Source organism: Lampris incognitus, chromosome 15, assembly GCF_029633865.1.
Source record: "Lampris incognitus isolate fLamInc1 chromosome 15, fLamInc1.hap2, whole genome shotgun sequence".
Taxonomy (NCBI): domain Eukaryota; kingdom Metazoa; phylum Chordata; class Actinopteri; order Lampriformes; family Lampridae; genus Lampris; species Lampris incognitus.
In genome coordinates, this window is record NC_079225.1 from 34814885 (window position 1) to 35103242 (window position 288358).

General features: G+C 43.9%; 10 protein-coding genes and 1 pseudogene across 14 annotated transcripts; 5 read left to right on the forward strand and 6 right to left on the reverse strand.

The window, feature by feature from the left end:
• Positions 1 to 4197: 4197 nt before the first annotated feature.
• On the reverse strand, positions 4198 to 4725 carry uts1 (urotensin 1). Its single transcript, XM_056295060.1, has one exon. The coding sequence runs from the start codon at positions 4723 to 4725 to the stop codon at positions 4207 to 4209; it is 519 nt and encodes a 172-aa protein (XP_056151035.1). The 3' UTR covers positions 4198 to 4206.
• A 4892-nt stretch (positions 4726 to 9617) lies between these two features.
• Positions 9618 to 40405, reverse strand: mpv17 (mitochondrial inner membrane protein MPV17). Of its 3 annotated transcripts, none has more exons than XM_056294903.1 (8): positions 40364 to 40405; positions 39717 to 39810; positions 32211 to 32326; positions 28235 to 28327; positions 22810 to 22905; positions 10804 to 10836; positions 10559 to 10611; positions 9618 to 10141 (listed from the first exon to the last, which is right to left on the reverse strand). In XM_056294903.1, exons 2-8 carry the CDS (start codon positions 39787 to 39789, stop codon positions 10072 to 10074), a joined length of 534 nt encoding a protein of 177 aa, XP_056150878.1. In that variant the 5' UTR covers positions 39790 to 39810; positions 40364 to 40405; the 3' UTR covers positions 9618 to 10071. The 3 variants fall into 3 exon arrangements, with proteins under 3 accessions (XP_056150878.1, XP_056150879.1, XP_056150880.1); XM_056294904.1 differs by lacking the exon at positions 40364 to 40405 and adding an exon at positions 40158 to 40190; XM_056294905.1 differs by lacking the exon at positions 40364 to 40405 and adding an exon at positions 40158 to 40181 and having other exon boundaries at positions 39717 to 39797.
• Positions 40406 to 48121: 7716 nt separating this feature from the next.
• Positions 48122 to 93868, reverse strand: si:ch211-243j20.2 (uridine-cytidine kinase-like 1). The gene is made up of 15 exons (XM_056294546.1): positions 93777 to 93868; positions 92149 to 92357; positions 81401 to 81507; positions 78712 to 78882; positions 75414 to 75485; positions 69619 to 69808; positions 68591 to 68652; positions 63857 to 63876; positions 61782 to 61880; positions 61098 to 61191; positions 59902 to 59964; positions 57988 to 58110; positions 56835 to 56942; positions 49101 to 49257; positions 48122 to 48257 (listed from the first exon to the last, which is right to left on the reverse strand). Exons 1-15 carry the CDS (start codon positions 93866 to 93868, stop codon positions 48181 to 48183), a joined length of 1644 nt encoding a protein of 547 aa, XP_056150521.1. The 3' UTR covers positions 48122 to 48180.
• A 1176-nt stretch (positions 93869 to 95044) lies between these two features.
• slc30a2 (solute carrier family 30 member 2) lies at positions 95045 to 119545 on the forward strand. The gene is made up of 8 exons (XM_056294759.1): positions 95045 to 95127; positions 107906 to 108117; positions 114943 to 115089; positions 115744 to 115897; positions 116496 to 116715; positions 117178 to 117283; positions 117879 to 118013; positions 119400 to 119545. The coding sequence occupies exons 1-8, from the start codon at positions 95045 to 95047 to the stop codon at positions 119543 to 119545; spliced, it is 1203 nt and encodes a 400-aa protein (XP_056150734.1).
• LOC130125243 (uncharacterized) lies at positions 109149 to 113585 on the reverse strand. Its single transcript, XM_056294758.1, has 8 exons — positions 113531 to 113585; positions 112128 to 112185; positions 111922 to 112012; positions 111567 to 111779; positions 111250 to 111389; positions 110573 to 110839; positions 110293 to 110351; positions 109149 to 110190 (listed from the first exon to the last, which is right to left on the reverse strand). The coding sequence occupies exons 2-8, from the start codon at positions 112148 to 112150 to the stop codon at positions 109775 to 109777; spliced, it is 1209 nt and encodes a 402-aa protein (XP_056150733.1). The 5' UTR covers positions 112151 to 112185; positions 113531 to 113585; the 3' UTR covers positions 109149 to 109774.
• Positions 119546 to 130384: 10839 nt separating the features above from the next.
• Positions 130385 to 167243, reverse strand: gtf3c2 (general transcription factor IIIC, polypeptide 2, beta). The gene is made up of 21 exons (XM_056294200.1): positions 167031 to 167243; positions 165516 to 165592; positions 165197 to 165311; positions 157240 to 157789; positions 156409 to 156560; positions 155170 to 155372; positions 154763 to 154857; positions 152416 to 152493; positions 151911 to 152015; positions 150271 to 150498; positions 149585 to 149696; positions 149253 to 149370; positions 142633 to 142664; positions 140972 to 141101; positions 140104 to 140248; positions 138623 to 138784; positions 138357 to 138444; positions 137306 to 137438; positions 136598 to 136980; positions 135437 to 135544; positions 130385 to 131909 (listed from the first exon to the last, which is right to left on the reverse strand). The coding sequence occupies exons 2-21, from the start codon at positions 165519 to 165521 to the stop codon at positions 131682 to 131684; spliced, it is 3171 nt and encodes a 1056-aa protein (XP_056150175.1). The 5' UTR covers positions 165522 to 165592; positions 167031 to 167243; the 3' UTR covers positions 130385 to 131681.
• Positions 167244 to 172679: 5436 nt separating this feature from the next.
• znf512 (zinc finger protein 512) lies at positions 172680 to 202050 on the reverse strand. 3 transcript variants are annotated; one of them, XM_056294608.1, is made up of 18 exons: positions 201542 to 202050; positions 199213 to 199283; positions 198869 to 199001; positions 198028 to 198083; positions 197422 to 197480; positions 194749 to 195332; positions 194051 to 194140; positions 191227 to 191349; positions 190767 to 190891; positions 188453 to 188539; positions 186128 to 186226; positions 184611 to 184778; positions 183579 to 183776; positions 180953 to 181054; positions 180524 to 180586; positions 176912 to 177010; positions 175942 to 176688; positions 172680 to 173890 (listed from the first exon to the last, which is right to left on the reverse strand). In XM_056294608.1, exons 3-17 carry the CDS (start codon positions 198966 to 198968, stop codon positions 175954 to 175956), a joined length of 2688 nt encoding a protein of 895 aa, XP_056150583.1. In that variant the 5' UTR covers positions 198969 to 199001; positions 199213 to 199283; positions 201542 to 202050; the 3' UTR covers positions 172680 to 173890; positions 175942 to 175953. The 3 variants fall into 3 exon arrangements, with proteins under 3 accessions (XP_056150583.1, XP_056150581.1, XP_056150582.1); XM_056294606.1 differs by having other exon boundaries at positions 172680 to 176688; XM_056294607.1 differs by lacking the exon at positions 199213 to 199283 and having other exon boundaries at positions 172680 to 176688.
• A 403-nt stretch (positions 202051 to 202453) lies between these two features.
• On the forward strand, positions 202454 to 208308 carry LOC130125355 (uncharacterized). Its single transcript, XM_056294913.1, has 6 exons — positions 202454 to 202582; positions 202916 to 202941; positions 205441 to 205635; positions 205882 to 206084; positions 207075 to 207114; positions 207738 to 208308. The coding sequence occupies exons 1-6, from the start codon at positions 202536 to 202538 to the stop codon at positions 207839 to 207841; spliced, it is 615 nt and encodes a 204-aa protein (XP_056150888.1). The 5' UTR covers positions 202454 to 202535; the 3' UTR covers positions 207842 to 208308.
• Positions 208309 to 209104: 796 nt separating this feature from the next.
• Positions 209105 to 209791, forward strand: LOC130125356 (60S ribosomal protein L13-like; annotated as a pseudogene).
• A 7678-nt stretch (positions 209792 to 217469) lies between these two features.
• On the forward strand, positions 217470 to 224940 carry LOC130125170 (uncharacterized). The gene is made up of 5 exons (XM_056294651.1): positions 217470 to 217544; positions 217926 to 218059; positions 220136 to 220330; positions 220577 to 220779; positions 222828 to 224940. The coding sequence occupies exons 2-5, from the start codon at positions 217930 to 217932 to the stop codon at positions 224532 to 224534; spliced, it is 2235 nt and encodes a 744-aa protein (XP_056150626.1). The 5' UTR covers positions 217470 to 217544; positions 217926 to 217929; the 3' UTR covers positions 224535 to 224940.
• Positions 224941 to 242072: 17132 nt separating this feature from the next.
• LOC130124854 (triadin-like) lies at positions 242073 to 252350 on the forward strand. Its single transcript, XM_056294201.1, has 5 exons — positions 242073 to 242091; positions 247058 to 247270; positions 250483 to 250536; positions 251890 to 252015; positions 252238 to 252350. Exons 1-5 carry the CDS (start codon positions 242073 to 242075, stop codon positions 252348 to 252350), a joined length of 525 nt encoding a protein of 174 aa, XP_056150176.1.
• Positions 252351 to 288358: the final 36008 nt, after the last annotated feature.

A 288358-nucleotide genomic window follows, 5' to 3' on the forward strand; every position in this document is an offset into this window, starting at 1 on the left:
GAGGAACTAATACACCCCCAGTTCGAGCTGACTCATGGAAACTAAGAGCCCAGGGGCCATTTTGACTTCACTGTTTTGCCCCTCTGTTCGTGTGACTCTCTTATCTCTTCCAACAACTTGGACCGTGACACGTCACTTCCATCACATCCAGGCCTCCACAAGTCATGTATCTTCAAACACTTGTCTTTTACAGAGATGACATTCAAAAACGGGGGTTTGAGAGCGGTGATGAAACGTTTATCTGGACGAAGCCGTGGTCGGTGAAGTCCTGCGATTCGACAGGGTGATTCTCTGACGCGATAACACTGTATCCTGAACCACTTTCAACATGGTCAAGAAGCGCTTTAAGATGTCAACAGATACTCAACTGCTTGCATGGAATTTAGCTGGAGCAGGACATTTTAAAATGGCATGAATACAACCACAGGCTCCTCCTGTTGGTTTCACACTGTTTGGTGTATACTGCATTGCATGATTTAAATCTAATGATATGGGGGAGGGGAGACGATACAGTACTCACACATACATAAGCTAGAGGCGGGGTCCCTTTCAGACCAACAAGAGTCCCTCATGCCAGATACCAGCAGGGCCATCCATAAGGGGGGGAAGGGGAACAATTTCTGGGGTCCAGCCACTGGGGGAGGGGGGAGCATGGAGGCCTGCAATAATCATTCCATTCCATTCCATTATCCAAACTCCTTATCCTGTTGTCGGGGTGGAGGGGATGCTGGAGCCAACCCTAGCAGTCAATAATCATATTCATCCTATATGTAAGCAATGATTGTGACAATACTTGCCATTGAGTGTGAACTGGCTAAACAGATGGACTGTAAAGACACTATAAAGAACTTTGCATCCAGTAAGACAAGGAAGAAGGCTGTATAAGAGGCAAAGATGAGGCCATAAGGTAAGAAACTGCATTTTCTACTAAGAAATAGTATGTGGCGTAAGTGTAGCAGATCGTTGTTGACCTTGGTGTGTTTAAGTGTGTCAAAGAGTTCTATTATGTGTGTGTGTGTGTGTGTGTGTTTGTGTGCCCGTGTGTGCATGTGTATGTGCCTATGTAGTCCCTGTTACCAAGTCTCTCTTAGTTTTCATGTATATATGTGTTTAATGACCAGCATCACCATTAAAAAAAAAGTTTAGAAGGAGAGTGAGCGCAAACCGTGTGTTGATATGAGTAAAGCTGATTTTTTTTTGGGGGGGGGGTATTCACTAGACCTTTCCATGGGCCCAGCCATTTCTGAGGCCGGGCCTGGATACAAAATAAGGTTGAAAAGTTGCATTATTTGGGTTTCTTATAGGAAACATAACTTCTAACCAAATATCTAAACATGCATATTGTCTGTTTTAGGTATGCAGTGTCTCCGTGGATGACACATACCTGTACTCACAAGCCCGGCTGTTTGATGGCGGCCCATCATGAAACAAACCTTCTGTATAGTTTCCATATAATCTGAAGCATCTTTAGCGAAACGTTTGTGGTGTCAAAAAAAAAAGAAGCGGCATTAGCTGTCTGGAAAGACGTGCACCGACCTACACATGGAGTCACTACGTTATTTAAGTGGTGGCTACAGCAGTGACTTAAGACACAAGCCAAGGATCAGTCATCTTTACTAGGTGGCCTCAAGTGAGTGAGTGTGGTGCCAAAAGCCAAAATCACTCCGAGGCTTGTTCAGATGGATCAGGAAACAGATAGATGACCAGGCCGTGCCAAAAAAACACAAAACAAAAACAAAAGCCCATGTCAGTGTTAACATACCCCACCAGTGTTAGCACAAGATGAACAAGACATGTCCATGAACAGCTCCACCACCCCACAGGGGCCGGATTCAATAGTCGCTGCAATTACGATGACAAATGACATGTTTTATTTAGACCTTTTTTATTACAAAATATAAATGGCAAAAAAGCTTTTCTTGACTGCTAGAACAAATATGTATGACAAGAGACAAAACAGTTTACAATGAAACAAGGCTTTTTGTTAGGTTGTTTTTTGTTTTTGTTTTTGTTTTGTTTTTTGCTTTTTCTTCTATATGGGTACGCATGCTACAGTAGGTACAGAACTCATGATAGTGCACTTGCTCAGAAGTACAGAAAAGAACAGGGGAACGACGGGGAGATAAGAGATGACAGGAGCACAGAAAAAAATCCTTTTTTTTTATTATCTCAAAGTGTAGCCTGCCTTCCTCCCAACCTTTTCTGTAAGTCTTCGTCATGAAGCAAAATCAGTGCCTGTGCCAAGCAAACCCAATCAGTCAAAGTGGTTTAACATGCCAAAAGGACAGAGAGAGAGACAGAGAGTAAGACGGGGGGGAGGGGGGCGAGGGACAGAGAGAGAGAATGAGAGAGAGAAAGAGTAAGACAGCGAGGAGGTGAGGGAGGGAGAGAGAGAAAGATAGAGGGCAAGGGGGCAAGAGAGAGAGAGAGAGAAAGACAGAGCGAGAGTAAGACAGAGAGAAAGACAGAGAGAGGGGCAAGGGAGGGAGGGAGCAAGAGAGATATGGGGGGCAAAGGAGAGAGGGAGAGAGAAAGGGGGAGGGAGGGAGAGTCACAAGCAAAGTTAAAGAAAGAAAAAGAGATTGATAGAGTGATAAATGGGGGGAGGGGCAGGGTGGTTTTATATCTCCAACCTGTTTCACATGTGGAAATGGTGGTTCCTCTGAGCTTCTAGTGCCTCAGTCTGAACAGCAGCTTTGGTGTTAAACTGCTTGAACTGCATGAATTTGTGGTTTGCGTTCAACACAGACGAGCTGAGAAGAAGACATGCCCAGCCACACATTCTGCACCATCACAATTTATATAAACACCTCCACCTCTGAGGAGGCTCTTTTTGTGGCCCAAACACGCTGTGCTGTTTGAATTACCACGTTTGTCAGGGCGGTTGGCTCACGAATGCTGTTTGAGGAGCCTTTGGTCATTTCCCAAAGTGCACACAGTTCAGTGCAGAACCAGGACTATGTGTGCCAACCGGTTCTTTGGCTGCTCTGTAGAGAACCACACATGGTAGGTACCCTGTGCTGTAGCGGTAGTGGTTTTGCGTGGGCTGGTCTCCGGTCCTGTATGCGGCTCTCCCGTTGCCTTCCACTAAATCTCTGCTGACTCCTGTTTTGTGTCTTACAACAAAGGAAAAGTAACACGCTGGAGAAGAGTCTGTGTCTCATCCTCGCCCCTTTCAGTTGTCTGAATAGCAAATAAATATGAATAAATATAAACAAATAGAGGGGCTAGGAGGCCCAAGCTGCTCCACTCCAGGGCCGTGTGTGACGTGGGTGGGTTGTGTTAAAATATCTCTGTAAGAATGATCCACACGTCACCGAAAACAGCCACCCTGTGATTTCAACCCAAACACTCACACACAACTGTTTGGCTTCCAAGAGTGAATGAACACAAGGACAAGTTATCACAGGGATCAAGACAGGGAGTGAACATCGCATTGGGTTACCTTCTAAGCTTTTTCAGACAGGTTCATGCACGGCTGACGTTTGCTCAAAAGCACAAGTGTTACTGTCCTATTTAGTTAAAATATATAAATAATTTGCCAGTGATTCAAGAAGTGCAGGGAAAAGAAGTCGTTTTAAAAGCCCCAAAGGGTAACCTGTCCCCCTTCATGTGCCATGCAGAGGTTTACTGTTCCCTGAACAAGTGCTTCTATATAGCTGGATATGGTACAGCATGTTTACACGAGTGGACAAAGCATCTTAATGTACACCTAGTCCATACCACTGCCACGTTACTGGTACGATATGGAGCACAGAGACACGTGACCTAGACCCTTGTTTATTTTCCCGAAGCAGCTTTGCGGATGAAATCTATGGATAATGAGGAATACACCACGGGTCCAGTCCACATTAAGTAAGTCCAGGGTTGGGCGACGGGTCGTCTGGACAGTCTCTTTCCCTTCATTCGTCGTCTTCAAAACGAAGTTTCTACTTTCTACGCACGCGCGGGGTTTATTTTTTTACGCACGGGCGACGCGTAAAATGGCACCGAACGTGCGTAAAAACTGGCACAGATAGGAAGGCAGACACACACAGACCGCGAGACATTAACGAACCAAAAACTAACTAAAGGAACAGATGAATAAATAAAACTTATGTGAGGGGTCTGAGACAGCGAGAAGCGTTAATAAGTAGGCGTTTCTTCTGCTGCTTCTTCTTTTACTTTACCCCCTCGTAACAAACCGGTGTGCTCGAGTCGCGGTCATTACTTCCCAACTTCATCCAAAAACTTGCGGTTCAGCTCCGCTTGCTCTTTCTGGCTCTCGATCTTGGCCATTTCAATCATGTTTCTCAGCAGGTGAAAGGTGAGGTCGATGGAAATCGGGGGGTCGTCGTTCCTCTTGGACAACTCCACAAAGTCGTCCGGGCTTTTCCCGCGCCGCTCTGCCTCCTCTTCCATCTCCGCGGACGCCTCGCTCCGCGCCAGGTGCGCGAGGTGCGCGAGGGCTCTGGCGTCCAGCTGCGCCGCCGTGACCTCCCCGTCGCGGGGGTAAAGGCGCAGGGCATTCGGGTTTCCCTTCAGATACCTCAGTAGTTTGTCGGCCAAGAGGTAAGAGACGGCGTTGTCGCCGACGGCTCTGAGAAGCACCTCGTCCAGCTGACTCTGGAAGCGGCCGCTGCCATCGAATAAGCCGGGGGCGCTCCGCGGTCTGCAGGCGCCGGGGCGTGCGTGTGACGTGAGGAGGACCAGGGCGAGGAGCAGGACCAAGGGAGTGGTCTTCATAGTCAGGATGGAGGTCAGGGTGAAACCTGCGATGGAGCAACGTTCAGTTCAGGGGACGTGCACATGCAAACTCACTAGATGTCCCACCCCACCCCACCCTCACCCCCCCCCACCTCCCCGAGTCACTGTGAATTAACACGACCGCGCTGCAAAAATCAAGCAGTGAAAGTTAAATGTGCAGACTGTGCATAAGGCAGCAAAAGCTGAGGAAGTTAACCAAGCAAGGGGAGAATACATGCATGCACAGCGCCGGTGCAATATCAAGAGATATCTGGAAAGTTTCTGCAAGTTGAGATTTGAACGAGGAGCGTGATAAAACATGACTGCATGCAGAACGAGACCTCCAGATATACATACAATCCGAGGCTGATCTAGTTTGTACAACAAAGTTCAAATTTAAGAACTATTACAACGTTGAACAGGTTAAAAACAAGTTGCTCTCCAAGACTTTTAAGCTATCTGGCATCAATACCAAAAAAAAAAAGAAAAACCTCGAGACTGGAAACGAAACGTATCAGAACCGAAACACTCACTTAATTTGCCTGTCTGGTCGTCCGGTGAAACGTCAACCCAGATCCCAGTCCGGAAAGAGGATGACGACTGGAGAGGAGCGCCTTTCGCCGAGCGGTTATATACATCCAAGCTTGCTTCATTGACGTCAATGCAAGTGGATGTACCGGTTGTAAATTAGGCAACTGTCGGCGGAGAGGCAATATGACTTGGAAGGACAGCTGAGGGTGCTCTGTTGGCCAGACAGTGACGGATATATGTATATCCTTCATGTGGGCTATTTAACCCCCCTCCCCCTCCCCCTCCCCCCAATATGTGAAACTTGAAACGGCTTCATTAAAAAAATGTCAGAACAGGGTCAGACCACGAGAACAGAGGAGAAAAGCAAAGGGGGGCAGCGGATAAAGGCTGCGGGGCCTCTTTCCTCTGCCCCCGGGCTGAAAAGGGGGACGTCGTGGTCCAAGCCCCGTTTAAAGGGTGTTGAATCGTGACGCCTTTCTGCACGGCTTCACATGCCGGGCGCGACGGGGAGACGCACGACTCCGGCACGGAGCTGTCTGTGGTGCTGAACCGGCAGCTCCGATCGCAAACAAGATCCCACAGACCCACCAGGCCCAGACCACCTTCTGTATGGAGCCGGTACATGGACGGATCACATCAATTCATACCACTGTGTGTGTGTGTGTGTGTGAGACTGATCATGTGAATTCATTAAACTATGTGTCTGAATATATGAATTCATTAAACTCTGTGTGTGTGTGTGTGTGTGTGTGTGTGTGTGTGTGTGTGTGTGTGTGTGTGTGTGTGTGTGACTGACCGTGGGACTTTATTAAGCTGCATGTGTATGTTTGTGTCTAATTATATCCATCCATCCATTATCCGAACCACTTATCCTGCTCTCAGGGTCGCGGGGGTGTCTGATTATATGAATTCATTAAACTGTGTGTGTGTGTGTGTGTGTGTGTGTGTGATTGATCATGTGAACACTGCATGTGTGTGACACTGATCACATGAATTCATACAACTGTGTGTGTGTGTGTGTGTGTGTGTGTGTGTGTGTGTGTGTGTGTGTTTCCTCCAAAGAGGTCAATGTAAATTTGTCTCCAATCATATTTTTTCCAAGGCCCGTGCAGTAAACGGATATTGGGTCCCGGTTAAGCCAGGTCTCAAGAGTTTTGGACTTTGTCGAACTTGTCACCACGTTTCCTCATCAGACCAATAAGCATGCCACGCGTGTGATGAAGAGTCTCTCCGATGGCCCTCTGTTGGCTTGTGTTAGACGTCACTCACAAGCTACAGTCAAGTCTCAAGTTTAGCTGTGCCCTCCGCGTAGGTTTTTTTGGGGGTGGGTGGGTTGAGACCCCCTCCAAAAATATTTGAAATGACTGCATCTACTGTAATAAGACGACGATTTTGCAGAGTTTTTCAATATTATAATCCTTATTGGTTAGAAAACTGGCAAGATATAGTTTTTTTTCTGCACCCCCACCACTATCCCCTCTTAGGCTCCCCCTCGTATTCTATCACTTGGTATTGCCCACGCGTTTTGATTCAAGGTAGGATTTCACAGAAACACCACTGACAAGAGATGCAAGACCTGATCTATCACCTTTAATCTGCTCAAACTTTAGATAAACGTGTTTCTGATCGGGGCGTCCAGGCAGCGTAGAGGTCTATTCTGTTGCCTACCAACACGGGGATCGCCGGTTCGAATCCCCGTGTTACCTCCAGCTTGGTTACAGACACAATCGCGGGTGGGGAGCCGGATGTGGGTATGCGTCTTGGTTGCTGTGCTAGCGCCTCCTCTGGTCGGTCGGGGCACCTGTTCGGGGGGGGGGAATAGCGTGATCCTCCCACGCGCTACGTCCTCCTGGCGAAACTCCTCACCGTCAGGTGAAAAGAAGCGGCTGGCGACTCCACATGTATCGGAGGAGGCATGGGGTAGTCTGCAGCCCTCCTCGGCTCGGCAGAGGGGGTGGAGCAGAGACCGGGACGGCTCGGAAGAGTGGGGTAGTTGGCCAGAGTAAATCGGGGGAGAAAAAGGGGGTGGGGAAAAGGATATTATGTACATTATATATATATACAGTGCATCCGGAAAGTATTCACACCCCTTCACTTTCCCCACATTTTGTTATGTTACAGCCTTATTCCAAAATGGATTAAATTCCTTTTTTTTCTCATCAATCTACACACAATACCCCACAATGACAAAGCGAAAAAGGTTTTGTAGGAATTTTTACAAATTTATCAAAAGTAAAAAACTGAAATCTTGCATGTACATAAGTATTCACACCCTTTACTCAGTACTTGGTTGAGGCACCCTTGGCAGCGATTACAGCCTCAAGTCCTCTTGGGTATGAAGCTACAAGCTTGGCACACCTATATTTGGGGTATTTCTCCCATTCTTCTCTCCAGATCCTCTCAAGCTCTGTAAGGTTAGATGGGGAGCGTCGCTGCACAGCTATTTTCAGGTCTTTCCAGAGATGTTCAATGGGGTTCAAGTCTGGGCTCTGGCTGGGCCACTCAAAGACATTCACAGACTTGTCCCGAAGCCACTCCTTCGTTGTCTTGGCTGTGTGCTTAGGGTCGTTGTTGTGTTGAAAGGTAAACCTTCGCCCCAGTCTGAGGTCCTGAACACTCTGGAGCAGGTTTACTTCAAGGATCTCTCTGTACTTTGCTCCAGTCATCTTTCCCTCGATCCTGACTAGTCTCCCAGTTCCTGCCGCTGAAAAACATTCCCCACAGCATGATGCTGCCACCACCATGCTTCAGTGTAGGGATGGTATTAGCAAGGTGATGAGAGGTGTCTGGTTTGCCCCAGATGTGACGTTTGGCATTCAGGCCAAAGAGATCAATCTTGGTTTCATCAGACCAGAGAATCTTGTTTCTCATGGTCTGAGAGTCCTTTAGGTGCTTTCTGGCAAACTGCAAGCGGGCTGTCATGTGCCTTTTACTGAGCAGAGGCTTCCGTCTGGCCACTCTACCATAAAGGCCTGATTGGTGGAGTGCTGCAGAGATGGTTGTCCTTCTGGAAGGTTCTTCCATCTCCACAGAGGAACGCTGGATCTCTGTCAGAGTGACCATCGGGTTCTTGGTCACCTCCCTGACCAAGGCCCTTCTCCCCCGATTGCTCAGTTTGGCTGGGCGGCCAGCTCTAGGAAGAGTCCTGGTGGATCCAAACGTCTTCCATTTATGAATGATGGAGACCACTGTGCTCTTTGGGACATTCAAAGCTGTAGAATTTTTTAGTACCCTTCCCCAGATCTGTGCCTCGATACAATCCTGTCTCGGAGGTCCACAGAACAATTCCTTTGACTTCATGGCTTGGTTTCTGCTCTGACATGCACTGTCAACAGTGGGACCTTATATAGACAGGTGTGTGCCTTTCCAAATCATGTCCAATCAATTGAAAGTACTGCAGGTGGACTCCAATCAAGATGTAGAAACATCTCAAGGATGATCAGTGGAAACAAGATGAACCTGAGCTCAATTTTGAGTGTCATAGCAAAGGGTGTGAATACTTATGTACATGCAATATTTCAGTTTTTTATTTTTAATAAATTTGCAAAAATTTCTACAAAACCTTTTTCACTTTGTCATTATGGGGTATTGTGTGTAGATGATGAGAAAAAAAGGAATTTAATCCATTTTGGAATAAGGCTGTAACATAACAAAATGTGGGGAAAGTGAAGGGGTGTGAATACTTTCCGGATGCACTGTAGATATTAGTTGCTAAATTGAAAATGTGCAGTTGATACTACTAGGCCTACACCTAGTTGAAGATAATGATCCTGTATCGTCATCTTCTCCACAAACTCATGGAACAGCTTTGCCTCACACCCGTGACGCTGTGGGCCCTCGCTGACAGGAATACCTGCTTTTGAGTGGCATTTCCTCATACGGCAGTTCCCCGTTCAACCTTGAACATTCAAGTTCAACTACGCACGATGCAGTGCAACGTGCGTACATCTGGAATATGGTTAAGCTGATCTGTCTTCATCTCATTAGCCTGGCATGCACAGACAAACACCGCAAGCCCGGGTGCAGGATGAAAACCCGTTCCAGCTTCCTTGGAGGTGATACATAGTATATATATCCCTTAGGGAACAGACTTTTGGCAGAACTTTAGCAGATTTGTCAGACTCGTTTGCATTGCCATCTCCCTAATAATGCCCTGGTTTGTTTGTTTAAAAAAAAAGTGTTAGTAAAAGTAAATTTGGTTGACAGCCAAACACAGCAGCCTCCACGCCACTTTGTGGTTTTGAATATAACCCCACCCAAATCCTATCAACACAGGGCAGAGGGGTACCTCAGCTCAAACACAGCCATCATGTTGATCTCATGTGAGGTAAGGGAAACTGTGTGATGTGTTATATGCTAGAATCATGATTTTTAATATTAAAAGTGGTTATTGATAGAAAAATATTCAGTTTTACCATCGACTAGGCTGCAGGAAATTAACAGGCTATCAGATAAAACTGTCACTTGATAAATAATCATCCTTTAACAAAATTATTTCTATTAACAGACTGTTTGGATAAATACATTTTCCTCTCACATCAATGTGTGTGTGTGTGTGTGTGTGTTTGAGTGACTACACTGTTCAGTAATGTATGTGCCAGACTTCCACAAACATTTCTGTGTGAATCTGTCCTTCTCCTGACATTTATACACGACTCAATCACAGGTTTTGAAACTGGAAATATCAGAAGTCTATGCAGCCTGGGTAAGCTATCGTCCACACGACACTACGAGGGACTGCAGAGTCGTCAGCATCAGCACCAGTGGTCCTGAAGGTGGGAGGCAGGGCAGGGCGACGGGACTTGAGATTTTCCTTCACATTTTATTGGCCTTCCAGGATAGGTAGGAATTCCAGGCAACTGCTACAACCTGGACCACAGCCAATCTGCAAACACACAATTCCTGGTATCAGGACCGCCATGCAAGCAAGAATGAACGAATGGCATCAGATAACCATCGGTGGACTTGGATCACTATTGATGCATTTGCACTTGTGATAAAGGTCTGCTTTTTTCACTTTTCCAGTCTTCCTCATACAACGATGCTGGACGAGATGCTGAACAAGACAACACAGTTACACCAGAGGATATCAAGCCTTGTGGTTCCCTGTGGTATTCACAAAATGCTAGGACACAACATCAACATATTCATACAATATTTCATGACCAATTCATTACAGCCAATCATTTCAATTTTCAACGACTTCATTAAATTGTTTCTCCCCAAACTGCATATGACTTGGTCAGTGTGCGCTACAGCTTCATATATTATATAAATGATGATGTGCATGTAAGGCTCTTACCTGTGGTGCAGTGGAATGAAATAGAAATTAGCAATCTGAACCGGTGGCCAAAGCTGCAACACCAACAATAAAAGCTTAGTGGACATTTCACCCAAAACTGTTCACATTAAGAATACACAACAGACAGGAGTGCTGTGAAATGATGACGCCAATCGAGTCTCTAACAATGAGTGCACAGTCCACTCGGACCGACCACTCTGCCCGTCAATTTCGGTTAAACAACAGAATATTTAGGGAGGACTTACATAGTAGTTTGAGATCAGGGCATCAGTATAGTCCTGTGATGGGAGAAAAATAATGAATTATTTCCATGACAAACGGACGACAGTATACCTGCCAGCGGTTTACAACCTGGCAGGTTATGCCCAAAATCTGTACAACAACACCCGTCTCTCAAGGATATGTTGTTCATACAACAGTGAGATGTCGCCAAGACGAGGATCTGAAAGGTAAAATACGACCTCACTGAGAACTCTTATGTAAAAACTTGAAAACTAGCATAGCGGTCTATTCCGTTGCCTACCAACACAGGGATCGCCAGTTCGAATCCCCGTGTTACCTCCGGCTTGGTCGGGCAGCCCTACAGACACAATTGGCCGTGTCTGCGGGTGGGAAGCCGGATGCAAGTTTGTGTCCTGGTCGCTGCACTAGCACCTCCTCTGGTCGGTCGGGGCGCCTGCTCGGGGGGGAGGGAGAACTGGGGGGAATAGCATGATCCTCCCATGCGCTACGTCCCCCTGGTGAAACTCCTCACTGTCAGGTGAAAAGAAGCGGCTGGCGACCCCACATGTATCGGAGGAGGCATGTGGTAGTCTGCAGCCCTCCCCGGATCGGCAGAGGGGGTGAAACAGCGACTGGGATGGCTTGGATGAGTGGGGTAATTAGACGGGTACAATTGGGGAGAAAAAGGGGGAACCCCCCCCCCCAAAAAAACCCCCAAAATTTTGTGTTGTAAACAGGGGAAATTTAACCATCATTCTGGTCAGACGGTGTTGTCTATTCTGAGTCCCCTGAGCAACACAACAGGACGGGAGTTCAACAACCGGGTCCTTCGACTCGTCCACCCACTGATCCTTTATTCAAACACAGTCGCTGGTGACATTTAAACTGCCGTGTTTGTCTTGAGGTATCTGCTGCTGGTCGGTTATCTCGCCTGGCTCTTTTTCCTTGTGTTTTTACAACCGACTGAAGGGCATGAGGATGGTCACTTGCAGCCGTTGTCTTGACTGCCCTGGGGTGACATCAGGGATAACAAGTTAGAATACTGTGACATACTGTCGTGTGCCATCCGTGGTACATCCTGCACCGCTCTTACATTTGCATTCTTTGCGAGGGCCTGTGGTCTCAGTATGCACCGCCTTACTGTGCGAGCCAATGATACGTCACTAAGACAGATCCCTGCATAAATTAGGTCTTCGATTACACGTATTGATTAGAGTGAGTGGGAATCCAATCTCTGCTGAAACGGGTCAAAAGTCGCCCATGAATCAGTCGATCTAGAATGTAATTTTGACATCCTCCAGTTAATGTAATCCGGTAAAGACAAGAAGCTTCGTCTTTTCTGCAACAGGTCAGTGTTGGAGATATTTAGTTAAGGGGGAAAGAAGGTAATGAAGGGTGTCCGGGTAGCATAGCGGTCTATTCCATTGCCTACCAACACGGGGATCACCGGCGTCCCTACAGACACAATTTAGCCGTGTCTGTGGATGGGACGCAGGATGTGGGTATGTGTCCTGGTTGCTGCACTAGCACCTCCTCTGGTCGGTCGGGGCGCCTGTTCAGGAGGGAGGGGGAACTGGGCGGAATAGCGTGATCCTCCCACGCGCTACGTCCCCCTGGTGAAACTCCTCACTGTCAGGTGAAAAGAAGCGGCTGGTGACTCCACGTGGATCGGGGGAGGCATGTGGTAGTCTGCAGCCCTCCCCGGATCGGCAGAGGGGGTGGAGCAGAGACCAGGACGGCTCAGAGAGCAGGGTGATTGGCCAGGTACAATTGGGGAGAAAAAAAAAGGGGGGGGGGTAATGAAAGGTGTGACAGATTGGGAGTCGAACATTTACGTGTACACTCTGTCACACACCGCCGAACCCAAGCAGCTCCCTGGTTGCCTGTTAGCATAGCGACTTCTCAGCTGTTATTTCACCGTTAAAGATATGGGTCAACAAGCTTTGTAATTTCACACCTTTCCCCATCACTGCCATAAACACAAATATGTGTTTATTAAACTCATAAATAAACTTCATCTACACCCACCACCATCCCACCCAACCCCACAAAATGTCCCAAGTCATCTCACAAAAGGTCAGTTCACCATGTCTTGACATATACAAAACAGAGAGCCAATGTTCTCGCAACAATCTTTTAAACCCCCCCCCCCACTGGTTCCTTTGTTTTCTGGTGTTTTACTCTTTTCTAATGAAAGGTAAACGAGGCACCCGGCCACCTGAGGTGAAGCCGCCGCTAGTGGTCATTGCGTCAAAGAGAAAGATTGTCGTAGTTATTCGTCCAACGCTTCACATACGAGACACTAACTTCAGGGTTTAAAGGTCAACACACACCAGCGCCGGCTGATGCGTGTCAAGAAGGACGCTGCTGGTCTTCTCCTTATAAACTCGCCACACCAGCAGTGTCTAGCCGCGAGTGTTGTGCGTCTACAGTACTTGACAACTTCTCAGAGCACTGTGCTATTTCCAGCCGTCGACGCTCCTACAGACTCGCATTTTCTATGGAAAGGAGGTGTTCGCTTGTTTTGCAGGGTGGTGCTAAATACAGCACCTTTCATATTTGACAGGCTTCAGCTGGCGCCTCCTGTCCTGTCTTTGCTAAAGACGGCACTTGACGCAAATCATTTGATTCGCCACTCTGTACAGCGGTGTGTGTTCGGCTTAAGCTGGTTCTATACAATTAAGGGTTTGTTCTGTTGTTTTGCAATTAGGGAAATTTCAATGTGTGTGTGTGCGTGTTTATATATATAAGTATATATATATATATCACTTTGTTAAAAGAAACAGTCAACGGTAGGGAAAGTGCTCAACACATAAGGAGCAAAATAATCCAGTGAGTCAAGTAAATTCTTTATGAGACAGGTTTGTACTGTCTCATAAAGAATTTACTTGACTCACTGGATTTTATATATATATATATAACATATGGGCAGCAAGGTGGAGCAGTGGTTAGCATGGTCGCCTCACAGCAAGAAGGTCCTGGGTTTGAGCCTGGCATAGTCCAACCTTGGTGGGTCACCCCGGGTTGTCCTCTGTGTGGAGTTTGCATGTTCTCCCCACGTCTGCGTGGGTTTCCTCCGGGTGCTCCCACAGTCCAAAGACATGTAGGTCCGCCATACTAAATTGTCCCCTAGGTGTGAATGTATGTGTCGGGCCTGAGATGGACTGTCCAGGGTGTCTCCCTGTCTGCTGCCCAATGACTGGGATAGGCTCCAGCATCCCGTGACCCTACGTAGGATAAGCAGTTCAGATAATGGATGGATGGATGAATATATATATTATAGTTTTTTCATGCTTGTTTTATTTATTTATTTATTGCCTGACTGCAGTCGATGGATGATGATAAGGATAGTTTTTTAGTTTATCATTACCATTTGTTCTAAGGACACATTGAGTTTGGAGACGGAGGGGCATGGCATTCATCTTTAGAGTTTATCATTTTCATCTCAGCTACAACTGTGAACCTATAATCTCCAAAAGCCAGAAAAAAAAAACATACTTCTGCCTTTCCCCATCTCATCAGTGGCCACAATGTCAAATTTTTACAACAACCCAAATGAGGCTTGGAAGAATATCTTGGAAGTCTGAAGTCGGACCATAGTGGCTGCAGTAGCTAGCACAGTAGTTCCTACAGCTGATGTGCATACGTCTGGCTAGTTTTACTGTAACCGTAGCTAAGCAAGTGTCTGAGACGACATCAGCCTCATATGCTGTATATGAAATATAAGTAAGGGGGGAAAAAGCAAAACATGGAAAGAATCAGAACAGTCCACTCATCCTGGCTGTAGAGTGAATATCATAGTGATTTTTTTAAACTTTTTACTACTTTTATTAATCTCCGTGGGGCAATTCTTTCTCTGCATTTAACCCATCCTAGCTGTGTAGCTAGGAGGAGTGGGCAGCTGCCGTGCAGCGCCCGGGGACCAACTCCAGTTCTTCTTTCCACTGCCTCAGTCAGGGGCACAGACAGGAGCATTAACCCTAACATGCATGTCTTTTTGATGGTGGGGGAAACCTCAGCACCCGGAGAAAACCCATCGCAGACACAGGGAGAACATGCAAACTCCACACAGAGGACGACCTGGGATGACCCCCAAGGTTGGTTAACTCTGAGGTTCGAACCCAGGACCTTCTTGCTGTGAGGCGACAGCACTAACCACTGGTCCAATTGTGAAAGTAGAAATGTACACTACCGTTCAAAAGTTTGGGATCACCCAAACAATTTTGTGTTTTCCATGAAAAGTCACACTTATTCACCACCATATGTTGTGAAATGAATAGAAAATAGAGTCAAGACATTGACAAGGTTAGAAATAATGATTTGTATTTGAAATAAGATTTTTTTTACATCAAACTTTGCTTTCGTCAAAGAATCCTCCATTTGCAGCAATTACAGCATTGCAGACCTTTGGCATTCTAGCTGTTAATTTGTTGAGGTAATCTGGAGAAATTGCACCCCACGCTTCCAGAAGCAGCTCCCACAAGTTGGATTGGTTGGATGGGCACTTCTTGCGTACCATACGGTCAAGCTGCTCCCACAACAGCTCAATGGGGTTCAGATCTGGTGACTGCGCTGGCCACTCCATTACCGATAGAATACCAGCTGCCTGCTTCTGCTCTAAATAGTTCTTGCACAATTTGGAGGTGTGTTTAGGGTCATTGTCCTGTTGTAGGATGAAATTGGCTCCAATCAAGCGCTGTCCACTGGGTGTGGCATGGCGTTGCAAAATGGAGTGATAGCCTTCCTTATTCAGAATCCCTTTTACCCTGTACAAATCTCCCACCTTACCAGCACCAAAGCAACCCCAGACCATCACATTACCTCCACCATGCTTAACAGATGGCGTCAGGCATTCTTCCAGCATCTTTTCATTTGTTCTGTGTCTCACAAACGTTCTTCTTTGTGATCCAAACACCTCAAACTTGGATTCATCCGTCCACAACACTTTTTTCCAGTCTTCCTCTGTCCAATGTCTGTGTTCTTTTGCCCATCTTAATCTTTTTCTTTTATTGGTCAGTCTCAGATATGGCTTTTTCTTTGCCACTCTGCCCTGAAGCCCAGAATCCCACAGCCGCCTCTTCACTGTAGATGTTGACACTGGTGTTTTGCGGGTACTATTTAATGAAGATGCCAGTTGGGGACCTGTGAGGCGTCTGTTTCTCAAACTAGAGACTCTAATGTACTTATCTTCTTGCTCAGTTGTGCAACGCGGCCTCCCACTTCTTTTTCTACTCTGGTTAGAGCCTGTTTGTGCTGTCCTCTGAAGGGAGTAGTACACACCGGTGTAGGAAATCTTCAATTTCTTAGCAATTTCTCGCATGGAATAGCCTTCATTTCTAAGAACAAGAATAGACTGTCGAGTTTCAGATGAAAGTTCTCTTTTTCTGGCCATTTTGAGCGTTTAATTGACCCCACAAATGTGATGCTCCAGAAACTCAATCTGCTCAAAGGAAGGTCAGTTTTGTAGCTTCTGTAACGAGCTAAACTGTTTTCGGATGTGTGAACATGATTGCACAAGGGTTTTCTAATCATCAATTAGCCTTCTGAGCCAATGAGCAAACACATTGTACCATTAGAACACTGGAGTGATAGTTGCTTGAAATGGGCCTCTATACACCTATGTAGATATTGCACCAAAAACCAGACATTTGCAGCTAGAATAGTCATTTACCACATTAGCAATGTATAGAGTGTATTTCTTTAAAGTTAAGACTAGTTTAAAGTTATCTTCATTGAAAAGTACAGTGCTTTTCCTTCAAAAATATGGACATTTCAATGTGATCCCAAACTTTTGAACGGTAGTGTATGTGTGCAATTAAAATTTACCAACATACTGTGGGAATAAAATAAAGTGTAAAACCACATGTAATCTTTTTTTGCAGTGCAACACATAAGAACATAAAGGAAAACTGCACTTTTGTGTTGCATTTATTTTGAGTCAGGTACAGTCAACCATCAATACATTCTAGCTTATGGTGTCCGACTAGCATTCAATTTTCTTTTGTCTACTTTGTCAACGTAGACATAGTAGACATATGTATTGCTCTTTGACTTCTTTTACAAAATATAATTACAACAATCGCTGATGATGTGAGCCAAGAAAAAAATCTTAAACAAATACTTCACATTCAAAGGGAAAGAGATGTGTTGAATGTTCTCAATTATGTGAAGGTGAGCACTCTGGAAAATGTTCATCCCAAGGGCAATAATGATGAAAAAAGAGGCTCTACTCATGAAAGGATCCGTCATATCTTAATCCCTCAACACAGTGCTGAATGGCGGGTGCTATAAAAAGCCAGCAGCACATGATCGAACATCAACACAATTGAGCCAACTTTATTGTCACAACCCAATGTGATGGCATGCCCTTGAACTTTTCACATTGACCAATAAGAGAGAGAGACAGTGTGAGCATGCACTCAAACTATTTGTGTGTGTGCATGTGTGTGTGTTTTGGGGTATTTGGGGTTAAAGAGAACCCATATTCAGACAGGTTTGATTCACTGTGGCCATAAATTGCATTTCGCAAAAACCATCCATACACAAACCATTGCTCTCTAGTGTAGAGCTGTGTATTGGCAAACTTACTGCGACATTTTTCACATCATTCTACAAAGGTCACGATTTAATAAATTGTGATATACCATGATACTATAAACACTGAGATATACAGCAATATTTGGTCAACATTTTGGCCAGCCCTGCAACAATATTGCATCTGCCACCTGGTGGTCAGAGATGTAAACACAATTAAGCAGTATCGCTGTCATGGCTCTCTGCATATAAACTTAAGAATCAATGTAGTGTTTTTGAAAATGGATGCAGTATTTTGAAAGATCGTATGGAAATACGCAAGTGTATCAATATTTTCTAACGCCAATACTTTAGTGCCATGACCTGGGGTCTCATTTATAAAACAGTGCATAGGATCCTTACTAAAAGTGTATGCCCGCACAAAAGCCAAGCATGCTCTTATTCGTCCTTAACTAATAAGAGCATGCTTCTTTTCCAAATACTGCAACTTCACCTATTAATGCACCAATTAATGAAGCTGACCCTGAAGTGAAAGCTGACTGGTACAAGCAACTGTAATCTGTTGTTTCCCACATGACCTGCTCCTCATCATTGGTGATCTTAACACCAAAAACAAAAGAGTAATGGGCACACATGGATGTGGAGTGATGAATAACAATGGAGGCTAATTGATTTCTGTGCTACCAACAACTGTGTTATCAGAGGAACCATCTTTCTGCACAAAACCATCAACAAACTCATACGGAGATTGCCTGATAGCAAAATATCCAACCAAACGGACCATGTGATCATCAATGGCAAATGGCAAACATCCCTCAATGTTTGGGTCAAGTTTGCTATGGTGCTGACATGTACAGGGATCAACACCTAGTATGAACAATCGTCATTTTGAAGCTGTGCAAGTTCCCCAAGACCAGCCAGAAACGCAAACACCTGGATATTTTGAAATTAAAGTCCCTTCCTACCCGGAATCAGTTTGCCCTTGAATTAAGAAACCATTATTCAACACTTGTTGACTCACTAGAAAATGAGACTCATGACATAAATAACCAGTGGGACTCAATTAAAACAGCTTATGTTGAGTCAGCAACCAAAGTCTTAAGCTTTAACCAGAGGAACCAGAAAGATTGGATAACGCCTCAGACATGGCAAAAGAACTCTGAGTGGAAACACCTAAAAGCAAAGATGATGAGTGTAAAATCACCAAGACTCCATAGCTAGATCTAAAAAGCCCATACCAAGAAAAACAAGGAGGTAAAAAGGAGTCCCAGAGAGGACAAACGATCTCTTGTGGATGGACAAGTGAAAGAGCCAGAAAATGCCTCAACAAGGGGAAATCTAAGTACCCTTTACAATAACCAAGCTCCTGAGTGGAAACAACACCAAGCCCTCAGCTCCTGTGCTGGATAAATCTGGCAGGAAAATAACAACAGAACACCGGGAAGCAGCAGGCTGGGTTGAGCATCTCCGAGATGTGCTTAATCGACCAGAACCTGATGAACCAGTCAATCCCTCCCCTGCAGCTGATATCCTGAACATCGATGTTGGTGCCCCAACTACAGTGGAGGTAATGAAGTCCATCAAAGCCATGAACACTGGCAAACGCTGCAGGTATTGATTCCATCCATGCTGAGATGCTAAAGGCTGACCTTTTAACATCTAGAAGGGCCCTGACTATCCAATGTAGGAACATCTGGAATGGAGAATGTATTCCCACTGATTGACCAAGGGCCTAATTGTCAAGATCCCCAAGAAAGGAAATCTCCAGAAATATGACACCTGGCATGGGATCACGCTTCTTTCAATGCCCAGCAAAGTCTTCTGTAGAGTTATCCTGGACAGAATTAACAGTGCCATTGACAACAAACTTGGTGAAGAACAGGCTGGATTCTGGAAGGGCAGAGGTTTCATGAATCAAATATTTGTTCTTTGAAACATCAAAGAGCAATGGACTGAGCAGAATGTTCTCTTGTTTGTCAATTTCATTGACTTCACAACGGCATTTGTCAGCATTCACCGCGAAACCCTTGGAAGATTCTGCAGTTTTATGGAATCCCTCATAAGATATTCTCACTAATGGGGAAGTTTTATGACCACTTTGAATTCAGTGTCATACTCGGCAATACCATCTCCAAGTGGTTACCTGTACAGTCTGGAGTATGTCAAGGCTGCATTCTTTCCCCCATTCTCTTCCTGACTGGAAGATTATGTCTGATTAAAACTGATTGGATTATGCAAAAAATAACTTCTGACAAACATAGAGGCGTCCAGTGGACCCTCTCCAGCCAGCTTGAAGATCTTGACTTTGCTGATGATCTTGCTGTCCTTTCCAAAAATGTAAAACATTTGCAAGAAAAAACTGATTGACTCAGCAAGTATGCTTAACAAACGGGCCTCATCATCAATAGCACCAAAACCCAAGTGATGTCCATTAGCACCAACACACATGCACACGTCACTATAAATAATGAGTCCCTTGAAGCCGTTGATGACTTTGTGTACTTGGGAAATCTCATTAGTCAGGACAATGGTGCCCAAAAAGATATCCACACAGACTTGAGAAAGCTCGCAGCATCTATGCAAGACTCCATAGCACCTGGAAGTCCAACACCTACAGCCTCAAAACCAAGAGCCACTTGTATAATACCCTGGTCAAGCCAGTTCTACTATATGGGGCTGAATGCTGGTGAATAACCAAATGCAACATAAACAAAGTCAGCTCATTCCATAATGACTGTCTGCTAAAGATCTGCCATATATTCTGGCCCAATAAGACCTAAAATAAGGAACTCTATATAAAGACTGGCTGCTGAAACTTGATCTCAGAAATTAAACACCGTCATCTAAGATAGCTTGGACACATACCATGAATGTCCCCTGAGCGGATCCCCAAAGTGGCCCTCAAATGAACACCACCAGGAATATGACAATGAAGCCTACCAAAGATCACCTGGCAAAGAACAATAGAGGCTTGTAGCGCCGCATTATGTGATAACGCCGCATTATGTAATAATGTAATACATTTTCACATCATTATGTAATAACGCCACGTTTTTTTCAAATCAAGACATAAATTTTGGTGGTTTATTACATAATGCACCAAATTATTGCATTTTCTTCATAAAAAAGTGTAACATCCGCATTTTGTAATAACCGGTGCAATATGTAACAACTTATTACAAAATGCGGATGTTACACTTTTTTATGACAGATAGGTCTCTCATGGGGTGAGGAACTAGTTGCTAAAGACCGTGATAGGAGGAGGAACACTATCGATGCCTTATGCCCCAAAGGGGGTGAAGACCATAAGTAAGTAAGTTGTGACCTTAGTAATCAATGGTTTCAACAAATATGCACGGTGTGTTCCCTCATCTCTTTGTTTCCTCTTCCTACAGTCAAACGCATTCACAACTGGGAGCCACTCTGGGAGCCCTAACCCTAACCTCAACCACAGACCCCTACCTTTGGTCAGTTAGCATCTCCAATTGACTTGATGCATGCTCAATAATCCAGTTAAGAAAACCAAAGAAGGTTGAATCATCCAGATGAACTGATTCAACCTTCTTTGATCTCCAATTGAGCGGCCAGGGGTTAAGTGGTCTTCCTCCTGAAAAATTCGGGGGGGGGGGGGTACAAAGTGTTACTTGTTTACTTTCCAAGCCCAGGTTTGAATCCCCAGCTGACATGGAGGGACAGAAGATTGCCACTCTAACTTTTAGGCAGCTGATGCACTGTGTTATATAGATCAGTCAATAAACATCCATTTGACGTCACACCAGACCCGTCAGTCGTTAGGTCACCCCATTGCTTTCTATCACACATTTACTCTGCAGCGGGCTGACAGGTCGAGCTTCTGTAATGAACACATTCGTTATTTGTTTCCTGTCTTTTCTGACATTTACCTGATTGGCCTTTTGGGCCCAAACTCTTGTGGAGGGGCCCTGTCTTCGCTTAGGTAAACAATTAATGGCCTGCTAGTTGAGCAGTGGAATGATGAGTTAGGAGCGGTGATGGAAGACTGGGTTAGCACAAGATACCATGTTGCTCCGATGTGACCGCTAAAACACACACACACACACACACACACACACACACACACACACACACACACACACACACACACACACACACACACACACACACACACACACACATTCAGATATAGGCTTGAATACACACACTCTATCCATAGCCATGAGCACAAAGAAGTGAGTCACCCAGGCGTTGCTATTTCCACAACCCTCCTCCTTCCCCCTTTCTCCGCACCCTCCATCCGTCTCTTCCTCCATTGGAGGAAATAGCTTCTAATAATAATGAGGGGTGAGAGATGAGGGTCAGCCAGCTTTTGTGAGAACAGGGAGCGCCAAGAGAGCAGTCCACAAATGTAGGAGCTCGACAGCCTCCTCTTTTTGTACTTCCATTTACCTCAGGAGGGTCACAGAGCACACTTGCTCTTTCCTGTTTTTATTTCTTTAATAAACACCTTGCATCACAGTCCTACTGATATCTGAAAGCTGCCCAGTTTAACCACAGTCCTCTGCTGCTGCCGGCCAGTGAGCAGAGAATCGGAGGTTAAGTGTGTTGCTCTCAGGATCATTGACAGTATTTGTTGCGGGAGCCGGTGGCATTACTCTGGGGATTGGAGCGTGTGACCCTCGGGTCTTCGGCTCTGAGTCATCTTTGCCGAGAGTGACACAGGAAGCGGGGTCTATGGCAAGCGCTGCACTTGTATCAAAAGAAATTAGATTATCTGAAAAGAAAAGGATTTGAACTCAGGCAGGTTTGAGGTATTTCCTTTTTGGGGAAAGGATGACCACTTCAAAGGAAAAACACATTTGCACACAAAATTTCAAGCTCCAAGGAAGATTAATCGCGTCATTTTGACCGATGGCGTCTTTGTCAGGCAATCGGTCCAAACACTGCCATAAATCTTCAGGGGAGCGTGAAATTTAATGTGCAAATATTCTTTCCTGTGGGTTTGCTCTTTATCCTGCACCTGAGCCAGACTGTGCACACTTTTACTCCTCTTGTAGACCCGACCTGTTATCCTCATTGATTCTAAATCTGGTTCTGAATCATCCAAACTTAAAGACATTTTCACCCCCATCTGGAGCATATTTATTTTCAATCTTATTAAACCTTTATTTTATCAAACTAATTAACCTTACAGGGTCACCTAAAAACAAATTCTAACAAAATTCCTGTCCAACACAAGTTACTGTGGTCTGGTATAGAAAAACAAAACAAATAAACACTTACTTCCACACAGTGACTGTTTTAGGAATGAAGGAAAAGGCATATATTATCAGTGATGTCCACATACAGTAACCACATTCAACTCAATCAACATGCAAGTCCCCCAAAATCTGAATTCTAGTTGGGGAACATCCAAACTCAAGTCACAACAGTTCGGGTTGCAAATGGCTTCGTTTTTCCCAGCAAATATCGGTGTCAACAATAAGGAGTGATGTAGTGTTAAAGTAAAGCCACCTCACCCGCTTGAGCTTGGCGACATTCTGCTCCACCGTCAGTCCATTCAGGGAACCGGAGATGCACAGGAAGGCTCCCAGGAAGCACGGGGCAAAACCCAGCTAGGACACAGAAACACAAAATATCAGTCACGATGTTAATGATGACGAGTGAAGTCGTTTGAAGGAAAGAGATAAATATATATGTGCAGTATATCAGTATATGCATACCTAAGAGAGACAATTACAAAGTTTAATAAGAGAGATATGTCTGTCTGAGGTTAGCCTGAAAAACAAAAAGAAATGTTTGCTTGTTCAGGTATTAAAGCGTGTGTGTGTGTGTGTGTGTGTGTGTGTGTGTGTGTGTGTGTGTGTGTCTTTGTTTGCGTGCAAGCACAAGTGTGCACAGACAAGTTACACGGATATTTATCTGTCACCAATTATTTGTGGTCAGATAATACAACCAACTTTATGTCAGCTGCTGAGGACAGTAAATAGTGACTTGATAGCAGTGATGAGAATGATGGCGTTGTCACTGAGAATTAAAGTAATGGGGCCCTGTTGGATGTTAGGAGAGAAGGAAAATTTGGGGCGTCCGGGTGGCATGGAGGTCTATTCCGTTCCTTACCAACACGGGGGTCGTTGGTTCCAATCCCCGTGTTACCTCCAGCTTGGTCGGGTGTCCCCACAGACACAACTGGCCGTATCTGCGGGTGGGAAGCCGGATGTGGTTATGTCCTGGTCACTGCACTAGTGCCTCCTCTGGTTGGTCGGGGTGCCTGTTCGGGGGAGGAGGGGGAACTGGGGGCAATGGCGTGATCCTCCCATGCGCTACATCCCCCTGGTGAAACTCCTCACTGTCAGGTGAAAAGAAGCGGCTGGTGACTCCACATGTATCAGAGGAGGCATGTGGTAGTCTGCAGCCCTCCCCGGATCAGCAGAGGGTGTGGAGCAGTGACCGGTATGGCTCAGAAGAGTGGGGTAATTGGCTGGATACAATTGGGGAGAAAAGGGGGGGAATCAACAACAAAAAGAAAAAAGAAAAAAAAAGAAGAGAAGGTAAATTTATGTGCTGGGAACCAAAGTGGCATATCAAACTCTGGTCGGTTGGGGCGCACCCCCCCCCCTCCCCCCGGACTGGACGAGAGGGGGTGGAGCAGTGACCGGGAGCTGTACTATGAAAATCTAGCTTTTTTTAGGTCATTTGTCAGCACTGCTAGTGGTTCAACTCACTACACATAGATACAGTCACTTCAGATACACAGGTGTGAAACAGGTAGACCGTGTAAAGGTGTAATTTTAAATCTTTTCAGCCACCAAATGGGATTTCGATCACTGTCCTAAGGCAGATGGAGCCACATATAATATGAAATGATATAATATAATATAATATAATATAACAACATGAAACCTGTCAGATGCAGAAGCGGACACTTAGCTCTACTAGATATTTCAAAAAGGGTTAAAATCGCACCTCATCAGAGCCCTGTTCTGTTGTGGCCAGTCTACCTGTAGGCAGTTTTACCCATATCAACAGTGAGAGTCATGTGGAGGCTAAAATGTTATTTTCCTTGAAATTATGCATACAACTTTGATTACCAGGAAGACCTATTCACAGGACGCCTTTCCAAATACTATTCATTTATTTCTTTACAAGGTGACTGTCACCTGATTTTTCTATGCTCAATATTTGAAACTTTTTAATGTATTTAAAGTGCTACTATACTCTGCGAAAAAGGTCTTTGGGTGGTCCATTAACCTCGAGACCAGTCCGAAGTGAACTGATGCTTTCAGGGCCAGCAATTCCTTTTTTAAGACTCACTACCACATTTTTAAAGTGGCGTATATCTAACCTCGGAAAGAAACCCCTCGATATGATGCGAAGTACTTAAAATAAGCTGTTTCTCATTCTGTAAACGCTGCAGTACAGTGGGGTGTGTGAGAGATGTTCGAAGTCCAATGGGGTCTAACGTCACCCTCAGGGAGACGTTTAAGCATCACAGCAGGTGAAGGAAAGGTAATAAGGTAAGCTATAACTGGGAGAGAGGGCTCAGCTTAATGGCCTGATTTGAATGCACTTGGTTACTGACAGAGAAATGTTAACTGGCTAGACTCATGTCTGACTGTCAGGCTGACAGGAGCACACTGTATCTCTATGGCAGAAAAAAAGTCCACTTAGTGAAGATATATGTATGCATACACACACACCGGCAAACAAAATAGCAGAATATCCATACCATTTACTTGCACTGACAATGACAAGATACTGTTTGGGATAAATTTCTCCACGGTGTGAGCGAGAGGGAGAGGGGGAGAGAGAGAGAGAGAGAGAGAGAGAGAGAGAGAGAGAGAGAGAGAGAGAGAGAGAGAGAGAGAGAAAAAACAAGAGAGGACAAGCAATAAAGAGAGAAACATGAATAGAGGGAGAGGAAGGGAGAAAAAAAATAAAAGCCGCTTTCTAAGTTTAGCCTGTGGGATGCCACATTTGGAGGAAGCCATGTGTGAAAATAGTTGCATTTCTCAAAAGCTTGGCCCTTCTTTGCACAGGATGTAATCCCGCCTCCAGGAGAGGGCAACGCGCGAGCCTCATTGTCCTCCTCTCATCCTCTAAAATCAGGAGGCTTGCCTTTGTTCCTTCACCTGTCAATGGGGGAGATTAGCTGACATCACGCCTAGGGGGGATATAAACCTACAGGGAGATGATAATGTTGGCTGTGGTGAACATCTGGTGAGGAAACCGACATGGACACATCTCTCCTGTACATAACTGTTAACATAATTGTTGTTATCAACATCAGTGATCCAACGTTCAGGTAGATGTAAAAATCGAGGGAAAATTCAATGACTTTCAAGGTCAATTTCAAATACAAAATTGTCTATCTTAGCTTTGGCCAGTAATGGAATTAGTAGAAGATATGAGAGGAGCCTTTTAGACAGAGTGGAGAATAGACCAGGCGCAGAAGCCTAAAAGTTGTGTGCTGGACAGTTGCTTACAGTTTCTAAAGGGGAACCTCAACTGTAAACTCACCCTGTGAAGAAAATTCTCAATTGAGTTCTGGGACATGTCATTTATTAATTGCTTTTTTGCCATAAAACATGCACCAGAAGGTACGCTCCAATTATCGGGGCATCGCACTGCTCAGCCTCCCTGGGAAAGTCTACTCTAGGGTGCTGGAAAGGAGGCTCAAACTGACTGTCGAACCTCGGATCCAGGAGGAACAATGCGGATTCCGTCCTGGCCATGGAACAACGGACCAACTCTTTACCTATGCGGAAGTACTGAGGGGGGCATGGGAGTTACATGTGTTTTGTGGACTTGGAGAAGGCTTACAACCGTGTACCCCAGAGCACTCTGTGGGGGCTACTGCGGTAGTATGGGGTACCGGGGCAGTTGCTACAAGCAAGCCGGTCCTTGCATAACCAAAGTGAGAGCTGTGTCCACATTCTCGGCACAAAGTCAAACACGTTTTCAGTGGGTGTTGGACTCCAACAAGGTTGTCCCTTGTCTCCGATTCTGTTTGTGATATTCATGGCCAGGATCTCAAGGTGCAGCCAAGGTGAGGAGTGTGTCCGTTTTGGGAACCTCAGAATTGCATGTCTGCTCTTCGCAGATTATGTGGTTTTGTTGGCTTCACCAGAACGTGACCTCCAGCGCACACTGGGGCAGTTTGCAGCTGAGTATGAAATGGCCGGGATGAGAGTCAGCACGTCCAAGTCTGAGGCCATAGTTCTCTACCAGTAAATGGTGTATTGCTTCCTCCAGGTTGGGGATGAGTTGTTGCCTCAGGTGAAGGAGTTCAAGTATCATGGGGTCTTGTTTATGAGTAAGGGTAGGATGGAGAGGGAGATTGACAGGCGGATTGGTGCAGCATCAGCAGTAATGCAGACATTGTACCGGACTGTTGTGGTGAAGAGGGAGCTGAGCTGGAAGGCAAAGCTCTCAATTTACCAGTCAGTCTACATTTCAACCCTCACCTATGGTCATGAGCTTTAGGTAGTGACCAAAAGGGTGAAATCATGGATACAAGCGGCTGAAATGAGTTTCCTCCGTAGGGTGTCTGGGCTCAGCCTTAGAAATTGGGTGAGGAGCTCAGACATCCAGAGGGAGCTCGGAGTAGAGCTGCTGCTCCTTCATGTTGAAAGGAGCCAGTTGAGGTGGTTCGGGCATCTGATTAGGATGCCTCCTGGGCGCCTTCTTTTGGAGGTTTACCAGGCACGTCCAACTGGGGGGAGACCCCAGGGTAAACCCAGAACTCGCTGGAGGGACTACATATCCAATGTGGCCTGGGAATGCCTTGCGATCCCCAGGAGGAGCTGAAGGGTATTGCTGGGGAGAGGGGCATCTGGAGTGCCCTACTTAGCTTGCTGCCACCACGACCTGACCCTGGAGAAGCAGCTAATGATGAGATGAGATGAGATGAGATGAGATGAGATGAGATGAGAAAACAGGTACAGTTAATCAAACTGCTCCTCTCAGAGAATAGTAAATGGTAAATGGATTGCATTTTATATAGTGCTTTTATAGCTGCAACAGCCACTCAAAGTGTCTTACAATCAATTAATGCCTCATTCTCACACACACACACACACACACACACACACACACACACACACACACACACACACTCATACACTGATGGCAATGCCAACCATCCACGGTAACAGCTCACTGGGAGCAGTTAGGGGTTACGTAGGTGTCTTGCTCAGGGATACCTCAACATTTTTGCAAGGAGGAACCGAGGATTGAACTGGCAACCTTCCAGTTACCAGACGACCTGCTCGACCTCTGAGCTACTGCCGCCCCAGAGTGTCCTTCCTACAGCGGTGTCTCCAATTAAGATGAACTCTAAATTCATTTGACTTGCCTAAAATGTGACCAGGGAATGCAGAGGAGGGAAAACAAGAAGGGGCAGAAGAAGATGACCATACCGGGTGCCTCAGTGCCTATTCAAAAGCCTTGGTCTGTTTGGTCTCCATCAAAGGCATATTTACACACTGGTATGGTTACGTTTAATATGGCAAACTATTACCACTAATACCACTGTGGTATTATAACAGACTGTTTGCGTACCAATCGGTTATATATGAACATTATGTTGAATTTCAACGTGTTTCAAGACAACAAAACAATGTGCTGCTTGAATTTATGCAGAGAAGAAATTGTGCTGCCTCATGACTCATTATTATTGTTGTTTCTGTGAGCCACAGTGAGAATAAAAATGTTTTAACTCAGTTTTCACGATGTGTTTGGACCATAAAACACAGTTGGTCTCTAGAGTCAGGCTGGACTTCTTGTATTATAACCACTGTTTCACGATTTATTATGAAGTGTACCAAGACTACCCTCCCATCAGGATCATTGCTCCTTTTAATTGTGGCTCAAAGATGACTGCTGTGTTTAGATATGCCAAAACAAACCAGCTTCCAACACCACCACAGACGCTTTTCTCACCTGGTCCACCAGCATCTTCTTCATTGCAGCACTTTTCGTTCCTCCGACCACCAGTCTGTCAAGTACCTTGTACCAGCCTCCTATGACCGGGCCCTAGGTTGGAAAACAAAACATTTCACATATCAAGTCAAGTCAATTTTATTTGTATAGCCCAAAATCACAAATTAGGTGACACAGTGGCGCAGTGGTTAGGGCGGTCACCTCACAGCAAGAAGGTCCTGGGTTTGAACCCCGGGGTTGTCCAACCTCGGGGGTCATCCCAGGTCAGCCTCTGTGTGGAGTTTGCATGTTCTCCCGATGTCTGCATGGGTTTCCTCCAGGTGCTCCGGTTTCCGCCCACAGTCCAAAGACATGTAGATCAGGGGAATCGGCTGTACTAAATTGTCCCTAGGTGTGAATACGTCGGCCCTGTGATGGCCTGGCGGCCTGTCCAGGGTGTCTCCCCACCTGCTGCCCAATGACTGCTGGGATAGGCTCCAGCATCCCCGTGACCCTAACTAGGATAAGCGGCTTGGATAATGGATGGATGGATGAATATCACAAATTTGCCTCAAGGGGCTTTACAGCAACACAGCATCCTGTCCTTAAACCCTCTCATCAGATAAGGAACAACTGCAATTGTGTTTACACAATTTACAAAATACAATATTGAAGGAGGATAACAGAATTATAATGGAATTATAAAATATATGAAGAATATGATGAGGAGGATGCCAAGCAGTGCTAATGCTGGATCCTCGGTCAATGACTAGGTCCTAGTTGGGAGATCAGTCTATTAATGAGCTCTAGTTTGGAAGAACCCCCCGTCCCCCATAATCAAGTTAAATGTAAACATATTACTGGAGTCCCTGCAGTGTGCCTTGTTTTATTATCAACCTGAAAGTTGAGCGTTTGACTCTTCAACTAATCAAACTGACTAGGGATTGATTGTTAAATGAAAAAGGCACTCGCACATATTGTAGTTCAACGATATAACTTCCACCAGGTCCAAGATCTTCAACTTGGCAGGCCATATGCATGGTGCCTGGCTGCATATTTTATAGTTGAATGTAAGACATCTTAAAACTCTGTTAAAATCAATTTTAAGAGGAGCAATTTTACCACTAAAAACAAAAAAAGCTGGATGACTCAGAAAATATGAGTGTCCGGGGGGGGGGGGCTCCAGAGAAAGTCACATTTACCAGACCTCCAAGACTATTCAGGAAATAAAATCTTACAACTCTTTAATATGTGGAAAACTAAACTAGGGGTATTCTTTGACCTGCCAAGACACAATTATCCCAGTGAAATACACATCAGTCTGAAGAACCGTGACGTAATCTGTTATGAGGCATACTTTTCTGCACTAGGGTGAAGATAAATATCCAACACAAGAGCAGTGTTGTTATCCTAAAAACTGAGAAAATATTTATAGTTCTTCAGTTGTTTTTTTTAAACGAAAAATACGCCAACATCTTTTCTCTGTTTATTCTAGGACCGCACAATGGGCCTATTGTTGGCGCGTAAGACGATTACGGATATATAAATAACCTTTGTGTACGTAGCGCTGACGTCAAAACTTTTTGAAAGAGTGAATGGAAGTAAAACGGCCCACTAGGTGAGACTCGGCAGATTCTACTGAAATTCTACTGGTGGGACAAGCAGAGTCCAGCAAGAAAGGCGCAACTGCATGCCTTGCATGCAGTTGCGCCTTGCAAAGGAATGCAGCAAGCAATTAGTCACCTGCCTTGGAAAGGCATGCAGGTGGCTAATCGCTTACACCACACACACACGCATGTGTGTGTGTGTGTTAAAGTGCAGGTCACCATATTACAATGTTTTATTGTCTGAAATCAATTTACAGAAGTAGTCAAAGTGCACAAGCATAGAAAGGTGAATGCAACACACCTGAGCACAAGTCTTGTGTGTCGCCTCCTGAGACCCAGGAAAAATAATGTTGTTTAATTTCAAATTTTTTGCACATAAATTAAGTGTTGGGGTGGTAAAACACCCATTGCAAAGAAAAGCATGTTAAAATTTGATTTAGTTCAAATTTTACAACATGCCCACTGTAGTGGACAACCCCCCCCCACACACACACACACGTGCCGTCATTTTACAGGCACAGTTGTCGTCTTTAAGGGGAAACAGGACTGAATACAGTGGCATGTATAGTATGAGAGATATGAGCAAAAACGCTACGTCCACTAAAGTGGTCAAAAATGAATTGCTGGGTCTCAAATATGGTAGGTGTGTGTTGATATTTGTGCATGTGAGCACTAATTTATGTAAGTGTATGCCTTTGGGTATGTTTGGCTCTCAGCCCATTTCTCTTGCGGCATCTTGTGATAGTAGTAGAATTAGACACACATCTGTCTCACCCAGCTCAGCGTTACATCACCGGAGGAACCTGAGTTGTGGTGAGAGGGTCATAATGTGAGCAGTAAAATGTGTCTTGAAGAGCAGTGTGTTTACACCGTCGGGCTGGAAGATTTCTATTTCCAGTCTCTACCCCACACCGGTTCACTGGTGCTTCCTTCAATCTTGACTTAAATAAACCAAACCAAATAAATAAACCAAACCAATAATCCTATTTGAAATGGTATAAAGTCTGGCTTTTTAAACCGGGCTTCTGCAAGATTTAAAATTTGAGCCTCAAATGTGGACTGTAATCAAAACCAAAGATCAGACTGTTCCTCCTCCCGGCTTACACAGAACATTTCTTGCATGAATGCAAAAACAGCAGACTGGACTACAGTAACGCACTGATCTTTGGCCTTCCCCCCCAAAAGCAAATGGGGCAATTACAATTCATACTAGAATGCTTCAGTAAGAGTTTTAATTATCACTGCCTTCAAATCTTTAGACTGGTCTACACACTGGGATAGATTTTAAAATTATTTTGCTCATTTCTGAATCCTTTCATGGACTGGCTCCAAAATATATCGAGATGTCGACGTCAGGGAAGAGGAAAAGAGGAAGGCCAAAGAGGAGGTTTATGGATGTGGTGAGAGAGGACATGCAGGTGGCTGGTGTGACAGAGGAAGATGCAGAGGACAGGAAGAAATGGAAACGGATGATCTGCTTTGGTGACCCCTAACAGGAGCAGCCGAAAGTAGTAGCACTAGCAGTAGTAGTAGATTATCCCGTAGTTAAGCTCACAGTATCTAAATTGTTGAGATCATCTTTCAAATCAGCCGGGCAGACCCATTCCTTAAGACCTATAATTGTTGGTATTATTCCGTTTACGAGCTGCTGAGTGGGCCATTTTAGGTCAATCAGGTCAGCTGTCCCATCAGCATGTGGTTCCTGAGACCAACACAGGGGACACAAATGATTAGGTGTAATGTTGTAATGTATGAGCCCATGATTAAATATGGGTTAATGTAGATAAGGACGGTTGTGATTAGTGTTGAACATACACGCTGAGGTGGTTGATGGATGACTTATGGAGGTGTCATAGAATTTAACTGAAGCCCACCCGATAACTGCAATCGCAAGCCTATGCTGAAGCATAGCACTCAAACTGGGTATTTACAAAAGTGCTTTCATAAGATAACACTTGCAATACTTACGTCATACTTTATGTGCTGGTAAATTCCTCATTATTTCATGAACAGATTGTTTTGTTCTGAAAAATTGTGATTTTTAAGCTTGCTAATAAACAATAAAATAATAACACTAATACTAATATTTTCCCCATGATCATTCTCTGTAAGTATCCATTTTTTATTGTTGCATCATATCATTTCTGCTTGCAAACTGAACAAAACTATATTTCATAAACATAAACTATTTCATCCCCAAAATTAATACTATGCCTTACATGAGGTATTAAATTCGCTAAAAACAAGAGAACCTGATAATACTCATAATCACAAACAGGTTTCACACTAGCAATCGTTTTCTGTAAGTATCAATTATTTAACTGGGGATGTTCTTGAAACAAAAACTCCATTAGTTATTGCAGAAGAGATGAAATACAGAGGAGACTCACAACAAAGAAGAAGCCGATACTCATCATCTTGGCCGTTCGTCGCATGCTGTGATTGGCCAGGCCCCTCCTCTCAATCAGCTGCTGAGAGATGACATCACCAACACCAACCAAGGAGCCTGGAGGAGAGAGTGGGCAGATGAGAGACAGGGAAGACACCAAGGAAGGGTGAAGGAAAAGAAGGAAGGTGGGGATGTAGGAAGAACAGATAGCGAGAGCGCATGGGAGTTTGGAATAGAGAAAGAGGAAAAGGAAACAGAGAAACAGAGAAAGAGGGTAAGCAAGAACGAGGAACGACAGAGAGAGAGAGAGAGAGAGATCAAGAGATTGGGGACTGTTAGCCTTGTCTCTCTCTGTAGGTTAAGTGCCAATGCTCAGCAGGCAGACACGTGCCCAGGCACATGCCAGTGTTGGTGCCAGCACTGGTACCGGCATGAGTTCCCTTTGGGGAGGGTTAGCAAGAGGCTCACTTAATATCCCCCCCAATTAATTTCTTACACTGCATACGAAAACAACCTGATTCCGCTTAATAACACACCAAGATGTCCTTTATTTCACACATGATGAATAACGAGATTTATATTACTGACTCTGTGCGTCCCCAAAAATTACCACATTGGCTATGCTGTGATGGGGGCAGTCTTTTCCCCTCAGAAACCATCATGGTAGTTGCAGACTAGTAGTGACAGCAACTACAGTTACGGTGATTAAATTTACACAGTGGTTAAGTTTAGGTAGTGGTTATGTTTAGGATTAACGTGAGGTTGTCATTTCTGAGTGTTCTCATTTTACTGAACAAGGATATCGAGCTTTGTCTAATCATGTCGATTACGAGAGAAAACACCCTCATGAGTTGTTCACAAGGGGCCAAAAATTCAGCCAATACGGTCGTTTAAACAGGAGGGCCAGTCTCACATGATTGGTCACATACTGCACCTAGAGGAAAATGTATGTATATACACCCTTCTATGTAAGCAATAAGACTGCTCTCCTTTTGCTGTACTGCAAGACATTCAATATCAAAACATCATATAGTAATAGTGAACAGATAACAAAGGTGTGTGTGTGTGTGTGTGTGTGTGTGGGTGTGGGTGTGTAGGCAGGTGGAAATAGATATTGCCTCTAAGGATAATGTAACCAGAGGGCTGAGCAAAGTGTAAACAACTAAAAAAAGGATGGGACCTTGATTTGAACCTTGGTGAACTCCCTAAGTGAGGATGATAACAAATCTTCTCTCTAAACAGAAGAGGGATTATAAAAAAAAGAAGAACTGAACCAATTCAAACCCAGGCGCTAACGGATTTAATTAAGGTGTAATGATCTTGAACTTAAATTTCTGAAAAATATATTTTTGACTTATAGAAGCTGTCGGTTCAATAGAGATAACTGCTTCTTAGAGTCTTAAAAATAAAAAAGACATTTGGAAATAGGCCTGCAGATGTTGAGAGCCGAGGAATTTGAGCATAGGTTTATGGGTAGTGCATGCTTAAAACAAGAGGGGGAAAGGTCTGATAATTGAGAGATATGATAAATCCCCAGAACAAAGGAATCACTCTTTCAGAAAGGTCGTGGGAATAACATGCAGGTGGAACATAATGGGCCTCACTTAGTAAGAAAGGTATAGGACTCGAGCAGAAATGGTTTTAAAAATTCAAAAATTAGCAGAAAATGTCACTCTTACAAATGTGAACGAAAATGTTCTGAAATATGACATTAACAACCGTTTTGATGAACCCCCCCCCCCCAAAAAAAAATAAAAATCAGACTACACAACTTCTGGGAGAAGCATCAACAACAAAACAAGGACTTCAAGCTCATGTAAGACTGAGACTCATTTTCCCGTCATTGACATTCGGATAAAGTATATTCTGACCTTATGGCCTGTATGTGCCCACTGAGCCAAAAAAAAGAGGAGGAGGAGGAAGAGGGGGGGAGAAGAAGAAGAACAACAACAACAACAACAATAACAACATGTGCAGGACCTCAGCGTGACATTGACAAGTCTTTGTTACTTAGCTTGGGTGGGTCTGTACAATGATCAGTGATACACAACAAAAGGATGTCCCCATTAATTAAGAAACTATGGTGATCAAAAGCAAACTTTTAGTGGATCATTTGAATACACATTTTAACAAACACTGGCTCTGCTATGGCGTCAGCAGCTGTAGCTATTGATCGACACAAATGTGAAGGTTCATTGGGATGATGTGTGTGTAGTATAATGCCAATCAAAAAGATGGAGTGGGTCACAGCCATCCAAACCAAATGCCACGAATCCCTGTCACTTACGCGCACACACGCACGCACGCACGCACGCACGCACACACACACACACACACACACACAAGTGGGCAAGTGGTGTGCGGATGGAGCATTTTTCAGAAAATCGACGGTGTGTAGAAGGATTGTAACAACATAAGAAGGGCGGTCTCTATGTGTATGTGTGGGTATTGCGCGCCACTGTGAGTGTGCAGGTGTTTGACCTCAGCAACTAACTTTCCAGAAGTGCTCTGTAATAGAGACCTTGCTGTGAGCCAATGGGACAGAAGGATAGCAGGTGGTAGATTAGAGGCGGCGGTAAGCGTAGAGACCTCCCTCACAGAGAACCGATGAGAGAGAGCACGAGAGAGACAGAGAGATTGTTGTTCAGAGCTACACACCGTGGCAGCCATTTGTGGCTCCATTTTGGATGGAGCCACCGGAGCCACCGAGAGAGACAATCTAGGATTCTGATATTACTACTTCACTGCCGCCCATTAATGTGCTACTTCCTTTTCCCTCCTCGGTTGTTTCCCTCCTTCTCTCTCTGTTATCCGCCCCCTCTTTTTTGGAAAGCTTTCAGACCCTGTGAGTAGCCTCCTGCCATGGAGGAGTGACTGCTGCTTCTATTATTCGCACCTTGACTATCTCTCTCCCTCTGGAGGGTCTAAACAAACACAGCAAGGCCCGTCTAGCATCAGAGCAGATGGCCAGGGACAGGACAAAAGGACAAAAAAACCCAGAATGGACGAAAGGATGGGTCGCTAGATGGTTGGATGGACGGGAACCAACAACTGCAGAAAAAAAGAAGTATTTTCCCTTGCATTGTCTGCATCAAACATTCTCCTGGGTGTCTGCATATTAGACAACAAAGTTTCACGAGGTTCAATCTGTTTTTTTTTAACTGCAATGAATAAATAAATAAATTCTACTATCTAAATAATGTCTCTATATGTTAGTAATGTCTAGTGTATGTTCCTCGTACATGCAACCGCTCCCGGAAACCGGCTGGCAGCTGTACAGACCCACTATCGTCGTCCACCGATGTCGACCATCTACCAGGAATAAAGGACGGCACTGTATCATGACAGAGGATGAACCCAGCAGGACAGGGGTGAACCTTTCCTTAAAATGTCAACGGGCCGCTAGTAAAGATAGTTAAAGTGGAGAAGAGCGATACAAACACACACAAGCATGCATGCACCCATGCATGCACGCACACACACGCAGGACAGAGCAAATGCCAGTCGTTCACTCTGAGAAACAATAAAACCACGTGTGTGTTAGTTTGACGCAGAGGACATTGGCTGTAACGTGGGGAGACGGGCTCATGAGAGGAGAATAAACCCATTTAAAGATCAGGGGTCTGGACCGCTTCGGCCAACTCCACAACTTGTTTTGCTGACTCAAGAAAGAAAAAAAAACCCAATCAAAGCAGGTATAAACCGTGAAATACCTCTTTCCTGAAGAAACACTGCTCCTTGGCTGTTGTAAAATGCTAGCTGAATATCGGGGAAAGCGAAGCTAAACAACGAATATTTCATGAAAAAAAAAAATCAAATGGCTAGTTCGAAAACATCAACCATCATATAATGAACTTTAAAACATATTTATTTATTTATTATTTATTATTATAGATTCATTCATTCATTCCTCTTCAGCCACTTCTCCGGGGTACGGTCAAGGTATTTTATTATTATTATTATTATTATTATTATTATTTCTTTAATTATTCATATTTTTAAATTATTTTTATATTTATTTATTATTATATATTAGTATTTATATTATTCATTATTATATATCAATACTTATTGTTCGTATTTATCTATTTTATAATAAAACATATCTAATACATATAAAACAAAAAAAGTATGAAGAAAGGTATAATTGTACACGTTGAGCTATTGCCAAGCACTGGTTTCCCTCAGGTTTACCTAGCTGTGAAAGACTTGTGGAGAAAACCGGATCGTCTTTGGATAAAACAGAACAGAACAAAACCCCGTAACAATGCGCCATCAATATCTAGTGATGAAAATAGAAAGAGATGTCTGACCCCGGGCCGGTCCTCTAGGAGAAAAATGCTGTTGGCACACAGCTACCGCTGTACTACACCTGACCTTGGGTTGAGGGAGGGAGGCAGAACCACAGGAGAGGGTGAAAAAAGGCTGAATTCAGACTGGCACACCCTCGGATGGGTGCAGTAAGTTGGCTGGCTTCCCCCCGGGTGGGGGAAAAAACGAGGAAGGATGGAGCTCAGAGCATTTAGCTGATGAGACGAGTCCGACCTGCATCACCCCGTATGAAGAGCTGCACTCAGTCTCAAACAACAGAACGGGAACGCCACGTCCCAGAGACGGTTGGGAAAAACTTATACAAGGCATGTGCGTGGATGCGTGCATGTGTGTGCATAAGTGTGTGTGCGCACGCTTAGGAATTGTGCTGTCAGCGTGTCAATACAAATGGGAAATGTATACGTCAAATTATCAGTGCATCAAGTCATTCAGTCCCTCACCAACAAACACACACACACACACACACTCAGCACAGGTACAGCTTGCTTGGTGTTGCGATCATGAGCATTACCTTTCTGTCTCTCCTCACCCTTCCTCCCACCTCTCATTCTCTTCTCTTTCCCTCCCCACACTCCCCCTCTCTTCTGATTCTTCTTCCTAGTCTCTCTCTCTCTCCTTTTCCTTTAACGTGAGTGAAGACAATGCTGATGAGTCATTTCAGTTGGTAATCTCCATTACATAAATATAAACCAAGAAAAAGGCAGGCTTGTGCATGCATGCATGCACGCACGCACGCACGCACGCACGCACGCACACACACACACACACACACACACACACACAGTATCAGATCTAGGCCTAATCAACAAGTCCATAACCTTCTATATCTAAAGTATGTGAATCCCAATGAAATTTTTAAAAAAAAATCAATTTTTTTACTTGGTTTTTAAAATATTTTGTCAATCTCAATGAAATTTAAAAAGCTTAATCTGTTGTTACAACATGACATCTCCTGTTCTTGGGGTCTTGTAAAGAAAAGAAGCTATTAATCCATAGTTTCTTTACTTATCTGGTAATGTCAAGATTTTTAGCCACAAGGACAGAATCTCGCAGATTAAATAAATTTTCTTCTTCTACTTCTTCATCTCATTTTTTTTATGTCCTTTTTGTTCTTTATGCTGACAATCCCACCAAGTCAAACTACTTGTATGTGCAAATGTACTTGGAGCTTGAACTTTAACACTCCTGGCTTTCGTCATAGTTTGATGGTTGGACACAACTTTGATTTACTGTAACCGACTTGTGCAGTGCACATCATCTGCAAACATGTTTACATTCACAGTGAGGTGAATGAGAAAAATAAAACTTTATTTAGATAGAAAATGTTGAACCGAGTTTCCAAAGTGATTCACAGCAATATAATAACAAAAGCAGCCAACGGATGAAATAGCAAAATATTTAACGATGCAAAAAGAACTCGTTTAGAAAAGTGGGAATTTTACAAAGGAAAAAGATACCCAAAAGTTGGGCCCCAGCAATGAAATGAATGATTTGATGGAAAATGAGGCAGAAAACGTCGATTTTATTCTTGCCACACACATTTATTTCTAACCCCTCTCTAACCCCCCTTTTCCCTTTGCTTTTAAGCTTTTTATCAATCTGGAGGAATATTCTGAATTTGTTCTGTATACCTTTAACTTAGCTGATGAAACCCATTCTACCTCATGCATCCAATGGCTTTGTAGCACCACTGAAGAATAATTCAATATTTCTGATGCATGAATGTTGCAATAATACTGTAATGATAATAATAATAAAAAAAAAACGTTTAAAACATGGGAGACACCAAAACAATAGGATTGATGTAATAGAGACGTTTCTGGTGTGCACTGCTGCCATCTAGTGTTTGCAAAACTGCACCACATTAGATGAAACCTAAATACAAGCCTACAATTTACTGAGCGACAAATCTCAATGACCAACATGAAAACACGCGCGCGCGCACACACACACACACACGCGATATGTTCTCTGCACCATTGCACTTTATTGTCTCATATTTCACCGGTATATAGTTAATCCTTGTGTATATATCTGAAGACTGTTGTGTTGTTATTCTTTGTTAAGTACACTGTGACAGCCATGAAACCGGAGTCAGATTCTGGCCACACACACACACACACACCCACACACACACACACACCCCTAATGGGCCGCAATCTGTCAACATGACAAAAGCAAAAAAAAGTGAATGTTTTCTTTTGCTGACATAAAATCATGCCTCCAGCACTGTAGTATGATATCATCATCATCATCATACGACAGTCATACTGGCTAAGAGAAGCACAAATTCAGAATGGATATTCTAACGGTTTTGATTAGGCTTTGTCAATTTCTCCAAGCATACAACAAATTTCGAGAGTCATCTCGCGTACCACCGAGGACTCTCTGCATACCCGTGGTGATGAAACACTCGAAGAACCACTGCATCACAGATTTTACACATCACAGGACTGTGATTAGACTGGGAATCACAGGCGATATGTGTAGTTTTACACTGTAATTCTGCACTAATTCAATACCATTCATTGTCTTTCAGTGGTATTGTATTAGGATGTGATTCGGATATTGTCATATCACGATACACAATTTTTGTTGTCTAATGACAACAAGAATCTATTACTTAAAATTTCTCCAAAAGAAAGAGGTCTGAAATATTTGGGGGTTAAGGTTATTGCTATTTCCTAATATTACCTACACTATATTACCTCCACAACATGCAAGACAGGGTCAGCGAGACAGACACAGGTCAAACGGTGCGAGTCAACGATAGTGACTTCCAGGGGGAAGGGCTTCTTTCACAGAACACAAGTGGAACGGATTTGAATGACGGACAGGACTCTGAAATAGCCTCTGACAGGGAGGGACATATTCTGACAACGCGCCTGTACGCTTGACCACATCTAAACAAGAGAGGAACTTTAGGAATCTCTGCAGGGGAACTGTACTGTGCAGCAGCAGCAGCAGCAGCAGCAGCAGCAAGCAGACTCACAATGCCGGGGCAGTGCAGACTTAAATAACGCAAAACAACGTCTAGACTTGGTTTAATTCTGACATTTGTCAAATGCTTTGAAAATTCAGGGTTTTTTTTTTATATCTCAAACAGGGTTGAAATCTCTGAGTGAGAGAGTGTGTGTGTGTGTGTGTGTGTGTGTGTGTGTGTGTGAAAACATACCAGCAGTCACAATCTGGACAGTCCATGGATATTTGGTCATCAAGGCCTGGTAGGATCTCCACAGGCCTGCCATTCTAGCTCCTACAGAACAGAACTGAAGTGAAGAAAGAAAGAAAGACACAGACACAGACACAGACACAGACACAGACACACACACACACACACACACACACACACACACACACACAATCAGTGGTCACGTACAGCCTGATGCTCCCCATCACGGTCTGCATGACCGCTTATCACATTACCGACGGATATGTATGAGACCTGCTTGTGCTATCGGCACCAGTGAATGAACAGCACGCCATGTAGAGGCCGTTATGCTGCAGTTTCACCTTCAATAAAATGGCGCTGCAACGGCGTGTCGATAGCTTTATTACAAATGCAATCTACACAAGTCTTTAAAGGGCAATTACAACACCCCGAGAAGTGACACACCGTTAACGGCTGACTGAGTTAACTCAAAACACGGAACCAGCTCCGGTCAAACTTTCCGCACAGCGGTGATCCGTAATATGAAAAAAGCAAAAAGTAAATGCGCGTGGATCAGGCAGTGTCGTGTTGAGTGGCGCAAGGCGTAACGTGGTGTTTCTGTGAGACAACTTTGGTGTTGTGAAGGAAAACAGCGTCACGCCGCTACTCACCAGCTAGACTGATCCAGTGCCACCGATTGACACGGGCTACGTCACTTCCCCTGTAAACATGGAAGAAAATGTTATATGTCGCCCTCTAGTGGCTGAACCCCCCCCAACGTGACGTACGTCACAATTTGTACAGCCCAAAATCACAAGGTAGTCCGGAAGGGCTGTACAAGCAGTACAATATACAATAATATACTCTATCCTTGCACCTTAGACCCGAATGAGGGAAAAACTCCACAAGAAAAACCTTATCAGGGAAAAGAATATGGGAGAAACCTCAAGAGGAATCGGTCTTCCAGGACAGACAGACATGCAATAGGTGTCAAATACACACAAGTAACAGAATTATAATGTAACACCATGGATTGCACAGAGCACGGTGATGTAGAACACATACAGTTCATGTATAAAACTTAGTACATTTAAATGTGCTGGGTAATAAACTTGTAGAGACTGCAAGGCAAATTTAGTGAATCTATGACCACCCAAGACAGCATCGGGAACCCCACAGATGCAGTCAAGAGCCCTCAGGACCCCACACCACAAAACCAGCTCTGCTCAGTGCAGCCCTGCAGAGAGAACAGACTGCACATACACACAAGAGGCGAGGCAGACCCCGACACAGCATTCACACAGAGAAAGACGACGAGTGACGTGTGATGAGAGTGACGCAGAAGTTGTCATCGCCAAAACAAATAGTATGAAAGAAACACACATCACCAGCAAATAACCAGTCACAAATCAAAATTCGCCAAGGTAATATTTTATTCTATCAACACGAAATGATCAACATTGTATGTCTGTTTATTTGCATTTAAAGACTCGTGGCAATCTCCACTAATAAAGGGGAAAAAAAGCAGAGTCTGTACGTTATACTCTCAAAATATAAAAACAACATAAAACCTTGGTACGGAATATAACAAAGTTATAACTGAAACTATCAAACGACACCTGATGTGAGTTGTCAAAGTCACAATTGAACATCCAGTAGAAATAAAAATGGTCAGTAGGGAATAATAAATATAGGTACTAAGAAATGATGCGTAAGTGTTTTAAGTTGGGTACAAACAGCTCAGACATGACGTGTCCCTGAATTGACATATATCTGTGTTCAACTTTGTACATCTGATGCTTTAAAGGCAATGTGTTGTGATTGGTGTAGAGCCACTACAAATGCATTACACTGCATCCAGATGGGAGTGATAATAAATGGTACATACATACATCCAAACCCAGTCAGAGAAACTTTCATAGCAGCGTTTGTGATTAAGGGCATTTGTCATGGAAAGTTATAACTCTAAGCCTTCCCCTGCATTTCTAAATGTCAAGCCCAATGTCTGTGACATCAGGTTTAAGTTTCCAATGAACATATTTACATACAAATAACACAATAACTTATAAGAAAAAAATTCAAGTATTCAACCTGGACAAATGGCTATGATGTAAATCGATGGAGAAAAGACGAAAATCCTGCAAAAACCCAATTCAGATGTGGCAGCAATAAGGATTACCGCAGCAGGAGCAGTAAACCAAGATGCCATACACCAGTCAAATTTCACTATCTTGTACATACATACTGAGGCCAATCACTTCACAATAGACTGATTTTGACGTTACATTTATCACTAAAATCTAATGAAAACATAAATTAAGTACTGCAATTCAGGCCCTTTATATGTTGTCTTGAACAACTGATGAAGCTCTTTAGCTTTCTCTCTCTCATCAAAGACACCAGGCACCGGGTCATGCCCGGTGACCTCAGTATCTGGGATGTCGTCCAGATTAACAATACATAAGAATTTTATTTGAAAGCTAGGGAAAAAAATGCTTGGCATAACAGGCCGTCTGTCATAGCTGTGGAAGCTCTACGAAAATAGATTCACAGAATGGGGAAAAATGGCAGTGAGTTTAAACTCAAACAAAAAAAGTATAAATATACCTGAAAATGCTGAGAAAAATCCCAACAATTTCCACTCACTCAATTTCCACTGTAGAAATGTTTTCCCTTTTAGTGAATATTGCCTGAGATTTCTTCAGAGCATAAAACCCAGCCACTGAGGATAATAATAATAATAATAATAATAATAATAATCTTTACATTTATATAGCGCTTTCCTAGATACCCAAAGCGCTTCACATTGAAGGGGGGTAACTCACTTCAACCACTACCAATGTGTAGCACCCACTTGGGTGATGCATGGCAGCCATTTTGCACCAGAACACGCACCACACATCAGCTTGAGGTGGAGAGAGAGGAATCATTGATCCAATTAAAAGGGGGATGATTAGGTGGCTAGATGGAGAGAGTCAGGTTGGGAATTTTGCCAGGACATCGGGGGACCCCATACTCTTTGCGATAAGTGCCATGGGATCTTTAATGACCACAGTGAGTCAGGACCTCAGTTTAACGTCTCATCCTAAGGACGGAAACAAGTTGACCCCTACGTGAAGGACGCACAAGCCAGGGCATTCTTAGTGCTGGTCCAAGCCTGGATAAATGGGGAGGGTTGTGTCAGGAAGGGCATCCGGTGTATAACCTTTGCCAAATCAAATATGTGGATCAGAAATCAGAGCCATATTGGCTTGGTCAAGGCTCGGGTTACCAACGACCACCACCGGCACTGTTGGCCAGCAGGGTGTCAGTGGAAACTACGCTACTGTTTGGCGAAGGAGAGGGGGAAGGCATGTGCAGAGGCAGCAGGAGAGGAGGAAGGGTAAGAGAGTGGAGGTGAAGGTTGGACCTTTGAATGTTGGCACTATGACTGGTAAAGGCTGATATGATGGAGAAGGAAGGTAGATATACTGTGTGTGCAAGAGACCAGCTGGAAGGGGAGTAAGGCCAGGAGCATCGGAGGAGGGTTCAAACTCTTCAACCATGGTGCGAATGGGAGGAGAAATTGGGTAGGGGTAATTCTGAAGGAAGAGTATGTCAAGAATGTGTTGGAGGTAAAGAGAGTGTCAGACAGAGTGATGAGTATGAAGCTGGAAATCAAAGGTGTGTGGTGATGAATGTTATGCGCATATGCCCACAAGTTGGGTGTGAGATGCAAGAGAAAGAAGAATTCTGGAATGAGTTGGATGAAGTGGTGGACAGTGTACCCAAGGAGGAGAGTGGTGATTGGAGCGGACTTCAATGGGCCTGTTGGTGAAGGGAACAGAGGTGATGGGTAGGTAGGTATGGTGTCAAGGAGAGGAATGTGGAAGGACAGATGGTGGTGGATTTTGCGAAAAGGATGGAAATGGCTGTGGTGAATACATATTTAAAGAAGAGGGAGGAACACAGGGTGACGTATAAGAGGGGAGGAAAGTGCACACGGGTGGACTATATCTTATGTAAGAGGTGCAATCTGAAAGGGATTGGAGACTGCAAGGTGGTGACAGGGGAGAACATAGCTCAGCAGTATCAGATGGTGGTCTGTAAGATGACTTCGGAGACCAAGAAGAGGAAGAGAGTGAAGGCAGAGCCAAGAATCAAATGGTGGAAGTTGAAGAAGGAAGACTCTTGTGTGGAGTTCAGGGAGGAGTTAAGACAGGCACTGCGCGGTAGTTAAAGAGTTGTCGAATGGCTGGGCAAACACTGCAGAAATAGTGAGGGAGACAGCTAGGAAGGTACTTGGTGTGTCATCAGGACAGAGGAAGGAAAACAAGGAGATTTGGTGGTGGAATGAGGAAGTACAGCAAAGTATACAGAGGAAGAGGTTGGCAAAGAAGAAGTGGGATAGAGAGATGATGAAAGTAGACAGGAGTACAAAGAGATGCGGTGTAAAGCCAAGGGAGAGGTGGTAAAGAAAAAGGAAAAGGCGTATGGTGAGTTGTATGAGAAGTTAGACACTAAGGAAGGAGAAAAGGACTTGTACCAATTGGCTAGACAGAGGAACCGAGCTGGGAAGGATGTGCAGCAGGTTAGGGTGATCAAGGATAGAGATGGAAATGTGCTGACAAGCAAGGAGAGTGTGCTGAGAAGGTGGAAGGAGTACTTTGAGGGGCTGGTGAATGAAGAAAATGAGAGAGAGAGAAGGCTGGATGATGTGAGGGCAGCTATGAAGGAAGTGAGGGCAGCTATGAAGAGGATGAAGAGTGGAAAGGAGATTGGTCCAGATGACATACCTGTGGAGGGATGGAGATGTTTAGGAGAGATGGCAGTGGAGTTTTTAACTAGATTGTTTAACACAATCTTGGAAAGTGAGAGGATACCTGAGAAGTGGAGAAGAAGCATACTGGTACCGATTTTCAAGAACAAGGGTGATGTGCAAAACTGTAGCAACTACAGAGGTATAAAGCTGATCAGCCACAGCATGAAGATATAAGAAAGAGTAATAGAAGCTAGGTTAAGAGGAGAGGTGATGATTAGCGAGCAGCAGTATGGTTTCATGCCAGGAAAGAGTACCACAGATGCGATGTTTGCTTTGAGAATGTTGATGGAGAAGTATAGAGAAGGTCAGAAGGAGTTACATTGTGTCTTTGTGGATTTAGAGAAAGCATATGACAGGGTGCCGAGAGAGGAGGTGTGGTATTGTATGAGGAAGTTGGGAGTTGCAGAGAAGTATGTAGGAGTGGTGCAGAATATGTATGAGGGGCAGTTTGGCAGTAGTGAGGTGTGCAGTTGGAATGACAGACGGGTTCAAGGTGGAGGTGGGATTACATCAAAGATCGGCTCTGAGCCCTTTCTTGTTTGCAGTGGTGATAGACAGATTGACGGATGAGACAGGGTGGTAGACAGGGTGGCGAAGAGTGTCAGGAGTGATTTGAGACAGAAGGGTACCAGAAAGAGTTAAAGGGAAGGTTTACAAGACGGTTGTGAGACCAGTTATGTTGTATGGTTTGGAGATAGTGGCACCGACGAAAATACAGGAGATGGAGCTGGCGGTGGCAGAAATGAAGATAAGATTTTCACTGGGAGTGACGAATGACAGGATTAGGAACAAGTATATTCGAGGGACAGCTCAAGTTGGACGGTTTGGAGACAAAGCAAGAGAGGCAAGATTGACATGGTTGGACATGTGCGGAGGAGAGATGCTGGGTATATTGGGAGAATGATGCTGAATATGGAGCTGCCAGAGAAGATGAATAGGGGAAGGCCAAAAAGGAGGGTTATGGATGTAGTGAGGGAGGACATGCAGGTGGCTGGCGTAACAGAGGAAGATGTAGAGGACGGGAAAAGATGGAAACAGATGACCCGCTGTGGCGCCCCCTAACAGGAACAGCCAAAAGTAGCAGTATTTTTTCCAGAGCATGTACATCAACACAGGGGGCAAGTGCCAGGGATCCATTAAATGGTGATATGCTGATTTGATCAACTGAGCCCTAAAGCTAAAAAAAACAAAACAAAACATTGAAATAACATGACACTGCCAACTAGACCATAGATTCACAAGGGCCTCAAAACTCTCATGTTGCATTTTACATTTTAGCACAAATTTACTTTCAACAGACAAGTTATATTTTCAGTCTTGTTTTGTTGGGTAAAGTGATGTTAGATGAAATTACAGAGAGAATAGTTAAGTTTCTCTGCACATCAGAAATAGTCAGGCAGCTACCATCTAATCCTCATGACTTCCAAGAAGGAAATTCTGACAGGATTTCCTCATAAAATCATAATTTGCTTTGACTATGATATAAAAAAAAGCAGTAATCACAACTGTATGCTCTGTCTTTTCATGCTGTGCAGCACATATTGCAAGCTAAGAACTTGTAAACTTATTGCAAGTTAAACACTAAAACACAACCACATCTATGCAATTCTACCTTCCAATTTCAATTGTCCTGCATTTTTCCATGGGGACAATTTTCCCCCAACTATTTGTGATCAAAATCTAACCTTTATCAGGTAACCTGAAGAAGAAAAAAAACTCCAACTCTATCTGGCAGTACGTAAGAAGCCTAAACCACTAAAAAAGAACTCGACATTTACAAGCATTCTTAGTAGCACTAAGTTCTATCAACAGGCGATCAATATTTAGGTCCCCTGATAAGGTTGGAGACTGCAAACTGATAACACACTGGAATCAACTGTGGAAAATCTAATAACAAGTGAAGGCTTTATAGATAATGGGACAGCAGGAGTACTGAAATCCTGTAAAATCAGGCATCTTCCTTTCCAAAATCTTTTCAAGAAATGATAACCAGAATAGATGGCAAAAATCCCCACCACCACCACCATCATCATCATCACTAAAGTCACTATCAAGTATCTTAATCAACAGGCATTTTAGTTCATAGACCACATATTTTCCATTACTAAAAATAGCACGACATGGCTCTTCTTGCCAAGTTGACTTTGGGAAGCCCATCCCTGATGTAGTGCAGTAGACAGGTGGCTATCATGGCTAGTAAAGCTGTTGTAACAACACAATCACCCTCCTAAGGAGGATGGCTAACACTTTGAATTTTCACTCACAGGAGTGACAGATGGCACAAATCAGAGGCAATAGGAATCAACCCCTCGCAGTTACCTGACTTGAGTGGAAATGTCCATTCAATGCCAAATGGTTAAATTTGAATAGCTCTTTCAATAGAGGGTATGCATTGACGTCACTTTCCCACTGGAACACGCCCCCTCAGTCGCAGTGAATGGCAAAACATCCCGCAACATGGCTGCTTCTAGTAGGGGAAACACCGGGATTATAACGCAAGATTATCTGCTTAAATTAAAGGAAGTTGTACTTGACAGTGACCCATACAGTTTACCAAATAACCAGTGGTCCATGGGCATTAACATTTGGCCACAAATCAAGTTTCCTAATATTTATATGTACTTGATTTCTACGCCAGAGAAATACACAAAGCAAAGCCTGAAGGTACACAAAAGTCTTGACGCTTGGTCGTACTTCAAGGCGGGATTTGTTGGCGAAATTCAAGTGACGAGGACACTGATGGACATCCTGGTTGTATGCGGACAGGTTTGTAAAATATTTATTTTATTTTATTAAGTTACAACTGTGAAAACTGTAACGTTAAGCCAACCAGTCTCCCCTTTGTTTGTAGAACATAAGGACGCTTTTAAAAAAATATGCTGACAAAAACTTATGAAAGCTGCTAAATATTTAATTGATGAGTAGTCAATACAGCGTATGACTTCATGATTTTACCATTTAACGTTACCCAAAATTCCAACATAGCCTAACATTAGCCTACCTGACACAAAACGGGAACCACAAATCCACGATTCGGTGCCTGGATTCCAGTTGTTTCTGCGAATTGCAGTGATCCATTTGTTTCTCTTTACCTCATCTTTTGGTAGTCTGTAAAAAATAACTCCGATTTCTTGTGAAATCTATTAGTGCGGTCTATCGGACAAAAGCGCTTTCCCATTTTAGATGCGTTTTCGCTGTATTCAAGCTGGATGTTAACGCTGCCACTCAGTGCCGCACTGTGAGTTCTGTATCTGTGACCTCACCCGCATACCCTCTATTGACCAGAATGAGCCATAGTCGGAATGAGGATGTCCATGACATTTCCACGTTTCACTGTGAAGCTCTACAGAAATCTGCATTGCTCATAATAGAAATAATAAGCAACTTTTGCCTGGCTTGAACAGAAATGCCTGTTTAAATCCACATTGATATGGACAGGATTTACACTGACACAACAATAACCTAGTAGTATCCACTGATTTAACTGGTAGGCCCATTCTTGGACACATACTTGTATAGCAGCAGAGTAACACCAAAAAGCTAGAATGCAGAATAGTGTGGAGGAAAAGGAGGAGGAGGACTGTTTGGCTCTTGAACTCTTTTCATGGCATTCATTTTTATGAGGCTTGGCTTAGTCCTTGTGTGATGACACCCAAGAGCACCCATTTCTCCTTCCTTTTTCTGGCTTTAGTAGTCCATCCCTTCATCGCTCTCATACCAGTCCGAGGGGGCATCTGTCCCAAAGTAACGGTCACCAAAGTTACCTGGGGAGGAGAGAAATGGGAGGGGCAGAGAGAAGAGCAACGTGAAATGAGATAAAGAGAGGTAGCAGGGAAGAGGTAGAGCGGAGCCAAGTTCAGGTAAAATGAAAATGGGAGGGAAGAGGTGAAGTGAGTCATTAACATATGATTAATAACCATCTGAACAATGACTACAATGACTAAACAACAAAACAACTGTGCATTCCCATATGGATGTGGTTTGTAACAGACACATGGCATCTAAACATATGGATGCCATCTTTTCTGGATGACCTGACAAAATGGATGTCCTACGTGATTTCAAACTAGCTGTCCAAAATTACATTGTTTGGGTGAGAATCAGGATGAGTGTGTACATTGTCAGTGTTACTTCTCCGTGTCAGTCTATGGATACAACAGTGGAGGCACTGGTGACTCAGCTCTGCATTAAGACCACAAAGACAAATAGCTTAAGAATCCCAAGAAACCCAAGTAAGCAATGAGGCAAGCAGGATTTCCCTTTAAACTGCTATTATTTCCCTCAACCCACAGCGATAATTATATCAGTGTAATAGTCAGCTAATGTTGTCGAACCAAATCAACTAATGCCTGCCTCATTAGCTTATAATGGACTGAGACACTTCTCTTTCAATTGAGGCTGGTGCCTGAGATACTGAGCTTGTGAAACAACATCCCTAATGTTGACAAAACCTAGCCATAATAAGCCCAGCTAAGAGATAGAAAGATTTAAAACACAAAATAGAAAATTGTTCATAGGTGTGGCACAAAAGACGGGCAGTCAAGTTGATCAGTTCCTGCTTTTCTAAAGCAACATAAAAGGCGAACAACAAAAGATTTCCATCTCACCGATGCCCGGGATGATGTGGAACTGGTCGTTGACCTCCTTGTCCACAGCGGTGGTGATGATGCGGACCTTAGGGAAGGCATAAGCCACAGAGTTGACCCCCATTTCAGCCATCAGCAGGGACAACAAGAAGATCTTGTCCTCTGGGACATCATGGTCCTTTATAGAAGGGTATGGATGAAGGGAGGGAACAGATGAGAGGGGCAGAGATGACCCAATGGTAAATGAGTGGACTTCTGTCTCTTCCCAAAAATCAGTCACAGCAAAGACAAAGTAAATCAAAGGTGAGGGAGATGGGCATTTGAGAACCGTTTTGATTCATTAAAACCAACATATCCCCCCCCCCCACACACACACACCCAGGAGCTGTGAAAATATTTTACTTTAAAGCTACACTGCAATTTATTTTTATCAATTATGTGTTCTTGATTGCCTGGGTCCAGATCTTTCAATCCACCCACTCCACTGAGTTGACTGATTCTTCTCGTCTGGCATCATGACAAGAAACAGCGGTTTCTCGGTTGAAAAAACGGTTATCCAATGAGCACCATGGGTGGGCTAACGATTAGCCAATCAGCGCCACTGGCAAGACTAATGCCATTGTAAAGCGTAGACGGCATGTCTTCTCAGTATCGCCCAACATTGCAGTTCCGCTCTACTTTTAAAACCCTGGCAAAACCAGTATGCTGGCATGGCTACACATCAGTGTTGACTTAACAAGACATTAGATTCAGGCGGAAATCTTGGTCTCTAGTGATTGGTTAGGGAAAAATCGAATCCCCATGCCTCCTGGAAATCGGTTAGAGTGGAGACAATGATAGACTGAAGATGGAACTGGAGTGTAACGAGTTGACAATTCTGTCTGATATCAGGCAATGTTCTCAAGTCTACACAGAACAAATTACACCCACTGGCGATTCAACACACCAAGTAGTTTTCTGCTATAGTGTCAAGTGGTCTGGGGTAACCAGTTTGGGTGCGTTTGTAAATTCCCACTGATGGCATAAGAGTGCTCTCTGAGAGCTCTCCAAAACTCAACGCGGTCAACACATTCTTGTTTGGAAATTTACAGCGCTGTGCTCTGAAAGTGTAATGAGCATAACCCTAGACATGGAATGTAATGGCTTATTCGGTGCTCTACATACAAGCGGATTTATGAACGGGCTCTCGCACACTAAGAAGGGAAAACACTCGTGGGTTTTGAACTGGCTATTACATGGCATTAGAGAAAAATAGACATTTTGGCATCAAGACTGTTACTATATGCTACTGCAGCCTTGTGATATACAGATGGGTGACAAATTAAAGGAAAACGCTAAATGCTTGAACCCTGGAGTGAGGGGGGGTCTGGGATCTCTGTTATGCTGTCGGGAGCATTTTCCTGGCATGGGTCCACTTGTCCCCTTAGAGGGAAGGGTCACTGTAAATCAATATGTGTGTCTGACATTCTTCTGTAAGAATTCGGGTTGTTGTGAAGCATCTAGTGTGTGGGTGTAGTGTTCTGTGCCTGTCACGTCTCACTCTCAACCTTCACCGCTGGCTAGCAGAAATGGGAACAGGAGAGCAGAGCACGTAAGTCTCTCCCTGCCAGTACATAGCCTCTCCAACAGCAAGCCCTATGTAGTGCCTCCTCGTGGCGACACACGGTAACTAGGTACACCTTGGACCCTGGCTGAACTACAAGGAACTCGGAGGAGGTCTGGCCTCTAGATGTGCAGTACACAGGCCCACCGGTGTGAGCATATTCCCTGATGCCCACGAACCAGCCCCCAGCTATGGGTTAAATAGTGCCACTGCCTAGTGGATACCTCGGGAGAGGACTAGGCTACGGGAGTAAACCCCTACAGAAAATCAACGTCTACAATGCTGCTGTTTTTTGTTTTTCTTGCCCTTTTGTATCTGTCTAAGTCAGAGAGTACTGCTGGTGTCGTGTGTGGCTGCCGCTGCTCCCTCTCGTAGCCTCCCCCCCTTCCCATCCACCCCTGTATCTCTGTGTTATGTTTATCTGTTGTCTTGTTTCACCGCCGTTTATCGTAAAGCAACTTTGAGTGTTAGAAAAGCGCTATATAAGTTTGATTTATTAAAATCAAGATATTCTGAGTGATCACCTTTATCCTATGATGAGGCTTTTCTATCCTTTTTTTTATTATTATTTATTTCTGATTTTTCCCTATTTCTCCCAATTTAGTGGCCAATTGATCCCTATTTTAATTCAAATACCCACCCTTGTACTGAATGCATTCGCCAACTGCATCTCTCCGGCCGGCAGTCTCGAAGGAGACGCCTCCCCACTTTCGTGACAAGGCGACTCCAGGCCGAACCACTGCTTTTTCCGACACACACAGAGACGCATTCATGCGACGAACACAAGCCGACTCCGCCCCCCTCCCGAAGACAGCGCTGCCAATTATTGCTGCTTCATCGAGTCCGGCCATAGTCGGAGAGGCTTTTCTATCCTGATGGGAGTGGTCTCTTCCAGGATGACAATGCCCCCATCCACAGGGCACGAGGGGTCACTCAACGGTTTGATGAGTATGAAAATGATGTAAATCACATGCTATGGCCTTCAGTCACCAGATCTCAACCTGATTGAACTAATATGGGAGATTTTGGACCGATGTGTTAGACAGCGTTCTCCATCACCATCAACAAAACACCAAATGAGGCAATAGCTTTTGGAGGAATGGTGTTCATCCCTCCAGTAGAGCTCAGAGACTTGTAGAATCTATGACAAGGAGCACTGAAGCTGTTCTGGAGGCTCATTGTGGCCCAACACTTTACTAAGACACTATTGTAGTTTTTTCCTTTAATTTGTTGCCTGTCTGAATATTGAAAGCACTGTGGAGGAACCACTTGCAGCAAACAAGTGCTGCTACTGTGACAAACTTGTAAACTGTAGTTTTAAACAGCATCAAAACCACACTTTAATAAAGTTAATAACAACTGAAGAATTTCAGCTCTGGGTATGACGACAGTTTAATCAACCCTATTAAAGCTGTAGGAGGTAACATTGACATTCCAATGCAAATACTCCCGCCTCTTTCTCTGGTGCCTCATATTACTTCACTAAGTCCCTCCCACATCACTCTTCAGCCCCTTATACTTGTGTACAACCAGGAAATGTCAAAGCAAGACTCATGAAACTTGTATCATAGTTGATCATCTATCCATGTAAAAAAAAAAAAATTTGAGCAGATAACTTAGTGACATCAATATTGTTCACTTGAAGCAGCCGTTTCGAGTTGGTCTTGGTGGTTTTTAGAGTTAGGGTTACAACCACAAGCGACCACGTGTACGCGTTCATTGGCATTTCTAGAACAGCCAATAGGAATGCCCTCTCTCTGAAATGACCCGTGACTGGCTAAAACCTACCAGGCTAGATTTTTTAAGACCTAAATACAGAGCCAAGATTAGGTGCGAAAGTCTAGTTTTCTCTCAGACCACTGGAATTACAATATGCTGAAAGATTATTATGGAATTTTTGCCCATGATGCCGTAAAAAAAAAACCCTGCCTACCCCAGCTATAAACAATGTCAGACAGAACAACTTTTTGTTGGGGTGAATGGGCCATCAGAGAGAGAAAGGGAAAGGTGTTCCAAAAAACTTTCTTCTGCTAAGCAGGGAAACCTTAAGAACTTGGAAAGTGTCAAGAGGAAGGTTTTTTTAGCAACACAGTAACTTTGGCACACGGCAGTGTCTAGGATAAGCTACGTTATCAGAACAACCACCGATATTCTTCCTTCGGAGGACCACTCATGTCCTCCGTGGATGCCTAAGAATGAAACTCGGCATAATGACAAAAATGTTTCAGTCCCTGACAACAGCAATTAAAAGGTAAACAAGCATAGATGAACTCTAACTGCTCAGAGAGGGCCCTACTCATTACAACTGGCTGTGCATTACAACTGTACATGAAGGCCAACAAGCTGGTGAGAAAAATATTACAGACAAGCAGACATAGAGCAGCAACTCCTAAACCCTGCCAAATATAGTCAGCACCAACCTGAGACTGTCCTCATAATGCAGTCCAACACTCAGCCAACTGTTTACAGAATTTAATGAGCCAAGAGAAGATTTGTTAGATGAGGCTTATGAAAGAAAGAAAATCCAATAAACAGGCTGGATGGTTGAAAAGTAATGTGCGCCCTTGTTAAGTTGGCTGCTGTGGATTTGCAGCGTTATCCACAGCTAGTTTGCATCGAGAGTTAGAGATTCATTATCAGGGATCATTACAGGCAACAAAGGCATCTTCTGAAAAGAAAAGCCAGCAGCTCTGTCTATGTCAAGGCATAGTTGATTTCGGGGGCGTCCGGGTAGTGTAGCAGTCTATTCCGTTGCCGACCAACACGGAAATTGCCAGTTCGATCCCCATGTTACCTCCGGCTTGGTCGGGCGTCCCTACAGACACAATTGGCTATATCTGCGGGTGGGAAGCCGGATGTGGGTATGTGACCTGGTCGCTGCACTAGCACCTCCTCTGCTTGGTCGGGGCACCTGTTCAGGGGGGAAGGGGAACTGGGGGGAATAGCATGATCCTCCCACGCGCTATGTCCCCCTGGCAAAACTCCTCACTGTCAGGTGAAAAGAAGCGGCTGGTGACTTCACATGTATCGGAGGAGGCATATGGTAGTCTGCAGCCCTCCCCGGATCAGCAGATGGGGTGGAGCAGCGACCAGGATGGCTCAGAAGAGTGGTATAATTGGACGGGTTCAAATGGGGAGAAAGGGGGGGGGAATCTCCCCCAAAAAAAGATGATAGTTGATTTTGGGAGACGTCATGGGTCTAATCTGACATAATATTGGTGATAGGAGTAGCTAACTTGATATCCCCCAATAGCACATACAGTCTCACCACATACCCTCCACTGTCAAGCCGCAGTAGGTTACAGTAGGGAAATAGCACCAGGGATGGTTGCATAAGAAGCTGTGTGTTGACAAATGTTCAAACTGATTTCGTTGCACAAAAAAAAATGGGACAAAGGCGAGGTGGGGTGAATACTTTTTAGAGACACTGTTGAGCTACATGGTTTTGATCTTTCAGCATGTGCCAACACAAAGGGCAACTATAGAGACAGAAAAAAAGTTGAAATGGTAAAAAATTTCCCACTATGTACAAAACACTGAAAACAGAAGGAGAATGTAAAATTAGTCGAAACCACTGAAGTCTGACTGGACTTCACCCTTTAGCGGTTGACTGACTTATGGTGGCTCTAATGTTGATAAATCACTGTGGGTAAAGGTCTCTGTCGGCATCTGCTGTGACACTGTGGGAGGGTGGTTACTGATGCTCAAACACTATGGGAACTTCAAACATTTACTTATGTTTCAACACTACAGATGAAAAAGAATGCTTGATTACATTATTTTCACTGCCTTTCTCAATATGAACTTCATCTTCACAAACCTGCATTTTCATATTCATTTCTCAATTCCTTTCTTTTATCTTTTTTTTCTTTACCTTTTTGACATCTGTCCATCTCCTCCACTCCCTTCCAATTTCCTTCCCAATCTGGCAGTTAGGTTATTATTCATTGGTAGTGTGACTGGTTTCTATTGACACTGGTTTTATCGAACAAATTACATAGTTTTTACATACTCTTTGGGCACAAAAATTTATTTTAAACCGTCATGCCAAGGTCACTAAATTAATAACTCCTGTAGTACTCTGCCTCAGCAATGGAGGGCACCCCGAACACACCAGTCCTGATAATAATGGCGTCTTCTACCAACACGGGGATCGCCAATTTGAATCCCCGTGTTACCTCCGGCTTGGTCGGGCATCCCTTACAGACACAATTGGCCGTGTCTACAGGTGGGAAGCCGGATGTGGGTATGTGTCCTGGTTGATGCACTAGCGCCTCCTCTGGTTGGTTGGGGTGCCTGTTTGGGGGGGGGGGAGAATAGCGTGATCCTTCCACGCGCTACATCCCCCTGGCTAAACTCCTCACTGTCAGGTAAAAAGAAGCGGCTGGCGACTCCACATGTATCAGAGGAGGCATGTGGTAGTCTGCAGCCCTCCCCGGCTCGGCGGAGGGGGTGGAGCAGAGACCGGAACAACTCCGAGAGTGGGGTAATTGGCCAAGTGCAATTGGGGCGTAAAACGGGGGTCCACAAAAAAAAAAGGCTTCCTCCTACATCCTCCGTGTATTAATGTGGTTTACAGAGTACACCACCTTACATCACATGTTCCCAAATTACAAATGTCCCCGCTTTCATATTGATTCTCAATGAGTCATATGACACAGAAGCCGAGCCACTCACAGAAAACCAGGGGTATCACAACAGAGGAGTGCCCGATCTTCAGACAGGAAACGAAAATGTACCTTTTCGCTCGGGGAACACCTATATACTGTATGTGTACATTTACTAGACTTCGAGTTGGTTTAGAGATAAGCACCCACCAAACAGAAACAATTTTGTCATCTCTCTGAGAAACATTTAATTTCTCTGTCTTTCCTTGCTACTCCCATGCTTGCACCCAATAGATCCTCTAAAGCAGACCCACTATTATACATAATCATTCTGGCGATGCAGGATTGCTTCTTCTCATCACTGTGGCTTTGCTCTTGGCGTTAATTACTTATTGTTTCTTGTGATGATGCATTTCTAGGAATTGATGCTTATTCCACCGTAAACCTCAACATCATTTGCTCAGAAGTTCCAGTTGAATGCCTGAAATATAATTTACACGGAAGACTGCAGCCGGGCTGAACTAATGCCTCTGTCACTGCATCTCCTTGAATGATAAGTTAGCTGGAAGAGAAGCTCACATTACTTGAAAGGGCCAAGAAAAAAAGACCATGGATCAGCTGTATCTGAAATGGAAAATGACTGAAAATGACAATGGGGGAAAAAAAGTTCAACAATGGGCTCATGAAGTGGAAAATTAAAGTAATGGTTTGAGTCCCTTTATTTTAGTATGCTGGCGTGCTAGTCAGGACAACGCCTGACAATATGCAATATGTTTTAAGTCCAAATAGAAATATAAATCAAAATAGATAGTTATAAGTCAAACCCTACAAAGTGTGTGTGAGCATACCACATGAATATCCAAACAAGGCTAAGAAACAAGGCAATGCCACCTTTTAGGCAACGCAGTTATATTGAAAACCAAAAGGATTGAGAGTATATGTGTAAAAATGTGCATGTGTCTGCTGTCTATTCAGTCCAATTCAGAAATTACTTAGGATACCATCAGTCTATCTGTCAGTCCGTGAGTCAGTCAGTCTCCATATTAATTCTAACAGAGTCTGCAGAAGATGCTGAAAAGTTGTTTCTCTGCCCTGACCATCAGACTCACAGTCAAGTCCACACCGTCCTGGCTTCACAAATGCAAACGAGGACTTTTAAACAGGATTGTTTTAGTGAACACCCTAGATGAGGTCCTCTCTGTCATTAGTTGCCCCAGTTGGTTCTGGCAAAAACCATCATGAGAGTTCTGGAAAGGGATGGATTCGAACAGTAGAGGGAAACTGGAATGCTGTGATCGGCTCAGGGGTGAGTCTGGGAAACGTGTTTTTGGAACTTCAGATTGCTCTTGACCATGAATGAACGGTATTATTGTAGTGCGATATGAGATCAACTGTCGCAACGTGCAGTATCAACAAAGTAAATGTGGACCCATGTAAAACATTAGCTAATGCCTAGTGATCTCGCCAATGGAGGACAGGAAGAATGTACCCCAAAATAATCGCGAATAATCTCAGATTATTTTAGAATAAATGTTCAGAACCTACCAGCAGGACTCTGACAGCCATGAGAGCTGCAGCGCCGGTCGACACAGTGCTGTCCATGAGGATGACGTAGTCTTCGCTGATGTCTTTGGGCAGACGCAAATAGTGAAGCTGAGGAGAGAAAACAATAGGTTAAATTGGAAATAGAGAGCAGACAGCATTTTGTCAGTTGTTGGCTCTATTAACAACAGACCTCTGCAATAAACCTCACAAACATTCGTTTTATTAAACGAATTAACCATAATTTGTTCTTTGGAAAGTGCATTGTAAAAATGACGAGGTGTTTCTAGGGCGCAACTTGAAAGAAAACTGTTCAGAGTGAAAAGTCAGGGTGCGTGTGAAGTGGTTCTGTTTGTGCGTGACGTCTGGGTTTTTTTTTTATTTGCGTAATCAAATCATTAACACCACTTTTAGGATAAAGTTGCACAATAAAAGTTTTTTTTTCAAACAAAAATAAAATAAAAGAACTGAATAGGAACATCGGAGAGGAACGTTAGGGCAATGCAAGTAAGAGAAGCGCAGACAAACACAAACACATACACACACACAGAGCTTTGTATTCCCATATTAGTGAGGACCCTCACTAACTACATTTATTCCCTAGCCCCTAACCTTATCCATCAGCCCTACATGCCTAACCTTGACCCTTACCCTTAACCTAATCCATCCATCCAGCCATTATCCAAAGCGCTTATCCTGTTCCCAGGGTTGTGGGGATGCTGGAGCCTATCCCAGCAGTCACTGGGTGGCAGGCGGGGAGACACCCTGGACAGGCCACCAGGGTAGACACACGCACACACACACGCACACACACGCACACACACCTAGGGACAATTTAGTATGATCGATTCACCTGACCTAGAAATCTTTGGACTGTGAGAGGAAACTGGAGCACCCGGAGGAAGCCCATGCAGACACGGGGAGAACATGGAAACTTCACACAGAGGACGACTCGGGACGACCCCCAAGGTCGGACTACCCCGGGGCTCGAACCCAGGACCTTCTTGCTGTGAGGTGACCGCGCTAACCACTGCGCCACCGTGCCCCCCCCCCCTTTAACCTAATCCTAATTCTAAATTGTGGGTAAAGGAAAAATTCTATATATTTCCTAAATGTAGGAATACACATGAAAACTCAAACACATAAGCACACACACCTCTGGTTCTCCTGTGTCATGGTTGGTCTGAATGAGGATCTTGCCCAGTCGAATGTCTTTACATACAGCCATCAGAGCCTGCTCCATTGTTTCCCCTGCCCTCAGGATCGACACACCTGTGATCTTCATGAAAACACACACGCACACACATGCATGCACATACACAACAAGCAAACATAAAAACATACAGTTGTCTTGATGCATGCTCAATAATCCAGGTAAGAAAATCAAAGAAGGTTGAATCAGTTCATCTGGATTCAACGTTTATTGACAGATACGTTTCATCACTCAACTAAGTGACATCTTCAGTCTAAACTGACTGCAGGTATCCCCACCCTTATAAACAATACAGTACAACACGGTGCCTAACAACCAAAACCAACGACCAGTTTCATATGCAAATATGGGTGTGACCTTTAATTAGAGTTTCAAAGGCCATGTGTAATATTCACAGAGGATTAGGAATTGTTGCAATCACAGCACTGTAAGATGGCGACAGATGTATAATGACCGAAACCAATGACCAGTATCATGGCCAGAGAGACCTAGAAACTAGAGTTTCTAGTTAAAGGTCACACCCATATTTGCATATGAAACTGGTCGTTGGTTTCGGTCGTTAGGCACTGTATTGTATTGTATTGTTTATAAGGAGTGGGGATACCTGCAGTCAGTTTAGACTGAAGATGTCCCTTAGTTGAGTGATGAAACGTTTCTGTCAATAAACATTGTATCCAGATGAACCGATTCAACCTTCTCTGATAAAAACATACATTACGGGGCACATAAGCTTGCAAGTTTGAAAGAATGAAATGAAAGCCACTTTGACATTGTATTCTTACAACAAACTGTGTTTACAATGAATTTGTTCTCTGCCTTTAACCCATCTTATTGTATAGGAGCAGTGGGCAGCTGCAGCGCCCAGGACCAACTCCAGTTCTTCTTTCTGTTGCCTTGGTCAGGGGCACAGACAGGAGTATTAACCCTAACATGCATGTCTTTTTGATGGTGGAAGGAAACTGGAGCACCCAGGCGGCACGGTGGCCCAGTGGTTAGAGCTGTCGCCTCACAGCAAGAAGGTCCTGGATTTTAACCCCAGGGTTGTCCAACCTTGGGGGGGGGGGGTCATCCCAGGTCATCCTCTGTGTGGAGTTTGCATGTTCTCCCCGTGTCTACGGAGGATTTTCTCCGGGTGCTCCGGTTTCCTCCACCATCAAAAGAAACATGCATGTTAGGGTTTATACTCCTGTCTGTGCCCCTAATCAAGACAACGGGAAAAGAACTGGAGTTGGTCCCCAGGTGCAGCATGAAGGCGGCCCCAAGTGTAGTAACTCACATGAAATTAAGTGAAAGTCAAGCTAGCAGTATGGAGCGCTGTAAGGGTCACTCTCCCCCACAGACTGATAGATTACAGTTTATACACTCAAACATTAAGTAGAGTCGCTTTCACAGCATGCGCCACCATAAAACAGCTCTAGTATGCAGGACGCTTAATGCCGGGGGGGCACTTTTCACAGGGTGATAAGACAGCGAGAGAAAAGCATGAAGCACCTCCTTTGCGGCTACATTTGCCAAACATGGGCTATAAACTAGCAGAAATGCTCAACCACCCCAAGCCTCTTAACAAATTGCTAGTGTAAACTGTGAGAAACTTGTCATACGGTGAGGTTAAAGTCTGCTTCAGTGCTGGACAGTCAGATTTCCAAGACCACCCACCCACACACACACACACACACACACACACACACACACACACACACACACACACACACACACACACACACACACACACACACCTTTGATACCTTCCTTATTTGATTAATATCTCATGGAGTTGTAACATGAATATGTCATGGGCTTTGTCTACATATTTCCATATTCCAAGTGAACACTAAACAACTGTTTGACAACACTTACTCTTTTACCACTGAGTCTCTTGCCCTCATAAATGGCCCCTTGTGGTGTCTCCACAGACACTGGCTGGAAAAGAAAGATGGGGTTTCACAAAATCAAAACAGTGAAAAAAGCCAGTGTGAGAAAACATTTGTTTAGTCCACCAACCTTCATATCACCAGATTCACTTACAACTTAATCTATTCTACCAGTAATTTTTTTTTTTACACTGCAAGATGTTGTTTTGTTTATATACTCTGTACCAATACAGTTATTACTGCCTAAATCCTTTTACTCTATGGACTTATCCATATTCTTAAATACAACTAGCAGAAGTAAACGGCGTTGCCCGCGGAAATTGTTCTCAACAAAACAACCAACACGATCTGATCTTTACGATATAATCGATGATGAAATATAGGATAATTTATGATATGATACATGTGATGAACGAATGTTGAATAAACGAATCTTATTAACTAAATGTATCAAATGTCATGATTTTCAATCCATTCATCAAGCTTCTTTGCCAATGTGTGTATTAATCAGTCAGTGCTCAAACGCCTCAGAGTAAACCATGTTGCGTGCCTTCAGGCTAGCATTGACAATGTTAGGTGTAGTGCCTCCCTTGACCACTGGAAGGATTTGCTGGAAGTCTTCACAAAGCATCATTGGAATGTCTCTTTCACAAATAAATCAAATTGTTTACTTTTTGAAATATTTTTCTAACTGTGCAATCCTTGGAAAGTGCTGATTTTAAAGATACCTTTCTTTTTGTTCTACAGTGAGTATTTCTGGAGTTTTAAGCGAACATACAAACATACTCTTGCTTTATATATATAGATGGTCATTTAGTTTTTTAAATAATTTCTAAATATTCTTGACATACTCTTAGTCTTCCTTCATCTAGAATGTGTCTCAGGCTTTTCTGACAACATTGCACCAAATGAAATTCTGTCAATTTTTCAAGATGTGCAAACAACTTAATTGTTGAACAATATAACTTGAACTTGAGATATTTAGAATATATTACTGTGGTTGGTTATCTACTAATCGGCAAGTGGAGTAGTTCACCATTCACATTCGATGCCAGCCGAAGCCACTGACCAGTGCTGCAACCACTCTATATTGAGTTTCACCTCTAAACGGTCTGCAGGCAAGAGGTGAGTTAGAAATGTGAGCGCTGTAGGTGTCAGCATGACACGGACTCACAAACTCACCTCAAGTGGTAGGAAGGAGAGGGCATGCTCTATCAGCAGCCTCATTAATCTCTTGGAGTAGAAGATAAACTCATCACGGTTGGTTTCCTTGTTCCTAAACACACAAACAGAAAAGGTCAAAACAAGGGACAGACTTTAAGAAGATGTGTGTGTGTGTGTGTGTGTGTGTGTGTGTGTGTGTGTGTGTGTGTGTGTGTGTGTGAGGTGCATGTGTGTGAGAGAGAGACAGACAGACAGACAGACAGACAGACAGACAGACAGACAGACAGACAGACAGACAGACAGACAGACAGAGAGAGAAAGAGAGAGAGAAGCCAGATACTTATCACAATAGGAGTGAACGTTTGAAAAGTCAGAAAATTCAAATTCAAATTCCACACATTGATTTTTCAGCATTAAACAATCTGCGTGTGCAGGACTACATCAACAGAAACATTCAAGACAAAAAGGCAGAAGGGTTCACAAGAAATGACCTGCCATCAAAGAAAATAGACAACTCTGTTGTCAAATCTTTTCACTGGATCATCTCAATTACTGACACAACTTTTTCACCTCAGGTGAGGTGATGCACTTTTTTTTTTACAGCATTTTGGGAGTTTTGTGTCTATTCAGCTTTCTTATTCAGTTTCAAAAGTTACACAAAAAAGTGTAATGGTGATGTCTCTAGTGTGGGTGCGCTTTAACCTGATGATGGTGTGCATGCCCCGGACCTGCGGGGTACTTTCCATGACACTGAGAGTCTTGGGTAAAGGCTGACCTTGGTGTGCCAAAGCAAGGGCTGATCTACAGCACACACACACACACACACACACACACACACACACACACACACACACACACACACACACACACACACACACACACACACACACACACAGTGAGAACACTCATTCAGCAATGTAGAAACTTTAAGACATACAGACACACACAGGGCTGCCCCAGCTTGACACATTCATTGTCCACCAATTGTCAGGATGAGTTTTTTTCATCATTAAACTGACTGTTTAAAATCGCCCTTCTCAAGACTGACCTGCAGTTATGACCTTAAATTCAAACACACCACAGTCTGGGTGTGGTGCTTACCAGACGCCAAGGAAAACTTGACATTTGTTGAATTTGCTTAAACTTTACAACAGACAGACACAGAGAGATGTAAATGAGTAAATAACTTAAACTCAGTCCTGACACAAACCAGTGGGTTCAATGGTTGACAAACCAGTCGTCACACGGGGGCAGCCCTGCCCAACAAGGCTTCTGTCCGTCAATCATGGTTAAACCCAGTCTCTTCAGCCAAGCCAAAGGGAATAAACTACACTATTGGGGTATTAAAAAAAAACCCAAGTGAAGTGTTGTCTACACCAAATGCAACACTTCTAAATGTGCAGGAGGATGCTTTGTGCAAAATGTGAAATTAGATTAGAAAAAAAATGAGATGAGGAATAAGACTTTACACCCCTGGTTGAGGGACAGTTTTAGCCCAGGGGTAGAAAGCAAAACAGCCTGGGATTTTACTTTTCCATCCTTGCCCATAGAGTAAAATCATCCAGTTTATCGCTTAAATGTCTGTTTGAAAATCTGTGTGTGTGTGTGTGTGTGTGTGTGTGTGTGTGTGTGTGTGTGTGTTCATTGGGTTAGTACGTACAACCTGACAACAATACAGGATTAAACATCTACATGCAGAAAGACTGGAGTGGGTATGGGGGTGATATATGATAATATAGTTGCTGCAGCAGCACTGGTGTGGTTTGTTCAAATTATTACCAAGATTTTTGTTCGCAAATGAGACATGCATCTTTTGAAAGATGTGAGCAGTTGGCTTCACTGTTAACTTAAAATTATTATCACTTAGGGGCGTCCGGGTGGCATGGCGGTCTATTCCGTTGCCTACCAACACGGGGACCGCCAGTTCAAATCCCCGTGTTACTTCTGGCTTGGTCGGGCGTCCCTACAGACACAATGTGTCCTGGTCACTGCACTAGCGCCCCCTCTGGTCGGTCGGGGTGCCTGTTCGCGGGGGGAGGGGGAACTGGGGGGGAATAGCGTGATCCTCCCATGCGCTACGTCCCCCTGATGACTCTTCACTGCCAGGTGAAAAGAAGCGGCTGGTGACTCCACATGTATGGGAGGAGGCATGTGGTAGTCTGCAGCCCTCCCCGGATCGGCAGAGGGGGTGGAGCAGCGACTGGGACGGCTCGGAAGAGTGGGGTAATTGGTCGGGTACAACTGGGGGGGAAAAGGGGGGCAACAAAAAAAAAAAGAAAAAAAAAAGAAATAATGGATGACGAACTTTTGGTTTCTGGAAATTGATTTATATATATATATATATATATATATATATATATATATATATATATATGATACATATTTATATATTATATAAACCCTTTTATAACCCTAACCCTACACATGTTGTAGTCCTCACACAGTTAAACATCCTGTATTGTTACAGTGAAGGTTATATGTTCAGACAGACATTTAACAGCACAGTGCATACCAATGCCGTTACACTAACAGGAAATACTTAACAAATAAAGGCAGACAAACTTTCAAGCAAATACACACAAGACTTGGAAAGTTTGGCAACAGCAAACAAACTAGCTTTTAACTATGAGGCAAATGCTCGTTCATTTCGGTAAGAAAACTGTAATGTTAGCAAGTTAAAATTCATGTGCAGTAACATGCTTTGGAAGTACCGAAACTTTTAAAAAGCGTTTTCAAAACTAAAAATAGTGGAGGAAGATGGAGAAGTTGATCCTCACATATCCCAGCGAAGCTTCCTCTGAAGAAGGCAAGTGACATTCGTTTGGTGAGGAAAAGGGTTACAAGAAACGGGACAAGGAAGAGAGGGAGCGAACATAGGAAAAAGTGACAAATGGAAAGAAGAGGAAAATAACAGACAAACAAGAGAAAGGAAGAAAGACAACACTATTAGACAGTAACCACAGACAACCTCTCCACGTCACAGCAGCGCAGCCCAGGGCAATATGCTGAAGAACATTTTCCAAACACTGCAAAAAATGAGCAGCCAGAGGTTGGCTTATCTCACCTTCCAAGTGGCTGCAATTTTGGACCCCCCCTCACCACCTTTCTCCCAATTGTACTTGGCCAATTACCCCACTCTTCCGAGCCGTCCCGGTCACCAGCCTCTTCTTTTTACCGGACAGTGAGGAGTTTCGCCAGGGGGACGTAGAACGTGCTGTGGGAGGATCACGCTATTCCCCCCAGTCCCCCCCCCAAACAGGCAGCCCCAACCGACCAGAGGAGGCGCTAGTGCAGCGACCAGGACACATACCCACATCTGGCTTCCCCCCCGCAGCCACGGCCAATTGTTTCTGTAGGGACGCCCAACCATGCCGGAGGTAACACAGGGATACTATTAAGTCAATACTCTCTGCCCATGTGTGTGCTGGAATGAAGCTGTGGGAAGAGGAAGGACTGCATGAAGCCAAGAGCCCTGTAAACTGATGTCAGACAGGCCTCCTGCTCCTCCAGTCTGGTTCACAAGAAAGACAAACACAAAACTGACCCGAGACCAGTGCCTCTTGAGACAAGTTTGTCCCAGAACATACTCAGTGCCATTTTCCCACTACTAATACTTGCCAAACACCGATTAAAGTGGAGATTCAGATCCAGTTTTTGAACCCCGGAGCCACAGGGAGATGTTGCTGAGGTGTTAATGATCAGAATAAATCTCTGAATCTGGCATTGAACAGCTTGTTCTGGATGTTATAGAGACCCATCACGACACATTTTGCTTGAGCTGGAAATCAAATCCAAACATGAAGAGTCCTCCTCCAACTTGTGTTAATAATTCATAACTACACTGGCCTTGTTTCCATTGACTCCTAACAGTCCCCAACGTGACGGAGTCACAGCGATCATAGGAACTGTATGGTGGAACAAAATTTGATCTCGGCCTGAAAACACGTTTTTCTCTCGCTATGTGAAAATGGCCTGGTGATGCATGGGCACCCTTGAAGTGAGAGGATGGGCCCGGGTTCCACCCATATAGAGACGTGTCAAAGTCACTGAGGGTGTTCCTTGAGTTCATAGCTCTGAAAGAAGAGTGGTCTGGTCTCTTTGTGAAAATTAGCCTGCCATTGGCAAGCTGTGGGAGCAATCTGATAAGGACATCAAGTTGAGAATGGGCTCTTGGTGATTGAGAGATTGTCAACATCTGATTTTTTTTTCATCATTCACTAAATATGATGTTTGGACATGACTGTGATTTGACTGATTGGCCTGCATCAGGCTGATTGGCTGCCTTGTTTTGCTGCAGGTCTATAGGAGTTTTACATGGACTATGGAAAACATGAATTAAGAAAAATCACATATTGTGTTTATCCATCCATCCATCCATTATCCAAACCGCTTATCCTGCTCAGGGTCGCGGGGATGCTGCAGCCTATCCCAGCAGTCATTGGACGGCAGGTGGGGAGACACCCTGGACAGGTCGCCACACCATCACAACCCCCCCCCACACACACACACACACACCTAGGGACAATTTAATATGGCTGATTCATTTGACCTACATGTCTTTGGACTGTGGGAGGAAACCGGAGCACCGGGAGGAAACCCACCCATATTGTGTTTAATTTGCACAAAATAGTATCCATTATGAATAGATACTATAGCGTATAGTGTGAATAAAAAGGGGAAAAACTTCAGCGCCTGTCGTTTTTATCTCATAACTGATAAGTATTCATGTCTGACAGTGGATATGATGGTGATGTTGGCGATGGACTCATACCAACTGATATTTCAGAGCTGGGCAGAACCACAGAAACATCCTCCTTTAGATTTCAGCGGAGGCTAACATGACAAATACCGCAGCAAAGACAAAAGGAAACGCACTGCTTCAAACGTGAACATTACCTAACATGGTGCAATGGAAGACAACAAATATTTTCATACATGTGACAAATTCACTTGAATAAAACCAAAATACATAATCAGCAAATTGTATGCTTTTCTTTTTGTCTTTGTTTTAACTATTTGACAAGTGAGAGAGAAAAAAAAGAGGGGAGGAACAGTCATACCTCACTGTGATCTCACGCTGGAATGGTTTGCGAGCATTCCACCAGTCAGGGTGTATACATACACACACACACACACACACACACACACAAACAGAATTAAGTTAAAAAAAAAAGGGGGGGAACAAGAGACATGCCGTTCCAAAACTACAACCCCTGAATAAAGCCCACCATCAGCACCACCCCAAAATAAACTCAATACCAAAAGGAAAATAGATATGCCGGTTTGGCTGGCTGGCGAAGACAACTTGTCCCTCCGTGCCAAGAATCACAACGAGCCTCCATGTCATGAATGCTTTTCACCATTTTTTTCCATTTCACACCGCCTCTTAGTATCATTTCAAAAGAAGAACAGAGACCTGAATTCTCCTCAGCCAAGCAACATTCTATGTTCTGGTGCTGATCCAATAACAGGGGTCATTGCATACTACCGCTATTCGATTTGAAATTAGCATATTGTCAAGGTAATAAAAGAGGCAAACGTGGTATGCTGCTCTGCCTGTAAGTGGGAGGAAATCCCATTTCCTTGCAGCCCTGCACTTCTAGCATATGAAGAATGGAAAATAAAGTCAACATCAAATCTAGGACACAGGAAATGATTTTAAGTTTATTTACAGTCTCCTTTTTTTATCAGAACCCTTCATTTAACACCCCCCCCCCCCCGTCTGTCTGTCGTCAGTATTTGGGAGAATTCAGATGAAGTGTTGCTGAGATCCAACAGCATCTCCTCATTGAGCGACTCGCAATACCCTGTATCTCTGTCGCTTTCTCACACATCCGTACACGTACTCACACACACACACACACACACACACACACACACACGCACGCGAGCATGTGCACACTAAACGTAGTAAAAGGAGCTAGAAGTGAGGAAGGAGCAGTGAATAAGATCCATTTAGTGTAGACATGATAGGTTTCATCCATCCTAAGCATAATGTGTGTGTGTGTGTGTGTGTGTGTGTGTGTGTGTGTGTGCGTGTGTGAGATAGATGCTCTATCTCCTCTGCCAGAGGTGATGGATATGCTGAGGGTCTAGCAGATCATAGTTTGCTGCAGCCTATAAAACGGCTGGCTGACAGAACAATGGACCAGAGAAGGATAGATGAGCTCGCATGCGGCTTTGCATAAAAGACTGGAGAGGACAGAGGACAGGCTCCCTTTGCATTGTCCGCACACGCACGCACGCACGCACGCACACGCACGCACACACACACACACACACACACACACAATATCCCAACAGAACTCAGGGGAGTCCAGGGCTCTTTTTAATACTAAATGAGTGAAAAAATCTAGTTCATAAAAACATACACACAATTGTACACACGTGCGCACCTAAACATACAAAGGCCCAAACCGGCTTGCCTTCAGCGCAGAGAGACAGTACGGTCCATTATAGCAGCCAACTAGATTATCTTAAAACGTCACTCACAATTATTGGATGCTCTAAATACTCTTTAGAGGGGGGTTGGCAAGATGTCAAACGTAGAAAACAGTTAAGAAAACCGGACCAGCATTTACACTCTCTAACCACCAGAGGGTACTGCGCCAGAACAGGTGTCATTACTGCCGGGTGAGGTGACGGCAGTAGTTAGTTGGGGGGGAGGGGGGTTACATTTAATGTCCTGGTCCTCCCTCCTAAATGCCCACAATCACCAACCATATCCTTCCTGTCTCGCACCACTGTCTACTATCTGATCAAGTGAGGACAAGGTAAAACTCACTCACTGTCATCTTGGTGACACTTGTGTCCAATGGGTGTCAACATAGTGGACAGTAATAGCCGTGGCTCATTTTCATTATAAATTGTAGACGGTGTGAAAATCTATTCATCAGTTTTTGGAGGAGCCTAAAGAGAATTGGAAAAGTGAACTTGACCCCATCATCATTCAGCACGGTCTGCCACAGACCACTGATGGAACGGCATATTAAAGGGCAGCGGGTAGGGATTTATGGGAGAAGACAGCAACGCCTCATGACCAGATAGGCAGAAAACTGAGCAAGCAAACAAAAGCAAACCATAAGAAGCGCTACAACAACTGCATAAAGACAGAAGCCACCAAACTTGGAAGAAATTACATGTTCAAAAGCACAAATCTTCTCGGAGATAACTTCGCATTTCGAAAGTCTGTCTTTTAGCGTGAGATGAATAATCGCAATCTCAAGGCTTTGACTATTTTTACATAAAGATGGCCGGCTACGTTATGCAGCTGGTCCACTGGGAACAAGTTCAATACATATGGCCCAGTCAGGCGGAACCATAACACATTGCCTCAAGTGAGGCTTGAATGATCCACCAGAGTGAGCCACACGAGTAGTTTGCAGTCAAAGCACCTCAACAAAAACTACAGAAATGAGCAGTCATTGTTGAGGTGGTTTTAAAAAACCTTGTATATTAAGGCCACACTCCATGACAGAGACACAAGGTGAGGGAATTTCTGCCGTCCATACCTTCTCAAGCTGGCTATGGACATGCTGGACAATCAGGTCCAGCGCTACAAAGTTCTCTCCTCCTAGAAATGAGACAAAATCAACACAAACACATAGACAACAACCTAAGAAACACACACACACACAAAACCATTTTCCTGTGGCAACACCCGAGTATTACGAATTGAAGTGTTAAACCCTCTAATTTTCAACTTAGTTTGAACATACTGAATACCAATACCGTGGACCACAACAGAACACTTTCCTTTCGTATTTTTCAGGATAGGAGCAACAATCATGTACATGTATACAATACAGGAACACATCGATGTCAGGAGTCAAACTTGGTAAACCTGATTTTCTGACTATTTCACACACATAGGAATGATCGATCTCTCTTTCAAGAAGAAAATGGATATCGATATAACTTTCTCTAGTAATTACAAAGCCATGGTCTCCATCTTTGTTCTTCAGCAAAAGGCTGTAATCACAGTTGAAGATTTTTTTGTGCAAAATTTAATTTTGCGCTGACATGGAACAGCAGGTTCACAAAATGCAATATAAGAACAGCGATAAGGTGATTACTGCCATTAGAAAAGAGTGATTAGGTAGAAAATCTTAAAATTAATGTTTTCCCATACTGACTCTTAAGGAGCAGACTTTCAGGAAATCTTCTGGCAACCGCAAACTTCTCTACTGGCACTTTTTTCCATATTCACTCTGTCTTTTCTTTTTGTAAACCTTTGGCTATCCACAACATATTCCTTTTTTTCTTTGTGATTTCTGGGCTCACAAAAAAGGTCTCTGCTTTGAAAACCTGAATTTTGTTTTAAAAAGCACTCAGCTGTGGCAAAAAAAAGAAGCCAGGTACCATGCTTTTACAAAGTGGTGATTTTTGCTGTGTAGCAGCTGCCTTCCCATTGACTTTAATGTGAAATTTAGGCACTGTCAATTTGGGGGGAGGGCAACAAAATAACATTAATACACTCTTAAGTTAAAGAGTTAGAAATGTTGGCTTATTCCAACCCTTTCAACCAAATTTCACTGACCTCTAGGCACCACAATGTCAGCCACCTGAACCGTGGGCTCAATGTACTGCTCAAACGCAGGCTTGACAAACTTATTGTACTGCTTGATGACGCCGCTGATGTCCCGTCCACGTTCTGTAATGTCCCTCTTCAGCCTCCGTACCAGCCGGATATCTGAATCTGTGTCCACAAACACTTTCATGTCCAATAACTGTAGGGGGGCAAGCAAAAGCAACAAAAGAGATGGATGTATCATCTAATATTATGGAAAAAGTGTTAACAGCCCTCAATGCAGCGTTTCGTCGCGTATCTAACCACCATTGCGGCATAAGGAATCTTGCAAAATATTAGTATTGAATTTTGGTCATTTACTTGTCACTTTGTATGGCATTTGGTCAATCTACATTACAGACCGAGGTGAGTATTACATGTTCGGATATAGAAAGTGAAGATTTACAACCACATAACACTGAGCGTGGAAAATCATGGACCCATCCCGAAATGGCAGGTGTGTTGATCTACACTGAGGTCAAAATTGTTTGTTCATCAAGATGAATTGTTCAAGGATAGTCTAATCCTTTGGTTTTCAAACTAGCCCGTGGGGACCAACAGTACTGGTTTTCTCTTCTGCTAGATAGCTAATAACATTCAGCTGTTTGGACAGGTCAAAATAAAAAACCTGATTAGGACCAGTTTGAAAACCACTAGGCTAGGCCCCTATGCATGTGATTCTTGACTAAAAAGGTCTGGTGTGAAAGTCACTCCCACAAAAAGATCCTCAACCATGGCGAGTTGCCACGGATACTGTGTCCATGCTGATCCATGTTCACCCTCAGAGCAAAATTAAATTTCACGCTCTATGGCAAACAAGAAGTAGCATGACTCGCACCTAAATCGTTTGTGGCCAAAATGAAATATGGAGCCTTTACAGAAAAAGCACCATGGCGCTATGACGGGATCAAATGATATTTTAAAACAGGTCATCACAGTAAAAATAATTAACAATTGGCCAAGGTCCAAATCTGTGGATCTTCACAACAATGCCATTAACCATTGTCCACAAAAACAAAAATATTTTCTACCCTGCTGGGAGGCATCGCTCCAGCTGATGAAAAAACATAAGGACCCCTCCCCCCATCAAACCTTGTGTTCACTGTTGGCTCAGTCTGCCTAGCATTGTCACTCTGGACCAAATTAGAATTGATAGCAAACACAATTAAATTACCTTGACAACCCTGATGAAAAGTATTCCCTGGGCTTTAAGACAAGTCATCTGTCCATCCAAGTCCCAATAAACTCAAGTGCTATCATGCAAAACCAATGATAATCAATAATCCAGCTCCACTACACTGCCAGTGCAACAAATGGGTGACAGCCTTGTTTACAATAAGAACTATCGAGGACTTTTAAATGGAAGGGGTTTTGTTGGTGATCAAGGTGAGAATGATGGAAACCGGACTAAAGAAAGAGAGACACAGCACAGGTATAACTCAGTTACCCAACAAGCCAGTGGTGTCCCTATGCTGTAAATCTGCCAAGCTTACCAACCAAGAGGAAGCCATTTTGCCAGGTCAGCGGAGCAGTCACCCAATAGAAGGAGGTGGACGAGGAGTGGCCTGCTCCTATAGATCAGGGAGCAAGGCCTACGCTGTAGATCATACTCTAACCTGCCTGTAGAGTGCTCTTCTTTGACTTTTTTTTTAACTATGGGGGACATCCAAATCAGAACTGAAAGATTTTGTAGCATATAAAAGAAATTTAGAGACATTACATGTAAAAAATAATCACAGAAGCTCCCCCCTACTTTGAATTTGCATAGGTACTAACTTTCAGAGTTCCTGGGTAGCCTTCATTTATTTTACATGAGCACCAAAAATTATAACTTTTCTGTTCATCTCCACCACATGCCAAGGTTTACACCACAGAAAGAAGAGACTAGGTTACGATAGGGAGAGAACAATTACTTCTCTCAAGGCAAGACTAAAGATATTCATGGTGTGATGTGTGTCAGATTTTCTATAAATACCATCTTTCATTGAGCACAATTACCGATGTTACCGAGCACACCTAGCCTTGAATGGTATTGCAGTCAAATGTAAAGTGAGAGCAAGGTGTGCACATTTGTGCTTGTGCATGTGTGACTGCAACACATGACGGAGTACTTGCTATTGTTTGCTTGGGGGGGTTTTATGTGTGTGTACATCTTGCATTCGGTCATCAATGCTCACTCACCAAGACAGACATTTTAATATAATACATCACCAAACACCCAGTGGAAAAATAAGACCTAGCAAATCTATATGAGCAGTTTGACACTTCACTAAAACAATCATCTCAAAAAGCACTTCCCGCTCCAATACATAGCTATAAAAGGCTTTAATTACATGGTTGTACAAATCATACAAACAATTAATCACCGGGGACACTGGATGTTCTCAATAGCATCAGAGAATAATCAACTCTCGAGTCTGGTCTCTGGGGACACGGAATACCTTATCGTAGCAGCCCAGCTTAAGTCGGGTGGAACCATTACAATAGGCCGAGGGGATAAATCAGGAACAACAAAACAGCTTTGCTACGGACACACATATTCTCCCCTTTTAATTTGTATGGATTTCCTCTAACTGCTGCAAATGAAAGGGAGATTGCACACACGCACAAACGGGACCAATACAGTGCACTGCAGATGAAGACATGCATGCATGGGGTGCATATTCGCGTGCAATCATAACTCTTAGTAGATTGATGGGTAGAATAGCACCATTGAACCACATGATTAATAAACTCTATTCAAGTCCACCACACAAACGCCATCCTGTCTTTTAGACATGCAGTCACACCCACAAGATACACCCACCTACAGGTACACACACACACAAGCATATACCCGCTAGTGAAGGAGGCAGCTAGCTAGCTGAACTAATTTTCCCACTCAGAGTCAGAGCATCAGTGCTCCATTAATCAGCCTGCTTCCCTTCTCTGTGAGGGGGCAAAGTGATTAATCACACCTGGCATAGGGAAAGAGAGCAGACAAGATGCTGGGGCAAACCTTACAAAAACAATATCTGAAAATGTTTTTAGATGGTTGAAATGTGTGCTTATGCACTGAATAGCAGTTTGGAGTATCCGGCCTTCTTGGAGTCTCACGGTGGTGTCCTGGATAGGGCTCTGCCTCGGGACTCTGTAGTTCTGCTAGGGGACTTCAACGCTCACGTGGGCAACGATGAGAAAACCTGGAGGGGCGTGATTGGGAGGAATGGCCTCCCCGATCTGAACCCGAACGGTACCTTGTTATTGGACTTCTGTGCGAGTCATGGATTGGCCATAACAAACACCATGTTCGAACCTTACGTTCGAACATAACACCATGTTCGAACATAAGTGTGCTTGGTGCCAAAACATCTTAGGCCAAAGATTGATGACAGACTTTGTGGTTGTATCATCAGATCTGCGGACATATGTTTTGGACACTCAGGTGAAGAGAGGAGCAGAGCTGTCAACTGATCACCACCTGGTGGTGAGTTGGATCAGATGGCAGGGAAGGCTGCTGGACAGACCTGGCAAACCCAAACATGTAGTGGGGGTGAACTGGGACGTCTGGCTGAGGCCCCTGTCCGTGAGGTCTTCCAACTCCCACCTCCAGAAGAAGTTCTCATGTATCCCGAGGGACACTGGGAACATGCAGTCTGAGTGGGCCATGTTCAAAGCCTCTATTGCAGATGTGGCAGGCAGGGGTTGTGGTCATAAGGTCATTGGTGCCTGTCGAGAAGCCGTCAGGCTGAAGAAGGAGGCCTTTCGAGCTTGGTTGGCCCAGGAGTCTCCTGAAGCAGCAGACAAGTACAGGGAGGCCAGAAGGGCTGCGGCTTCGGCGGTCACGGAAGCAAAAACTCGGGTGTGGGAGGAGTTCGGCGAGGTTATGGAGGAGGACTTTCGGTTGGCCTCAAGGAAGTTCTGGCAAACCATCCGGCAACTCAGGAAAGTGAAGCAGGGCTTGACTCAGGCTGTGTTTAGCAGGGGGGGAGAACTGTTGACCTGGACTGGGGATGTTGTCAATCGGTGGAAAGAACATGAACATGAACCCGGCTAACACGTTCTCAGTGGAGGAGGTAGAGTCTGAGGACTCAGGGGAAGCCCCACCCATATCCCTGGCAGAGGTCTCTGAGGTAGTTAAGAAGCTCCTCGGTGGCAAGGCGCTGGGTGTGGATGAGAGTCGCCCTGAGATGCTGAAGGCTCTGGACATTGTTGGGCTGTCTTGGCTCACATGCCTCTTCAGTATCGCGTGGAGGTCGGGAACAGTACCTATGGAGTGGCAGACTGGGGTGGTGGTTCCCGTATTTAAAAAGAGGGACCAAAGGGTGTGCTCCAATTATCGAGGCATCACACTGCTCAGCCTCCCTGGCAAAGTTTACTCTAGGGTGCTGGAAAGGAGGCTCAAACTGAATGTCAAACCTCGGATCCAGGAGGAACAATGCGGATTCCGTCCTGGCCGTGGAACAACAGACCAACTCTTTACCCTTGTGGAAGTATGAGGGGGGCATGGGAGTTTGACCAGCCAGTCTACATGTGTTTTGTGGACTTGGAGAAGGCTTACGACTGTGTACCCTGGAGCACTGTGGGGGGTACTGCAGGAGTATGGGGTACCGGGGCAGGGCATTTGCTACAAGCCATCCGGTCCTTGTATAACCAAAGTGAGAGCTGTGTCCGCATTCTCGGCACAAAGTCAAACACGTTTTCGGTGGGTGTCGGGACTCCGCCAAGGTTGTCCCTTGTCTCGGATTCTGTTTGTGATATTCATGGACAGGATCTCAAGGCGCATTCAAGGTCAGGAGGGTGTCCGTTTTGGGAACCTCAGAATTGCATGTCTGCTCTTTACAGATGATGTGATTTTGTTGGCTTCATCAGAACGCGACCTCCAGTGCGCACTGGGTGGTTTGCAGCTGAGTGTGAAATGGCTGGGACGAGAGTCAGCACCTCCAAGTCTGAGACCATGGTTCTCTACCGGAAAATAGTGGACTGCTCCCTCCGGGCTTGGGATGAGTTGTTGCCTCAAGTGAAGGAGTTCAAGTATCTCGGGGTCTTGTTCACGAGTGAGGGTAGGATGGCGCGGGAGATTGACAGGCGGATTGGTGCAGCATCAGCAGTAATGCGGATGTTGTACTGGACCGTTGTGGTGAAGAGGGGGCTGAGCTGGAAGGCAAAGCTCTCAATTTATCAGTCAATCTTCGTTCCCACCCCCACCTATGGTCATGAGCTTTGGGTAGTGACCGAAAGGGTCAGATCGCGAATACAAGCGGCTGAAATGAGTTTCCTCCATAGGGTGTCTGGGCTCAGCCTTAGAGATAGGGGTGAGGAACCCGGACATCCGGAGGGAGCTCGGAGTAGAGCCACTGCTCCTTCGCATTGAAAGGAGCCAGTTGAGGTGGTTCGGGCATCTGATTAGGATGTCTCCTAGGTGCCTTTCCTTGGAAGTTTACTGGGCATGGTTAACTGGGGGGGAGACCCCAGGGTAGACCCAGAACTCACTGGAGGGAATACATGTCCAATCAGTCCTGGGAATGCCTTGCGATCCCCTAGGAGGAGCTGGAGGGCGTTGCTGAGGAGAGGGGCATCTGGAGTGCCCTACTTAGCTTGCTGACACCGTGACCCGACCCTGGAGAAGCGGCTGAAGATGATTGAATGAATGTATGAATGAATGAAATGTGTTCGATTCATAAACAAGACAAGTGGGCAACTTCAACTACGAACAGAAAAATTTCAAGATTTTCATTTTCTGATTTGGAGAGAAGAGTGTCTTTGTATAGTTATAACAGCCTTACTTTTAGTAGCTCCTTGTTGGCAAAGGCCAGGATGCCCTCGAAGATGACAACATTAGCTCCATACACTGTTTTCTGTCAAGAGAAGAAGACGAGTAGATACTTTACTGATCTGAGGAGGAATTTCAGTGTCACAAAGAAGTTAGCACATAAAACATAAGACAGATGAAAGTCTGACCTATGAAAGAGGCAAAATGACAAGACATGCAAAGACCTCAAGAGACAACAACAAATGAGAACTATGACCCATTACTCTGTATTTATTCACTGATCTTTTTTGAACTCTTGCTGTTATGTTTATCATCCAGGCTTATTATAAAAATGTAATGTTTATAAAATGCAGATGGAAATTCAGCACCTAGCAGGGTAAATTTTATGCCACCAAGCCCCCTGTCAGGAATAAGTTTTATTTACCATGCAATTGAAAAATAGCTTGAAAAATTCACCAGACAGCCAGGACCTAAAATTGTTATCTAGATTTATGTGTTTTAAAAGTTTAGAGAGAATTAGAATAGAATTAGAGAAATTAGGCAGGGTGGAGTGGGTGGAGAAGTGTCAGAAGTGATTTGCGACAGAGGAGTACCAGCAAGAGTTAAAGGGAAGGTTTACAAGATGGTTGTGAGACCAGCTATGTTATATGGTTTGGAGACAGTGGCACTGATGAAAAGACAGGAGGCAGAGCTGGAGGTGTCAGAGTTGAAGATGCTTAGATTTTCATTAGGAGTGATGAAGAAGGACAGGATTAGGAATGAGTATATTAGAGGGACAGCTCAGGTTGGACGGTTTGGAGATAAAGCAAGAGAGGTGAGATTGAGATGGCTTGGACATGTGTGGAGGAGAGATGCTGGATATATTGGGAGAGGGATGCTGAATATGGAGCTGCCAGGGGAGAGGAAAAGAATAAGGCCAAAGAAGAGGTTTATGGATGTGGTGAGAGAGGACATGCAGATGGCTGGTGTGACAGAGGAAGATGCAGAGGACAGAAAGAGATGGAAACTGATGATCTGCTGTGGCGACCCCTAACGGGAGCAGCCAAAAGCGATAGCAGTAGTAGAGAGAACCCTTTTAATTTTGTAGCAAAATAAAGTCAGAGCTGTTTATGGGAAAACACTGTAATGACTTTTGTGTCAAATCTTGGTCTTCTTGTATTGAGCTGTTGTTTAAAATAGTTGGCAATTAACATCTAGACATTACTGCTCAGAGCTGCCAAGGTTTTGCTTATGTTACTACAGCTATTCAACAAATGCACAAGTTGATTCAAAAACAAAAGTACAGGGGAAACTCAATTGTGAGAGCTCCAATTTAAAATATGAAATCTAAAACATACAAAATATAAAATCAAGTAACCATTTTAGGATGTTTCCCAGTGAGCAAATTCTGACGTTGAAGTACATCAACTGGTATTAGTAAAAAAAATACATAAATAAAAAACTTCAGAAAGGGGAATTGAATGTTTTCCAAGACAATGTCCCCAAATACAATCAAATTATATTTACCAGTTTCCGGTTATTTTCAAATGCCAAAGGCCAGTTACTACCAGCTGACATATACATAGGCATCCAATACATGGGCCTCCACCAGACACATAAAACCCCACAAAAGTGTACACACACACACACACACACACACACACACACACACACACACAAACACACACACACACCTACTCTGCTGTCTTCCAACCCTAAATCCCAGCTAATGTACAACATTTGTTGTCTAGAATTAGTCTTTCCTTTACAGCTCTGCATTTTATAGTTTTGTGTTTCTTTGTGTCCATGGAAGTGCATGATGAGTGTGTACGTTTGTGTGTGTGTGTGTGTGTGTGTGTGTGTGTGTGTGTGTGTGTGTGTGTGTGCGTGCGTGCGTGCGTGCGTGCGTGCGTGCGTGCGTGCGCGTGTGTGTGTGTGTGTAACATAAAAAATCTATATCATGGAATTAAAATAGAGGAAAGTAAATGTTTTGAAGGCAAAAAAAATTGCTTTGTTACACCAAGTGCCAAAAGGTGATTTTATGTGTGTGTGTGTGTGTGTGTGTGTGTGTGTGTGTGTGTGTGTGTGTGTGTGTGTGCGCGCACTTGAATGTTTGGGTAATTACTATCTTGCTCTCAGACAAAATAGTACTGAGTAGGTTAAAATCTCATTACCTTCCACTGACCAGCTCCCTATTAAAGTCAATGCACTGGACACCTTCATATTGATTCAGAGAAAGAAAAAGAGAGAGAGACACACACACACACACACACACACACACACACACACACACACACACACACACACACACACACACACACACACACACACACACACACACACACACACACACACACACACACACACACACACACACACACACACACACACAAAGAGAGATGGAGACAGACAGAGAGAGAGAGACCTGGAGAGAAATGTTGAATTGTCAAATGGAGAAGACATAGTTTAAAAATTCCTGTTTATCTATTTCATTTACATTAGATCCTTCTGAGGGGATGATTTAGTGTGTGTGATTGTTGTGTTTGCGTGCGTGCGTGCATGTGTGTGTGTGTATGCATGCGTGCAAGAGAGACAGAAAACTAAGGGGGAAGAAAGAGGAGAGAGAGAGATTGGGAGATAAATAAATAGATGGATGGGAATTAGTGGCCTGTTTCAAACAGCGAGCAGGCAGAGAGAAGGCGACCGCCAGGCTCTAAAACAGGGTCTGATATTCCATTCACAGGATGACTCTGAGGAAAACACTCAAGCTGCACATGAACCCTCACACCACACACACACACATACACACTCACACACACACACACACACACACACACACAGCAAAGTACTCATATTGTAAAACATCCAACGCACTACATTATAGCTGGATCCATCTCTTGAGCCCTGAAACATAATTAACATTAACAACCATACAAAAGGGGCCATCAAATGATTTTCAAGTTATACATTAGACAGTTTCCCTGGGTGGCACGGCGCCTTCCAGCCATGATATTACATCGCACAGGAAGAGTGAGAGAGCAATAAGGGTGTGAGAGCAGCCCTCATAGCTGTGCTACTAGTACAGAGATATTTGAGATTGGTCACAGTGGTTGTTAATGAAAACTTATGATTGGTGTTAAAGCTAAGGACCATCTTATGTTCCCTACCCCAAATCCTCAATTATTTGCAGATGAGCAGGCCTACAACACAAATTCGACCTTCAATCAATCTGTCAGACAGACAAGGCTGATAGCGGGTCAGACTAACTCAATTTGCAGTCTCACTCAGTCAAAGACAGACAGTTATACAGACAGACAGACATTAGGTCTTACCCATTCCTTGCGTCTGCAGTGTGACGTGAAGTCATAGATGGGGACTTTGACACTCTTTCCTTTCTTGAGCTTCCTCAGCACGTTGACAAGCAGCTCAAAGTCAAAGGCATCAGGATGATCAAAGTTATATTCGTTTTTGGCTGCGAGCTCCTGCTTGTCTTTGTTCAACACCTGCGAAAAAAACACAATGACAGATACGCATATGCATGCGTGGACACAACACAGAGAAAAAAATAATTATAAAAGGCTCCAGACAAAAATTTTAACCACAAGGGCTGTGAGCCACTTTTGTGCCGGACACCGCTCTCGAGGGGAAAGATAAATTTCATTCCTTGAGGAAAAATGAACTGGTATCTATCGATCGCGGATCAATGCACACCAATTTTCCTGTCTGCAGAAAAATTACGATAGAAAGCTACATGAATCATTTACATCTGAGCTGAAGCGCCATCTCAGGAAGACAGTGGTTCAAAGCTGGTTTGACATCTTGAACGCTGCTTTGCTTTGCTTGCACTCACTGAGAACAAAATACATACTTCATAACACTGGGCAACTGACCTTGGTGTTACAGCAAACATGCATGGCCTATAAGCAGTGGTGCACATGACTGGTAAGCCGGTACACATACACCAGTTTTGTGGTGAAAGTTCACTCCCCGTCAGGATTCCACTCCCCTTCATGTGAACGTGCACGAAGAATAGAAATTAATGCCAACAGGTAGGAGAGTATGCCTTGCTTCATGTTTTGTTTTCTGTATAAATGTGGTCGAATTATTAAGACTGCATTTGAATCAGAGCCAGGATAGGACCTGGTTGAATTCCAAGATCCCCCAATTGCTTTAAGAGTTTCATCAAACAGAAGTTGTGATTAAGTTTCCTGCCAAAGTGTCTGCACGAAATTCAAATTGCTGACACACTCAGACGCTACAATTGTTAACAGTTTTGTTGGCCTACTATCGCACAAGGTATCGAGTCCAATGTTATTGCTGACACTATCAGTTTTGTTCCATGCGTAAGTCTCAAGTAGACAACAGAGCATTATGAGGCTGTATTGTATGTCTGCCTTCGCTGGGGAGGTCATATGTGATTTTGCAGGCTTGAAAACATCCATCCATCCATCCATCCATCCATCCATTATCCAAACTGCTTATCCTGCTCTCAGGGTTGCTGGAGCCTATCCCAGCAGTCATTGGGCAGCAGGCAGGGAGACACCCGGGACAGGCTGCCAGTCCATCACAGGGCCCACACACACCCACACACCCACACCCCCACACACACACATTCACACCTAGGGACAATTTAGTGTGGCCGAGTTACCTGAACTACATGTCTTTGGACTGTGGGAGAAAACTGGGGCACCCGGAGGGAACCCACCCAGACACATAGAGAACATGCAAACTCCACACAGAGGACGACCCCCAAGATTTGACTACCCCGGGGCTCAAACCCAGGACCTTCTTGCTGTGGGGCGACTGCGTTAACCACTGCGCCACCGGCTTGAAAACAGTGACTTAAAAATTAACTGCATTAGGTATCTCTGAATCCAGGATGATTTTCAAACACTTGTATTGTAATCTTGACAGCAAATTTGTACTGCTATCTTAAAACTGAGAGTGCCATCTACAAAATCAGTCAGTGCTGTGTACTACATTACATCCATCAATCCTGTGGTTCATTTCATAGATGGGCATCAGCCATTGTGTTTCAGTCTAACCACACTGAGGTCTACATTATGGACTGAGAAAGTAGGGAAAGAAGATTGGTTTATCTGCTAACAACAGTTCAATATACAACACAACAATTCTATACACAGTGTAAAAGTTGGGAGTGGAAAAAAAAGGATAGCACTAGGTCTACCTCATGGGGTCGGGGCAAAGGTAGAATTTAGCCTTGCTAATGGTCACACTGATTGGCTCAACATGTTATTCAGGCTTTGTTCGGATGAATTCCATTAAGATGAATGGACATTGTATTGTGAACAGTCACAAGCTGCACTGATTTCTAAGGATTGCCCCCATTTCTTACAAGCCAAACATTGTTGAAATAGCAAAGTCAAGACTTTTTCTGTCACACAAGAGAAGCTACCTGCATGACTATGCTGTCTTATTAACTGTTAAAATGGGAGAAGTGGGAGAGGGCATGATAATTCACAATGCACTCCAGTTTTGTCACTATTAATTTTAACGGGTAAAATAAGAAAGTTGTTCCACACACGTACATGTGCACTGCAAGGTTTCTGTACACTGTTCTAGATGCTGTTGTACAAATAGTTATTAAATACATTAGTCTTGAGTCTGATGCTGCCAAAAAAACTTGTAGGTTACTATGCGTGGATATACAGTTTGTTCCTGCATAAGTCTAATTATTAATTAATCATCCTAGTTGCACTATTTTTGAAGTGGACCATGTTTTCCTTGATTTATTGAAATCAAACTTTGAGTCATTTTTATATGGCTTTGCAGCTGAGCAGATGTAACCTCTTAACTGTAGTTTTGTTTCATTTGGACCAGACTTTTGTAACAATACCTTTTACAGGAAGGAAATCAATCACATGAGTTAAACTACATATGTCTCATTATTATAATAAAGTTTGTCGAGCATGAATGTCTCATGTCCCTCTTACAAACCTAGCAAATTGTCCATAATGCATTTTTTAACTTGGTTTCCAGTACTGTTAGTGAATATCGTACCTTGTAGAACGAATCCATGGAGAGCAGAACCACCCAGGGAACATCCAGCGCTTCTATGATCTTATTGGCTACCGTTGTTTTCCCAGAAGCACTTCCTCCACATAAACCTGTGGCAGGAAAACAGGAAGAGACACAGCTATGTGATCATTCCTCAAACTGACAATAACACCTTTACTATCTAAAGCCCTTTACGGTTAAAAAAAAAAAAAGGTTTTGTAGGTTTAACTTTATAACATCAAAATGTCAAAACTGCTGGCCTATTTTGAGAGGGGACGCGCCACAATTCACTCTATTGACTGAATTTAATGGCAATTTATTCGTCGGTATTTTCAAATGTTATTTTGTTATGCTAAAATGCACATTTGGTTATTGTTATTTCCCATATTTCTTGCAGATAAGTGTGCAAGATTAGGGGGTAACAAAGACAGCAGCGTGTGGTTCAGGTGTCCTTCAGGAGAAAGGGGTGTTCACAGGGAGAGATGCTGCTGATGACTTCATAGCCCTGCTTCCACACACACCTGTGCCATTTTTTGTGTAACTGATATTTTACTGCCAAAGGTCTTGCAACACACACACACACACACACACACACACACACACACACACACACACACACACACACACACACACACAACACCACGCTGATTGATTGTTCATTGTAGAAAAATACAGAACTCAAAACTCTAGCCTATCTAAAAGGGTTGCAGGCCAGTCTACTAAACAATTTGGTGTATGTTTGTGATAATGTTGAATGGGAATTGAAATTATAATATTCTATAGCTCAAATAAGAAAACAAAAGGACCCATCATGAGAAGGTCTAATGAATGATCAAAGAAGTGTAAAGCAGTCAAAAATATGCTCAAATAATTCCATCCATTCATCTATTATCTAAACCGCTTATCCTGCTCTCAGGGTCACAGGGATGCTGGAGCCTATCCCAGCAGTCATTGGGCGGCAGGCATGCTCAAATAATTATGCTCAAGAAATGATGATCCAAAACTGTAATCAAGACACCAGCACTCCATCGTCTCTGAGCAAACTGAGTGTGTCCCCATATCGGTTTGCACCACACCCCAATCAATCAATCTATCAAACTCATGACTAGGGGACGTCATTCAAATCATAGGTTCTTCTTTATAATATAAACTTGGGCTGTTTTGGCTCCTACATCATATTCAACGGCCATACCTGTTTTACACTTTCAATGCTATGCATTCTACATTACAATTCCAGTAGTGAGCATCCTTGTATCGCTACAGATGATTCCGTTCACTAGCAATTGGTCTTTCTTCTATCAAATCCATATTCAAGATTCAAAGGTTTATTTATTACATACTTCACATACAAGTACGGGCAGTGAAATACTTATTGGCAACTCCGAAATGTGTGCAACAAAAGAAGAACACATGTAAATAGTAATAATATTTAAAAGTTTTAAAAAATCCCGAGAGTACATAAAGGTATTCTCCAATAAATATCTATATACAATGTGCAAATAACATATGATGTGCAAACAATCTGTATGAAGGATATATATATATATATACACACACACACGTATGTATTTATATCTATATACACATGAGCTAAAGTCTGCAATCAGGAAAGCCAAGTCAAATTATGCTGTAAAATTGAAACAAGAAATTGCATCTAATGACAGAAGAACCATCTGGAAAACACTAAAGGTGATGACCAATTACAAAAAATTCCCTCCCCCATACCAGACATTGACACTGACCTCCCAGACAAACTCAATGAGTTCAACGGGAGGTTTGAACAGTCTCAAGTCCCACCTTACTCTCCTCCCACCCAACCCCCATTCTACATTCATACATATTGTAAAGCGACTTTGAGTATTAGAAAAGCGCTATATAAGATTGATTTATAATTATTATTATTACTACATTCAGAAGGAGGAGGTGAGAGCACCGTTCAGGAAAACGAACAAGAGGAAAGCAGCAGACCCGAACAGGATCAGTCCAGCTGTACTCTACCACTGTGCAGCTCAATTAGCTCGAATGTTTACTATCATTTTCAACACCTCCCTCCACCCGTGTACAGCACTACAGTGCTTCAAGGACTCAACCATAATCCCTGTGCCAAAATCAAATCAAACAAGATCTCCTGCCTCAATGACTTCAGACTAATTGCCCTAACATCTGTGGTCATGAAGTCATTTGAGTGCATCATACATTTGGAATCCAACACCACCCCTCTGATGGATACTAACCAGTTGGCTTACCAAGCCAACAGGTCTGTTGAGGATACTATTTGGTTTTTGTTTTTTTGCATTTTCCGCCTTTATTCGATCGCGATAGTCGAGACAGGAAAGGCAGAGGAGAGAGAGGGGATGACATGCAGCAAAGGGTTCGGGCCAGATTCGAACCCAGGCCGCTACAGTAAGGACTCAGCCTTATGTGGTACACGCTCTACCAGGTGAGCCACCAGGGCACCCACCAGTTGAGGATACTGTTAACTTAGCCCTCCACCACACATTACAACAGAAGATACATTTTTGCCCCCCCCCCTTCTGTAATGTAGTTGGGCTACACCTAGTAACCACACCTCTGTGACCTGTCAATCTGCGTTATCAAACTCTGAGTGGGCAGTGTTGTCAGGTAGCTACTCAGCTAGCAGCGAATGTTAGCTCATCTTCGTCTTTTCCTGCAGTACGCAGCAGCACTTTATGAATGAAACAACATGGCTGAGAAATGTAAAAGTGCGGATGACTCAGTGTCAAGAAAGAAAGTAAGGCTTTATTTCGAGAGCTACCTTAACTTTGGTTTTATGGAAGGACAGGACACGTCTCGGCCAGAATGTGTCATGTGTGGTGAGAAACTAGCTCATGACAGCATGAAGCCAAGCAAAATGAAACGACACCAAGAGACAAAACATCAAGAGACTATCGGTGAAAGTCGGGAACTTTTTTGAGAGGAAAAAGCAGGCGGCGTCATCAAGAAGATCCGCTGATTTTTATGGCTGTGGACTCCTATCTCTCATCCAACAATCTGCCCTATGAGAACCTTGCTGCATGCTGCACGGGTGGGGCTGCAGCTATGATGAGCTTGCTGACCTCCAAGCCGACTCGGTGTCAAAGAAATATTTCCAGGACAATGGATACAAAAAGTTTTGGATAGTCAAAGGACACGCTGTTGCACCCAGACTGGCCAAACACGCAGTTACAAGGGTTATTCTCCCACTCAGCACTACACATGTCTGAGACAGCCTCCAGTGCCCTTGTAACAATAAAAACAAAAGCCCACAACAGACTCGATGTACACCAGGACTTTAGGCTGGCTATCACAAGCATCGCACCTGACACCCCATCCCTGGTCAAAGGCATGCAAGCCCAAGGTGGCCATTAGTTTCTCAATGAACAGGATGGCACAGACTCAGTAAAAAAATGTAAGGAAGAAGTTATTGTAATTGTGTGCGCCAAAATAACACACACTGCCTGTCAAAAAAACAAACAAACAGTATTATTAGTTTATGAATGAACAGGATGATACAGACTCAGTAAAAATGTTAACTGTCAGAACCAAAATAACACATAGGCCTACTGTCTGTCAAAAAACAGTGTTCACAACTTTACATGATGTGCATGTGGATGTCAGATTACAACAGTACTAATATGATGTTGTTTCAATGAGCCTGAGCCAGATGTCAACAGGCCTACTCTATTGGCTTGTTAAAGAGAAAAAAAATGTTACGCCTATACAAGACGAGACATTTAAACACAGATGTTCTGAGGATGGCAGCGAGACATTTATTGAAGATAAAAGTGGAAAAAACTATAATTGACAATTTTTGCAAATAAATATTTGGAATGAATCACTTTTCTCTTGGTGTATGTGTGTGGGCCGAGGTGGGGTGGGGGGGTCAGCTTTTCTTAGAAACAAGTGTGTGTGTGGGGGGAGTTCCAGGGAAAAAAGGTTGGGAACCACTGCTCTACTTCATCATTAAACGAAGTTTAACTGAATGTCGTCTTCAACGTGGTGATTGGAGGAGGAGTTATCTGCCTGCTGGCTTATGAAGGGCGCATGATGGTGACAGAACAACACTTATAAATGGTCAAATATATGCGGTGCCTTGCTAGCTGCTATAGATAAGTGTCAGACTAGCTAGCTTTATATCTACATAGATCAATTCCAGTTCAAAAGACTCACTAAAGGTACAACTGGTGGACACGGCTTCTGACGTTTTATGTTGTTTTGGTCAGACTTCGTAAATGCTGTTCACTTTATTACTTACAAATGAGAAACCCGGCCAATTTTGAGGGTTCCAGTTATCTCCATTTCTGAAACAAATACACAATTTAGATGTGATGGCAAGATATGTCATGTTTCTTGCAGTCAGTAAACGCTCCTGTTGTTGCACTACTCCACGTAGCCTTGGCGGTTCAGACCATTCCAGACTGCACCTTTAAGAAGCTTATTCTGTCACAGCATTATTGTCAGAATATGAGCTGCGGGTCGCCAAGTGAGCGGTCCCCCCACATTTCTGGTGTGGGTTTTTGCAGTGAATTTCCTTTTCTTTTGTTTCGATGTATGATTTAAAGTTGCTCTGCTTCTTGTGTGCAGTTGCTGTAACCTTTTGTTTTCATAGCTCCTTTTTTTTATCATTTTGTTTTTGGATTCGTCATTTGTATGTACCAGCTACCATGAATGTTGTTTTTGCAGTGAAGTCATCCTACTTGTTGGAATTCGGTTTTTTTTTTTCCCCACCCCTGCTGGTGACCTTTGACAGTCAGTCTTGATGAGACAAGTTAAAAAAAATGGACAATTTTTAAATTTTCATTCTTCCCATTTGCCATTTTAGTGTTAGGAAAGGAAATGGAAAATTCATATGCAAAAATTTTGCATGAGACAATACAATTTTGTATTTTAAGCCACCGTTGGAAAAAAATGAAAACAAGAAAACAAAAGTTTGTAATTATCTGTTTTTTTTATTTCAGAATAGATATGGATTGAACAGAAGGTACATGGATTACTAACTAAATGATGACATTACTCAATACTTGACACTCCACATAAATCCATATCAGCTGCCCCAGGCTTTACAAATTTCCCTCTATTTCACTTATTTGATCACCAAAAAAAAATCACTCAAAACTATGGCTCGCCCTTCAGCGAGTGTGTGTGTGTGTGTGTGTGTGTGTGTGTGTGTGTGTGTGTGTGTGTGTGTGTGTGTGTGTGTGTGTGTGTGTGTTAACAAAAAGCCAGCAGAGCTTCTATTTAGAAATAAACAACTCATACTGAAATGATGGAATGGGCTTTTGTTCAAAGAAGACCCATCAGCATGAAAACTACTGACTCTGACATTCCAAGTCTGCAAAAGTAACAACACTGATCAACACATTTTGTCAGGAAATTATTGTGGCTTCGGGTGGCTACTGAAATACGTAACGAACAGTCAATGAAGTAATAATTTATACTGCATTTTGGAGTACCATCAGTTAGCACTGGGGAGGTCAAAACCTTTCCAAATCATCATCATTCAGCAAGTTTTTTTTTTAGGATTCCCTCCCCCCCCTCCTTTCTCCTCAATTGTATCTGGCCAATTACCCCACTATTCCAAGCCATCCCGGTCGCTTCTCCACCCCCTCTGCCGATCCGGGGAGGGCTGCAGACTACCACATGCCTCCTCCAATACATGTGGAGTCGCCAGCCGCTTCTTTTTACCTGACAGTGAGGAGTTTCGCCAGGGGAACATAGCGCATGGGAGGATCACGCTATTCCCCCCGACAGGTGCCTCAACCGACCAGAGGAGGCGCTAGTGCAGCGACCAGGACACATACCCCATCCGGCTTCCCACTCGCAGACGCGGCCAATTGTGTCTGTAGGGATGCCTTACCAAGCCAGAGGTAATATGGGGATTCGAACTGGCGATCCCTGTGCTGGCAGGCCACGGAATAGACTGCCACGCTACTCAAGACGCACCACGATTTGATTTTAACAAAAGGAGCTATCCATGATGCCCTATGCAGAGCTTGTCTGCTTTGAGACATGCCAGAAAACTTATTTCACACAAGGCCTTATACCTGGAAGCATGGAGGACAATAAACCAACTGAAAACATTATCAGTCGACTCTGTGCATAAATGTAGTCCACTGACTTCCGGTTTCTACTGCTGTGGTCATACCAGTTTCCTGTTTGTTGGCATGTGCTATTGACAATGGCATATTTTTCACGATGCTTGCGAGATTTACCATGGATACAATTATGAGGATACTCATAATACTCATCCTCATAATTGTGGACGTAACTTGATAAGTACAACTTGAAACTTTTCACCCATTTGCTGGTCGGTGCAGATGAAAGTTTGCCGACAAGTCTGTGCATGTTGTTGACATTTATCCATAGTAAATCTTGCAGGCATCGTAAAAAATATGCCATTGTCAATAGCACACACCAACAAACAGGAAACTGGTATGACCGCTGCAGAAACCGGAAGTCAGTGGACTACAGTTATGTACAGAGCTGATTGGCTGTTTTTTTTATAAGTGATGTTGTGTAAAGAATTCAAAGGGAAAATGTCGCTGCGGAAAATCTTGCCCGCTGCATAGAGAAAGTAGCCCCTATATGCTAGGCGAGAATTCAAAAATAATCACATCGTATTTATCTCAGGACTGGCTTTTTCACTCACACAGCTGCAAAAGGGATGAAAAAAAGGATGCAAAATGAGAACAAATAGTGGGACCACTTTGCAGCCCTACCCTATGATCTTTTAAATCTTTACTTCTTTCCTCATAGCTCCCCTATCTCTCCTCCCCATCGCCCCCCCCCCCCATCTTCCACCAACCTTTCATGCAAGTTGACTTTTCTACTTGGGTGCACCCTCTCCTATTTCCTCCAGTACAGCCTTGATGTGTGTGTGTGTGTGTGTGTGTGTGTGTGTGTGTGTGTGTGTGTGTGTGTGTGTGTGTGTGTGTGTGTGTGTGTGAGTGTGTGCATGTGTTCGCACACACAACCATGCACATGTACACACACGTACGTGTGCACTGCTGGATGAGCCTTTTTTTTTCTTTTTCTTTTTTTTACCGAGAGCCATATTGACCACAGCACAGCCAAGTGTGAAATTGTAACCAGTCATTGCAGCCCACTGACAATAACAAATTGCCCACTAAACATAATGTCCACTTCACCAGTACAGCATCACCCATGCCAATCTGATGCGCCTAACAGCAGGACATTAGCTGGGCAAACGTAAAAACCCAGACACACACAGAATTAACACAATAGCCACACTAATGTATCACCTTCAAACACATCCTGTACACACACACACACAAAATGTAGTCACACTAAATTGCCAAACACACGCATGCACCGGCTTTCTCTTTGCAATCATTCAATCAATTGCTGGGATGAACACTGTAGCTAAAATTTTACTGTGCTGACCAGCAAGACTGCGGCCCACAGTGAAACAGAAAAGCTGTAGCAGAACCACTGTCTCATGAAATTCCTCACGGTAGATAAAACCAATTAATTCATGTATTATGGTTCAATCATTTTCTATGCAGAGAAAGCGTAGAAAGCAGATTGAAATGCGTTTTGTCAAGCAGCGTGAAATCTGCTGACATACAATCAGGACAACGCCAATGTCCCCACTCAATAGTCAAGTCATACAGTCAGTGGAGCGTGGGGGCAGTCCAACTGTGGACTGAGCACATTCTCCTGCCCCAGATGTAAGCAAACAGAACACACTAAGGATGTCCCCTAAACATATTCTACATAAACAGCAAACTATTACTGACAAATAGGGCTGCACGATATTGGAAAAAAACTCACATTGCGATATGAAAAAATACAGGACTTTTCACCAGATAACTCGAATAGCTCCATTTGGAAAGAATTAATCATTCTAGAATGATTGGGGTGATTTTGTAGGGGAGTTGCTGGGGAAGTGTGAAAAGTGAGCAGCGCTTTTTTTCGCCATTTGTACGGAAAAAGGAGGAGATGGAGCCAGACAGACGATACAGAGCGACGGCCGAGAACAGTGATGCACAGATCAGCTCTGATGTCATCTGAATCCACATGTACACATGAATCATCCATCCGCCACCAACCCGAGCGAATTATTTTAGCTGGTTTAGAGACCCGCACCTGATCACACATTACCATTATTTCTCAGTGGGATATATGTAAGCTTGATATGGGAACATATTACACCATGTTTGAGGTACCAGTTTTGTGGTTATCATATACATACCATGCTTCACAGCTGTTGCACTTGACATGTTATGGTTAATTATTTCACTAAATCGCTCCCACAGGGAAATTTTCTGCCTTTCCTTTTTTTTAATTCTCCTTTTGTAATTTCCTCTCAGACCTTTTTTGCCTCCATTGCTGCTTAAGAAAAATGGACGCCGCAATTGGCGCAATGAGAGTCTAGTCCGCTAATCCGTGCCTGATGAAAAATGAAGCTTAAAATATGTCCACATTTTAGAGAATGTAATTAATATTTTCTTCATTAATGATGGATTAATTCACCCACCCGCAACACATCTGCTATTACTCAGAATAGTAATTTTTACGACTCGGCCAGCCCGATCTGCGGATTAACTGTGGTGCCCGCAGATATAACCGCGATCCGCACATAACTAGCTGAAAAGCAGACGAACACGCCGATGTGTCATTTGTCCAAACGGAATGAAATCGGAGTAAATTTTATTATATCAGACAGATTTCTCTGGTAGATTAGTCATGGAAAATGAGAACCGTGCGATTTTTCCTCTCATGTCAAGCAGCAAAAAGTTGCATCATGAAGTGTTCGAGTTAATTTGCCTTACTTCACATTACATGTCTTGCGATGTGACTGTTGCGCATGCACACATTGCGATGACGATGCTGAAACAATAAATCATGCAGCCCTTCTGACAACCAAGAGGTGGTTTAATAGCCAAACTTCAGCAGGAGCATTCAGAAGGGTGACCTGTTTTCCTCTCAGGGGTTACACAAACACAGCGGCAGAGAAACAAGGTTTCCTATGTTTGACAGCTCGAGCTACGCAGGTTAATGTGAGCATTACACAACTGAAAGGAGATAGTAGCATGACTACAAATATGCAATATCTGTCTGCTGTTGAATTTTGGCTGGCTCCAATTGTCCTTGCTCTTGTAAGCAGCCGTGTAATATGATACAAAATGAGCAAAAATAAAAAGCATATTTTCCAAAAACCCTCTACGATCTCTCTCTCTCTCATCTATAACTGCAGTCTTCTTTTTTTTGTTGACATGGGCGAACGTTGCATGCTCAAATATTGTGATTGGTCAGGTGTAATAGAAATGCTTGATTTAACACTTGGCAAGTTTTGGATGCATAGTAAATACAATTTAAACACTGAAATACTGCCAAACTACTCAGTTATAAATTGTAGAAACATATAATCCTGACATTCGATTATTGATGTTTAATTGTGCACCCGTAGTCAAGTGTTGACTAAATATTCAAAGGGCCAATTTCCAGGCTCCAATCTAAGCCAAAGCAGATGTGTCGCATACAACCTTGTGACCATTGGGTAAACCATAAATACCAAAGTCTTGGCATGCAAACAGTGAATTCTTGAAATGTCTACTACTGATGACATTCCTATAGTAATTTGTTTTAACCACTGATAAGGTACTTTAAAATTGGCCACAGTGAAATTCTTCAATTAGGGAGCTCTAAGCCAACATATTAACTAGGTGATTGTGGCCATGTACAAACTACTATTCAATACAGTGGTATTTCTGATTGGCGCCCATAATCATATTCTAAAACCGCACTCACATCTGTAAATTCAATGACTGACCACTGAATCTGTGTGCAGATGTGGTTCGTCTGTGTAGTGTGTACCACAACTCTACTGGAGAACTGGCTGGTAAGAGACATAAGGCCCTACGCACATTGCTCTGCTGCCTTCAACTGCCCATCTTCAAATGTTATGGGCTGTCTGTTGCTTAAGTGTATTAAAAATTCATAACAATTTGAATTAAACTCAATTATGGTTATAGATGATTTTTCACAGCCACCTCTAGATCGGGAAAGTAGAGTGACACCAGTTGCCTGTACATTTAAAGTCTCTGCTTTTACTCTACTCTAATGTGTACTGTACATAACAATATTCACCCTCATTCCTGAATTTAGAAGTCACTCCAAATAAATCAAACTGTGCTACATAAACCGAGGACAATAAAAGATTCGGTAACACTTTAGTATGGGGAACATATTCTAAGTAAAAAAACGTAATTACTAGTGAATTAGTAATGATCAAGATGTCCCTTTAGTATGGGGAACATATTCTAAGTAACAAAAACTTAATTTAGAGTAATTTAACACTATTAACACTTGTAGTTTTGTGTTTTGTTATGTAAGAACAGACCATATTCATTAAGTGTTAGTAAGGGAGAATAACTCTTCTTGTGGTACTACCACCTTATAAAGTCCATACTAAGCGAAGCATATTGAGATGGTACTACTAATAAGCAATAATTCTGAGGTTATAGAGGGAAAACTCATAGTTAATGGCTTGCTGGTTGTATAATAAGGCCATGCAGAATAAGGCATTAATGAGTATGTAATAATGACCAATTAAGAGCCAATATGTTGCTAATTTGCATGCTAATAAGCACCTAATTAATGGTGACTATGTTCCCCATACTAAAGTGTTACCAAAGATTCAAGTTCCAGTTGTTCAACCATTTCAGCTGTTTGGTACAAGAAGGCCTTATTTTATTGGCAAATGTGGCTGGGGCATGTTCCCTTACCAATGACAAAGGCCTCTTTGAAGGTGGTCCCTGTTACATTGTACCAAGGAGGTCTGCCAGCAGTGTAGATGGTCCTCTTATTGGTTCTCAGTAGTGGAGGCTCTGTTTTGGATTGGCTGGTGGTCCGTTTACGTGGTGACAGCGAGGGAGTCAAAGAACACTGGGGGGCATGGCTTGGCAGGCCATCCAGAGAATCCTCTCCACTCCCACTGGAACAGGAGATAACATACTATTCTATCAACAAATGGGTAATGCACAGGCACCTTCAAGCAGGAATAACATTGTTTAGAGATGTAAAAAAACTCAATCTGACCATTGCTAACAAAATATCCCATGAACTAACGCTCATTTATAAACCTGCTTTAGAATTAACTTTCCTGAGAGATGGCCTGGGGTTGAATCTGCAACATGTTCGGTCATTTTCCTTATGTATGACTGGTCACCATCAGAGATGCCTTGTGTGCTCACACCTGCCCCTGTGCTGCTGTTACAAAATGGGCATTATATGGATACCGTCACTGACTGTCCTGCAGAAAGAGAATGGAGAGAGCCCATGCACTCTAGAGTCTCCCTCTGTTCACTTCTCCCCACAGTGATGAGTCTGCTATCTGTGTGGGTGAGGGGGAGGGGGGTATGCTTGCCAACCCTCCCCAGGAAATCACACAGATGCCCTGTATACAGCATGACATAGGATGGGGCAGGCACTAGCATGAGTAAGGCTGTCATCACTTGGCTTGGAGATGTTGTGGCTAATCTAATCCTGATTATTTTCTGTTCCATTTAAAACAATTTCACCATAAACACCACAAGGTGTGAACGCCGTGTCTGGTGATCTGAATAAAACAGGCATTTTAGCACATCTAGGGAAAGTATGTATGATGGCGATGAACTAGTTGTACCACACCCTGTTAAACAATATATGACAATTCCCAAGTTAGGAGACCATGTCTTATTGACAGTGACACCAGATCCCTCTCCACATCCAAAATTCAACCCAACTTTGTCACTGCTCAAATTACATGTACAACAGACAATGAAACATGGAATTGAATACTCCTATGACAGAGCGAATGATGGTCATTTAAGTTAAATAATGTGCTGATATTACGAACACCTGCGATATCGGTAACTTATTTACATGGTAAAAGTCGAGGAGGGGTAGAGCCATGTACAGGGTAACGGTTAAGTAAGGCACTTAACCAAACTTCGAGCCTCCCTAAACTTCCAAGTTTAGTCCCACAATGCCACGTCTAATGAATCAGCGAATATCCATCCAGACGTACAACAGCCCGGCTAAATGGTAGCATTGACTAGCTTTATGGTTAGCAGAGCAGCAAGCGAGACCCACTTTGTGTTTATATCCAAACGTAGCTATCCTGCCTTGCAGGCTAGAAAGCGGTTGATGTGGTCACCGCCACACGTACGTGTATGTAAATGTGGATTTTGCAAGTTTTGTTCAAACCATCAGTCTGCTTCCGCTCTTGGTCGGGCACGGACACGTTGAGCTGAAACGCTAGCTAAGCCAGTTAGCTGGCTAGCATAGTATCATTTGTTAATATTAGCGTTAGCCGTCTGCGCCGTAATGCTCGTTACCGCAACCGATGCGCACACATTGTCCGTTGGCTTACCTGTCAGATCTGGACATGGACCTGCTCTCTTCAGCTCCGTCCTCTTTGTGCTGCGTCTGGACGCGTTCCGATGGGTTCGCTGTCATCGCCATGTTTCCATCGCTCTCAGGCGCGAAAGGAACACGTTGCAGGGGGCGTGATGACGTCAATGTTTGTATACAAAACGCGTCAGCCCGGGCGGGCGGGGTCAGTGGATTTTATTAGAAGACTGATCGAATTGTTAATCGATTTTTTTTCTCCCCCAAATGAAGCCAGTTGAGCATACGGACTACATAGCGGCAATGATTACAAAATAACATTTCTACTACTTTTATAAACAATGGTGCTGGGCCCATAACAAAACACCATGGGACTTCCACTTACAATGACATAACTAGTAACAGTTGGACTTCGTGTCGTCCTTAACTTTGATCTTGGGTATAACTTTTCTTTAGGCCATAGAGCATGCCATTGACTATAATGTGACAGCTCCCAAACAACTCCCGAAAAAGGTCAAAACTAGATACAGACAAAGGGGTTTAAGTGTAGCCTACTCATTTCCTCATGACCCATAGCATTTCAGTGTCCTAAATCGTATCTAAAAATGGTCAAAAAGCGTTAAGGTGAAGAAACGCATGCTTCAACAAATGCTGAACCAGACATTTTCTTTTTCTCTCTCTCTCTCTCAACGTGCTGAGCAACTAGGGACACGCAGGCTTATCAAGAAAACTACAAACACCGAAGAGTTGGTCTGGGTCTGCACATTTATTAATGCACGCCTGCAGAGAGAGCTCACAGCATCAGCAAAGGGTGTCCACCTAGCGAGATCTCGCTAACCTCATAGGAACTGGGCAATTTACACGTTGTAATGAATGGGGTAGTCATAGAAACACCATAATGAAAGAATCGACTACAGAAACCTAGTTGACAGCCAGACCAGTGACTAGAAACGTTGTCCAAACACCTCAACCTATCGTGCCTGAGCGCGCACGTATTCGCGCGCGCGCGCGCACACAGACACACACACACACACACACACACACACACAGAGCCAAGTTCTCGGTGGAGGAGAGCGGCTTGTTTACGCCTCACTGCGCTGCTTGCACCTTCTGAACGCTGCAATGAGGATTTTTGTTCGTTTCGACAACGTGCTCACCATGACTTGGTTGACTTTTCTCGGCGTCATTTAAGAATACACAGTTGGACTAAATCGGTGGTCGCCGTCGCCCCTGCAGCATCCCGTGAGAGCAAGCTGTATTACTGGAGTAGTACACGTCGGCCGGGGGAAGATGGATAATAACACGGCAAATTCGGAGAAATCCCATCTCATTCACGAGAAGAATTCCAAAATGTATTCTCTGAAACTAAAAAGGTGGGAATATGTCACATCTCTATAACGACAATCGAAGCTATATGCATGGACGGAGATGCTCCTGAGAGCGCAATGAATAGATTTTGTGTTGCATTACCTCATGCAATCTATATGCGCGATAATAACTAATTAGGGATGCGGAGAAATGTGATAACTTAAGAGAAAGCGACCGATGAATGAAGCAGCCTAACCCTTTCACTAATGCATTTGTGTATGCTGTTAAATTGCCGTTCTGCAACAATGAATAGTCTTGCTCTAATAATAATAATAGTTATTATTATTATAGATTCCCTGTGAAATTTGCTTGCGCTGAGTTCCTCATGACACAAAGTCGTGTTCCTGTGACGTCCTCTGACAGGCAGACATAGCTTGTAAGGTGGCACTTGATGGAAAAATGTGTAACACATTTCGCATACATCGTGATTTTCTGCTATCCCCGTGTCATATGTTGCTTCCCTGATACACACGTGTTTTTTCTTTATTTTCTCTGTTTTTTTTGTTGTTTTTTTGCATGTACTGGACGTGAGCATGTTGCCATCAGAGGCCTTAAGCAGTCTGCTGGCGGAGTTTTATGTGAATGAACAAATTCATTTCCATGCTTGGCTTGTTTCTGGACAGCCTGTGACGGATGGCCCCGGAGGTAGGTAGTAGTTCATTGAGCAATGGTAAAATTTGCCGATCTGAAGCTACTAAAAGCCAAAAAGGGGAAGAAATAAAAAACAAATCACAATTTCCTTTAACTACTCTACAACAGCAAACCGACGTTATCATTTAATATTCTATTCTTAAAAAGTGGTTTATTTGGCTATGTTTTAAAATAATCTATTTAAAAATACCGTTGTGTGAATAAAGATTATTGCGACTTCAACAAAATATTTGCGGCGACGAATCATTTTTTCTTCTTCTTCATCTTCTTTTTTTCCTTCTTTTTTTCCTTCTTCTTCTTCTTCTTCTTCTTAATAGGCCTGTTGTATTTCGAACAGGGTTAGGTTATAAATCAGATCAATCAAGCAATCAAATTAATCAATCAATCAAACAGTTAAAAATATTTGTAATATTGCATAAAATGTGACAGGTCTACAGCCCCTAGCAGGTGGAGATTCGGGCCCAAACGTGGTCATAAGACGCACGGCAGCGATGTCCACAAGGGTTAAAGGCACCGGAGAAGTAAAGGCGACGCCAGTCTTCCCTGGCACACGAAAAGGTCTGTTAATCTGAATGATCAACACGCTTTATATGTGGATTTCTGTCGACACGCAACTAACTCGATAGGCCTATATTTTTAGCGGGAGACAGAACACAGACCATGTGTCCAAATGCGGCCAGCGGCTTTTCTCTCCGCGTCCTTCAAACTAGAAAACCTTTTCCAGTTGCAGATGTGGGCCTCGAAAAGGTGGCCCTATATGGTTCTCATTTGCAACGAACTCGTTGTAGCAGTTAAGCTAGTTTGCTAATTGCCCGGCTACTGATAGAACCAAGACGCAAGCTTAATTAAAAACTATAGTCATAGTTAACGTAAACCGGGATTAAGTTATACAGTCAGTATTTTAACCGGTGATCGAATTTTCTTTTAAATGGATCCCTCCCGAAGTCTGCTTTTACCGTCAACGCGCTTTCTTTCCCACTTGTCCACACGGTCTGCCAAGCCACCGCGAAGCCCTAATAAGGATGTGAACTGACGGGCACTTTACAGACTATCAGGCTGATTAGTCCTCATCACCAAAGCCTTCGGACGACCACAGGCCCACAGTATATGCAGCATTTGGAGTGGTCGTGCGTTACAATATGTATAATGGCAAGTTGTGATCAAACATGTTTAAACGGGCCTGTGTATCGCCATACATAAATGAATCACTGACACGGTTGACGTAAGAAACCCGGGAAATGTTCTTTAAGAGGCAGAGTTAATATTCCCGGGGTAAAGGGGGCATATGGCACTGCATTTGGGATTTCATGCACCATTTGGCTCCGTGCGTGTGCGTGTCTGCGTGTGCGCGTCAGCCCTGATGTGGCCGGTTGCCGTGTCATCAGCTGACATCAGCGGCGCACACACCGTTAAATCTTTGGATTACGTGAATGTTTACCACAGCGCTGTTTTGTTTCTGGTTTGTTTGTTTGGGTTTTTTTTTTAACTCGGATATCAAAATGTTTAAAAACTGAATGAACCCCCCCGCCCCCCGCAAAAAAGACTCAATAGTGTCACGTGACAGATCGCCAATTAGGCTCTTCAGTAATCCGGCCTGGGAGCTTCCCCCTTTAGAACAAATAGCCTACAAATGGGCCAATAGCCCACCTGAGACGCTGGTGTGGTATCAACTCTTGTAGCCTTTCGATATGAAACGTGTCTTTGCTGGGGAGTAGACGTTCCCCCTTCGATGCAATGACTAGCATGAAGTTAGATAAATCCATTAACTACAACAATGTAGTTATAAACCCCCACAGGAGGGTTTGCCGAGAACGAAAGCGTTTATGTTGCTCCATATTTAAAAGGCCTTTGGTTGATACTCGCCTGCTGGAGCCTTCACCGTGTTGAAGAGCTGTTTTCATTTCCCTATACGTTAAACAGAAATGTATTAATAACCAAGGTCTGCGTTACCTGATTGAATACAAGGGATACATATTGTGCAGGGGGTGCAACATTTGGCCCTGCACCAGCGTTCGTGAGAGATGCGAGAGAGCCGTTTTCTCGACGTGCCTCTCATGTCATCTCACGAGGAGAGATAAGACTCACAAGATCCTTCTTCTTCAGGGTGTTATAAGGTCTCTCGTGCCGTCCTGCTCCGTCTTATCTGCCCTTCACAGTTGTCTTCCGTCAGAATCAAATAAATCTATTTAAACCACACACACCTGACAATAGTGTACCACACACACCTCTTAAATGTGTGTTTTTGTTTTTTTACAAATTTGATTTGTTCTTTAAGATGGGGCTCAGCTTTAGGGTTTGGTCTGTTTTGTGTGCCTATATTCTTTCTGCTGTGTCAGTTAAATGACTTGCCCTTAACTAAAATGTGTGCAATCCACCAAGCTGTACTATAAACCTGCATACCAAAAGGCAAATTGTATGAAATGTTACAGTGGCCTACATATGAATGGGATCCAGTTTAATATTATGTTACGACTTCGCCACCCAAGGACCCAACTTCCCATCGTATTGTGTGTCATTTGTTCAAATGGGGTAAACCTCACACAGGAATGAGATCCTCACAATATTAACTGTACATTTCAGTCTGAAAATATGCAACAGACACGAACCAATGAGGTTGATTACACACACACACACACACACACACACACGCACACACACCGAAAATGCAAGTTTACGTGTGAAAAAAATTGCAAACCCTCGACACTGAAGGCATTAAAATTAGTGTATATATCGTAGGAGTTGTTGTTTGCATGCTAAAGTATTTTTATCTGGAATGCATGGAAATCGGAACACAAAACACAATGCCATCCCTTGTACTGCTCAAGAAAAACGGCAGCCGGAACACTGCTAGGAGGGTGCTCCATCTGCATAGAAAGATCAGATGGAGATACTGAGTTTTGTGGTGCAACGGGACTGCAGATTAAGGACGTTGTGGGTTCAGAGAGACAATTCCTTATACAACAGCAACCTCACAGTGGACCATACATTCACAAAAAAAGGCAAATTTGGTTCACTGTGAGGTGAAAACAATCATCGCAGACAATTCTGCAAAGTTTTGTCTTTCTCCTGGGATCCGTACAGCCGTTCCAACACGAGTTATAAGCAGACACAGATTTTATTGAAAAACCTAGTGTTACCAGTGTTTTAATCTTTAGTGATGCACGAGTTCCCTTTGAGTAAATTATATCACATGGTTTATTTATAAGCATCTCATTTAGTAGCATTCACATTCATATGTTGTATGTGTGTCTGCTCACATATTTCTTTGTTTGTGTGCATGTGCGTGTTTGTTTGGTTGAGAATCTTTGACAGACTGACCGTGTGTGTCTGTGAGTCTGTGAGGGAATGCAGTCTTTTTTCCTGCCTAAATGATCTCAACATAAGCTGCTGATGCCTTAGTCGCACATTTGAACATACCCCACAGGAGTGTCGAAGTGAATGTTGAATGTGTGTGTGTGTGTGTGTCCTGAGTGGGGGTGGAGGAGCATCGCTCCTATGTCCCAGTGGTGTGACTGAACAGAATCTGTTTTCTACTCGGCTGATTCTTTTCAGCTTTAACATCCCTAGAGATGTTATATGTGTGTGTGTGTGTGTGCTGTAATATGCCCTAGTCGGCGTGCCTTGACCATCACTTCTGTATGTATTGTAGCCGGAGAGTGAAGGGGGGTGTGTGTGTGTGTGTGTGTGTGTGTGTGTGCGTGATCGTATCAGTGAGCCCAGCCGTGGTTATCTCCTCTTTGCCCAAATTAGTTTTTCTCACCTCATTAACCACATCATCGCCTCTCCTCTTCACTGCACACGAACAGAGAAGGAGCCCATGTGTATGTGTGTGTATGCTTTCGTAAGAGGGACCATGCATGAGGAAAATGGACAAGTCAGCATTTTATTCAAAGCTGTCATTGGTCGGGGTGCAGTGGCACATGAAAGCTACATGTTTGATATTCACGTGAACGACTGTGACACATTGTGGTACCAGGGCCAAATTCAACCATGGACAATGGAACATTCTTATGTATTGAAATATCTTTTCTTCTTTTTTTTTTACTGGTGTTGCACCATGCAGATATTATGTTCCATAATATTCATTTTGTTATACTGAAACCAGAATGCAAAGGCAGGTTGCTTGAACCCATGATTTTCCTGTTTTTGAAGGTAGCTGTGTCTTGGAGACGAACTGAATACGGTCCATGTATTTGATTCAAGGCTTAAAAGGTTAGCTTGTGGGTGTCCGGGTGGTGTAGTGGTCTATTCCGTTGCCTGCCAACACAGGGCTTGGGGGCTCGGCGGTTCAAATCTCCGTGTTACCTCCGGCTTGGTCGGGCGTCCCTACAGACACAATTGGCCATGTCTGCAGGTGGGAAGCCAGATGTGGATCTTTGTCCCGGTCGCCGCACCAGCACCTCCTCTGGTCGGTCAGGGTGCCTGTCCGGGGGGGGGGGGGGGGGGGGGACAGGGGGGAATGGCGTGATCCTCCCACGCGCTACGTCCCCATGGCAAAACTCCTCACTGCCAGGTGAAAAGAAGAGGCTGACGACTCCACATATATCGCAGGAGGCATGTGGTAGCGCCTCCTCTGGTCGGTCGGGGCACCTGTTCAGGAGGGAGGAGGAACAGGGGGGAATGGCGTGATCCTCCCACACACTATGCCCCCCTGGCGAAACTGATCACTGTCAGGTTAAAAGAAGCGGCTGGCAGCTCCACATGTATCGGAGGAGGCAAGTGGTAGTCTGCAGCCCTCCCCGGATCGACAGAGGGGGTGGAGCAGCGACCAGGACAGCTTGGAAGAGTGGGGTAATTGGCTAGATACAATTGGGAAGAGAGAAAAAAGAAAAAAGAGGGGGCGGGGGAAGGTTGGCTTATGATATTCAGACAAAGCATTTCTTTTTCAGTTTCCTGATGTGGTTGACAAGGTTATGTGTAACAGCATCAAGCTTGCTAACATAATAGTCCATAGTAATCCCATCTGTCCTTACTTTGAACCACAGATCCCATATCATGTTTCTCATTGTACACTTGCTCCTTTTTCAAATTTCTCATCAATTTTAACACATGCATGTAATTTTACAGACTGACAATAATGTGAAATAATGGCTACGTTGACCCTGAGGAGGGATCAGTGAGGGAATAGGATGCACCAATGACCTTGCTGCCTACGAGGTATATAAACGGAAAGAATGGCCGTAATGGCAACAATGGGCCTCATTCATCAATCATTCGTACGTACAAATTTGTTCTTACACACCCATGGGATTTTGTAGCCCTGAAGTTTGTCTCAGAGATCAGTGTAGAACCTGGGTAGCCCCTGAATTTAAAAACCAATTGGTCAACACTGATGTCTTTGCAAGATTGGGTGATTGCTCATTGCAAGAGGTAGCCAATAGATGTTAGGGGGAAGGAATGACAAATAACCATCAGGCTTTGCTTTATCTTTCTTTCTTTTTTTATTTTTCCCCCTTTCCCCCCCCCCCATTGTACTATTTTCCGAGCCATCCCGGTTGCTGCTCCCACCCCCTCTGCTGATCCGGGGAGGGCTGCAGACTACCACATGCCTCCTCTGATACATGTGGAGTCGCCAGCTGCTTCTTTTCACCTGACAGTGAGGAGTTTCGCCAGGGGGACATAGCGCATGGGAGGATCACGCCCCGAACAGGCGCTCCGACCGACCGGAGGAAGTGCTAGTGCAGCGACCAGAACACATACCCACACCTGGCTTCCCACCTGCAGACACGGCCTGCCTTGTAGGGACACCTAACCAATCCGGAGAACACGGCGATTCGAACCGGCGATCTCTGTGTTGGTAGGCAACGGAATAGACCGCTATGTTACCCGGACGCCCGAAAAATAGGAGGGAATTTATTTTCCTATAAATAGTGTGATCTTGCTTCAAACACTACTGTTTCACCATGGACCGCAAAGTAGCATTCGCAATCGCCGCTATCCATGCATGGAGACAACACCACCAGAGGTACTTTTTATATGAACTGTTTAATTTTAGCTGAATCAGTTATATATACACTCACCGGCCACTTTATTAGGCACACCTGTCCAACTGCTCGTTAACGCAAATTTCTAATCAGCCAATCACATGGCAGCAACTCAATGCATTTAGGCATGTAGACATGGTCAAGACGATCTGCTGCAGTTCAACCGAGCATCAGAATGGGGAAGAAAGGTGATTTAAGTGACTTTGAACGTGGCATGGTTGTTGGTGCCAGACAGGCTGGTCTGAGTATTTCAGAAACTGCTGAACTAATGGGATTCTCACGCACAACCATCTCTAGGGTTTACAGAGAATGGTCCGAAAAAGAGAAAATATCCAGTGAGCGGCAGTTCTGTGGGCGAAAATGCCTTGTTGATGCCAGAGGTCCGAGGAGAATGGCCAGACTGGTTCGAGCTGATAGAAAGGCAACAGTAACTCAAATAACCACTCATTACAACCGAGGTATGCAGAAGAGCATCTCTGAACGCACAACACGTCGAACCTTGAGGCAGATGGGCTACAGCAGCAGAAGACCACGACGGGTGCCACTCCTGTCAGCTAAGAACAGGAAACTGAGGCTACAATTCGCACAGGCTCACCAAAATTGGACAATAGAAGATTGGAAAAACGTTGCCTGGTCTGATGAGTCTCGATTTCTGCTGCGACATTCGGATGGTTGGGTCAGAATTTGGCGTCAACAACATGAAAGCATGGATCCATCCTGCCTTGTATCAACGGTTCAGGCTGGTGGTGGCGGTGTAATGGTGTGGGGGATATTTTCTTGGCACACTTTGGGCCCCTTAGTACCAATTGAGCATCATGTCAATGCCACAGCCTACCTGAGTATTGTTGCTGACCATGTCCATCCCTTTATGACCACAGTGTTCCCATCTTCTGATGGCTACTTCCAGCAGGATAACGCACCATGTCATAAAGCTCGAATCATCTCAGACTGGTTTCTTGAACATGACAATGAGTTCACTGTACTCAAATGGCCTCCACAGTCACCAGATCTCAATCCAATAGAGCACCTTTGGGATGTGGTGGACCGGGAGATTCGCATCATGGATGTGCAGCCGACAAATCTGCAGCAACTGCGTGATGCTATCATGTCAATATGGACCAAACTCTCTGAGGAATGTTTCCAGTACCTTGTTGAATCTATGCCACGAAGGATTAAGGCATTTCTGAAGGCAAAAGGGGGTCCAACCCGGTACTAGCAAGGTGTACCTAATAAAGTGGCCAGTGAGTGTATATATATATATATATATATATATATATATATATAAAAGTCTTGCTCACAGTCATTCACATAGGCTATGTACTGTTCATGAGGAATTTTAACATCGACAACTGCTTAAATTTGCCATTCACTTGATTAAAACTCACCACTTATCCCAACAATCTCGAGGATCTGCCTCCACGCATATATATATATATGTATATATGTTTTTTTTCCTGGATATAAATGACTTTGTAAATTCCTCTTACATTTTACATAAAATATTGTTTGCTGATGATACAAATGTGTTCCTATCACATTAGAGTCTAAATGATCCTCAAAAAATTCTAAACGGGGAGCTGGTGAAGGTGGACACTTGGTTCAGATGTAATAAATTATCCCTAAATTTCAGCAAGACAAACTACATTGTGTTTCATTCCAACAAAAATCAAAATAATGCTGAGCATGTTTGTCTCAAAATTAATGGTCAGGATATTGAAAGAGTAAAGTCCACAAAATTCCTAGAGATCCAAACTGATGAATACTTAAAATCTAAGGGCCATATTGATGCTTTAACAAAAAGATTATCTAAATATGTTGGTCTGTTTTTTAAGATGACATTTTTTCCCACCCGCAGCACTTCTTACTTTGTACAAGTCTTTATTTGAGGCCCATATCAATTACTGCAATGTTATTTGGTGCAACACTTTTCCCAGTCATCTAAAAAAACTACAGGTTATGCAACAGAAAGTTATACGCACCATATTGTGGTCTGGGGTCTGTGCTCCCACGGACCCTCTTTTCCGCAATTATAGTCTTTTAAGGCTTGCTGAATGTAATGTTTTTCATAATGCTTGTTTGATGTACCATGTTATCTATGGGATCAATGACAGACTGTGTGACCTCATTCAAATTTGCCTCCCTCCGCATGCATTTAGCACCAGGAATAAAAACCTTATAGTGGGCAAGTGGTGCAGGATTAGATGCACGAGCCTTGGTGTGGCATGTAAAGGCCCACAGGGTGGAACGAGTTAATTGACAATTTGAAAATGTCATCATCCATACATGTTTTTAAAAAGAAATTAAAACAAATTAATTCAGAAATCAGGATAAGCGGTTCAGATAATGGATGGATGGATGAATTCAGAAATATACTGCTGACTGATATACTAAAAACTTGCTAATCATAGGGCTAGGACTTAAGATTTTTATATATATATAGCGTTTTTTTCCGAAGCCGTCAATGGTGTCGAGTGCTCGACTAATGAGGAGCGGGATATCGACACGGATACAGGAAAAAAGATTTTAATGCATAGCAGTACAGGCCTGTTTCGTGCGGTATGTGTTGACATATATATATATGTTTTACATTTCTTTCCTTTATGTCTGTTACTCTTTATGTAAATTACTTTGCTTAAAGTATGGGCCCCCATCTATAAGCTCTGCTGAGCTTCCTTGGGGTATCCCTTTTCACACCATTTTGTGTATTATATATGCATAAATTGTATTTTTCACGTGTGAAATAAAGTTGATTGATTGATTGAAGAAAAGCACACAACACCTTACCTACACTGCACCACTGCAGCACGAAACAAACAGCACAAACAAACACCTGACAGGGTAAAATAAGTCTAAGGGCCAGTCTAATGACTACTGACTTAAGAGTGTCTGACACTCTGAGGGAGGCGTTGTAAAGTTTGATGGCCACAGGCAGGAACCACCTCCTGTTGTGCTCTGTAATGCATTTTGGCAGAACGAGTCTATCACTAAAAGTACTCCTGTGCCCAACCAGCACGTCATGGAGTGGGTGGGAGACATTGTCTATGATGGCGCATAACTTCAGCATCCTCCTCCTCTCAGAAACCACCGCCAAAGAGTTCAGCTCGACCCCCACGTCACCCACCTTGCGGATCAGTTTATTGAGCCTGTTTGCATCCGCTACTCCCAACCTGCTGCCCCAACTCACAACAACAAACAGGACAGCACTGGCCACCACAGACTCATACCACAGCCTAAGCATCGTCTGGCAGATGTTGAAGGACCCCAGCCTCCTCAAAAAGTAGAGACAGCTCTGTCTCTTATAGAGGGCATCAGTTGTCTTAGCCCAGTCCAGTTTATTATCTATATACACCCCCAGGGACTTGTAGTATTCCAGTGTCCACACTGACCCCCTGGATGGAAACTGGAGTCACTGGTGTCATGTCCCTCCTCAGATCAACAACCAGCTCCTTTGTCTTAGTCACGTTGAGCTGCAGATGGTTCCACTCACACCATGTGACAAAGTTTCCCACCACAGCCCTGTACTCAGCCTCCTCGCCCTTGCTTATGCATCAGACTATAGCAGAGTCATCAGAGAATTTCTGAAGATGGCAGGACTCTGTGTGGTAGTTGAAGTCCGTGGTGTAGAGGGTGAAAAGGAAGGGAGACAGGACTGTCCCCTGTGACAGGACAGGACAGGACACATACCCATATCCAGCTTCCCACCTGCAGACACAGCCAATTGTTTCTGTAGGGACACCCAACCATCCTACCTTCACTCAATACAACGGATACAAATGGCTGAAATGAGTTTCATCTGTAGGTGTCTGGGCTCAGCCTTAGAGATAGAGTGAGGAGCTCACATATCCAGAGGGAGCTCAGAGTAGAGCCATTGCTCCTTCGTGTCAAAAGGAGCCAGTTGAGGTGGTTCAGGCATCTGATTAGGATGCCAGCTGGGCGCCTTCCTTTGGAGGTTGTCCTGGCACGTCGAACGGAGGAGACCCCGGGGTAGACCCAGAGCTCGCTGGAGGCACTACATGTCCAGTCTGGTCTGGGAATGCCTTGGGATCCCCCAGGAGGAGCTGGAGGACATTGCTGGAGAAAGGGACGTCTGGAATGCCCTACTTAGCGTGTTGCCACCGCGACCCAACCCCGGAGAAGCGGCCAATGATGAGATGAGATGAGATGGGATGCCCGTGTTGTAGCCAATGGAACAGACCGCTATGCTACCCAGACGCCCTCTACTCAAGTATTTTTTTAAAAGCAAGTACTCCTGTAATTTAACTCAAGTAAAAATTTAACTGAACAACTTTCACTTATATTGGAGTAATATTTGTCCACCTCTGACTATACCAGAAAGACTTATACATTCACCTGTTGCTGTCGCAGTGTTTTGGTGTGAGATTTGCCTTGGTGTCATGAGAGCATGAGATTGATGCCAGATGCGTGAGAGTTAGCAAACCTGAATCAGGGAAGCCTACTGGCATTAGCATTCACAACAATGTACTTCAAACTTAATAATGAGTGCCTGGTGCTCAAATCATTTGTGAAGAATTAGTCATGGTTATCAGTTGCTGTCACTGTGTTGTGGCTCCAGAACTAACAAAACGGAAACAGAGACATCCAAGCTGATTTCTAATAAGGTGCCGGTGGACTATACCAGGTTTAAAAGCGGGGGGGGGTCAGTTTAGGGATGGACTCTCTTAAAGTGTCAAAATTGTAAGAAAATATAGTTATTTCTGTATTGATAAGGGACGGCATGGTGGCGCAGTGGTTAGCGCGGTCGCCTCACAGCAAGAAGGTCCTGGGTTCGAGCCCCGGGGTAGTCCAACCTTGGGGATCATCCCGGGTCATCCTCTGTGTGGACTTTGCATGTTCTCCCCTTGTCCGCGTGGGTTTCCTCCAGGTTCTCCGGTTTCCTCTTACAGTCCAAAGACATGTAGGTCAGGTGAATCGGCATTACTAAATTGTCCCTAGGTATGAATGTGTATGTGTGTGTGTGTGTGTGTGTGTGTCCGCTCTGTGTGATGGCCTGGTGGCCTGTCCAGGGTGTCTCCCCACGTGCTGCCCAATGACTGCTGGGATAGGCTCCAGCATCCCTGTGACCCTAAAAGCGGGATAAGTAGTTCGGATAATGGATGGATCTATAGGCATAGAAATAGTACTTTAAGTTGCATATAAATATGGTTATTAATCAGAAATTGAGTCAAATGATTTTTCATAAATGTTTGCCTCTATTGGGGGCAATAAAAGGAGTATCTTGCGATTCTTTTTATACTCTTGTTTTTATGATTTTTTTCATTCACCTTTTTTTCCCATTCGCCTGTTCTCTTTATACTCAGTGTACTTACGCATTTGTTGGAGAACAATCCATTTTTTCAAATGACTGCAAATCATCCAGCCAATTTTTACATTTCAACTAACAACATCAAGTATTCTGAAACAATTGTGAAAATGTTTCATTGTCATTAGCCCATGGAAAAGTATGATTTTATTTTCCTGAAGCCTTCTACTTTCATACACTAAGCCTTTGTACATGCAAATTGTCAGAGTCACTTCTAAACAACTAAACTGTCATTTTCAAATAAATGATTAAATCCACTAGTTAAACCATGTGTATTGTGATTAAACGCATCTCACATCGCAGTCTCACGTGGGACTTTCTGTCTGTTATATCACATGATAAGAATTTTTATTGTCCGGGTGGCGTAGCGATCTATTCCATTTCCTACCAACATGGAGATCGCTGGTTCGAATCCCTGTATTACCTCCGGCTTGATTGGGCGTCCTTACAGACACAATTGGCCATATCTGCGGATGGGAAGCCAGGTGTGGGTATGTGTGCTGGTCGCTGCACTAGTGCCTCCTCTGGTTCGTTGGGGTGCTTGTTCGGGGGGGAGGGGGAACTGGGGGGAATAGCATGATCCTCCCACGCCCTCCCTGGCGAAACTCCTCACTGTCAGGTGAAAAGAAGTGGCTGGCAACTCCACATGTATCGGAGGAGGCAAGTGGTAGTCTGCAGCCCTCCCCGGATCGGCAGAGGGGGTGGAGCAGTGACCGGGACAGCTCAGAAGAGTGGGGTAATTGGCTGGATACAATTGGGGAGAAAAGGGGGGGAAATCCAAAAAAAAAAAAAAAAATTATTCTCTCCCTTTTTTCTTTACCCTTGTAGCTCTTTCCCAGGCTCCAAGGAGGAGTTTGCCAAGTTTCCTTTCGAGAATGGGGGTGTGGCCGGGGCCATTGAGCTGAAGCGGCCTGTTGGCGTCCATTGCCATGGTCATAAGGTGCCGATGTGTGAGGAGAATGTGGACAAACTGCTGGCCAAGAGGAAACTCTATGTCGCTTCAGCTGTCTGCCTCGTCTTCATGATCGGAGAGGTCGTAGGTAAGATTTCCGTGACAGACAAAGGAGAGGTGTAAACAGCAGAGGTCACATGAGCAGAGCTGTTCTTAAATGTAAAGACAGAGGACCTTTTTATATCGCGGTAATCTCATCTAAGGTGGCACCACAGGATGCAAACAAATAACAACAAATAGGTTGGAATCTCACTCAGTACTCAGACAAAAAAATACACAGATTGGCCAGATGGCGGCGCTATAACAACGAAGTTAACGTTTTGGCCTATAACTTTTGAACCGTACGTGACGCATAATTTGTTTTGGTACCCGTTTTCCATGAAGACACGCCCACCTACCTCTGATTGGCCGAAAGTTCCTGCCTCTGCTTGGCCGAGCCGTTTTTCTTATGCGTAAAGGAAGAGGAGCAAAAGCGGCTCACGTTAGCTAAATAACAAACCTATGCCTACTTATTGCCTACTTATTGTATGTGTACATATCGTTTAAATGTTATGTTGGCCTTAACTCCACAACAAACTATACATTAGAATCAACAACACAGTCTTCCTCACACGAACACCGGAATATAGCTCAGGATTCCCATCAGGAGCCACCAGAGGGAGAAGTGCTGTATAATGCAACAGCATGTCACAGCAATCCGATCGCGTTAATGTATAATATTAATAGCCAAATAAATTTTATATTGCGCTCTTCAAGCTACTCAAAGATGCATAAATAATGTATCACTTAGACAGCCCCACCTTATTGTCGTAGCTTGACCAAAGAACTGAGGTCCGTACATCCAATAAAGAAGTTACTGAACTTTACTTATAGTTATTAGTCTTTTGCTGAACGATATAGGTTCATATTCTTGGGCTGTATCACAGTAACCAAACGACAAGGCAAGAGTGCCCTCTACTGCATGTTAATGAAATAAGAGAGCGACGTGACCATCGCGCATTCACTTCAAAATAGACCATACAAAGGTCCCTCGCTGCGAATCAGCACTGGTACTTACATAGCAACTAAGTGGCCAATTAAAAGAAAGACACCATCAATACTTACTCCAATTACATCTTTTTAATCTCAATAATTTGTTTAATTTGATTAATAATTGTTACAGCTGAGGGCCTCCCTGTATCACATAGCCTATTGCGTCTGTTTGTAAACAAATAATCGTAAACAAATAATTGAGAATAACAGATCTAAATAAATATAACATTAACAATCTATTGCCACAATTTCACATTGTGTGTTGAAACAAGCATTGTGTGTACTTAAACAAGAAGCACTACATTCAGTTACTCAAATAAGAATATGTGGCGAAATGGATAATAATATTAATAATAATAAAAATACATTTGGTAGTGCAAGCTGTATAGTCCACTACATTTACTAACAGAGGCTGGTGACCTGTGGATGACCCTAACCTACAGACATCATTTCATCGTGCAAATATCAAAGTCTATTCTTCTAAACATGTCTCTAAAGCGTGTTCTGTCATGTAGCCTAATAATTAGGACTTGACCTCCTACAAGTAGGCAATTGCCGGATTAAATCGATTATATACATTGCCAATTAACTGGCGAACTAAACAAGTAATATAAAGTTAAAGACTAATGGCTTGGGGGGAAAAACAAGATCATCTGAACAAACTGATAAAATGATGTGTGTGTGTGTGTGTGTGTGTGTGTGTGTGTGTGCTGCTACTTCGGATTGCTGCGGCCTCCCTCTACTGCTTGGGAGAAGCTGTGAGTGCCATACCTCACTCCTTTTGGGTAGCTGTAGCGATGGTCCATGGCTGCAACACTTTTCTTTGGCCTCCCCGCAGTCAGTCGGCGTCTATCCCCAAGCTTCATCTTCCGGCGGGCAACAGAGGTCGGCTGTGCAGCGATACTTGGCCCTGCACGGTTAGCGACTCGCTGGAGAGCTCTCGCTTGCTGCGATGTCTGGCTGTTGGTACCACAGCGGCCAAACATGTGCAGGGCTGACAACAGCATGGAGGGATTCCCTTTTATCTTGTTGAAGGTCTTCAACATGGCTGATGCTCCTCCTAGAAGTGCTTCATTATTCAGCACTGTGTCCGAAAACTCTTTCCACTGGGACCGCAACTCCTCTGTGTCTAAAACAGATGGGAACAAAGCAATAGATTATCTTGTATCATTTCATTAGTAGTGTATGTATGAATATGAATCATTAAGAATAAGAACACATCCTTACTGACCTGTTGCTTCAGGACGCTCAAGGTCTTCAGTAGCTGCCTTGAATATCTGTTGATACAGTCTGAAAATAAGACATTAATAGAAATATAATAACGTGATTAATAAACTCCCCAAAGAGTTGGAAGGATCGTGCATCTGTGGAATGAGCAATACAGCTAAATGTGTGGGATGATCATAACACTAACACATTTTGGAAGCTCTGCTCTCATCTCTAGATAAATCATATATATGTATTTTAGTACAATATAGGTGAAGGCAGTACTACAAAATCATCATACATACCTATAACAGAACTGCAGGTCAGGACAGATAGAGCGGTCTGCTGAGGTGTAGATGTAATCATCCCCATACTCAACCTGCAGATCATACTTCAGCACATCCAGTGCTGAGGATGGAGAGTGTCCAGCTTCAAACAGCTTGGTGAGCTTCTCCACAGCCACACTGCCCACATCTCGGTGACGCACAGCATCAGCCACATGTATATTATGATTGTGGATGTTGCTAATATCCACAATCGTTGGGTAGTTGGGTACATGGGGATCAGTGCTTCTGGAGTGGAAAAAGCATACTGTTAAGTAAGGGATAATGCACGACGAGGTGTGCGGTTCTTGAAAAATAATGCACGACGCAGCGGCGAGAGGCGGAGGCGAAGCCGAGTGGGGTTATCCTCCGCAAAGTGCATTATTTTTCCAAGAACCGCACCTCGGAGTGCATTATCCCGTTTATACCATGGCCACTTGCCAAAGGTGGCCAAATGTGGCATTTTACTCTCACTTCCTGTGTTAAAATGTAAAGAAACACGATGAACTCTAGCCGAAAGCTTAAGTTTATCACCCACAGAAAGTAGTCCCTTGCCAACCTATCGCACCATCTCTACCAGTCTACCCCGTAACAGAGCATTCCTGTGATGGGGGGTGGCATCCTGACTCCCATAAATTTAAATGGGATGTGTGTAATACCTGCTTGGTTGCCCACGGGAGTCCACGGTTCGCACAAGGCTGACTTTCAGTTTTGCAGGGCAACCTGTGTTTTTAGACCTACGTGTAGTGTGGTCCTGGTGTGGTGTGGTCCTGGTGTTATGCTGGCACCGGTAGTCTGTCTACAGTATTAAGATAAAAAAAAAAAATGTATAAAAAGAGTCAAATGATCTCTGGTTAACCTCATGAGTGCCCGCCATAACTAACAATTATCAGTCATAAATAACCTTTCAGCTGAACATATTGAAATATCACTACCAAGGAATGTTGACCATACCAACTCTAAAAGAACAACTTACTTTGAAGATTGTCTTCTGGCCTTTAGTGGGTCTGGTGTAGGCCACTCTCCATGTTACTGGCATGAACTTCAGCCACAACAGGAACTCCTCCTTGGATTGAAGGGTCAGCCGCACAGTGGCCTCAAAACTAATATGGTCGCCACCACCACAGGAGGATTGGCTCACAGCCCTGTACTTGCATACATGGTACTGATACCCCTTTGGTAAGAAGTCCTTCAACACAAAGACAACACGAGGTGTTGATTTAAAAGGCCAACCCATGCTGTCTTCTCAGTCGAATACTGACAAATGCAACTTGCCATAACAGTTAGGCTAACAAAAAAGCTTACATAGGCTACTTAGAAGAAACACTTACCACCAATTCACTGTACTGGTCCATATTATTATATGGCGCGGTGCAGGGAAATCGCTCTGCATTGCTGGCGCGTCCTTTCAGGTTTCCTAATCTGTTAGGAAGTGAAATTAATATTAGCTAGCTAGCTAGTTCACAGTACATACAAGGGTGTTCCAAATATTTATGAAACTATTAGTAAAAAGATTAAAAGTGAACGTGTAGCCTACCCAGGGTGATTGTCTTTGGCCATAATCGCGTAGCTAACGTTAGCTAGTCAGGAAGGATCTTCGAGAAAAGAGATGGAAAGGACCGTGTCATTCTTGACCGTTAACTGTAGCTAACGTAACTATTCAATAAATCAAGTTATCTAATCAATTGACCAAAATCATGAATGAAAGTCCCAATTATTTACTTTGGCCTCCAACTAGGATAGTTCACAATGTACACGGAGTTAATATTTTAGCTTTAGAAACGTTGATAAATGAAACCTTACCTGAACGCAGCATAACGAAAAGCAAGTGAAGGCGGTGCGGCGTTGCTATGACGAGAGCGTGACGGAGGCGCGTTGCTATGACGAAAGCGTGACGGAGGCGCGTTCTTGCAGAAAACGGGTACGAAAACAAAATCACGCGTCTCAGACACAAAATAATATATTTTTCCCTGGATTCTGTGGGTCCAGGCGAATCTAAAGCTAGAAGCCACGCCCATTTGCACCTAGAAAGGTTTTCCGCCATTTTGAATTTTGTCCAAATCTGTTTTTTTGCTACTCCTACTTCAAATTTTGAGCAACCGTCACCACATTTGTTACGGAGCATCTCTGGATCAAAATTGCTTTTTCTGATTTTTGATTTTTCCATACGATTTTGATTATACAAGCCAATCAAGTTTTATCAAAGTAGCCAATTTTAAAAAATTGCAATAATTCCTGAACGCGCTGACATCAACCTGACATTCGAGATGGATGTTCATAAATTTTCACTGAGCTTACGTATTAAAGAGCATTGCATTTGACCTCTAGGGCGCCACAAATGCAAATAAAAGTTTATATCTCGTTATCGGCTGCATGGATTTGTACTAAATTCGGTTTGCAACTGTGGGCCATGACTCAGTCGATGCATAAAATTAAGTAATGATTGATTGAAGTGGGCGTGAATTATTACAACAAATCTAAATTTATCGACATTTCACATTCCAGACTAAAAAAAAAAAGAAAAGCAATCAACCGTACGTTTTACAGACCTGAAAAGTTTTCCACACATCCACTGATGTGTGGCAAACTGTTGTCCCACATCAGTGGATGTGGGACAACAGTTTGCCTCACTGCAGCCTATGGCCAGTTCAGAAGTCCGTCAGTTTATATTTTCCAAACTATTTAAAACCAGTCTTCATTCAAATTGTAGCACATCCCTCCGAAAGATGATCTGACACTTGAACTGATGATTTTAGAGTTATTGGAAATCCCAAAACTAACCCAAGAGCTAGTTACAAAACACACAAACACTATTAGTCTAACACTAGCTCACATTAAGCTAACGATAACTCAATTAAACGAACGGTGAGAAAGAGTTCTTATAGTTAAAAACTACTTTTAAGACACAAAACATTTGTTAATATCACAACGAACACTAACCTTGTGCCTCTTCAGGGGTTGCTGATACACTAAACGTTTGGTGCTTTCGTTTCCCATTTCCTCTTTTCTCTCGCTCGCGGCAGGAACTAGGTAAGTATTAGCGAGTTTTCAAAATAAAAGCCCCTATAGTCAAAACAGACAACAAGACACCACAAACTTAAAACAGGTAAAATAAGTAATTAAAGTTTTATATATCTAGAACTTTTAAAAACACAGTTACAAAGCGCTTTACACTCAGTCCAGAAATATACGAGTAAATACATAAACTAAATTGAATAAATATAAAACATGGCACAGGGAGTAACGGACCAAGCTAAAAACGAACCAAAACAGAGGGTAGGGATGGGGATCTATGAAAAAAAAAGCTTGCCTGAAAAGATGGGTTTTAAGAAGCCGCTTCAAACAGTCCAAAGATTCAGCAAAACTAATGGATTGGGGTAAGATTTTTCCAGAGGGTTGGGGTAAAAACTGCAAAGGTGCGGTCACCTTTTGTTTTGCAGTTGGAGTGGGGGATGGATAAAAGACCGAGGTTTGAGGATCGGAGTGGTCGGAAAGTGTAATGAGGGATGAGAAGATCAGAAATGAAACTGGAGGCAAGATAATGCAGTGCTTTCAACCTAATTAATAAGCTCTTAAAGATTATTCCGAATACACAAGATAAGCAACGGATATGAGTGTTCAACAGGACTATCTCTTCTTTAGAGCTAAAACATAAATTGGGTTATTTATACAAATGCTACCAAAACTGACACAGATTGTGCAGATGCTCGATATCACGTGTTTCAAAAGGTGTTCAGATTTGTCAAACCACGAGTAACATTCAGTGTCTTACTGTAACTGGTACTGTATGCACAACATTTTCTATTTTGCCAAATGTTTGATCAAACTACACCAAAATCTTTGACAATACACCTGATATCAGCACACGTTTGTGTGATTTTTTTCCAGTTATATCACCAACACTTTAATTTTTGTGAAAATTTCGAGCTTAAACGGACAAAAATACCCCAGTCTGACAACAGTGATGTCATTGCCTCAATTTGTAAGGAAGTGTATGGAAAACAACGTCTCCAGAGTGGCACAGTCAATAAGTCACCTTCTTTGGGGTTACAAAGGTTGCTGGTTCAAGTTCCAAGGTGTCCAATTCAAACTTGCCAACCTTGTGGCAATTTATGCATGTGGCATGTTTTCAAATTCTTCTGAAGGGTCATATTAAGTAGAAGACTACCTTTTGATAGAGTTTAGATTTTCTGCCATTTTGAATTTTCCTTCTTCTTCATCATCTTCTTCTTCTCCTCCTCCTAAGTTTCATATTTGGCGTTATTCATCGAAGTGCTTGAACCCCACCCGTTGCCGCTTGCAACTAGATTAATGTTTGTGTGGTTTCTCTCTTGCTCTCTGATTTCTCTCAGGAGGTTACCTGGCTCACAGCCTGGCCATTATGACAGATGCAGCCCACCTTTTGACAGATTTTGGGAGCATGATGGTCAGCCTCTTTTCTCTGTGGATCTCATCCAGACCTCCCACTAAAACTATGAACTTCGGCTGGCACAGATCAGGTCAGATCTCACGTTTGGCTAGATCAGGATGAGTAGATGAATGGAGATTGGCTGTATAATTTGAACAGATGGGTAGTAATGGATGGATGGATGAGTAGATGACTTACAGTATGAAAAGATCAACATATTTTGAATGTCAAGGGCGATTCAATCCAATTGCTCAGATTGTCCAGGACAATTTAGAGCTGAGCTGCCTTTGAATAGATAGATGAATTAGTGAATATGTGGGTAAATTAATTCACAGAAGGAACAAAATAGTCTACACAAACATTTAGACCTGTAGTAGTATTTGACTTATTGTATTTGGATTTGCAGAAGAGAAAGAGGTCTTTTTGAATAATACTGTATGATGAAATGACCACTGACTATATGACTTTTAACATGTAACATATGTATTCTGCTGGCCATAGTATATCCTGCACCATCCCTTCTGCACATAATATCCAGTGCTGTTGCACTTTTTACTATCTGGTGGAAGTGCAGCACATATTGTGACTATGTGACAGCTATAGCTTTCAATATGTCTCTGTGCCAATGTCAGCATGAGAAATTTTAATAGAATTTTACGCTTGACTATTAAGGTGATTTATATTCTTGCAACTTATTTTATTCTGTTCTATTTTTTTCAATTCTATTCTATTCCCCTCCTGACAGAAATCCTCGGGGCACTTGTCTCGGTGATGTCCATCTGGATTGTGACGGGAGCTCTGGTTTACTTGGCCATAGAGAGGATTGTACGTAATGATTATGAGATTGATGGTCATGTGATGCTGATCACCTCTGGTTGTGCTGTCATTGTCAACATCATGTGAGTGGTTCCCGATTTGCCCAGATTTCGGTGTTTAGATGAGCTTGCTCCATGGTTCTGTTGTAATACAGGTCTGTTTCGTTTCAAGAAGCGATTGTGCCACACTCTGGCAATTGCAAGCAATGTTTTTGGTACACTGAGTTTGATAAATATCAAATCAGTTTGAGATAACATTTTGTTGCAGAAAACGAATTGCTTTCTGCAACTGTTGAGTCAATAGCCAAAATTAAATTAAGGAACAGAGAATAATAAATACAAACTGGACTAGAAGCTGCAGGGTGTAAACTGTTTGACAAACTTGTTAAATTTATTGGCATGCACGCTCCCCTCTGACTTCAAACACCACCCGTATCCGTGCGCCAAGTCCCAGTTTCTAAAACTGTGGTTGGACTCGAAATGTATTACCGGTCTTGCTTTGGTAGGCCCCAACAACTCCCACTGACTTTATCAGGAATATCTCATTTGGAAACCTTGGGATTTGTCAAAATAAACAAACAGAAAAAGAACCTAACTGACCTGTGGGCATGGAATATACTCCCCTTGTGTTGCCTATCAACAGAAGCCAAGCAATACAAACAACCTCTCTCTCTCATTCAAGTATGGCCTATATCCTTCACCACTCCACCACTTTCCATGCGCATGGAGCGGGCTATCACCACTTGGAGGAGAACAGTCAGAGTCCTGTGGCACATGGCCACACCCACACGCTCCTCGGCAGCCACGGCAACACCAGCGTGCGCGCGGCGTTCATCCACGTGCTGGGAGACCTGCTGCAGAGTGTGGGAGTCATGGTGGCTGCAGCCATCATTTACTTCCGGGTCAGTCACTTGTTAAGGTTTTCTACACTGAACTGTCAATTCCTCTATTAGTCTATTTGAAATATCACCGCTAGCTCTTATATGTTGACATATAGACAACCATCTTAAATGGAAACAAAAGCATGTGAAGAGGGAAAATGTTTCCAGTCCATCATGGGTGATGGACCGGAAGATGCTGTAGACTGCAAAGACATCAAGTCAAGTCTGTCACTAGTTCATTTCCCCAATCGTTGTTTAAGATTATCTTGCTTGGTTGATTGATTGGTTGATTGATTGGTTGGTTCTGAGCAAATGAATGCCCAAAGACACTCAGTGGAGTGAACCTTCTGACATCCATTCTCTCTTTCCCACCTCCTCCTAATCTCATTCCTCCACAACCTGACTAAATGTTTTTCTTTCTTTCACTCTCCCTCAATCTCTCTCTCTGCTGCGCTGTCCTTTCTTTCCCCATCCCTCTTTCAGCCTGAATATAAAGTAGCAGATCCAATTTGTACCTTCCTCTTCTCTGTCTTTGTGCTCTGCACCACCTTGACCATCCTCCGAGATGTCTTCAGGATACTCATGGAAGGTAACTCGTGTTTTCGCACGTTCCAAAATAAGTAAATAAATAAAATCTGTCTGTTCACCCCAGAATTTATCTTCTGTTTATCGTCTTCTGTGCCCACAAGGATAAATAAATAGACTGCAACTTCAAAAGGGTGGTCAAATTCAATGCCTATGGCCAAGTCCAAGACAAAGTTGTGGTATTATCAAGTTGGCACAAGGTCAGCATGAATAGACTACATTGCATTTCATAAACACAAAAAAATACAGTTAACACCTAGAAAATAAATGACAGACATTTTTTTTCTATAATCAACAGAGCAATAAATCAAAATCTTTTTTTTTAGAGGGAAGGCCATGTTTTATTGATACGATATATACTGCAGTCTTTAAAAGAGTCACGGAGAATTGTTCTCCGTTTTATTGAACATCATAATCCCAAAGACGTGTCACATCACTCAAAAAGGTGTAGCCCTGATGTCCCAACCTCGAGGCTCTGCAAAAGAAAAAAAACAGAAGAAAGGAACAGGATGCCTGATGTCCTTTGCACCACAAAGATCCCCATCTAAATTAATGGTCCTTTTGATCTCCATTTCACTGTGTCATCTCTCATTTCCCAGGTGCCCCGAAGGGGATCGAGTTTAATTCAGTAAAGGAGGTGCTGCTTTCTCTTGCGGCTGTGAAAGCCACGCATTGTCTACACCTCTGGGCCCTTACTGCAGGCCAGTCACTCATCTCCGTTCACCTGGCTGTCGGTAAGTTAGCTCTCTCCATGCTAGACATTAAAAACAATGCAGGACAGAATGCAGAAGAATACGGTGGAGTTCAGTCAGGGCTCGAATTGATCCCCTCGCATCACCCCCTGTTGAACAAACTGACAAAAACCAACCCTTTGTAAAACTGCCATCCCCCTTTCCATCCCTTCTGGCTTGATGATGCTGTGTGGTATATCTTAATGAAGGAACATATGAGGAAATCTATTATTCATGTTTGAATTCTATCAATATTAGAGATTTGCAAACTGGAGACATTTTTTTCCCCAACCGACCCCTAGCCCAGTTCCGGACCTCCGAATTGCTATTTAAACTTATTTTTCACTCGTCTCAGCTACTTTTCAAATTTTGTCACATGAAATGGGAAAGAAATGGCCATATCAGGCAACAAGACTCCACCATCCCTGCTGGAAATATTATATATATACATTTATTTATTTTTATTTTCCCCAATTTTTCTCCCTAATTGTACCCGGCCAATTATCCCACTCTTCCGAGCCATCCCGGTTGCTGCTCCACCCCCTCTGCCGATCCGGGGAGGGCTGCAGACTACCACATGCTTCCTCTGATAGATGTGGAGTCACCAGCCACTTCTTTTCACCTGACAGTGAGGAGTTTCACCAGGGGGGTGTAGCACACGGGAGGATCATGCTATTCCCCCCAGTTCCCCCTCCCCTTAGAACAGGTGCCCCGACCGACCAGTGGAGGCGCTGGTGCAGCGACCAGGACACATACCCACATTTGGCTTCCCACCCGCAGACACAGCCAATTGTGTCTGTAGGGACACCCGACCAAGCCGGAGGTAACACGGGAATTCGAAGTGGCGATCCCCGTGTTGGTAGGCAATGGAATAGACTGCCATGCTACCCGGATGTCCCGGCCTCCTTGGAAATATTTGAAAATCGGCCATTGAGTGTAGTAAACACAAACAAAACAGAGAATAGCGGTGTAGACCGAGTAGAAGAGAGTAGGACAGTGCAGAAGTCTAGAGCTGAAAAGAGCAGAACAGACTAGAGTGAGGTAGAGTGAAACTGAACATGTCAGTCGCACCTTTTATATCTGTCTGATGGATCAATAGTTCCCCTTGGCCATGGGTAAACGAGTAAACCTCTTTCTTGCAATCATCTCGAGCTGGTAAGGACTAAAAGGCAGTTAGAAATGTTCAAGGATTCTGTCTGGAGAAGAAAGGAGAAAAGAGAAGAGAACATGCTCATACCATTCATAACATGAGGTGTAGAGCAGAGTGAAGTGGGCTAGAGTATGTGGATGTGTTGGTCAACATGAATGTTTGTGTACATGTATTTGTAGTTTGTACGTGTTTGTGTGTGCGTGCATGACAATCTAGCATTGCTGTTTTTCCTCCTCCAGAGGAGAACGCCGACCCCCATGTGGTCCTGAAAGAGGCCACAGAGCTCCTCCAGACCAAGTTTGGTTTTCACGGCGTAACCATCCAGGTGGAGCCGTACTGTGATGACATGGCCTACTGCACCCGCTGCCAGGACCCCGTGGACTGATACAGCATCCAGCTAGCCGCTGTTCCGCCCTCCGGACACCGACACAAATGGATTGGCACAAGTGTATTTTCATTCTCACTGAGTGGACCGGACCGGACTGGACTTGGTTGCGCTCTCATGTCTCTTTTGTTCCATGAGCCTGCTTTCTGCCAAGGGGTCAAAGAGCGCTTGCTAGATATATTCTGCACTTCTGTCTGAGCAACGGTAAAAACAACAACAAAAATGTTACTGGTGTCATTAGAAAAACTTTAACAAGAAAAAAAAAGAAAGAAATTAGGAGATATTCTGTTTCTTATTTGAATCGAAGGTTTACATGCTGATTTGTATCTACACTGAGTGAAACATGTGATCCAGGGCCTTTTTTCTTTTTTTTCCAAAAAAACCTCCCCTTTGTGATTTTCAGTTGTTCAGTAATAGCATGTCTTTTTGCATCTTGCTCACAAAAAGGGACTTTTTTATTTAGCATTTTGTTTTTAATCTTATATTATGCTTTGTTTTAGGTTTTTCTTTGGCAACCCCTGTAGAGGCAAAGCTGCAGGTTTTAGCGGACGGCACACGCAAGTGTAATGTTGAGATACTTTTGGGGAAGCTGGGCACCGGTCATGGTGATTCACACTGGTCATTTAAGCTGACCTTTACCGTGTTGGCATTTGCGTTGAGCTGTAAGGTTTAGATATAGATCGCATACGTCGGCAAGCTGAGCTGTGCTGCAGTGGATTTTGCAAGCGTAAGCACATATGCGCAGTCCCATTTTGCCCTGTTTTCATGACCAAACTGTTGCACCGTGTGGTCTATCGTGTCTTTTCATTGTATCGTGCCAAAATGTCCCATTTCTGGGGGAGTGTATCTGGCGTGCCATTTCATTTACCCAACTAAAGTTGCTGATGACAAGTCTATAAACTGCCATTTTTGATAAAGTAGAAGTGGTCTTGTGCAGTGCACATCTGTCTTAAATACATATTCCCAATTCTTAAATTGTTATAGGTGCTTGTGATTTATCTCTGCAGACACTCCACAACCTCCACAGTGCACGCATTTTCTTTTTCCGCATATTCAAAAATCTATTCAGCCTCCATTATTTCCCCAGGTTGGTTTTTTCCCTTTTTTTTTTAAAGAAAAAATCAATATTAATCCATTTAATCTCCGGATGTGTATGTGAACAGAGGGTTATGCTATTTAAGAACATCTCAAGGAACGTTACATTTGGGCATCTCTAGCTGCGTCTGCAGAGACGGTGTGGTGGCGGACTGGCAGCATCCTGAGATGGGCGTCCCTCTTGTTTCTGGGCATGGAGCATTAGGGCTGCTGCAGCAGTACGTGGCAATTGCTTGTTTTTTTTTTGCATTTTCCTGTAATACACTGGTATTGATTTGACTGTGAAAGCCGATTTGAAGTCGTTTGATTTTTCCCCTCTCTTCACGTAGGCTTGGCAAGATGAGTTTTGTCGAATAATGGGAGTGAGACTGTTGTAGTAGGACAACAGCTTAGATTCAGAACGAATGGAACAGATTAGTGTCATTTCAAACTCTTTCAGTATGCTCTCTCTCACTGTTTATCGATCTATCTATCCATCTGCCTGCTTCATCTCAATGTGTGTATTTTGCTCTCATCACCCTCTCAAACCATCAAATCTTTGCAAAGATATTTTTGTAAGACACGTTATGAATAAATACAATCATGCAGATTTGTACACATATGTGCAGTGAATCAGAGTATCTCAACATTTGTTTTTTGTTTTTTTAATCACTCATTAATCATCGTCATGTGGAAAGCCAGCCAGCCAGTCGGCTGCCATTCTTGTCGTGTTTATGTCTGCCTGCTGTGAAATGTCGTTGTTGTTAGCTGTTGTGTGTGTGTGTGTGTGTGGGGGGGGGGGGGGGGCGGCGTTGTAAAAGCAGACCCACCACGAGTGGAAACCTGTTCTAAATCAAACATTTGCATGGTTGTTAGCTGTTATTTAGGTCATTTGAAGAAAGGGCATCCCTGTTTGACTGCCAAGCACTCTATTGCTGCTGCACTATTGTGGGGACTTGATACCGAGTAGGACATCTCGTCTCTAAATTCCTACATTTTGACCACTTTGTAACGAGACGTGTTTAAATGTAAATATCTAAATATGATTATTTTCTTTCATTTGAGATGATCATACAAAATGAGAACAAATGTGGATCCAAAACAAAAAACAAAAAAAAAACTTTTGATGGCAAAGGTAAAACGAGACGAATGCAACGACCAGCGCGTTTACTTTACTATTTTTGATACACACGTGAAGCGGAGCTCCTCCCATACAGCGCGCTCTGACGTGCAGACAGAGCCCAAGTTTTCTTGTATGGTTTGATGTCGTACGCTATTCCCACTCATTCCTGATAATAAAAAGAGAAGTTTGGATGCAACAGCATCAACCGCCGTTTCTATTTGTCCCCTGTGGAAGTGTAGTAGTTGAGATTGCTGTGTATTGTATTGTTTGTCTGTGACAACTGTAAATTGTGTGATCATTCTGTGTATATATATATATATATATATATATGCATACACACACACACATACACATGTCAGAAATTAAGTATTTTCTGTGTATTTTATGTATACCTGTGTAAATACATGTTTTATTGCACAAGCAGCGTCCCGTCTGTTTAGATGTTTGGTGATATTGTCTGTTGAAGCCATTTGTCTCACCTGTGATGTTTGAGTTTTAGTTTGTATGTGTGGTAAAAGATTACTTGGGGTTTTTTTTTTGTAAGCTGAAATAAATGAATGCTGATGACAGAAGGAGGGTGGATCGTTTTAAATCATGTCGCGACTGTAGTCCATTGACTTCCGGTTGCTACTGCAGCGATCATACCAGTTTCCTGTTTGCTGGTGTGCGCTATTTGTGGTGGGGAAGAAGCCCCGCTAGGCAGGGGTGTAATTAGTATAGGCCTGCCCCAGACATCTAGCAGAATGCAGATCTAGGTCTGCGCCCCCAGTTCAATTAGCCCCAGTACCTACTGACAGTAAGAGTGTTTTACCTATCTGGCTTGGCCCTCTGATCCTATATGAGCCAACACAGGTATGGCAAGGTGGGCTTCAGGATGTTTGTCTTATCAGCACGGTGACTACCTGAAGTGTGGTGAGCTCCTGACACAAACCTTAGCTTAGCACCATCCCTCCCCTCCCAGTACCTAGCTAGATAGGTGGGGGGCCCCTACTCGAGGGCAGTAGCAACACCACAAAATGTATACACAGAGTCAATAAACCTTAAACCTACCACAGGTAAAAACCGTTTTAGTAAAACAAACTTGTTTGACAGTTTCTCAATAACACAAAGTTGGTTTACAAAATAACACACTCACTAAATTGAACAAAAATGAAAAGAACATGCAAACAGTCCCTAAAGCTTTGGAAACATTTTAAAATTATTAAAACCTCTCCTACTACTACTACTTTTGGCTGCTCCCATTATGTGTCGCCACAGCAGATCACCCGTTTCCATTTCTTCCTGTCCTCTGCATCTTCCTTTGTCACACCAGTCACCTGCATGCCCTCCCTCACCATATCCATAAACCTCCTCTTTGGCCTTCCTCTTTTCCTGATCCCTTGCACCTCCATATTCAGCATCCTTCTCCCAATATATCCAGCATCTCTCCTCCACACGTCCAAGCCATCTCAATTTTGCCTCTCTTGCTTTGTCTCCAAACCATCCAACCTGAGCTGTCCCTCTAACATAATCGTTCCTAATCCTGTCCTTCTTTGTCACTCCCAATAAAAAAACTTAGCACCTCCAGCTCTGCCTCCTGTCTTTTTGTCAGTGCCACTGTCTCCAAACCATATAACATAGCTGGTCTCACAACCATCTTGTAAACCTTCCCTTTAACTCTTGCTGGTACCCTTCTGTCACAAATCACTCCTGACATTCTCCTCTACCCACTCCACCCTGCCTGCACTCTCTTCTGCACTCCCCGTTACTTTGGAAAGTTGACCCCAAGTGTTTAAACTCATATGCCTTCGTCACCTCTACTCCTTGCATCCTCACCATTCCACTGTCCTCCCACTCATTCACGCATAGGTATTCTGTCTTGCTCTACTGACCTTCATTCCTCCACCTCTCCGGGATCTCCTCAGCCTGCACCCTACTCTCGCTACAGATCACAATGTTATCCGCAAACATCATAGTCCACAGAGACACCTGCCTGATCTCGTCCGTCAACCTGTCCATCACCAGTGCAAACAAGAAAGGGCTCAGAGCCGATCCTTGATGTAATCCCACGTCCACCTTGAATCAATCTGTCATTCCAACCACACACCTCATCATTGTCACACTTCCCTCATATATGTATATCCTGCACCACTCCTACATACTTCTCTGCAACTCCCGACTTCCTCATACAATACCACACCTCCGCTCTCAGCACCCTGTCATATTCTTTCTCTAAATCCACAAAGACATAATGTAACTCCTTCAACCACACACCTCATCATTGTCACACTTCCCTCATATATATCCTGCACCAATCCTACATACTTCTCTGCAACTCCCGACTTCCTCATACAATACCACACCTCCTCTCTCAGCACCCTGTCATATGCTTTCTCTAAATCCACAAAGACATAATTCTCCTTCTGACCTTCTCTATACTTCTCAATCAACATTCTCAAAGCAAACATCGCATCTGTGGTGCTCTTTCGTGGCATGAAACCATACTGCTGCTCGCTAATCGTCACCTCTCCTCTTAACCTAGCTTCTATTACTCTTTCCCATATCTTCATGCTGTGACTGATCAACTTTATACCTCTATAGTTGCTACAGTTCTGCACATCGCCCTTATTCTTGAAAATCGGTACCAGTATGCTTCTTCTCCACTCCTCAGGCATCCACTCACTTTCGAAGATTGTGTTAAACAATCTAGTTAAAAACTCCACTGCCATCTCTCCTAAACATCTCCATGCCTCCACAGGTATGTCATCAGGACCAACTGCCTTTCCACTCTTCATCCTCTTCATAGCTGCCCTCACTTCCTCCTTGCTAATCCACTGCACTTGCTGATTCACTATCCCCACATTATCCAACCTTCTCTCTCTCTCATTTTCTTCATTCATCAGCCCCTCAAAGTACTCCTTCCACCTCCTCAGCACTCTCCTTGCTTGTCAGCACATTTCCATCTCTATCCTTAATCACCTTAACCTGCTGCAAATCCTTCCCAGCTCGGCCCCTCTCTCTAGCCAATCGGTACAAGTCCTTTTCTCCTTCCTTAGTCGCTAACCTCTCATGCAACTCATCATACGCCTTTTCCTTAACCACCTGTCTCTTCACTTTACGCTGCATCTCCTTGTACTCCTAGTTTCTTCATCTCTCTGACTATCCCACTTCTTCTTTGCCAACCTCTTCCTCTGTATACGTTGCTGTACTTCCTCATTCCACCACCAAGTCTCCTTGCTCTGTCCTGATGAAACACCAAGTACCTTCCTAGCTGCCTCCCTCACTATTTCTGCAGTGTTTGCACAGCCATCCGGCAACTCTTCACTACCATCCAGTGCCTGTCTTAACTCCTCCCTGAACTCCACACAAGTCTTCCTTCTTCAACTTCCACCATTTGATCTTTGGCTCTGCCTTCACTCACTTCCTCTTCTTGGTCTCCAAAGTCATCCTACGGACCACCATCCGATGTTACGTAGCTACGTTCTCCGCTGTCAACACCTTGCAGACTCCAATCCCTTTCAGATCGCGCCTTCTACATAAGATATACTCCACCTATGTGCACTTTCCTCCACTCTTGTACATGACCCTATGTTCCTCCCTCTTCTTGAAATATTTAAACAGTCCCTAAAGTGTCCAATACTAAATTCAATTCGGTTATGTCTTCTTCTTCTTCTTTTTTTTTTTACACACAGTTCATCGGGATCTTCTCACCAGTTCTCCGCTCACTAATATAAATCAGTCTTAGTTGTGATGGTGGTCTTCCCTCGAATTCCCAGTTCACAGTACAATTAGAAAAATAAAAACATACCCCAGTTTCTGATGAGGGTCAAAAAACATAAAAATCCAAATGCCAGGTCACTCACACACCATGTGCAGCAGGATGAGGCAGGCAGGGTGCATCGCTGAGATCGCGTCTGGATGGCAGGGACTCTTCTAGCGGCTCCCGGGCATTCCCGGCTCCGTTACGCTGCAAGCGCGTGCTCGTGAGATGGCGTACGTCCGTCTTCCGCGCCGCAAGCAATGATTTATTACCGGGTTAATCGTGTTATAGCCACGCCGACTTCCGTCCGACAAGGGATTTGATTTGACCTCACCATCGAAGACCTCCACGGCCACCCTCTGCGCCGGTCCTCCCCCGGCCCGCTGCACTTATACACTTGCGCTGCTAGGCGTTACACCGCTAGCCTCCCGCCCGGAACAACGCTCTATGGGCCCCCTTAGTCCGAAATCCCTCAATTTACTACCCGACGCATCGCTTAGCAGCCGAACCGTCTTCTCAAACTGTATATCACTGCCTATTTTTTTAGCCCTTCGCTCGTCTATGGCGCTCACAACACAGGCACAAAAATAACGCCATACTCATCCAAAGGAGTTGAATCGAGCGCAACTGGACTTGGTATATATCCGTGAAGACGTCTCGCCTGTCATCCAAGAGGCTTCCTCAGTTCGTGCCCTTCTAACTAGACCAAGCTAGTCTGACTGGCTGCTGATGAGACTCAGAATTTATCTTCTAGGAGTCGTTGTCAGAGCTATTGATATGCGTGGCTCTAGCTTAATTAGCTTATTGATAGTGTAAACTACTAATAAGACACGTTAGCCCTAGCTAACGGGTCTGACCCTTTAGCCGAGCGGTTAGTGATGTCGCCTTGTGGTGCAGTACATTCCGTATCGAATCCCGCACCGGGCAAGAAAATAACCGGTTACACTAGCTTATTAATAGCTCCGATGGCGACGGGCGCGGCTGGACATCGGAGCACAGGAGAGCCACGCAAATCAATAGCTCCGATAACGGCGGGCGCGGCCAAACATCGGTACACAAAATAGCCACTCATATCTATGGCTCTGTTAGCGACGGGCGTTGGTAAACATCGGATCACAAAGAGCCACGCATATCAATAGCTCCGACAACGACTTCTAGAGGATAAATTCTGAGTCTCATCAGCAGCCAGTCAGACTAGTTTGGTCTAGTCAGAAAGGCACGAACTGAGGAAGCCTCTTGGATGAGAGGCGAAACGTCTTCACGGATATATACCAAGTCCAGTTGCACCTGATTCAACTCCTTTGGATAACCATGACCTGGATGAATGAGAACATTCACAGACAACGCGATACTCATCCTACCCGCCGCCTTACTCGAGCCAGGCACGCGCTTCCCTTTTCTCCCATTCCGCTTCCTCTTGCCCGCATCTCTAACCCCGCCTCCCTCACCACCGATAGGCCAACCTGTCCTGAGCGAGAGAACCAGGCAATCCACAATTGACCTTTTGCAAAGTACCGCCCCAGAACGGTGCTTGTCCAATCCTACCTTAGCAACGGTTTCTATGTGAGGGAGGTCCGTCAAGCTTTCAAACACACAGCAAAATGCTGAAACGGTGTGCCTATGGGATCTGCTAATCAGATACTAGATATCTGAAAAGTTTGGAGGGGGTGTCATTTTCTTTCCCTTCCCGAAACCCAGAACGCAAGAAGCGCAATGTCGGCAATAGATTTCGCAGTATAGCAGACCCCATGGCCAGCTTAATCCATCCAAAATCAACAAAAATACCTGTCTGCTCCAAGCTAAGCTTGCTACTAGCTATTATTGATAGCTCATACAGCTAACGTATTGTAACGTGCATGGATTAGTGGACTCGCTGGCCGCTGGCTGGCGAGTCTGACCCTTTAGTCTAGCGGTTAGCGATGTCTCCTGCGGTGCGGGTGATACGGGTTCGCTTCCCGGCCGCGGCAGTTCCTGTGGTTGCGTTGTCCCCCGAATTTTCGCTACATTGGTGGCAGCGGTGGGATCCGGAAGCATGCAGATCCTCAGAAGTTTCTTCGGAGCGCGGGAATAACAAAGTGCGAGGGCGCGCTTCCGGGGAGGGTGACGACTGTAAACTACTAAGACACGTTAGCCCCTAGTTAATGGGTCCGACCCTTTAGCCGAGCGCTTAGTGATGTCGCCTTGTGGTGCAGTACACGCCGTATCGATGACTTCTGGGATAGGCAAGAAAATAACCGGTTATTTTCTTGCCTATCCCAGAAGTCATTGGGCGGCAGGCGGGGAGACACCCTGGATTTTGTCAGTTTTAACTTCAAGTCCCATGTCATGGGGTTGTTTAGTTAAAGTTTAGCTAAAATTGAAACACTAATATTTCATAATATCACTTAGTTTGATTGTCATACATTTTTTATTCTAAGAGAAAAAAACCCATGTCATCACACTCATTTACATGCAGCCTATCAGATCAAATCAACCCCGCCCACCTTTGCTAGTACTTGTCACTCAACTATAAGCTCATTAATATAAATGAGCTCCAGGCCGCTCCCTCACAAATCTTGAGACGTCTTGAGAGCAGTTATGGACAAAGGTATAAAAAAACATTAATTGATTGCAAATAAAGAATTGCTGCTGAATGTTTTAGTATGCCATTTTCAAAGTTTTTAGACATAAAAGTTAAATCTGATTCCAGCTTTTGGTCCGACTTTGACATTACTAGACATTTCTGAGTTCATGTCTGTGCTACCACTCCTGGCAGGTACAGAATTAACTCATTACATCCTCAACAGAAGAGAAGTAGGATGAAGACACATCCACACATGCCCTAACATGATCACTATGAAACCTGCCATGGCTTTTGGGTGCTAATATAGTAAGCTCTGTCTCGTGCTACCAGATGGTCTGCAATCTACAACAGGAAAGCTGAGAAATTTCGTCACACTGTTGTATGGAAGACGAGCTTATACCAAAACTAAACTGCTGTATATACACATTGCTCTAATATGACATACTTCACATGAGAAAAGTTAGTCATTCCTGTCACTTACAAACACAGTCTCAACATAGCATTTCAAGCCCATGCAGTGAAGTTTTTCTTCTGACCATTTCCCATATGTCCCAAAATGAGATACAACTGAGTTTGTAAAAAAAGACACACCTTTAATGTATACAAGCACAAATGCACATATGGCCTTACTCCTTCACTCACAAAGCTCCTGCCCTTTCACATTTTTGACTTGGGTCCAGGGAGCTGATTTCTCCAACACAGGCATACAGGAATTCAGACTCTGGTATACAGGGACATATTTGATTTGGAGCCAAAATCTGATATCAGTGTTCAAGCATTCTGCAGCACTAAAGTTCTGCCCATCTGGCCAACTAATAACCCCCCTGTGTAATTTACCCAATGATTCCCCCCTCTCCACCTCAAGCTGATGTGGAGTGACTGTTCTGGCCCAATAATGTCTACTGCACATCACCCAGGTGGGCGCTACACATTGGTGGTGGTTGAGGTGAGTTCCCCCCTTCACTGTGAGGCGCTTTGGGTGTAATACATCCATCATAAAGTCTTCGAGGACACACACTAGCTTAGGTAACACTGGAACTTCACATTTACATGCCAGAATCAGTCCTATCAGATTAACTCAATACCACAAGAATGTAAATTAAACATAAGGTTTTAACATGTGACAATGAAGTCACAAGGCCACTAATACCCCTTAACATCTTACACCTGTGCTACTCAGAATCGCTAAATTATTCAGAATTGGCTTTTCAATTAGTTAGCCATGTTGAGTAGTAGCACAGCTGAAGATAATCAAGTGAGTTCTTTCCTGTAAAACTTGTATTTTTTAAGAGTTGTAGAAAATTGTTGCATTCTGAAAATGCGGCACAGTGGCCCAATGGTTAGCGCTGTTGCCTCACAACAAGAAGGTCCTGGGTTCGAACCAGGGGGTTGGCCAACCTTGGGGGTCATCCCAGGTCGTCCTTTGTGTGGAGTTTGCATGTTCTCCCCGTGTCTGCGGTGGGTTTTCTTCGGGTGCCCCGGTTTCCCCCACCATCAAAAGAAACATGCATGTTAGGGTTAATACTGTCTGTGCCACAGACCAAGGCAATGGAACGAAGAACTGGAGCTGGTACCCGGGTGCAGCATGAAGGCGGTAGCCCACTGCTCCTAGCTACACAGATCACAGCTAGGATGGGTTAATTTGCAGTAAATTAATTTCCCTAAGGGGACTAATAACTTAATATCCTGATGTGCTATGACACGCCACAACTTTCTCAACTTATTAGGCAACACAAAAGGAACAGGTTATTATTTCTGATGTACTACGCTTCTATAAAACCTCTTCACAATAATAAGATAACCCCGATGTGTGGGGCGTCCCGGTAGCATAGTGGTCTATTCCGTTGCCTACCAACGTGGGGATCGCTGGTTCGAATCCCCGTGTTACCACTGGCTTGGTCGAGCATCCTTACAGACACAACTGGCCGTGTCTGCAGGTGGGAAGCTGGATGTGGCTATGTGTCCTGGTCGCTACACTAGCGCCTCCTCTGGTTGGTCGGGGCGCCTGTTCAGGGGGGAGGGGGACTGGGGGGAATAGCATGATCCTCCCACGCGCTACATCCCCCTGGTGAAACTCCTCACTGTCAGTTGAAAAGAAGCGGCTGGCGACTCCACATGTATCAGAGGAGGCATGTGGTAGTCTGCAGCCCTCCCCGGATCGGCAGAAGGGGTGGAGCAGCAACCGGGATGGCTCGGAAGAGTGGGGTAATTGGCCAAGACCAACCAGAGGAGGCGCTAGTGCAACGACCAGGACACATACCCACATCCGACTTCCCACCCACAGACATGGCCAATTGTGTCTGTAGGGATGCCTGACCAAGCCAGAGGCAACACGGGGATTCGAACCGGTGATCCCCTTGTTGGTAGGCAACGGAATAGACAGTTATAACACCCAGACATCCTCAACCCTCATTTTTAAAAACATTTCTTTAGGCACTGCAAAATGAAATTCAGTAGAAAAGGCTGAACCACATTTTTAATATCAGGTTATGATATATTAGAAAAAAAAAGGCCAGGTTACTGTGCAGCCTTAAAGCCTGTTCCCATGGAATCATCAGAAGAACAATGAAAGTTAATGGAAGAAAACATGGGGGGGGGGGCAATGTTGAAGATTTTTCACATTTGAAATTGAATCAAACATTATTACAGCAACATTTTCAAGTATTTACGCTCAGAAATACCCTGAGTTTTTTTTCCTATATAAAACAAATAAAAACAAAAAAAAAAAATAAAACCCACACATACATATGAGTATAGCAGCAAGGGTAGCTCCATCTTAAATATAAAACCATGATAAAATTGTATGCAATAAAATCTGAAGCACTGTGTAGTCAGCAATCTCAGTATGAAACTATCTAACAACAGCAATCTGCATCCACTGCAGTCCAACAACCTGTTGACATAGAAGCAAAGTTTTGCAAAAATAACTGGCTAAAACCAACATACACTTGTAACTGAATTTAATCAAATTCGCTGAAGGGTTAAGCTTGATTTAATCAGGCCAATCCTTCATATTTGTAATTTTCCAAATCAAGTTGTGGGACCAGGTTTCTCCATAAAAATCTTGTCACCATAAACGTTGTTGGTTATTTTCTTCCAGAGTGGAATAGAGAAAAATAAGATATTTCTTCATAACGTTCAGTGATGGTCAACCGTAAAGTCACTGAGAACATGACGCATTTTACAGCCTGGGGAAACCCTTGAGGTATTACTGTCTTCGGTCCTTTGAGCTTTCCCAGTCGCCTTTTTCAACTGCATCATTTGCTCCGAAGAGGGAAAAATCACAGGAAAAGCACCTCAAAACATGGACTGTTCTTCTGGAAGACGGCTTTAGATATAGGCAATTTGTAGATGCTGTTGCGGAAAAGCATCCAGCAAATATTCAAGTTACTTTCTCGACTGACAGTTTTGAACGTGTTCAATGACTTCCATGACCTCATGAAAGGCTCTCGAACCCTGTTTTCACTCAAATGTTTAACAGCCGTAACAGTTGCTGATGAGGATACAACACTCTTTTCCTCTTTCTGGGATAGAGCTTTTCATCTGACAATGGCGTTCTTGCCACCATCTGGTTCAAGTTTGACATGTGAACGTAGAGCTGTCCTTTTATTGTGAAGGTGCGACATCTGAGTTCCTGCTATTGCTGCTCTGTTGTGGAATGAACGGCTTGTGGACTGGATGTCAGCTCGATCTTCACTACTGTATCCTCTGGTAGGTACTGTGCATTGTACTGTGCTTTGTTCTCGTCGATCATCTTCTGGATGTCAGAATTGTTCATGCTCTTTAAGCAGTGTACTCGGACCAGCCCCGCCTGGCCTGCAGACACGACCCAGGTGTGACTGCTCATGTTGGGGTTGAAACGCACCTGAGGAGACAGGGAGGTTGATGTTAACACCTAGTTATGGATTATGTCACAACAGGCTCTCAGTGTAGACGGAGCACATAAGTGAGAACTGTTAAAATCAGTGCAATACAAAAATCAAGATTTTTGGTAAGCCTACAAGGGGGTGAGTTGGGGGCGCTCTGGTGGCTCAACTGGTAGAACACGTACCCCATAAGGCTGAGACTCTACTGCAGTGGTCTGGGCTTGAATCCGGCCCGGCCCCTTACTGCGTGTCATCCCTTCTCTCTTCCCTGTCTCTCTCTCTACGATCATTATTCAATAAAGGTAGAAAATGTAAAAAAAAGAAGGTGGGTGAGCTGTCTAATCTCATGTCAGGTTTAAGTCGTTGCAATGACGACAATATTCCCTTTTCATGTTTTCATCAAAACATAGCTCCTTAATCCTGTATGTTCTTTATTTTATTTTATTTGTTGGATTTTCCCCCCTTATTTCTCCCCAATTGTACTTGGCCAATTACCCTACTCTTCTGAGCCGTCCCGGTCACTGCTCCACCCCCTCTGAACAGGCGCCCCGACCAACCAGAGGAGGCGTTAGTGCAGCAACCAGGACACATACTCACATCCGGCTCCCGTTCGTTTGCTTGACAGATGATATGCAGCTGTATCTCTGAAGGTAACATTCATATTTGAATGTTTGCTTACTTTATGACCATGTATCAGCTATACTATTCACACTGCTTGGATGGATGCTTGGGGCTCATGTGTACCAGGTCAAAGATGGTAGAGTGCCTTCTCCTGTGTGAACTAGTGAAGGCCTGTGACTGACTGTTGGTTGATAGCAGAGGAATGTGTGGGAAAACTCACTGAGTGTAGCAAACCTGTACACAGTAAGTGGAGAAATGGCCTTGGTGGGATGTGAGCTGGAAGACATGAGATGAGAAGGGGAAGAACAGACAACTGCCCTATAACAGAGACTGTAGGGCGCCGGGATAGCGTAGCGGTTTATTCTGTTGCCTACCAACACGGGGATCGCTGGTTCGAATCCCTGTGTTACCTCCGGCTTGATCGGGCGTCCCTGCAGACATAATTGGCTGTGTCTGCGGGTGGGAAGCCGGATGTGGGTATGTGTCCTGGTTGCTGCACAAGCGCATCCTCTGATAAGTCGAGGGCACCTGTTCAGGGAGGAGGGGGAACTGGGGGGAACAGCGTGATCCTCCCATAGGCTACATCACCCTGGTGAAACTCCTCACTGTCAGGTGAAAAGAAGTGGCTGGCGACTCCACATGTATTGGAGGAGGCACGTGGTAGTTTGCAGCCCTCCCCGGTTCGGCGGGGGGGTGGAGCAGCAACCAAGATGGCTCAGATGACTGGGGTGATTGGCCAGATACAATTGGGGAGAAAAAAAAAGAGGGGGGTCCAAAAAATAAAATAATAAGAGATTCTACTGTACTGATCGGTGCATACTTATAAGTATCTCGGCTTGTGCGTTTGTTCATGAACATATTGAAGTGTGACAACAGTGTAAGAGACCTTTGTCTCGCTCCTCATTTAATGTCAGAGTGGATTAAATAACTGCCACGACATTAACTAACACCCGTTTTCTCACCTACAACTTCAGGGCTGTAGGAAATGGAAACGCATGGTAGAAATACAGTAAGAATACAACACAGGATAAAACATCATAATATAAACTACGATTCGTAGAAAAATTAATCACCATTAGATCCATGGCATTGTGAACAATGCTGTGTAACCTTACCAACCCAACTTGTGGATTGATTGGAGCATTTGTTTGCCTTTGCTATACACAAAGAAAGAAAAAAATCACTTTCAAAGTGAGTTTTAACCAGCCAAAGTCTGGTTTTTCTGTTATGGCTATAGACTGAGTATGAGTTAAACAAATTAGTTAGGAGTGAAAATGAATCCTTGAAATTAATTACTCCGCCACTTGGAGATGGAACATCTTCCAACAACTTTCATTCTCTCCTCTAAAGAGACTGATGTCATTCTCTCCCTTCCTCTTTCAGCATCTCTCTGCCACCATCCCATTTATATTTCCACTGTTTGGGCCCTTCAAATCCATTCCTCTCCCTCCTGGGAGGCTGTCTTCTGCCTTCCCTTCTTCTCCTCCATCCTTTCTGGACTGGACTGACAAGATCCTCCCCTCTTCTTCCCAGGTGCCGTCGTCCAACCAATCACCCCATCCTTCACTTGCCCTCTGTCGTTCTAACTGCAGTTTTCGCTCCAACCGTACCCTCCTCTGTTCAGGATGACTGCCGCTGGAAGGCTCCGCCTTTCACTCACTGTCTGCTTCAGCTCTTAAGTTACTGCACGACTCGGCTGTGGCTCCTCCTCCACCCTCCCTCCCTCCCTCCCTCCCTCTCGCCTCAGCACTGGGTTAGCCGACATCATCACTTTAGGTCACTGCCGCCCATTTCTCTGCTCTCCTCTGTTGACAGCTGTATTGCCCCCTTTCTTTTCTAGCTTTTGCCATCGATTGCCTGCGGGGCTCTTTTACAACCCCACGACCACAGACACTTTCACAAAATCAATGTTTCAAACCCCATCTCCTCTTCCCTAGAATATGTTTATCCTGATTGGATGTAAATCCAGTTGAAACGCAGTGGTGTCTTTATGTGACCCATGAACCCGACTTCTTTAAACCCCTACCAGAGGCCAGAGAGCCCTCTCCTGTCACTGGCTTTCCTTTTCCAGCCATCAGTTGACCTCTCTCTCTCTCTTTCTCTCTCTCTACATCTATCTCAGGCTCTACTGCAGAAAATTACACACATCCCCCAAATGCTTGTGCTCTACTTTTAGTCTCTCGCTCCATCCAGGGTGACATTGTCCTCATTTTACACATCATTACATGCCATTGTTCTTAATGGCTGCTCATCTGTGGGGCGAACAGCCTCTCCTTTAGTCTTTCTCGTGTATCTCCCCATCGCTCCCTTCAGATTTTCTTCATTGTGTGTGTATGGCCCTTTCAACCTTATCGTCTCTGTCTACGTCACACAGAATCAGTGTGTGTGTGGTGTGTGTGTGTGTGTGTGTGTGTGTGTGTGTGTGTGTATGTGTATGGGCACCTGGTTATGTTTTAAAATGGGGCAGCAAACTTACAAAGATACATAATTTGGGGGGTGGGGGGTGTCTGAGGGTCCTCTCACAGAAAAAAAAAAAAGCAATTTAAAACAAATTTCCTTCATTTCCACACCACCTAAACTATTGGATTAAGACTGACGGTGCATGTTCTCCCCATGTCTGCGTGGGTTTTCTCCGGGTGCTCCGGTTTCCTCCCACAGTCCAAAGACATGTAGGACAAGTGAATTGGCCGTACTAAATTGTCCCTAGATATGAATGTGTGTGTGTATGCTGGGATAGGCTCCAGCATCCCTGCGACTCTGAGAGCAGGATAAGCTGTTCGGATAATGGATGGATGGAAAAGTGGGGTAGCAAAACCAAACTTCTAATTGAATAATGGGGATGCATTTGCTCCACTTGCTCCATCGCTCAGGTGCCTGTGTGTGTGTATGTGTGGCTAACTGTTACCTTATGAAGTGCAGCCAGTGGCATGAGGTCCAAGTCACTCTTGGAATTCACCTCTGTGTTACACATCCGCTTCCATGGTGCTCGCTTCAGGTAATTGTTGAAGGTCAGCTGAGAATTGGGAGAGAGGAACAGCTTCACTTTTCAAAAATATAGAAATAAAAATAATTATAACACTCTAGCATACACCAACAAGATAAACTGACACCCTAATCCCCCAAGGATACATTCCGTGGGGTCAGTACACAACCCTGATTGAAGAGTGTGAAAAACTGCTCGTGTTTGTGTCATCTCGTCATCGATTTTCACTACAAACATTTAGGTTGTAATGTTCAGTGTAGTACTCATCCTTTAGTTCTGATGTTGTAGTTTTTCCAACTTGTTTTCTGCACCGTTTGCCCTCATTTCTAATGTGTGAATTGATGATTTACAACACTGAAGAGGGTCAACCCCTGTGAAAACTGTGTATGTGCATTTATACTTGAGGGAACAAATGGGGGAACAAATATTTGCGTGCGTGCACACACACACACACACACACACACACACACACACAAACACACACACACACACACACACACACACACACACACACACAGATCAGAGGGGCCGTGTACCAGCTGGTCTTTGGGGAAATAGTTATGCTTGGTGGTCTGTGACTTTGTGACTTGAACAGACTCTATGCTAGTGCTGTCTTGTCCGAGCATGTGCATTTTGTGTGTGTGTGTGTGTGTGTGTGTGTGTGTGTGTGAAAGAGAGGGGAATGGATGAGGATAAATGATTTGTGTGTGTATGCATCTCTCATAGAGAGCATTGACAGGGTTGGTGAAGCAGAAGACAAGGGAGCAAATGGAGAGAGAGAGAGAGAGAGAGAGAGAGAGAGAGAGAGAGAGAGAGAGAGAGAGAGAGAGAGAGAGAGAGAGAGAGAGAGAGAGAGTGAGATTGAGACAGCGAGACAGAGACCAAGCAAGGGAAAGCAAGGGGAGGTGAAAGAGGGAGAAACAGAAGTGCCTTTAACTTAATGACGGGAGCATCACTTTTTAAGTTTTTAACTTGGACACAGCATAGACATCACTCCGGTCCCTGACTAGCTTCTCACTCCTCTGAGCCATGTAATTTTACTCATGTCCATAGACATGCGCCCACATCTGGCTGACCTCTTACCATATCACTGTCAGTGTAGTGGAGGTAGTACTTCTTTGCAGCCTCCTTGTATGTCTGAGGGCTCTGGAGAAATACGTCAATACTAGGACTGGCATTCTCTTCTTCTCCTTGTACGGTGACTTCGCCTGGGGTGTTGTGACTCTCCCTCTCCCCCTCAGCTCCGGCATGCGCTCCTTCTGTCTTTCTTACATTCTCCTGTTCCCCAGTGGTCCCCATCTCCTCCACATCCTCAACGTCACAGCTTTCTTCTTCTGTGGTATTTGTTTCGTAAGGCACCATGTCTGTGAAGAAGACCGGCTGCAGAGGAACATGGTTATTAGCATCCCTTGGCCAAAGTTCAGATTGTGTGAGCAAATATTTGGGGGTTTTTTTCTCCATTGAATCTTCTCTTTAACCTTTGTCTTTCAGTTATAACCAATGCTCAGCGTTTTCGGTTTTTATTTTTCAAAGTCATCCAGCGTGCCAAATTTCGCCACAAGAGGACACTGTTACATAACCTCACACAAACAAGAACTTTTGGATCCATGGAAACATAAAAACCGGGTGAAAATCAGTTCAAAAATCTGGGTATTTTTCAGTGAAAATCAGTAAAAACCAAAAACGCTGAGCCTTGGTTATAATTATAACTGAGGCTTAAAGGAACAAATGCTAAACAAACTCGAGAATGGCAAGGAAAGGGGAGAACTGAGAAAACACAAAAGCGCCAACATACAAAGCGTCTCTCGACAACCCGTCTGAAGGTTTGGGTGTGTGTGGCCAGTTCTGGAGGCAGGGCAAAGATCACCTCACCAAGGGTATCTGATGTCACCAAGCCATTCAACCAATCGGTGAAGGATATTGACTGGAACGAAAGGAAAAAGACACAATAAGGGGGGATTTGCATTTAAACGACTGATAGAGAAGATGAATCTTTTCGATCTGAAGCACTGCAACTCGGCATTTCAAATAACATCTGATCCTCTTCAGTTTATTGTGAATTTTTTTGGTTTTTATATGCAATCTTATAATATTCTTATAGGTATGATTAGGAAATTATGCAAAAGTGTCAGAAACATGGACTAAGTCTTGTCAAAGCGTAACACATATATTTTCTAATTGTAGGTACATTTTCTTTATTTTCAATTTTCTCCCCAATTGTATCTGGCCAATTACCCTGCTCTTTTTGTGCCATCCCGGTCGCTGCTCCACCCCCTCTCTGCCGATCTGGGGGGCGTCCCAACCGACCAGAGGAGGCGCTAGTGCAGCGACCAGGACAAATACCCACTGACTTCCCACCAGCAGACACGGCCAATTGTGTCTGTAGGGATGCCCGACCAAGCTGTAGGTAATGCGGGGATTCCACCTGGTGATCCCGTGTTGGTAGGCAACGGAATAGACTGCTACGCTACCCGGACGCCCCATTGTAGTTACATTTTCAGCTAATTCTTAGCTTAACGTCTGTCAAATCACCGGAAATGAAACACTGCGTCAAGCCATGTTTACAAGTGGCACATAATAACAAGATAATATTTTTTTACATTAGTCCACAAACTGGGCCAAAAGTGTAAATCGTCCTCATGATGACAGGATGACAATCGCGCTCAGTTTTAAATTCAAATTCCTTACTCATGTAGAATTTCTATTTGACACAAGTCAGTGACTTGCTTGAACCTGGCCAGAGAGCAAAACTTCCTCATTTTGCAGCTGAATGAAATGGTGTGAACTCTCTCAAACTGCAACACAAACGGGGCTAAATGAAAATTCATGGGTAAACACTTACCCACATGGTGGAGGTCCTGGGAATCACAAAGAGTGAGCGGATGTTGTAGTAGCCCAGGTCGTAGTAATGGACACCTTGTTGGCGATACCTTAAGGGCAGACAGACAGGAGTTATTCGACTTGGACATGAAGATGGACGGAATTAAACCTGAGAGGTGGTAAGAGAAATGAAAGGCAGGAAGAAAATAATGCAGAAAAAAAAATGCAAAAAAGAAAGGTAGAGTGGCAGAACGGAGGATGAAGAAGTATGTGTCATGTGTTACTTACGTTGAGTAGGTGCTCTCTTGGGACAGAAAGATGCCAGGTGAATTTAAGGGCCAGTAGACCTCGGTGGTCAGGTTGCGTTTCTGGACAGTGTTTGGCTCGTAGAGCCTCTTCAGGTCCCATGTCTTCACCAAGCGGTCATCTCCAGCTGTCACCAGCAGGTATCTGACAGGAATCAAAGACGGTGACATATTTTACAAAAGGGAAAAAGGATTCTGCGATTTCTTGTTTTTTACTGACATGATGAGTGGTGGGAGGGTGGTACGGAGGAGTGAAAAGGATGATTTACTGTCTGAGCAAGCGATGCAAGACAAGGATGGATAAAAAACCTGGGATGATATCGGGAGGGGATGACTAAATTCAAAGAAAAAGGAGAGAAATAAAGAGACGTAGGCAGAGAGCAGTCCTCTCTTATCTCTTCACAGTCCTGTAATTAAAAGGCAGCAATCCGGCCAAGATAGATGTTCTCTAACCTGCCTAGGGCTGTGTGATATGACCAAAATCTCACATCCCGATACAGGTAATATCCTGTTAACAATACATATCACAATATAGCACATTTTCTGTAAATTCAATGCATAAATAGTTTCGGGTCTGTGACCCCCAGTGTGCACACACACACACGAAAGAGCACGGCCATAAGTGACAGCAAAACACAGCAGAAACTCTCACACTGAGCCGAAATGAAACGAGTGCACTAAATTAAGCAAATAACATGAACAGTCTCAACTGCGTTTTGCTATCATGTATGGTCGTGTTAGTTTCTTGTCTTCTCTCCTCCACTCTGTTCCCCTTTTTTCTCCCCAACTGTACCTGGCCAATCATCCCCATCTCTGAGCCGTCCCGGTCACTGCTCCACCCCCTCTGTCGATCTGGGGAAGGCTGCAGACTACCACATGCCTCCTCCGATACATGTGGAGTCGCCACCCGCTTCTTTTCACCTGACAGTGAGGAGGCGACCCGACTGACCGGAGCAGGCGCTAGTGCAGCAACCAGGACACATACCCACACCTGGCTTCCCACCCGCAGACACGGCCAATTGGGTCTGTAGGGATGCCCGACCAAGCCGGAGATAACACGGGGATTTGAACTGGCGATCCCCGTGTTGGTAGGCAATGGAATAGACCGCTACGCTGTCCTAATTTCCCCATAAATATACACACGTCTGATGGCAAAGGAATATTAAAACATTTCTAGGACAATATACATTCTTTTACGTTATGCCACAAAACAGAAGCAGTGCCACCAAATTTGGCATGGGTGCCCCCATCTGAGACTTGGTTAATTTGCGTATGAGCACCGGGCCCCACCTGCGATCTGTCTTCTTAAACATCTCATCTAAAAAACTAAAATGTAAGCAAAACTGGATGGAGGCTCTTGACTAAAACAAACTAGTAAATGTTAACACAATCCATAGATTGGAAGGAAGATGGTTGCAGTGAAATTATAAACTCATCAGATGAAATCAGGGAGACTTTAAGTACCTGGAGGCGGGGCAGAAGGCAAGTGCACGGACAGCATTATCATGGGCGAAGAAGCAGCGGTAGGGAAATAGTGTTATGGAGTTGTCTGGCTCATGCACACACAGCATTGCAGACCTGCTGGACAGGTCCCATAGGCCTACTAAGCCTGAAAAAAGATAGCGAGAGAAAGGACAGAAAGTGACTAAGTGACAGTGGGTGGGAGACAATATACACAGAAAAAGGCAAGTGCAAAATATCGAATACTACCAAAATGTGACCAGCACACTTGCATACAAGTAAAGCTATAACCTGTGCAAGGGTAAGAGGGGAAAATAGTGTACACAACTACTAAATGAAAACATGAACACGCCACACCCTTCATGTTATGGATCATGATTTCACACATTTACCAGTTTATCTATCCAATCAAAACCTCTGCAAACGTATTAAAATATCATTTTCTTAGGACATTTCCCAAATTAAGAACTTTCTTTCAGGGCGGAGGCAATTTGACGTTTTATTTGATTACATGGTAAATGTTAAAATGCACTGTTTAACCAGCACAAATGGTAGTCAACATAAGGGGTATAACTGAGTATCTACTTATTTTTCGACCGAGAGGATCTAATCATGTTTCCAGCATTTATTCATCCATCTAGTCATTCAAGCTAATGCCGACAAATGTAATGCCATGTTTCAAATAACTGTTCAATGGAGTAGACTTACACCAGAAAAATTTGAGAGGTGAATCATTTGTGTAAAAACAAAATATTTCAGGTAATGGTCACAAGGATGAAAATGCAACTATATTAAATTTCAGCAAAGCAACAGACTTGGTTCGTCTATTCGTTCATTCATTTTGTCAACCAACCAACAAATCAACTCATACCATCATAGAAGCCAACAGCCATTATATTGTGTGGTTTGTCAAATACCCAGTCCATAGACAGGACCTGTCCACTCTTGTCAGGGCGAGGGGATTTGAGAGAACCCAGCTTCAGCGTTATCACTCCTTCAGCCTGGGGAAAACAACAACGGGGGAAAAAGATTTTATAAGCACAACGGAAAGAAGTCAAAGAGTGTTTGAATTTCCTACAGCTCAGGTAAACAGTTAATGTTTCCCCTAAAAACACGGCAGTGCAAAAGCTATTCTGCACAAGATGCAATGCATTTTTGATTGCCCTACTGGCACCCTGTCATCACCTTGTAGCGGCATTACATACATGTGTATCTTGTGAGAGATTACAACAAGGCTTTGAACCGGCTGAAGGAACGAAAACGAAAACCAGAATTAATCAATATTAGGCTAGGAACAAAAACGAAACTCTATATTTTTTTAATGTTCTGGAACGAAAACATTTATTTGGGCATCTGGGTAGCATAGCGATCTATTCTGTTGCCTACCAACATGGGGCTCGCCGGTTCAATCCCCGTGTTACCTCCGGATTGGTTGGGTGTCCCAACAGACACAATTGGCCGTGTATGCGGGTGGTAAGCCAGATGGTGGTCTGTATCCTGGTCACTGCACTAGCGCCTCCTCTGGTCGGTCGGGGCACCCATTTGGGGGGGAGGGGAAACTGGGGGGAATAGCATGATCCTCCCATGCGCTAAGTCCCCCCTGGTGAAACTCCTCACTGTCAGGTGAAAAGAAGCAGCTGGCGACTCCACATTCATTGGAGGAGGCATGTGGTAGTCTGCAGCTCTCCCCGGACCAGCAGATGGGGTGGAGCAGTTACCGGGACGGCTCGAAAGAGTGGGGTAATTGGCCAAGTACAATTGGGGAGAAAAAGGGGGGAAAATCCAAAAAAACAAAAAACATCTATTGGAAATAAAGGTAACCGATTATTAACATAACGTTTTCATTCTTTTAGTTATTACAACAAATTAAAATATTTTCTGCTTGCACTAACTGTCGTGTGGAGTTTACTTCCCGTCTTCCCCTGAACATCACTCACGTCTTTGGATAGCGGACATAAACTTACCGGCGGCGGGCAGTAATATCAACCAGTATTTAATTTGGTTTTAACCAGTTTAGGAACGATAATTTTATGGTGAAACGCAAAACCGGAAACATTAAAATCCCAACTCTGCTCGGAACACACCGACTGAAAAATAAATAAATTCTGGTTTGAAAACACAGCAGTTGAAATTATTAATGACTGTTAGCTAAAAAAGTTTGAGTTCAAAGTCACTATCATGCACGGTCATCTAGAAGGTGACGTGAAAACAATTACTTTGAAGGTAAAACCTATGTTGGGGCAGTATTGGGGGAATAAAAATTTAGGCTTAACAGCTAAAGAACACATTTACAAGATAGAGAGAGAGAGAGAGAGAGAGAGAGAGAGAGAGAGAGAGAGAGAGAGAGAGAGAGAGAGAGAGAGAGAGAGAGAGAGAGAGAGAGAGAGAGAGAGAGAGAGAGAGAGAGAGAGAGAGAGACACAGACACTCACTCTCACATGTATAGAGAAAATGTGAGAAAATCATCATCAGATAAAATAAGAAAGCAAAACACAAAAGGAGGTGCCGGAATGAATATTTATGATGAGCCTACCTTGTATATGGGTGGACCTTGGGTGAGTTCTCCTGGTAAAAAAAACAAAACAAATTGTGGATGCATTAACTCTTACTCATCATTGAAGACGATATTAAAACTTGGTAACAGAACATATAAACACAACAAAAACAATATTTAAGATTATTGGGGCATGGCTAATTCCTCGAGAGTTCTCATTTTGTGATATGGTACGTGTTTTTGTGAGCATGTGTGTATGTGTGTGTGGGAGGGGGGGCTAGAAAAGTGAGTGAGCAGGCAAGACAAGAAGCAATGGAGAGCAGATTTTGTTGTTGTTGAAATTCTCCCCCAATTGTATCCGGGCAATTACCCCACTCTTTCAAGCCGCCCCGGTCGTTGCTCCACCCCCTCCGCCGATCCAGGGAGGGGCTGCAGCCTCCTCCGACACATGTGGAGTCACCAGCCGCTTCGTTTCACCTGACAGTGAGGAGTTTCACCAGGGGGATGTAGCACATGGGGGGATCATGCTATTCCCCCCAGCTCCCCCTCCCCCCTGAGCAGGCACCTCGACCAACCAGAGGAGGCGCTAGTTCAGCGACCAGGACATATACCCACATCCGGCTTCCCACCCGCAGACACGGCCAATTGTGTCTGTAGGGACGCCTGACCAAGCTGGAGGTAAGGCGGGGATTTGAACCGGCGATCCCCGTGTTGGTAAGGCAACGGACTAGACCGCTACGCTACCCGGACGCCCTGGAGAGCAGAGTTTGTCAAGTGTGACATTATATGCAAAGAGAACACAGCTACACTTAAACACTGAAGGGATGGAAACGGTGTTGGGTCGTTTGCCCATATGCACTTTTCAACCCTTGACGGGCGGGGCGATGTAGCTGAAACAGAAAGATGGGTAATGTTGAGAGGGGTGGATACCAAAACAGAGAGTCAGGATAAAATGGATTACTGATTTAAGCAGGTAGACTGGAGCGTCTGCAAGTGAAACAGAGAGACAACCAAGCTCAAAGAAAGGTGGACTAAGTAATCAACCAAATAGTGGTATGACACACTTAACCAATGTAGCAAATTCAGGGGGTAGCCAGGAATCTGCTGCAGCCGGGAATCGAACCCAGACAGCCCACACCATGGGCGACTGCGCTAACCAGTCAACTAAAAGGTCCGACGTGTTAGTCAAGGGCTAGTCATCCGTGGTCGTCACGCTACCCCCCCTCCTTTGGGAAGCGCGTCCCCACGCTTCAGTATATCAGCTCCCTCACGCCTCTGGGCGCACATGCTCCCGATGGCCTCACGGTCTCGCCATCCCACTTCTGACACCAATGTAGCGAATTCAGGGGGCAGCCAGGAATCTGCCGCAGCCGGGAATCGAACCCGGGTAGCCCACACCACAGGTGACTGCACTAACCAGTCAACTAAAGGAAAGCTTGCCCCAGTTCAAAAAAGGGAATCACCCTGTCGGGAGCAAAATTCAGGAAAACTATAATCATTCATTGTCTGTCTTGAGAATATAAAGATTCACGCTAATTAAAAAAAAACACAACCTTATTATGTGTGTGCGCTCTGGTTTCCACCTACAGTTTAGATCACTGCCCGTTTGGATAAATGGATTGTTAAAAAGCCATCTTAAACTGTCCTCCCCCTCTCGTGTCTCACCACTCTCCACATCAACACACTCTGAGGGAAAAGAAATAAATCTAGCCAACCCCCCCCGCCTCTAATCCTCCCACCCCAAAAACACAACCATTCCCTCTTCCTCTCACCTCCCACCTTTCTGCAGCATCCCACCCAATTGTGGCTAAGCCTGAGATGATTGACAGACCGTGGCTCTTTAAGGGGCTGGTTGCTGGGCCACAAAATTCATGGTTTCCAACACTAACAACAGGCCTGGTGATGCATCTTCTTTGTCATTTCAATTACAGATCCTTGTCTGATGGAGAGGTTTGCAGTAAATTATGTCTGTGTAGACGCCGACGCCACCTCAGACGCCCCTCCTTTATCTTTTTTTTTTTTAATCCCTCACTTTAAGACATTTCCTCCTCCATTCAGCTGGTTTAACAAGCGCTCCTCTCTCACTCAGTCATTCTTGTGGACGGATGACCAGAGCTATTACTGATCAGGCTGTCCATGGCTGGCGGACTGATACACACAAAGAAGAAAAGCACACACAGACACACAACATTAACCAACCCAACATTTTGTGAGCTTGGTGATCATTATTTATGTTTTGGAACAAACTGAAAAAGTTATATACAATAACCTATCGTAAATTATTAAATTTCTTTAACCACTTTCCCCGTTTCCACCTCTTCTGTACTTGCCCGTGTGTCTATCAACAACACAATTTCCCCGTCTGGCTCTGAAAAACGATAAAGCGGAATCGCCCCCAGCCTATCAAAACAAGGTGTGACGGCAAATTCTGTCTTTTAACCTTCATGAAATCAGATTCATTTCCAGCTCCGGCTCTCTGGGAAGCCAGCTGTGCAGCAAAACTGAAGGGAAATCAAAATGTCCCCTAGCTGTTTGTGCTCTGGATCGGCAGGTGGCAGGGCTATGATGGGCACGGTATCAGTCAAGCCAAACCTACGGCGCATTAACACAGCTTGGCAATGTTTGTGTGGAAGTGCTCCTTTTTAATAGCAGACACCATCAAATGTGAGCACTGGTAATGTTTCCCTTCGATAACAAGAATTAATGGGATGAAGGTGTGTGTGTATGTGTGTGTGCATTAAAGTGTGTATTTATGTGCAGGGGGCGCCGATGGAGTGCCCACAATAAAACTGGATCCAATGACCCATGGCCACAAAGTAAAATGGAAATCAGGGACCATGAAGAGATGGGGACAAAAACACACACCTTTCCATACCCACGCTATAATGCTCGAGTTTTCCCCCAGTTATAACAAGGCATTATTACGGAGGCTTTCAATACACCGAAACACGAGAACTAACACTGCTGAGATGAAAACCAACAAAATGGCACTTAGACGCATGAGAACAAATGCACCCAATCTAAGTGTATGAGCAACGCCACCAAAACAGATTGTAAACCTGTTTCAAAGCCACCCTAATTAAGCAGAATTACCTGTCTAAAGAAGAGAAATCACACCAGACTAGACAGAACAAATGGCACCTGGAGCGCTAATATTCTTAAATTAGAAAAATGTGATGAAGTTAAATTTGTATGCCACTTTAATGCATCATCATTCAAACCCATTACCTTTCCACAAGGCCTATCCATCCATCCATCCATCCATTATCCAAACCGCTTATCCTGCTCAGGGTCGCAAGGATGCTGAAGCCTATCCCAGCAGTCATTGGGCGGCAGGCGGGGAAACACCCTGGACAGGCTGCCAGTCCATCACAGGGCCGACACACACACACACACACACACACACACACACACACACACACACACACACACACACACACACACACACACCTTGGGACTATTTAGTATGGCCGAGTCACCTGACCTACATGTCTTTGGACTGTGGGAGGAAACCGGAGCACCCGGAGGAAACCCACGCAAACACGGGGAGAACATGCCAATTCCACACAGAGGATAACCTGGGACGACTCCCAAGGTTGGACTACCCTGGGGCTTGAACCCAGGACCCTCCTGCTATGAGGCGACTGCGCTAACCACTGCACCACCGTGCTGCCCTAATATTTCAACATTATTTTTAAAACTATTCAATTATTGTTTACATAATAATAATGCAATGTAAAGGCTAGCCAAAATCACTAGAATGCACACCCAGCTAAATTATTAATGAAGCTTGTCAAATGATCCCCAGGCCACACAAACCAAGAACTGAACGGAAATATACCAATAGCCTATTTTATTTCAATAAACCCAACTCTCTATTCAAATCAAGATTTAAATCCAGACCCCACAAGGCCTAAAGTAGGAGAAAATCATTAGCAAGGGTTTATTGGGCCACTTTATTATGAAAGATCAAACTGAAACCAGAATTAGAGTCATTCATGTTGTCCTTCCCTTAGGCAGGGAAGACAGACAGACAGACAGACAGACAGACAAAGAAACATTGGGGAGAAGAGTAATATCTAGACTATAAATCTCTCCCCCCCTCTTTTTTCTCCTCAATTGTATCCGGCCAATTACCCCACTCTTCCGAGCCGTCCCGGTCGCTCCTCCACCCCTTCTGCCGATCCGGGGAGGGCTGCAGACTACCACATGCCTCCTCCGACACATGTGGAGTCACCAGCTGCTTCTTTTCACCTGACAGTGAGGAGTTTCGCCGGGGGGGGGGGCGTAGCACGTGGGAGGATCATGCTATTCCCCCCAGTTCCCCCTCCCCACCGAACAGGCGCCCCGACTGACCAGAGGATGCACTAGTGCAGCAACCAGGACACATACCCACATCCGGCTTCCCATCTGAAGACACAGACAGTTGTGTCTGTAGGGACACCTGACCAAGCCGGAGGTAACATGGGGATTCGAACCAGCGATCCCCGTATTGGCTGGCAACGAAATAGACCACCACGCTACCCGGACACTCCTAATTAGTATATATATCCTTGAATGAGGCAGGGAAGAGAGAAAAACAGATAAAGAAACATTGAGGACAAGTGTAGTATCCGAACCTCTATAATAGCCCCTTTATCTCCTGCTGTGCCTGTATGTGCAAGCGCATGTGTGTATGTGCATGCATGCACAAACATGTATGTGTACCACACATTAGCAGAGCATGCTACAAAGAACTTCAGAGGAAGGTATGGATAAAATCATAGAAATAAAGTAGAGAAGAAACTTGTGTGTGCATGCAGCTTGAGTTATGTGTGCTTAATTAATTCTCCTGTAAAGGGACATTTTGGACAGCTGCTGCAGCCCTCACTAGTAGCACTAAGCTGAATCAACAGGGATCTGGGGAGAAAAATCATTTGGAGGCATTTGCCCCGAGGTGTGTGTGTGTGTGTGTGTGTGTGTGTGTGTGTGTGTGTGTGTGTGTGTGTGTGTGTGTGTGTGTGTGTGTGTGTGTCAGCCCTGTGATGGACTGGCGGTTTGGATAATGGATGGATGAATGACTGTTTGCACCACATGACCATCCAACACCAGCAGCGTGTGTGCGACACTCAAAACCGCTGTAGCTTGCAGAGGGCTGCATGCCTCACCGGGACGGCTGTTCTGAGATGTCTCATTACAATCCTAAAAATGTTTTTATGCTTAAGTAGACTAGCCTGTACCATCATTCCAGCAGGAGACTTATGAACACACACAAAGGCACCCTTAACAAACCAAGGCACAGACAGACCAAATTACAGACAGCCCACACATTCACACACACAAACATACATATTAGTCAACATGTTGAAGTTGCTCGCTATGATAGATGCCCCCCATGAGCACACCATTAAGCTCATTCATACTTTTTATCAGGACAACCCTGGAGGCTGTTGGCTCTATGATCCAAATAGACTGAACCAAAGGATGGCTTTGGTTCAGTGGCTCAGCCATCCTTTATGCGTGTGTGTGTGTGTGTTGTGTGTGTGCACGCACAAGTGAGTGGTCTAAACCCATTTACAGCAACAGTTAATGCCTGTCATTTTTCAAGCTGTATGAAGCAGGATGATTAAGTGACAGTCCCCAGGCTTCAATACAGACGCACACACCACTCACTGTGTGTGAGCGACCCTCCCATCTAACTTCCCCATCGTTCCCCCTAGTGCTTCTCCCTCCAACTTACCCTATTTCTATCTCCCTCCCTACAGCATGAGTCAAGGACCCACCCCACCCCTACACCCCCATTCACACATACATAAAGTGATGATTTGCAGTGTTTGTGTCGGCCCTTGTTACATTCCCAGTTGTAGGCTAACTAACACTGGTGTGTAAATGCACATTAAGTGATTTTTTGGGGGGATTTGTTTTGGTACTTTTGGCGGCTCTGTGTGTAAGGAGTTTGGCAGCCGTTTGTTAAGGGGTCCTGCAGGAATCAAGAATCTCTCACTCTTAACAACATAATAGTCTGGGGGTGATTAAGTAACGACAGATGTGAACGTCTCCAGATCCAAGTAGAACATTTCTCTGTGGCCTCCACGACTAATTCAACTAATGACTAACAACTGATTCAACAACAATAAGAAAGATTTGCCTGATCTTAACAGGTCAGCATAGCGGGAGAGTGTCAGAAGGGGAATCAAATACAAGCCAAGCTGCCCTAAGCTTTTAGAGAGGCAACTCTGACCTCTGCTGGACAGAAGCAACAACAATAAATTCTGGTCTATCGCATATGCTCACCACTTAGCTGGCAAACTTCTTGTAGGAATAGGTCAAATGCAAAAATAAGATCTTAGAATATAACACATTAAAGCCCAGAAATGGAAGGGTGATATGTGCACAACATCATGTTTTCCTTATGCCGTAAAGGAACACATCAATAAGAAAACTATCACAGTAAATCACACCATTTCTTTCATATGTAGTTTGTTTACCTCAGACTGGCTGTCTGAGGTTTGGATAAGTAACATTTTAACTTCTCACCTCCGCAAGTTTTAGATCTGATTCTTGCCCTGTGGATTGGAAACTAGGAGGTAAGGTGCGTTTATAAATCACTACCTAATCTCTGGAGTAATTTCATTTGACAACCCCCTGCTGGGGCATTACATATCTATTACCAGCCTTACCGGAATCAGGGACCATCTTGCTGCTGTTCAGTACATCAGGGTGGGGCATGCTGTAAATGGTGACCACACCGGTGGAGGTGGCTGCTGCAAGGAGACCCAGTCTGGGCAGGAAAGGTACCTGGTGGGAGAGGAAAGAATAACCGCACTATGGATATACAGACGTTGAGCCTGGGTCTGGTAAAAAATAATTTTGCTTGTTTGTATTTAGCTGCTTAGCATACCAGACAGGTGGTGTTTACCACCTCCGGTAATGGTAGTTGAGTTGGTATTTGGAACAGTGCTTATCAACAAAAAGTGGAGTGCATGTACATGGTGTATGTTTCTCTATGGACCTTTCTTTCACAAGTCGGTAGCTCCCATGCTCCTGCCGGGCACCACTTGAGTTGCCAGACAAAGCCTTTGTTCTGGGCCAAGCAGTAAGAGAGGGACGGGGGTGTCTCCGGTCTGCAGAGAGGGGGTTAAAGGAGAGAGCAAAGGAAGAGAAAGAAGGAGATGACAAAAAGAACAAGGAAAAATGAGGAGAGGGAAGAATATAAAATGTTAGTGGAAATAGTGGAGTAAGCCTCAGCAGGCGCACAGCGATGTGGATAAAAACATGCAGATTATCAGTAGTTACTAAAAAAGTAATACAAGCTTATGCAAGTTCTGTAACTAGTACCGACTTTTCAAATAAACAAAGTATTAATACAGTTACCAGTGTGGTGTAGTAGTTACTCAACACTGCTGTTATGACATTTTGCTTTAATGCAGTATCAATTAGACAGTATTACGTTTCACACTTTACGTTAGGTTGAATCTCAAGTACCACCTTAAGGGTGGTGGTGTGAGTACACATTTGCACATGGTTGTGTCATAATTTACATAAGCTTCCTTTACAATGAACATCATCCTCAATTTTGACCATTTCAAACCAAATGTACTGTACAAAACAACCTGGGATCCAACAAACTGCCAAACTGAGTGTTGTTTGTACGCCTGAGTGCATGTAATTGCTGACATGTGTACATGTGATCTGCACCTGATGTCATACTCCAGTCTGCCTAGGTCCCACAGTTGAATGAGGCCAGGCCCCGCATATATCCTGTTGGCAAAATGCTGGTCGTCCATCCTTTGGTGGCAGGCCAGAGCTACATATTGATCGGCTGTGATGCCGTCTGGTGTCGGGCACCACTCCATGGCCCAGACCGGCCCACCAGCAAACATGAACATGTCCCAACGCTCTGGATGTGCAGGCAAGCTCTCAAACCTGTTTTGTTTCATTGGGAGAAGTTTCACAATGCATAGAAGTTAGTTCTCTTGTGGCAGTTTACCCTCTCAAGCAAACAACCATCCATCTATTATTCGGACCACTTATCCTGCTCTCAGGGCCATGGGGATGCTGGAGTCTATCCCAGCTCTCACTGGGCGGCAGGCGGGGAGACACCCTGGACAGGTCGCCAGACCATCACACAGGGCTGACACACACACACACAAATTCATAGCTTGGGGCAATTTAGTATGGCCAATACACCTGATCTACATGTCTGTGGAGCCCCCTGAGCCCCCTGAGGAAACCCATGCAGACACGGGGAGAACATGCAAACTCCACACAGAGGACGACCCAGGATGACCCCCAAAGTCGGACTACCCCAGGGCTCGAACCCAGGACCTTCTTGTTGTGAGGCGACCGTGCTAACCATTGCGCCACCGTGCCGCAAGCAAACAACCAACCAAAGTTAATTTAAACTCCATTTATCATCAAATCTTTTTCAAGGTCATAATGTTGGAAGCTCCCTCTCCGAAATACAAGCCCCCCCCCCCACCAATTTCCTTCAACTTAGGCCGATCTGTGGGGTCCACAACAAGGTATATAAAACAATTACTAAATTGAAATAGGATCTTTAAAAAAGTTCAAATAGGGTCCGCGGTGGCGTAGCGGTCTAAGCATCGGCTTGGTGTCAATGCAGTTGCCCACTGGGGACTGGGGTTCGCGCCCCGGTCTCGTCAGATCCAACTATGGCCGGACTCGATGAAGCAGCAATCATTGGCAACGCTGTCTTCGGGAGGGGGGCGGAGTCGGTTTGTGTTTGTCATGTGAATGCGTCTCTGTGTGTGTCGGAAAAACAGTGGTTCGGCTTGGATTCGCCTTGTCACGACAGTGGGGAGGTGTCTCCTTCGAGACTGCAGGCCGGAGAGATGCAGTTGGCGAACGCATGCAATACGAGGGTGGGTGTTTGAATTAAAATAGGGATCAATTGGCCACTAAATTGGGAGAAAAAAGGGAAAAATCAGAAATAAATTTTTAAAAAAAAAGTTCAAATAAAACCCTCAAAATGACTGGCAACTTTCAAATGCTTCAGAAATATCTTCTGTAGCATACAACATTTTTGGGTTGGAGGGGCAAAACGTACAATAATGCACCACGTTACGTTTGATAAGAAATTTGTACTGGCAGTGAAATGGGAACAACACCTGAAAACCTCTCTCTGGGTATTTGTATTGGGACTATTTAGGGGAAGTAAAGACTGAATGTTTTTCCAAGTTAAAATAAGATACACGAGCTATATCCCTGCGCTTAAATTCCACTAAGAAAAGTTACGGGAGGCACTAATTCAACCTCAAGTTGATTTTTTTGGACTCCTCTTGAAAACATGGAGAAGGGGTAACAGTAATCCTGACCTGCTGAGTCTTTGCATAGGTGTCGCCTCCTTTTTGCAGAGTCCTTCTCTGAAAACCTTGAAACCAGCAGACCGCAGCTCTTGAGGCAAGTACCTCTCTCTGTCACTTGAGAAAATGAATGAAATTATAAATTCAAGTTTCATTAATCACTAATTAAGACAGCACATACAAGGAGATATATTTGTGTGATAAATACAGCTAAATGTCCAAGTTTCTGAAAGTGCAAGTAAGACAGTTTTGTTTTTTAGTCTAGAGATTTTAACCACTAGTAAACACATAAGCCAACACACAGGCTGAAAACCCTTCTTTTGCTGCCATCCAGCATCTGAAGTTTGCTGTAGGCTGTCCCTACCCCAAACTTGATGCAACAATGCAATATATAGCAGCAAAAGCAGTATTTCAGGCCATGTGTTGGCTTGTGTGTGCTAAATATCATCAACAATGGTAAACTATAACAACCTGTATACCTTAAAACACAAAATTTCAAATTGAAAAAGCAAAGTACCTTTCTTGTACGATGTGCCAGTGTTTCACAGAGGGGATCCATTCTGGGAACACCCAGCTACTGCAGTGCTCCTCTCGGCTAGGAGTACACAATCAGAAAACAATTACTTATTGCTGGACACACAGCTCGCAGCAAAAAAAAAAAAAACAATTATCAGTTTTCCTCCGGTGGTGAGGAGGGGGAGGAGAAGAAGAAGAAGAAAAAGAAGACCTTTATTGTCATTGTGCCAAGCACAACGAAACTGCATGTGTCAACCTCAAAATGGAGCATACATAAAAGAGATACGAAATATAAAATATCAGCAATAAAAAGTACAGAGTCTGAGCAATGATAAGTGCAAAATATAAGCAGTATAGGTATAAAATACAATACAGTTAACGATAAAATAAAACTTACGAGGTGCAAAAACCTCATCAGCAAAAATGCAGTAAAGGTGCAGTGGACATATGAAGTGGCTCAAAGTGACATGTGAGCAAATGTTGTATGTGCCCAATGGTGGCAGCACATCAGTCTCGTTGGACTGAGGATATGCCCGAGTTCATTACTCTCACAGCTTTGGGCAAGAAGCTGTTTTTCAGTCTCTTTATGCGTGTGCAGATTGATCTGAAGTGCCTACCTGATGAGAGGGGCTGAAACAGACGGTGTCCATGGTGTGTAATATCTTTTATGATGTTCTTCTTTTTTTGGGGGGGGGGGGTTTCTCCCCTTTTCTCCCCAATTGTATCCAGCCAATTAACCCCACTCTTCCGAGCTGTCCCAGTCACTGCTCCACCCCCTCTGCTGATCCAGGGAGGGCTGCAGACTACCACATGCCTCCTCCGATACATGTGGAGTTGCCAGCCGCTTCTTTTCACCTGACAGTGAGGAGTTTCACGAGGAGGACGTAGCGCATGGGAGGATCATGCCATTTGCCTTGTTCCCCCTCCCCTTCGAACAGGTGCCCCGACCGACCAGAGCAGGCGCTAATGCAGTGACCAGGACACATACCCAAATACCCACAGACACGGCAAATTGTGTCTGTCGGGAAGCCTGACCAAGCTGGAGGTAACACCAACGTGCCGTGCCTATCAATACGGGGATTTGAATCGCTGATCCCCGTGTTAGTAGGCAATGGAATAGACCGCTACACTACCCGGATGCCCCTTTTATGATGTTCTTAGCCTTCCTCACACAGTGAGCACTGTGTGAGGAGGGTGCGAGTTTTATGTGCTGAAGGATGGAGACTTGCAGCAGTAAAAGTGTGTTTTTTTTTTTTTCCACTGTGCAAATACAACCTGTCCTGATCTTATGTTGGTCTCCTCTCTATAGCTCTTGAGTGAAAACAGAAACTCCAGGGGCAGAAAAAGAAAACAGACTAGGTACTTATATTAGTATAAGTGCTTATTCAAATAAACTGGGAATTTCCTAGAAAGTATATCAGAACAAATCAGAACGGTACAGAGTAAGGATGACACTATGAAAAGGGTTGAGCCATAAACTGACCACACTGTATGGAGTCAAACTTTTGTCACTTGAGGAGTGAAGTTGAACCATGTGTACTGAAGTTATGCGCAATTCTTGATGATGAATTTTGTGATTTGAATATGAACTTAGAAAAAGTGAAGTTGCATTTACTTGGTCTTAACATTCAATTTGTAATATTTGGATCTTGGCATATTAAAAAAAAACTACTTAAAATATCCCTTTTCTTTGCTATCTTTGGTATTTTCTTTTGGTATTATTAAGTTTGTGAGTTTGCATAAAAGCCATTTTGAAAATTTTGAAAGTTGAGCAGAGCTGAAATTTCTGCTTGACAAAGTCAAATATTTGCTATTTTTAAACCCTCAGTAATCATAATCCTTACTGTATTTTTCATTAAGTAGATTTATTATAGGGTTATTACTTTATTAAAATATTCACTTATAATGTTCTTAGAAAACAGGTATGAGATACTAAAAGTCATTATAAATGACTAATAAATCAAATGCATACAATTTTAACTTTAAATATCAAGTATTCCGTTTCAATTTGAAGCTGAACAGCTCAACATTATGACTAATGTTGAGCTAATATGACTAATGACTATTAATATACAATAATATATATAATAATATAATAATATATAATATGACTATTATTAACATTATGACTAATGTTAATGATAATCTGTACATCAATCTACAGTATCTCAGATTACATTAGATTACTCCATAAATAACATGCTTATTCTGATTGAAATCAATGCGCACGAATACAAAGTAAAGCAACAAACTACAGCCCATCACCATAAATGTGCTCCCTTGCCACCAAATTTGAACTTCAATAGTGAGCTACTTCAGTGTGCTTGTACAAAATAATGGCTACTCACAATTTCTTGTTGCATTTAGCTGAATCTATTGCAACTCTCATGATGTAGTTAGGCAGTCCATTTGCAGCTTTTCCATAGTGTTTCACATATCCTTGCTGTAGGGGTATAGTAGAGGAAAAGGAAGAGGCAAGAGGAAAAAGACCAGAGGATAAAATAAAAATTCTGGACTAAAATAGCAAATGCACTTTTTTTCTCCCCTACTTTTTTGTATTTCTTCATCATTTCTCTCACTCTTCCAACTATTTTAACTCTCAAAAACCAACCCAAACCACTGATTACAACATCACAGCCTCACAAACCAAATGTGAGGCCACAGACCATTCCAGCTCAGTGGATCAAGGTCTGGAGCCATTATACTCTGGCTTTACATGCTCTGTGGTGATATGAAATTAAGAAAAAGTACTAACAATGCTCCTGTTCACGTATGAAGCTGCTGCTGCATTTCTTCCAGTGGGGTGCTCAGGGTCTGATTCCCATTCTGACTCCCGTTCCTCTTCTTCCTCCATCTCCTCCCCAACCTGCTCTTCGTCATCTGGAACAAAGTCCTCATCTTCTGCAAGATTATCACTTTCAAAGCCAGGATGCTTTTTCTTTTTTCTCCTACCTCTTGCTGCAAAATTTAAAAAAAATTACATCAGAGAATATAAAGATTTGAATTCCTATCATAAGTGAAAATGGTGATTTAATTCACTTTTTTTTATCTAGTCACAGTTGTTGCAAATGTATGCACAGATTAAGAAGTACTTGCATGAGAAGCAAGTTGCATTTCCAATAAGTTTCTGTAGATGTTTATGAAAGGTTTTGGAAAGAAAATTGTACTGGGCCAATTACCCCACTCTTTCGAGCTGTCCCAGTCGCTGCTTCACTCCCTCTGCCAATCCGGGGAGGGCTGCAGACTACCACATGCTTCCTTTGATACATGTGGAGTCGCCAGCCGCTTCTTTTCACCTGACAAGTTTCACCAGGGGGACGAAGCATATGGGAGGATCACGCTATTCCCCCCCCCGAACAGGCACCCTGACCAACCAGAGGAAGCGCTAGTGCAGCGACCAGGACACATACCCAAATCTGGCTTCCCACCCGCAGACACGGCAAATTGTGTCTGTAGGGACACCCGACCAAGCCGGAGGAAACACGGGGATTCAATCCTGCGATCTCTGTGTTGGTAGGCAGCGGAATAGACCGCTACGCTACCTGGATGCCCCACCACTCAAATTTTACAAAAGTATTAAATTTCCAAATCAAAAATACAAAAGATATGGGGCATGCAGGCACACATACATCTACTCACATTCTTTGGACAAACCTATATAAATTAAAACTAGGTTTAAATATTTTGAACATTAAATTCTACCCTGATGATTATTGAATTTCAAAATTCAACAATTCTTTTCACAAGGAGCTTTTGAAGGTACATGTCAATGTTGAATACAACGTATGCTGACGGTGGCTGGGAAAAAATGTGCCGTACAGTCCAACAGTTGAGGACAATTCTGTACCACAATTATACAAATTTATGAAATCAAAGTGGGTCTGCCACTTCATGAGACACAGTTATGTATCTACCTGAATTAAACCTAAAATCATCAAGACCTGTATGTAAAAAAAAAAACAAGAAAAAATGTTAAGCAGTGTTTCTACTTTACCTTTAACAGCTTTTGGACTTTTCTGTCCTGAGGCTGGCGGTGGATCTGGGCTTGGGCTCTCATTGCTGGAATCCGGCTGTGATCCTGAACTGTTAAGATGGCCATGTGCATCATGTGCCTCTTTTGCCAAGGATTGAAGGTACTTAATTGCCCTAGATAAATTCAGACATTGGATCACTTTTTAAATGACAATGGTTACCATTCAGAACTTATGTAAAACACTTGTAGGTGTGAATTAGGTTGTGACCGAGGTCTGATGTGAGAATGACTAGTGGTTTTTGACTGATGTATGCTAAGGGCTACTCAAAGGCAGACAGCTTTGGTCTTTGGGGCAATGTGCTTCTTCCTGATATATGAACTGCTGCTCTCTCCTACTCCGGTCTCGCCTGCTGTCTCAACCGGGGAGAAGTCAAAAGCATTCCACTGACTCCATCACAATGTTTATAGTAAGGTAAGTAGACCAAATCGTCTGTACATTAATAATAGCTTCAGCAGCATTCAGCACTATTGGGGTTGAGGAGACTGTGGAACGACTATAAAAATGGCAGCCACTTTGACTGATGTCATTTGGTAATTCCAGCCTGGTCCAAGGTGAAATGGGTACAAAGCATTTTTTTAGATGAAGAAGACTGATCTTTGAATATTTTGCATTGTGGCAAGAATGACTGTCAAACAAGATGACTGCCATTTTTATGCCCACAGCCCACACACACAGACACCATTACAATAATAATGGCGTGATATTCTATTGCTAGGAAGCAACGAGTAAAATAGTCTTCTCTTAATGCTTAAATAAAAACAGAATGTAGTGGCAGACTAAATGTGACCTACGCTTTAGCGGCACTTCTCCTAGGACGGCCACCAGGAGTAGTCTCAACTTCAGTTGCAATGGGGGTATCTTCTTGGTCCTCCTGAACGGCTGTACTTTCAGCTGGTGCCTCTTTCTGTACCACCTGCTTCTTCACATACTTTCTCTTGGGCTTCTTTGGCTCCGTTTCTTGCTGCTCTGACTCTACACAACCAATCTCCACTGTTAACTTACCATCTCCTTTGGCAGGAGATTTTTTTGCAGTTTTCTTTATTCGAGTCTTCTTGCCCACACGGCGTTTTTTGGGTGCTTTCTCTGATTTATGGGGCGGTGTGTTGATTTCCTCTTGGTCCTGATCTGCTTCAGGTGCTGCAACTTTCTTTGGTCGACCCCTCTTTGCTGGGGTTTTTCCTGGTGTTTCCCCGTTCTGTGAACTCTTTTTGACAGGAGTTTTTCTGGGTTGTTTCTTGCAGAGCTCTTTTTCGTAGTCTAAATATTTGGGATTTTTCCTTCTTAGTCGCCCCCCAGAGCTGGGGGTTAAATCCAACAACTTTTCAGTCGGCCGCTCTTGCCCTGCGAGGAGAGTGTGAAATTATTATTCTTCATCATTTGAGTTATGCTGAGGGCTGAAATCAATTAAAACAATGTCCCAACCTAATTCTGAAGTTACAACTCCCAACTTAAGAACCATGTGCCAACCCTAGACTAAAATCAAATTTAATTATGGTCTGCTTTTGTGTCATCCCTTTCATGTTTCCAATTTTATTAACAAAACCTAGTTATGGAAAACAACAGGTCCTTCTAAAAATAAAATAGTATGAGAAAAAAAGAAAGCTCCTAAAGACACATTTTACGTTTTAGACAAAAAGTTTAATTGGACACAGTGTTAAGGGGTGCAGGATGCTATCTCAAGCATGCATTCGGCAGACGGCGGGAAGACAACCCGCCATCATTATTCCATCACAGGATCAACACAAATCACTCACACACATCTGCAAACCTAAAAGCAATTTAGAACTTCTGACTCGCCCAACCCGTAAACCTGTAAATCCTATATGGTGGAAGGAAACCCGAGTACCTGGAGAAAACCAACATGAAAACAGAACTTGCAAACTCAGTGATGGAGGGCTGGGATTAAACCCTGGACCCTCTTGCTGTGACCCAGCATTGTACATTTTTCTATAAATTAATATATTAAATTACAGTCAATGTTGAGCGAAAAAAGTTCTTGAGCCCTACCACAATTGATAGCAACAGTGAAAAGCAATTGCCAAGGTGACACATAAGGACTACATTTTTGGTACAGTCTATCACTGTACCAAAAGAAATAGTAAATAACCAAGCTCTAAGACCGGATTCAGACAGAATCAGGCAATGCATCACAAAAAGGAAGTTCTCCCATTCATTTTGAATGAGGGTAGTGTGTGGTTCCGCAAAAAAAAAAAAAAACCCACAGTGGGGCATTCGGATGGCATGGCGGTCTATTCCGTTGCCCTACAAACACAGGGATTGCCAGTTCAAATCCCCATATTACCTCCGGCTTGGTCGGGCATCCCTACAGACACAATTGGTCGTATCTGCGGGTGGGAAGCTAGACGTGGGTATGTGTCCTGCCTGCACTAATGCCTCCCCCTGGTCGGTTGGGGCTCCATTTCGGGGGGGAACTGGGGGGGAATAGCGTGATCATCCCACGTGCTACGTCCCGCTGGTGAAACTCTTCAATGTCAGGTGAAAAGAAGCGGCTGGCCACTCCATATGTATCGGAGGAGGCATGTGGTAGTCTGCAGCCCTCCCCGGCTCAGTAGAGGGGTCGAGCAGCGACTGAGGCGGCTCGGAAGAGAGGGGTAATTGGCCAAATACAATTGGAAGAAAAAGGGGGGAAATTAAAAAAAACAAAAAACAAAAAACCACAACATAGTGACGTTTGGCAAGAAAGTTGAGTTAGATTCACGCTGCGGTGGCCAATCACGTAAGCTGGTGATCAGACTGAAGATGCCCACGTGGGCCAGGATCACTGTGACGGCCCATCCCAGTGATCACTGATCGCAATGGGCCATGTAGTGACATGCCCACACCGCTGCATTCTGGTGTCGCATTGCCTGACTCTGTGTGAATCCAGCCTAAGCTTCTCTTTGTCCAAACAAAGGACATTATTCTCTTACTTGTAATTCAACTCCCTTGCCACATTGCTTGAAGCCAAAGAAAGCACTTGTGGTCACTAAATATTTTTGCAGTCAGGACAAATGAAAAAATATCCCAGTGCACAATTAGCCCTATTTTCTTGATCCCACAGCAGAATATCCCAATTATATCCATATTGGTACAGACACTGATAAATAGAAAAAGTTGGCATTCATTACACCGTTGCCACAGGAAAATTCTAATTCATAATTTGAATGAGGATGTGAATGAGGGGGGTTCAAAAGTCCTTGCCAGGGGCACAGAGACAAAATTTAACAGAAAGATGACCAAGCAAAAGACATTACTTAGGGAACTGTAAAAATCCTTGCCTGAAAAACACTCCATTTCCAACCCTAATGAGAGTTGATCCTCCTCTTCCAAACGAGCCAAACATGAGTGTTCAATGTCTTTCCAAGACAGGAATGCAGGATTTTTTTCTCTACTCCCACAAAGAGATAAAGGACCTTGTCCATTTTCCTCTTTGATATACAGAGTTCCCTCCACTCTCCTCCAGGAGATGTCTGAGTTCCCCTCCTTTATATCCAAGATGCTAGATTCCTTGCTTCATTCAGTTCCCATGTTTGTCCGCCTGAGTTTCCACAGATATTAAGTCTCTCCTGCTCCCTTTCTTCCAGGGATGCAAATTCTTTTACCTGCATCCAGAGTTGTCCAAAATACTCCTCCAAATTCCACAAGTTCTCCTCCCTCATTTCCGTCCCAAGTTCCCAGGTCCTTCCACCCCAGATCCAGAGGTTTAACTTGACCTTCATGTCAAACAGCAGACCTTTCCCCATTTTACTGGTGGCTTCCAAGATGCCAGGTTCTCTTCAAGATTCCTATCCGAAGTTAGCCAGCACAAAAGCTATAGAGAGGGCAACTTCCACTACCTAAGACCACGTCCTGGCTGCTTCTCATTTTGCTATATACAAGAAATGTTATCGCTTATAATAAATAGAATTCAACGTTTGCTGAAACACTTGTTCATACAAAGTCTCCTTTAAAATACAAACAAGGTATTAAGATACCTATGACAAAAAGCCAACAGTTTTACTCCCTAAATGAGCCTAGTCTATGTAAATTGTATTAACCAAAAACCAGGACGCAGTCATTCTAGTGACTGGGTATAAGTCTAGGCATAGTTTGGAATCCTTTTATTGATACTATCGTCTGTACCTTAAAGTTGATACCTTAACATATAATTTCAACAGATTCTCGTTATTAGCTTATCTGTAGCTGCATATCTCAACACAATCAAGCAGGACAGAACAGGAGGCGAGACGGCTGTTGTTTTTTTTCTTCTGATTTTTCCCCCTTTTTCTCCTCAATTTTATTCGGCCAATTACCCGACTCTTCCAAGCTGTCCCAGTCGCTGCTCCACCCCTTCTGCCGATCCGGGGAGGGCTGCAGACGACCAAGTGCCTCCTCCGATACATGTGGAGTAGCCAGCCACTTCTTTTCACTTAGACAGTGAGGCATTTCGCCAAAGGGACGTAGCACGTGGGAGGATCACGCTATTCCCCCCAGTCCCCCCCCCCGAACAGGCGCCCCGACCGACCAGAGGAGGCGCTAGTGCAGCGACAAGGACACGTACCCACATCCAGCTTCCCACCCGCAGACATGGCCAATTGTGTCTGTAGAGAGGCCCGACCAAGCTGGAGGTAACACGGGGATTCGAACTGGCAATCCCCGTGTTGGTAGACTGCTGTTGCTTTGTAGCTTTTGTCTTCACAAACAAGTTGCCTTGACTTTGGGGATTCGAGTAGTTGCTGTTTTGTGGTTTGTTTACCAGTGTTCAGTGAATGAACAGAACATGTGATTTGAGAGAAAAGCGTGGTAATGTATTGCGAATGTGTTATTTCATGTGACAAGAAGGCATGTTGCTGCATCATGACACCGTGGGATATGGTTAGTACTGATGGGCCAGGGCGCATGCAATGAACTGATCCACTTCGATTGATTTCTCACTGCAAATGAACCAGCCCTGAGCACAAAGACCACCTCCTCTCGGCAGCCTTGTTCTGCTTGTTTCAGCTTGTAACTATAGCTGAATTTCAAATATTTTTGAACAGCACCAACTGTTAAACTTACGTCACTCATTACCTCCGGCACCATGATGAGCGGCAGCCTGTCGATTGCAGCTCCTGCGTTTTCTTGTTTGTTTGTTGTTTTTCTTTAAACTTATTTTAGTTATTTAAGTTTATTTTAAGTAGCTATCTAAATATGCAATAAGTTTGTCATTACTTTTAACTTGGCCACTGGTTCAACTACTCACTAATCTTAAAAACGTAATTTTTCTTCCCATGGTTATATGAATATGGTTATATAAATAATAATAATCTTTATTTTGGACACACAGTCGGTCCATAGCATACAAGCAACAATACAATAAAATAAAACAATACAATTAAAAAAAAAAAAAAAAAAACATTTAAGCCTACATGACACACTACACTCCACAAGCATGCACACACACACACACACACACACACACACACACAACATGTGAGGTGTCCACACACGCACCGTACAACACAGTCAGTTCATAACAGATACAGTGCTTGCCAGTGCTTTTTAAGTCTGGATGTGAACCGATAGGAGCTTTTCATAGGGCTGGTTAGAGCCTTTATGATGCAGTTCTCGAACACATCCAGGCGACACATAAAATTATACATTAGCCGTCTTACAAGTACATCACATGTAGGCACATCTGAGGACATAAACAACTGACTGGCACTATGCCATCTGGGGACATGAAGCAACAGCCTCATAGCATCATTGTAAGCTACTCTGAGCCTCTGCATACTTCTCTTCCTGTAAGAAGACCAGAGACTGGCTGTATACAGAGGTGTTACATAAGCTCTAAACAATGAACACTTGACATCAACAGAGCACATAGAGAACTTCCGAAGCAACATATTAGCCTGGGCATAGGTTTTACAGCATTGTCGGTAATATATACCCGAAAGTATGCGGACACCCCTTCTAATAAATGGATTTGGCTATTTCAGCCACATCCATTACTGGTAGATGTATAACATCAAGCACACAGCAATGAGATCTCTATAGACAAACATTGGCAGTAGAATGAGTCGTACTGAAGAGCTCAGTGACTTTCAAAGTGGCAGTCATAAGATGCAACCTTGCCAACAAGTCAGTTGGTCAAATTTCTGCCCTGCTAGATCTGCCCTGGTCAACTGTACGTCTGTTATTGTGAAGTGGAAACGTCTCGGAGTAACGAAGGCTCAGCCATGAAGAGGTAGGACACACAAGACCACAGAACACGACCACCAAGTGCTGATGCATGTAAAAAACATCTGCCCGGGACGCCCCGGTGGCTCACCTGGTAGAGTGCGTACCACATAAGGCTGAGTCCTAACAGCAGCGGTCTGGGTTCAAATCCGGCCCGGGGCCTTTGCTGCATGTCATCCCCTGTCTCTCTCTCTCTACTATCGTTATCATATAAAAGCAGAAAATACCAAAAAATAATCTTTAACAAAACGTCTGTCCTCGGTTGCAAGACGCACTACTGAGTTCCAAACTGCCTCTGGAAGCAACGTCAGCACAAGAACTATTCATCTGGAGCTTCATGAAAGGGGTTTCCATGGCCAAGCAAACACACACAAGCCTAACATGACCATGCACAACGGCAAGCAACATCTGGAGTGGTGTAAAGCACACCGCCACTGGACTCTGGAGCGATGAATCACTCTGCACTATCTGACAGTCTGACGAACAAATCTGAGTTTGGCAGACTCCAGGAGAACACTACCTGTCAAACTGTATAGTGCAAACTGTGAAGTTTGGTGGAGGAGGAATAATGGTCTGGGGCAGTTTTTCATGGTTTGGGCTAGGCGCCTTAATTTCAGCGAAGGGAAATCTTAACGCTACAGCATACCAGGACATTCCAAGGCTCTACAGTGGGAGTATTTTACTCACATTTGCCCCTAAAATTAGATATGTGCGAACCGGAAAAATAATTTACGAGTACAGTGAGTGAGTAAAGATTACAACCTACTGTAGTCAGTCAGGGAAAGACGTGTTTAAAAAGTATCGCAAATGCATTGCTAAAAATGAAGCCCGTTCATTTTTACTTTGCGAGGAAAAGAGACGAGGAGAAAGAGGAACCCAGCGAGGGGGATTTGCAAGCTTTAACTAACGAGGCTTTGCAAGGTTTACATGAGGCGGCCAACATGGTGGAGTTCAATCCCACTGCTGCCGTGGACCGCTGGCTGAGCGGTCAGACGGCCAACGTAGATACCCTTTGCATCTAGTAGACATGGACTAATGTGTGATTTTGGTGGTATGTACTATTGCACAGATGTGTGCCCCTTAGTACACGCACGCACACGCACACGCATGTGCGCGCACACACACACACCCAGAGTGAGGGAAAAAAAACCTCTATTGCAGAACCAATATGTCTGTTAAAATGCAGTGTGAATATTTTAAAAACTGTTCCAATATTTCATAAAGTTTGCAGTGCTTCAATGTTAAAAGAAACTCTCAAATGTTTTGGAAAAACTCTCACAATATCTTATTTATTTAAAAAGCTGTGTTTCAACATTTCATTGTTTTAAAAAGCTATGTCAATGTTTTCAATATTTTAAGGCCATTGCCTAATGCCTTTGGAGGTTTACTGGGCACGGCCAACTGGGAGGAGACCCCAGGGTAGACCCAGAACTCGCTGGAGGGACTACATGTCCACTCTGGCCTGGGAACACCTTGGGATCCCCCAGGAGGAGCTGGAGGGCGTTGCTGGGGACAGGGACGTCTGGGGTGCCCTACTTAGCTTTCTGCCACCACGACCCTACCCCGGAGAAGAGGCTGAAGATAAATAAATGAATGAATGAATGCCTCGTGTCTAGATGCTAGGGTCTTCCACTTTCATAGTCCTTCAGTGGTTTTCACATCATGATTGCACACAAGGAGAAGTAGCACACACACACACATGCACAGTAAAAATATGTGTGTAATCAATTCTTTGTTAAAAAAAAACTCTGCTATTTGAACATTTTTCACTATGCTCCTTTTTTTTTCTCTTTTCATTCAAGAGCACATGAACCCCTTTTGAAAATAGTTAGGTTAGAGCCCTGCATTCTAGAGAATTGTGTGTTTCCAACTTTGTGGTGAAAGTTTGGACAACAGCCTTTCCTGTTTCAGCATGACAATGCCCCTGGGCAAAAAACAAGGTCCATAAAGACATGGTTTCTCAAGTTTGGTGTGGAGGAACTTGACTGGCCTGCACAGAGCCCTGACCTCAACCCCATCCAACACCTTTGGGATGAATTGGAACGCCGACTGTGAGCCAGGCCTTCTCCCCAACATAAATGCCCCACCTCACTAATGCTCTTGTGTCTGAATGGGAGTGAATTCCCGCAACCATGTCCCATAATCTAGTAGAAAGCCTTCCCAGAAGACTGGAGGCTGTTATAGCAGCAAAAGGGGGACCAACTCTATATTAACACCCATGGATTTGGAATGAGGTGTTTAACAAGCACATATGGGTGTGATGTTCAGATGTCCACACTACTTTTTGCCATGTAGTATATGTTTCAATAATTAATTATGTGGTCTATTTTGTCTACTCTATAAAAGTCATAAGGAGATAGTGTTTATAATAAATAGCTGATTTAGTGTCTGTTTAATGGTCAGGAGGCAAAAGATAGTTAAAATGATTGTTCTAATTATATTAATTATTTCTATAGTTACTGTTGTTTAAGTCTCAGACTGAACTAATTTATGTTGATGATTCAGTGGGTGTAACAACCTTCACATCTTGTGATGTAAACACCAGTGTACCTTGTTCTGAAGCTAATGCCACTGCAGGCTCATCGTTTGGTTCTTGTGCAGCGTTTGTCTCATGGGAAGCCTCCTCGTGGGTCTCAACATCATCATTCTCATTCAGCAGTACGTTCTGTGGTCAGATGAAAACAGACAACACAAGTGTTAACTACTCTAATAATACTTTTATTAAACAGTCAGTCCTTATACTGAACTTTACAAAATGCCCTAAGAGCACAAAATCGAAGGTACTGGATGTTACACAAGTAAAGCTGTAACATGAACGATGTAACAGTAAAGGTAAAAAATTTTAAAAAAAAATCATACTGAGGCAGACCTCCATGTTTTCTGGTTTGTCCGGACGTGCTGCTGACGGCTCAAAGTGGAGTCGATATCAACAAACAACACAACCTGCTGGGAAGACATGATATTGTAAATAGGAAGTTAGAGATAATAGCGAATAAGGGATGTGCTGTAAGTTTTATTTAGTGTATAGTAAAAGCGCAGGTTGATGGTGGTCAATGAGTGTCTCGCTCATGGGCTTTATGGATAGATGACAACTGAGGAATGGGGGCTCGGCAACAGGAAAGACCACCACACCACTAATCATTTATATCGACTGAACTCTATTCTATTAAGCTTTACATTTGTATCTTTATCTATTGTTTGTTTTCATTTTAATCGTTACCTTCATTTCATCTGTGCACTTTCACTTAATGCTGTAAGATACCATTGATTGTAAGATACCATTGTAATTGGTATCTCTGCACCATTTGCACTTAATCACTTCTCATTTCACCTGTATATAGTCAATCCATGTGTGTGTATATATATATATATATATATATATATATATATATATATATATATATATATATAAATTTAAGCTTCCTTTGGAAATCCCCTGGGGAAATTCATGTAATGCAAATGAACCCATCCTAGCTGTGATCTGTGTATAGCTGGGAGCAGTGGGCTGCTGCGCCCGGGGACCAGCTCCAGTTATTTTCGCATTGCCTCGGTCAGGGGCACAGACAGGAGTATAAACCCCAACACGCATGTTTCTGTTGATGGCGAGGGAAACCGGAGCACCCGGAGAAAACCCGCCATAGACACGGGGAGAACATGCAAACTGAGGACGACCTGGGATGACCCCCCCAAGGTTGGACAACCCCGGGGTTCGAACCCAGGACCGTCTTGCTGTGAGGCGACAGCGCTAACCGCTGGGCCACCGTGCCGCCCGACGCTAAAGAGTGTGGTGTTGTCATTCTGTTAAATACACAAGACAGCCACGAAACCGGGGTCGAACTCCATGTGTGTGCAAACGAACTGCGAACTGCGCTGTTTAAATAGTATAGCCGACAGGCCGCTGCAAGACTGGAGTTAGCGAAATACGTGGTTGGCCGCCCGGCTGAAAACAAACGGCATGGCCGGAACGAAGCGCCACAACACACCGACGGATTGCTCGACTCGAACCGGTGTGAAGACGGTGGGTTCTCTTCTCCGTTATCCGAGCAGTTTTACGTAGCCACATAACACAGCTAACCAGCCGGACAGGCTATGGACTCTACGGCATCTACGACTACCTTAGGGAACATTTAAATACCTGCCACATCACCGTCATATCTGGGTATAATAGTGATAATGAATATTTTTTTTCACACGAAATGTTTGATATTAGAAGAAACAGCTCGTCGTTCTTCCACGACGGTGGCGCAAGCCCAGCAGCCTCGTTTTGAAACACGGCCTCGGCTTCGGCCACAAACAAGATCGAATCCCCCCGTTCCACTTTACGGACTCTGTCGCAAAGACCCGACTTGTGTCAAATATCAGATAAACGCAGCGATGCACCTACCGGACCATGTGGGACCCTTTTAACAAATAACGTTTCGGCGTGCACAAGATGAAATCCAGCCTATATCAGCTGTTCAGGATCTCAGCAGGGGACACGCCGTATATCTATGTTATTTACAGTCAACAGAAATGGCGCTCCGGTCTGTCCCCGCCACCAGTATAAATGAGCTTCTGAACCGCGGTTACATCGAGGGTAGTTGTTGGGGGGGGCTTGCCCCGAACACATTGCGCTCCTGTCGCGCTGGTTCTTCTTTCGGCCTGTCCCCTGTCTCTCAGCGGTCACCGCATCAGATATTTTGCTCTGTCGCGCTGGTTGATAAATACATTTGGTAAATACATGGTTGATCCCTACCATCGAGGGATCGAATCCCCAGATGCACTAAATCCCGACGACAAGTGTGACGAGTATCACACACAGAAGAAGAATGTCGTAAAACATCTTTGAAAATCCGAGGTGAAGTTGTTCCCAGAAAGCAAAATGTACTCCGTTATTTTAGTTTTCACTATTCACCTACATACACACGGAACGCATGTGCTCTTACTCGTCAACGCCATGAGGTCGCGGCGGGAGCGATGCTGCTCAAGTCTGTCCTCTAGCGTCATTCAGCCACCGCTGCATACGTGTACGCTGGTTTGAACGGGGGGGTCAAAGAGGCCGTCTTATGTAAAGAGGGAAGGACCATCCCTGAACCGTGGGGGGAGGGGTGGTGCTACATCTGTCACCATCTTAAAATGCTGTGATTGCAAACATTCCCAATCCTCTGTGAATAGTACACATGGCCATCGAAACTCTGGTTAATTGTCACACCCTCATTTGCACATGAAACTGGTTGTTGGTTTCAGTCGTTGTGCAACTGGATTGTTTATAAGGGGTGGGGATGCCTTCAGTCAAAGATGTCATTTAGTGAGTGATGAAACGTATCTGTCAATAAAAGTTGTATCCAGATGAACTGATTCAACCGTCTTTGAGTTTGTTCTCTGAGTTTCTGATCGGAACAAATTACGTGAAGTCATCTCACTTGTTTAATTAAAGAAAGCCTTATCTCAAAACCGACTGCTCCTACTTTGAATGATATTTATTTGATTATTATTTTTCGCTTTTTCTTGGCTGATATTTGGATTATTGTTTACATATTTCCATCCATTATTTTAATCGCTTATCCTGCTCTCAGGGTCGCGGGAGCCTATTCCAGCAGTCATTGGGCGGCAGGCAGGGAGACCCCCTGGACAGGCGCCCCAGGCCATCACAGGGCGCGCGCGCGCGCGCGCACACACACACACACACACACACACACACACACACACACACACACACACACACACACACACACACACACACACACCTAGGGACAATTTAGTACGGCCAATTCACCTGACCTACATGTCTTTGGACTGTGGGAGGAACCGGAGCCCCCGGAGGAAACCCACACAGACACAGGGAGAACATGCAAACTTCACAAACAGGACAACCCGGGATGACCCACCAAGGTTGGACTATCCCGGGGCTCGAACCCAGAACCTTCTTGCTGTGAGGCGACCGCGCTAACCACTGTGCCACCATGCTGCCTGTTCACACCTTTGAATTGTTATTTTTGGGGGGGGGGTGCTCAGATTGGAATTATGTACATTGTCATTAAATGTTTTGTAGTTCGTATATTACTGTGGGACACCATCGAAAACGAGATGATCTGACGTGGTTATTCTGTTGATAAGTTTCCTGCACCATATGATTCTGTAAGTTATTTGCAATTCACTCTGATTTTTTTCCTATTCAAAGAAAAAAAATGGTGACAGATTGTGAATGAGGGGAGCCAGTCGAGTCTTGACGTTGCAACGTGTTCTGTCCTTATCAGCCACGGAGGTCTGCAGAAAAACAGATTGGCTCTCCATGAAACCTTTGCCACAAAGTGGGAGAAGGGCTCATTGCAATGTTATAAAGGCCTACTAATGAAGTTTACTTTTGATAGAGACACAGCCAGACAACTTAATCAGTCTCCTTCTGTCTCATGCACAGAGACACTTCAGGACAGATTCTCTCTCTCTCTCTCTCTCTCTCTCTCTCTCTCTCTCTCTCTCTCTCTCTCTCTCTCTCTCTCTCTCTCTCTCTCTCTCTCTCTCTCTCTCTCCCTCTCTCTCTCTCTCTCTCTCTCTCTCTCTCTCTCTCTCTCTAGTCACTTGTGAGTGTTTGGGATTCCCTTGAAAACGAGATGATACATCTCGAGAGGTATATCCTGATATAATAAATGTCTAGAACATAGATAGCACGGTGGTCCAGTGGTTAGCACTGTTGCGTCACAGCAAGAAGGTCCTGAGTTCGAACCCCAGGCCATCCTAGGTCCTTTCTGTGTGGAGTTTACATGTTGTCTGTGTGGTTTTGCTCTGGTTTTCTTCCACCATCAGAAAGACATGCATGTTCGGCTTAATACTCCTGTTTGTGTCCCTGACCAAGCCAGTGGAAAGAAGAACTGGAGTTGGTCCCCGGGCGCTGCAGCTGCCCACTACTCCTATACAGTTCGATGGGTTAAATGCAGAGAAGGGCGGCCCAGTGGTCAGCGCTGTTGCCTCATAGCACAAAGGTCCTGGGTTTAAACCCCGGGGTTGTCCAACCTTGGGGGTCATCCCAGGTCATCCTCTGTGTGGAGGTTGCATGTTCTCCCCATATCCGTGGGTTTCCTCTGGGTGCCCCAGTTTCCTCACACAGACGAAAGACATGTAGGGCAGGTGAATTGGCCATACTAAATTGTCCCTAGTTATGAATGTGTGGGCCCTGTGATGGACTGGCAGCTTGTCCAGGGTGTCTCCCTGCCTGCTGCCCAATGACTGCTGGGATAGGCTCCAGCATCTCTTTAGGATCCACTCGGCTCACCCCACCTGGGGAAGGGGCTAGAAAAGGTGCCCTAAAAATAGCCTGCCTCAATCCTCCTGACTGGATTACTGCATCCAGAGGGATCACCACATGCAGTCAGAAACAAAGAAACATGAACTTTGGAGCCAGGAATGCATGCACACTGATGGATAGTGCAACTAGTGACAGAATGGAGAGGAGAACCATGATCATCACTGGAGAACTGATGAAATGCTGGATTGAAATAGCTGCCCTTTCTGAAACCCAACGGGCGGACAAAGGACAACTGAAGGAGGAGAAGGGTGGCTACACTTTTTTTTTTGGAAAGGAAAAGGTGCTGATGAGCTCAGGATCCTTGGTGTTGGGTTTGCCATCAGGAGCCAGATCATCAGCTGCCTATCTGAACTTCCTTTGGGGATCAGTGAAGCACCTCATGACCATCCATCTGGTGCTTGCCAACAACCAGATGGCAACAGTTGTGGGTGCCTATGCTCCTACTTTAGACTACTACTACTACTACTTTCAGCTGCTCCTGTTAGGGGTCGCCACAGCGGATCATCTGATTCCATTTCTTCCTGTCCTCTGCATCTTCCTTTGTCACACCAGCCACCCTGCATGTCCTCTCTCGCCACATCCATAAACCTCTTCTTTGGCCTTCCTTTTCCCTGGCAGCTCCATATTCAGCATCCTTCTCCCAAAATACCCAGCATCTCTCCTCCACACATGTCCAAGCCATCTCAATCTTGCCTCTCTTGCTTTGTCTCCAAACCGTCCAACCTGAGCCCCTTTGCCCTATGCCACTACGTACTTTAGACTCTGAAGAGGAAAAGAGACCTTCTACGCCTGTTTAGACAAGACATGAGACACTGTCAAGATTCCCCAAGGAGGATATGATTATTCTTCTAGGAGACTTCAATGCCAGGGTCAGCAGAGATCAATACCACTGGAAGGTAAGGGAACATCAGGCAAGGAAAGGAAGGCATCAGGAACATCAACTCCAATGGAGTTCTGCTTCTTAGCAAATGTGCTCAGACGATCTCACCATCACTACCACTGTTTCGCCAGAAAAACAAATGTAGTGGAGACACCCCCTCTCTAATCAGTGGCATCTCCTTGACTATGTCACTGTGCAAACCAGGGACCGCTGTGATGTGAACATCACGAGGGCCATGATCGAAGCAGATGACTGCTGGACAGATCATCACCTCATCTGCTCTACGACGTCTATCAAATTCAAGAGGAAGAGGAGGGTTCAAAAGAAGCAGATCCGGCCAAGAATGAACCTTGAAAGCTTGAATGATACTGCCACCCAGCAGCGACTTCAGGCCTCTGTTGGGGAAAGCCTCCAACAGGAATATCCTGATGACATTGTGAAGTACTGGAGCTTGCTCAAATCCATCATCCTCGACACCTGCAAAACCACCCTTGGGTACAAGTCTAGAAAACATCAGGACTGGTTTGATGAGAATTACACAGAGATAGAACAGCTCATCTCCAAGAATAAGAAAGCCTTTCATGCCTGGCAAATGATGTAACCTGCAAGGCTAAAAGAGTGGCTCACTCCAGAGCAAAGGTGAATGTCCAGAGACAGGCGAGGGAGCTTAGAACTCTTGGTGGACAGAAAAGGCTCTGGAAATCCAGCGACTGGCAGACTTGGGTGACACCAGAGGCTTTTTCAGTGCTAATAAGGCCATCTATGGCCGAAGCAACCGCACCTTAAACCCCTTGCATTCAAAGGACGGGCAGCAGCTGCTGAAGGACAACAAATTCATTAACGCCCAATGGAAGGAGTGCTTCCAGGAGCTCCTCAACCGCAACAGCACCGCTGAACTAGAAATTGCCAGCAACTTTCCCTAGAGTCCCATCAGAGAAGACATTGGATTTATGGATGTGGTTAGGGAGGACATGCAGGTGGCTAGCATAACAGAGGAAGAAGCAGAGGGCAGGACAGGAAGAGATGGAAATGGATGATCCACTGTGACGACCCCTAACAGGAGCCCAAAGTAGTAGTAATTTCTCTCTCTCTCTCTCACACACACACACACACAGACATATGCCTCAATAAGTATCTTCTCTTGAACATGTAGGAGGTGGTCAGATGGTTTCAAATGTTACAAATGGGAGGGGCATGCCCTTCACCTATTATGTAAATTGTTTAGTAAGCAAAGTAGATGAAAAGGCCTGACAATCTTCCCCTTCTAAGACCCACCCTTCTTCCTTAAATGACCTGAGAAACTTTGAAGCTATTATGAATAATCCAATACTAATATGGGCCCAGGCTATGAATATTGTGCTCTTACTCACTTCAACACCATTCCACAACACACCGGGGTACACGGTCGTAAGCCTTCTCCAAGTCCACAAAACACGTGTAGACTGGCTGGTCAAACTCTCATGCCCGCCTCAGCACTTCTGCAAGGGTAAAGAGGGGTAGGGTGCAATGCAAGCTGTGCGGCAGGCAAAGGTGGGGACCAGGGTGTGCTGACTCTGTTATCACAGACTGGTCCTCGGGGCATGGAATGTCCCCCCTCTGGCAGGGAAGGAGCCTGAGCTGGTGCGGGAGGTGCAGCATTACTAACTAGATATAGTTGGGCTCACCTCAAGACAGCATGGGCTCTGGTACCAAATTCCTGGAGAGGGGCTAGACTCTACTTTTCTGGAGTTGGCCAAGGTGACAAAACTGCATAGTCAGTCTAATTTCTAATACAATTGTATAAATTATCTGGTCAAAGACAAAAAAAGAAAAAAAAAGAAAAAGAAAAGAAGAAGCTTAGGAGAAGGCAAAGAGTCCAAAATGAGCATGACTTAATAGTATTTTTTATTTTCTGTTGTTATAACACTGCTGGTACTAACAAATAGCAGCACATAACCTCTAAAAAACCAGGTAACAAGTAATAATGCATTAAATATACAAGTAACGAATGTGTGGTTGGCTAACAACTTTTCCATTGAATTATGTGTTTTTGTCCCACACAACTGCGATATTAAGTGCATCTGAAATCCATTCTCCTTTCCGTTCTGCAAATGGATGGTGGTTACTAATCCGTCCTTCATTCAACTCTGCCCCGAGACTGCACATAGTCTGAGTATAGCTTGAGATATGAGAAATATGGATGGCACAAATGGTAACAAGTTACATGGTGAATGTGTTTTGTTTGTGATGTGACTCGAGTCTCTAGTCACGGAGCTCCTGTGCTTTTCAAAAGCTTCCCCGTGGCCATCCACGTTTCACGCTCAGACCTGTGCAGCACGCACACGGCCCACCGATGACGCCTTGTCCATCTGCAACGAAAGCTAACAGGCTTATCCACACATGGGCTGAGGGCATCCAGGCCAGGAATAACTCGCATTTGGTGAAAAGAGCATGACTCTCTCTCTTTTTAAAAAAAATTTCTAGAAGACAAATTACCAGTTGGTGGAAAGATACAAAAATGTGTCTCTGTAAAGGATAAAAAAAAAAGTATTTTTTTCTTTTTCACCAAAATAGAATTCCATAAATAAGGAGTGGGTCCTGGTCAGCCTTGTCTGCTAAAAAAAAATATAAAAAATAAAAAAAAATAAAAACAAAAAATTTGAGGGAACAGTAAATACACACCTGCCACCCCCCCACCCAAAAAAACAACAACAAACTAAAACCAAACAAAACAAGACCAAGACAGCATTGATACAGGATCAATGACACCTTCTGAAATTGGCCCATAATTGTGAAATCTGCGGATGCGGAGCAAGTGCATGCACGACGCCTCTGGTTTTGGTCACAAGCATTGACCTGGGGAGTGTTTCAGCAGCAAGCTTCAGCATTTAGCAAAATAGCTCAAATTTTCATGACATCAACTGGATTTGATTCATGAGGTGATCGCTGTAGCACCAGACATCCTTTGTAAATGAAAACTATTATAAAAAAAAAGAAAGAAAAAAAAGTTGTTGGTTTTTCTTGTCATCAGGCCATCATCATGCTTCTTGAATACTTCCGACGGGCGGCTTATACGACACAGGTTTCTGTTCCAAAAAGGCATCTGATGGAGGGCAATGAAGTATAATGCACTTTAAACAAAATCAAACATTTTTTCACACAATAACCGAATATATTTTGCCATGGAACATTTTACAAAGCTGAAGATTTATCGTCGGTATATCTATATCTCAAATAAAACCAAATCTTATGATATATATTAATTTACACTTCCCCCCCCTAAAAAATTGGTTTAACAGAAGTGCATGGCCAAAGAAAAGTCGATGCGTGAGAAGGGAAAACAAAATACATTCATGGATGCGGAGAAGCTGATCAAATAAAATGCAGGAAAAGACGACAACCGCTTCTTTATCCGGCTCAACTACACAAAAACAAACTAAACTGGTGTTGAACATCACAAACATCGAACTGACAACCATCCATAACCGTACAACACTATATCAAAGATACAAAATGCAGAATACATAAACTTTACATGCTATTGGTTAAATATGCTGTGAGAGGCAGATGGAGGTCCGCCAGGCAGAATATGAACAGACACAGAAGAGGCCCCTTCCACGATTTTAAATGCTTGGCATTTTAGCTTTGCTCCATCTGAGGGAACTAACACCAAGTTAAAGCCCACTGGGAATGAAGACTGCTTGTGCGCAAGGGAGAACTTGATGCATGCTGTCATGCAGTTTTCCTATGCAAAAGGGCATCAAAAAAAAAAAAGCCCTCCAGAATAAAACCTAACATGAAACCGCATCAAAACCCCACTGAGGACAATGTCAGCAAGGAAGGAAAGGAAAAGACAACAAGCAGGGAGAGGAGAGAGAAGATGGTCTGGGTTGTGGAATCGAAAGTTGGCTGAACTGATCATTCCCATTGACTCAAATGAAAACCGAACACTTCCTACTTTTCAAATTATTCCTCCCAATACCCACAAAGGGGCAGTCAGATGTGTTAAAATACCCTGGAAGGGGGCGTCCGGGTGTCATGGCGGTCTATTTCGTTGCCGTCTAACACGGAGATTGCCGGATCAAGTCCCCGTGTTACCTCCGGCTTGGTTGGGCGTTCCTACAGACACAATTGGCTGTGTCTGCAGGTGGGAAGGCAGATGTGGGTATGTGTCCTCGTCACTGCACTAGCGCCTCCCCTGGTCAGTTGGGGTGTCTGTTTGGGGGGGAGGGGAAACTGGGGGAAATAGCAAGATCCTCCCACGCGCTACGTCCCCCTGGCGAAACTCCGTGCTGTCAGGTGAAAAGAAGCGGCTGGCAACTCCATGTGTATTGGGGGAGGCATGTGGTAGTCTGCAGCCCTCCCTGGATCGGCAGAGGGGGTGGAGCAGTGACTGGGGTGGCTTGGAAGAGGGGTGTAATTAGCTGGATACAATTGGGGAGAAAAAGGGGGGGGATACCCTGGAAGGGGCCTGGATGTCGAGGGTATGAAAGGTAGATACTGTAGATCGTACTTAAGAGGCACAGTCTTTTCAAACAGCGAGCAACTAGACAAGTATAACACTCCAAAATATGATAGCATCCTTTAAGGTTAAAGTAAAATTGTTGTCCTGAAAGTAAATAAGTCAGACAAAAAAAATACAGGATATTACACTTGTTTAGAGAATAAGACACATGAAGGTTGCCAAAAAAAAAAAATCTCTGTTTTATAGTTACACACACAAACAGTATACTACATTTCCCAGGCCTGTGCACTGGCAACCAGGTTAGGAAAGACATGGGCGCTGTGGACCAGGGCTGTACAGTCTTGTACCCACTTTGAAGCCTTCAGGCCATGACCTAAATGCTCGAAACCTTCACAATTTACAAACTGGAGCTCTGTCATCTAAAGATGTACACTCATATCCCCCCCCCCAAGGTCTTGTTTAATATGTAGAACACACAAGTTTGTTTTTCTCTGCTAGATTAAACTAATTGGTGGATGGATGGACACCCAACTGTTGTTTTTGTTTTTTTTTGGTCATCAGTGTATTAGCTTTGAAATCATTTCTGGCATGGGAGAAGATTAAGGAGAAGGGTATAGAAAGTGAAGTCCCCGGGTGACTAATTTTCGACGCTCTATTATTTTTCTATTTTTTTTTGGTTGCTTACAGACCTAAGGATCCTTTCAGGTGTTGTTCCTCTGTCGTTTAGCAACCTCAGGGTTAACCTCCATGACGCCGGGCCTTTTCAGATTCCATTGGTTGATCTGTCTCTGCCTGTCCTGCTGCTCCACCTCGGATTCGCTGGACGAGCTGCCCGTGTTACTGCTGCTGCTGCTACTGCTGCTGCTGCCACCACTCCCGCCCCCACCGCTATAGGCAAAGCAATCTTTCCTCTTCCCGTCTGCCTTTCCCCTGTCCCCTCCTCGCTCCCCCTTCTCCCTCCTTTTGCTCTCTACCGCTCCGCTGCTCTCCCCTCCAGGTTTGTCCATAGCGGGCATCCCCATTTCTTCCATCTGGCCTTGGTCTGCTCCCATGCCAGCTCCCCTCCGCTCCATTTCCACCCATATAGGCCCCGCAGGTTGCTCCAGAGGGGTATAATGGAGGAGTGGCTGCTGCTGGGGTTCTATCTGAGGTGGAAGGTGTTGCTGGTGCTCCAGGTGGAGCAGCTGGGCTTGGTGCTGGAGGTGATGCAAAGGCTGTAGGGGTTGCTGGAGGTTTTGGTGATGGAGCTGGTGCGTGTGCTGGTGATGTTGGTGGTGGTGGTGGGTATGTTGCTGATGATGTTGGAGATGGTGGAGGTGGTGTTGGTGGTACTGTTCGATGATCTGCTTATCCACACTGTGGACACACTCCTTGGGCTGGCTCCTGAGGAACTTTTCAAACTTCTTGGAGGCTTTTTTGTTCGTCACGAACCATTCCTGTTAGGACAGCAAAGAAAAAAAAAAATCAATGGAAGAAAATGTCAAGCACTTTTTGAACGGGGTGCTTCTTTTACAGAGACTTGGGTTCGAGAAAATAAATTTGATTAATGAACTGCTGCTTTGTTTTTAGTACAATGTCAACTATGTTTATGTGCATGGAAAAAATCATTATTATAATTATAAAGAAATTACGTGTAAGACTTGTAAAGAGCATCATTACCTGTGAGTGGACAGAATTGATGTGGTATTTCACTCCACTCTCTGAGTTAAACTCTTTGCTGCAGATCAGACACCTGTATTTTCCTGCCTCAAAGTCACCCTGCAGTAACAGCAAAAAGCAAAAAGAATAAGCTGAAGCACCCAATGCACCCTTATTCTACACGTTGCTATATGCACCCAAAATGATATGTGTGCATGTGTGTGTGCAAGCGAGTACATCTGTGTGAAAGGCAGAATGAGATGTTTAATTGCTTTTTTGAATGTTTTCATACTGGATTACTTTGGTGTTGCCATAATGGGGGGCCAGAGGTAAATTTGACAAGAGCTGCTACTACATGCTTCAAATGAAGAATTTCACCGACATTCTGGTCTACGCACATTTTCTGTAGCAATTGGCTAAGTGTGCTTGGATGTAAAAATTGGCAGGTTTTCATGTGGTTTGCAAATTCTATCCATTCATTCTTCACCAAAGTATCAACCGTTGAGGGCTCACCCCTCACAATGAATAGCTTCAAGGAAAAACTCTCTTGAGAGTTTTTACCTTTATCTGCATTTCTTTTGACTCTTCGCATAGTGATCACAAAGACTTACTGTTTTCAATCCCCCCTCTCTCTATGATGGACAGTTTCTCGCCCCACCTTCGAGCTGAGCAATTTGTAAATGCTATGAATGTTGTATGACATGGTTGGATGATGAGTTGTACAAACTAGTTCATCTGAAACATGTAAAATGCTTTACAATAACATGTTTGGCTCCTGTATATCTTTCTTCCATCAAGAGAAAACCATTATCAAATACAACATGTTAAGCCATAGTCTTTTAGGACCACAAGACTCATTATCAAGGAGCAGGCCAACAGCTCAATATGGCCATCAGGACCCCAAGCAACAGTATAATGCCACACCAGGGAACTAGTTTCTCTGCAACAATTCTGGTACATTACAGGTGTCACTTGACTCACAGAACATAAGAAAATGCCCTCACTTCTTCCACACTTTCAACAATGTCAAGATCCTTCCTGCAGTTTCTACAAAACCCCCTACCAACCTTTCCACATTCTTCCCCCATCTTCCCTACAGAGACAATGTTGTCTCTCCTATTCAGTACTTAAACTAATGACCTTCTGAGAAACAGTGGGTGACCAACCCCCAGCAACAGTCAAAAACCTTCCTCCACCCCCTAAATGTTTTTCTTGGCTTCAGACCAAAGATGCTCCTCCCTCCTCTCTTCAGGCAACAATCATCTCCAATAGCAAGAAATTACCATAGTCCATTAGAGCCACAAAACTCACTGAAATATCAAGGAGCAGGTCAACAGCTCAATATTGCCATCAGTGCCCCAAGTAACAGTCTAATACCACACCAGGGAACAAATTTCTAAGTAAGAAACATTTTAGAGTGTATGTTTGGACTCACAAGCCACAAGAAAAGGCTCTCACTTCCTTCACTTTCAACAATCACAAACTCCTTCTTGAAGGTCCTGCAAACCCCCCCCCCCCAACTTCTCCACACTCTGCAATCCTTTACCCCTCCCCCATCTGCCCTACAGAGACAATATCTTCTCTCCTCTTAAGTAAAGCCTTTTTGAGACACCAAAGGTTGGTGACCAACCCCCTACAATAGCCAAAAACTTTCATCAACCCCCTCAATGTCCTACTCTCTACAGACCAAGGAAACTCCACCCTCTTCTCTTCAGGCAACAGTCATCTCCAACAGCAAGAAACACCCCTCCCCCCAATGTCCTTCAATCTGGAAACCAAACTTTTTCTCTCTTCTTCAGACAACAAACCCCAACCCCCCAAAATCCTACAGTACTGAAAGATCCTTATCTGGAACCATCCATCTTCAACCAGAAACCTCCCTCCACCCAAATATGTCCTACATCATTCAAACTTCACTAAGGTGGGAAATTAAAGTAATTCAATTCAATTATCTCACTACAATCTGAACCTTCAAACAGTTCATGGAGAAGTTTAGATAGACTTTTTCTCTGGCAACTGTACAAGAGTAGAGCTATCTGTGAACCTACAACTCTTACCTCTTACTAGTTAGTACTGCCATTCTACACATTTACAATTTGGGCATTCAGCTGATCATAAGGTGTCCTTGGGCGCTCTGAAAGGCACCCACAAATAAAATGTATGATTATTATTATTATTATATTATACACCAGAATAAGCTTTATGTCCCATAAAAAAAGCATTTGGATCACAGTAAACTTCTGTAATTTGACACATTCCCGAATGAGAAAAATGTTTGGGTGGGATTTTGTGAGATGAGGGAGTCTGATGTGACTGACAGCCAATAAACGCTGAGCAATTTTAGAAGAATGTGGACGTCGATAAGCTATTGCCCGGTTTTAATTTAGTGGTAGAAGATCACTCATCTTCTCTCAATCTCACTCGGTGAGTATTTTTGTTAGTGTACACCCAAAAGTGCAGGATGACATCGTAAAAAAAAATACAAATCATTGTATTTGTCTGAAAGAGAAAAACATGATTCTTAAAAACACAAAAATAAAACGGAATTTTTTTGGGGCTATTTATAGAGCAGTGTTAAATTGATTTTCCCCCATTTTTCTCCCCAATTGTATCCAGCCAATTACCCCACCCTTCTGAGCCATCCCGGTCACTGTGCCACTCCCTTGGCCAATCTGGGGAGGGCTGCAGAATACCACATGCCTCCTCCGATACATGTGGAGTCACTAGCCGCTTCTTTTCACCTCACAGTGAGGAGTTTCGCCAGAGGGACGTAACGCATGGGAGGATCACGCTATTCACCCCAGTTCCCCCTCCCCCGACAGGCGCCCTGACCGACCAGAGGAGGCGGTAGTGCAGCGCTCAGGACACATACTCACATCCAGCTTCCCACCTGCAGACACGGCCAATTGTGTCTGTAGGGACGCCCAACCAAGCTGGAGGTAACATGGGGATTTGAACCAGTGATCATCATATTGGTAGGCAACAGAACAGACCGCTATTCTACCCGGATGCCAAATTGATGTAAATTAAGCACAGATAAAATAGGTAACAAGAATGAAAATAAATTTTTCATTTCATGGGGCCTTAAATTACTACTTTATCAAGATTAAAAATGGCCCTCTTTGCCCTGCAGGACATTTATTTTTTGCTGCTAGTATCCAGCCCCAAAATTAGTCGAGTGTTCATTCTCAGTCACTGTATAGTTAATACAGTAAAAGATTGTATTATTGGTTTTAAGTAGCACATATACTGCATTTACACCACTTACTGAGGACATTAACCCCCAGATTTGTACATATACAGCATGTTAATCTTTCTCTTATTGTTGGAATATGCTCAAGTGCAAACCCCGTATGATGACGACTCACTAGTTTCAAAATATTTTCAAAATATTTATTTTCATAACTTCGTAGTTAAAATCCACAAATTGTACAGTGATACAACCTAGAATGTGTCTTGCATTGTCTGCTTGAACTGTATGAGATATTGTGTTCCATTTGTATCAGAATGTACAATATTACAAGTGGCATCAATGTCTAAACACATCTAACAAAACCTTCCCCATAACATTTAGTGTACTTGACAGGAAGTGAATATGATTGTGGTTCTGAGCAAATAGATAATTTGTCTCACCCTTGTACAGAGTCCTAAATGAGCCTTCAGTCCAGACACACTGGTGTAGGTGCAGCCACAGCCCTGTAGAAAGATACAGTTACACACACAGGCTAATGGAACAGCTAACACCTCATACATTAAATGTTGTGTTCAACTGAGAAAGACAAAAGATTCTTCCTTTGGAAACTAACCCATACAAAAACAGAAACATTTATTTTGTGCTATTAACAGCAATAAAACATCAACAAAGCAACAAAATGCAGTTAATTTTCATGCTATGAGGGATTACCTTTATGTTTATGTGTGTGCGTGCATGCGTGTGTGTGTGTGTGTGCGCATCATCATGCATAAAAATTTAAGGGGTAGTCCTGCAACAAAAGGATTCAACCCAAGGTTAGCTGAGTAATATGTTTCTCTATTTTTGCAAATGCCTCTTTTATTTTATACCTCATTGGGGCACTGGACTTTCTTCTGCAGTTTCACCTCATTCTTCCACTTCCTGAGCACCTCTTGGCTAAAAGCAGGCAGGCCCGGCCGTGAGTATTTCAACTAGGGAGAAGAACAACACAGAAAAGAAGGCTTCAACACAAGAATGGTATATATGAGCACCTGGGTGGCTCAACCAGTTCAGCACATACCATTAAGGCTGAGGTCCAACTGTGATGTACTGGGTTCCAATCTGGAGTAGGACATATGCCACAAGTCATCCAACTTTACTCTCCCTCAAATGTTTTCTGCCTCTCTCCACTTCATTATTTTTTTTTCGGGGGGGGGGATTACCCCCCCCCTTTTCTCTCCAATTGTATCCAGCCAATTACCCCACTCTTCTAAGCCGGGGAGGGCTGCAGACTACCACATGCTTCCTCCGATACATATGGAGTCGCCAGCTGCTTTTCACCTGACAGTGAGGAGTTTCGCCAGGGGGACATAGCACGTGGGACATAGCACATGGGAGGATCACGCTATTCCCCCTAGTTCCCCCTCCCCCCTGAACAGGTGCCCCGACCAACCCAGAGGAGGCGCCAGAGCAGCGACCAGGACACATACCCACATCCGGCTACCCACCTGCAGATATGGCCAATTGTGTTTGTAGGGACGCACGACCAAGCAAGCAAGAGTTAACACGGGGATTCGAACTGGCAATCCCCGTGTTGGTAGGCAATGGAAGAGACCGCTGCAGTACCCGGACACCCTCCATTTAACTATTAAATAGAGACTGAAGCTTCCCAAAATGTATTGCTGTGTAAGATGTACACTCACCGGCCACTTTATTAGGCACACCTGTCCAACTGCTCGTTAACGCAAATTTCTAATCAGCCAATCACATGGCAGCAACTCAATGCATTTAGGCATGTAGACATGGTCAAGACGATCTGCTGCAGTTCAAACCGAGCATCAGAATGGGGAAGAAAGGTGATTTAAGTGACTTTGAACGTGGCATGGTTGTTGGTGCCAGACGGGCTGGTCTGAGTATTTCAGAAACTGCTGATCTACTGGGATTTTCACGCACAACCATCTCTAGGGTTTACAGAGAATGGTCCGAAAAAGAGAAAATATCCAGTGAGCGGCAGTTCTGTGGGCGAAAATGCCTTGTTGATGCCAGAGGTCAGAGGAGAATTGCCAGACTGGTTCGAGCTGATAGAAAGGCAACAGTAACTCAAATAACCACTCATTACAACCGAGGTATGCAGAAGAGCATCTCTGAACGCACAACACGTCGAACCTTGAGGCAGATGGGCGACAGCAGCAGAAGACCACACCGGGTGCCACTCCTGTCAGCTAAGAACAGGAAACTGAGGCTACAATTCGCACAGGCTCACCAAAATTGGACAATAGAAGACTGGAAAAACGTTGCCTGGTCTGATGAGTCTCGATTTCTGCTGCGACATTCGGATGGTAGGGTCAGAATTTGGCATCAACAACATGAAAGCATGGATCCATCCTGCCTTGTATCAACGGTTCAGGCTGGTGGTGGTGGTGTAATGGTGTGGGGGATATTTTCTTGGCACACTTTGGGCCCCTTAGTACCAATTGAGCATCATGTCAATGCCACAGCCTACCTGAGTATTGTTGCTGACCATGTCCATTTCTTTATGACCACAGTGTTCCCATCTTCTGATGGCTACTTCCAGCAGGATAACGCGCCATGTCATAAAGCTCGAATCATCTCAGACTGGTTTCTTGAACATGACAATGAGTTCACTGTACTCAAATGGCCTCCACAGTCACCAGATCTCAATCCAATAGAGCACCTTTGGGATGTGGTGGACCGGGAGATTCGCATCATGGATGTGCAGCCGACAAATCTGCAGCAACTGCGGGATGCTATCATGTCAATATGGACTAAACTCTCTGAGGAATGTTTCCAGTACCTTGTTGAATCTATGCCACGAAGGATTAAGGCAGTTCTGAAGGCAAAAGGGGGTCCAACCCGGTACTAGCAAGGTGTACCTAATAAAGTGGCCAGTGAGTGTATATCATGAGAGCCTTCTACAGTAGATACCTTTTCTAGTGGAGACTCTGCATAGAGTTCTTGCAATTTTTCACCAATAGTTTTCAATTTCTTTTCTGTGACTTCTCCATAATGATTAGCTCGATTTTCACAACCAACATGGTTTTTGGAGTTTCTATTTAAAAGTTGTGTATTAACACTATAGTATATGATATTAAAGTCAGGCTATAGTTCAAATACTGTATATGAACCACTATTTTTGTACTTCTGTTTTTCAAGTGTTCATCTGAAGGCACTGATTGTTGAAAACTGATACGGAAGCAGCGGAGGCACATTGCAGGCATACTGAGACAAACTGTTGCATACATGCACGCACGCACACGCACGCACGCACGCACGCACGCACACACACACACACACACACACACACACAACAGAAATCCTAAAGCCCATCGCAACGATTTTGCCCACTGTAGCTTTTTTCTTTATCTTTTTTCTCATCTCTATATTTTTCCTTTATAATATTCCATAGCTTTTAGAGAGCCGGGAGAGAGACTGTATGGACCCTGAATTAAAAAAAAAAAAAGAACAACAACAAAACAAAACAAGTGCCCTCATTACCTTTTTGTCATCAGGCACCAGGTCAGACTGGAACTTCCTTTTGGGCCAGTCCTTTGGCAGGTCATTGTTGGCGATCTCGGCCAGGTGGAAGTTGGCCACCTGAGCTGAGGCCCGCTGTACTCTGCCGCTAGCTGTTCTCTCAGGGTTGGCCTCTCGCTGGGCCCTCAGGGCCTCCTCTTCCTCATTCTGCTCGGGTGTCTAGGTGAGGGGAGGAATTTATAGAGATATCAACTGTTAGGGAAAAATAACAATCTCTATTTGCTGGTTTAACAGCTAAACTACTGACCTTAGGACATGCTGGGATCTCTACATATGAAGTATGAGAATTTTTGTGGATTACATCATCAAGTAAATTAAATGTTATGTGAATTTGAGGTATTGATCTGAATCAGAATCATGTTTATTGGCCATGTAGATTTGCACATATAATGAATTTGACTCTGGTTTCATGGCTCTCTCAGTGTACTTAACACAGAATAACAACACTACAACACAACAATCTTCAGACATATACACAAGGATTGACTATATACAGGTGAAATAATAGCAGGTTACTTACATACATGCCTGAGGTAGATGGACATGACAGAGCGTACCAGTGTATGTATAATGTACAGTACAGTATAGACAAAATGGTTGGATTTATTTAGTACACTTGATCTTAGCCAAAAGGCTGAGAAGCATATAAAAGCGATATAAATAAGCTATATATATATATATATATATATATATATTTAAAAGGAAGCTATATAAATGTAATGATTATTATTATTATTATTTATTAGACAATGTTAATCATTCATTTGAATGACAGCCCGCGGAAAAAAGAATAGTGTATTGGTATTAAAATACCCTTCAGGTTTTTAGCAGAAACAATAACAGTTCAAAAAGGTTTCACAGTGTTGTTTTCTGTTGTGGATTATGAAGTCAAACATACAACACACAAAAATGAAAAGATAAAAGTGTGAATTATGGAAAAAAGGTGGCTCTATAACTTAAAAAAACAGCTATAGTATTTTGGATGACACTTACGGGAGCATGCTCTGATCTGAGGTGGTACTCAAGACCAGCCTTCGACTTGTAGGCCTTCCCACAGTGAGAGCAATTTAGCAGCAGCTTCTCCAGCTCAGACTCTTCCTTCCCACACTTCTTCATGTGGTACAAGTATCCCATGATGCTGGTGAAGCCCGCGTTACAACCCTGTTGTTGTGAAACAAGCGCACACAGCGGAGGAGCTTAGTAACACACTTGAATTATACATACATGTGGAAAATGTACAAGTTGTCAACTAAGTTGTTGTAAGCTTATGTTTCCCATTTGAACTGTAATAGTGTGTCTTGATAAAAAAAAATGCTAAAAATGTATTAGGAAGCAGTGTTAACTTATTGAGCACTGACGTTTATTTATTTTTTTGGACTTCCCCGCCTTTTCTCCCCAATTGTATCCAGCCAATTACCCCACTCTTCCGAGCCATCCCAGTCGCTGCTCCACCCCCTCTGCCGATCGGGGGAGGGCTGCAGACTACCACATGCCTTCTCCGATACATGTGGAGTCACCAGCCGCTTCTTTTCACCCGACAGTGAGGAGTTTCGCCAGGGGGACATAGCACATGGGAGGATCACGCTATTCCCCCCCAGTTCCCCCTCCCCCCGAACAGGCGCCCCGACCGACCAGGGGAGGCGCTAGTGGAGCGACCAGGACACATACCCACATCTGGCTTCCCACCCGCAGACACGGCCAATTGTGTCTGGACGGACACACGACCAAGCTGGAGGTAACACGGGGATTCAAACCGGCGATCCCCGTGTTGATAGGCAATGGAATAGACTGCCATGCTACCCAGACGCCCCCTGACATTTGATCTTTTGAAAGGGTGCATTAATTTTGATTGGCCAGTGCATATTATTTAACTTGTACTACGTTTATCTTGAACTTAAACTTGATAGTTTGGTTGGAATTGTCCAACCACACCGAGGCTCAAACCTCTGTGATAAACAGAGCATGTGGCAGGCAACAGCTGACGATCGAGCTGAATCAGTTTTACTGATGGGAAACAACAAAGCGCTGGGGAGCTGCTGCCAGTGGGGGGGTTTGAATTGTTGGCAGGTCATTTGCAGACTGCTGTTTGGTCTCCAGAAGATGACTTCTGCTGCCAATCAAATGTTATTGTGAAATCATATTAAAATAACAACACAACAGTTGGTTGTATGAGCCTTTCTATAGATTTACTGGACTAGTTGTGTACACGTGGCTACACGGCTAGTTAGAGATTCCTTTTTTTTTTTTTAAATCTAAACTGACCTGCCTGATAGAAGGAGGTTTCAAATGATGAGTGATGGGGTAGTTTCTCTCTGAGTAATGCACAGGGTTTCCAAATCAAAATATTTACAGCACTCACTTTTCTGCTTTGCATAGCTTCACATCATGCTCGAGGACACTTTTAAAGGACAGGGCTATTGTGGGACTTGCAGGAATTGTGCACATGACCACTCATCTGGTGTCTCAGGTGAGTGGTCATGTCTGCCTTATCACAGATGACAACAGTGTACCTCTTTAGAACATTTTAATTTGCCAAGTCTCTTCAGAATTTTGCGCAGTTTGTCTTTGATGGCACGGTCATCCAGGCCACTAGCGTCGTCTGGTGAGGGCTGGGAAAAAAAGAAAAAAGAAAAAGTAAATTCAAAAACACAGAGAAATTAATTCATAACTGTAAGTCAAGTCAAGTCAGTTTTATTTGTCTAGCCGATATCACAAATTTGCCAGAAACATCATTGACTTACAACTAACATGATGTAAACCTCCTGAGACTGCAGTCAGTCTATAACACAGAATCTGTGTGTGCTGTACAGCAGTAATAATATTTACATAATATTTACCAATTTTCCACTATTACTTTTCATTTTACTGATAATTATTCCTTATATATAGATGCCCAAACAGTGCACCAGCCGATTGAAGGGAGGAAAAGGACACCAGTTGTCTAAGCGCAAACCAGTGGTGATTCCATATGTGGCGGGAGTGTTGGAACAGTTGAGATGCGTATTTTCCAAACACCGTGTTGCAGTTGCTTTCAAACTCCAAAACATGCTGTGCCAGAAAATGGTCTACCCCAAGGATCGGCTGCCCCGGCACAAGCAGAGCACTATAGTGTACCCTGTTGAGTGCCGGGAGGATTGCACATCGGGGAAACCAAATAGATGCTGGCCCAACACAGGAGAGCTACATAACACGTCAGGTGTGGACTCCACAGTCTACACCCATCTACAGGCCAGTGGCCACTCTTTCAAGGATGAGGATGTGCAAATCCTGGATAGGGAGGATCACTGGTTTGAACGGGTAGTCAAAGAGGCCATCTATGTTAAGAGGGAATGACCATCCCTGAACTGAAGGGGGGTGGGGGGTAAAAGTACATCTTCTAACAATGCTGTGATTGCAAACATTGCCAAATCCTTTGTGAATAGTACACATGGCCAGTGTAAGTCTAGTTAATGGTCATGGCAATTTGCATATGAAACCGTTCGTTGTTTTTGGTCGTTATCCCACTGTATTGTTTCTAAGGGTGGGGATACCTGCAGTCAGTCGAGACTGAAGAGGTCACTTAGATGAGTGATGAAGCGTTTCTCTCTCAATAAATTTGAACTGATTCAACTTTCTGTGATGAGAGCCTAAAGTAATCCTATTATACTTTCTTTGTCTCCTGTGCCATGACTATAATACCTTAGCAGTACTGCCCAATTGGAAATCTAAATCACTAGGAGTCTTTTTCTGGTATGGGTTCTTGACTAAACGTGGGTGAATGATGTTGGCGAAAATGTATTATGAATAGCATTGCTGTCAAACAACAAGATTACGCTTGGTTCAGTTCCAACACTGTTGAGTTTTAACATGCTCTCTTGTTTTCAATGGGCCTCCTCCACTCTAAATAGTCCATAGCTGTGAATGTGAGTGAGAATGTCTTAGTGCATGCCCTCAGATGGACTGGCTATCTATACGGAAATTCATAACTTTCACACTGGATCATATTTTTATGTCCTCCACTACAATACAATCATAATCCTGTTAAGAATTTTGTTGTTTCTTTGGGGGGGGGGATCCCCCCCCTTTTCTCCCCAATCGAACCTGGCCAATCACCCCGCTCTCTGAGCCGTCCTGGTCGCTGCTCCACCCTCTCTGCCGATCCAAGAAGGGCTACCACATGTCTCCTCCAATACAGTTCTCCCTCCCCCCTGAACAACGCCCCAACCAACCAGAGGAGGCGCTGGTGTAGTGACCAGGACACATACCCACATCTGACTTCCCACCTGCAGACAAGGCCTGTTGTGTCTGTAGGGACGCCCGACCAAGCTGGAGACAACGGAATAGACTGCTACGCTACCCGGACACCTTCGTTATTTCTTTTAACATTGTGTATAGTATGTGGTAAACTTCTATACAACACAGCATTATATCTTTTCCAATGGGAGTTTTAATGACATGTTATGTCTGCTATAATATCTATTATTTTTGTAAGAGGTGTGATCTATCCACCAAAAAGAAATTACTTGGCAAACAAAAGTAATTAAATCAAAGGCATGCATTATAGATAATCAGTTATTGGCAAAACCACTGAAAAGGTCCATAGGACAGACCTCACTATTTTTCCTTCTATGGCAAGCCAAACCTAAGTAAATTTAAACTCTGAAAATAATTCACAATAACATTGTTACCAAGAGTTCAATGAAATTTTTTGCTGAAGCAATTTGGGAAAAAAATAAATCCATCTAAGAGGTGTTGCTACTATAAGTCCGTCTGAGTTCAAACAAGAAGAACAATATGTAAAGAAAAAGCAGAAACACGGGGACAGCAGAGGGTCAGAGTGGAGTCAACAGTCTTACCAAGTGGCTGTGGTCAGCCATGATGTGGTACTTCATCCCGGTTGATGACTTGAGTTGTTTCCCACAGTGTTGACAGGTAAAGGGTTGCTGAACACATCAGACAAAAGTTATATGTTACCGGTCATTTGTTAGATGTTTTCATCGATAGTGCCCTACAGCGCCATATGTGGATACCTTTAAGGGGACTTTAAGCAGGAGGTGAACTTCCAACCCCTGCCATAGAGGAACACAGGAAAAACTCCAAATACTGAAGGTCTGAATCAGGATAATCTACCTAAACTCTTAACTGGCTACCTCATGGCTCTTGGGTAGAGGGTTGGACAGGACCCCTGAGTGGCAGGCGGCCTAGTGGCAAAGAGGCTGACCAGTAACCGAAAGATTGCTTGTTTGATCCCTGGCACCGACAGGAGTGTGTATTTCAGCTACTGACTGGAAGATGGCTAGTATTAGCTGCCCTCCATCCAGGGTCCAAAATGAATTTTTTGGCTTACCTGCCAAGGTGGCTGGTAGATGAAAAGACTGACTGGCCAGACAAATTTTTGACCAGCAAAAAAACCCCCCAACTTTTTACTATTGCAATTTGCTATTATTGCTATTTAGCAGGTCATCTTGGTCTCATATGTGATTCTCAATCAATATTATATAGTAGTAAGCAGTAATAATAATAGTAACACTAACTGTATGCAGAAACATCGATTCAACATTTTCAACACATTTGAATGAATAAATTCAGTGGTATTAGCCTTTAAGTGCAAGAAGGACTATGTATTAGGATTATATCTTAAAGAGTTTGAGAATAAGAATTATAAAGGAATTGAAAATAACGAGTAAAAATAATTAGCAGTAATAAGTTCAAAGTCATAGGTCATATTAATTTTTTTTATTCGGTAGTAGCATATTCAGTCTTCCTCAGACAGTTCGCTTTCAAAGCAATTTTTCTCCTACGCGTCTCCCACTAATCTCCACATAGCTGGGTTTGTTTCAACTGCCCGGATGACAAGTACCACAAATATAACAAAAAATTGCAGGGTTTGATGGGTTTGATGACTGATGCAACTACATAAAACAGATGACAAACGCAGCATGGCAGATCTAACAGACTGAAATGACAGCAACCAGCAGCAACCGTCCGTCCATCCCTGGATTCATCCTCATAATTGTGGACCTAACTTGATATGTACAACTTGAAACTTTTTACCCATTTTCTGGTCGGTGCAGGTGAAAGTTTGTCGACAATTCTGTGCATGTCGTTGACATTTATCCATGGCAAATCTTGCAGGAATTGCGAAAAATGTGCCATTGTCAATAGCACACGCCAACAAACAGGAAACTGGTATGACCGCTGCAGTAGAAACCGTAAGTCAGTGGACTACAGTTATGCACAGGGCCGATCACCCCACTCTTCCGAGCCGTCCCGGTCTTTGCTACACCCCCTCTGCCGATCCGGGGAGGGCTGCAGACTACCACATGCCTCCTCCAATACATGTGGAGTCACCAGCCGCTTCTTTTCACCTGACAGTGAGGAGTTTCACCAGGGGAACGTAGCGCGTGGGAGGATCACGCTGTAAACCGCCAGCCCCCCCCCCCCCCCCCCCCCCCAAACAGGTGCTCTAAAAGAACAGAGGAGGTGCTAGTGCAGCGACCAGGACACATACCCACATTTGGCTTCCCACCCGCAGACACGGCCAATAGTATCTGTAGGGACACCCGACCAAGCCGGCGGTAATATGGGGATTCGAACCGGCGATCCCCATGTTGGTAGGCAACGGAACAGACCACCACACTGCCTGGATGCCCCCTGTTTTTTTTGTTTTGTTGCTGTGGTAGCAAAGATTTTACTCTGGCGGCCCACCACATTAAAAAAAATAATCAGCGGAAACACTATTAACTTGCTGGACCACATGCATTAAACATGATAACCAACAGGATTGATGCCATTCCACCCTCACCATGGTAAGTATTAATCCTGCATCCAACCTGCTCTAGCAATGCACTGACCCCCACTGCCGATTCTTTTCTAAACTGCTCTCTAGTGCAACTGAGCAAGTTTACTGACATAAAACCCATTTCTCTCAAGCCAATGCTTATATCTGGACATAGAGAAAAAAATAAATGAACACAATTCTAATATGCTAAGAAAGTCTTCTGGAAAATATAAGGGGCAGCACAACATCACATGGTAGACCCCATACCATGAACATGTACACATACTGCATGGATGGCCCTAATGGAAACTGAATCACGAGCTCTGGCTTTGTCTGTGCCCTGCTCTGTGTGTCAAACTTGTGTGTTTGGTGTTGACATGATTACTCACCAGTCGGCAATTCTCCATATGTTTCTTCAGTCCCTCCACAGTCTTCCTGCTGACACTCTTGCATTTGGGACAGGTGACTCTGCCTTTGGCTATAATCTGGAGCTGCCAACGTTCTTCTGGACTGCCTGTTGGATATCAATCAGCAACAATCCATATGCATTTTATTTTCAATAACCTTTTCGTAAACTTTTTTTATACAGATTGGATAAGAGAGCTTATCACTCCTATTTCTTCATCTTATTCACATTCTCACGGGGGGGGAAACACTGGGCCATTAAAAGACTACTTGGGAGCAAGTGGACATTCTTGTCAGACGATTATGCAGCTCTTAAGAGACGGAGACGGATGATCCGCTGTGGCGACCCCTAACGGGAACAGCCAAAAGTAGTAGTAGTAGTAGTAGTAGATTATGCAGCTCTTAATATACTTAATAGTAAATCCTTCAAGCGGGCTATTTCACCTGGAGGGTAAACAGGAAGTTCCTTCTTGGTGGAGATGATTGGGATCTTGACATCCTCGCTGGGTTGGTCCGTGATGGGTTCTGTGCTGCTTTGGGGGGCATCAGAGCTGACTGAATCTGAGCCTATAAGGGCACAAGGTAAGGAAATACTTGTTTCACACATAGCTGTATACTTATTTGGTCTCCTTACTCCCAACCCAATCAATCCCTTCACTGCACTTTTGAAATGTAAAGCACCAAATCACCCAGATCACCTACTAAACCATGAACTTTACAGGACCCTCAGGTGGAGAAGGGCCTGTTGTCACAGCTGCAGAGTTCGGCCTTGCAGCCCCAGTTAACGCCTGCATCGAGAAATGGTTTACTCCCTAACCTTTTCAGCTCCCCCAATGTGGTTTTCACCAGGAAAAACTACTCTATTGCTTGAGGTTTTGTTATTGTTGATGTGGATGTTGTAGGTTTATTATGTGGGTGCGTCAGTGGACATTTGTGCTTTTTGTTCTGTATTTGAGAACGGTGCTGTGTCAAAGTATGCTGTTGTACATCCATTTCCATCTGTGCTCTGTGTAACATGTACTGGCTGTGGGTATTAACTTCCTCCCTGGGGAAAGCAAACAGTCACTTAACTATCAACCTAAATTCAAACCATAATCGGCATTTACGCTCGACCAAGTGATTAGGGGTCGCCCTCTAGTGGACAAGGGAAGTTGCTTGTCAAAACATTTATTGTCTCAAGGGACACTTTCTTTGAAATGCTTGTGGATAATACGCATCGCAAATACGCAGCAGAGAACAACAGATAATGTGCATTGCAAATATTCAACAGGGAACCACAGGTAATGTGCATTGCCAATACACAATAAGGTAATTACAATCACCGTTAAATTACCAATCCTGTCAACCTATTAATACAGTTTCCGCAAATAAACACGTCGACAGGTGTAGTAAATAATAAGCAGGTGGCAGCAAATAAAAGCTTTTTCAGTTTCAGAGTTCATCACATTCATGACATTGTTATGAGTCTACAATTTACAGTGTTCAGACCTGTCCCACAGTTCAAAATGTAAGTCTGAAATACCCTCTCTTGTCTGTTCGGAAGAAAATTGGGACGGCCAGAAGCACTTACTAAACCAGGTGCAAAACAAAACATCCATCCATCCATTATCTGAACCGCTTATCCTGCTCTCAGGGTCGCTGGAGCCTATTCCAGCAATCACTGGGAGGCAGGCTTGGAGACACCCTGGACAGGCCGCCAGACCATCACAGGGCCCACACACACACACACACACGCACACGCACGCACACACACCCCCTAGGGACAATTTAGTATGGCCAATTCCCCTGACTTACATGTCTTTGGACTGTGGGAGGAAACTGAAGACCCCAGAGGAAACCCACGCAGACACAGGGAGAATATGCAAACTCCACACAGAGGATGACCCATCAAGGTTGGACTACCCCAGGGATCGAACCCAGGACTTTCCTAATGTGAGGCGACCGCGCTAACCACTGCGCCACCAAAACAAAACAAGCTTACATAATTTTTTTTAACTTTTAGCACATTTTTTTCATTTAACATTATGTGCATTAATGTTGCAGTGGTAGACAAGACACGTTAACTAGCTAGCTAAGGCAAAAATAGTTAAGACTAATAAAGCCTCAATTTAAAGATACACCATGTTCCTGTCACATTCCTTACTAATGAGTACATTCACAAGGAATATCTTGATAGATGCTCAATAATCCAAGTAAGAAAATCAAAGAAGGTTGAATCAGTTCATCTGGATACAATGTTTATTGACAGATAGATTTCGTCACTCAGCTAAGATGTCACTGAGTTGAGTGACGAAACGTATCTGTCAATAAACATATCCAGATGAAGTGATTCAACCTTCTTTGATTCACAATGAATAGTTTATTAGGACAGATATTTCTGTTTTGTGTTTTTTTGGATTTCTTTTCCCACTTTTTCTCCCCAGTTGTATCCGGCCAATTACTCAACTCTTCCCGAGCTGTCCCGGTCGCTGCTCCATCCCCTCTGCTGATCCAGGGAGGGCTGCAGACTACCACATGCCTCCTCTGATACATGTGGATTCGCCAGCCACTTCTTTTCACCTGACAGTGAGGAGTTTCACCAGGGGGACGTAGTGCGTGGGAGGATCATGCTATTCCCCCTCCCCCCTGAACAGGCGCCCCAAGCAATCAGAGGTGGCGCTTAATGCAGTGACCAGGACACATACCCACATCTGGCTTCCCACCCGCAGACACAGCCAACTGTGTCTGCAGGGATGCCCGACAAAACCAGAGGTAATATGGGGATTCGAACCACCGATGCCCGTGTTGGTAGGCAACTGAATAGACCGCTATGCCACCTGGACACCCTGTTTTATGATATTTTTAGGAAAAATGTAAAAGATCTCTTTCGAAATTGGTTTATGAATCTTCATTTAGCTGTTACCGTGATCCATATCATAATGTCGAAACAGTTTTCACATATTCCTGAGCACTGTTCCCAGACACCAATAGATATGTCCGAAAAAAGCGAACCTTCCCAATACATTAATATGTTGTCATTTGTTAAACCAAGGACAGTGATTACCTACAATCTTTTAGCCATGTATTTCTGTATTTCTAGTAATTGATCATTTGGGATGATTTCTATTCCATTTGTCATGTGGGGGCTGTATTTTAGGGGATTAACAAAGAAGAGAGATTTGTGAAGGAACTACAAGACGTGTGGCAGACTCAAACTCAAACATTAGAGCTATGTAATGTGTACAGTGGTGCAAAATTATCTTGAATATCATACTACCTTGTGACTTACCAGAGTCTCTACCTTCTGGAGCCTGAGGGTAGTTGATAACAGGCGGAGCTCGCTCTATCTCCACCCTTAGGACCTTCTTCACAGGCAAGTCTTCAAAATGACAGATGGATTACAGAACAGTGCTCACATGAAGACCATTAGGTTCATGCAAACTCAGATCTTACCAAAGCCATGATGTAAAAATATGAGTGAAATGATGTTTGACAAATATTAAAGGGGAACAGTCATGATCTTCAACATGATCTCTATACACACATATGTTGGAGGGGCAACATTCTATTAGCAGCCATAATACTGAGGAGTCTGTGTGTGCCTGAAACACCGCTGGAAAAGTGCAGATGCTTTTCTGCACTATTTCGGCAGCATTCAATGCCATTTGTCACAACAGCTGTATGTAGTGTTGTTATTCATATTTTCTTATACAGTGTAGCTATTTATTGGTGGACTACACAGGAATAGGCTACAGGAAGTAAGGGTTGTAATTTCTGACATTGACAGATTATCCGCCAGAGACATCATTGGTGGACACCTCTCTGCACAATTTCAGTGGCATTTCAGAGACATGGAAAACTGCTCAGTATTTATGGCTTCTAATAGGGATGTTATACCCACACCATTTTTAGAGAGATAATGTTGAAAGTCATGATTTTTCCCTTTAACAAATATAGTACAATACAGTTCAGCTCATAAGGACATACCAGGCCTCCAGACTTGATCTTGCCCTCGGTCTCTGCTAGTGGTGCTCCAGGCTTGATCTTGGCTTCGGCCTGTGTTCCACGCCTGCTCTGACCCTGACGGGGCCCTATCTCTCCCTGAATCCCTGCCCGGGTTCCACGCTTGATCCTGGGCTCTCTCTCTACCAGTAGCCCAGGCTTGCTCGGGACCTCTGTCTCGACTTGTGGCCCAGGCTTGATCTGGCCCAGTATGGCCCCTATCTCTTGCTGGAATCCAAGTCTGCTCTTGACCAGAGTTCCCCCCTCTGTTTCTGTTTGAGTTCCAAGCCTGCTCCTGGGGTCTGTCTCGGCCCGTTGCCCAGGCCTGCTCAGAGCCTCTGTCCCGGCTTGGGCTCCAGGGTTGCTCCTGAGGCTGGGATCTCTCCCTGTCTGCTTCTGGGCCATGAGGCCAGACATCCTTTGCTACCAGCCTTGGAGGCAGCCTTGCAGTGGGAGGGGCCAAGGACCCTGGGTCTGCCCCATTGGACAGGCTGCCAGATGACATCACAGAACAGCTCGTGGTTGGGTATTCTGCCGTTCCTACGGAAACGCTGTGGAGGTCGTCATACCTGAGTGGTCAATAAACAGAAAATAATCAAAATCTTTATATTACAAAGACCAGTATTAAACTAGTTTATCTTAAATTTAACTGATGTGTTGCTGATGAAAGCTTGGCGATGATTGAGACTGGTGTATGTAGGCAGGTGTTATATGGCACAGCACATGGTATAAGTATGAGTTCAGGTATAATTACCCATTCATTATTAGTATAATTACTTTTGTTATGCGAGTGTTGCAGCTTTGGCGTGTGCAGGTTACTTGTGGTGCAAGATACTATATGTATTTGCTCAAAGGTGTAATTATATCATTACTTTAGACTGCATAACAAGACTTGTGTAGTGTGCATGCACACAATTTTTGTCTTTTTGGTTCACTTAATTTTTCTTGTTAGTTTACAGCTACTATTCTGATGTCCTTGTTTGTCTGTTTTATTTGTTTTCTTATTTTGATGTGTCTTTGTTTCTTGGAAAAAAATTATTTGAGAAAATTTGACGAGGCTACATTCCCTATTTCAAAGTCATGACTTTATCACTTTTCTCCTCAAAAATACTTTGAGGATAAAACATAATAGAGTCAAAATGACACGTTTCTATCTTCAGTTACACAAGAACATGGAAAATAAAATGTATTCCTGCTTTCATACATCATGTTGCTGTTCATAAATTGGCAGATTGCGACACTCTGTAATTATGAAAACATGTTAGAAAATAACTTTCCTCTTACAAATGTTGCTGACCACATGAATCTGTTGCTTGATCCAAATTTGTCTTCTTCTCGTATGATTTTTTTTTTTGAGGGGGGGGGGGCATTTCCAGCATATGGTTAGGTGACGAGGGACAAAGGAAGCAGACGTGACAGGGACTGTGTCATGCAACATGGATTATGAAGTGGACTGACATCCAGAATGTAATTACATATACGTATGTGCCTTAGTCAGTTGAGATATATGATGTCCAACAGTGGCCAGGACTGGACATGCTATGGCCTGGCTGCCTCACATAGCATTGGCTGACATTAGAATCTGGCCAAAGCTGGCCGGGCTAGGAAAGCTAAACATAGCTACTGGAGAAATGGCATTTGAATCAGGCAGGCAACCCTAAAGATGCTGGCAGAGTGTCAACATTATTAAACCATGCCTTCACACACACACAAACAGACAAAAGTGAAGTGCAAGTAAATACAGATATCAGCACATTTTGGAGACACTTTTCATCACATCATAGATGATGCCTGGTGTTCTATTGGGCAAACCCTGTTATATTCCTCACAAATTCTTTCTTTTTTTTTTGGACCCCCCCCCCTTCTCTCCCCAGTTGTACTCGGTCAATTACCTCATTTTCTGAGCTGTCCCGGTTGCTACTCCACCCCCCCCCCCGAGCCGGGGAGGGCTACAGACTACCACATGCCTCCTCCGATACACATGGAGTCACCAGCCGCTTCTTTTCACCTGACAGTGAGGAGTTTCGCCAGGCTGATCTAGCACACGGGTGGATCACGCTATTCTCCTCAGTTCCCCTTCCCCCCCGTACAGGCGCCCCAACCGACCAGAAGAGGTCCTAGTGCAGCGACCAGGACACATATCCACATCCGGCTTCCCACCCGCAGACATGGCCAATTGTGTCTGTAGGGACGCCTGATCAAGCCAGAAGTAATACAGGGGTTCGAACCGGCAATCCCCGTGTTGGTAGGCAATGGAATAGACTGCTGCGCTACCTGGACCACAAATTCTCTTTTTAACAAGTTTTTTTCACTTTGAAGAATAAACCCAATAGACCATTTTTGGACATGTGATTGAGCGTCTGTGTAAGAGTTGAGGCTATCTCATTCCGTGACATGTATCTCCAGACATTGACATTTGGCCAACTAACACATGCTCCTTTATAGATTGTACTCAGTGGGCCTCATTTATCAATAATGGCTTTTCTGCAGAATGTTAAAACACATTCAAATTCAAGGTCAATTTGTCTGTATAAAATGTCCCTACTGGCACATGTATAACTTCTGAAAATTCTGATTAACATTTTTTTCACTTACTGCTTAATAAATGAGGCCCAGTTTATAAATGGGATCTGACAGACTGATCAGACGGTCACTTACCTTCTTCTACCATAAGTTCTTTTCATCTTTAGAGCATCCTGGGCTTCAGATACATCATTCTAAAACATTCAAGTACAGAACTGTAAAGTAGAGATCCAGCGGAGTGCATAAAGTCAACAGATTTTGATCATTAGAATTGGGAAATGGACAACCACATCCAGACTTTTCTCTTATTAATAGTATTTACGAATAACTTTGTTAAAAGAAACGCTCAACGGTAGGAAAAGTGCTCAACAAATAAGGAGCAAAATAATCTAGTGAGGGGGGGGGTTAGGTTTCATACAAGGTTAATGGTATTTGTCTATTGGCATGATTTATTAATAATCACAAAATAGATGCTTATATCTATGTCTGCAACTGCTGGCCAATTCATTCCTGTTATTCAATGTAGACAATTTCTGGTTTGCAAATGATAAAATATTTTTCAGTTAGTTATTCATATCAGTATTTACTAATGACGTGCCAAAAAACAAAACAAAAAAAAAACAGCGCTACAGTTTCATCTGGACTAAACCTCTCCCATGAGAGAAAGACAAATAAGATTCAGAATGTGTGTGAGTATAGTTGTGTGCTCGCATGTGTGTGTTTGCATGTGTTCATTCTTACCTTCGAGTGTTCAGTCACATTCAAATCACAGGCTCTTTCCGGCATTCGCTGAACAACTGTTAAAAAGATCGGTATGTTGGTATTCATTAAACGGTGTCTAAGACAAATGGTGTTGCTGTATAATATACTCTAGTCAGTAATTAAGGTGAATTTGACTTATTTTTAGGATAACAATTAACTGCCCTTAAAGCATGGTGGACACTTATATTGGTTTCAACTGCTGCTTGATGTGGCCAGTTATTACTTCAACTCTGACTTCCTGAACCTGCAGAATCTGTTGGGTCACATCAGGTTGAGTTGGTTCTTATATACACAAACTTTTTTTTTTTGGGATTCCCTCACCCCCCCCTTTTCTCCCCAATTGTATCCGGCCAATTACCCCACTCTTCCGAGTTGTCCCGGTTGCTGCTCCATCTCCTCTGCCGATCCGGGGAGGGCTGCAGAGTACCACATGCCTCCTCCGATACATGTGGATACATGTCGCCAGACACTTCTCTTCACCTGATAGTGAGGAGTTTCGCCAGGGGGACGTAGCGCATGGAAAGATCACGCTATTCCCCCCAGTTCCCCCTCCCCCCTGAACAGGCGCACCGACCAACCAGAGGAGGCGCTAGTGCAGCGACCAGGACACATACCCACAATACGGCTTCCCATCCGCAGACACGGCCAATTGTGTCTGTAGGGCCGCCCGACCTAGCCAGGGGTAACACGGGGATTCGAACCGGTGATCCCTGTGTTGGTAGGCAACGGAATAGACCGCTACCCTACCGGGATGCCCCTTAAACTTTTAACAGACTTTCATTTTAAGGCTCACCCCAACAGAGGCTTTAGATTTGTTTACCTGGACATGGCACACCCCCTTTTGGTTGGGACTGAACTGATTTCCTCTTCCTTGGCACATACAAGCGTGACATTTCCCCATCAATGTGTGTGTGGTCCATTGTAGGAATAGGGGCAAACTTTACCAGTCACCACTGTAAACACAAAGGAAAATCATCAATCAAGATGTGTACTTGAACCCCAAATCACAATTGTGAGCTATAGATGAAGACAGATGAAGAAGAAAGCCACTTTATTTTAATAATAATAATAAATCAATCTTATATAGAGCTTTTTTAGTACTCAAAGTGGCTTTACAATAAATGGAGTGAAACAAGACGACAGAAGAACATAACACAGACATACAGGAGGGGATGGGAAGGGGGCTACGAGAGGGAGAAGCGGCAGCCCCAGACGACGCAAGCAGTACTCTCCGACTTGGGACAGATATAAAGGGAAAGAAAAACAAACATCATAAATCACATTTTGTCATTGTACAGTTGCAATGAAATTGATCTTATGCATTTAACCCATCCTATTGTACAGAAGCAGTGGGCAGCTGCAGCACCCGGGGACCAACTCCAGTTCTTCTTTCCATTACCTTGGTTAGGGGCACAGACAGGAGTATTAACTGAAACATGCATGTCTTTTTAATGGTGGGAAAACCCATGCAGACACAGGGAGAACATGCAAAATCCACACAGAAAGGACCTGGGATTGCCTGGGGTTCGAACCCAGGACCTTCTTGCTGTGAGGCAACAGTGCTAACCACTGGGCCACCGTGACACACATGGCTACATGCCTTCTCACTGATGAAACCTATCAATAGTGAACGTAATATTAACATTGGCAAAGACAACTTCACCAAACCACTTTCAATGAAAATAACTTTCTCAAGATGTAGTACTGAGCATCTTAAAGTAGTTCAACATCAGAAGGAAGAAGATGAAAAATAAAATAAAGAAACTGCCCAGGGTAGAGATGCACCCGCCCCCCAACATTTTAGAGACCCCTTCCCTCTCATACCTTGTTCTCCACCCCACAACTCATTGTTTTGAGTCTGTACTGGGTGCAGCACAAGTTGAAAATGTCTATTACAATGCCCTTGAAAGTGCAGCCTAACCGCAGTTAAAAAAATCAAAATCAAAATTGAGCCAAAAATAAACATCCTCTTTTCAATGAAAGACAATGGCCTTCGACAAAATCTCAACACTCCCGTGCAAATGGGATTATCTGTCAACATTATGGGCTTGCTGATTGAACCTCTCCACAGTTGTGTAGTCCTGAATGCTTATAGGCGCCCCGGTACTTTTATCCACAGGCATGTCTCACATACGCATATAAAAAGTATGAACGTTGCTGACCCCACTGTGGTTTCCTTTTTCATCCCTTTCTCCAACACTGCATTCAATTTGCTTTTCAACCTACCCCTGTCTTCCGATCTATTCCTGGTCCACCTGCAAACCTCTTTGCCTTCTGCAACTTGCACAGTATTAAGAAAGAGATCCTGCAGCTAGTTCCCAGTTTAGCCCCCTTTCATTAGCTTCCCATAGGGGCTTTATGATGTCACTAATTACCTCTAATGCAATACATGATTTGACTATACCCTGCATTTTTTTTTATCTTATCATGTGCAGAAACCAAACCAAACAGTCTGAGTGTTCCTCTAAAAAAGGTGATCCAAATTTGCAACTATAGCCCTTTTGTGGTGGACTGGAACTCTATCTTCTGTGGAGACACAAGCGAGAACTCATTAGTCGTGCAGCCAAATGCACGTCCAGCTCATGTTACGGCGGGTTTGTCAACGTCTGTTTGATGTCCAGCATGGCTCCTTCATTTGTCTACAACAACCTTCATATGCCAGCAGCTAAAGTTATTCCTTGGGCTTTGATTTGACGATAAATGGAGGAAAGGGCTTTCAAGAGAATAATGTCATTTTATTCAAGCACAGATGAGACAAGTTTTATATGAATTTGCACCTGTTAGGACAACCTCACTGCATGTCTGTCTAGTGGGACTTCATGAAGTCAGCTATGGAAGGCGTAATTAAATTTACAGGTGACATCACTGATTTTTTTTAAAAATCCTAACACTAAATAAACACCAACTTTGTCCAGAATAAGATATACAAAACAGCTAATGATGATAATATAAGATAGGAACGCTTATGCCTAACGCACATCTGCGTGACGTATTTTGGTCGAGGTATTGCAACAAAGCTTGTCATATTGACAGTTTTCCTGTTCAGCGATTCCCAAAACACTCTGCCCTCGAGGCCAGTTCTTATTGTTTTAACGCATGGGGGGGAGGAAGGAGGGGGGTCAAAGCCATCCTGCTTAACGTTCCGGCAACATTCAAGGCGCCCGTTTATTGTTGACCGATAGGTGCTTTAATAATTAGTCCAGTGGGTGACAACGGTGTGCAGAGCAGGCTACAAACCAGAAATCACCATCATTGTCTGTGGACGGACAGCCGCACAAAAAGGGGTCCCTTTTAGCTTCATACCCCGCGACGGAGGGAGCGAGGAAAGACATCCGACTAGTTCTGAGATGGCGGGCAACGCGCGCCCCAACGGCACCAGGCACCGTCGTACATTTTGCCACCAGCCCGCCGTCTGACCGCGATTGTTTATAACAGCGTAGCAAATGTCTGGCGGACCCTGCCTGCCTGCCCGCCTGCCTGCCTACCTACCTACCGTCCGTACACTCCCCTCTGCAAGGTTAGCGTCCATGTCTTCCCGAGCTACTCCTTCTCCTTCGCCTTTCCCCCGGCAGCGATACAACGCAGCATCCCCAGCTTCGGGAAGGCTAACCGCGGGGCCCGGCCGGAGGCGAGAGAGGAAGAAAGTGTGTCTGCAGGGTTCGACACCGAATCCTCGTTCAAACCCGTACGTGGATCGCCGCATCCGAACGCCATTAGAAATGGACCATATTGCCTCGGAGCCTTCGCGAGATTACCTCATTCCCCCGGAACGCCCTCCTCTCGCGCAGGACAAATAAGAATCGCGTCTCACTCACCGCGACTTTACAAAGGGGCGGACGGAGGGGCCCCCCGTTGCAGACCCCAGATCGGTTCACGGTAACGTTTCGCGTCTTGAAATGGGTTTGTTTACTGATCTCGGTTTTTTTTTTTTTTTAAATCAAATCAATATTTCACGAGAAGGCTGTCTGCAGTAGCAGTACGCGCCCACAGTCACCCTGTGCGCACGAGATCAGCTCAGAAGCGTTGTCACCCCGCTGCCGCTAGAGGGCGGTGTGGTCTTTTGCCCCTTTTGAAAAGAGCTGTGCGGTTTGCCGTCATAAGATCACGCGACGTTTCATGTGGTGGGAGAGCGTCATTTAAATCATCATTCACGCGCGGACAAAATAGTTCCTCTACACGCGCACACAAAGTCTCGCGTAACGTGGCGGCATTAAAAAGAAAGCTGATGGACATTTACAGTATCAGAATTGATTAGAATTAATTATGCTCCACGTTTCAAACTTATTCCGTTTTTTTGTTGTTGCTGTAATTGTAGCTGGTACAAGGTTGAACGCACCACCACACACACACACACACACACGCGCGCGTATTCTATCCATCACTGGCCAATGTGACGAGGCGCAAAAGCAGAAGTGAAAGCATGAGAATAAAACAGCGAGTGGAGAAAGTTTCATTTTCCCGGAAGACAGCTGGCTTCACGAGACGCAATGCCAGGGACGTCGCGCGTGTTCAGTCGAAGTTATCAATCCACAGCGTGAGTGAAATCATTTCTGACCAAATAATTTAACATTGTTATATTGTTGTGGACATAAAAATACCAATTACCGACTTCACGCAACGTTTTCGCCGATTATCACACAGCATTATTGGGCTTGTAGGTGGGGGTCTGAGTACATCTCAACCCAGTTTATAATTGTTAAAAAAAATAAAACTATGTGTGTGTGTGTGTGTGTGTGTGTCCGTTAACGATGGCAGCGGTTGTGATTTTTCTTCACTTATCTAATTGCACAGACACACGCTGTTACACAGTATTACTGCCTCATTCCTATTATTTACTTTCTCCCCCCCCCTTCCAACTCTCCTGCAGAGACATGACCCAAACGCGAACTAACGGTAAGGAAAGGCTGCCTTTCACCTCTGAAGTCCTCTATTTACAGGCTACTCAGATTTTACCACGACGTTATTCTTCACTTCTAACTCGAGGAAACCCCCAGGAAGCGTACCAACACTTTAAACTTTGTATCAGAAACGTGCTATGTCTGCTGGGCTATATGGAGAAGAATATATATATATATATACACTACCGTTCAAAAGTTTGGGATCACCCAAACAATTTTGTGTTTTCCATGAAAAGTCACACTTATTCACCACCATATGTTGTGAAATGAATAGAAAATAGAGTCAAGACATTGACAAGGTTAGAAATAATGATTTGTATTTGAAATAAGATTTTTTTTACATCAAACTTTGCTTTCGTCAAAGAATCCTCCATTTGCAGCAATTACAGCATTGCAGACCTTTGGCATTCTAGCTGTTAATTTGTTGAGGTAATCTGGAGAAATTGCACCCCACGCTTCCAGAAGCAGCTCCCACAAGTTGGATTGGTTGGATGGGCACTTCTTTGAGCAGATTGAGTTTCTGGAGCATCACATTTGTGGGGTCAATTAAACGCTCAAAATGGCCAGAAAAAGAGAACTTTCATCTGAAACTCGACAGTCTATTCTTGTTCTTAGAAATGAAGGCTATTCCATGCGAGAAATTGCTAAGAAATTGAAGATTTCCTACACCGGTGTGTACTACTCCCTTCAGAGGACAGCACAAACAGGCTCTAACCAGAGTGGAAAAAGAAGTGGGAGGCCGCGCTGCACAACTGAGCAAGAAGATAAGTACATTAGAGTCTCTAGTTTGAGAAACAGACGCCTCACAGGTCCCCAACTGGCATCTTCATTAAATAGTACCTGTTAGAGCCTGTTTGTGCTGTCCTCTGAAGGGAGTAGTACACACCGGTGTAGGAAATCTTCAATTTCTTAGCAATTTCTCGCATGGAATAGCCTTCATTTCTAAGAACAAGAATAGACTGTCGAGTTTCAGATGAAAGTTCTCTTTTTCTGGCCATTTTGAGCGTTTAATTGACCCCACAAATGTGATGCTCCAGAAACTCAATCTGCTCAAAGAAGTGCCCATCCAACCAATCCAATTTGTGGGAGCTGCTTCTGGAAGCGTGGGGTGCAATTTCTCCAGATTACCTCAACAAATTAACAGCTAGAATGCCAAAGGTCTGCAATGCTGTAATTGCTGCAAATGGAGGATTCTTTGACGAAAGCAAAGTTTGATGTAAAAAAAATCTTATTTCAAATACAAATCATTATTTCTAACCTTGTCAATGTCTTGACTCTATTTTCTATTCATTTCACAACATATGGTGGTGAAAAAGTGTGACTTTTCATGGAAAACACAAAATTGTTTGGGTGATCCCAAACTTTTGAACGGTAGTGTATATTCACAACAATCATGTTAACTTTCACAATATCTGCAAAAAAAGCCTATTTAAAAATCCAACTGGGGTTCATTACATTAATTATTCGGTGATGTAAAATATCCACTATCAAACCAAAACTACTTTTCAAGTAATGCTCCCTCAAATATATTAGACCTAGTTTTGTCATAAATGTAGCCTATAGATCGTTATTAATTTAGACAACAACAAAAAAATGCTAACACGTGCAATGTGTCACGCCGGAAGCAGGAACCTGAGGACCCAACTGCAGACGGCGGGGACAGGCTGGGATAGAGCAATGATTTAATGGTGCAGGGGGTCAAACGTCCACGCAACAGGCAAGGCACAAACGACAGGCAAGGCTCCAAGGACAAGGCACGAAGCACCAGGCAAACAAGAGAACAGGGCAGGGCCTCGTGTATCGGTCTTGGGCAAATTTGTGCGTACACACCCATGGGTTTTGTTTTTAGCTAACACTGATGTCTTTGCAGGCCGGGGTGATTGTTCATTGCAAGAGCTAGACAATAGATGTTAGGGGGAAGGAAGTGCAAATAACCATCATGCTTTTCATCTGGCTGTCTGCCAGACAAACTTCAGGGCTTAAAAAATTCAATGGATGTGTATGCACAAATTTGCCCATAGTAATGGTTGATACAGGAGGCCCCAGCGCAATCAGGGGGGAATAATATAACTGCCAATCAGGGAATGGAGAACAGGTGAGCAAAGCAGGGGCAGGAACAGAAATGGCAAGACCGGTGAGCCTTCATAAAACAGGAAACCCAAATAACAACAATGACACAATGTCTGAATTTCATTCTAATATAGTACAATTGACAGGCAATAAACAATGATATTGGATTGCTGCCCAACACAATATTTAACTACTCATCCTCATAAACACTGTACTCGGTAAATGGGTCAGGTGGGAATAAATCTGGTGTAGTGTTCAGCTGAAAATTACTTGCACAGTTGTTTTGTCTGCTATTCCCCAACTCACCTGCTGCGGTCAATAGGTCCCTTCTTGAAGCATCAACAATCTAACTGATTAGCCACAGTCTTGGGTTTTGCCCCTTTTCATTTCAGATGAATTATGATGTATACTTTTTTCTTCATAGGAGGGCGGATGAATGAGTTCTACACTGTTCTGACTGGAGAAACTCTTGGGGTTCATACGGAATTCATTAAAAAACATACACATAATGCTCAGATTGAAGTGGCGTCATATATGCTATGTGGTTACATCCTGGCTTTCTGTCCAATTGTCTCACGAGCTGGGACTGACATTGAGGCGGCAATGCGAGTGATTCCAGGTAAGAAATCCCCTTTTTTACTACTTTATTAATACCCGTGGGGGGAAACTCTTTCCCTGCCTTTAACCCATCCCAGCTGTGTAGCTAGGAGCAGTGGGCAGCCACCATGCAGCGTGCAGCGCCCGGGGAACTTTAATATTTTATCCATTATTGACTCTTTAGCTCGATTCTTTCCTCCCTTCGTTTCTGGGCATGTTCCTATATTCTTTTGTTTCCTTCATTGATTCATTTGCTCTGTCTCTATAGCTGGTAAACCAGTGATTCTGGTGGTGCTACATAACACCTTCAACCCAGACAAACCTGTAGTTGAAAGCAGTGGAATGGTGACCAGGCAGGATATAGTACTCACTGTGGACTGCCTGTTCCATGACGGCAAGCTCTTGAAATGTCCCCGCAATAAAGCAGCATTCAATAGTGTTGCAAACCTTGTTCGACAGTGGTATCCCAAGGTACTGAATGCATTTTTTCCAAGTATACCAAATGTAGATATCTGAATTTCATAACATGAATAAATCTGGTGACTAATAGTAATGCAATGCTGAGGTTCACAGTTCAAGCCCTGGCGTTGCCCATGGTTAAGTCAGATGCCACAGGGAACGCCATTGGCATCACTCCTGGGTGGGGAGTAGAAAAGGTGTATTGTGTCCCACCATTACAATCAGCAACACCTAAAGGTGGGAGGGGACTGCCTGAACAGTTGTGGGTGGATCTGGGGGAAATAGCGTGCACCTCCGCAGGCCTACAGAAACCATCAGCTAGCAGGTCAAGAGAAGCAGTTGGTTTCCGTCACCCTGTCCAGCCACCATGGGGGTTGCGCAATGGCGGGACTTCAGAACAGGGAACTGGACATGTTAAAGAAGGGAAAAAGGAGAAAAATGGGGAGATATTAAAAAAACATCTCTTGGGTCATGTTTACTTTTACCAGATACTTTTTTATGTCAAAGTTTGAGTTTGCAAAATATTGGACAGTGTGAAAAAACATCATTAGACATCTGGATGATATCATTCAGTCTTTCAGACTCATGCAACAGTTAAGCATACGCATGATTTCAGAGATTATTCAGGACACAGGGACACAGTTTGAAATTGGGGCTGTCCTGGTCAAATTGGGACTATCCCGGTAAAATCAGGATACCTGGTCACCCTATACTTGGCATACATTATCTGTGAAAAGGGTCGCTGTATTGAAGAGTACCTCGCTGCTAGCCAGTTTGGCTCTGTAGCTGTTTGAACGCTGTCCTGCACCTCTGTTTTAATTATATGTTGAAAGGCCCTGACATGCCTTGTAAATGAGTACTTTTGTGATTCTCACTTAGTACTTTTGGTTTTATTATACATTTTTAACACAATCATTGTATACAAATGTAATGAAAACTGGAAAGTGGTGTTCATGAATCTACTTAATCACTCAGCGATTGGTTTTCTTTTTCATTTTCCAGATGTCTCGCAGATGCAATTGGTTCGCTTGGTTTTACTTTTGTAAGTTTTACTTTTATTATCAATCTAAACCATACTGCAATATTGTTAGACCTAAATATTGTCTGCCAATGCTACGGGTTTTCCTGAAATGTAGGAGTAGATGGAGAGGAAGTTGTTTGATGCATACAAACATACGCTGGAGCTGAAGAAACTGTCGGTCATGAATGCATGAAAAAGATAGGATTAGTAGACCAAAGTACAATTTTGAAAAGACTAACCTTAAAGGATAGGTTCACTTCTTCAGAACCCCGACCTCATCAAACATTGTTGGGTTTTTATTTAAAACTGTAAAGACAAAAACTTCACTGGAGGCTTCAGTACTGAGAAACTTGCCACATTGCTGAGTCTTGTTGCTGGTCCTCTGCAAAGCCCTCTCAGGAAATGAATGAGAGAACTTAGATGCAACATGACTGGAAAGTCACATAATGTTGTGTTGCTGTTAAGCCCACTGAGGCAAATTTGTAATTTGTGATATTGGGCTGTACAAATAAAATTGACTTGACTTGACTTTAGTGCTCAGTCACTGGCTTTCAATTTTATGTCCAAAATGTGCTATATGCTTACATCTTGTTTGGTTGATTACAACGATACTAGCCAATATGTACATTTTTATTCTTTTTCAGATTGGCAAAAACCAGCTTTCAAGTGTGGCTCCATAATCCTTGGTGTATCATTGGCTGCATTGGTTATCTGGGGAATTGTGGCTGCAAGTGAAGGAATAAACTAAAGAAGACCTGTAACAAGATGCATAACAACAGTGCTTTAGTTTGAGCAGCCGTGTAATATGTTGTCAAACGACTTGAAACACCAGTGAGGCTGAAATGTGAATTCCAATGCTATACACGATTATCATTCTTGTGATTCACAGAGAACAAACTACAGCGATGTAGGACATGATATAGCTAGCTATTGTGGCTGATGAACGTAAAATTACTATTATCATCAACAACATGATCGTACATAACAGCTACCTTCTTAGCTTACTTAGTCGAACACTAGTCGCCATTTATCCATCTGCGTCAGGGAATAAAAGCTAATTAATTGTACTTGGTTGCAGAAACTAGATTGAACTTGTAACCGATTTGTTAGCAAGAAACAGTTGCATTATATAAGCACAAAGAACGATGTTATCACATTTCCAGTGTGTCATAATAAAAAATATCTCCTTGGTTTGTCATAAAATTCCTTATTGTCTTATCTTGTAAGCTAGGGACATTTGCAGTGTCATGAGCTGTTTCCAGAGACTGCCTTTGAGTTATGTGTCCCAGCCAACACACGACTACTACACAAATTCAAACAAACACCACTTCATAAAACAAAAGCCTGTACACTCTACCACATCACACAGGCAAATCGTGTTGGAGCATTGGCGACATGTCCCAATTTGTAATTCAACTGTATTGTTGATGTGTTATAAAATGCAGCCGTCTATGGAGATTGATCCTACTTAATATGGTAGGCGTCCTTTTATATGGCATATTACTGGTAATGTGTAGTTGCTTGTGGATTTCTAACATCCAGACATTTCAGTGGTTGATTGTTCCGTCCGGTTTAACATGAACAAAAACTCTTATTTGTTTTGGAGGTCCCTGCAAATACTGCTCTGATACGCTAAAACATGTTTTCTTAGGTCTGCAGGTCCTTTATGTAATAGTTTTAATCCCAAAATGCACATTTACTGTGTTTGACTAATTGATCATCGAGCACAACCGAGCAAAACTTCTCCTTATCACATGAGACCTTTGACATGACTCCTTGGGAGTATGTACTTTGAAGGTGTGTGTGTGTGTGTGTGTGTGTGTGTGATGAGTTGTGAGGTTGGGTGGAACACCTGCTAGTTCATGATTGTGTTATCCATTATCCATGTGAAATAACTTCTGCGCTTATAAATATTATAATTACAGAAATTTAAATTTACCAGAGACTGATTACATTTGGCATTTAGACAGTGCTTTTGTACACAGATGTGAAGAAATAGCAGTAGAAATAGTAGTATGGCTTTTTCCTTTCGGCCATTTTCCGCTCCAGACGGGAAGTAGGCAACAATGGCCCCCAGTCGGAATGGAATGATTCTGAACCCTCACTCCCACAAAGACTGGCAGAAGAGGGTTCGCACCTGGTTCAATCAGCCAGCAAGGAAGACCCGCAGGAGAAAGGCCCGTCAGGCCAAGGCCCGTGGCATTGCTCCACGTCCTGTCGCTGGACCACTGAGGCCACAGGTCAGGTGTCCCACAGTCAGGTACCACCCAAGGTTTGTGCCAGACGTGGCTTTACAGTGGAGGAGCTTAAGGCACCTGGCATTCACAAAAAGACGGCCCGCACCATTGGCATCGCTGTCGACCCCCGGCGCCGTAACAGATCCACAAAGTCTCTGCAGGCCAACGTGCAGCATTTGAAGGAGTACCGCTCCAAACTCATCCTCTTCCCCAGGAAGGCTTCTGCCCCCAAGAAGGGCGACAGCACTGAGGAGGAACTGAAGATGGCCACTCAGCTCACTGGTCCCTTCATGCCAATCAAAACTGTGCACCAGAAGGAGAAGGCCCGGGTGATCTCAGAGGATGAGAACTTCAAGGTGTTTGCCAGTCTGCATGTGGCCCGTGCCAATGCCCGTCTCTTTGGCATCCGTGCCGAGAGGACGAAGGAGGCTACCAAGCAGGATGTGGAGAAGAAGAAATAAAAATGTTAGTTGCTGTGGAACTTTGCAAAATAAAGTTTAAAAAAAATAGAAAAAAAAGAAATAGTAGTATGGTAGAACAACAACCCAAATATTAACAGATACTAGCAACAGGGTTGGGAATCTCTAGGCCCCTCATGATTCGATTCCGATTCAGAGGGCTACGATGCCTTTATAAAACAATTATTGATGCATCTTGATGCATCAACATTTTTGATTTCTATACATGATTTATTTTTTCTCAACATGTGACTACTTACTACTTTTAAAACATAGCATATTTGTAATGATCCATAATTGAAACAAACAGATGAATTTACTTCCATTATCCTTTATTAGGGGTCCAAGCAGCAACAGCTGCGGGAACCCTATTGTTTTTCTAAGGATTATTTTTATTATTATTATTATTATCATTATTATTATTGTTGTTGTTTCCGCAAAATTCTTCCCTAAAAGTGTCTGGGCAGCAGAAACTATACGTTGCACATCCAAAGGAGTTGAATCTAGTGCAACAGGACTTGGTATATATAGGTATCCGTGAAAACGTTTCGCCTCTCATCCAAGAGGCTTCCTCACTTCGTGCCTTTCTGACTAGACCAAGCTAGTCTGACTGGCTGCTGATGAGACTCAGAATTTATCCTCTATGAGTCGTTGTCAGAGCTATTGATTTCTCACACACCCGGAAAAGCCATCTGGTGTATGCTGTACAATGCAATGAGGATTGCACTGACCTATACATAGGAGAAACCAAACAACCACTACACAAACGGATGGCCCAACACAGAAAGCCAAACTCCTCAGGACAAGACTCAGCAGTCTATCTACACCTAAAGGAGAAGACACACTCCTTCGAGGACAGCAACGTCCACATTTTGGACAGAGAAGATAGATGGTTTGAAAGAGGGGTGAAGGAAGACATCTATGCGAAACTGGAAAAACCATCCCTCAACCGAGGAGGAGGTCTGCGACACCACCTATCTCCCACTTACAATGCCGTCCTTTCATCTCTACCCAGGAGACTCAAGAAGCCTAGCCTCCAAGAACAGCAGTCGGTCACTAACGGCTCCAACGACTCTCATGACCACTGAATAATGAAGTCGAAACTAACACCCTCAACGAGCGTCGCTGCTAAACAAATGCAAATCAATAGCTCCGATGGCGACGGGCGCGGCCAAACATCGGTACACAAAAGAGCCACTCATATCTATGGCTCTGTTAGCGACGGGCGTTATTAAACATCGGATCACAAAGAGCCATGGACATCAATAGCTCTGACGACGACTCCTAGAGGATAAATTCTGAGTCTCATCAGCAGCCAGTCAGACTAGCTTGGTCTAGTCAGAAAGGCACGAAGTGAGGAGGCCTCTTGGATGAGAGGCGAAACGTCTTCACGGATATATACCAAGTCCAGTTGCACTTGATTCAACTCCTTTGGATGACCATCACCTGGATGAATGAGCACATTCACAGACATATACGTTGCACAGAAACCCAACTTGGTAGGTAGGTTCCAGACCTGTTAACGATCTTACATAAGAGATATTACCTCAACACACCACCAAGGGGCGCTACAATAAGCACGTTTACCTTTTGGGTCATATCTCGGGCTCTGTATGGAATTTTTGAGAAATTCTCCCCCCCCCCTAATTCATTGGAAGCTCCAGAATCTAACGCACCCGCAATTTCCAACGCCAAATCTTGTCGCCATTTAAAAAAAAAAAACGAAAGTGAAACTAAAACGAACTAGTCTGAGGCTGTTCATCCGATTCGCATGAAATTTGGTATGCGTCATCTCCAGACAATGTTGATAAAAAGTTGCCGAAAGAATTTTGATGTCATTCCATTTCGAAGTAATATGTCAATCAAGATTTAAGGTGTGGCCTATAGTGATTCTATTGCCTACACTCACCGGCCACTTTATTAGGCACACCTGTCCAACTGCTCGTTAACGCAAATTTCTAATCAGCCAATCACATGGCAGCAACTCAATGCAGTTAGGCATGTAGACATGGTCAAGACGATCTGCTGCAGTTCAAATCGAGCATCAGAATGGGGAAGAAAGGTGATTTAAGTGACTTTGAACGTGGCATGGTTGTTGGTGCCAGACGGGCTGGTCTGAGTATTTCAGAAACTGCTGATCTACTGGGATTTTCACGCACAACCATGTCTAGGGTTTACAGAGAATGGTCCGAAAAAGAGAAAATATCCAGTGAGCGGCAGTTCTGTGGGCGAAAATGCCTTGTTGATGCCAGAGGTCTGAGGAGAATGGCCAGACTGGTTCGAGCTGATAGAAAGGCAACAGTAACTCAAATAACCACTCATTACAACCGAGGTATGCAGAAGAGCATCTCTGAACGCACAACACGTCGAACCTTGAGGCAGATGGGCTACAGCAGCAGAAGACCACACCGGGTGCCACTCCTGTCAGCTAAGAACAGGAAACTGAGGCTACAATTCGCACAGGCTCACCAAAATTGGACAATAGAAGATTGGAAAAACGTTGCCTGGTCTGATGAGTCTCGATTTCTGCTGCGACATTCGGATGGTAGGGTCAGAATTTGGCGTCAACAACATGAAAGCATGGACCCATCCTGCCTTGTATCAACGGTTCAGGCTGGTGGTGGTGGTGTAATGGTGTGGGGGATATTTTCTTGGCACACTTTGGGCCCCTTAGTACCAATTGAGCATCGTGTCAACGCCACAGCCTACCTGAGTATTGTTGCTGACCATGTCCATCCCTTTATGACCACAGTGTTCCCATCTTCTGATGGCTACTTCCAGCAGGATAACGCACCATGTCATAAAGCTCGAATCATCTCAGACTGGTTTCTTGAACATGACAATGAGTTCACTGTACTCAAATGGCCTCCACAGTCACCAGATCTCAATCCAATAGAGCACCTTTGGGATGTGGTGGACCGGGAGATTCGCATCATGGATGTGCAGCCGACAAATCTGCAGCAACTGCGTGATGCTATCATGTCAATATGGACCAAACTCTCTGAGGAATGTTTCCAGTACCTTGTTGAATCTATGCCACGAAGGATTAAGGCAGTTCTGAAGGCAAAAGGGGGTCCAACCCGGTACTAGCAAAGGTGTACCTAATAAAGTGGCCAGTGAGTGTATATCTAGTGATGTGATTGTCCAAAAAACTTTTTTTTTTTTTCAAATTTATTCGTTTTTTTTCTCCCAACTGATCCCTACTTTAGTTCAAACACCGACCCTTGTACTGCGTGCGTTCGCCAACTGCATCTCTCCGGCCGGCAGTCTCGAAGGAGACGCCTCGCCACTTTCGTGACAAGGCGACTCCAGGCCGAACCACTGCTTTTTCCGAGACACACACACACACACACACACACACACACACACACACACACACACACACACACACACACGTGACGAAAACAAGCCGACTCCGCCCCCTCCCGAAGACAGCGTTGCCAATTATTGCTGCTTCATCGAGTCCGGCCATAGTCGGATGTGACGAGACCGGGGCGCGAACCCCGGTCCCCAGTGGGCAACTGCATCGACACAAAGCCGATGCTTAGACCGCTACACCACCGCGGACCTGATTGTACAAATTTAACGAAATTTTCACCCACAATCATCACAACATAAATATCTAATATCCAAGGCAAGGACTTTAGTTTCTTTTCTAATGTACATGGAAGTTACTCACGTATTGACTATTTTTGTATATCCAGACACCATAAAGTAACAAACTGCAACATTGAACCAATAACACTAAGCGACCATACTCCAGTAGTTATTGACATTAATTTGACAAAAGATAACTATTTCAAATATTGGCGATTGAACGTCTCACTATTGACAGACAATGCAGTAGTACAAGAAATTAAGCAAAGTATAAATGAATACTTTGATCCGAACAATAATGGAGAAGTATCACCAGACATGGTTTGGGAGAGTATGAAAGCAGTAATAAGAGGGAAGCTTATTGAAATATCAACAAGGATTAAAAGAGTTCAGATTAATTCACAGTTAGAGCTGGAGAACAAAATAAAAGAATTGGAAACAAAAGTGTGGGGGAGACAAAGATATTTTCAAGGAATTAAAGCAGACAAAAACTCTGGACGAATTATTAACATATAAAAATGAGGGTGACCTCAGATTCTCAAGCCAAAAATGTTATGAAAGGGGAACTATGGCGAGCCGTCTCCTGACCTTCCAGCTACGCAAAGAACAAGCAAATCGGGTAGTCTCAAAAATCACACATCCAAAATAAAAAAAAGTAGTCTCTCACCCAAAAGATATAGCAGATGTACAGTGCATCCGGAAAGTAGTCACACCCCTTCACTTTCCCCACATTTTGTTATGTTACAGCCTTATTCCAAAATGGATTAAATTCCTTTTTTTCTCATCAATCTACAAACAATACCCCATAATGACAAAGTGAAAAAGGTTTTGTAGAATTTTTTGCAAATTTATTAAAAATAAAAAACTGAAATATTGCATGTACGTAAGTATTCACACCCTTTGCTATGACACTCAAAATTGAGTTCAGGTTCATCCTGTTTCCACTGATCATACTTGAGATGTTTCTACATCTTGATTGGAGTCCACCTGTAGTAAATTCTATTGATTGGACATGATTTGGTAAGGCACACACCTGTCTATATAAGGTCCCACTGTTAACAGTGCATGTCAGAGCAGAAACCAAGCCATGAAGTCAAAGGAATTGTCTGTGGACCTCCGAGACAGGATTGTATCGAGGCACAGATCTGGGGAAGGGTACAAAAGAATTTCTACAGCTTTGAATGTCCCAAAGAGCACAGTGGTCTCCATCACTCATAAATGGAAGAAGTTTGGATCCACCAGGACTCTTCCTAGAGCTGGCCGCCCAGCCAAACTGAGCAATCGGGGGAGAAGGGCCTTGGTCAGGGAGGTGACCAAGAACCCGATGGTCACTCTGACAGAGCTCCAGCGTTCCTCTGTGGAGATGGGAGAACCTTCCAGAAGGACAACCATCTCTGCAGCACTCCACCAATCAGGCCTTTATGGTAGAGTGGCCAGACGGAAGCCTCTGCTCAGTAAAAGGCACATGACAACCCGCTTGGAGTTTTCCAGAAAGCACTTTAAGGACTCTCAGACCATGAGAAACAAGATTCTCTGGTATGATGAAACCAAGATTGATCTCTTTGGCCTGAATGCCAAACGTCACGTCTGGAGGAAACCAGTCACCTCTCATCACCTTGCTAATACCATCCCTACACTGAAGCATGGTGGTGGCAGCATCATGCTGTGGGGATGTTTTTCTGCGGCAGGAACTGGGAGACTAGTCAGGATCGAGGGAAAGATGACTGGAGCAAAGTACAGAGAGATCCTTGATGAAAACCTGCCCCCAGAGCGCTCAGGACCTCAGACTGGGGCGAAGGTTTACCTTTCAACACGACAACGACCCTAAGCACACAGCCAAGACAACGAAGGAGTGGCTTCAGGCTGGAGCTACTGCATGAGGGCAGGGGACGGCTGCTGCGTGCGCGGCGGGTTACTAGTTAACATAGAGGCGCATTCTAGCGCCGACTCCACCTGGAGCGCTATTTTGACAGCGTCCTAAAGTGACAAATCGTCCGATTCCAAAAGCACTTTCTCCCTCGTCTTGTCACCCAACGTCCCACAAATTAGCCGGTCTCTGACCATTTCATCATGCAGCTCACCATAACCGCAATGGCCCGCTAGCTCCCTCGGATTAGCCACATGGTGACCGACTCACCAGGCAGCTGGGCTCTTTTCCTCAGGCGGTATCGGCGTCGCAGGACCCGCTGATTACCAGCGAAATGGTTGTGGAGCAACCGGACCAGGTCTGCGTAGGAGACAACTGGGGAAACGGTTCCTGAAATTGCTTTACATATCTTTTGTCCCTCCTGGCCGAGACGGTGCGGAGTATTGCTGTCTTCCGCTTGTCGGTAATGACGGGAAAGTTCATAGCGTCCGGATAAGTCTCAAAACTATCCAACCAGGCGGTCCACGAGACTGGAGGGTCGCCGGGCACAGCCAGGAAAGGTGCCGATGGCGTTAGACGAAACGCAGCCATCTCTCGTCGTCAGAGTGAGCCGACAACAAAGCTGGAGGTCCACACAGTAGCCCGATGCAACATAACATTTCTTTACTTCGCAACGCACACTCCCGTAAAGCTGTCAACTGTCGTAAAACACCAAAACGCGGTACTCACGTACTCAACACTAGCCCATAGCGGAGCAGCGGGACCTCCAAGCCCTAACCATGGCGCTAGAGCGGCGATTCGGGCAACGACCCTTCACTGACTTGAGCAGGGAGCAACTAGCCAGCCGCCACCGCCAAGAGGGAAATAGCCTAGGTACCTTCGCCGCAGATGTGCAGCTAAACACCCAATACAGTTACCGCAGTTCAACGCAGCCCCCCCCCCAAGAGGGGCTGGTCCTCCACGCTTTCCTGCGGGGGCCCACGCCAGAGCGGTTGCGCCAGAGCGGTTGCGCCAGCATGTTGGCCTCGCCATGCCTCAGTCCGTCAGCGAGGCTCTCTGCTAGTATTAGTGTAACTATTAAATAACAATTTACATGGATAGATTACACTTGAATAGCTAAGATTTTGCTTCCCGTACACTTTTGGGTGTATTTTATAGATTTTGGGCTGCTGATCACGAAAATCCCCTTAAAATCTCCACATCACATGTTTTGTAGATACAACCTATTTTTGTGATTTCCCGTCATATATTAAGTCTACTAGTATATCGACCACAAAGCAAACTGTTTTGGTCAGTCCAAGCATGCCTGGGCATGCACTCGGCCTATGTGCTATGCAAATGATGTCTGGGCATGCTTAGTCAGCTTTTGGAAGGCTAACCACGGGCCTGGTCGGAGGCGAGAGAAGCAGAAAATACATCTGCAGGGTGCAATACTTAATCCTCGTTCAAATCTGTATGTGGAGCACAGGCATACAAACCCCATCAATTGGCCATATTACATATAGCATTCCCCGGAACGCCCTCCTCCCACTGAGAACAAGCGAGAATCGCGTCTCATTCCCCGCGACTGTAAACGGGTGGACGGAGGGCCCCTGTTGCAGACCCCAGATCAGTTCACGGTAACGTTTCGCGTCTTGAAAGGGTTTGTTTACTGATCTGTTTTTAAAAAAAATCAAATCAATATTTCACGAGAAGGCTTTGCAGTAGTAGTACGCGCCCACAGTCATCCTGTGCGCACGAGATCAGCTCAGAAGAGTTGTCATTACGCTGCCGCTAGAGGGCGGTTTGCCCTTTTGCCATTTTGAAAAGAGCTGTGCAGTTTGCGGTCATAAGATCACATGACGTTTCATTTACACCTAAGAGATCTGGTGGAAGTGCATCATTTAAATCATCATTCAATGCGCGGACAAAATGGTTCCTCTACACGCGCACACAAAGTCTCACGTAACATGGCGGCATTAAGAAAAAAGCTGATGGACATTTACAGTATCAGAACTGCTTCTCGACAGATGATTAAAATTAATTATGATCCACGTTTGTTTATCCAAATATTCAGTTGTCTTGCTGTACTTGTACAGGAAACGATTGAGCGCAACCCCACACACGCACGCACGCACGCACGCACACACACACGCACTCCATTGGTCGCTGGTCAGTGTGACGCAAGCAGCAAAAGTGAAAGCATGAGAATAAAACAGCGAGTAAGTTTCGCTTTCCTGGAAGACCGCTGGCTTTACGCGAAGCAACGCCGGTCACATCGCGGACATCCAGTCTAAGTGATCAATCCACAGGGTGAGTGAAATCCTTTCTGACTAAATATTTCACCACCCAACATAGTCATTATATTGTGGGCATACAAATACAATATACCGTCCTCACGTAATGTTTTCGCTGATTTTTTTTAATCACATACGGGCTTTGAAGAGGGTGAGGGGGGGGGTTCATTTTGTTTCACGCATCTCAGTCTGGTTTAGAAACAGTTCAAATATATATATATATATATATATATATATATATATATATATATATATATATATATCTCGATGTTCCCGTTAACGATGGCAGCGGTTGTGGGATTTTTCTTCACTGATCTAATTGCACAGACACACGCTGTTACACAATACTACTGCCTCGTTCCTATAATTTGCTTTCTTTTTTCTAACTCTCCTGCAGAGACATGACACACAAGCCAACCAACAGTAAGGAAAGCCCGTTCTTTAACTTAGATTTTCTTCTAAGTCCCAAACAGCGTACCAACAATTCGGACTTTGTATCACAAACTGTTGCCGTGTCTGCTGAGCTATCAGGTAAACGGACTGCATTTTATGCGGAGCTTTTCTAGTCTACCCAATACTAAAGGTGCTTTACAGTGTACGCCTCACATTCACCCATTCAAACGCATTCATACACGGATGGCGGAGGCTGCCATGCAGGGTGCCAACCTGCTCATCAGGAGCAGTTAAGGGTTCAGTGTCTTGCTCAACGACACTTCGACTCGCTCTCCGCAGGAGCCGAGGATCGAACCAACGACCTTCCAATTACTAGACGACCCGCCCTACCTCCTGAGTCATGCCGCCCCATATGGAACATAATCACAACAGTAATGTGACCTTTCATACGACATATATATTGTAACGTGCATGGATAAGTAGACACGTTGGTCCCTGACTAACGGGTCGGACCCTTTAGTCGACTGGCTAACGTTGTCGCTTGCGGAGCGGGAGATATGGGTTCGCGTACTGAAATGCATTAGTTTTTTCCCCTACATCTATCTTAAAATACACGAACACACACACACACACACACACACATATGTTTACAGCTGATGATTGCTTATGGCATGAAACAGGTTTGTACTGTCTAAAAGAATATAATTGAATCACTGGATTATATATATAGTGCAGCAAATTCGGGAGACAACGCAACCACAGGAACTATCGCGGCCGGGAAGCGAACCCGTATCGCCCGCATCGCAGGAGACATCGCTAACCGCTCGACTGAAGGGTCAGACCCACCAACCTGCAGCCAGCGTGTCTACTTATCCATGCACGTTACAATATATATATATATATATATATACACACACACACACACACACACACACACACACACACACATCACAACATCTGCTTACATCAGCAAAAACAGCCTATGCAAGAATCTGTCAGGTTCATCAGATTAACTGGTAATGTAAAATATCAACTACTACAAGTAATGCTCGCTCAAATATTTTAGACCTAGTTTTGCGTGACATTTTATATGCAATAGATTTTTACCAATACTGTAGCGGATTCAGCCCAACCGGACCGTCACAGCCGGGACGCGAACCCATGTATTCCGCACTGCGGGCGACAACGTGCGGCAGTTCCTGTGGTTGCCCTCCGAATTTGCTACATCGGTGTCAGAAGTTGGATGCGCGCGGACGCGCGCCCCGAAGGAGGGGAATAGTGTAACGTGCATGGATAAGTAGAAATGTTAGCCCTTGGCTAATGGGTCGGACCATTCAGGCAAGCGATGTCTCCTGCGGTGCGGGAGATACGGTTTCGCGTCCCGGCTGCAGCGGTTCCTGTGGTTGCCCCCTGAATTTGCTACAATACTTTAGCCAAAAAAGGCGTCCGGGTAGCGTAGCGGTCTATTCTGTTGCCTACCAAGACGGGGATCGCCGGTTCGAATCCCCGTGTTAGCTCCGGCTTGGTCGAGTGTCCCTACAGAGACAACTGGGTGGGAAGCCGGAAGTGGGTATGTGTGCTGGTCGCTGTACTAGCGCCTCCACTGGTTGGTCAGGGCGCGTGTTTGCGGGGGGGGACTGGGGGGAATAGCGTGATCCTCCCATGCGCCACGTCCCCTTGCGAAAATCTTCACTGTCAGGTGAAAAGAAGCGGCTGGCGACTCCACATATATCAGAGGAGGCATGTGGTAGTCTGCAGCCCTCCCCGGATCGGCAGAGGGGGTGGAGCAGCGATCGGGACGGCTAAGAAGAGTGGAGTAATGGGCCAGATACAATTAGGGAGAAAAAGGGGGGGGGGGATTAGCCACAAAAACTGTATCATGATGTGACAATGTCTGAATTTCATTCTAAGATAGTACAATTGAAAGGCAATAAACAATGATATTTAACTGCTGCCCAACCCAATATTTAACTACTGATCCTCATATCCACTGTACTCGGTAAATGGGTCATGTGGGAAGAAATAAAGAAAGAAAGAAGCCCAGATTTTGGCTGGAAATGACTTGAACAGTTGTTTTGTCTGCTATTCCCCAACTCACCTGCTGCGGTCAATAGGTCCCTTCTTGAAGCATCAACAATCTAACTGATTAGCCAGTCTTGGGTTTTGCCCCTTTTCATTTCAGATGAATTATGATGTATACTTTTTTCTTCATAGGAGGGCGGATGAATGAGTTCTACACTGTTCTGACTGGAGAAACTCTTGGGGTTCATACGGAATTCATTAAAAAACATACACATAATTCTCAGATTGAAGTGGCGTCATATATGCTATGTGGTTACATCCTGGCTTTCTGTCCAATTGTCTCACGAGCTGGGACTGACATTGAGGCGGCAATGCGAGTGATTCCAGGTAAGAAATCCCCTTTTTTACTACTTTATTAATCCCCGTGGGGGGAAACTCTTTCCCTGCCTTTAACCCATCCCAGCTGTGTAGCTAGGAGCAGTGGGCAGCCACCATGCAGCATGCAGCGCCCGGGGAACTTTAATATTTTATCCATTATTGACTCTTTAGCTCGATTCTTTCCTCCCTTCGTTTCTGGGCATGTTCCTATATTCTTTTGTTTCCTTCACTGATTCGTTTGCTCTGTCTCTACAGCTGGTAAACCAGTGATTCTGGTGGTGCTACATAACACCTTCAACCCAGACAAAACTATAGTTGAAAGCAGTGGAATGGTGACCAGGCAGGATATAGTACTCACTGTGGACTGCCTGTTCCATGACGGCAAGCTCTTGAAATGTCCCCGCAATAAAGCAGCATTCAATGGTGTTGCAAACCTTGTTCGACAGTGGTATCCCAAGGTACTGAATGCATTTTTTTCCAAGTATATGAACTGTAGATATCTGAATTTCATAACATGAATAAATCTGGTGACTAATAGTAACGCAATGCTGGGGTTCACAGTTCAAGCCTTGGCGTTGCCCATGGTTAAGTCAGATGCCACAGGGAACGCCATTGGCATCGCTCCTGGGTGGGGAGTAGATAAGGTATATTGTGTCCCACTCCCACCATTGCAATCAGCAACACCTACAGGTGGGAGGGGGCTGCCTGAACAGTTGTGGGTGGATCTGGGGGAAATAGCGTGCACCTCCACAGGCCTACAGACAGGGTAGAGTAGTAATGGATTACACGTAATCTGGATTACATAATCAGATTACAAAAAACAACTATAATCAGACCAGATTTCACTTGAAAAAATGTGTAATTGGATTATAGTTACATTGTCAAGGATTACTTGATTACATTTTGATTATGTTTTTAAAATGTGGCAATTTTAAAATCACAATTTAAAAAAAATATAATAACCAACGCTGTTGACTCATGAAAATGCACGACATACATGTGGAGGGAATCCAAGCAGCTCTGTCTGTACACCCACTGGAGGTCACTACTCAACCAATGGCCTGGCTTGTTTCTTGTATGCAACTGGCAGAACCATTACGTTCATACGTTGAGTCAAGATGGAAGGTGCAAGCAGCAGCGGTCCATCAGCACCAAAACTAGCATTCTATTCCTGGCAATATAGCCATCACTTTCAGTTAAAAAATGTGCAAAACAAAAACATTTACGCCGAGTGCAATTTGTGCAAACCTAAAATAGAGGCGCTGTCATCAGCAAAGACATCAACTTCAAACATGAGAAAACACCTAGAGGTAAGTTTCCCTCTCAGTTAAGCACATTTGCGTCTTCCACATCAGTATTGTAGCGAATTAAGGGGGCAGCCCGGGACCGCCACAGCTGAGACCCGAACCCGTGTCTCCCACACCGCGAGCGACAACGTTAACCAGTCGACTAAAGGGTCCGACACGTTGGCCCTTGGCTAAGGGATCTGACCCTTTATCCATGCACGTTACACTACCCCCCTCCTTCGGGAAGCGCGTTCCCGCGCTTTAGCATATCAGCTCCTTCACGCCTCTGGGCGCAAACGCTTCTGATGGCTTTACATCCGGGAACCGCCACAGCCGGGACGCGAACCCGTATCTCCCGCGCCGCGGGAGACATCGCTAACCGCTCGACTAAAGGGTCCGACCCGTTAGCCAAGGGCCAACGTGTCTACTTATCCATGCACGTTACAGTATCGATAATGGTAGTTATGCCTTAGCTCATTAGGTAACATATAATACCGAGTAAATGCGAAAAAATACGGATATTGGATTTTGAAAATATTGATCTTGCCATGCATAGTGTTACCCAATATTAATGTATGGAGTCTGAGCACTCGTGTTACTAGCTGTAGTCTGCTGTACTGTGTGCAATTTTCAGTCGTTTTCCTGTCGAAATAGAATGTTGATGCTTTTGATCACTCATTTCCACTGTAGTTAGCTAACTAGCTGGCTAGCTAAACTGAACATATGACAAGTTGAGTTTAGAAAATTATGAAACTAGCCTATACAGCACGCTGTGAAGATTGCCCACACTGTCAGTGCAACTCTTCAGGGGGAAGAAATGCGTTTTCACTGTTTGTTTTTTTTTCTAATGATGTTTATGTTTTGTAAGTTGCTTGGGACAAAAGTGTCTGCTAAATAGCATACACAGCTGTAACAGTAATACCATCCGATGATTTGACTCAACAATAGTTCGAATGTCAGTCACAGCAACTCAGTTACTGAATGATAGAAAGTGCCCCCCAACCCTATGCCAATGAAATGTCTTAAGTGCTATGAGTTTTAATATAAGGGTAATTGCCTACCTGTCAGAAGTAGCCTAATTTATGAACAAATTTTCAATTATTTCAAAAGTAATAGGATAAAGCATATTATTTCTAATGATTTCTGATCAAACGATGAAAATAACTTCCGAGTGAAAATTGTATTTTTGTTTCATTTTTTTCCCTTCCATGCATTTTCAGAGAAAAAATGCTGGGAAATTTGTGGAGAGCACACAGAGGGCTGACACAGAAACTTCAGGACCTAGCAGATCAACTCATGGAGCACCAGAAGTGAAACAAGCAAGGATGGAACAATTTGTGAATAATATTTCCCAAAAAGTAAATTCCCTTGTCTTCAGTTTAATTGTGGATGATGTCCAGGCATTCTCTCTATTGGAACAGCCTGCGTTTAGGAAAGTAATTGAGGGCATAAGTGGGGGCGAGACTGTAATGACCCAAGAGACACTGATGGCTAGGCTTGAAAAGGCATACACACACATGAAAGAGGAACTTAAAGCAAAGCTAGGAAAAGTGCATGCGGTGTGCACAACAGCTGATATATGGACAGCTTCCAATAGGAATTTTTTTGGGATGACTTGCCATTGGATCGAGGGCGACGAGCTGGAGAGGAAATCAGCAGCACTTGCCTGTGCAAGGATTAAAGGCAGACACACAAATGACATTGTTGCTGCTAAGATACATGAGATTCACGTGGCTTACAATATTGAAAACAAAGTCCAAGCTACTGTCACAGATAACGGTAGCAATTTTGTTAAACCTTTCAAAGAGTTTTCAACACCAAGTGATGACCATGATGAGGCGGATGACCAAGTTGATTTTCGGGATATGGATGCTATTTTTGCTGAAGAGACAGATGAACACTTGCATCTATTTCTACCACCCCACCAGAGATGTGCATCGCACACAATGAACCTGATAGCCTCCAAGGATCTTGTGAAAGCTTTGACACAGGGGCCAACACACAAAGTGTACTGCAGTGCAATGACCAAATGCTCAGCATTATGGAACAAGGTCCACCGATCACCATTGGCTGCTGAAGCTGTGGAAGACATAGGGAAAATGAAACTCATTGTTCCATGTGTTACCCGCTGGAACTCAGAGTATGATGCAGTGGAAAAAATTCTGTCTTTAAATGAGGCACAACTGGGGGAAGTTTGTGACCGCCTGAACATTGCCAGGATGCTTCCCCATGAGATTGTCTTCTTGAAAAAATATGCTGAGGTCTTCAAGCCACTCGCCTTTGCTCTGGAGCTTCTGCAAGGAGAAAATAAATGCTTCTATGGACTGCTCATACCCATACTACTTACTCTGAAGAAGAAGTTATGCGAGAAGAGAGCAGCAATACATGTTTTCTCTGATGCCATTGGCACCATCCTGGCAGCAATAGACACACACTTTGCCCAGTTGTTTAACAATCAGGATGCAAAAATTGCAACAGCAACTATGCCACAGTTCCGTTTGTGGTGGCTGGAAGAAGCTGAACGAGAGGACATGCGTACATTGTTGGTGTTAGAGGCAACCCGCCTGGATCCAGGTGATGACACTCAGTCTGACAGCAGTCCAAATTCCACACGGTCAGATGAGGGTTTCTTCAGTTATGGACCTGGAAACTCCAATGTCAACAGTGTTGTTGCTGATGAAGTCCAGAAGTATCTAGAGGGGACAAATAAGTCTCTGGACTGCCTTCATGACTTTCCAAAGGTGAAGAGGCTCTTCCTTAAATCCAACACCATCTTGCCCTCGAGTGCACCTGTCGAACGGCTCTTCAGCCAGGGTGGCAACATCTTTACCCCCCAGAGGAACAGCTTGACAGATGAACATTTTGAACAAGTGCTCCTCTTGCGCTACAATGGCAAACTTATCCCTTCGGCCTTTGATTATGCTTAAACAAAAGAAATATAAGAAAATATACAAGAGTACACCTGTTAATACCAGCATCTGTTTGAAAGGCTAATTTGATTTCTAAATGCTGTATGTTCTACTGTACAACAACAATATATTACATCACTCAACAATATATTACTGTGTACATTACTCCACTCAGGTTGCCAGTTTTGATAATGTTTTATTTTTTATGATTTATAGATAATGATAATGGAGTATTCATTCCTTTTTATTTACATTTAAAATGGAAGAAAGATTTTTGAGTAAGAGCTCCTCTTGCACAAGTCTTGTTACAAGAGTTACAAGAAATGCTTTTTTTTTGTTTTGTAAATGCTGAATATGATAAATGCATTTTATTTGCATTGAAAATGGTTTTGATGATCAGAGATTTAAAGAGTAAATTTGTGGAACTCAAAATGTTGTGGTTGCGTCCATTTTTTAAGTATACGGTGCAATATTTTCAATGTTTGATTTTGAAGTAATCCAAACGTAATCCAAAAGTATTCAGATTAGATTACTTTATTTTTGTAATCCAATGAATTACGTTACTGATTATAAAAATTGCCATGTAATTTGTATTCAGTAACTGACTACATTTCAAAGTAATGCGCCCTAACCCTGCCTACAGAAACCATCAGCTAGCAGGTCAAGAGAAGCAGTTGGTTTCTGTCACCCTGTCCAGCCACCATGGGGGTTGTGCAATGGCGGGACATCAGAACAGGGAACTGGACATGTTAAAGAAGGGAAAAAGGAGAAAAATGGGGAGATATTAAAAAAACATCTCTTGGTCATGTTTACTTTTACCAGATACTTTTTTATGTCAAAGTTTGAGTTTGCAAAATATTGGACAGTGTAAAAAAACATCATTAGACATCTGGATGATATCATTCAGTCTTTCAGACTCATGCAACAGTTAAGCATACGCATGATTTCAGAGATTATTCAGGACACAGGGACACAGTTTGAAATCGGGGCTATCACAGTAAAATCAAGACACCTGGTCACCCTATACTTGGCATACATTATCTGTGAAAAGGGTCGCTGTATTGAAGAGTACCTCGCTGCTAGCCAGTTTGGCTCTGCAGCTGTTCGAATGCTGTCCTGCACCTCTGTTTTAATTATATGTTGAAAGGCCCTGACATGACCTGTAAATGAGTACTTTTGTGATTCTCACTTAGTACTTTTTGTTTTTTTATACATTTTTAACACAATCATTGTATACAAATGTAATGAAAACTGGAAAGTGGTGTTCATGAATCTACTTAATCACTCAGCGATTGGTTTTCTTTTTCATTTTCCAGATGCCTCGCAGATCCATTTGGTTCGCTTGGTTTTACTATTGTAAGTTTTACTTTTATTATCAATCTAAACCATACTGCAATATTGTTAGACCTAAATATTGTCTGCCAATGCTACGGGTTTTCCTGAAATGTAGGAGTACATGGAGAGGAAGTTGTTTGATGCATACAAACATATGCTGGAGCTGAAGAAACTGTCAGTCATAGGCGGCACGGTGGTGCAGTGGTTAGCACTGTCGCCTCCCAGCAAGAAGGTCCTGGGTTCGAACCCCAGGGTTGTCCAACCTTGGGGGACATGCTAGGTTGTCCTCTGTGTGGAGTTCGCATGTTCTCCGCGTGTCCACAGTGGGTTTTCTCCGGGTGCTCCAATTTCCCCTACCATCAAAAAGATGTGTGTAAGGGTTTATACTCCTGTCTGTGTACCTGAGTGAGGCATGGCAAGACGAACTGGAGCTGGTCCCCGGGTGCTGCATGGTGGCTGCCCACTGCTCCTAATTACACAGATAGGGTGGGTTAAATGTAGAAGAAGAATTGCCCCTCGGGAATTAATAGTTAAAAAAGTAGTTAAAAAAAGTCATAAATGCATTATAAGATAGGATTAGTAGACCAAAGTACCATTTTGAAAGGACCAACCTTAAAGCATAGGTTCACTTCTTCAGAACCCCGACCTCATCAAACATTGTTGGGTTTTTATTTAAAACCGTAAAGACAAAAACATCACCGGAGGCTTCAATATTGAGAAACTTGCCACGTTTTTGAGTCTTTTCGCTGCTCGTCTGCAAAGCCCTCTGAGGAAATGAATGAGAGAAATTAGATGCAACATGACTGGAAAGTCACTCTAGTGCTGTCGTGGCAATTATTTAATTACACTCTGACATTAAATGAGGAGCGAGACAAAAATCTCTTACAGTTTTGTCACACTTTAATATAATATAGTAATATCATATATATGCCTGTTGCCCAATGACTGCTGGGATAGGCTCCAGCATCCCCGCGACCCTGAGTAGGATAAGCAGTTTGGATAACAGATGGATGGATGGATAATATGTTCATGAACAGATGCATCCAAGCCTAGATACTTGAATGCACACTGATTAATACAGTACAGTCTCTCTTATGGGGCGGCACGGTGGTGCAGTGGTTAGCGCAGACGCCTCACGGCAAGAAGGTCCTGGTTTCGAGCCCCGGGGTAATCCAACCTTGGTTGGTCATCCCGGGTCGTCCTCTGTGTGGAGTTTGCATGTTCTCCCCATGTCTGCGTGGGTTTCCTCCAGGGGCTACAGTTTCCTCCCACAGCCCAAAGGCAGGTCAGGTGAACTGGCCATACTAAATTGTCCCTAGGAATGAATGTGTGTGTTGGCCCTGTGATGGCCTGGCGACCTGTCCAGGTTGTCTCCCCCACCTGCTGCCAAATGACTGCTGGAATGGGCTCCAATATCCCCGCGACCCTGAGAGCAGGATAAGTGGTTAAGATATTGGATGGATGGAGTCTCTCTTATAGGGCAGTTGTCTGTTCTTCCCCTCCTTATCTCATGTCTCCCAACTCTCATCCCATCAAGGCCATTTCTCCAGTTAGTGTGTATGGACTTTGCTACAGTCAGTGAGTCCCCCATACATTCCTCTGCTATCAACCAACAGTTAACAACAGCCTTTATCTGTGCACCTGGAGAAGACATTTTTATCAGACTACCTTTGTTCTGTTACACATGGAATTTAAGAATCTATCTAAGCTATGTAAAATAAAGTTAAACATGGTATAGTTCATACATGGTGAAATATTAAAAGTAAGCAAACATGGGTGTCCGGGTGGCGTGGCAGTCTACTGGGGATCGCCGGTTTGAATCCCCGTGTTACCTCCGGCTTGGTTGGGTGTCCCCACAGACACAATTGGCCGTGTCTGCGGTTGGGAAGCTGGATGTGGGTATGTGTCCTGGTTGCTGCACTAGCGCCGCCTCTGGTCCGTCGGGGTGCCTGTTCGGGGGGAGGAGGAACTGAGGGGAATAGTGTGATCCTCCCACATGCTATGTCCCCCTGGTGAAACTCTTCACTGTCAGGTGAAAAGAAGCGGCTGGCGACTCCACATGTATCGGAGGACGCATGTGGTAGTCTGCAGCCCTCCTCGGATTGGCAGGTGGGTGGAGCAGAGATTGGAGCAGGACGGCTCCCAAGAGAATGGGGTAATTGGCCAGATACAATTGGGGAGAAAAAGGGGAAAAAATATAAGCAAACATCAAACATGAATTGCTCTCACGATCCCTCCCTTTTGATTACTTTTTATCGATAACAAATCGTTTAGGTAAAACATCAAATGAAAACATGACAATGGTTATATGTACATCTCGGGGAACATCTTACCTCACACAGAATAACTGTGAGGCGTGTCTGCCAGTTGTAAGCCAACTGAAATGCATGAGGTTTACATCAACACACTCCATATAAACTCAGCGGTCAGACAGAAGTCACAATTATCCCATGTCCTCTCGAGCCAAACAGCTCACCCCACCCTTGACCAGAAATGTAAAAAAAAACAGGATAATACCCACAATCAGAGTAAGAATGAATGACGCACCCACCAATGCCAAGGGGCCAAACATTTCAGAAAAGGGATCCCACCCATGAACAGTGTATAAATCCTTTACCCCTTGTTCAGTGTCATGTTTCAATTGGGATATTTCAGCATCATTGCTGGTAACATATACACAACATTCAGTGGAGGTCACCTTAACATACACCACCCTGTGAGGCTAACAGAAGATCCAATGCTATCCTATTTTCAGTTGCTACATGACCAACAGCATCTACGCATCTTGCCGTGGCTATGATGGCGACTGTAAAGATGAGCATGTGACGTTCTAACACAGTAATGAGTGACTTGATCTCTTCCAGGGCTGCAAATATGCCGTACGAGGGTATCAATAGCCCAAATGTGTGCTGAGCAGTTGATAAGGTACGTTTGGCTTTGCAATGGAGTGATAATTCTGATGCTGATGCCTGTCTGATTAAGGGCACCAAAAATACAAAGTAACACTGACTGTGGGTTCTTTCGGGAAACAGCTTTAAGCCTGATCACCACAAATCAAATCGACCTTTTTAGGCAGAGCGGGTTGCTTACTGAATGTTATCTTAACTGTCCTATTACAATGAGCAGTGTCTGCTGTGATATCATAACTGGGGTCCTGTAGACACAAAGAAATATCAGGCAGGGCATACACACACAGAATAGGCAAAGTAAATGAACAGTTGTGAGTCAAAGACTTAGTAAAGAATATAGGCCTACGGGAATTATATAAAGTAAAACCTAAAAATGCCAGCTTTATTTGCAAATTCCATGGGGCTGAATACACTCTGGCTACAGTACGATAGGTATATTCTGATTCAGTTATAGGCTCACATTTTATTCCACTAAAACCCACAGATCTGATGACTTGCCTCTCTGACATTTAATCCACGATGTCCAAAAAATTTCTTAAATTTAATAATAAGTCTGAGGTCATTCTGTTCGGTCCCCCAATTTCCATCAGTCCTTTTGTTTCTAATCTTGGCGATCTGTCAGGTAGTCTTAAGCAGGCTGCTAGGAATCTTGGGGTAATATTTGATGCTAACCTCGGTTTTGGTAATCAAATCAAACATGTTGTTCAGTCATGCTTTCTCCAGCTCAAGCTAATCTCCAAAATTAGGTCATTTTTATCAACTGCTGATCTGCAAAAAGCTGCACATGGCTTTTATCTATTCTCAGCTCGACTGTTGTGATGCACTTTATTATGGTATCAGCAAGGGCTCTCTCCACTGTCTGCAGTTGATACAAAACGCCACTGCTTGGGCGTCCGGATAAGTAACGGTCTATTCCGTGGCCTACCAACACAGGGATCGTCGGTTCGAATCCCCACGTTACCTCCGGCTTGGTCGGGTGTCCCTACAGACATAATTGGCCGTGTCTGTGGGTGGGAAGCCGGATGTGGGTATGTGTCCTGATCGCTGCAGTAGCGCCTCCTCTGGTCAGTCGGGGCACCTGTTCGGGGGGAGGGGGAACTGGGGGTAATAGCGTGATCCTCCCACATGCTACGTCCTCCTGGCGAAACTCCTCACTGCCAGGTGAAAAGACGTGGCCGGAGACTCCACATGTATCAGAGGAGGCATGTGGTAGTCTGCAGCCCTCCTCGGCTCAGCAGAGGGGGTGAAGAAGTGACCAGGAAAGCTCAGAAGAGTGGGGTAATTGGCCGGATACAATTAGGGAGAAAAGGGGGGGGCCGCCGCTGTTCGACTCATTACCGGGACAAAGGCATGCCCATATCACCTCCGTGCTTGCCTCCCTACACCGACTCCCTGTTATATTTCGATTGATTTTAAAAATGTATTGCTCACTTTTAAGGCCTTAAATGGTCTTGCGCCTACATACATTTGTGATTTATTGACCTGGTACATGGTTTCTCGACCATTAAGATCTGCAGATGGAGCCCTGCTTGCTATTCTTAAGTCTCAGTTTGTCACAAAGGGTGATTGGGCTTTTACTGTTAGAGCCCCCACACTATGGAACTCTCTTCCTGTCGAACTAAGACAAACCAAGTCTCTAGCTTCTTTTAAATCTCATCTTAAAACTTTTATTTTTATGAAAGCTTTTACAAAGGTTTGATATTTGTTTATATTTATTTATACTGTTTTTATTTTTGCTCTAACTTCCACCTACTTAGAAAACATAACAATCACAAGACAATATTTCTTTCCCTCACCCAGTGTTAGTTCAATGAAATCCATCTTTTGGTGATCAAACGGTTGGTCAGGGAGACGTTGGCTCGAGGCTTGAGTGATTTGCCCTCTTGTGGCACTATTTTTCAAACAAATTAAACATTTTGAATAAAACTTTTGGGAATAATCCGTGAAGCCTCTCATAAACCAGTGTTTGTTTACTGTGTCCATCATCCCCCTTTTGACACATGGTCCTCCCCATGTGCCTATTTTATATAAAAAGCAAAGAAACATTTAGACAGGTCAATATGTAATATATCTAAGTTTTTATTTCTTTTTCAGGTTGGCAAAAACCATCTTTCAAGTGTGTCTCCATATTCTTTGGTCTATCATTGGCTGGCTGCATTGGCTGTCGGGGGTATTGTTCATGCAAAAGCATGAATAAACTACAGAAGACCTGTAAAAGATGTATAACAACAGTGCTTTAGTTTGAGTAGCTGTGTAATATGTTGTCTAACGATTTGAAATACTAGTGAGGCTCAAATATGAATTCCAATGCTATACACATGTGATTATCATTCTTGTGATCCATAAAGAAAAAACTACAATGACAGAGGACATGATATAGATTGCTGTTGTGGCTGATAAACATAAAATTACTATTATCACGGCTATCCCCGTGTTGCCTACCAACACGGGGATAGCCGGATCGAATCCCCATGTTACCTCCGGGCTTGGTCGGGTGTCCCCACAGACACAATTGGCCTTGTCTGTGGGTGAGAAGCCGGATGTGGGTATGTGTCCTGGTCGCTGCACTAGCGCCTTCTCTGGTCGGTCGGGGCGCCTGTTCAGGGGGGAGGGGGGAACTGGGGGGGGGGGGATAGCATGATCCTCCCACACGTTACGTCCCCCTGGCGAAACTCTTCATTGTCAGGTGAAAAGAAGGGGCTGGCGACTCCACATATATCATAGGAGGCATGTGGTAGTCTGCAGCCCTTCCCGGATCAGCAGAGGGGGTGGAGCAGCTACTGGGACGGCTCAGAAGAGTGGGGTAATTGGTCAAGTACAATCGGGGAGAAAAAAGGGGGCGGGGTTACTATTATCATCAACAACATGATCGTATAGAACAGCCACATTCTTAGTTTACTTAGTAGAACACTGCCATTTTCCCATCTGCTTCAGGCAATAAAAGATAATTGTTAAAAGTGAAAGCCTGATGTTTTTTGAATGTATGCATGCCACTTTAATTACAAAATGACAAAAGTCATTTAGTGCAAATGTGACCGGAAATTGTTTGCAGAAACTACATTGAACTTGTAACCACTTTGTTAGCAAGAAACAGTTGCATTAGGTCATTTTCCACCAGCGGAACTACCCGAACCTTTTAGGGGGCCGGCAGCTTTGCTCGTGTTTCCACTAGAGGAACTACCCCTGACCGGAACTCTTACTGGGACTTTTACGGGAATGTCTGTAGTCCCTGCTCTGGGGTAGGTACTTCTGAGCGGCCCTGAAAACCTGCTGGGCGGGGCTCGATGCTGATTGGTTGAACGTTGGAAACAACCAGCCTACTACTTCGGTGTTCAACAAGCACCATTTTTATAAGACAGCAACCAACCTGTGTGGTAGCAAGCACTAACATCAAGCAGAATGGAGACATCAGCTGAAAAATGGAGACAAGGAGGTGCAGGCTTTGTTGGCTTACTACGCCACCGGCGAGGTTCAAATCAATCCTCCGTTTGACTTCATCCCTTCTTCTTTCTTCCCTCTCAACTTCCTCTTCTAGTATTACTCGTCTACTCTCAAGTTTGCCTCCATCAACATAAAGTTAGCCATATAGGCTAACACAACAAACAGCAGTGCCACATCCATCTCAGTTCCCTCCATGTTGATCTGTTGTTGTCATAGGCACCAGGGCGTTGCTGTAATTACGTTGCAGTGAAAGCTGTTGCAAAATGTTGACGTCAACTCATGAGCCCGGTGGTTCCTACATCGCTATGGAAACACGACATTCGAGAGGGCCGACTACGGGGTAGTTCCACTTGTAGTTCGCGCCAGCCTGGGAGTTCGTGTAGTTCTTCCAATGGAAAATCGCCTATTATGTAAGCACAAAGAACGATGTTATCACATTTCCACAGTGTGTCAATGAACGATATCTCCTTGGTTTGTCATAAAATTCCTTAGTGTCTTATCTTGTAAGCTAGGGCCATTTGCAGTGTCATGAGCTGTTTCCAGAGACTGCCTTTGAGTTATGTGTCTAAGCCGACACACGACTACTACACAAATTCAAACAAACACCACTTCATAAAACAAAAGCCTGTACACTCTACCACATCACACAGGCAAATTGTGTTGGAGCATTGGCGACATGTCCCAATCTGTATTTCAATTGTATTGTTGATGTGTTATAAAATGCAGCCGTCTATGGAGACTGATCCTACTTAATATGGTAGACGTCCTTTTATATGGCATATTACTGGTAATGTGTAGTTGCTTGTGGATTTCTAACATCCAGACATTTCAGTGGTTGCTTGTTCCGTCTGGTTTAACATGAACAGAAACTCTTATTTGTTTTGGAGGTCCCTGCAAATACTGCTCTGATACGATAAAACATGTTTTCTTAGGTCTGCAGGTCCTTTATGTAATAGTTTTAATCCCAGAATGCACATTTACTGTTTTGACTAATTGGTCATCGAGCACAACCGAGCAAAATTTCTCCTTATCACATGAGACCTTCGACACGACTCCTTGGGAGTATGTACTTTGAAGGTGTGTGTGTGTGTGTGTGTGTGTGTGTGTGTGTGTGTGTGACAAGTCGTAAAGTTGGGTGGAGCACCTGCTAGTTCATGATTGTGTTATCCATTATCCATGTGCAATAATCTCTGCACTCATCAATATAATTACAGAAATTTAATTTACCAGAGACTGATTACATTTGGTATTTAGACAGTGTTTTTGTACACAGATGGGAAGAAATAGTAGTATGGTAGAACAATAACCCAAATATGAACAAATAGCAATATAAACTGTTCCACAACCAAAAACTAGAACCAACTCCAGATATAATCAAAAACCACCACTTTGACAAAACAGAGGAGACAATGAATTTCATTTCCGCCATGTGTTTGAGCACCATATGCCTTGAATGCACACGCTTGCGACAATGAAATAGTGTTTTTTCTTATCCGTGATCAGAGAAATCACAGATGGTAGTCATCGACTCTTTGCTTATAAGGAAACATTACTTCAAATCACACTTTGCTGGGCAGCATATGCATTGTTGGTTTTAGATAAAAATACCCAATTGACTGCACATTTAGATGTCTAGTTGGCTTCGTTCAAATATTTTGAATGTAGAGTTTAGCTACCAAGCGGGGAATAAAAGTTTACATTCCTTCCCAAAGAATGCTTAGATTTGCTTATGTGCGCCGTAGATGGACAGGGAACATACGTGAACGTACTCTCTGAAGTCAGCACTACAGAGGCGGAGCGTCACTAAAACCAACCTCTTGGTAGGCCATTTCAGGATTCATGTATCAGGAACACTTTGTCATTTCGTTCATGTACTTCTGCACATGAAATTAAATGAAATATCGTTTTCCCCCCCAGCCCACAGCAGTGCAACACAAAGACAAAAACTCATGTCTAAAAACTACAAGAACAAATATATTAAGCTACCAACAAACAAACAAAAAATCAATGTCCGAGAGAACGAAGGTCAGGAGAACTAACGAACTGCATGGGCTAGCAGTTAGCTTAGTCTGCCCCACTTCCGCGTCCTGTCAGACCACCCTTGGCGTTTCCTCCTGGGGTGTAGCTCCAGGCAGGGCCGTAGTCCCTGAGCCCACCGGATGCAGCAGACCAGGCTTCCCCAGCTGATCCAACGCCAGCTCTCCCAGCCAGACACCTTCAATACACCTCCCTGCACTCCACACGATGACACCAAAAACACAGTCAGCACCAGGTGAGGCCGCCGCCAGACCGCCCTCGGTGCCGGTCTGCATGGGCTAGCAGTTATCTTAGCCTGCCTCGCTTAGAGTATTTTAGGTGAAAGCCAGAATGAAGCACAGCCTCATCTATGTGAGACAAAGGCATCTTGGGCATAGTCAGAAGAAAAAAGCAACACAAGAAATTGAAAATACAGTGGTGAGTATGCAGAAACATGCACACGGCCAAGACTGGCGGCCTACTTGAGGTTGGAATTACCTGATCAGCTAAAATATTTGACATTGGATAAGTAGACCAAACCTTTCAACTTAACTCCCATGGTTCACTTAAAGCTGAGGTAGGTAGTTTTTTCATGACGTCATTGGGCAAAAATTCCATAATAACCGTTCAGCATATTGTAATTTAAGTCTTCCTCCTTTAAGTCTTTAATGTCTTCCTCTTTTTCCAAACATGGCAGATGAAGATGTAGGCCGACTTCTTTCTTCCTGGTTGAGTCTGTGATAAGCAGTTTGCATCCATAAGTCAACAGCTGGCTTTGGGTCAAAAGTCTATGTTGTCATCTTAGACAAGTGGATGTGCATCAGGGATGAGAGGCAAGAGTCTGACAGGCGGGATCTGTACTTGCTTTTCATTATACTGAGATGTGAAAATCCCCTCTCACGTGCAGCCCTGCTCAAGGGCAGGGTAAGGGACAACAGAAGGACTTTAGGAATGTTAGAGTAACTATCTGAATTACTTGTCTTCACTGTGTCGACCAAGTCACACAAAGAGGAGGCTGCCAAACGTTTTCCTGCTTGCTTTCAATGCATCAATTTGTGTAAACAAAACAATATCACCATAGCAACCAATCCCTTTTTTTCTTTTACCGTCGCGCAGTTTGTGGTTTTTCCCGTTACATTTTACCAACTTCTGTTTACCGTCTCCCGGATTCCATGTGAATGCAGCAAGCAGCATTCAGCATTACAGTCCATCTCCTTAACCACACCACTGTGAATCAGGCACACCACTAGAGGTCAGTATCACGTCAACTTTGATATTTTATTTGTTGTACATTTTTGATGAACATATACTATATCCATCCATCCATCCATCCATCCATTCATTCATTATCTGAACCGCTTATCCTGCTCTCAGGGTCGCGGGGATGCTGGAGCCTATGCCAGCAGTCATCGTGTGGCAGGCGGGGAGACACCCTGGACAGGCCGCCAGGCCATTTACTATCTTAATTTCACACCATCGTCTTGTTGCGAAGCTTAAGGGTTCAGGCCAACACAATTTATACTTTAAGTGCCATGCCCCCCCCCCCCAGGGAAGAAGTCCATCGAAAAGCATCAGGAGAGTTTGGTTGCTGGAAATCTTAATATCTATATACCGTTTTTATAGTAATGTGCCACCTTGAATTTTCTATTTTCAGTCTAATTTCTCTTCAAAACAATAAGACCTCATTTTTCATAAATTTTTAAAAAAGTAGACAGAAAGCATGCAATATATTTATATACAGACAGCAATACATAGGGCGACGTTTTTTTTTAATCAACCTCATGATAGGAACTTTAACCAGGAAGTTTCCTTGGCGATGTTGTTTCATTTACAGCAATATTCCGGCAGCCACACCAACATGTACCCTGGCTCTGCCAAACGACAGAAGGTATGGGCTTGACTAGTACTTGGATGGGAGACCTCCCAGGAAAACGGAGTTGCTGCCGGAAGTGGTGTTGGTGGGCCAGTAGGGGGCAGTCTTCCCCCGGTCCTATTTAAAACAACAAATATCAAATCCCAATGCCCCAGTGCAGTGACGGGGACACTGTGTTGTAGGAGATGCTGTCCTTTGGATAAGACGTTAGACTGAGGTCCTGACTCACTGTGGTCATTAAAGATCCCATGGCACTTATCACAAAGAGTAGGTGGCTCCACTGTGTCCTGGCAAAATTCCCAACCTGGCTCTCTCCATCTGGCCACCTAATCATCCTCCATGTAATTGGCTCAGTGATTCCTCCCTCTCCACCTCAAGCTGATGTGGGGTGAGCGTTCTGGTGCAAAATGGCTGCCACGCATCACCCAGGTGGGTGCCCAGACAGCCTCCGGATATGGGCCATTTCAGGCAATGATGTGACACTGATGGCCTTCTTCTGGCCCTGAAAAAATAGATGTGAGCCTGAAATGGCACATATGTATAATAACAAATATGGCCCAAATATGCCAAATCAAATGTGGGCTTTTTTTTGGCAAAGATGCGGTGTTCTCAGCAACATGTAATCTGGATGTGACCCTGAAGTGGCCCGTGTGGTAAATGGTGAATATGGCCCAAATATCACAAAACAAATATTGGCCACCTTTGGCAAATATGTGGCACATATTGGGTTGCGGGGATGCTGGATCCTATCCCAGCAGTCATGGGCGGTAGGCGAGGAGACACCCTGGACAGGCCTCCAGGCCATCACAGGGCGGACACACACTTTCACACCTAGGGACAATTTAGTACGGCCGATTCACCTGACCTACATGTATTTGGACTGTGGGAGGAAACCGGAGCACCAGGAGGAAACCCACGCAGACATGGGGAGGACATGCAAACTCCACATAGAGGACGACCCGGGACGACCTCCAAGGTTGGACTACCCCGGGGCTTGAACTCAGGACCTTCTATCAATGCATAAATGTTCTGATTTGGTAAGTGATTAGATGGAAATGCTATGGGTATCTGTTTATAAGAGCATTTATTCAAGCTGTGGTTAAAATGTAGTTAGTTTCTCTAGGAATGAATTACTGCAATCATGTATAATGATGTTTTTCCCCCTTTTTTTCCCTCATTCAGCAATGTTGTTAATAGCTGCTGCTAATATGATGGTGTTTGAATGATCTGTAATTCAACAATGACAGAATGACTTCCATGTCAAACTTAATTCTCTGCGATATTCTTACACCTTTGCCCTACAATGGCCATTGAGAATGTTATAATGGCGAGAGTAATGTATTACTGGATGAAAAGCCACTTGGAAATGACTTGTTATCAGTGACGCCTGGTGCTGATATTGGGTGGGTGGGCTAACAAATGCATTATATCCATCAGTGGATCACGCTGCAGCAACCAGTAGCATCACATTCGAGATACCAAGTTACCGCAACGACACTATTTACCTTGCCATAGAAAGTGCTCTACAACAACACCATAGAGAAGTACCCACAAGAATGGCCTGATGCCACACACACACACACACACACACACACACACACACACACACACTTCCTAAATTTGTCGGATAAATGTTACAAATCCACAATTCTTTGTTGAGTCCAAGCTGTGTCTCCTCCAAAAACCAAGCACGGGAAACAGAAAAGTGAATTCTTAGCTCAGCTACGCGTGCTGTTAGCCTGTCCTTTAGTTAAAACCAAGTAAGTAAGACAAACTTACCGTCCATTATCCAACCCGCTTATCCTGCTCAGGGCTGGAGCCTATCCCAGGAGTCATTGGGGGGCAGGCGGGGGGACACCCTGGACAGGCCGCGAGTCCATCACAGGAACAACACACGCACACACACATTCACTCCTAGGGACATTTTTTTAGTACAGCTGATTCACCGGACCTGCAATGTCTTTGGACTGTGGGAGGAAACTGGAGCACTAAATTGTCCCTAGTGAATGTGTGTGTGTGTGTGTGTGTGTGTGTGTGTGTGTGTGTGTGTGTGTGTGTGCGTGTGTGTGTGTGTGTGTGTGTGGGGGTCCTGTGATGGCCTGGCGGTCTGCCCAGGGCCATGACTGTTAGGATAGGCACCAATATCCCTGTGACCCTGAGAGCAGGACAAGTGGATTAGATAATGGATGTATTTCCCCCCCTTCTCTGCAACTGTATTCGGCCAATTACCCCACTCTTCCGAGCCGTCCCGGTCGCTGATCCAACCCCTCTGCCGACCTGGGGAGGGCTGCAGACTACCACATGCTTCATCTGATACATGTGGAGTCAGTCGCCAGCGGCTTATTTTCACCTGACAGTGAAGAATTTCACCAGGGGGATATAGCGTGTGGGAGGATCCCGCTATTCCCCCCAGTCCCACAGGTGCCTCGACCGACCAGAGGAGGCGCTAGTGCAGTGACCAGGATACATACCCACATCCGGCTCCCCACCCACAGACACTGCCAATTGTGTCTGTAGGGACACCCAACCAAGCCAGAGGCAACACGGGGACTCGAACCAGTGATCCCTGTGTTGGTAGGCAATGGAATAGACCACTACGCTACCTGGATGCCTGTTCTAAGGTTTTTGTTTTTTTTAACAAGAACTTTCTAGGGCTTAGCCCTAATAGCCCATTTACACCAGCTGTCCCTGCTTATAAACATGAGTTATTTATCATTTCAGGTTATTACATCTGGACTGTTGTTGACATGGGTAGTTAGCTACCACAGGTTTAGGGGCATGGCAGCCTGAGTTTAACCGAGTAAGACTTTGGGTATTAGGCTTCGCTTTCTTCAAGACATCTTTTCAATAAATGACATTCTCATAGTTACTGGAACTATGTACTATTGACAGCCTACACTAGCAAGGTTAATAAGATATTTCCAGGATTCAAGGCAACTCTTTAAAGGCGACTCTTTAAATTTAATTGTTTCAACACAAATTGCTCAAGTTCATATATGAATGGTCAGCAAGTAAGTCTGCACATAAGACATTTGACTATGTGATTTTCAAGAGGGGAAAAACAATGCAAAACAACATGCTGAAAATAGAGAGACAGATTATCTGCGGAAGACTACATCAGAATAAGGGCTTCTGCTCATTGTGGGATATAAAGTAAGCAACACATTGAGTATATGTACCATATGTACATCGTTACGTCATGCCAGTAAAGCCATTTGAATTTGACTATTGCACTTTAAATAATCATATTGCACTGGTGAGAGAACATATTCAAATGTAGACAAAACTGAATGTAGACCTCATTGGGGGGTTTGAAAAAATACAGCATGCAATTAATTACACATAGCATGTAGTGTTGGGTATAAAAAAGCAGTAGGAACTAGAACAGATTAAACCTATACGGTCTGTAGCTGGGTTAATATTTATGGATTATTAAAGATACCAGCTGCTGGAGAACATCAGCAGACCGTTAATGACCAGTAACGTGGAGTTTCTGTCTGCATGTGCAAAGACGCCATGAGAGGGGTGTGTGTGTGTGTGTGTGTGTGTGTGTGTGTGTGTGTGTGTGTGGGTGTGATGGGACGCAGTTCAGCTGAGAGAGTATTATACTAATAATAACCTAGAATAAACTTGGGCAAATCACGTTTTATTGCTTTCTTCTTTTTTTTTGGACCCCCCCCCCCTTTTCTCCCCGGTTGTATCTGGCCAATCATCCCACTCTACTCTAATATCGTCACCTTCTTAGAATAATTTTGTTTCAGTTTCAGTTTATTCTGTTTTTTGAAAAACTTGAAAATATGACTTAGGCCATTATTCTAAGAAGGTGACGATATGTAACCATATTAGTGCATTTATAATGATGTTATGTGGACTTCAACTTCAATAGGCATATATGAACGTTTATGTGATGGATATGGGCGGTATTCACAAAAATGGGACCCCATGTCAGGGATCCTCAGCCCTGCTGAATTGTCCTTGCTAAAACCGAAGTTGTAGTGGTGTTGTTCAGTAGCTGACCCTGCTTGACCTCCCCGGAGGCAGCCAAACCAAAGCGGATTCTCAACACAGGGATCAATAAAGCGTCACGCTGTTAAATTGTCTTATTTACTCTGCGAACTGAACACGACTTTCAGGAACTCAAACACCAAAACAAAGCATCACAGCAAACTGTAAACCACGGTTAAATAAAATAAAAATCAATTTCTGAGAGATCGATTACACTCCCAAGGCAGGGTCCAAGAAGAGTGCTGAAATACTATGGGTGTAATAAACCTTTAATGTCTACATAAGCAGGAGAAGTGCAGGCCCATGCTGATCTGGGCTTATCACAGATGCCCATTAGATGCATAGTGCTTTGTCCACAGTTATACTGCAAAGCCAAAAGGCTGCAACGGAGTCTGGCTTCAGAGTCCACAGCCTGGCACAAAGGCAGTCTCTTTCTTTGCCTCTATCAGCGTGGTGCTTTATCAAACGCCCTTTCTTTCTTTTCTATCTTTTTGTTGTTGTTTGTTGCTGGAATGGGGAACGCCGAGACATAAACATCCGGGATTGTCACATCATCACTGGTAAGTGACACCAGCGACTCGGCGACGCTTCGTTTCGCCTCCATTATTCGTAGCGTGCAGCAGCACACATCAAACAGTGTTTTGCAGCTTTTTGTGGGTGTGAGTCCGTCAGTATCTCTCCCAGCTGTTGGCTCTCACCCCCAACACTGTCGTTGAAAGGACAGTGGGCAGTGTTTGAAAAAGAGTTTGGATGAAATAACACTTTCTGGGTAAGAGAAGCACAGATCTTCAAAAGAAATACAGATCTTACCAGAAAAAAAAAATAGATACGGTGGAGATCATTTGTGTGACATGCACAGTAATAGAGGCTCATGCACAGTTGTGAATTTATCTTCCTCCTCTGTTTGGTGTGGCCATTAAACACAGCCAGCAAGATTAATATATAGTTAGATGTGTAAAATAATAGAATAAGCGTGTGTGTGTGTGTGTGTGTGTGTGTGTGTGTAAGCATGTGGAAGGCTGACACACTCCAAACACATTGTCTGCAGCGGCGGTAAAGGCGAGCAAAGGAAAGGGAGCGATAAGGGGCCTGGGGTGGGGGTGGTGAGTTGGGGGGGTGGGGGTGGGGGTAAGGTCACACCCCTGGCCTAAAAAGGCAAAGTAGAATGCCAGCGGCAGTGAGCGACTCTAAGAATAACCCGGGGGCCTGTGGCTTAGCCCAGACATAAGCCGGCGTGCCAGTGATCGAGCCTAATTAGACGGGGGTTCGTTTCTGTTGACTTTACTTCACTGCAATTACTTCCAAGTTCCCTCGTGGGCATGTGGAAAATTGCTGTTCAGGTTGTGCCGCGTTATCTCGCGCAACTTTATGGACAGTGGTTCCACACCACCTCCCCCCTTTGCTTCCACCTCTCTCTCCCGCTCATCCTCCCTCCCTGCCCCCCCCCCCTCTGTTCTCCTGTAGCTGATCTAATCAGGGCCAGGGGGAGCAACTTTTAATACTGCTCCGCTCCGCCACCCCACCCCGAGCCAGGCAAAGGGCAAAGACGCTGCCCCGGGACCGAGTCTTTCCACCTCCTCAACTTGGTCTCCTGTTTGTCTTTGCATCCCCACATACTGGAACTTACTCGACTACTTTGCAGAGCACCAGGAGGACACACCCAAACCCCTCCATCGGCCAAGATTTGGACTTGGGAGAGGATCATTTGAAACCGGAAGCCGAAGAAGGTCTCAAGAAATGGAAAGACAAGCATAGTGTGTTTTTGGTGGCAGCCAAAAGGTTTTGTTTTTTCCTCGCCGGTGGCTCTGTTGGCTTTTTAATCCAGATCCTGGCATCTGCTTGATGTTGTTCGGTTGGGACTGAACATTTTGAGTCCTCTTGCAGAGTTGTGCAAAAGCTACTGAGCGCATTCATTTTCATGGCGGCCTCATCCGCGTGAAGGATTAAACTTTGGCACAGATCTATGTTTCTTAAACCATGACTGAGGCAGTTGAAGGTACAGTATCAACATGCTCAGCCAAGTCTGTACAATTTTACTGTCACATCACAACAGAGATCTCTCTCTCTCTTTTTTTTTTAAGATATGTGTCAGCTGGCCCCTTTTAACATGATGTTTTATTCACACAAATGCTCCAAAGTGTGACGCAGGGACTTTCAAAGGTTGGGCAGCTCGGCCTTGTGTGTAGAAGACTTTCACGATTGGAGGTGTCTAAAAATAAGGCGCTATCATATATCGGCTGCGTGCTATGCAGTCTTGAGACCCCTGTGAAGCCACCAGTCAGTCCATATCAACACAGCTGTAGCGCCACAATGCACAGTCCCATTAACCGGTGTTGTGATCATGAATCATTGGTATACAGTTTTCACTTTCACTTCTGGCCATGAATAATGGGGGAAAAAAACCCTAAAACAGACATGCTCCAGAAAGATCCGAGTTGCTTTTTTGGGGGGGGAGGGTTTGCTTTGTAGATGCATTGAGGCAGGGCAGACAGCAGAAATATACTCCTGCATTGTCTAATAAGGGGGCATTCATGAAAAGAGAGGTTATTACAAGCGTGATGAATGTCTTGAATGAACTCATCGGTCAGTCAGCACCTCTGGCTTGCTCTCTCTCCAAAGGCAGGTGGCTTTTACCCCATCGGGAAGAATCATTAATATTTCTGAGTGTTGGCAGAACTGTGACTGTGAAAAAGAGCCATCCTGGGGGGGGGGGGGGGGGAATTATCGACGTCTCAGTCAGGGAGCATTTTTACACTCTGTTGAGAACTATTTTCATCGTTGCAAGCGTTTCCATTATTTTGTCTGATTCCGGTTCATTTTTGATTTTCCGACTTGTTTTCCTGCACAAGCAGAAAAACAACACATTGTATTAAGGTGTGGAGTTGTACAGCATCTAATGTCTTTACTCGGCATTTTAAATGAAAGTGTGTGATTTACTCAGCCATCCCACATGCAGTAGCCCATACATCCCCAGCCTTCTGCACAAGTCTGCTGTCAATGCAGAGACAGACACACATGCTAGTTGCCGGCGGGACTAAACTTGTTCCTCTTACTTTGGTGTTGCCCACACAAATGCAGGTTTTAATCATAAAAACATTTAATCATGCAATCAGTTTGTATAGACTCAATGAGTCTATACAAGCCGATTGCACTGACACTGCTTTGGATCATTTGCCCTGCCGTTTTGCATCCAGCCGGGCCATAGACGGCAATGTCTCTGCTGCACGTAGTTCGGATATATCGACTCATTAAGGGAAGACTTCATTCTGTCCTCTCCTCATGATCTCTCTGACATGACTTGTTAAAGATACTGACCGATAATAGTGACAGAAATGTCATCAGCAGTCTTGAGGCCAACCGTCTGAAAAGGAGGAATGGGCTCATTCATCCATGAACCCATTATTATCTAAATTATGAGACAAGGTAGATTATGAGACAAAAGATTGAGCGGTAGATTATGAGACAAGGTGGATTATGAGACAAGGGGCCCCTGGGCAGGGACACATAAAGCCCCCCCCCCCCCGCCCGCAGGGCAGGTACACTGACTTGCAGCCAACAGCAAAATAACTAATTTTACCTGTACCTCAACAGGATTTACAGAGCACATGCACACAGTTAACCCCAACAGCATATTAAATAGGCTAGTCCTTCAGTTTTTCAGTAGGACTTTTGGGGCTGTGTTATTGACATGAATGACAAAGCCCTTTGATTATGCAACAAGAAATGCGAAGTGAATAACAGCGACTTTACGTAGACGCTCTAGCTTAGGGGCCACCTGAGCCCTTGGGCCCCTGGGCCTGGGCCCGGTAGGCCCATTAGGTAACCCACCCATGCATAAATGGCACTTCAACTTGAAGAGAGATAGACAGATGGATCCATCCAAGTCCAACTGAATTACGGATTGATGCCTAGGAGGACTTCACTGTTGGATGGGAAAGTGCAGTTGACCCCCTGCGCTGTACGTGTGATCTCCATTACGTTTGCTTTCTGTTTTGGCTTACTAGAAGGTTCTGGCTTTCCTGGATTAAACCCACATTTAGGTGCAATAAGATATTTGGGCACATTTCACAATAAAACTGCCCATTTTAGCTAGACTAAAGCCTCCAGGCTTCAGCAGTCTAAAGGGTAGGTTAGCAAAAAGGTGTGTGGACACAAGGTTCAAATTCAAATCCTCAGATCTGTTGGGAGCAGGGCAGGAACTATGGCAGTGCTAAGCATCCCTCAATGAGCTTTGAGCCTCTTTAAAGAAGAAAAAAAAAAGTACCATAAGGGAGGTGTTTTGAATTTGAATTGAGGAATATATTGCAGTTAGAAATGACTTGGCCTGGCGGCCTGTCCAGGGTGTCTCCCTGCCTGCCGCCCAATGACTGCTGGGATAGGCTCCAGCATCCCGCGACCCTGAGAGCAGGATAAGCGGTTTGGATAATGGATGGATAGAAACGACTTGGTGTAATTTACACACTGGTCGGGAGGGCCTGAGCAGAGGACGCACACGAGTAACTCTCCATCAATTATTATCATCAAGGTCTTCCTCCTTAACAAGCTAATTAACCCCATTAGCATTAGTAACTGTCCAGTGTTAAACAACACACAGACTTGTATAACGAGCAGCCCCCAGGTCTCTCAGGAAGTCAGTGTGACTCTATCAGCGCTTTGAGGGTGTTGCTGGAAACGATTAAACATGTTCACACCTTTTCTGGATAAAACAAGTGTTTGCAAAAACAAGAGAGTTTGTCTGACAAGATGAGCCTCAGACCTGTAAACCTAAATATCTCCATTCATTATCTTCTGGCAAGGTTTGGAAGCAGTGGCGGCTGGTGGTAACATTTTTTTTTTGGGGCGGGGGCGCAATTCACCTTGGCGCAGCACACCTGACAGCTCCTTTAATGTCCACACAGTCACAGAGTTATTAAGAAGGACAATGTAGCCAAAAGATTTTATCAGGGTTTGTAGACAGTGGATGATTGACAGTCACGGTGGGTGTGAACATGACTGACAGCCACGACAATTGTCCAATCACATTAGATCAAAAAACATCAAAGCAATACCAATTCGCTGCCAATAAAAGTGGGAGTGTCTGGGGCGCACAGAACTGCACCCCATGGAAAATCTGAAGAAACCAATCAGACAGCAGCCTCAGGTCACCTGCTCGCCAAAAGTTTGAGGGCTTGCATAAGGTATTGTTTGGCCGGAGCCCCTCACCCAAGAAGTATATGTATTCAGACAGAAATCAACCAAACGCCATTTGGAACCAATATTTAATGGCTGCCGACAGACTGAAAAACACTTTTATTTCATAATTACTTGCGTTATACAACTAAATTATATTTAACATGTTTTAAGTAGATTTTCATCTCTTGACGTTTGAAGGGGGCAGCGCCCCAGCACCCTGTACTGGCCAGCCGCCACTGTTTGGAAGTAAAACTCATGCCTCGTAAGGTTGAACATATCCATAAGAGAATGATGCAGTCCCCCCCCCCCCCCCCCAAAAAAAACTTTTATTTGCCCTGAATGAACTGAATACACAGCCGCTATTTTTGGGAGACCTACAAACGCTGACTTACTGACTCCTGTAGACCGTCCTTTGTCACGGAGGTCTTTTTATGTTGCTGACTGGTGAGCTCCACTGGAGCAGCTGGGGCTGAATGAAACTGATACGAAGCTGGTTTGTGTGTGTTTCATATGTGTTTTCCTCGTGTCGGCTCAGTCCGTTCAAATCTCAAAATTGAGTTGGTCAAAGATTTTCAGGTGACTGGTTATGTATAAAACTCAGAAACGAAGTGGAGCCATTTTTTTGCTGAAATGAAGAGAAGAAACAGTCAGTGGACAATATAATCTCCACGTGCAACCAACAGCTCATTAGCTAGTGTGTGTGTGTGTGTGTGTGTGTGTGTGTGTGTGTGTGTGTGTGTGTGTGTGTGTGTGTGTGTGCGCTTTCACAAGTGTGTTGCTAAGCTGTCTGAGTCAGCTGTAACAGAGTAACTCTGGTTTCTGCCAATGGAGAGCTGGCTGAAGAGACACAACAGGTGGGCCTTGTCCCCGTCTCTGTCACAGCCCAGCTCCTAAGCACTGGTCTAGCGGCATGCACATTGGTGCACCCAGCCTATGCTCTTGCAGTTTCGCGCTTGCAGCTGTACCGCAACAGGTTTTGCATTATGTCAGTCAAGATATATATTTTTTGGGCGTCCGGGTAAAGTAGCGGTCTACTCCATTGGCTACAAACACGGGGCTCCCGGTTTGAATCCTCGTGTTGCCTCTGGCTTGGTCGGGCGTCCCTACAGACACAATTGGCTGTATCTGCAGGTGGGAAGCTGGATGTGGGTATGTGTCCTGGTCGCTGCACTAGCACCTCCTCTGGTTGGTTGGGGCACCTGTTTGGGGGGGGGGGGACTGGAGGAAATAGTTTGATCCTCCCACGCGCTACGTCCCCCTGGCGAAACTCCTCACTGTCAGGTGGAAAGAAGCAGTTGGAGACTCCACATGTATCGGAGGAGGCATGTGGTAGTCTGCAGCCCTCCCCAGATCGGCAGAGGGGGTGGAGCAGCGACCAGGAAGACTTGGAAGAGTGGGGTAATTGGCGAGATACAATTGGGGAGAAAAAGGGGGGATATAAAAAAAAATATATATGTTTTTTTTTCCTCACCATTTCCTAATTTTCCATTGTTTCATCCATTAAGCCGCCATAACATGACTTTCCTCTCGGGGCTGAAGAGTTAACTGGACACATCAGTCTCCATCCTACAATTTTCATAAACCATGTTAAAAATAAACATGATTATTTCACTGTCAGCACCAGGAAGCACGTCACTTAACAAACTTAACCTTCCCCTGACTCTAAATCGCAGATGCAAAATATGTACTGCAGGGGCATGTCTGAATGTGTTTCCTTTGATTAGATTTCACTGTGCTTCATTCAAAGACCACATCCCTCTCCGCTCTCCATCTCCTCCCTTGCTTCTCAGTGCGCTCGTCCACCACCACCACCATGGTCATCGACAGTAAGAGCGGGGATGCCGGGTCACCGCCAGCGCGGTTATCCAGGAAAACCTTTACAGACGACATCTACTCTACTTTCAGCTCCCCGCTAGCCTGGATCCTGGTGCTGGCCCTTGTCATCACCTGGTCTTGTGTTTTCGTCATCATGTTTGATCTCATGGACTACAGGACCCTGTCAGGTGAGGAGAGGTCCTTTACATCTTTCTCATTTCAAAGTACATCCAGGACCACAGGCTCTGTATCTTCACCAAAATCAATAAAAGTTAAGGTGGAAGTAGAACATTTACTCTTCCCATCGCTGCTATGTCTGTGATTGGTTGGAAGGAAAACCCGCATACCCATGGTGCTCAATGGTACCTATCTTTTCTATACATCAAATAAAACTGTTGGCACACCATAAAAACTACAAGTAAAGACATTTGACAAAGAAGCAGTCTACTGCGGTTCAACAGTAAAAAAAAAGAAGAAAAGTATTGAATAGCTGCTATTATTGCAGTTGGTTGTTGTTATCAGGTGTTGGCTTGCTGCAAAGCAAACCCATTCTCATCCCACAACATTATGTACTGACACTGTTGACAAAGCATCGGAAATATAACGCACAACGTACCCTTATGTGGTCTGTATGGGTTAACCACTACCTAACCTTAACCCAGCTACCTAAACCTAACAACTAACTCACCTGTATGTCGTTAATATTCATAAACCAGGGCAGAGGTTTCACAGTGGTGTCTATGGAGCACCCTGCCACGTCTCTATGCAGACACCGAAGGGTACCTTCCTTGCGTGTCATCTAGTGACGCTTTGTCAATAGCGGCACTAGACGATGCCATGGGATGAATGAAGAGTGAGTTGGCAAGCTTTAAGAAAGTGAAAAGGTGGGCGTCCAGATGGCGTGGCGGTCTATTTCGTTGCCTACCAACACAGGGATCGCCGGTTCGAATCCCCACGTTACCTCCGGCTTAGTCGGGGGTCCCTAAAGACACAATTGGCCCATGTTTGTGGGTGGGAAGCCGGATGTGGGTATGTGTCCTGGTCGTTTTGCACTTGCACCTACTCTGGTTGGTCAGCGCGCCTGTGCAGGGGGGAGGGGAACTGGGGGGAATAGTGTGATCCTCTCACACGCTATGTCCCCCTGGTGAAACTCCTCACTGTCAGGTGAAAAGAAGCGGCTGGTGACTCCACATGTATTGGAGGAGACATGTGGTAGTCTGCAGCCCTCCCCGGATCGGCAGAGGGGGTGGAGCAGTGACCGGGACGGCTCGGAAGAGTGGAGTAATTGGCCGGATACAATTGGGGAGAAAAGGGGCGACCCCCCCCCCCAAAAAAGTGAAAAGGTTCCCTGTTATTAAAGCTAGTTAGATTAATGGTTGTAGAAAAAGTTTTGGGCAGTAATTTATCACTAGATATACTTCCTGAGTACAAAACCTTTCTCAAGTCAAGTTACATAATCATACCACATTTTAATGACCCCCATGTGTCTAATGGTAAAGTTACCGCCTTTATGCCCATGCTTGAGCCTAATTTTTACTGAAGCTATCCACCATACAGCTTTCACATTACTGTCGGAGCCACAACAGCTACATAGCATATGGACGCTCCCTAACTGGGAAGTCCTCTCTGTGCCATACAAGTCACTAGTCCACCGGCCACTGACGTAACCTGGTGACCCTGTTCAGAAACTACTCCGAACTGCTGATAACTCTGTAAGAGCCATCACATCTATACCTTAAGATCAGCGTGAGCTGGTGTAATAAATGCATCTAGCGACACGGACATCAGTCGATGGAGACTGTAGCTATGGCGTGTAATATTTTTTTCTCGGCGTTGGTTTGTCTTTTCATGTTAAACTTTAGTTATTGTTGTAGCTGTAACGCAATGGAAGATAATAACATCTGGACAAAGGTGGAAACGCCTCGGGATTCCGCTTTCCACAAATGAATCTCACGCAATCGCCATTTGACAAGTCGTCCGCGGCGTTGCATTTGTGTTGGATGAAGATATAGGTATAATCATTTCATAATTGGTACTTTTCCATCTTGTAGGCCACCAGCATCCTTTTATTCAAGTGCTGCTCATAAAGAAAAGGCCACTGTAGGTGTGGTGTGCCTCACTCCTCGAAACATCCACACTGACGCCACTTACCGACGACGTGATTGATAGCCACGGAGGCATAATGACAAGAATCATGTGTCCCTGTATTGGCCCGGTGTTGTGTCTTGGTTTTTTAAAAAAAGCATCTGGTGGATGGCTGACTATGGCACGACGGATAGGGCATGTGGGATGGAAGCATAGCTGGAAACACACAAGATAATTGCCATCAAGAAAAGTAGGCCAGCTGTTTAACTGATGTGCTATGGGTAGGAAAACAAGACATGAACATGTGGCAAACATCTATATATCCTTAAAATAGCATCTAAGCTATTCTATTAAGTACACACGCCTCAGTTAGGAGACTCACAGGTGAGTACACAGTTACCATGTTCCCTTATATACAGTAACACACTTTATAGTATCTGTAACCAGCTATTTAACATTACCCAACTGTTAGTGTTCGAAGTTGAGTTTAGAGATGACTATAAATAAATTTTTGGCCCTGTGATGGCATGGCGGCCTGTCCAGGGTGTCTCCTCGCCTGCCGCGCAATGACTGCTGGGATAGGCTCCAGCATCCCCGTGACCCTGAGGGCAGGATAAGCGGTTTGGATAATGGATGGATGGATGGATAAATAAATGTTATGCTGAGGGATGATCTTTCTTTTCACCAGTGGTAGTATTTCAGTGTTATCACGTCAATGTGCCCTATGAAGCAAACGGGCCCTGCCAAGACTCATCTTTCAGATGCAAATATTACTGCTTCAGATTCAGACGTGCGCCAGTACTCGTGGTTTCTCTGTGACTCACAGGCTGATTCACCACAACTGCATAATTCACAGAGAGCAATAATATCTGTTTGAAACTATTGCCAACTATGGATTCCTGTGGGTTTTTTTTTTACTTCTCTCTGCCCTACATCTCCCCTTCTTCATTCTCCTCTTCCTCCGAGATGACCTCTACACTCTTTCATGCCTCCTTATTCTCTCCACTACAGCCTATCTTAAAGAGAAATATCTCAGATTTCTGACAATTTTTATTTTCTTGTATTTTTCAAATATGCCTCCCTTTTTTTCTTCTCCCAAAAAGAAGGCTGTTTTTTTCCTCCTCTTCTAACCTCTCTCTGCCTTGCTGTGACATTACCCTGTGTTTCTGATCCTTACAGGGATGCGCCCACGGCCTCTCTTCCTGTCTTTCTCTCTTCTATTCCTTTGGGCCACTTACTCTCTCCCATCCTAGTGCTGGGCCCTCTCTCCTCCTGTTTTTAATGTGCTCACCGTTTGTCTCTCTCATCCCACCAGGTGCCCCCCCACCTCCTGCCGTCAGGAAAGCTTTAAAGGAAACAGGGCGTAGAGGCAAGGCCCCCCCCCCCATCCCACTCGGCTTCTAACCTCTCGCTACGGCTACGTAGGCCTGCGCAGGCAAACAAGCTAACAATGGCCGCTGATATCAGCTATCAGTGTTAGCTATGCAAGACGACTGAATTTTTTTTTTTGTGGAGTTGCAGATATTTTCTTGCTTACCAATATTTATATTATGAGTGACAAAGGATTTCTTTCATGTACAAGAATAAACTGTAAGGGGCGGTCAGGATAAGTATACTGTACGATGTGCTTCAGGGCATTAGCATTTCTGCTCTTATCTCTCTGCATATGCCTGCACATTCATATTTTAATCTGGGTTCAAGTGTTGGCAAAAGACAGTCTTTAAATATCCGAGAACCCGTTGAAATATGTTTTGAGTGTTTGAGCGAGTCAAGACACACTTGAATGAATTCGCGGCGAGCTTGATTGGCGGGTATCTTGTCTGCAGAACACTCAAGCCCTCCTCCAGTTTCTGCCTTTCTGTCTTTGTAAAACGCACTTAGCTGTTGTATTTCTGCAAGGCCTGCTTGGTTTCGCCTCAGATCTGGATGCATTTTGGGCACACAATGTCGCAGGTTATGTAAAACCCGCAGGCATGGAGCGCAACGTCGGTGGGTGTTGAGATTAATGAATCAAATGAACCTACCAAAAAAAAAAAAAGCAATTTGGATAGCCTGACCAGTGCGCTGAACACAGACAAATGCTGAAGGGGAATTTGATGACGGATGCAACAGAAAAATAAAGTGCTGTTTTCTTCCACTATTACACATTTGTTTCCAGACTTCATGTTCCTGAGCCCCATCTCTTGGTTTCACATCCACCCGGGTGCCTTTTTAGCTTAACCAACCTTGAGCCATGATTCAAAGCCCATTTGAATGGTATTTAAAGAAGTGGAATTTTAAATGTGTAATAGGTTTTATGCGCTGTAACGCGATATGCAGAATGCGATGTACAGGGGTTAGACTGGAGTGGTGGAGGTGGTGAGCTATTCATTTGCCCCCCCCCCTTCCAGTTTAACCTCCTCATTATCTAGTAAGTGCTGCATTTCTTATCATTTCCGGGACACAGACAGCCAATGAATATTTTCAAAAATGAACATGAAAATTATAAAACAAGTTATTCCTCTTGAAATTGGACTCAATCATGACTTGGACTGACCTGTGTTTGGGAAAAAAACCCCTCAAATGAATGTTGAATGAAAATCAATGAATTAACCAATGAATAAACAAGTGTGTGTATGTGTGTTTGCGGGTACACGGGTGTGTGTTTGTGTGCGAGTGTGTATGTGGGCTGAGGATATGAGTGTAAACCTTTACAGCTCTATGCATTCACTTGCCCCTGCAGGAGGCCTTTACAAGATTAGCTCGGACCCCATGAAGGTTGTGAATGAGGCAATGGATGAGTCGTCAAACTTGGTCAGCATGATGCTAAACTTTGCTGCCAGCCTCATCGCCCCTGAAGAAGATGAAGGTGCACGCACAAAGACACGCACACGAAAAAAATACTGTTTAATGTTTGATGAATAACACTAATGATTTTTCTGAACAACTCCCTGATGAACATTTGTCATCTCATGCTTTGCCAATGGGCACAACAAGTAAAACACTGAAACACAAGTGAATGTTAACTGATTAATTTTGATTATGTTACCAAATGAGCTTAATGTCTTCCATACCCCTCCTTGTTCTCTAGGAAACTTGTATGCGGTGAGGAAAAAAGGTTCGTATCGGCACGTTTCTTCTCCTGTTCCAATGTTTAAAGGACTAATAAAAGACCTGCAACTGAATCACAAAATAATTCCATGAACATGTGCCTGAGGTTCTTCCTTGACCGATACCTCTCCAACCCCTTTGTTAATGAAACATCTGTTGGTGTGGTAGCTACTTTATCCCTATTCTTAATTTACGAGTCTAGAGTAACAAATTCCCTTTCCATTATCTAGGAGAATTTCTACCATCTCGAAGTAAAGGTATGTTTGCTTTTTTTGGGGGGGGGGGTTGGCATGATAATCCTATTTATTAATCCGTGATGCAAGCATGCACGGGGTCACACAGAAAGCCTCGCCTGGAAACAAGTGATTGCTGTGATTTGGGTGATCAGAGTGTGACATGAAGATCATTACAGTAACATGCAAACAATGAATGCATGTTGCGAATTTTATTGTTACACCAGCATCACTTGATTTGATTTTGAGTTGACTTGACTTTATTTGCACCAGCATCATTCAGTCGTCCATAATTCAGGTGAATAAAGCTAATGGGAGCCACTGAACATACCTGGAGCCACAGCCGCAAAATAAGATACCCCATCTTCACTGATAAAACAAAGAAGCACATTGCCATGCTAAAGTTTACGTGCAAATGTTCATCACCAGCGACCTATGGAGCAATAGTTAAACATGGGCGTAAACACTTGTTGCTATTCATGTATGAATAGATAGATACCTCATCATCAGCTGCTTCTCCGGGGTCGGGTCACGGTGGCAGCAAGCTAAGTAGGGCACTCCAGACGTCCCTCTCCCCAGCAACGCCCTCCAGCTCCTCCTGGGGGATCCCAAGGTGTTCCCAGGCCAGATTGGACATGTAGTCTCTCCAGCTAGTTCTGGGTCTACCCCGGGGTCTCCTCCCAGTTGGACGTGCCCGGTAAACCTCCAAAGGAAGGTGCCCAGGAGGCATCCTAATCAGATGCCCGAACTACCTCAACTGGCTCCTTACAACGCGAAGGAGCAGCGGCTCTACTCCGAGCTCCCTCCGGATGTCCGAGCTCCTCACCCTAAGGCTGAGCCCAGACACCCTACGGAGGAAACTCATTTCAGCCGTTTGTATCCGCAATCTCACCCTTTCAGTCACTACCCAAAGCTCATGACCATAGGTGAGGGCTGGAACGAAGATTGACTGGTAAATTGAGAGCTTTGCCTTCCGGCTCAGCTCCCTCTTCACCACAACGGTCCGGTACAACGGTCCGCATTACCGCTGACGCTGCACCAATCCGCCTGTCAATCTCCTGCGCCATCCTACCCCATAGATAGATACCTATGAATATAATATGAGTATTAATAAGCCTGTCTCTATGTAAATGTAGTTGTGCTAAAGTATTTTTGGGTCTTTTCGGTGATGTAAGATTTGTGATATTTCTGATTTTTGCCACTAAGTTAACTAAAATAAAACTTGTAATATCACAAATTCTGCATGTTGTATTGTATGATAAATTTATGAACAAGCAACAAAATATTATATTAATGTACAAAAATTGGTTGCATTAGTGTACTAACAGCATTCCCTAGTCCAGGAGAACAGCTGGAAGATGATAAATCTGGAGCCTTTTATTATTCTGATGGCTTAGGCTACTTATTTGTGTCCCGTGCATGAATAACAAGATGTCATATCATATTTACCATTTTATGTCTATCATCACTATGCTATCTTAAATACTGACACTTAAGGATAACTGACTGCATTCTGTTCCCGAAGATGTCTCATTAACTGGTTTGATTTTGCATTTTTCACCATTATTCTTTTCACTGTATTGAATTCAGTGGTGGAATATTGTTGTATATATTTCCATTAAAGACAGTTTAAACATGGTCAATGAATGTTACAGTGATCGGGATGCAAGTCAAGAAAAAAGCAGAAGGGGTTGAATTTGTGTCGGAGGAGGACGAAATGGGGGAGGCAGCTGACGGAGAGGAAGAGGAGGAAGAGACAGCAGAAGAAGAAGAGGAAGAGATTGAGGAAGAGGAGGAAGGAATGCTTGATGAGGAAGAGGAGGAATGGCTGGAGAATGAAGAGGAGGAAGAAGAGCTTGAGGATGAAGAGGAAGGATTGGAGGATGAAGATGAGGAAGAAGTGTATGAGGAAGAGGAGGAGGGACTGGAGGAGGAGGAGGAAGAAGAGATTGATGAGGAGGATGACGAAACTGACGAGGGGGGAGTTGCTGCAGATATGGTGGCTGAGGAAGAGGAAGAGGAGGGCGTGAAAGCGGCTGCTGAGGGAGAAAAGCAGGAGGAGGAGGAGGCTGCAGCTACTGAGGAAGAAGCCGATTTAGATGAGGATGATGATGATGAGGCAGCAGTGGAGGAATCTACTGAAGACATCATGGCTGATCATGAAGATGATGAAGCAAAAGAGGAAGAGGAGGAGGAAGGGGCCCAAGCGGAAGATGATAATGATGGCATTGATCAGTCTGCTGTGGAAACTCTCTCTGCTGAGGAAGAGGAGGATGACGATTATATTTCTCCTGAGCCTATTTCTACCTCTGAAGAAGAAAAAGAGGAGCCTCTTGTTTCTTCTGACACCGAGGCTGATTCCGACGCCAAGGACGATGAGAAAGATGACAGGGATGACCATGAAGATGATGACATAACTGATGATGACGATGATGATGAATATGAGGGCACCAGCAGTGAGGCAGTCACTGACACCACAGATTCCAGTGAGTCTGTACCCATTTCCAGCGAGGAAGAGGATGAGGACAAATACGCCAGACTAGCAGAGACCATCGTTTCATCTGATGATGATGATGTTGCGAAAGACACTGATGATGACATTGATTTTGAGCTTCCTCTAGACCTGGCTGACACTGATGATGACGATGACCACAAATTAGTTGATGACGTTGTTGATTCAGACAGCGATGACCTTCGTCCTCTACCTTCCTCTGCTAATGAAGACGAGGTGGAGGATGACGATGATTTTCGGAGTAGAACAGCAGACGAGGCTTCCATTGCCACCTCTGACCTCTTTGCTGATGATGAAGATGATGAGGGAGAATACACCACCGATGAAGACCACAAAGCCGACCATGATTCTGACCTTGACAAACCTGTCGATATTGACCTCAGCTTTGCTGAACATGATACTGACGCCAAAGTTGATGATGACGAAGATGAGGATGATGTTCATGAGAAACTTGATTTTTCTGTGGAGGACATTGATGAGCATGATGATGATGAAGAATTCAAAGACAGCCTGTTATACACCGAGGACAGTGGAGTCCTGGGTGACAATGATGAAGACTATGCTCATAAAACAGATGAAGAATCTTTGGGTGAGACTGTGTTCAGTAGTGATGTTTCCTATGACTCAACCGATGATGATGATGATGATCAATATGAAGACGAGGACACTAGCTCAGAGTATGGCCCTGAGCTAGGGGCTGGAAAAGAGGTGTGGGAGTCACACGTTGACACCGACAAAGATGAAATGCCGATGGACTCCTTTGTCAGCACTACGCCAGAGGATGACGACGACGACGACGACGATGATGATGATGAAGATGACGATGCTGACCTCTTGCCAACAGGTATCGTGCACCATCACTAAATCTAACATCCTTAAAATGGTGGATTTTATTTGACTTATTGTGAGAAGCAAAGTTGTTGCTAAGCAGATATGGCAGACTTCTTTTTAATTACCAGTTTCTTTTTCTTTTTAACACAAGCAAGTAAAGTTGGGTTGTAGTGTTACAATAATAGTTACTTAGAGCGTGCGCGCGAACACACACACACACACACACACACACACACACACACACACACACACACACACACACACACACACACACACACACACAGAGTTTTTGCACTTAGGTTTTCGAACTGTCTGTACACACTATTTCATTCTAATTTAACACAAACTTTGATTAAAATAACAGGGCAACTTTCTGTCAAGGAGTTGCCTAAACACAAACATTTGGTTGGACACAGAATTTCAAATGCTCTGGGTTTTTTTTTTGCACAACTCAACTTTTTTATTTTATTTTATTTTATTTTTTGTCTGTTGCACCCAGATCATAATGATGCTGAGGGGGATGCCACAGTCATTGCTCAAATTTTTTTTTACATTTATTTAATGGCATCTCTTGTTTTTTTTTTCCTTCTTTTTTTAAAGTAACTATTGTACCTAAAGTGACCGTCCACAAGGAGGAGATAGCAACTGAGGGAGATGGTGGAGAAGAGGAGGATGATGTCAGGGAGGAAGATGATGACAGCACTGAAGAGACTGAGGCGGAGGTCTACGGTGAATAAATACCACATCCATATATATTCTAAACACAGCTGTAGAGAACTGAGAAAATACAGACTACTGGACTTTACACAGTAATGGTAGTGGCATTAACAAATATATAGGGCACATTTGTGCCAAATGCTTCTTTAAAACATGTCCATGTGAACTAATATCTTTCAATCTACCAGTCTTGTAATGTGATACTCTGTTAAATACTTAGTCCTTCAGTACTCTTATGAGTAAATAAGAAAACAGATTAAAAACACAAATGAACAAACAAGGGGATTGTTTGAATTGAACCGAACGCAGTGAACTGAATACACACATTTTTATTATCGCTTGTGAGGAAAATTATTACTATTGATATTAACATCAATATGTGTTAAAATGGGGCATCCGGGTAGCGTAGCGGTCTATTCCGTTGCCTACCAACATGGGCATCGCTGGTTTGAATTCCCGTGTTACCTCCGGCTTGGTCGGGCGTCCCTATAGATACAATTGGCCGTGTCTGCGGGTAGGAAGCCGGATATGGGTTTGTGTTCTGGTTGCTGCACTAGCGCCTCCTCTGGTTGGTTGGAGCGCCTGCTCAGGTGGGAGGGGGAACTGGGGGAATAGCGTGATCCTCTCACGTGCTACGTCCTCCTGGTGAAACGCCTCCATGTCAAGTGAAAAGAAGCGGCTGGTGACTCCACAGGTATCGGAGGAAGCATGTGGTGGTCCGCAGCCCTTCCCGGATTGGCAGAGGGGGTGGAGCAGAGATCAGGATGGCTCGGAAGAGTGGGCTAGTTGGCCGGATACAATTGGAGAGAATAAGGGCGGAGGGAAAGCATTAAAACCACATGCTCCTTTCATCTTCAGTTACGAGTCAGCCTGCTGCTCCTGTGGAGGATGAGGAGGGAGACAAAGAACCCCTGGCTGAACCCCGGAAATTGAAAGAGGAACACGATGATGATGAGAAAGAGGAGGAAGATGACGAGAAGGATGGCGAGGACAAGGCAAAAGTAGATGTAATCAAACCTGTGCCTGAACCCGAGGGGTCAGCAGCAGAAGCTGCACCGACAGGTTGGTTAAACGCGGGTGACGTGGCGATTATCCACATACAACCACAGAACAATACATCTTTGACAGTCATTACACACTTATGCTTACTTATGCTCTGTGATTACAGTGTGTCCCTGTATGCATTCGGCTGCAGCTGCAGCATCTGTCACCGATACCGTGGAGAAAACAGGTTGGTAGTCCTAAAACAAGTTTTATATGTCTGTACGTAAGATAAAATGTAAGCTAGTAAACTAATTTTTTTTCATCCTTATCTAAATTCCTGGTATTCTTAGATCAGATACGACTCAGTGGGTGGAGGTTTGTGTAATTTGTATTTGGAAAGGGTGTCTGGATATCAAGTGAGCAATCTCTGTTGTAGTGCTTAGTTTTTTTACGTGGGCCGTTTTCATGGAAGAGAGGTTAAAGTCTGCAGCATGGTTAAGCTTTGGCCAAGTGGTCCCTATGAAAGAAAACAAGTGTTGTTTTTGCATTAGAGCAAACTCTGTGGTGGTGCTTTTCTGTGAGGAAGGAGGCGAGTGCCAAATAACACACTACTACTCACGAACAGGCAGAAGAGAAACAGTCGGGGCATGTAAAATGTGAAATATAGAGCCCTTCCTGAGTACAAGGCCATAAACTCAGAGATGCTACTTAGTCAGAATGGGACGGTTTTTAGTGTAAAACCCTCGAAGCTATGTCGCTCTTTGTTTTTGCTCATCGTACGGGTCACTTCAGTGTAGAGTTCCTGCATCTGACATTGAACTTCATAAAAAACTATCTGGCTGTTTAGTGTTATCCAAGTGGTAGCTGCTGCCTGCAGAAGCTCTGATTTCAGAATCAGCAGCTTAATGCTGGTTGTAAAGCCATGGTGCCCAATATTTCACAGAGTTGAATTTTCATCATGGTTTCACTTAAGTTTTAGATAGCTAGTTGGCTGCTTATGTAAAAGGTACTCTATCGTTCATCTTGCGGTAAACTACCATTAAATAACATGCCGAGAAAGACAAAATGAAAAGTAATCATCACCGATTTAAGCTCAACTAAGTGATAGGGAGTCCTTTGGCCACTGTTAAATGTTTTTAGGGAGTCCTATGGCCAATGTTAAATGTTTTTAGGGAGTCCTATGGCCAATGTTAAATGTTTTAGGGAGTCGTATGGCCACTGTTAAATGTTCTTAGGGAGTCCTATGGCCAATGTTAAATGTTTTTTAGGGAGTCCTATGGCCACTGTTAAATGTTCTTAGGGTGTCCTATGGCCACTGTTAAATGTTCTTAGGGAGTCTTATGGCCACTGTTAAAGGTTCTTATTGATTATTCATGTAATTCACAACATGCATCTTCATTTTAGTACCTTATCTTACCCTGCTTTATAGCTGATAATGCACTTGGCAGAAGCAGTATGCTTTTAGAATGATAAGCAGATGGGCATTATTGTAGCTGTAATTATTATTTACTGGTTGAAATATAAATATGAAAAAATTACAGACCGATTTATGGGTATGGGTTATTGCTTGGTACCAAAACATTATTTTCACAATGGCCACCTGCTGTAAATACAAATTCCTCATGCAGAACCAGAGATAATCCACGTCTATGCCCCTGCCCTAAGAATACAAAAAACCCTGCTGAATGGTTTTGCAGAGCCGCTTTGTCCCCATTGTTCCTTATTGGTTGAATTTGGGGCTTCTCTTAGTCCTCAGTCAGGTATTTTTCTCAAGCTAAAAATAAAAACGTGAAAGGAAATTGTGCTTGTTTAAGGGTTATCATCTGCTTCATTGCCCCACTTTAAAAACAAACACCACTTGTTCTAATTACGTCCAAGTAGATGCCGTGTCCAGGCTTTGCCCTTTCAAAAGCCTGCATTAGAATACTTCTTTGACGTTTGGGCTCTACAGTGAGTTAAAGGTGCCATGTGCAATCCTACTCGAATCCTGACCTCTATTGTTCAGGGATATGAATAACAACAATATACCAAAGCACGCAAGCCAAACAAAGTCACATAGAAAGAGAGTGATAAACAGGTGTATTCAAGAAAGTGGGTTTAGCAAAAACTCGTGAGTTTTGGTTTTTTTTGGGGGGGGGGGATTTTCTCCCCAATTGTACTTGCCGAATTACCCCAGCCATCCTGGTCTCTGCTCCACCCCCTCTGCCAATCCGGGGAGGGCTGCAGACTATCACATGCCTCCTCTGATACACGTGGAGTTGCCAGCTGCTTCTTTTCACCTGACAGTGAGAAGTTTCGCCAGGGGGACGTAGCGCGTGGGAGGATCACACTATTCCCCTCAGTTCCCCCTCCCCCCTGAACAGACGCCCCGACCAGGACACATACCCACATCCAGCTTCCCAATCGCAGACACGGACAATTGTGTCTGTACGGACGCCCGACCAAGCCGGAGGTAACATGGAGATTCGAACCGGCAAGCCCCGTGGTGGTAGGCACTGGAATAGACAGCCATGCCACCCGGATGCCAAAAACTCTTTTGAGTTTTTTAACCAAGCGATGAGGGAAACTCAAACTCTGGATCAGTTGCCATGGTAACTGAATCAGTAACCACCCAGAGTTTGAGTTACCTCTTTCTGGAACAGAAAACCCAGAGTTTCCCCTCATCTCAGGGTTAACAAATTCAAGAGTGTTCACCAAACCCGCTTTCTGGAACACACCCCAGGGGGGTTTGCCAACATCTGTATGGTTTGTTGCAATCGTCCCATAGCTTGCTGAGGACTGGGAATGAGAGATGAGTCACTTCCAGGGCGGAGCATCAAACAACATTAACAACTCGTGCAGCCGTTTCCATGTTTGTTGATGCTGAAATCCGGGGGGAACGCATCTATTTCATTTCAGTCAGTCCCTTTCAGCAACCCTTGCGGATATTTGTTGGTCATATAATGCATATGTGTACACATGGCACCATTAAAGAAGTATTCATTCTTAATTTGACATTATTCTGTTTTCAGAGGCAAGCCATCCCAAGAAAGCTTCATCTGAGAAAACGAGGAGAAAAGGTATCAGGATAAACTCTTTTGTTCAAATAATTATAATACAATTTCACTTGTTAAGCACGAAAACAGAAATATGTCTTAAACGAACCGTCGCACATAATCCTGAGTGTCTGTAACAGATCCTGTTTCCAGTGAAGCCACTGTTTTGAGGTCATTATGTCCGCTGACAAACTTTGAAATGTCTTTAAAATTAGATTATTTTTTAAAAATGGGGGACTGCTCATCCATGTCTCTGAGAAAAACACTGCCTTATTAATTTGTGTTACGACGGCATGAAGTTAATGATGACTCACAGTTACAAATAGTAAAGTTCGCTCCATTCTTCTGTCTTAAAGAACGAGATGTTACAAAGGCAGAAGAGAAGCCAAAAAGGAAAGGTAAAAGTGAGAATCGGGCCGTGTGTCAGTGGAGAAGTACTATTAAAAACGGTTATTCAGTTTGGCCTTTGTGCTTGCCACGGTCTTACAACCTTCTTTTTGTTTGTTTGTTTGTTTGTTTTTGATTTATAACCAGCTCTCCCCAGAATGGCTGAGCTGGAAGGGAAAATCAGAAAGATCAGAAGAATACCAGCCATTTTCAGAGGTACTGTATAATTATACGTGTTTCAGCTGGCTTCGTTTACTATTAGAAAACTGAATCAGGAGGTGGAAGCTGCCATATAAATGCCCCTCAATCTAATCTCTGCCAGAATAAATGTGAGAATTTTTAGTTCGTGAAACAGAGGAGATGAATAAATGCTGGAATATGTACAGGGACAAACTTGAGGGTGCCGAATGCACTGCGTAGCGACAAGACAAAATAATCCAGTTATCTAGTGCACACAGGGTGGACTTAGCATGTTTCTTTATTATCCGTCAGTTACATGGTGACCAATAACAAAAAAGGAAAGAGCAAACCATTTGGCTTTGTTGCTACATCAGCTTTGCACTGTAATAATAATAATAATAACAATAACAAGAATAATACTAATACTAATAATAATAATGAAAATGGATTGCATTTATATGGCGCTTTATCTTGACACCCAAAGCACTTCACAGTGAAGGGGCGAAACTCACCTCAAACACCATCATCAATGTGTAGCACCCACCTGGGTGATGCACGGCAGCCATTTTGCACCAGAACGCTCACCACACATCAGCTTGAGGTGGAGAGGGCGGAATCATTGGGCAACTTACACAGGGGGGATGATTAGGTGGGCAGCATGGTGGTGCAGTGGTTAGTGCAGTCACCTCACAGAAGACTGTCCTGGGTTCGAACCCCGGGGGTTGTCCAACCTTGGGGGTCAACCCAGGTTGTCCTCTGTGTGGAGTTTGGATGTTCTCCCCATGTCTGCGTGGGTTTCTTCCCACAGTCCAAAGACATGTAGGTCAGGTGAATCAGCCGTACTAAGTTGTCTCTAGGTGTGTGTGTGTCGGCCCCGTGATGGACTGGCAGCCTGTCCAGGGTGTCTCCCCACCTACCACCCAATGACTGCTGGGATAGGCTCCAGCATCCCGCTACTCTAATTGGCATAAGTGGCTTGGATAATGGATGGATGGATGGATGATTAGGTGGCTAGATGGACAGAGCCAGGTTGGGAATTTTGCCAGGACACCGGGGGACCCTGTACTCTTTGCAGTAAGTGCCATGGGATCTTTAATGACCACAGTGAGTCAGGACTTCGGTTTAACATCTCATCCAAATGACGGCATCTTCTACAGCATAGTGTCCCCGTCAGTGCACTGGGACATTGGCATTTTTATTAGGAGCAGAGGGAAGACTGCCCCCTACTGGCCCACCAGCACCACTTCCATAAGCAACTCAAGTTTTCCCAGGTCTCCCATCCAAGTACTAGTCAAGATCACACCTGCTTAACTTCTGTTATTCAGCAGAGCCAGGGTACATGTTAATATGGCTGCTGGCATCTGCGACATGTCTGTATATGATGTTTGTGACATTCACATCGATATTTAAATAGACATGTCACACTTGCTAAGCCACCCTTGTTTGTAAGGATTTCTTTTGAAATAAATTACTCACCCAAAATGTTAAATAAGTTGAACTAGAGATGCTGTGAATCGATTGTGAGTATATTTAGAACGTGTTAGAAACAATGGGTCTTGAATGAACTGTGTGAGAAGAAAACAAGACTAATCTGAAGAGATAAATATGTGTTGGTGAAGACTACCTGTTGTTTTGCACATACTATATGTGAAGACAAAATCCAGAATGCCACAATTTACTGTAAATATTGTTCTTTTTTTCTTTAACAAAAAAAGGTACTAAGAAACAGGAGAAAGCCAAGACTGCTAAAAAAGGTACGTCAGCCATTTAACCGCCAAATAACTTCATCCACATTAATTTATATTATGACTGTGAATACGATGCAAAACCAAGTAAAGGCATTTTTCCTTCTGGACCTTAAAAGCTGGTCATTTTCTTTTCCAGATACAGAGGCCCCGAAGCAAGCAGAGAGCCCAGAATCTGGACAAGATGGTGTGTGTTGTTCCCTGAGTGTGGACAGTCATTTGTGCCATCAAATACAATAAAAAAGAATTATGATGGAATTATTTCACAGAGTAAAAAAGGTTGTTGCACTGCAGGACACACAAAAATTCAAATTTCGTATGTTGTGGGGATTGTTAATTGTAGTTGGCCCTTGCCGACCTGCACCGGTCTACTGCCCATCCCCTCCTGGCTGGTACGGTAAGTAGTACAGCAAATAAATCAGTGCCAGATGTTATGTCAGTAACGGGGGCGTGTCCCTTCATTATCTAAAGTTACTTCCTGTACACAACACTATACCATAAGTGCGCATTTCTCTCTTTTCCTTTACCTCAGAATGTCAAGCTGTTTAAAATGTCAAAATAACCATTTACCTTTCAGTTCATCACATAGTCACAGATAATCCATATCCGCCTCCAACCATGAAAGGTATTGGGCACCATTGTCATTTTGGATATGTGCGGTGAAATATGTTGATGTTAACGACAAATTTGACCGGTGTGTTGCTGTGCTCGTGTAGACTACTATCTGTGGACGTGTTGCAGTTTGCATGATACACTGTACGCAGCCTGGTGTGCTCTGGTTTTGTGTTGTACTGGGCAATATAAAAAAAACAGCTTCCAGGCGTCCAGGGAGTGTGGCGGTCTATTCCGTTGCCTACCAACACGGGGAATTTGCCGGTTTAAATCCCCGTGTTACCTCCGGCTTTGTCGAGCGTCCCTAGACACAATTGGCTGTGTCTGCGGGTGGGAAGCCGGATGTGGGTATGTGTCCTGGTCGCTGCACTAGCACCACCTCTGGTTGGTCGGGGCGCCTGTTCAGGGGGAAGGGGAACTGGGGGGAATAGCGTCATCCTCCCATGTGCTACAGCCCCCTGGTGAAACTCCTCACTGTCAGGTGAAAAGAAGCAGCTGGCGACGCCACATGTATCGGAGGAGGCATGTGGTAGTCTGCAGCCCTCCCTGGATTGGCAGAGGGGGTGGAGCAGCGACCAGGATGGCTTGGAAGTAAACGTTAGCTTTCCTGTACAGGAATAACACAATATTGCAATTTTTTTCTTCAGGAGAGCCAGCATTTACATCATCGTTTCTTCTATACCTGAAAACCTCATCTATCCAAACCTGAGCGGTTGATTGACCGAAAAAAAAAAAAAAATCCAGTTATTTTGGGGTTTTTTTCCGCTAATATATCTGCAGTTTTTCCTTTTGAATGTACAATATGTTTTTTTGAAATTTACTTTTAGAATGAGTTTACATTCACTTTTTAAAATTTTCAATGAAATTACCCTAATATTTCCGAGTCGAACAACCTATGTGAATAAGGGGTATGGATTTGTGAGGTTCTGCTTTATTTTAAACGTGGGTTTTCCTTTCACATGTTCACACAGTATTCGTATTCATATGCATAGCCTGCAGATGCCAATTATATCCCTTTCTTACTCGCACAGACACACACAGACAGACAGACAGACAGACACACACACACACACACACACACACACAAAGACACACACGCGCCTCTTACCCTCAGGTTTCCATCCTGCCCCTACGCTGACCATCAGCACACTCACGTTCTATATATACAGTGCATCCGGAAAGTATTCACATCCCTTCACTTTCCCCACATTTTGCTATGTTACAGCCTTATTCCAAAATGGATTAAATTCCTTTTTTTTCCTCATCAATCTACACACAATACCCCGTAATGACAAAGTGAAAAAGGTTTTGTAGAATTTTTTGCAAATTTATTAAAAATAAAAAACTGGAATATTGCATGTACATAAGTATTCACACCCTTTGCTATGACACTCAAAATTGAGCTCAGGTTGATCCTGTTTCCACTGATCATCCTTGAGATGTTTCTACATCTTGATTGGAGTCCACCTGTAGTAAATTCTATTGATTGGGCATGATTTGGAAAGGCACACACCTGTCTATATAAGGTCCCACTGTTAACAGTGCATGTCAGAGCAGAAACCAAGCCATGAAGTCAAAGGAATTGTCTGTGGACCTCCGAGACAGGATTGTATCGAGGCACAGATCTGGGGAAGGGTACAAAAGAATTTCTACAGCTTTGAAGGTCCCGAAGAGCACAGTGGTCTCCATCACTCATAAATGGAAGAAGTTTGGATCCACCAGGACTCTTCCTAGAGCTGGCCGCCCAGCCAAACTGAGCAATCGGGGAAGAAGGGCCTTGGTCAGGGAGGTGACCAAGAACCCGATGGTCACTCTGACAGAGCTCCAGTGTTCCTCTGTGGAGATGGGAGAACCTTCCAGAAGGACAACCATCTCTGCAGCACTCCACCAATCAGGCCTTTATGGTAGAGTGGCCAGACGGAAGCCTCTGCTCAGTAAAAGGCACATGACAGCCCGCTTGCAGTTTGCCAGAAAGCACCTAAAGGACTCTCAGACCATGAGAAACAAGATTCTCTGGTCTGATGAAACCAAGATTGAACTCTTTGGCCTGAATGCCAAACGTCACGTCTGGAGGAAACCAGACACCTCTCATCACCTTTCTAATACCATCCCTACAGTGAATCATGGTGGTGGCAGCATCATGCTGTGGGGATGTTTTTCAGCGGCAGGAACTGGGAGACTAGTCAGGATCGAGGGAAAGATGAATGGAGCAAAGTACAGAGAGATCCTTAATGAAAACCTGCTCCAGAGCGCTCAGGACCTCAGACTGGGGCGAAGGTTTACCTTTCAACACGACAACGACCCTAAGTACACAGCCAAGACGACGAAGGAGTGGCTTCGGGAAAAGTCTGTGAATATCCTCGAGTGGCCCAGCCAGAGCCCAGACTTGAACCCCATTGAACATCTCTGGAAAGACCTGAAAATACCTGTGCAGCGACGCTCCCCATCTAACCTTACTGACCTTAGGATCTGTAGAGAAGAATGGGAGAAATACCCCAAATATAGGTGTGCCAAGCTTGTAGCTTCATACCCAAGAAGACTTGAGGCTGTAATTGCTGCCAAGGGTGCCTCAACCAAGTACTGAGTAAAGGGTGTGAATACTTATGTACATGCAATATTTCAGTTTTTTATTTTTAATAAATTTGCAAAAATTTCTACAAAACCTTTTTCGCTTTGTCATTATGGGGTATTGCATGTAGATCGATGAGAAAAAAAAGAATTTAATCCATTTTGGAATAAGGCTGTAACATAACAAAATGTGGGGAAAGTGAAGGGGTGTGAATACTTTCCGGATGCACTGTATATATATATATATAGGTATATATAATTTACTTGACTCAGTGGATTATTTTGCTCCTTATTTGTTGAGCAGTTTCCCTACCTTTGTGTGTTTGTTTACACACACACACATATATATATATTCCCTACCGTTGTGTTTAGTGTTTCTTTTAACATATTATATATACACACACATACACACACACACATGCACTTGGCCCTAATTGACCATGGTTTATATTCATTCTCCTCATACATATACATGCACCCTTACTCTTATCTTCTATATAAGTAAATGCTTGTGTTTTTTCGTTCTCATTTTAACTTGCTCTCTTCGTAAAGCACGCTGCATTGCAATTTGATGTGCAAAACATGACAATGTAGTTTTTGACTTACTGAAGTCTATTGAACTTGAGAACCAATGTTGAATGATATTACCGAGCTGTAAATTGTCTTCAGTCTGTGTTCGGTTTTTTTAACCCCTCCCCACCATTGCTCAACCTACTTTTTGTTGAGCAAACACTAAATCAAGTGAACATCAGTATTTGAAATCCATTCAATTATGTATTTTTCCCAGGTTTCCCTTCTACTCGTCTGGCACAGTGAAACTTATCAGATGTGTGTGTTTTTTTTAAGCCCCATCAGCCCCTGTTGTGACAGCCCATCCCATCCATCCGGGCGGTCAACCAATGCCGCCCTTCTACCAACAACAACAACCAGCAGCCCAGCCAATGCATGCCTTCTATCCACAATATCAGTCCTATCAGCAGCCAATGCAGCCTATGGCTCATCCACCAACAGAGTCGGCCCAGCCCGTCCAACAAGCTGCACAGACTCAAACCGGTGAACCTGACGTCCCACCTCAAACCCCAGCTGCAGCTCCGGATGCCCCGCCTGCAGCTCAGACCCAAGGTACATATGAATTTGACTGACTTGCTCACAAAACTTTAGACTCCAAATTGTTTTAACTGGTGCAGGAAAAAAAAACAAACAAACAAAACAGCATCAACTGTTAAGCTTTTGAACTCGGCTGGGAATGTATTATTGATACATCTGAAGCAATTCAAAGTTCCCCAACAAAAACAAGACAAAATTACAAATGGAATATACAACCAGTTTCACTCTAGAACTACACAGTCTATACGCAGTTCAAATAACTGCTTTGTTTTTTTTATATTCACCACAGGACATGCAGTAATACATTTACTTTCAAAATAGACAAACTGCATGAGGAACAGAGAACTAAAAGGATTCACAAGGAATACAATTAAATGACTTGAGAGGTTTATCTTCTTTCTACATAGCTATTATTATAACCACATTTTGCTTGAAGTGTGGTATCGAAAGTGACCATTTTACTAGACTGGAACTAATTGGGATGATACGTATGTGCACACATAGTTTAATGGTAAAAGCAGGCCAGCCCACAGAAATGGCTTGGCCCCTGAAAAGGTCCAGTGAATGCCCCCCCCCCCCCTCAACAAAAACTGCTTTACTCATATCAACACGCATATGCGCTCTCTTGCCAACTAAACACATACAAGTAAACTGACAGAGACTTGCTTAGTTAATGGGAGGCGCACACACACACACACACACACACACGCCAAAATAGAACTATTTGACACACTTAGACCAAGGTCAGCAAAGATCTGCTACACTTACACCACACATTTCTTAGTAGAAAATGCAGTTTTTTAATTTATGGCTTCATCTTTGCCTCTTATACAGCCATCTTCCTAGTCTTACTGGATGAAAAGTCCTTTATAATGTCTTTCCAGTCCATTTGTTAGCCAGTTAACACTCAATGGCAAGTATTGCCATTATCATTGCTTATATAGGGCAGCATGGTGGCGCAGTGGTTAGCGCTGTCGCATCACAGCAAGAATGTTTCGCCTCTTGGATGAGAGGCGAAACGTCTTCACGGATATATACCAGTCCAGTTGCACTTGATTCAACTCCTTTGGATAACCATGACCTGGATGAATGAGAACATTCGCAGACATCACAGCAAGAAGGTCCTGGGTTTGAACCCTGGGGTTGTCCAACTTTGGGATCCTCCCAGGTTGTCCTCTGTGTGGTGTTTGCATGTTCTCCTCGTGTCTGCGGTGGGTTTTCTGCAGGTGCTCCTGTTTCTCCCACCATAAAAAAAAAAGCATGTTCAGTTAACACTCCTGTCTGTGCCCCTGACCGAGGCAATGGCAAGACGAACTGGAGTTGTCCCCCCGGGTGCTGCATGGCGGCTGCCCACTGCTCCTAGCCACACAGCTGGGATGGGTTAAATGCAGAGAGGAATTTCCCTACGGGGATCATTAAAGTATATCAAAATCAAAAAAGAAAAAAATATACATTTAGGATGAACACGATTATTGCCGGCCTGCATGGGCCCCCCTCTTAGATGAGGGGCCCCAGAAAGCTCCCCTCCCCTTAGGTGTGGCCCTGGGTCAAAGTTACGTATCCTAGCCATTCAGATATTTTCCTTTCAGCCTCTGTCTCTGAAGGGTTTGGGATAAAGGTAATTTATAATGGAAGTGTAACTTTTAATGAAACACATTAGCTATTAAAAACCCTTTGTTTTAATCGAAAACTCAACCCTTTTCATTTAAGAAGCAGAGACTCCTGGGCAAAAGACAAAGGCTGCTTCCACAAAGAAAGGTACAGTAAAACTGCATAAGAACAAACAACAACATACATAAGCAGTGAGCAATAATTAAAATTGTGTTTTAATCTCTAGCTTCAAAAACGAAGGATGCAACCACAAAGAAAGGTAGGATTTGTCCAAAACAAATTTTTGAACTGCGTTAAATGAAAGACTGTATAATCCCCATAATTCCTCTTAAATGTTTAATACCTAGCCTGAAATATATTTTAGGGTTAAAAGCTGAGTGACACATCTGTTTTACTACATCCTCAGATTTTACTAGTTAAGCTCATTGTGCACACCGTGTTCATGTGGGTGGACTTAAAACATGCGTAGACTGACAGCATCTTGCACATTTGCACTCATTATCCAAATTAACTCCACGCGTGTGTTTAATCCTCAGAACCTGGACCGGTTAAACAGACAACAAAGAAGACCGGTAACTCATAATTAATGGGAATTCTATGTCAAAATAATTACAGTGCTGTCCATTACTTGACCAGTGTATAGCTGTGAAATCTGTATTACTGTGGTGTAAACTTGAGAAAGACATAATTTAACCAATTAACCCATTCCAGACACTCATATCAAAAGACAAGGCCAAAGCAGGTGCTGTGGAGAAAAGTATCTATCCATCTATCCATGCACACATACATATATACATGCATATATGCATGTATACATACATACATACATACATACATACATACATACATACATACATACATACACAATTTTTTATATATTCATATAGTTAACAGTTTAAATATGTGTGAGATAATAGGAAATATTTTGTTTATCACAGAAACGACGGCTAAAGAGAAATCCAAAACTACAGCTGCAGCTAAGAAAGGTAATGTCCTAGTATAACTCTGCCCTTTTTTCAACTTTCCTTTTTGTAAAGACCTTATTAATCTATCTCATGATATTTTCATTGATTTATTATTTCTCCAGTTTTTGATAGGTTTTATCTCATATTGCTGCCGTTTCACTCTTCCATCAGTTTATCTCCTGTTGTTGTTGCTCATTCTATTCTTCTGTTCGCTCTCATTTACCTGTTAAGTAAACCGTTTTGAGAAGTGCTGTATAAATTATATAATAATAATAATAATAGATTATCATAATCATTTTTGTTTTTAAGAAGCTCACACCAAGAGGCAAAATTAATGACTACTTAATCAGACATTAAATCCCATGTTAGGCAATGTTGAGACTTTGGCTTTGAGTGTTTTGCAGTATTAATGTTACACAGCCAGTTATAGCCACAGACAAATTGAACCTGCTGCACCAAGAATGCAAATATACTGGGGTGCATTCATTGCACAGCAGAGTTTTGATAGTTGTATATGTTTAGTAAAAACCCGGCACATGCAAGTAAATGGAAAAGAAACTGCTCTTCCTTTGATGGTGGACAAAATAAAGGCGGTCTCTAATTATGAAAACTCTCTCTCAATGTTAAGAGTCTGCTGCTACCAAAGAAAAAAGGAAAGCAGTCTCCTCAAAGACAGGTAATCGCACACGGCACCATCGCGTCGTTTTCTTCGCATGAAACCAGCGACATGTAGATGATTAAACAGTTTTTCTTCTTCCTGTTACTTCTTAGAAACTGCTGTCAAAAGCAAAGCCAAATCATCTTCAGCCAGAAAAGGTAAAATGGGGTACATATATACACCAAAATGATTATTGCATTTGTTGTTTTGGTTTGATGCAAGTTCACTATTGCAAAGCTCCTTTTTTACCTTTCTTCACGTTTTTCCCATTTAAAAATTTTACGCATTTACTGCAGTAGTTGTTTAATTTATGTGTAAACTAAACTAAATGGTGCCAATTTACAGTGAAACATGCTTTCTAGAGAATTTATAAGTGTTATTAATGTTTAACTTGTTTATTAATGGCACCTTATTTACTACATTTTGGGTTGCCAGGTTGGGAGACCACATTTTATCCATACAAGTGTCTCCTACGGGCGGCACAGTGGCGCAGTGGTTAGCACAAACACCTCTCAGCAAGAAGTTCCTGGGTTCGAATCCCGGGGTAGTCCAACCTTGGGGGTCATCCCAGGTCGTCCTTTGTGTGGAGTTTACATGCCTGGGTTTCCTCCGGGTGCTCCGGTTTCCTCCAACAGTCCAAAGACATGTACATCAGGTGAATCGGCCATACTAAATTATCCCTAGGTGTGAATGTGTCGGGCCTGTGATGGACTGGCGGCCTGTCCAGGGTGTCTCCCCGCCTGCCGCCCAATGATTGCTGGGATAGGCTCCAGCATCCCGTGACCCCAATTGCAGCTTGGATAATGGATGGATGGAGAGTCTCAACCGTAGACGTTCTCTCAGAAACCATGTGACCGACCAGGACTGCCAGTTCCCATCCTTGGCCAGCGCTGTACAAATAACTTGACTTGAGAATGTGGCACAGCTACTGTGACCAGAATTCCCAGTTTGTCCCGGATTGTCCTGATTTCAAGCTGAGTGTCCCAAGTACAGACAACTAGCTGTAAAAAACTTTTCACCACAATTAAAATGATAATTATAATATTATACTCATTTACAGCACTTACATAGACGTTTATCAAGTTCTGTCCCACTTATTAACTAACCCAATATAAAAACAGAAAAAATGCACCACGCATATGAATTCAACACTGATTTGTCTGTATGTGTGTCAGTCAATCAATGTGTCATTGTAAAGGCTGTTGCTTGCTTTTGAGTCATATGCTGCCTTCAAATGGAACTCGCGAGCTCGTTGTTATGACACAGTAAGTTGTGTACACAATATGCTTGACGTTCAAGTGGCTCAGTTGCGAGAACACAACATGGATGCTGAAAGACTCCTCCTCCTCTACGTAATGCAGGAAATGCAAAGGCATAATGACAGAGGAAAAAGATGAGGCTGTTGGAAATATCACATTTTCCTCAGACTTATTATAAAATTACTAAGGAGAATTCTATATAACTATCCATACATCCATCCATCATCCAAACTGCTTATCCTGCTCTCAGGGTTGCAGGGATGCTGGAGCCTATCCCAGCAGTCATTGGGTGGCAGGCAGCGAGACACCCTTGACAGGCCACCAGACCATTTCTTTAATCCAGACTTGATTACTGTAATGTTCTGTTTTCAGGTCTGCCATATGCTAGTGCTAAGTCTTCAGATGGTTCAAAATGCTGCAGCTAGATTCCTAACTAAAACTAGAAAATTCAACCATATTATATCAATTCTTTCTTCCCTTCATTGGCTTCCTATCCATGTTAGATCATACTTCAAGATGCTTCTGCTGACTTATCAAATCCTAAATAGGCTTGCCACATCTATATAACTAAAATTACAGTATATTAACTTACCATCCACCGAAAAGTTAACCCACATGGCCTCCGTCATTTCTGAAAACTTTAACAATACGTCAAAACTCATGAACTCTGAGCTTTCAGAAAGTTCCCACTTCCGAGGTCGTGAATACCACAAGAGGAGGGCATTCATATGGACTCTTGTCATCGACACAGTAAACATGACTCCATTTGGAGGCAGCAATAGGCAAACCCGTCAGCATGCTAATGGTTAGCTGTCATGCCAAAGTCAGTTTTTATAGAGTTCCAGGAGGCTTACTCTTTCCTTTGTAAAGTAACGGCAATGAAAATGCTGGGTTAATTGGGGTCCATGGTGTTGAAAGGTGCGCTAGGTGTGCTAAGTACTAATATAATTGCCCCCCCCATCCTGATGAAAATGCCTATGGTACATGCATAAACATATATATGTGCATGAATGTGTGGTACCCTTAAGAGTCCCGGTTTGGGGGTTTGAAAATATGGTCACCCTAGGCACAATCTACATGCAAAAGTCAATTTTCACACAGTGGTGATGGCAACTACACTTAAAGTGTTTAAATCTAGGATTAACGTTAGGTGGTGTTTAAGTTTAGGGGTAGGATTAGAAATTGGTTAAATTTAGGGCTAGGTAGAGGGTAAGTTTAGGGTTAAGTTGGGTAGTGCTTAAATTGATGTCTGAAGTTAGATAGTGGTTAAATTTAGGATTAATATCTGGTCATGGTTAAATGTAGGGTTGAGGTTGGGTAGTGGTTAGTGAAGTTGCCATACAACGGTTTGGCTAGCTTCGTCTAATGACGTGGTTTATGGGAGAATGTCTATGGAGAGTCTCCCCAACCTGTCAATCAAAAACATTTTTTTATTAATATGCTCTAACATCTAATGACTGATTGTTAATGCATTAATAAATGAGCTATTAACCAATGATGAAGTAACTGGTGACCATTTGTAAACCCGTTACAAAGTATTCCTTATTGTAAAGTGCTACTAACTCAAGTAAAGTAGATTAAACACACCCCTGACCTGTTGGTTACAGAACCAGAACCGGAGCCCATTCGGCTTCGGGCGAGAGCAGTAGCAGTGAAGAGAGGAAATACTACAGTAACCTCCCCAGCTGAGGAGAAGAAACCGGCCAGATCTCCTCCTGAGTCTGGTAGGAACACAAGACCAGAACAATACACGAATCCCCTCTTTCAGCACTCAGCCCAAAACAAAGTTTCAGCCTTAGCTTCAGCCGTGAACAACCAAAGAGGCGTGCAGCCGTCGGTATTTTTACCATGTACGGTGAAAAGACGTGAGAGAACAGAATCTGATTTCATTGCTGCACACATGGCAACTGTTATCAACTGCATGCCCAAAATTGGGGATTTTAAACAGTCCATTGTGGGGCACATGCCTGCTACACAAAACCCAGACATAATGATAGGAAAATGATGTCGAAAGATTATTTTTTCTGGCTTAACATATTGACGCTTATATTTTTCAGCCAAAGCAAGGTCAAGTGCTGCAAAGGAAAAGAAAGGTAAGTACATTCACATTGTTTTTCTCTCTTGTTATTGTGAACCACTAAATCTTAACAATAAGCCATTTTACTCACACAGGAGGATTTAAGCAACTGCATATATGGTAAAACGCCAATGTTTTGGCCAATAACAACCTGAACGTCACTTCTGATGAGTGTTAAAACGTCTCCATGACTAAATGGGCTAAAGTCACAATTCGCTTGCTGATCTTCTGCTTTTCCTCTTCACTGGCACCGGTGCATTATTTCCCCTCCATATCTGGAGCGATAAAGCTATTCTTGCCTCTGGATGACCCCGAACAAGTCCCCATCCTCTCTCTCTCTCTTTCTCTCTCTATGTTGCTTGTAGGTCATTGAAAGCCAGTTTGATAAATTATTCAGTTGAATTAAACTCAACTCAAACACTCAAGCCACTGAATTTTAATGAAAAGAGGTGACAAAACGTTATATCTTATGGGTGTGTGGGCTTTGTTTGGATGGATGGTGCTGCTGAATTCCTCCACTAAATCATCCGGTGGCTTGCATGCAGTAGGGTGTGACGGATTGGTGTGGGAAGAAATCACATTTAACAAAAGTCATGAGCTGGAGCTGAACTCATCATGTTTAATGTGCATCTTTTTTTTTTTTGTTTTTGTTGGGTGGCCAGCAAGCTGACTACCAATCAGTAAAGAAAAGCTATACTTGATGCAGTACTTTAAAAAAAATTGCATCAACAATATTTCTAAATACGACTGTATTTGATGATTATCGAAATCATTGATTTCGGATTTAAATAGACTGTATTTATACAGTGCTTTTCTAGTCTACCAACCACTCAAAATGCTTTACAATCAATGTATGCCCACATTCACCCATTCACACACACATTCATACACTGATGGCGGAGGCTGCCACGCAAGGCACCAACCTACTCATGAGGAGCAGTTAGGGGTTCAGTGTCTTGCTCAAGGACACTTCGACATGCTGTCTGGAGGAGTTGGGAATCAAACCATCAATCTTTTGATTACCTCCTGAGCCATGCCGCCCCATGGCTGCATGCAGGTCACTCTAAGCAATGATGTTGAGGAGATGAAGGAGTACAGCGGTGAAGTGATCGATAAAGCAGAGATAAACTCCATCCATTATCCAAGCCGTTTAATCCTTATTAGGGTTGTAGGATGCTGGAGCCTATTCCAGCAGTCATTGAGCGGCAGGCGGGGAGACACCATGGACAGGCCGCCAGTCCATCACAGGACTGACACATTCACAACTAGGGACAATTTAGTATGGCCGATTTACCTGACCGACATGTCTTTGGACTGTGGGAAGAAACTGGAGCACCCGGAGGAAACCCATGCAGACACAGGAAGAACATGCAAATTTCACAAAGAGGACGACCCAAGGTTGGACAATCCCGGGGTTCGAACCCAGGACCTTCTTGCTGTGAGGCGATAACGCTAACCACCGTGCCGCCCAGAGACAAACTCATTTAGTACAATTAATGATTTCAGGTCCCGCTGACTGATCAGTCCATAGATAACAATGTGGAACCGACAGGATAAGTCCACTTCTAAATTGGCCACACTGAAAGTGGTGGCACGGTGGCGCAGTGGTTAGCACGGTCGCTTCACAGCAAGAAGGTCCTGGGTTTGCGCCACGGGGTATTCCAACCTTGGGGGTTGTTCCGAGTTGTCCTCTGTGTGGAGTTCCCATGTTCTCCTCGTGTCTGCGTGGGTTTCCGCCGGGTGCTCCGGTTTCCTCCCACAGTCCAAAGACATGTAAGTCAGGTGACTGGGCCATACTAAATTGTCCCTAGGTGTGAATGTGTGGGTGGGGGCCCTGTGATGGCCTGGCGGCCTGTCCATGGTGTCTCCCCACCTGCTGCCCAATGACTGTTGGGATAGGCTCCAGCATCCCCGCGACCCTGAGAGCAGGATAAGCGGTTTGGATAATGGATGGAATGGATGGATGAAAGTATTGTTGTATGCATATGCCATGCGTGTATGCACACAACTGTTGTCTGTGGGTGACACATGTTGGTTTTTTTTTCTTACATACTGTTTATTTATAGGTTCAATGGGTGGGCTTTTGTAACAATAAAGACTGTAAAAAGAAAGCAACCGACATTCATGCTGCCATCTGATGATACTTTTTACCTGTTCATTTTCAGCCGCACCCAAACTTACCCAGGCGGCTAAGAGAGCACAACCTACCAAAGGCGGTGAGTAAAAGCAAACCCGACTCACCACCTTTTATCATGTTTTCTGTTTCAAAAATCTTTTCGTATGCAGGTCCAATGTGCTACTGGTTTATGTCAAATCCATAAGAATAGATTGTTTTCCTTTGTTGCCTACCAACATGGGGATCGCCAGTTCAAATCCCCATGTTACCTCTGGCTTGGTCGGGCGTCCCTACAGACAAAATTGGCCGTGTCTGCCGGTGAGAAGCCAGATGTGGGTATGTGTCCTGGTCACTGCACCAGCGCCTCCTCTGGTCAGTCAGGACGCCTGTTCGGGGGGGGGGGGGACTGGGGAGAATAACGTGATCCTCCCATGCACTAAGTCCTGGCGAATTGGCAGAGGGGGCGGAGCAGTGATTGGGACGGCTCAGAAGGGTGGGGTAATTGCCCGGATACAATTGGGGAGAAAAAGGGGAACCTGCCCCCCCATAAAAAGAAAAAAACAATAAGATTTTTCACTCTTCATCCTTTATCCAAGCTTAAAGCCCGAGTAGACAATGTTGGCAGCCATAAATGCTGAATGATGTTTTGCTTATTTTATGCAAGCTATGTACAATCCATATGCCTACATAAAACATTCCAGGTGTATCTGCTTATGGTGTTAGTGAAATCTCTGCTTTCCAAATAGATCAACACAAACCAAGCCATTTAAATTTTTGACGGATCTAAATAAGGTTTAAGCCCTTCAGATTGTCATAACTGTATTGGGCTTACAATACATAAAACCCATCCCACAGAGGACAATACACAGAAATGCCCCACCATCTGCAAATATTCCTCTTTGCAATGAAATACACTTTTGCACGTGTTTTAGATAATAACAAAAACAAACATTATGATATGAGTTGCAAGAATGCACCACTAACCCATGAGGTGAAAGTAATATGCATTTGACAAATGCTGTAACATTTCTGAATGTATTTAATGTTGCTATTTAAGCACATTTTGAAACCAAGTTTTTGGAATCAAAAGGTTGAGTAATCCTTCATGGATTGTGTGACATTTTGGTTATGAACCGCATGACATTTAGTCAGCATTTTACTCTTTTCAGGGATTTATTTTCTCCTCAGCAGCAAATGCATGAAATGCATCAACAAATCCATGCACCATAGAGAGAGAGAGAGAGAGAGAGAGAGAGAGAGAGAGAGAGAGAGAGAGAGAGAGAGAGAGAGAGAGAGAGAGAGAGAGAGAGAGAGAGAGAGAGAGAGAGAGAGAAAAGAAGAGAGAGAGATGTGTTTGCGGAAGTGGAGCTTAACTTTTTGCTTCTCTGGTCTTGCATTGTGATCAGTTAGCATACACACAACATGCATCTGCAAGGAGATGACAACTGTATACTTCTGTGAGTGTTTTGTGAAAAATTTCAATCTGACAGAAGAAAAATTGTACCACGTCAAGCGTAGATTTAAATCTTCTTGTGCTTTTCCCCTCCTCTTAAAGGGCATGCTTTTCATGAAGGCATGTTTTTATTCGCTGCTGCCTGATAAAGCTTACTTAAAAAACGAATTTTGTTAATGTAACGTCAGCCCAAAGACAGTCTTGGAGTATGACATCAGATGGTACCCAGCATTTATAGCAGTTCGTTGGGTTTTCTGTGACGGTGCCTTTTCTTTAAAGGACATAATTTCAGCGTCAAGTCAAAGAGCCCTAAATCACAGGTACTGTCTCAGAGGGCTTTTCGGGGCATCTGAAATAAATCCCGCAGTCATCTGCATAAAGAGAGGCAATTTCAGTGAGCTCCATTTTGGTCCTGACCAAAATCAACAAAGCTTGACCTGATGGGAATATTAACACGCTGCGTGAAAAGTCTGTTTTTCTGCATGCATCATGTATACTGTTGTCCTCTATGAGCTCTGTTTGTCTACTGTCAGTCCAATAAAATCCTCCAGATACAATTATCTACTCAAACCCTACTGAGCAATAAACACTGCCTGGCAGAAAGGTACCTGGATATCAGACTGCATGACTTTTGACACAGACCAGGGAAGAATTGTATTAATGTTAAATTGCGGTTGGGAGGTTAGCATTCTGTTTCCTCCATCCTTTATACGAGATTACTATCGCCATCCCCAAGGAGAAAATCATAACTCACAGAAATAATGAAATTACCAGCCATTAGCTTTTCACAAAAATGAGGCCGTTATATGCATGATAAAGCAGTAATCATGAACACGTCAAGGTTTATTACGGCGACAATGGAATAAGCCGGAGCCGTCATATGTATATCAACATCGTGGAGGCCGATGTGACAGGTTTTAACGTGGCTCGCCTCTCTCTTCTCACAGGGAGAGCTGAGAAGAAAATGGTCAAGGATGTTAAAGGTATGAATCCCAAGTTAGATTAGAAATGAGTGCTTAGGGCTGCATTAATTTAATTTTAATCTCTCTCTCTCTCTCTCCAGCGGAAAAAGAAGAAAAACCTCAAGCCAGTGAGTATTTAAGCAAGCCATTAGCCGTGTCCCTATAGTGTAGTTACATAGGTTAATGTTTCTACCTGTAAATCTTCGTGGAATAAAAAAGTCCATCGACCTCAAGGTCTGCTGACATTAATGCAGCACATCAGTATGCAGACAGTGCTGCTCACTGCTTATTTGTAGATGGTAATCTTTAATACCGTTTCACTTGTTGTTTTTAGAGAGCGGGAAAAGAGCTTCTGTTAGAGCCTGAGGCAAACGGTAAAATTCCCACTGACTCTCCACTGATTAAGTCAATACGAAGAGGCATCTACCCTAATGGCATTTAGCGAAGATATGAGTGATTAGAATTAAACGAGGCGGGCTAATTGGGACGGGATTAAATATGTTATGGAACAGGCATGACTTATTGGGGGGAGATTATCACCTTTGATGAATATGGCAACAATAACATTTTGCTGGATTGATTAGATGTCATTAACCGCGGCCAATTATAATGGGGTATTAGTGTGGCATATTTATTAAGTAAGCCAGTTGAGTTTCAGTGGAGTTTCAGCCGACCATCCTTGTCCTTTCTGTTGTCCCCATAGTGACTCTCTTCTTTAACTGGTGTTGAAACCTGTCCCAGCTCTTCTCATTCTCCCTTGTAGGAAAAATACTGGTCCCTACCTTTGCAACTGCTAACTCTCTCAGTTACCTATCTAACACGCACTGAAATTATCAGCCCTCGGGTCAGTTGTCTGGATTTTGCAACTGTTTCAATCGCTCTATACAGTGAGAAATATTGGTTGTCTAGAGTCCATCACCACTGCCACACTTGCCTCTGCCTTTTCTCACTCTCTGCATGATCTGTAGCGCACACTAGGAAACGTAGTTGTGGCCCACATTATTCATCAGTAGGACCATCTTGCACATACACTTGCGTGCCGTAGGCGAATGCTTTGTTCTTGCAACTGACATAAAAAGACAGTGTTTTGAGATCAAGTTTGAGAATTTCAATGTGCTGTTGATCATATGTCTGTTCTCTCCCTAAAGACAGGCCCTTCTATTTATCTGATAGATAAATCGCTACCCATCACCTCTCTCATCCATTTAGAGATGCATCTGAAGGTCACCTGCATCATTAGTATTCAAAACTCACCTCCAGCAGTGGGGTGGGAGAGGGAGAGAGAGAGAGAGCGAGAGAGAGAGATTGACATTTAGATAGGGGACTCCCATGGCAATAACCGTCGCATGAGCTGTGCAAAGTGTGCGACCACACAGGGCCTCACGCCTGGCCTGCAATCCTGCAGTTTTATTTATATATATATATATATATATTTATTACTGTTCTTGACCCAACATGCTTCTCAAATGAAATTCCTGTGTGTCAATTCCATCATGCATAGTCAAGGTCACAGGACAAAAATCTAAAATTATTCAGGTTTTTTCATTTTCGATATTGCGTCGTTACGTAGTGCGTGCTCCATTGCGCTGCTCACTGCGAGGAAGAAGAATGGGAAAGAATGTCGGCTGCACAAGAGCGCGACCGATTTTGTAAACACGAGTTGGGTGCCAAGAAAAGAAAAAAAATTTAAAATGAAAGAAGAATTTCATAAGTCACTGCGAGGATCGCTGGATAAATTTGTCAGCACTTGCAGAGATGTGGCGGCTGAGCGGGTGTCCAAAGCTAGTGGGCGCATGTGACTGTGACCGTAGACTACTTGAATGACCGGTCTGAAAAATTATCTAAAATCTGAATGGAATATAAACTACAGACCTGAAACATTGAATTGAAACATAGTGTCATACTTCAAAAAGAAGCAAAAAGTCACAGCTGAGACTGTGCTTAATGATGCGGTATTATTCTACTTGTTAAAAACGTATTGCACCGGGGTTACGCGTACAGCAGAACTAGAATAGCTGTGTGTGTGACCGTGATTCACGCACCTGCATGTCAATGAGCAGGTCCTCGCACGTCAAGTTCACACAGGGCCTCGCATCCCTGCTGCGACGGCCCTGCTGCGACAGCCCTGCCCGCGGCGTGTGGTTGGGAATCCCATCATTGTCTTTATACATCCAAGCGGTGGAAAAATAAAAGCAAAAGGTACAGAGAGAGCGAAATAGAGAGAGAGAGAGAGAGAGAGAGAGAGAGAGAGAGAGAGAGAGAGAGAGAGAGAGAGAGAGAGAGAGAGAGAGAGAGAGAGAGAGAGAGAGAGAGAGAGCAAGAGAATGAGAGCGCTACAAAGAGTCATCAAATGTGTGTTTGATACTAAGGAATATGAATATCTATTATTTTTCCTCCGGCTGCTACACACAAAAAAGTAATTACTTTGTTTCTTTTGACTTTTTCTCTCAAATATGCGCACGCACGCGCGCGCACACACACCCACACACTTTCTGAACAAAAACTATCAACATCCCTTTGTCCTACCTTTTCAGAGGAGGCCCTGTCTGAAGACAACGTTACAGACAAGAAGAAACCAGGCAAGTGTAATTCATTCTTTCATTCCAAGACTCATTCATTCATTTTTAGTTCAGTAGGGTTCAGTTTCTTATTCATTTTGTCTTATTCTACCTAGCTACCTATTTTTCCTAACTAATTTCCTCCCTTTACTATATTCATAGGCCAAAGATATTTCCAGTGCGTTTATGTCCCAGGTAAAAGCACCCAGTATCCCTTGCGACCCTTCACCCCAGCGATGACCCCCGTCATGATGCCTCCTGCCCTTAAGTCGATGTTGGATCAGCAGAAAGCAACGAGGGCCGCTGGGCAATAAGACGCCCCTGTACCTCTTACTGAATTTCTGCTAGCACTGTGTCCCCCAGTCCACCAGGGGGAGATGTCTGAAATTGTGAAATCCTTTAAACCGGAGGACAATCGGGGACTAAAATGAGGGTGATGAATGAGCTATTTATTCTGTTATAAATAGTTTGTTTATTTATTTGTCCTCTCCATGGTTGAGCTCCTGGGGAAGTCATCGGTATGCTTTTTTGTCATTTTTCTTCCCTTTGCTGCTTTTGCTAGTGCTGCTAGCTTTCACCGCCATTTGTTTTGTTTGTATTTGGTTTACACCCCATCGTCCAGTAGCACTGTGAATATTCTAACTTGCTGCAATGTACATAATGCACATGTTTATTCATCAACAAAAACACTTGTAATTAAGTGTGGGATAAGTGTATATACGTACTGTACATTTTAGCGGGTCATCTTGCCGTTTACTTGTGTGGTGTGCTGTCTGCTGGTGATTAAGCATGCAATGTCCATCAACATTTACTGTCTATGGTGGTTGCATTGACAAAGCACGTGTGCCTGATGAGAGCCTGATTCACTTTGTCAGTTTTCATCTTTTAAACTGCGTATCAGATTTGAATTAGGAAAGAGTAAATAAATCCCAATTTGGACTAAGACTTGAAAGTTCATTGGTATTCTGCATCCTCTTGATAAGGAGAAAATAGAGATGTCATCAAACCAAATAATCAAATACATGTGTATCCCATAATGGCTTGAACAGAGCAATACTTTATACTAAAGCCTGTTTAATTTGGAAAAAAGGCAAACAGAACCAAGTGATAAGGTTTATAAGCACTTCCACTCAGATATTGTGCAAATACATTACTTTGAACTCCTAGATGCAGCTTGTTAAAAGGAAATTAGTTTGTGGCAAAGCGCAACCTTATTTAATCTCATTTACTGATTCAAATCATTCTAGTCTTTTGTGTGATGCTAGTGCAATGTGACGCTGAAACCAGCTGCTCTAACTTGTGTTTTGCCTTGTAGCCTGCATTTGCAAGGAAAGATGGGAAGATAAAATGCAAGCAATACGATATTAGATCCCAGGAGCTCCCACTGTTCTCAACAGCCTCCTTCTCTCCAACAACGAGGATGTCTATGTGTGTGTATCTATTGTGTTTCTTTAGTGTCTAAACACATTTAATGACACAATTTCCTCTATCGATGCCTTCCGCTTGAGCAGCAGTAAGGAAAGAAAGCTCAGTTACCACACAAAGAATGCCATGCTAGCGCAATTTTACACAGTTACGTGGAACACGCTATGTTAAGTCTATAAAAACTGTTGTATTTCAGTCAGTGTAAAGGCACATTTTGACTTTAGCAGTTTTTGTCAGCCATTTTTTTGCCCTCCACCAGATAGCTAAACTATAGTGTCTCTACATCTGTCTCCCAGTTTCCCCTGAAAGATTTTGCTAGTGTTGCTGGCATTTTTCATTAAAATCAAGAACTTAAGTCTGCAAACATGTCTAGCCATGCCTCTTTTTTAAATAGAGGAGACTGGATATTGCAAAAACATTTGTTGTGTACTCCTTTCTTTGGAGTTTTTCAAATTTCCATCAGTCTTTCGGCTTCTTTTTTAAAAAAAAATTTGGATTAGCGTTGTGGGGCCACAATTGGGTAGAGCTTTGCATCTTACATAAAGCAAAGCAGTATTATAGGTAGGCTTAACAATTACTAGAAGAAGAATCATGTTATAATTTCATCCTTCAAATTCTGATAGTCTAACATGGAATAATAAAAGATGGCTGAAATTTTGATCAATTACTATGAGTTTATATCATAGCTGGTTGGATGACTCCTTACTGAGAACAACAGTAACATTAAAAATACAATATTTGTTATCAGTTTAAAATATTTAGGTATATACCAGGTGTATGTAATGTTGAATTAAGGTTGCAATCCTGAAGATTGTTTTGACTGACAAATATTTTGATATGTAGTAATTGCAGTGGTGTTGGAGCAAGTCCCAAAGTTTCATTTGGTATGAAGTAGGGCTGCCAGTGTTAGGTAAGTACTGGTCCCATCACAGACCGACGAACATGTCTGAACATATGTTTCAGGTATGGATGTCGTAGTATCTGGTGGTAAAGGTCTTTTACAAACCCGTTGGGCCATATCTGCTAACCAGCCACAACAACAGGATTGTAACCTTAACCTCCATATTATGTAATAATGATGTCGTCATTTAAAACGTAAGAAAACTGTGTAATTCTGCCTTATGAAGATGTTGTTACTGAGTGCATCTACAAGTTTAAGGTGGTTGATGCAACATCAAAAAGCTAACACTAATTCTACTATATATACATATATATATATATATATATATATATATATACATATATATATATAAAACCAATGCAAAATGCTCTGTGTGACTACAAGTTTCTTTAACTACTGTAACTAAGCATGTTAAGTTGGAGAGAGGGAGGCCAGCCAGTGTCTGTATAGGACAACTTAATGCGACCAATTATGATTCTTACAAGATGGTGTGATGTCCATCGTGATGGATAATTTAAATTCTTTCACGTTCCTTCTAAGACGAATGAGTTCAGTCATCAGCGATGTTCATTTTAATCATTGTTACTTTGCAACATACTGCTGCATTTGAAGGCGTTCATACCAGCATGTTTATGTTTTCAGAGACCATAAATAACCATGCTTCAAGACCGCATGAGATGCGACAACAATTACCTAATGACAGCTGAGTGCGTTTGGTAAAAGCATGATAATATATTGCCTAGTGTGCTGTAGTGGCTTCAAACCACAGATGTGCTGTGCACTATTCTGTAGGATAAACAACTCGACTTCATAATGCAGCTTAATTCCTCAAGTGATGATATCTATTTCACCACGGCTGTGTACTATTGATTTTTTATGTTTTGCTGTTTGGCTTTAAAAAATAGTTTACTCTTCTGGTAACCTTACCATTTGAAGCGTTTCAGATGCTACTAAAACTGCATTAGAAAGCACCGACAACCAGCCAGTCAGTTGTTGCGTTGACGTCAACATATTTTATCGAGGTGCAACATATTTATATGTTGTATATATTTGAAATATCAACATATCTATCGAGGTATGTAGTAAGCCGGAGGAAATCTCTGGTGTTCTATAGGGATTGAACCGAGTCATAGGATTCCAGTTTTCCATCTGGGAAATTCAAGTGTCTGATGATGAGCTGTTATTGTGTGCTTGCACCACGTTTCATCAGTCTACAGGTAGCTTACAAGGGGGCCTGAAACTCCAACAGAGAGTGGAGTTTAGAAAGATTCATAACGGTGTTGAAAGGTAAACCAGGTACACATTAACAAGTGTTGCACAGAAATGTAATACCGTACGGAGAAGTTACAATTCTACCATCATCAGTGAGGGGGACACAAGTAGTAAAACAGATTTTTGCTCCATGTTGCCTGCAAACTGCAGTGTCTGCATGGTTATGCAAGGTGATGACACTCTCACTTAATGAGAAAGATTCAGAAAAAAGACAATATAGACGTTAAAGAGGCTGCTCGTAATTACTTGATTCAAGCGTTGTGAGGCGATGGTGCTTGTTTGTCAAAGTTGTAATGAAGTGCTACTTTCATGTCTTTCTGTTCTGTTATGTCAAGATAGCTTGTTTGCCTGTGGTCATCGCGTTTCGTCTCTCGACCACACATAACTGTCTATCGACCTGGTGTTGCCACTACTAGAGTCATGCGTGCTGTGTTGTCTAGCCGGCTGTATCTTCGTGTCATGCTGCTGATTTGCAGTCAGACAGGGGGCTACAAGGTTTCAAGGGATTTTTGATGCCTACATAAACCCCCATGAAGTTCAGTCTTCAGCTGACACATACAGACACGAATGTTGTCAAAATATATATATATAGTTTCTGGAAGTTAAAGGTGCAATGTGGAAGATTTCTGCTTTCCTGAAGTATAATAAGACTAGCAAACATCTGCAAGGGTTGCTGGAAGGTGCTGACGGAAACAAAGACCCGCCCCACATGGCTGATTTCTGCATAAAAAAAAAAAACAAACAAAAAAAAACAACAAAGGACCAGCAGACTTTTCTCTGTGCCAGCAGAGACTTTTTGTAGTTATTTGAAGGCCTGTTAGAAGAAAACCTCAAAGACTTGGCTCTCACTGGTAGTCCTCAGTACACTACAATCTACTGAGTACAAAGGAACATTTCAGATATTGGCAACGTGCCGGGTGTCTCCTACACTTCTATTTGATTTTGCTTGTCTTGCTTGCTTGAGGAGGGGCCAAGCTGGGTGTCTATTTTGGTTTGTTCTTGTCATTCACTTTGCTGAATGATACTAGATGTCAGCATTCAGGTAGAAATAACACATTGCACTTTTAATACACTGGGAGAGTTCAACATCTCCATCCAGTTTACATTTGTTGATTATGTACTTCATTATACTCAAAAACAAGCGGAGAATGGTTTCGAAAGAAGCGAGCGAGCTCGGAGGACAGTGTACAATGATAACGGTGTGTAATGTTGTTTTGGAAGAAATATTATCCAAAGAAAGCCCTGAACAAAGAACTGAGTTTAAGTCCTTTTAGGTGAGTGAGTTACTTTGCAAATGTTTTCGTATGTATTATGCATGACTATGAACCTTCAACAAAGACAGCAGCACCATTTTGCAGCTGTGATTCCCTCCGCTCAAGTTGCCAAAGTCACATATTAGCCCTCACACAGTCCCTTCAGCCAGAGATCTACTGAATGTAGATCACATTTATTTATTCTTGAAGGGTTGCGCTGCAGAGATTTATCACCTCATTAGCACACACACACACACACACCGTAAGAGTTTACTGACAAGAAATGACACGAATAAATGAAATAAATGACGCCGTTTGGAACAAAATATTTCTTAATCAGACAAACTGATGTGACAAATGTCATCGGTAATGTATTCAGGAAAAATTGTTTCTTAAGGCTTTTCTGAATTGTTTTGTTTTGGTTCGACAAAATAAGATATATCTTTTACTTTGTATACAGTGTTTATGTTATTTCTGTTTGTGTTGACATAGTTCAAAGTCTTCTTAAGTTTAGTAACTGTAACTTTATTTGGAAAGCTTAATTTAACAAAGACATAGCAGTAACTCGCCTACAGTATTGCCTACTATATAACTTGGTCCAGTGATTCATTTGCAAACGAAAATATTTTTCATTTTCTTTGAGTAAATTCAATTTCACAGGTACATTTTTTTCTTCTCACTGCATATTTTCCACCATCCTCTCAATATGAATTTTTTGGCTAGTGTCTGTTATTGGGAGTATCAGCTCCCCCTAGCATGTACTGTAGGATCACCATAAGGCTGTTTTTGAGTCTTCATTTGAATAAATATCAAAGTAAAAATTCATGATGTCAGCCATCCATTTTTTTATTAACATCTTTAATGCCAACTGACATCTCAGTGGCATCCTCAGCTCTTCCTCCTCAGACATCTTTCATTTCAAAGGCTCTAGATGCCATGGAGCAGCCGCCATCCCAGCCAGCAAATAACTCCAGAGACGAGACCACCAGACCATGTTGCAGAGAATACAAGCAGCTCCTGGCTCTGCAGAGGCATCATATCTTGAGATACATCCTCTCAGTGGGCTGCTCTGAGATTTTCTCTTGGGCATGTTTGTCAAGTAAACTGTTCTCTACCAATTCTCCTGTTCAAGGGAAACGTCACCGATGGTTCTGTATGTGTGCAATAGTGGATTGAAGCAATAAATCCTCACTGTGTACTATACTGACGGAGAAATCAGCTTTCTCCCGCTCACAGAGTCTTTCCCAAAGCGCATACACATAGCAGAATGCATTGCTGCACGCTAGCTTCTGTACTGTTGCCCATGAAATCCTCTGCGCTATGGTTGTGGGACGTCATTTACACCATTGGAAATGTAGCTCAGTCGAGAGAATGAGGACAAGGATGTGTTTTTGTTTTGCAGGTCACTTGTAGTTTTGTTTAGTTTTTTGAATGTGGTAAGAGTGGATTAGAGTATTAGAAACCCTGCTAGGCTGTTAGTTTTTCTGGCCACCAACTGACGTCACGATACGTCACTTAAAGGCCGGAACCCCCCCCCCCCCAAAAAAAAACTCTTCTTCTGTTTCACTGCCACTCCAGCGATGCAGAAACAATCAGGAACAACCGCAGGTGTTTTTGGCTCCATTCAGACTGACAACCTTAATGCTCAATTCAGATTTATTGCTCAGATCACAATTTTTTTGTTTGGCTGTTCACGCTATCTTTTTTAAATGTGGCCAATATCAGATTCCGGTGTGAACTGGTCACGTCCTGAACTGACCCTTGTTCACTAAAGAACAATAACGGGTCCCTCTGCTACGGCAGCACCACTAAAGGCCTCCATCATTATGTGCTCCGAGGGCTGACGGAATGAAAGTGGCAGCATCCGGAGTCGGCAGGGGGTTCCCCCTTGGTGCTTTCCAGGCTTGGTCCCAAACAAAACTCTCGGAACCATAAACTTAAGTGCGGTGCAGGTCACCTCACCCTGACGTCCCCACCGTGTGCCTATGAGTACTCTACTACTCCCTCTCCTCTACTCCCTCCTCCTCTACTCATCCTCCCCCCCTTTTCCTCCCCAACTGTATCCGGCCAATTACCCCACTCTTCCGAGCCGTCCCGGTCTCTGCTGCAGCCCCTCTGCCGATCCAGGGAGGGCTGCAGACTACCACATGCCTCCTCCGATACATGTGGAGTTGCCAGCCACTTCTTTTCGCCTGACAGTGAGGAGTTTCACCTGGGAGACATAGCGTGTGAGAGGATCACGCTATTCCCCCCAGTTCCACCCCCCTCCCCCAAACAGGTGCCCCGACAGACCAGAGGAGGTGCAGTGCAGCGACCAGGACACATACCCACACCCAGCTTCCCACCCGCAGACACAACCAGTTGTGTCTGTAGGGATGCCCGACCAAGCTAGAGGTAACACGAGTATTCAATCCGGCGATATAGGTGTTGGTAGGCAACGGAATAGACTGCCATGCTACCTGGACGCCCAGGGAGTTGTGTTTTACCCCTGAACTACTTCAAACTAGTGAACCATGTTCAAATGAATACTGTCAAACCTCAAAACAAATAGTACAATGTTTCAATCATTAGTGTTGTAAAATTCGCATGAATTTTGATATGACTGTTGAGACTGCGGTGGCTTTGCAAAAAAAAAAAAAATTAGACCTGTATCGGATTTAGGACCACATATAAAAGTGGC

What these genes read in the sequence shown, in the direction of transcription:
- LOC130124854 (XM_056294201.1), top strand. An exon ending in GGACTACAGGACCCTGTCAG is followed by an intron (nt 247,271 to 250,482) that starts GTGAGGAGAGGT and finishes TCATCCCACCAG; the next exon opens with GTGCCCCCCCACCTCCTGCC. An exon ending in AAAGGAAACAGGGCGTAGAG is followed by an intron (nt 250,537 to 251,889) that starts GCAAGGCCCCCC and finishes TTGCCCCTGCAG; the next exon opens with GAGGCCTTTACAAGATTAGC.
- mpv17 (XM_056294903.1), bottom strand. Translation starts at nt 39,789, where the DNA reads ATGGCAGGCCTGTGGAGATCCTACCAGGCCTTGATGACCAAATATCCA. An exon ending in AGAAGATGCTGGTGGACCAG is followed by an intron (nt 22,906 to 28,234) that starts GTGAGAAAAGCG and finishes TCTGTGTCCTAG; the next exon opens with CTGGGTTTTGCCCCGTGCTT. An exon ending in TTCATTCCACTGCACCACAG is followed by an intron (nt 10,142 to 10,558) that starts GTAAGAGCCTTA and finishes GTGTGTTTGCAG; the next exon opens with ATTGGCTGTGGTCCAGGTTG.
- znf512 (XM_056294607.1), bottom strand. Translation starts at nt 198,968, where the DNA reads ATGGACCACACACACATTGATGGGGAAATGTCACGCTTGTATGTGCCA. An exon ending in TGGCTGACCACAGCCACTTG is followed by an intron (nt 186,227 to 188,452) that starts GTAAGACTGTTG and finishes TTTTTTTCCCAG; the next exon opens with CCCTCACCAGACGACGCTAG. An exon ending in ATTTAGGACTCTGTACAAGG is followed by an intron (nt 177,011 to 180,523) that starts GTGAGACAAATT and finishes CTGTTACTGCAG; the next exon opens with GGTGACTTTGAGGCAGGAAA.
- gtf3c2 (XM_056294200.1), bottom strand. An exon ending in AGACTGGAGTATGACATCAG is followed by an intron (nt 149,697 to 150,270) that starts GTGCAGATCACA and finishes CCCTCTCTGCAG; the next exon opens with ACCGGAGACACCCCCGTCCC. An exon ending in GGCTGTTGGCTTCTATGATG is followed by an intron (nt 140,249 to 140,971) that starts GTATGAGTTGAT and finishes ATCTTTTTTCAG; the next exon opens with GCTTAGTAGGCCTATGGGAC.
- si:ch211-243j20.2 (XM_056294546.1), bottom strand. Translation starts at nt 93,868, where the DNA reads ATGGCGATGACAGCGAACCCATCGGAACGCGTCCAGACGCAGCACAAA. An exon ending in CAAAGAGGCCTTTGTCATTG is followed by an intron (nt 81,508 to 92,148) that starts GTAAGGGAACAT and finishes TTCCTGCCACAG; the next exon opens with GTTTATGTGGAGGAAGTGCT. An exon ending in AGAGACTCAGTGGTAAAAGA is followed by an intron (nt 58,111 to 59,901) that starts GTAAGTGTTGTC and finishes GTTTTCATGAAG; the next exon opens with ATCACAGGTGTGTCGATCCT.
- LOC130125243 (XM_056294758.1), bottom strand. Translation starts at nt 112,150, where the DNA reads ATGGCCAAAGACAATCACCCTGG. An exon ending in ACCAGTACAGTGAATTGGTG is followed by an intron (nt 111,780 to 111,921) that starts GTAAGTGTTTCT and finishes TTTGTGTTGAAG; the next exon opens with GACTTCTTACCAAAGGGGTA. An exon ending in TGAGCGTCCTGAAGCAACAG is followed by an intron (nt 110,191 to 110,292) that starts GTCAGTAAGGAT and finishes CATCTGTTTTAG; the next exon opens with ACACAGAGGAGTTGCGGTCC.
- uts1 (XM_056295060.1), bottom strand. Translation starts at nt 4,725, where the DNA reads ATGAAGACCACTCCCTTGGTCCTGCTCCTCGCCCTGGTCCTCCTCACG.
- slc30a2 (XM_056294759.1), top strand. Translation starts at nt 95,045, where the DNA reads ATGGATAATAACACGGCAAATTCGGAGAAATCCCATCTCATTCACGAG. An exon ending in TATTCTCTGAAACTAAAAAG is followed by an intron (nt 95,128 to 107,905) that starts GTGGGAATATGT and finishes TTACCCTTGTAG; the next exon opens with CTCTTTCCCAGGCTCCAAGG. An exon ending in CTTCAGGATACTCATGGAAG is followed by an intron (nt 117,284 to 117,878) that starts GTAACTCGTGTT and finishes CTCATTTCCCAG; the next exon opens with GTGCCCCGAAGGGGATCGAG.
- LOC130125170 (XM_056294651.1), top strand. Translation starts at nt 217,930, where the DNA reads ATGACACACAAGCCAACCAACAGTAAGGAAAGCCCGTTCTTTAACTTA. An exon ending in GGCAATGCGAGTGATTCCAG is followed by an intron (nt 220,331 to 220,576) that starts GTAAGAAATCCC and finishes CTGTCTCTACAG; the next exon opens with CTGGTAAACCAGTGATTCTG. An exon ending in TTCGACAGTGGTATCCCAAG is followed by an intron (nt 220,780 to 222,827) that starts GTACTGAATGCA and finishes ATGCATTTTCAG; the next exon opens with AGAAAAAATGCTGGGAAATT.
- LOC130125355 (XM_056294913.1), top strand. Translation starts at nt 202,536, where the DNA reads ATGCCAGGGACGTCGCGCGTGTTCAGTCGAAGTTATCAATCCACAGC. An exon ending in CGAAGTTATCAATCCACAGC is followed by an intron (nt 202,583 to 202,915) that starts GTGAGTGAAATC and finishes ACTCTCCTGCAG; the next exon opens with AGACATGACCCAAACGCGAA. An exon ending in TTCGACAGTGGTATCCCAAG is followed by an intron (nt 206,085 to 207,074) that starts GTACTGAATGCA and finishes TTCATTTTCCAG; the next exon opens with ATGTCTCGCAGATGCAATTG.